Here is a 288,358-nt window from a genome sequence, read left to right as displayed (position 1 = left end):
CGATAATAGCCTCTAAATTAGAATGAAGGAGGTATTTGTAAAATTGAAATTGAGCTCACATTACAATCCCTGATGTGGAAGACCATTTGGCCAATCCTAATGAATAATCCAGAAGGAGCCTGCAGTCATTGTCAAATGATTTCAGTGGATTTCCTCCTCTCTAACCAGCGGCTCATTTCATGAACCCTTCAATCTTTGTGCAGTGATATAGAAACAGGAGGAGAGGATTTAACATCTCCAGTCTCTTCCATCATTTAATCAGATCATCACTGATCCGAGACCTAATTCCAAATATCAACGTTTGACCCGCATTAATCCAGATGTTTGGTCAGTGAAAACCTATCAGTCACTAATTTGGAAACAATTTTTTTTAGCTTCAGTTACTATTTGTGGGAGAGTTACAAACTCCCACCATCCTTTGTGTGTAGAATTGTTTCCTGGTTCCACTCCTAAAATATCTGGCTCTATATTTTAGACTGTTTCCCAGCATCCTAAAATCCCCAACAGGTGGAAATCGTGTTTATCTGTTTTTTGATCTTCAAAATTCAGATAAAATATCCCTGAATCCTCTAACTCTCGGGAAAGCAACATGACACTGTGTAATCTCGCCTTGTAATTTAACGCTTGGAATTCAGATATCATTGTGGTAAATCTCAGCTGCATTCTCTCCAAGGCCAATATATCCTTTCCAATGTGTGTTACTCACAGCTGCTCACAGTGCTCCCTCCAGATGTGCACTAATCAGGACTTTTTATTGCTGAAGGAACTTTCTAGAACTCATTCTAGCTCTCTAGACAGAAAGGACACTACTCCAGCAGCCTTTTGATTACTTTTCTCTCTCTATTCAAGACAATTAAACAATGCTGACACATGAAAACCCAAAACTCTTTGGGTTGTCACTGTGTCTAGCTTTCCATCATTTATAAGCAGCGTATTCTAAGTGCCTAACCCATTACAGATTCAAAATGATTACTCTCACATCTGCCTGAATCCATTTCCCAAAGTTCTGCCCATCCACAGAATCTCTCAACATTACTTTGTAATACTTGTCTGCACTGCCACCTATCTTTGTGTCAGCAGCAAACTTGATTATGTATCTACCCCAAAACTAAGTTGCTAATAAAATGGTGATGAGTCGACGCCTGCACGCAGATCCATGGCTATCACTGGTTCATCTTGCCAATTGGAGTAGTTTCCATTCTATTTACTGTCTGAATTTAATGCCCTCCTTTGAGGCAAGCCTGGATGCAGAGGGCATTTAACTTGGTATGAGGCTGTTGAGAGTGGCCCCTGCTGCCTTCCTCCTCCTGGCTTCCCACTTAATAAGAGTGAATGGTGCTGGATAATTAAACAACTCACTGGAAGAGGAGGCTCCACAAATATCCCCACCCTCAATGATTTGCAGCAATCTTCAGCCAGAAGTGCAAAGTGGATGAACCATCTCAGCCTCCTACAGTGGTCTTCAGCATCTCAGATGCCAGCCTCCAGCCAATTCAATTCACTCCATGTGGCATGAGGGTAGCACATTGCACAGTGGATAGTACTGCTGGCTCACAGTGCCAGGGATCTGGGTTCAGTTCTGTTTTCGAGTCACTGTCTATGTGGAGTCTGCACATTCTCCCCATGTTTATGCAGGTTTCCTCTGGGTGCTCTGGTTTCCTCCCACAGTCCAAGGAAGTGCAGGTTAGATGGATTGGCCATGCTAAATTAACCCTAGTGTCAGGGGGATTAGCAGGATAATTGAGGGAATAGGGCCTGAGTTGGATTGTGGTAGGTGCAGACTCAATGGGCCAAATGGCCTCCTTCTGCACTGTAGAGATTCTATGATTCTATGATATCAAGAAACGGCTGGAGGCACTGGATACTACAAAGGCAATGGGCCCTGATATCATTCCAGCAATAGGACTGAAGACTTGTGCTCCACAACTTATTGCTCCCCTTGCCAAGCTCTTCCAGTACAGTTATAACACTGGCATCTACCCAACAATGTGGAAAATTGCCCAGACATGTCCAGTACACAAAATGGAGGACAAATCCAACCCTGTCAATTACTGCCCAATCAGTCTACTCTCGATCATCAGCAAAGTGATCGAAGGGGTCATTGACAGTGCTATCAAGCAGCACCTGCTCAGCAATAACCTGCTCAGTGACGCCCAATTTGGGTTCACCAGGGTTACTCAGCTCCTGATTCATTACAGTCTTGGTTCAATCATGGTCAAAAGAGCTGAATTCCAGAGGTGAGGTGAGAATGACAGCCCTTGGCATCAAGGCCCCATTCAACCAAATGTGGCATCAAAGAGCCCTAGCGAAACTGGAATCAAGGGGTATCAGAGGGCAAACTGTCTATTGGTTGGAGTCATACCTAGTACATAGAAAGATGGTTGTGGTTGTGGAGGACAGCTCTAGGACATTCTTGCAGGTGTTTCTCAGGGTAGTGTCCTAGGCCCAACGATCTTCAGCTGCTTCATCAATGACCTTCTCTCCATCGTAAGGTCAGAAGTGTGGCAGTTTGCTGATGACACTCAAGAACACTCATGAAGCTTGCTACCATCCAGGACAAAGCAGCCTGCTTGATTGGCACATCTACAAACATCCACTCTCTCCATCAAAGATGCTCAGGAGCAGTGGTGTGCTCTATCTACAAGATGCACTGCAGCAATTCACCAAAGATCCTTAGACGGCATTTTCCAAACTCACAACCATTTCCATTTAGAAGGACAAGGGCAGCAGGTACATGGGAACACCACAACCTGCAAATTCTCCTCCAAGCCACTCATCATCCTGACTTGGAAACGTGTCGCCATTCCTTTGCTGTCGCTTGGTCAAAATCCTGGAATTCCCTCACCATCACCTTCTCAAGGACAACTAGAGATGGGCAATAAATGCTGGCCAGCCAGTGACATCCTTGCCCCACAAATGAATGAAACAAAATTCCCAAGTCCTTCTGTCCCTGTGTACTGTTTTGAATGAGGCTGTTAAGTTTATTTTGCCTCTCCCTATACCTTTCTCCAATATGCATCATCTCGCACTTCTGGGTCAGAATCCATCTCCCACTTGTCTGTCTATTTTGTAAGCCTATATAATATTCCATTCCTGTTGATCTGTCTTATCCTTAATGCAAATCTGTAACATTGGAAAGTACGGAATTTTGACTCTTTATTCCAATATGTAAGTTGTTTAGTTATATCTAAAAAAAACACTGGTCCCAGCAGATACGTTTGGAGAACATCACTGTCCCAGCACCCTCCTGTGTCAAAAACAACAGTGACTCACCATTTTCTGTACTTAGCCAAGCTTTTTATTGAAACTGACCCTTATGTCCCATGAGCCTCAATTTTGCTGATCAGTCATTTTGTATCTGGGTAGACACACCCTGAATATCCCAAAAGATAATATTCATTGCATCCCGTCATAAGCCTTCTCTGTTCATCCAAGAATTCAATAATGTTCATCACCTGCCTTTGGCCGATTCTTGCTGATTCTCCTTAATTAGCTCAAACTTCTCCAAATCCCTGTTGGTTCTTTTTCGTGGTTGTGGATTCCAGGACCTGACCCACTGCTGTGTTAAACTATCCGGCCTGTACTTAGTAGAAATGTTCTTATGCCCTTTCTTTTAATGAAAGTGTCATATTTGCCACTTCATCCTTTGGCATTTGCCCTGTATCTAGATCAGATTGGAAGATGATGGTAAGCTACTGTCTTTATTCCCACTTCCCTTCATAAGCTGGGATGTGAGCCACTTAGACCAAGTGATTCATTAACCTGCAGATCAGACACAGGGTCCTATTTTGCCATCGTGTGCGCCCATTTTCGGGTGTGAATATTTGGTAAAGTTGGGCGTGAGGTGAGTAGCGTGCTCTGTGCCCGCCTCTGCACCACTTCCCCCTTCACCAAAGCCCGAAAATGGACACGATCAGGACTGAAATGGGCGCAATGGCCATTTGAATGCATTTAAATTGAATTAATGGGCTGCTCACCCAACTTTACCAGCATGTCCCCCTTTACCACTGCATTCGCCAATCTGAAATCGGCACGAAATAGGCATGATCCATAAAAGCCCGATGTGGGTGCTCCATCAGTGAGGGTTAGTGAGGAGATAAGTGCATAGCGTCCAGTGGCTCTCACACGCGTGTCCTGTTGTTGCGGCCACTTTCTTTCTCAGGTTGGTGGTGGCTCTGCGTGTGTGTGTGTGGGGGTGGGGGGATGGAGGGCTGTTGCTCAGCAGGGCCTTTTGAAGTCTGACTTGCAGCACAGACCCGGGTCTCAGCACTGACCTCGGGTCTTCCGGTGCTGCAGGGTCCTTGTGCACTCAGCTCATTTCCAGCTGAAGAATGTGCGCAAAGTCCTTGCAAATTGCACTACTGCAGCCTCTCAACTTTGCAAGGAGCTGAGATTGTGGGGAGTATGTGGCTGGGGGAATTGGGAGGGCTGTGATTGTGGGGAGTATGTGGCTGGGGGAATTGGGGGTGGCTGTGATTGTGGGGAACATGTGGCTGGGGGAATTGGGGGATGGCTATGATTGTGGAGAACATGTGGCTGGGGAAATTGGGGGGTGGCTGTGATTGTGGGGAGCATGTGGCTGGAGAAATTTGGATTGTCTATGTAACAAGAAGCAGAGAGTTGGAATAAATGGGTGCTTTTCCAGTTGGCAGTTGGTGACTAGTGGCATGCTGCAGGGATCGGTGCTGGGGCCTCAATTGTTTACCATATATATAGACGATCTGGAGGAGGGAACCAAGTGTAGGGTAACAAAGTTTGCGGATGACAAAAAGATGAGTGGGAAAGCAAATTGTGTGGAGGACGTGGAAAGTCTGCAGAGAGATTTGGATAGGCTAAGTGAGTGGGCGAGGATCTGGCAAATGGACTATAACGTTGGCAAGTGTGAGGTTATCCACTTTGGAAGGAATAATAGTAAAATGGACTATTACTTAAATGGTGAAAAATTACAACATGCTACTGTGCAGAGGGACATGGGTCATTGTGCATGAATTGCAAAAACTCAGTTTGCAGTTGCAGCAGGTGATCAAGAAGGCAAATGGAATGTTGGCCTTTATCGTGAGGGGAATGGCATATAAAGGCAAGGAGGTCTTGCTGCAATTGTACAAGGTACTGGTGAGGCTGCAACTGGAGTACTGTGTGCAATTTTCGTCCCCTTATTTGCGAAAGGATATATTGGCTTTGGAGGGAGTACAGAGAAGGTTCACCAGGTTGATTCCGGAGATTAGCTTATGAGGAGAGATTGAATAGATTGGGCCTGTGCTCGTTGGAGTTTAGAAGGCTGAGGGGAGATCTTATAGAGACATATGAGATAATGAAGGAGCTAGACAGGGTGGAAGCAAAGAGATTATTTCCACTTAGAAAGGAAACAAGAACTAGAGGGTACAGCCTCAAAATAAGGGGGGGTCAATTTAGAACAGAGTTAAGGAGAATTCCAAAGATTCACTACCATCTGGGAGAAGAAGTTCCTCCTTAACTCTGTTCTAAATTGACCCCCCCTTATTTTGAGGCTAACTCGTTAAATGTGTTTAAGTCACAGGTTGATAAATTTCTGACCAATAAGGGAATTAGGGTTATGGGGAGTAAGCAGGTAAGTGGAACTGAACCACTATCAGATCAGCCATGATCTTATTGAATGGCGGGCAGGCTCAAGGAGCTAGATGGCCTACTCCTGCTCCTATTTCTTATGTTCAAATTATGTTCTTATGAAATTTCAGGGGGATCTGATTGTTGATGTGCTGGGGGCAAGTAGCGTTCCATAATTTGTACGCGTTTCTTCCATCTCCCCCACCCCCTCCCTTCAGAGTGACAAGATGGCTTTTGCGATGCAACTAATCGATCTTGCTATTCTTTTGGTTACTGCCGGAGCTGAGGAGGAGGAACTAGAGGAAGAATTGCGGGCACAGGAGGCCTGGGCCCTTCCACTTGCAGGAGTAAAGGGAAACGATCACCAAAGGCAGGAGGTGGCTGCCATTCACCCAGAGGGAGGATGATCACACAGGAGAAGGAGGGAGCAGAGACCCTGACACCTGTTTGAACAGATGTTGGACAACGTGTGTCGCTGACATCTCCGCCTCTGAAAGGAGGCAATGCAACACCTGTGCAACTTGCTGCAGGACCTGGTACCTAGAGGTAGGGGAGGGGGGTGGGGGCACCCACTCTCAATGGCTGTCAAATAGCTGCTCTGAACTTTAATCTGACTGGCTCCTTCCTGACCCCCAGCGGTAATGTATGTGGCATTTCCCAGTCGGCTGTGCACACCTGTGTCAAACAGGTCACAGAAGCCCTGTAAATCCAGGGTGGGCAGTATATCAAATTTAATCTAGACCAGGCCCATCAGGAAACCAGGGCTGCAGGGCTCACAGCCATTGCGGGGATGCCTAACTTACAGGGGGCCATCGATTGTACACACGTTGCCTCAAGGTCCCCCTACAGAATCTGCGGAGATTCATCAACAGAAAGAGGTTCCAATCCCTGAATGCTCAGGTCGTGTGCCACCATAACATGAAAATTATGCATTTCTGCTGAAGGCATCCAGGCAGTGAGCACTAAGGCTTCAATGTCAGGAGCTCGGACATCCCAGAGGCGTTTGAGGAGGAGTCCAAGCTGCAGGAGTGGCTCTTGGGTGATATGGGTTACCTTCTTCAGACATGGCTTATGATGCCTGTGCAGAGGCCTGCGACTGAGACAAAGACCACAATAATGAGGCTCATGGAGCCACCCGCGTAATAGTGGAGAGGTGCATTGGGCTCCTCAAGATGCGATTCCGGTGCCTGGATCCATCTGTCAGGGCCCTCCACTACGGCCCAGTGATCTGTTCCCGCATGGTGATCGTGTGCTGTGCCTTCCACAATCTGATTCTACAGAAAGGTGACCTATTGTAGGAGGAGGAGGATGTGGAGGATGACCAGCCGGGTGTCGCTGGGGAGGATGACCAGCAGGGGGAGGAGGAGGGATAAGAGGAAGAGCATGCCGAGGAACACCACCCAGGTGCTGGAGGGCTGGCAGCTGAAATGAGGCATGCGTGGGTGGCAAGGGAGACCCTGATTACCAGGCGGTTCACTCGCTAGGGGTCTGTGTCTGTGGGTTCCACAGCACCCCCACCCCTCGCCCCAACACCCCCACACAATTCCTTCTATAATATGCACACTGTCACTGGGTTCTCTGTGTTAGTGAGTCTTTTGCCAGGCATGAGGGTGATGATGACTCGCTAAGCACCAGTATGATGATGCCCTAGTGCAAACTAATCTGACTAACTGAGCTCTGCGTGCTTGCTGGCAGCTGGGCTCACGTCTGTGTAGTGGGTAAAAGATCTGAAACCCCCAGACAGGGGTGGGGGATGAGAGGGAATCGCTTGTGAGATCTGGGGAACCAATGGCTTCCTTTTCTCAGTGATACAGCATTGAGGGGCCTCCCCAATTGAATCAACATGAAGCAACCCTCCGGCAAGCATCAATGGAAGAGGATTCCTATTCAAGACAATCTGAGACAAATTAGTCACAGGTGAGTGGTGAAAAAACATTTAATTGCAATAAAGGTGTTTAAATAAGACGTTCTAACATAAAAACTTGTGAACAGAAAATGTTAAGGTGCTTAAATATCCTTCCAACTAGTGCAGCCCTTCACCTGTGCCATCTCAGTGCAACTACAACTTCATAACTTTACATGGCCTATCAGTATGTATCAGAGACTCCCCAGAATGTACATCGGAGGTGGAGGGAGCCAGCTGTCAGCCTCGCCCCATGGCCTGTCATGTGCATAGTGGACATCCTCTGAAGGCCCTGGACCTTGAGGGCCCTGGCCTGTTTCCAGGTGTCTGGGATGTTTCCATGATACCCTCTTCATTCCACTGCTCCTGAGAGAGCCCGGTGTCAGGAAGAAGGAGTCAGAAGACATGCCACAGCCAGAGTCTCCTGACTCAAAGACCCTGGCATGGGCTTGAGGCCTTCCTCCTCTCTTGGGGTTCCTGTGTGCCCCTGGATCACTCCATGGGATGGCAGTGCTTCTGCAGTGAGCTCCATAAGCTCCAGCATCACCTGACACTGCCAGTCCTGGAGGACCACCTGCGTCCTACCCATGGTGGTTGACCCCAATGCGACGGCCACTTGAGTCAGGGGCCGCCTCTCAATGGCCGCAGTAAGTACTCTCTGAGATTGGGCCACAGTCTCTAAGCTCTCAGCCATGGCCCTCTGCGACTGGGCCATGCTCTCAAGGTTGCTGCCACTGCCCGCTGTGTCTCAGTGCTGTCCTGCTGCGTCTCCTGCAAGCTCTCGAGCCTCTCAGCCATGGGCTGCAGACTCTTGAGAAGCCTGTTCAGTCCCTCAACTGTGGCCTGTTGTGACTCGGCCATTGCTTGGAGGCTGCCAGTCTTGGTGAGGATCCCCTGTACCAGGTTTTCCACAATAAGAAGTCTCACAACACCAGGTTAAAGTCCAACAGGTTTATTTGGTAGCACAAGCCACTAGCTTTCGGAGCACTGCCTCTTCATCAGGTGAGTCTCTACCAAATAAACCTGTTGGACTTTAACCTGGTGTTGTGAAACTTCTTACTGTGTTTACCCCAGTCCAACGCCGGCATCTCCGCATCATGACTTTCCATTGCAGACACCACCCTTGCAATGTTGGCCTGGGAACAGACAAGACAGGCAGTAACTAGTTCGCCTGAAAGCTTTGGGATTCCTCCCAACAGCCTCGCAGTTGGTCCAGTGTGGCCATCAGCCCCTCCTGCATTCCCTGGCTCTGTTGTTGCATCTCCACCAGCTGAGGGAGAAGTGATCTCAGGGGCCCAGCATGTAGCCTGGGGCCAGCTGAGTCCCGGCAGGCCCCTGTGTGCCAGAGGCCTTGGATGTTCCCTCCTCCACCTGATGTACATTATCAGATGTGACGTGCTGAGAGAGAGTGACCCAGAAGCCTCCACACTAACTGGACCTACCAACATGTCAGTATCTGGGATGGTGTGTTGTGAGGTAGAAGCTGATGCCAAAACGGTGCCACCCTCGAAGGTCCCTCCACCCGCATCCTCCGAGGACTCATCAAAGCTGTCTGGACCAGAATGGGTGGAAGTTGCAATATGGGCTGGAGTCCAGAAGGCCGGGTCAGTCCCTGAAACACAAGATACAAGTACAAGGGAGGGAGAGGAATCCAGGATGCCAAGCACGTGACTCACATTTCTCCACTGAACATAGAACAAAGCACCAAAAAAATTACATTACAGGAACAGGCCCTTCGGCCCTCCAAGCAACCAGGCTGCCCATCTGATTTGTTACCTCCTACCCTTCCAGTACCATATGCCTCTATTCCCATCCCATTCACATAGCTGTAGAAAACCCCTCGTCAGTGATTTCCAGGCACCCGTTACCCTCTCTGTTCCAATAAACATGCCTCATACATCTCCTTTAAATCTTGCCCCTCGCACCCAAAACTCGTGCCCCAAAAAGTTGCCTGAAAGTGATTGAAGGAGTGACACGTGCTCACGTCTGGATGGCAACCCGACTATGCTGTCACTGACAGCCTGCATCTCCCCTTTGCTTGACAGCTCCAGCACCCTTTCCTCAAAGGGGGTGAGGACCCGGAGGTCTGGCTCACCAATCCCTGTCTTCACTCTCTCACGGATGTTATGGTCAGTCTTCTGTGGAGCAGAAGGAGCATGAAAGAAATAGTGACACAACTCCTGCAGAGTATCAGGTGGTGGCCCTCAGAGGGCAATCGCAGTGGGGCTCTTGGGGGGAATAGGAAGGAGGTGCTTGGGGGTCAGGAGCTGAAAGCATGCAGGGTGCTGGGGCTGGGGAGATTAGGAGGAAGATGCAAAATTGGGTTCAACACTCACCCTTGCTGCATGGATGAGGTCATTGACTTTTTTCCGACACCACTTCATGGCTCAGGGAGCCAATGCCCTGGCACTGACCAAGGCAGCAACTTTCTCCCAGGCCGCATTTCCATCAGCCTCCCCCATCAGCCCCCCTCCCCCCGGGTCTACATCCTCCTCACCTCAGCTATGATGCATCCAGCAGCCTCCCCAAGTTGTCCGCAGTAAACTGGGGGGGCTGGGTGTGCGCACATTTTGTGCAGGAATGCCTGCCTGCCTGTCCGTTCTTGAGTTTTTAATGGAACTGCTCTTTATTAGGGCAGATCAGCTGTAGGCAGTTCGGCAGATCATTCCAGCAAGTTACAATCAGTTTGCTTGTTAGCATTGAGGGGAAGGCAAGTGAGCAAGTAGGTGTCCTGATGGGAAGGGGAGGTGGGTGGTGGATGGGAACAAACAGGGAGGTCTCACACAGCCATCAGAGTCCGAAGGGTTTGGGACCCTTGTGTGGGAGGGTCCGGGGGTCCAGGGTGGGGGTAAGGGGAAATCATCCTGCCTGATATCTGTCGGGTGGAAGTCTGTCTGAGATCGGTGTGGGGGAAGGGTGGGTCTGCTGCCACTCTGCCTGAGATCGGTGTGGGGGAAGGGTGGGTCCACTGCCACTCTGCCTGAGATCGTGGTGGAAAGGGGGGTCCGCTGCCGCTCTGCCCGAGGTCAGTGAGGGGATGGGGGATGGGTAGAGGGATATGTGCATCAGTAATGTTGTAGGGGTGGGGTAATATCTGTGGGGGCCGGGGGAGGCATTCTCGGCCTGGGAGCGAAGTGGCAGGGGAGCGTTGTTTTATCCTTTTCTTTCTGCATGTGCGCAGTTGGAGGCGCTGATCAGAACTGCAGGATTTTGCGCACATTAAGCGCCTCCCATAGACTTGTGCAGCGCGATTCAGGCACGGGTATTTTTTCAGGCACAGTGCATATGGGGGCACCGGAGAATGGGTCTAAAAGTCGGAACTGAAACACTCCTAGATTCAAGTCCGCCCAGCACTTAGAATCAAAATGGTAAAATAGGGCCCATGATCAAACTTACTCCAAATGTTTGACACCATTTTTTGATTTCAATCTACTCAAAAACCATCAATGATTATTTGACAGCAAATGTTCTAATTTGGAATGAGCTTGATCGCAGATCAGCAGTGCTTTGTTATATTTGACATCAAATGTAATCAAACAGCAAAAATGCTCAAAGTTATCAAATACGCGTAAAGCTATCCAATATAAACAAAGCTATCCAATATACATAAAGCTATCCAATGTGCTCAGAAACCTCCACTGAGAAATAGAAGAAAAATAATTACTTAAATAACATGTGAATCGATCCACTTTTGTCATTTAGTCCACAACATCTTTCCATTATACAATACATGCTGGAAAGCATGTATTGAAATACATGCTCCAAAATCCCATCAATTCTGAATTCAGTTTAGATCCAGCCTCTATAGATTTCACCCACCCACCCTCAGTCTGAGAACCTAGGCTTTGAGGTTCTCTACTCCCCACCTAATCTAAGCTATCTACTGCTATCCAGTCTCAGGGTCCAAAACCACTCCTCTCGCTCAATCTCAGTGTCTAAGTTCACATCCCCCATCCAGCATCAGGATCTAAACTCTTCTCACCTTATTTCCCTCCAGTCTCCAAACTCTAACTCCATTTCCTTCCCTTCAACTCCAAACTCTCGTACCCCCACCATCCTGTCTCCACAGTCCCTCCTGTCTCTCTCCCTCCACTCTCCAAACTCTTCCCCCTCCCTCCAATCTCAGGCCTCACGGCACTGCCAATCCCTCCGCTCTCCCCTCTATGATCACCTCCTTGCCGGCACAATTGCTGCTTCCGCGCTCGCTGCAAACACAGCAGGATCAAACTCACTGTTACAGCCAGCTCCAGCCGTACCTGCAAAATGAGCTCCTGTAGGGAGTGGGGGAGGGAGGAATGAGAGTGAAGAGGGGTGGTGGGATGGAGACAAGTAAATAGTAAAGGAGAGAAGATGACGGCAAAGTGGAGGGGGAGAGAGAGGGAAAGAGGGGGAAGGGGTGGGCAAAAGGGAGATGGAGAGAGTGGGGGAGGGGAGAGAGAAGGGAACGGGAGGGGAAGGGGAAAGGGAGTGAATGGGGAAAGATAGGGAGAGGGGTAGGGATGGAGAGCAAGAGATGGAGAGGAAGGGGGAGGGGAGAGAGAAGGGAATGGGAGAGGGAGGGAAGAGGAGGTGAATAGGGAAAGAGAGAGGGAGGGGGACGAAAGGAGGAGAGAGAGGGAAGGAAGAGATGGAAGATGAGACCTGGTGCAGGCAGGAACGGAGTGTGTGTTGGGGGTTTGAGGGTCACAGAAGAAAATTGCTTGGGAGTTTGGGGTGAAAACTCCATTGGTGGAGATGGAGTGAGTCTATTGCAATCTGAGGGAGCTTGGTTCAGAGAACTTGGGGATGCACAAGTTCTCGGTTATGAAGAAAAACATAGAAGTTGCTTATTTAAACATATGTTTAAACAGAGACTGCTTTTTCTAAAGTTAGCTCAGTTTTTGAATATTTGATGGAAATTCAGAAATATGGTACTTCATGATTTTGATGTCTAAATGCTTCAGTGATATTGTCAATGGTAAATGTTTGAACACTAGTTAGTTACATGACTGTTTCTGAATGTGACTGATGACAAATGATTGCTAAATAGTTGTTTTAACACAACTGATGCCAACTGAGTGCAAATGAACACCATTGAAGGCAGATGATGTCAAACGAAATCTGTCAGTTTGGATAGGGAATCTTGAGCAGCTGAATAGACTCATCCTGTTCATATCTTCTTAGTGGTGGTGTTTCTCTGAGGTTGAGAAAGGAAGACATCTCGTTACTTGGCTCGTGTTAACCTGTTCAATGCTGATACTTGGGTGAAAACTGTCCCCAAAACCTTCCCTTCCCAGTGCTGATAGTGTTTCTACTGATAATTTAAAGTTCATCAAAAAACACCAACAAAGGGTGGAATTTAACCAGCATATCCGCTCGAGGTTTGTACATTCCTGCCTTGAGGTCAATAGAGAATGGTGTTTCTGAGCCTCGCCTGCCCCCAGAATTGGCGCGGCCATGCCGGTAAAATTCAGACTGAAGAGAAGAGGATCCAATGTCATAATTTTAGGCCAACTGTAAAACTGGACCCTGCATACCTGTGGTGTAGTGAGCTGGTCAGAGCTGGAACACAGGATCAGTTCACTTACTTATATATTATCATGCTGATCACACTGTTTAATGTGTTTGGAACACAGAAAGCTTAATGGACACGTTATTTGGTATCCAAGGTTCTTAAAAAGTCTGGGCTACCCTTAATGGAGTTGAACTGCAGATTTAAAGATACTTTGAGATAAATAGAAAATTAATCAAAAATAAAGGAAATTGAAAAGAGGTCATGCAAATATTAAATTTCAAAGTACTGTTACCATACTCCATTTTAAAAGAGGAATTTGATTCTTACGCAAGATTTTGAAAGATATGACATCTCATTTAATCCGTTTGTCTTCCATTTCCCAATCAATGATGTCACCATAGATCTGAAGGGATGGCTCCTGGAAGACTGTGTGTCTATATAATGTGGGAGTCTATCCATCATTCAGTGGAGCTGTTCAGACGATCACAAGGTGAGTTTGTCTCGTTCCTTCCAGTGTTTATTGATTAATTAGGTGGAATGGGATGGGTTCAGTTCACATTCTGTGTGTGTGGACAGCCAAATGAAACTGGGTAGAGATCTCCCAGCTTATTTGCTATTTCTTGATTGGAGTAACTTCTCAATTTCGGCGTTATTCCAAAAAATCTTTTTGCATCTTCTCCAGTAACACTCTATCCTTTTTCTGATATGGAGGCCAGAACCATTCAGAATTCTCCAAGTATGCTCCAATCAAAATTTAAAAGAAGTTTATATTTTTCAATCCTATCCTTCTAGAATTGAGCCCAGTGCTTTGTTTGCTTTTTCAAGATGTTGTTAACCTGTCTCCCTACTTTTAGTAGTTTATATATTTATTCCCCCAGATGTTTGTTGCTGTGCTCCTTTTAAATGGCTATTTCCTGAAGAATCTCTGATTTCCAAGTCAGAATTGTTGAATAAACTTGAGCAAATTCCAAACTCCCCCAAAGACATCAAGTATTACACAGCAGTACAGGAAGGGATTGGGTAGAAAAAATGCGTAATGCAGAGATGGTGGTTTTAGTGGTGCTCTCATTGGGTTAGTCATCCTCAGGCCCAGGCTAATGTTCTGGAGGCATGGGTTCAAAAGCTACCATAATGCCTGGTGCAATTGAAGTTCAAATACTAAGGCTGGAATTTTACTGCCACACCTGTCCTGAAACTGATGGCGTGACTCGCAGAACAGAATTCTCTGTTGGCCTCGGGCAAGATTTTATGAGCCTCACCTGAGTGAGGCCTAAATCTGGAATAGAAAGCTACTCTCATTAATAATGATTCTGACAATTATCTAGTTCACTGATGCCCAGTAGGGTAGTAAATTTGTCCTATCAGCTCCGGCCTACACAACAATCTGGCTGCCTCTTAACTGCCCTCTGTAATATCCAAGCAAAACCTTCCTCTATTTTAGGAGACCCTTCCCCCTACCCCTTTATAAGAGGCTGTTCCTTTATCGGTTTGATTTAGTTTATTTGATTTGCCAAAAAGATTGCAAGCCGCACAGTTCAAGGGCAATTAAGGATGGGCAACAAATGCTGGCTTTGCCAAAATGTCCACACCCCTTGAAAAATAATAAAAACCATCTGTACAATAATGTTGCAAAAAGTGCTTTCTATCCATTGACTTCAGACAATGAGGGCAAAGGGACTGGGGAGGGAGCCGTGTATTATGTAGTGAATTTAGAGTTTAGCAAAAACAAGATGGGAAGATCCAGGAGAAACTGATTGGAACACTACAAATATTTGTATGTAATTATTTACATGCTATATAACGTATGCATATCAACATATGTGTGTATAGATATATTTGTATCACTGTAATCTAACTGTCATATATTTGCAATAAAATATCATTGATCAAAGGCTGGTATTCCAATGACTGGGGCAGTTCAGAGGGTAATTAAGAATAAACCACTGGATGTGTGACTGGAGTCACATATAGGTGAGACTCGGTAAGGATGGTCATTTCGGGAAGAAAGGGCATTTGGGGAAAAGCGAACCAGTGTGATTTTTTTGTGACAATCCAGCAGCTTTTTGGCATTTTAATAGCTGCATACAATGACACCAGTGTTATTGACCAGAATGGAGATAAACGGCTAATTCTCCTGTCAATCACATTTGCAGCCCATTATTTTACTAAAAGCAGCTTCTTTTATCTGCAGATCTTGGAATTTGAACACATATTTTCTGGATGGCTAGTTTAAATATTTAAAGTATGCATCCTAATCCAATGAACTATTTGAGCCATTAGGTTAGTGACTCAGAAACTGGAAGTTTTTGATTTGATTTATATTGTCACAGGTATTAGTATAAAAACAAAAGTTGAAAGGGAGTATATCTGGGGTGTGTGAGGTCCTTAATTATGCTGGCTGCTTTTCTAGGGCAGCAGGAAGTGTAGACAGTACCAATGGGTGGGAGGCTGGTTTGAGTGACGGAATGGGCTTTGTTCACGATCTTTTGTAGTCTTGGACAGGATAGGAACCATACCAAGCTGCATTAAACCAGAAAGAATGCTTTCTATGGCGCATCTGTTAAAGTTGGTTAGAGTTTGAATGGACATGCCAAATTTCTTTAGTCTTTCGAGAAAGTAGAAGCATTGATGAATTTTCTTAACTACAGTGTCAGCATGGAGGGACCAGGACAGGTTATTGGTGTTCTGGACACTTAAAAACATGAAGCTCTCGACCATTTCTAGTTTGTCCCAATTGATGTAGACAGGATGTGTCTCTACTACTCTTCATGAAGTCACTGGATGCTGTCACAGAATGAGAATCATTTATCTGATCAGTATAATTTAAACTAGCTTCACATGTTTTCTTTACTCTTTTTAATAATTTGTCTTAAATATGGAACAACATTAATTAAATAACAGGAAGATTCCAATCCAGTCACCATGACCATGAAGTATTTTATCTGTTCAATGGGAGAGTGCATGATCAGGTTGGCCCATTGCACTGGAGATGCTGCTGACACCTGCAATCATGGTTTACCAGGCTAGGGCAGAGTAAAGGATCAGGAGCCAATGAGTTTAAACTGAGGCTTTTACCTGATACAATTTTTCAAAGCTATCTCGGCGTTTGGCTAAGGTGAAGTGTGAGATCAAGCCCAAGAGAGGGTGCAATCCCTCATTTCGTCAGCTTGGGTCTCGTTTGATCAAACCCAAGATGGAATGCAATGCCTTGTCTTGACAACCTGGATCTAGTTTGTCCCAAATGTGGGGACTATGATTGGACTTAATTTGAATGGGCTTTTTTGATTAGAAATGAAGTACCGTAATGTACCAATAAACAAAACAAAAATGTAAACAGGTGACAGCAGTTTATTCATTTGTGGGACGTAGGTGTCGCTGGCTGGCCAGCATTTACTCCCCATCCTCAGTTGCTCTTGATCCGAGTGCCTTGCTGGGCCATTTCAGAGGACAGTTGAAAGTCAACCACATTGCTCGGGATCTGGAGTCATATGTAGACCAGATCAGGTAAGGATGGTGGATTTCTTTCCCATTAGTGAAACAGATGGATTATCTGGAAATTGACAGTGGTTTCATGGTCATCAGCAGATTCTTAATTCCAGATTTTTTTAACTGAATTCAAATTTCACCATCTACCATGGTGGGATTCAAACCTGGGTCCCCAGAACATGAGCTGAGTTTCTGGATTGATAGCCTAGTGAAAATACCACGAGGCCATCGCCTCCCCTTTGATTGTGGAGGATAATATTTGTACATTTGCAGAATAATTTTACCAAACAGCTATTTTCCCATCAGTGTGTGAATATTGTCCACACCATGTCTAATGCCATTGGTTTTGCTCCATTAGATTGTCCAGCATGAAGCTCTCGCTGTTTCTGGGCTGTGTGCTGCTGTCTATTCTGGTTGCAGCCTCACGCCACACATTTGATTCAAGACTGGATGAAGACTGGAAGATCTGGAAATCACAACATGAGAAGCAGTACACTGAGGTAAAAGGGGAATTTATTCCAGTCTGGAACCTATTCCAAACATTCAGCTCACTCTCAAGGGGAAAGGGATTCCACACACTTGGTAAATTATTGAAAATTTTTACTTGGAATTAAGGTGGGACAGGTGAGTTTCCTGCTTAGGGGAATGGATATGTGAAGTGACACTGGAAACATTCTGATCCTAAGGTTCTTGGGGATTTCTCCCAGTCTCTAACTCCAGTAAAGAACTGACTGAACTTACAGTGAAACAACAGAGAGCTGGAGCAGAATTAAATGTAGGTGACAGGGTTCTCGCCCACTGGCTGGAAAGTTGGTGAGAGCCCCACATCACCTGCTTTTGGGAAGACCCGCTGAATTAACTGCCAAACAAAACTTCAATGGGCAGCAACAGGACTTCCACAGGATCAAGAATCCTGAGGGCTGAAATCCCATCACCCAAGAGTTGCCAGTCAATCAAAGGCTGACAGGTATGTATTGCTTGGCAGTGCCACCAGGGGGTGGTGTTGCATCCTGTACACACCCACTTGAGGCCTTGTCCATTTGTCAGTGATGATGGGCTGAGGAGGGGCCCTAAGAGTTGATGGTGACTTGGCAGCAAGAACAGCCAGTGGCTCTTACTGGACCCCTGCACTTCACACCATTGATTCTCTCAATTGGGGGGCCTCCAACCTGGAAGTCTGTAAGAAACTCCAACAGAGTTTGCTTTTCAGGATTGGCACATGATGAATGTCCTGCCAGGGAGATGAAGCCCATGTTTGGGCATCAGTTGGCCACATTAGGACCTTAATTGCCGGTGGTGAGAGGGCCATCCATGAGCTTTCACGTCCTGAACTTAATTGGACAAGAGGCATGAAAGGTGAGGGGTTCCAACCTGTCACCCAGTGGAGGACAGATAGTGTGTTTCATCTCTATCAAATTTCAGACATAATGGATATGGTGGGATGGGGTGTGGGGAGAGGGGACTGGGGGTGAGGGGTGACAGTAAATAGTCACATAGTGATTGATGGGGTGGCATGTTTGAGAGAGGCTGAGGGCCAAGAACTGTTGAATAGACATATTAACAGGATTACTGAGATAACGGAATTGGGCAGAATATTGTGGCCATGAAACAGGATCTGTTTGTCCAGCAGGCTCTTTTACTGCCAGCCCAAACTTGTTGCATTATCAGCTGGGTTTCACCAATGCAAAGCTTCCCTGACCGCGCGATAGCAGAGCCCACTCTCGACACGTCAGCGCAAATGACGCCCACTTCCGGCTCTGGCGTCAGGACGTCGGGTGGGATTTTTCAGTATGGGGACGAACACGGCTGGAAAATCCTGCCCTCTCTGTCTCTGAGAAAGGGAATGAGTGGAACTTCTCCCAAATGGATAAGAGGATAGAAACTGAACTGTGAAATGGCCACAATTCTCTGGCCATTCCCACCATGCTGCCACTGCCAGCGAGAACAGAGAATTTGGCAGTCAGCCAAATCTCTGTTGACTGCAGCGGGGCTGGAGAATCTCACCTGCAAGTGAGCTTGGAGAATAGAGATAGAGTCCTACAGTGCAGAAGGAGGCCATTTGGCCCATTGAGTATGTACTAACCACAATCCCACCCAGGCCCTATCCACATAACTCAATGCAATTACCCGAACTAGTCCCCCTAACGCTAAGGGGAAATTTAGCATGGCCAATCCACTGAACCCACACATCTTTGGAATGTGGGAGGAAACTGGAACACCCACAGGAAACCCATGCAGACACAGGCAGAATGTGCAAACTCCACACAGACAGTGATCCAAGATAAGAATTGAACCCAGGTCCCTGGCGCTGTGAGGCAGCAGAGCTAAACACTGTGCTACTTCCCAGTGTGATCATAGAATCCGGCCCGTTATTTCATTTTTGCAAGTGGATTTTTAATAATTTCATGATTGGAAGATGCTAGAATCTGACTGACTGATTAAATATATTTATTCAGGAAGAAGAGACCCACAGGAGATCAATATGGGAGGACAATGTGAGATACATCGAACAGCACAACCAGGAGTACTCAATGGGGAAACACACATTTACTGTGGGAATGAATGAGTTTGGAGACCTGGTGTGTATAAGATGTTTAGTTTGGTCTATTAGATACCAGTTATTGTGGTGCTATTACTGAATGAGTATGTTTTGTTAAAATAGGTTCTCCTTTCCACTTTAATATCTAAATTCATTATTTTTCCTCTTGTCAGACAGCCAGCACCACAGGTTGGGACACCACCCATGTGTTTGCTGTACTTTCTGAATAAAAAGCAAGGGATGGGTTCACCTGCACCAAACCAAGTGACAATTTAAACATGATGGGATAGTGTTGAGTGTTCGACACACCAGCTGCATTAATCTCCCCTTGGCCCTAACCTTCCCGCAGGGATGGACTAAAACCCAACACTGGGACCAATGGCAATTTCAACTCTAATGTCAGAACTTGTCATTGAAATCATTGGGAAATTGACGAGAGACAAATTGGATTGTGAATGTGAAATAATAAAGTCTGAATGTGAAATGTTGGATCCGGTTCAAAACGGCACCCTTCCCCGATCCCAAAAAAGACAATAACTGATTGGAGATCAGTTCATGGAATTCTCTGTTTTCTCAGGTTTGATGTGAAACTTAACAATACATGTAGACAGGATATTCAACCAAGGGAGCATCAAAACCAAACCTGATCTTTGGGTAACAGCTACTTTCCAGTGTGATCACAGAATCCCTACAGTACAGAAGGAAGCCATTTGATCCATTGAGTCTGCACCGACAACAATCCTACCCAGGCCCTATCCCTGTAACTCTACATATTTACCCTAGCTAATCCATCCACACTGAGGGGCAATTTAGTATGGCCAATCCACCTAATCTGCACATTTTAGGACTATGGGAGGAGGCCGGGGCACCCGGAGGAAACCCACGCAAACATGGGGAGAACTCCACACAATCACCTGAGGCTGGAATTGAACTCAGGTTCCCGGCCCTGTGAGGCAGTAGCCCCACCAACTGTGCCACCGTGCCACTCCAATGGTGGATAATGATAGTGGGGAAATCAGCAATGGTAATGCCATTGAATATCATAGAGAGACGGCTGGATTCTCTCTCATTGGGAATGGCCATTGCCTGGCACTTGTGTGGTGCGAATGTTCCTTGAGTATGTATCCTGAAAAACCCAAATATGACGTTTGAACCTTCCAACAGAATGATATAATATCTCAATAAAGGGGGGACATCCAAGTTGAATCAATATCACGTGTTAATACCTCTGATTTTAAACACAGGCAAATTGCATATGATGACATTCAAGCAAGACCAAAACCTGCCTGCAAGCTCAATGCCCATGCAAGACCTCAGGACCTGTATATTGGGGTGCCATGGAATAATCATACCTGACTCGGTCCAGTTCCCAGACTTTGAAAATTCATCACATTTGATATCTTAAATCAATAATTTTTTTGAATTAAGCTTTCCAATTATAGTCACTGAAAAGCACACAGCTGTAAAGAGGCAGATCTGTACCCTGAAACTTAGATAAGCCTCCTTCAGACTGTGATCAGGAATACTGCCCAACTTTCTCCTCTAAGTCCATGGGTCCTGAGGCTAATTCTTTACCAACTGCAGCCTGAGCTTTCAGCAGGAATTAAGGCCAGGTTGGTGATGGGATATGAGAGCCTTCTGATGTAGATGGTTCAGTTAAACATCAATAAACTCAATCATCATGGGGGAACTTTACCCACTCTCTTCACTGAGAAAGTGCACTGGAAGATTTGAATCACCAAATGATTCTCAACTCATCTCACACAAGATGACGTGCATGTATAATCACTGCTGCCATTTTGTTTGTGGTATCCTGGACCAGAGAGATACTTTACCATCTTCAGACTCTCCACTCACCTTTATCGTGGGATGTGCAGAATGGATAAACCATTTTCCTGCAGCTCTTTATTTTAGTCAAACATTAGATGTGTCAGCAATGCTTGTTACTTTGATTTCTCTTTTTGCTAAACTCAGTGAATGGATAAGAATGTGGCCATGTAATGTTATCTACTCTCTTCTTGCACATTCTCCATCAGAAACCAATCACTTCATTCATGAATATCCCTGTATTTGATTTCCTAGACCGATAAAGAGTTCAATGAACGCATGAATGGATTTCTCCCAATCAAACCTGACAACTCAACTGAAGAAGTTGATGGAGATGAACTTGATGAAGATGTAGAAAGTGATGGAGGTGATGATGAACTTGAAGATGTAGAAAATGATAGAGTTGATGATAAATTTAATGAAGATGAAGGAAGTGATGATGACGTGACACGTCTGGCTATCGACTGGCGCAGGAAAGGCTGTGTTACTCCAGTGAAGAGTCAGGTAAAAATCAGACAGAATCATTTTAAACATCTTTGCTCTTTGTTGCTATAAAAAGACAGAAGACCCTCCAGAACTCTGTTGGGCACAGGACCCTTTGAACTACTATCAATCATAAGTTGCCACTTCGCAATAAATGATAATAACTAATTATCGACAATATTGCACAAACACCAATTATTCTCAGCATTCACCTTTTTATCATGTCACATCATAGATCAAGATTTTCACCGAATTTACAACCGCAAAAATTTCACTGTGGTCACTAACAAAGTCTGGTTGCCACAAACTTGGTTAACCTTAATAACCCCAATTCCATTCCGTAACATTTTGAACAGGTAAATTTATCAAAATCATACATACTTACAAAAACCCAACGAATGACGTAACCTTTATTTTTGATCTTTCTTCAGGCAGCTTTCCAAATGACTGTAAAGAACTAAATATGAACGAAAAAAATTAGTTTCACAGCAAAACACATATTCTTAAAAAAAGGAAAAAAGATAGAGGACAGGATTCTCTGGTCTTGTATACCCCACCACTGGAACGTAGGAAGCTGAGGGGCGATCTTATAGATGTCTATAAAATAATGAGGGGCACAGGGATCAGCTAGATAGTCAATCTTTTTCCAAGGGTAGGGGAGTCTAAAACTAGAGGGCGTAGGCTTAAGGTGAGAGGGAAGAGATACAGAAGTCTCCAGAGGGGCATTTTTTTCATACAGAGGGTGGTGAGTGTCTGGAACAAGCTGCCAGAGGTAGTAGTAGAGGTGGGTACAATTTATTCTTTTAAAAAGCGTTTAGATAGTTACATAAGTATGATGGATTTCAAGGGATAGGAGCCAAATGCGGGCAATTGGGATTAGCTTAGGGGGTTTAAAGAAAAGGGCGGCACGCACAAGTTGGGCCGAAGGGCCTGTTTTCCTGCTGTAGCCCTTTATGACTCTATGACCACCACTGCCAAGAAGAAGAGAATTTGGCACTCAGCCAAGACTCCATTCATTGGAGCAAGACTGCAGAGTCCCAACTATGGGCAGAGTCGAAGAATGCTGGCCAATAATTAAAAAGGACATTCCATCCTGCTGGTGCTCAGTTCCAAATTCAGAATCCATGTCCTCGTTCAAACCTTCTCTCTCCTGAATAGTTCTTGATATTCTCCTCTATTGAGATGTCAAAGTGGTGTACAGGCACTGTTCAGACTTACAACACAACTGATTCCTGAAAACCACATTATAAGTTGATGTGTTGAATGTTGGAACCGATTTTCCGATCGGAATGATGGTACAAATGGGGATTTGTTCCTGAACCAAGGCCAGAAATCACTCATGGTCACCCAGTGGTGTAAAATGCTCTCAACTCTTGTCCTGTCAGGTTGCTGAGCTACGGTTGATGTCTGCACACTTTAGCACAAGTTCCTGGTATGGTGTGGGGGGTTATAATGAAGCTAGCGATCAGTGTGAGTTGCGTGTTTGACCTTGAAATTCTGTGAGTCTGAGCACATATTAAATACAATATAAGTGTATAAATGCATTAAAATCAAAATAGTTGCACTGAAAACATTTGTTTCCAATCGTATCACGATGGTTCAACCTGTCCAGTTTTCCAGATGACTGGCACAGAATGTAAATTTACGACTGTGCGTGGCATTGTAAAGTCGAAAACAACAATGTAAAGTCGAAATGGGGTGTCATCTAGAAAAGTAGAGCACAATTCACCCCGGGTACAAATCATCTAAATTTCATGAGATGGCCAAACTGGGATTTGCAGCAGTGCAACTTCAGTTCAAGATCTTCACCACCTCCAGTTGGTGATGTCAAACCGATTTCCATAAAACCAAATAAACGTCAATATAACTTGAGTGCTTGATGACATATCATCCACTCATGACATATGCTTTTCCCCTCCCCCTGTTCCCAGCCTCCACTCCCCACCTGGTGGGGTATATCACTCCTGGTTTTCAGTGCAGCACAAAGGTTAGCACTACAGTCTCACAGCGCCACAGACTCTGGTTTGATTTTGGCCTGTTTGGAGTTTGCATGTTCTCCCCATGTCAGTGTGAGTTATCTCCAAGTGCTCCGTTTCCTCGCACACTCCCAAGATATGCAGGTCAGGTAGATTGCTATGGTAAATGCGCAGGGTTACGGGGATAGGGCAAAAAAGGTAGGCAGGGTGAGAAGCTGTCTCAGAGTCAGTGCAGACCCAACGGCCTTTTTCTGCACTGTCGGGAATCAATGTAGGAATTCTATGACTCAAAAGTGAACACCAGTCATGGTGACCATGCAAGGGATGTGGAGGTACCTGAAGGTCCTGGGGGTCAGGGACAAGGCTGGGCAATGCCCCCTGAGTAGCACCAGATGGGCAGTGCCGAATGGGCACATAACGGGGGCAGTTGCAAGAGGGCTCGAGCAACAGGGTAACCCTCTTTCATTTGGAGGTGTTCCCCTTATGGGTGTTTGTGGGGGAGGAGAGAGGGCAGAGCCTTGATGACAGCAGAAGGGGGGGCAAAGAGTGGGGTAGAGGCCTGATGAACATATTTCAGAAATTCCTCCTTCTCTTTTCCCTGTAGTCTAACACTATCCCAATTGATATTTGGCTAAGTAACACTCCCCAATGTCATCACTCTATATGTCTTGCACTTCTCTGTAATTTCTCTGCAGATTTCACCCTCCAGCTCACTTTTAAAACCATAGAATCATAGAACACTACAGCACAGAAACAGGCCCTTGTTGGCTGTGCCAAATCATTTTTCTGCCTAGTCCCACTGACCTGCACCTGGACCATATCCCTCCACACCCCTCTCATCCATGTACCTGTCCAAGTTTTTCTTAAATGTTAAAAGTGAGCCTGCATATACCACTTCATCTGGCAGCTCATTCCACACTCCCACCACTCTCTGTGTGAAGCCCCCCCCCAATATTCCCTTTAAACTTTTCTCCCTTCACCCTTGACCCACGTCCTCTAGTTTTTTTCTTCCCTAGCCTCAGTGGAAAAAGCCTGCTTGCATTCACTGTATCTATACCCATCATAATTTTATATACCTCTATCAAATCTCCCTCATTTTTCTATGCTCCAGGGAAGAAAGTACTAACCTATTCAACCTTTCTCTGTAACTCAGTTACTCAAGTCCCGGCAACATCTTTGAAAACCTTCTCTGCACTCTTTCAACCTATTAATATCCTTCCTGTAATTAGGTGACCAAAACTGCACACAATACTCTAAATTCGACCTCACCTTTACTATTTGGAAATTTATATAATACCCCATCACATTATCAAACCCTTTTTGCTTCTCATCTCTAACCAGTAGATCCTGTCCTGTGCTCTCTGCAGGACATCCTCACTTTGCAACACGACAGCATCTTCCCTAATTGCTGTCATCCTGCTTCCCTCTTTTTGTCCCTATCTTTTCTGAACACTATCATTGAATATTAGCAGCCTAGTCCTCACCATTAGCCATGTTTCCATTATTGCTGCTACATCATATTTCCACTTGGATTTTGTGTTTGTAACTCACCAATCTTATTGACCACACTTTGTGAGTTTACACAACTGCATTCTAAACCTGTCTTTGTTGCCCTTCTTACTCCACTCCTATCTAATGTGGTACTACTTCCTTCTCTTGCATTATTCAACACTCTCATTTTTCTATTTTTCTGGTGCCCAACTTGCTGTCAATTAAGTTGACACTCTCCCCAACCAGCGCAGTGAAAACCCTGCGTGAGATTATTGGGCCCAGACATAAAGGGTTGTGACCCATCCTTTTTGAGTAGATACCTCCTGTAGCAGAGTCCCAATGCCCAAAAGCCCTCATTAACCTCAGCTCAAGCAACACATTGGTCATCCCTATCTTCCTGTTTCTATGCCTGCGAGTGGCAAGAGTAATCCAGGGATTACTATTCTCGAGCTTCTACATTTTCTCTTCTTTCAAAATTCCTGAAAATCTGACCACAGGAACCACAATGCCTGCCCTCTCGATGTCATTGATACTGACATCTATCATAATTTCTTGTTCACTCCCTTCATTCAGCAGAATATTCTTCATGATGTCCTTTACCCTGACATCAGCGAGGCAGCATACCAAGCAGGACTCCTAATAACAAACACCTAACTGTGGAATCTCCTTTAATAATTACATTTCTATTCCATACTGTCCTCCCTCTTTGGGTCATTTGCCATTCTCTGGACTGCACCCTTTCAAGGTTTTGTCACTCCTAGCCATCTCCAATGCTGCGTATCTGTTTGAAAGTGACGACCCAAAACATTTTAAATTCCTGTTTCTTCCTACTCCTCCTGATAGTCATCCATCTCCCGTGCTGAACTCTGCTGGGGAGTGACGACTTCCTGAAATGTAGAATCCGGTGAACTTTCATCTTCCTGGATGTTGAGCTGCCCCTCCAGCTCCACAACTCAAGAGCTGAAAAAGCTGGAAACACTTCCACCAAATGTGGATTTAAACCTGGATCACGAGCAGTGGGGCTTACTTACATTTCCTATGATTCCAGCCCTAATTTTTCTTATTAAATTATTCTGCTGTTAACCAAGGCTCAGCAAGATTGAAAAAAAATCCTGCCACTCAGACACTTGCTGATCCCATGTGTTTCCTGAAAATCTGAGCTCACATTCTCAGTGTAAATCTGGACGCCACCTGACAAGAAATGGAAAGAAGATTTGATTTTTATATTAGGATATTTTTAATGTGATTTCATTTATGTTATTACCAGGGAAGCTGTGGTTCTTGTTGGGCTTTCAGTGCAGTTGGTGCTATCGAAGCACAGTGGTATCGGAAAACTGGAAATCTGATTCCTTTGAGTGAGCAGAACCTGGTTGATTGTACCAGACCATATGGTAACCATGGATGTCAAGGTGGATGGATGTCATATGCCTTTGAGTATGTTCTCAGAAATAAAGGAATCAACGCTGATCAAGATTATCCATATACTGGTCAGGTAAATCTCGTTTTAATGCAACTTCTAATTCACCAGGTACAATGTTTACAGCATTTATGATAGTAAGAGTGTGGAGCCCAGTCCAAATCGAATGGAAGGTGACACCCTATTTTGGGTCAACTCTTCTCTGAGAATCTGCTCCCAGATTTCCACTAATGTCACTGTCTTAACCAGCACTAGGGAGGGTGAGAGAATATCACCTTTCAGGAAGGGGCTCGCTCTCCCTCTCATCTCTCCCCTTGTAATGATCTCTCAAATCTCCACTCAACACCTTCTGCTATCATGCAGACTGAAGGAGGAGATAAGAGTGTTTCAGTTCATATGTATTCCTGCTACCAAATAAACCTGTTGGACTTTAACCTGGTGTTGTGAGACTTCTTACCCCATTCTGTGAGGCAGAAGGTTGATGTGACAGGCAGCTGAATCAACAAATCATTGAACAGACTTTGCTTCATCTGTGAAACATACAACAGCACCCAGTATAACAGTTACCATGGCAACACAATGCTGTACAGAACTGAGGAAAATTTAGCTGCATTTCAAAATAAGGAAGTTTCAGTTTGGGGTGTGATCTATTCACAGCTATTAATGTTGGGTGGGAAAGTTCAAAGTTGGTTTGCAAACTATTTGAAAGACCATCCTTTGGTCATTTGGTCAGAGAGGTGTTTACTCTTTAGGGATATAGTTAAAGCAGCAATTTGATAGTTTGAAGTTTTGAATATTGTGCTATTATTAAGAAGTGAGTTGGTTTGAAAACGTTCTCTGGTGAATATTTGCGCAAATTGCCTTTCGTGCTGTTGTTGGCTGGAATTCACTGGCCTTGCCCTTGGCTGGGATTCTCCGATTCCTGTGTTTCTGCAGCTACTCTAACTGCAGCATTGATGAGAAGGTAACTGAGGGACACACTAACCAAAATCTTCCCACCAATAGACAAGAAGAAGATTCTTCAACAGTTACTACATTTATAATTGTCCCATTTTCATTTAAACATGGGAACGATGGTCGTGTTTACAAATGTTTGAAACACGGAATCATTTTTAATATCCAAGGAGCTGTTAAAGATCTTGTAAAGGTATCACTGGAACTTTGTAAAACATCACATTGTATTAATCAACCTTAACTTTTCACATTTTCTTTCACGTCCAGGATTATCAGACATGCAACTTTCAGAGAACAAGGGTTGCTGCCAGAATCAGAGGATACAGACGTGTCCAAAGATGCACACAGTGTTTAGCAAAGGCAGTGAGAAGGAACGGACCAATATCTGTTGCTATTGATGCAGGTGGACCTTTCCGCTGGTATAAACGAGGTAAGAGACAGAAGCTGTGGATGATCTGTATCAATCAGCTTATTATCCAATTCTCAATAAAACATTAAAAAATTAACCCCCCCACACACACTTCCTGTCAACTACTTTTTATTATTAATTCTTTTTCAATATTTCTAATGGAAACAACTGTTGTCCAGGATATTTCGACCAGCACTGCGTATAATGGTTTTTATCAAACACCTCTGCACATATCAGACAAAAGAACATAATAAGAACATAAGAACATAATAAATAGGAGCAGGAGTAGGCCATCTAGCCCCTCGAGCCTGCCCCGCCATTCAATAAGATCATGGCTGATCTGTCGTGGCTCAGTTCCACATTCCCGCCCTCTCCCCATAACTTTAATCCCCTTGCCTATCAAAAACCTATCAACCCGCGTCTTAAAAATGTTGAGCAAGGCAGCCTCCACCACTTCAACAGGCAGAGAATTCCAGAGATTCATCACCCTTTGAGTGAAGAAGTTCCTCCTCAACTCCGTTCTAAACCGCTCCCCCTTTATCCTGAGGCTGTGCCCTCTAGTCCTAAAAAGTCCTAAAAGGACTGCGCACACGAATCAAGAGTAAATAACCCAGTCACAATTTTATTCCAAACAGTAAAAGACTTAAGCTTTACAACTTTAACAATTGGGGATTCCCTCTCTCTCTCCAGCTAATTGATCATTAATTCATAAGTTTCAGCTTCTAATATTCATTGAATCTTTTGTTTCACTGCTGTGTGTCTCTGTCCTATGTATATAGTGATGATTTGTTTCTCAGGAAATATATAATTGCCTTTTACATATGCTAATGTGCCCTGGTGCATCTTTGGTTTTCAATTGTCCGAGCTTGAATCTTGCAAAGGGCCTGTCTCCAAGCAGACTGTATTGGACTGAGGTAATTCCAGCATACCTTGCTTTTAGGCCAATTTCCATATCAGTTTTTATGTCATTTTGCTGTGCTTGCATTTCTGGCTTGATCTTTGTCAGCAGTTGGTTTCCTTTCAATGATTTTATTTTACTCAAAAAGTCACAGGCTGCAACACAACCATCCCCCTTCACATCGTTCATGTTTTACCCCCTCCCCAATGCTAAATACCATCCAGTGTTGTCTGCAGATGGAGTTAAAATTGGATCAGGCTGCTAATCGCATGTGGGAAACGTAATGGACAATTTAGCCACACCCATTTGTAGTGAAACATGCAGCTCACAAACTCTGTGCTGTCTGCTAATTTAACTGCAAATGACGTGCAACTCACTGCTGACGTGTTGTTGAGTGACTGCACGCCTCAGCAGGGATACAGGTTGGTGTGAAGTTAGCAACATTTAAAGTGAGTCTATAAGACTGTGGTGATTGTTGATAGAGTAAGGGTCACAAGATCTGGGGAACAGATCAGGGAACAGGGTGGGGAGCTCCGTGGTAAGCAGGGGTTTCTGTTTCAGAGCCTTCCAGGAAGCCAACTGCAGTCAGAACTCTGTATTGCCTCTATCTGTAAATAAATGTGTTGTTGTTCTTACCTAAACTGGCGAACAACAATTATTACAGGAACTTAAATCTAAACTGTGCCTCTTAAAGGAGCAGGAGCTGGAACTTGGGCAGAGACTCTGAGCAGGAAGAGAAGCGGAAATGGTGTAATAGGCTCCTAGGTTCTCTGCCAGGATAGCGGGCATTCACCAGTGTGATGTGCTTAGCATGTCGAACACCACCCATAACACTGGAAGTTTGATTTGATTGATTATTGTCACATGTATTAACATATAGTGAAAAATATTGTTTCTTGCGCTATACAAAACATACCGTTCATAGAGAAGGAAACGAGAAAATGCAGAATGTAGTGTTACAATCAAAGCTAGGGTGCAGAGAAAGATCAACTTAATGCAAGATACGTCCATTCAAAAGTCTGACAGCAGCAGGGAAGAAGCTGTTCTTAAGTCGTTGGTACGTAACCTCAGACTTTTGTATCTTTCTCCCAACGGAAGAAGGTGGAAGACAGAATGTCTGGGGTGCGTGGGGTTCTTAATTATGATGGCTGCTTTGCCGAGGCAGCAGGAAGTGTAGACAGAGTCAATGAATGGGAGGCTGGTTTGCATGATGGATTGGGCTATGTTCACAACCTTTTGTAGTTCGTTGTGGTCTTGGCAAAGCAGGAGTCATACTGATCTGATACAATCAGAAAGAATGCTTTCTATGGTGTTTCTGTGAAAGTTGGTAAGAGTCATAGCTGACGTGCCAAATTTCCTTAGTCTTCTGGAAAAGTAGAGGCATTTGTGGGCTTTTTTAACTACAATGTTGGCAAGGGGGGACCAAGACAGGTTGTTGGTGATCTGGACGCCTAAAAATTTGAAGCTCTTGACCCTTTCTACTTTGTCTCCACTGATGGATACAGGGGCATGTTCTCCTTTACACTTCCTGGAGTCGATGACAATCTCCTTTGTTTTGTTGACATTGAGGGAGAGATTATTGTTGGTGCACCAGTTCATCAGATTCTCTATCTTATTCCTGTATTCTTTCTTGTCATTGTTTGAGATCTGACCCACAACGGTGGTGTCGTCAGCAATCTTGAAAATCAAATTGGAATGGAATTTGTAAACTGTATCGCTTTACAGACTCCCAAGAAACCTGTCCTTTATGCGGTCTTGAGGAGCCCATGGTGCATGTCTGTGATAATTGTCTGAGTCTGCACTCCCTTTTTTGTCACCTAAAAAATGTTTTGTTGTTGTTTTGTTTGCACTTTAGTTCCATGCTCCTGATTTCCAGGCACCCACTGTTCAGGGGGACGAGAAAGGTGGAGGAGCTCCTCGTGAACCTGCATCTGGGCCTGGCAAGACTCACTATAAACAGGTCCAGGCTGTGGGCGATCAAGGGGGTCATCTGACCCGAATGTCTGCCCCTCTACCGCGGATACGTTCACAGCCGAGTATCCCTGGAGAGGGAGCATGGGACGTCCACAGCCACCATCGAAGCTTCTGTTCCCATTGGGCCCCGCAGGGGCTGCGGTGTATAACTGACCCTCTTATTCGCATTTTAATTTGATGCTTTAAGTTTCCTTTACACCTTGTTTTTGTTTTGGGTGGTTCCCCCACTTGTTAAGGGGAAGTTTCCCCTTTTACTTTCTCCTTCAATTTATTTAATTTAGTTTATTTGGTGTGCCAAAAAGATGCCTGCGACCCTGGCAGCAATCATGGTGCTTTCATTCTGCACCCACCCACCAGCCCCTCAGTATTTGAGTCACATGTCAAACCAGAGAATGGCTGCTCGGTGACAAGGGAAGCCTGCTGCTACATTGTGCTGTATGACAGCAAAACTGAATGGGAAATGTGGGCAATGGTAAACATTGACACAAAAACATGAACAAACATCATGACAGTTGGGAATGTGTAACCCAGACATGATTTTTAATTACATGTCAGTCCATGCAAATGCTGAATTTGGTTGAAATTGGGGTTAAAATTGGACAGAATAGAAACACAAAATGCTGCAAATACTCATCAGGTCAGTCAGCATCTGTGGAGTGAGAGGCAGTGTTGATGTTTCTGGTTGATGAGTTTCTATCAGAACTGGGAGAAGTTTACAATATGATGGGTTTTAAGAAGAGGAAGTCAGGAGGGTGGATAAAAAAGTGAAAAGTCTGCGATAGGCTAGAAGACAGAAGATTAAAGGATCTACTGGTGGAAGGCCAAAGGGAGTGGTAATGAAACAAGGAAGGAAACTAAAGCTGTGTCCAGAGTAGGCGAGAAGGGCAGATGTGAGAGAAATAAGTCAGCAGAGGCCGGTGTCCCTTCACCAGACTCCCTTTTATTGACAAGCTCTATTATAGTTCAGAGAGTGTGATAGGTTCTGTGTCAGCATTCAGAATGCCAAGAGGCCTGACACTCCCAGTTATATCGACAGAAAAGACTCGCTGATTGGGCAGGCAATAATGAGCTCAATCAGAGAGTTCATATTCCAAGAGGCCAACCTCAATAGCCTCACTGAAGTCTTTATGCCCCTCTCCCCCAAGTCCGAAGGACCTCAGCAAAAGAGCTTCATGGGTCTATTTCAACTCACTATAAACAGGTCCAGGCAGTGGGCAACCAAGGGGTCATCTGACCTGACTGTCTGCCCCTCTATGGATACATTCATGACCGGGTGTCCCTGGAGAGGGAGCATGCAGAGTCCACAGCCACCATCGAAGCTTCCATTCCATTGGGGCCGGGGTCCAGATCTTCCATTTCGACATCCAACATTGGAGGGGTCTATCTGATAGGAGTGTTCTAGTTTCCCCCTTCCTCAGGTGGCAGAAGAGTAGCCGCAGCTTCATCTGCAGTGTCCATTTCAGACTCCAAAGTTTTAACTATGGGCGATGGAGAGGCAGAGATGGCCAATCTTAATGGATTCTCCTCGGTTCCTGGCCGACTTGGCTGAGGCAGCTCTGGGACAGACTATGATTTCGAGGCTCACGTCTGATTGAGGTGCTTTTTCAGGGGAATGTCTCCCATGTCTATTCTGTAGGGTACAGGCCCCATCCTGGACTCAACCATCCAGGTAACCATGCAGGACCATTTGGTCTCAGACTTTATCACCAGCATCCAATTGCCTCTCCCAATGACTATTGCTGTGGCTTCTGCGTTGGGCTTTGTGTTGCCTTCCTACCTTTACCCACAGGCTTGGGATTAGCAGACTTAATCTGGTGTGGAGTCATCTGCCTAAGAATAATTCTGTGGGTGCTATTCTCAGAGGAAAGGTCATGTTGACAGAGATCAGAAGCTCCTGCTGCTGGCAGATGGCAGAAAAGCCCACTGAGTAAAATGTGACAACGGGAACAAGGTTTTGTAAAGATTAGGAGGAAGCTGGACAGGAAGAGATGATATAAACAAAATATTTATGGGAAGGAAGAAATAATTGTGTGGTTTACTATTACATCATATCAGAAATAAATATCTTCCTACAGGAATCTACCGGAATCCAAATTGCAACAATCATGGAGTCAACCATGCAGTGCTGGTGGTTGGATATGAACGTCAGGGTAGAGGTTCCTTTTGGCTGGTTAAGAACAGGTATGTACTTTCTAATCACTACAAATAAATGATCACAGCCATGACAGGAGCACTGGATTTACTCTCAATTTTCTGGGATAGGGAGGGAAGCATCCAACAAAATTCCCACTGCTGATTACTATCCAAAAGCAGAAGGTACAGAAAAGATTCACAAGGATGACACTGGAATTGAGAGGATAGACTTATCAGAAAAAGCTGGAGTTCTTTTCCTCAGAAAGGAGAAGGTTGGGAGGTGGCCTGATCGAGGTCTTTAAGATTCTGAAAAGATTTGCTGCGGTAGGAATGAAGAAAACGTTTCCATTTGTTGGGGCGTTTGAAACTAGGGATGATTAATGTAAGACAGTCACTAATATATCCAATCAGAAATTCAGGAGAAAGCTCTTTACCCAGAGAGTGCTGAAATTGGGGAGAGTGTTACCACGAGGAGTGGTTGAGCTGATTAACACAGAGACATTGAAGGGGAGGCTAGATAAACACATGAGGGTGAAAGGAATAGAAAGATGTGTTGACAGGGTTAGACGAAGAGGGATGGGAGGAGGCTCATGTGGAGCACAAACACTGGCACAGACCAGTAGGATCCAACTTCCTGTTTCTGTGCTGCAGTCAGTTTATCTACATTACCAACATTGAATAATGAGTGGGATTTTCTGGTCATTTGCCCCGGCAGCATCATCCGGTCCTGCCATTGGTGACTCCCCTCGCTGCGTGTTAAAGGGCAGCAGAGGGTGCGAATCACAGGAAACCACACTGACAGTGGTAGAACCAGAAGATCCCACCGCCGGCCAACGGCAGGCCATACCTATTGCTGTAAAACATGCCACACAGCGATTGGAAAATCTCAGCCAATGTCGGTTGATGGCAGGACTTGACAACTAACATTAAAATCGATGAGTTTCCAGTGTGACACACCACAGTTCTCCTATCCTGTCACTTGAACAGAACTGTGATGTCAATATCACTTTTTTCTTATTTTCCAGTTGGGGAACAGACTGGGGTGATCAAGGTTACATCAAAATGGCAATGGGAGTGCGGAGGAACTGTGGCATTACAAGACATGCAGTTTATCCAATCGTGTAAGGAGCCATGTGTTAAACCAGAGATTCATCAAATTCCCCCTGAAAGAATGATGGAACATTGCTGCTGCTGCTTACTCATTCTACACCATTGCTTTAAATTCTTGCTGCAATTTTAAAACACGGAATAATAACAGCTTCTATACATTTTTATAGCTTCACATAAAGAGCAATCCCGTTGTTTATCTAATGTATGAACCACATCATCCAACTTGTGTAGGGACAATGGGCTGCATGTACTGGTGATGTTGAGAAATATAATAAACGCTGTCGGCAATCACTTTGAGAGTCTTTCTGTTCCAAATCAACAATTCTGGCATCAGTACGATTAACGAACAAGTGTTTAGGGTCTTAAACAAGGTGGTCAATGAGGCAGTAAATGCATTGGTGTTAATTTTCAATGCATGAAAAACATGAGAAATTCAGCATTGGGATGGGGTGGGGGCAGGGGGACTGCTTGTCATTGGTCAAACCTGCCATCAGCTGACAATGCAGGAGACACAGGCAAGCTCTAAAATAGCCCCCTGGTCAAAAAAGGGAAAGTGTGCATCAGGGCCACATCTTTCCTGCCCAGCTACAGTGCCAGTAATGGAAGACTGGCAAGCACAACATTAAATTTCACTTGTGAATATTTCACATTACATTGGTTTCAATTTCTTCATCACGATTATTGTTAAACTAATGTTATGGTTCAGCTCAGAAACTCCAAAGTGTTCTATGGAGCCCACCTGGTTCATAAGTTTTGCAGCTTGAATTTGGTTAGGATAAGCATGAGGTGTTTCACTTCAGGTATGATTCAAGTGACCCACAAGGGAGCTTTTATCAAACAATGTTTACTTAAAAATAAGTTAACCTGTATAGTAAGAAAACTAGCAACAACTTTTATCAATTACAAATAAGAAACAAAACTACCACTGTAATCTATCACCCTTAACAAAGATATCTGATGTGTTTTAATTAAACGAAAACCCTTCCCATAGAAAAATCTCTTTAAACGGGTTCAATACAGCACAGTCTACTGCTCACATGATAATGGAAATTGAGTCTATTGGTTGAAGTTTACAGTTCTCTGGATTCACTCTGAACAATCTGAAGACAAGACAGGTTCCCAAAACATCATACTCTGGCCCAATCCCTAACAACAGCAGATTTTCATCTTTCAGGAAAACAAGAGCTTGTTTTCATCTATCCCACAGAATTTCCATAACAACAGGGAGAGAGGGAAAACACTTCTTCTTAACTTGTTGTCCCTTCTAAAATTAAAATTAAACATGCAACTCTGAACTGTAAATGAAAAACATAATAGTCCAAAAACACAGGCCCATCCTCCTAACAATGCAGGGTCATAAAACTAATCCCACAGTAAACACAAACAATCCCATTTAAACCACTTAAGTAGCAATAAAGGATTCATCGTAGTCAGCCCAGCAACAATGACATTACTGAAGCGGTGAGCTAAGAAAGCACCAACCTGTAAGAGCTGCAGAAATCATGTTTTAAAAAGACCTTTCTTAAAAGTACACTAATGTCATACCTCCACCATTGAAAAAAAAGAACCACTGACATTCAAAGATAGCTTCGTTTTTCAAACCCTTTCAGATACCCACTAACAATCTACAATAAGCATACATACATTCTTACAAAATCAAAACATGCAAACATAACAGTAATATAGTCCATTTCGGTCCCTGTCGTCCACTCATTCTTGCTGTTTATCACATTCCTAACAAAGCATCAGCAATCACAATTTCTCTTCCTGCCATATGTATAATTTTTAAATTAAATGGCTGCAACAATAGACTCTATTGAAACAGTCTCGAATTTTTAGTCTTAAATTTCTCCAAAGAAGTCAATGGATTATGATCAGTTTGCACAACTGACACAGACGACTTACTGGCAACATAGACGTTAAAATGTTGCAATGCTTACACCAAACTCGAGGTCTCTTTGTCAATCATTGAATATTTCTTCTGGTGAACGTTCCGTTTTTTTGGAAAAATACCTAGTAGGCTGCTCTCTTCGTTGTCTTCTTGTAAAAGCACAACACCTGTGCCACATCTGGTAGAGGTAGACCTGATAGAGGTTTATAAAATGTTGATAGGAATAGATAGGGCTGAAATGGTCGCTACGAGAGGACACAGGTTTAAGGTGCTGGGAAGCAAGAATAGAGGAGATGTTAGGGGTAAGTTTTTCACTCAGAGGGTGGTGAGTGAGTGGAATCAGCTGCCGGTGGTGGTAGAGGTGAACTCGCTGGGGTCTTTTAAAAGACTTCTGGATGAGTAAATGGGATTTAATGGGATTGGCAGTTACAGATAGTTCTACGGCTTGGTAGGTAGGTTGACATGGGTCAAGGGTGGAGGAGGAAAAACACATTGTTAAGATGGCAGTGTGGGCCCGTTGGGCCGAAGGGCCTGTTTCCTGTGCTGTGTTGCTCTTTGGATGTGATCGGCGCAACTTGTAGGCCGAAGGGCCCGTTTGTGCTGTAGTGTTCTATGTTCTATCATTTGCATCTATAGCTATTTTGAATGGTTTTGTGAAATTTGGTGTGGCCACCACAGGAGCAATAGTTAACACAGCCTTTAGACCATCAAATGCCTGTTGACACTCCGCCATCCACCGAAATTTGTTACGCTTCTTCAGCAAATCAGTCAGGGGAATAACCACGCAGCTAAAATTTGGCACAAATTTATGGTAAAGGCCACTCAGGCCAAAAATCTCATTATTTCTCTTCTTGTCAATGGTATTGGGAACTTCCCAATAACTTCTGTTTTCACATCCCATGGGGTGTCTGATTGTATGCCCAAGGAAAGTAACTTGGCCTTTTCCAAACGCACTCTTAGTCAGCTTTACCACCAAACCCGCCTCCTGAAGTTGATCAAATAATTCCGCCAAATGCTTCAATCTTCTTTCCACGTCTGATTAAAAATTATCAGATCGTCTATGTACACTGCACAATTGGGTAATCCTGAAATAACTCTGTTGGCTCATCATTGATATGTGGCGTTTTTCATGACTAATGGCATAACTTTAAACTGCTATAAACCATTTGGTGTCAAGAAAGCTGAAATCTCCTTTGCTCTTTTGGATAAAGATACCTGCCAATAACCTTGGAGTAAATACATTTTGGAGATATATGTGGATTATCACACCTTCTCAGTGCAGTCTTCCAGCTATGGAATAGGATAAGAGTCTGATTTTGTAACTGTATTGATTTTCCTAAAGTCTACACACAATTGTTGGGTATCGTCCAGTTTTGGAACCATCACAATGGGTGAGCTCCATTCACTGCAATTCACTTCAATGTGTCATTTTTAAGCATACTTTCCATTTCCTTTTGAACCCGTGCCAATTTTAGAGGTTTATGTCTATGAGGATGTTGTTTAATTGGAACAACGTTTCTCACATCTATATATCACCATTCTAGTACTTCTCAACTTGTTCCCACATACTTGTCCATGTGACATTAATAACTCTTTCAAGTCACTAATTCTCCTTTGGAAGGTAACTTATCCCAATTTTTAGTAATGTCCTCGTTATCCAATTTAATTTGAGGAATGTCAAATTCAGAGTCATCTGGATTTGGTTCTTCACTCTGAGTTATAACCACACATGTCTCCTGCTTCTGCACTCCTTCCCTATCAAAGTATCTTTGAAGCATATTCGCATGACACATTCTGTAAGTTTTCCTTCTATCTGGCATTCTTAAAAAATAATTCACCTCATTACTTCTATTTCCTTTCAATTTGATAAGGCCCACTAAATCTTGCTTACCACTGTTGGCAATAAGAAGACTTTACCCCCACTAGGAAAACTATGAATTTTTGATTCCTTATCTGCTTCCTATTTCATCACATGCTGTGTTACTTTTAAATGTTGTCTAACCAATTCACCTGCTGAATTCAACTTTTCCCTAAATTTGACAACCAGTCCAATAATGTCATCTCAGAACACTCACTCACCAATTGCTCCTTCATCAATTTAAGTGGTCCCATTACCTCAAGACCAAAAATCAATTCAAATGGACAGAATGTGGTTGACTCATTAGGTGCATCCCGAATTGCAAAGGGTACAAGGGAATTCCTTTATCCCAATCCTCTGGATAATCTTGACAATAAGCTCTCAACATTGTCTTTAAAGCTCAATGCTACAGTTCTAATGCTCCCTGCAATTCTGGATGGCCGCAGTTGATTTAAATTGTTTTATTCAGAAGCTTTCCATAACCTCCTTGAATAATTTTGATGTAAAATTTGATCCTTGATCTGATTGTCTTTCTATAGGTAGTCCATATCTAGTAAAAAATTGAAGTAATTTCTCTTCAATCCTTTTAGTTGGAATATTGCGTAATGGAGTGGCCTGTGGAAACCTAGTAGGCACATCCATTACAGTCAAATGATATTGATTGCCACTTTTTACTTTAGGGAGGGGTCTACACAATCAATTAAGATTCTTTTAAATGTTTCCTCAAATGTTGGAATGAATATCAAGGGTGCTGATTTTATCACCACTTGAGCGTTCCTGATTACTTGACAAGTGTGACATAACCAGCAAAATTTAACTACATCTTTATGCAGTCCAGGCCAAGAAAAATGTTTTTGTATTTTAGTTTGAGTTTTCCTTACTCCCAAATGACCTTCTACTGGTACCTCATGTGCTGCCCGCAACACCTCCTTTCTATACCTGACCGGCCATATCACTTGATGAGCTTCTGCCCACTGTTCCTTCACCTGAATATGTAAAGATCTCCATTTCCTCATTAAGACATCATTTTTAACGTAAAACATTCTAGTGCACACTCAGATTCCTCTTCCATGTATGCTTTCTGATACATCTGTTTTATTTCTATATCTTTCTGTTGTAACTCTGCCAACTTTCCCAAACTAAAAATATCCACCTCATCTCCCACCTGTTCTTGTTCTTTTCTAACCTCTGGTCAAAAATCGTTTCTGATAATTGAATTTCAACTTTCTTATCTTACCATCTCTTACCATTAAACATTGACCTGCTCGCATATCTCAGAGTTTCAGCTTCTTTGCCTACTCCTCCGGTATACATGAGTAAATTTTATCCACACTAGTAAGTTCTTTAAAGAGATCTATCACCTTCTTATCAATCAATTCCTGACCAGGCTCTACATTCTTTTTCACTTCTTTTGCTTCAACTGGGCTTTCCTTTACCACTTAAAAAACCACAAAGGCTTATCCTGTTTTACCATGCCAGTCTTCCAGTGTTTTTCTTAAACCACCATCACTGCAACTTTTCAATGGCCTAATTTATTACAGTGAAAACATCTGAGCCTTTTCATTTCTTTTCCACCCTCATGTGTTTCTTTTTTAAGCTGAGGTTCCATGTCTTTATTACCTCCCACAACATCTTCTTTACCTTCACCACCTCAGTATTCCTCTTTTCCCCAGTTTCTATCCTTCATAGGTTGAAGCTGATGTTGGAAACTAAACCTTGATTTATGAATTCATTCATAATAATCTTTTCTGCTGCTAACGTTGCAGTCTTAACCCTCTACCCTTCCACATGAGTTCCACTGCATCAAGAAGTGAATTTTTAAACTCTTCTAAAATAATCATTTGTCTCAGAGCTTCATACGTCTGGTCTATTTTCAAAACCCTTATCCACCTTTTAAAATTACTCTATTTGATCCTTTCAAATTCTATGTACATATGACCAGGTTCTTTCCTTAGATTTCTAAAGCATTGTCTGTAAGCTTTTGGCACTAGTTCATATGCACCCTAAGATGGATTTTTCATTTCATACTTCCCAGACACCTCCTCTGAAAGTGATGCAAACACCACACGTGCTCTATTACCAAATCTGCTTGAATCAGTAATACAGTAAAAAGTCTGACAACACCAGGTTTTAGTCAAGCTTTCGGGTTAGTCCCTTCGTCAGGTGAATGGAGTCCATTCACCTGACGAAGGGACTAACCCGAAAGCTTGTGAGTTTACTATCAAGTAAATCGGTTGGACTAAAACCTGGTGTTGTCAGTCTTTTTACTGTGTTTACCCCAATGCCAGTCCAACGCCAGCATATCCACATCATGAATCAGTAATACCCATATGATCTGTAACCACTTTCTCAAATGAAATGAAAAAGGCTTCTACATCCTTCTCATCAAACCTTGGCAATGCTTGGACATATTTAAGCATGTCCAAGGCTTTGACTATGAAGCTCTTGCTGCTTTTCATTTTCCTCATCACTATATTCAAAGTGTATTTTTCCCTTTCCCTCCGCCAATTTAAACTGACGTTCACTTTCTATTGCCAGTTTCCGAAGTTCAAATTCTCTCTCTTTTTCTTTTTCTTCTGCTCAGGCTATCCTTTCCCTTTCTTTTTCCCTTGCCTGCAATTCAGGCAGTTTCATTTCTTGTGTTTTTTGTTCCTCCCCTTCTTTGGCTTTCTCTGCTGCAATGGCTTCCCTTTCTTTTGCTTTTACAGCTGCAATTGCATCCCTTTCTTTAGCTTTCACTCCTCTCTTTCCTTTATTTTGAATTCAAGCTGTTTTAATTGTTCTTCATGTTCAAACTGTTTCATTTAGAATTGAATTCAAGTCATTTCCAATGATTCTGATTGTGTTTCTGGCAAATTTAAATGCTGAGCTATTGCCACAATTATCTCCCCCTTCCTTACAGCGTCAGCTAATGTCAACTGCAATGTTTTTGAAAATTCCAAAAGCTTTCTTCTAGTCACCTTTTGTAAATCACCTTGCATGACTTCCTCCAATCCCCCAGGAATCTCTTAGCCTCTGAAAGAGACATTATGCCCCAAGGCACTCCCTATTTAAGCCTGAATACAACACCCGCAAAGAAAACACAAATAACTCACCACTCATTGTCTTTGAGTTCAATAATCCCAAATCAATCACAAAATATAGATTTTAATTTCACAAGCAAGCCCCAAATTGTTATAATTCAGGTCAGAGACTCCAAAATGTTTTACGAAACCTGCCTGGATCATACATTTCATACTTTGAATTTGGCTAGGATAAACATATGTTTCACTTCAGGTATGATTCAAATCATCCACACGGGAGCTTTCATCAAATAAAGTTCACTTAAGAATATAGTTAACATGTGTAAGAAAATTAGCAGTAACTTTTGTAAATTACAAACAAAAACAGAACAACCACAACAATGTGTAACCTTTAACAAATATATCTAAGATGTTCTGATCGAATAAAAACATCCCATCAACAAAAAACCCTTTCACAAGTTTAATACAGCAAAGACTAATACTCACGTGATACTGGAACTGAGTCCTTTGGTTGGAGAATTGAAAATCTTGACCTCTCAGCCTTATAACTTCTCTGCCCTCTGAACACATTTAGAACACATTTCGTTAAGGGGAAGTCATGTTTGACGAATTTATTGGATTTCTATAAGGACGTGACTAGTGCGGTAGACAGAGGGGAACCGGTGGATGTGGTGTTTCTAAATTTTCAAAAGGCATTTGATAAGGTGTCTCACAAAAGGTTGCTTCAGAAGGTTAGGGTGCATGGAGTTGGGGGTAAGGTGTTAGCGTGGATAGAGGATTGGTTGTCTAATAGGAGGCAGAGAGGTGGTATCAATGGGTGCTATTCTGATTGGTGGTTGGTGACTAGTGCAGCGCCGCAGGGATCGGTGCTGGGGCCTCAGCTATTTACCATTTATATAGGTGATCTGGAGGAGGGGGCTGAGTGTAGGGTGATGAAATTTGTTGATGACATGAAGATGAGTGGAAAAGCAAATTGCGCGGAGGGTGTGGAAAGTCGCAGAGGGATCTGGATAGGCTGAGTGAGTGGGTGAGGAGCTGGCAGATGGAGTACAATGTTAGCAAGTGTGAGATTATCCACTTGGGCAGAAATAATAGTAGGATGGATTACTATTTAAAGGGCGAAAAGCTGCAGCATTCTACGGTGCAGAGGGACCTGGGGGTCCTTGTGCATGAGTCGCAAAAACCCAGTCCGCAGATGCAGCAGATGATCAAGAAAGTGTATGGTATGCTGGCCTTTATAGCGAGGGGGCTAGAATATAAAAGCAGGGAGGTCTTGCTGCAACTGTACAGGGTACTGGTGAGGCCGCAGCTGGAGTACTGTGTGCAGTTTTGGTCGCCGCACTTGCGCAAGGATATTTTGGCCTTGGAGGGAGTGCAGAGGAGGTTCACTAGGCTGATACTGGAGATGAGGGGGTTGGACTATGAAGAGAGACTAAATAGACTGGGTCTGTACTCGTTGGAGTTTAGAAGGATGAGGGAGGATCTTATAGAGACGTATAGGATAATGAAAGGGATGGATAGGGTAGAGGTAGAGATGCTTCCTGCTTATAAAGGATAGCAGGACTAGAGGGCACAGCCTCAAGATAAGGGGGGGGGTGCAGTTTAGATCGGAGTTGAGGAGGAACTTCTTCACTCAAAGGGTGGTGAATCTCTGGAATTCTCTGCCCGTTGAAGTGGTGGAGGCTACCTCGCTAAATATATTTAAGTCATGGGTAGATAGGTTTTTGACAGACAAGGGAATTAAGGGTTATGGGGAGAGAGTGGGAAAGTGGACCTGATCCACTTCAGATCAGCCATGATCTTATTGAATGGCAGGGCAGGCTCGAAGGGCTAGATGGCCTACTCCTGCTCCTATTTCTTATGTTCTTAGAACAGTTTGAAGTTAGAACAGCTTCCCAGAACACCAGGGACAGACTCTGATCAAGTTACCAACAGCAGATGTTCGAATCCCAGGAAGGCAAGAAGCCTTGCTTTCAGCCAACAGGCAGAATTTCCCAAATTAGGGAGACAGATAAATATTTCTTTTCAGCTTGATGTCCTTTCTAAAACTCACAACTGCAGCCAACCCAAACAGAAAAATAAAACCTGAAATTCACCAGGGAGAAAGAAAACATTCAAAACACATGACCTTCCTCCTATCAATGCAGGGTCATAAAGATCCCAGAGTAAAAATAAACAACCCTTTTAAACCACTGAAGGAGCAATAAAAAGATTTCTAATAGATGGGCCAGCAACAATGAAACCAAAACAGCTTATAGCTGCAGAGAACATGATTTTTAAAAAAAATCAATTTCTTAAAGGTACACTTACATCACACAGGCAGTGAAGGCTGCTCATTTTTTTGTTTTCAGTCAGACTGCTTTAGGACTGTGACATCAGCAAACAAGAATATTCTTTCATCTCAACTATTGATAAATTTAGTGAAAAGCTGAGGGCCTGGTTCAAATTCCTGGGACCACCATTAGTCACATCCAGTGTCAGTACCCATCCACTATCCCTACCTCTTAAACTACATCATTGCAAGATATCATAGAAACTAGAAGCAGGAGTAGGCCAATCAGCCTCTTGAACCTGCTCCGCCATTCATTTTGATCACGGCTGATCACTGAATTCAACATATCGAAACATGGAAACTAGAAGCAGGAATAGTCCACATTTCCGTGCACACTATACTGGTGTTTAGAAAACACAAACAAGCTAAAGTCCTTCCTCAGGAACTGCTGCTACAGACATGAGACCTGGAAATATGAGAAAATGTAACAGAGTAAAGCACTTAATATAAAGTAACACAGCTCTGCTTACTCTATAACAGGATCCATCACTAAGCCGCACTGTGAAATATTGCAATACGAGCTGATATAATAAATGATGCCAAGGCAAAGTGTGACGAGATTCGAGTGAGCACCAAATCCAATCTAATGGGTCACTGGAAACAGCGCTGCTGCATTGTGACACAGCAAGCTACAAAGTCAAACACTGTAAAAAAGTCATGGCTTAAACTGCATCATATAATTAAAGGCATTAAGGAAGCTGGAACTGAATGCAATGCAACATCAATGCACAAAACAGCAAGAACGCTAACATGAGGAACCAGCAGCAACAAGATATGAAATGAGATCCCTGTGTTTGATGCAAGTTCAAACAGCCACACAATGAAAAGTGACAATTTCACTTCTGTCCATTGTTCCGTTCTGAATATACTGGCTTCCCCAGTTTTTGTGAGTGCTGATCTCAGCTGTTACTGTGTTGGGCTTAATATCATCCTTTGTCAATGAACTAATTAGTTCACATTCAATAATATTGATCAACAGGACGTCAGCTCCAAATGAGACAGCAAGCTCTTCCTGATGAAGAGCTTTTGGGTTTATTATGGAGTTACAATTCAGCACTGTGCTTTCTTTCATTCTGCGGTTAACACTTTAGTTTCACATTTGTGCTGTCCTATTGTCCTTCTGTTTAAAAGGGTGAGCAAGTTTGGTAGAATGGCAAAGCCCAGGAACTTGTTGTCAATGTGTAATTTAAAGTCACACAGAGTGGTTTTACCCTCCTATCCATAGTGTTCTGCAATGCCTCAAAGTCTGTATTTGGGAAAGTCCTTTTCCCTCATTAACACTCTCCATCTCTCTTTCCTCATTAAAGGTTCTCAAAAATCAACTTCTACGACCCAAATCTGTTGCATATCTACTTATTTGGCAGGAGGTCAAATATTGTCTGATAATGCCCCATAAGGTTACTTTGGGCTTTTTTTAAAATCAATAATTGCATAACATAAACACATGTCTTTAGAACATGCCTTTGTGACCTCATGTTTTGTCTATGGATTTATATTGACAATCATTTACAGCGACAAATTGTGCGCCTGAGGTTCTGGATTGACACAGTAAGAAGTCTCACAACACCAGGTTAAAGTCCAACAGATTTATTTGGTAGCAAAAGCCACTAGCTTTCAGAGCACTGCTCCTTTGTCCGGTAAGTGGGAGTTGTGTTCACAAACAGGGCATATAAAGACACAAACTCAATTCACAAAATAATGGTTGGAATGCGAGTCTTTACAGGTAATCAAGTCTTAAAGGTACAGACAATGTGATTGGAGAGAACATTAAGCACAGGTTAAAGGGATCTGTATTGGCTCCAGAAAGGACAGTTAGTGAGATTTTGCAAGCCCAGGCAAGTCATGGGGGTTACAGGTAGTGTGACATGAACCCAGGATCCCGGTTTAGGTCATGTGTGTGGAACTTGGCTATCAGTCTCTGTTCAGCGACTATGCGTTGTTTATGTGAAGGCCGCCTGGAGAACGCTTACCCGAAGATCAGAGGCCGAATATCCATGACTGCTGAAGTGTTCCCCAACAGGAAGTGAACACTCTTGCCTGGGGATTGTCCAGCAGTATTCATTCATCCGTTGCTGTAGCTTCTGCATGGTGTCCCCAATGTACCATGCCTCGGGACATCCTTTCCTGCAGTGTATTGATGTTGAGTATGTACCGTGTACCTGGTGGATGGTGTTCTCACGTGAAATGATGGCATCCGTGTTGATGATCTGGCACATCTTGCAGAGGTTGATGTGGCAGAGTTGTGTGGTGTCGTGGTCATTGTTCTCCTGAAGGCTGGTCTGTTTGAAGTTGTGCAGTTGTTTGAAGGCAAGAAGTGGGGGTGTGGGATGGCCTTGGTGAGATGTTCATCTTCATCAATGACATGTTGAAGACTCTGCAGAAGATGTCTGGATTGAGCCATGAGTCACGGGAGGGAGGGGACAGAGGGGTGATGGTACCCGCTCCACCTGCCTGTCAGTGCAGATTCAACACCGCTCAAGAAACTCAACACAATTCAGGACAAAACAATCCACTCTATGGAGCCACTGACCAATTAAAATTGACAGACACAATAGCATCTTTAGATCATAGTCACCAAATTATTTTGGGCTTTAATTCTCTCTGTGTACCACTTTCAGCTTTGCTGGGCAATGCGTTCACATGAGTGGAGGTTCTCTACTTCAGGATGAAGGAGATCACAGTGGTTGCTAATGTGAGGCATGTGGCAAAAAAATCAGCCTGGGTAGAACAAGCAGGAGTCCCATTGTCAGGACATGGCTGCAGTGCTGTAAGAAACATCATGATTTGACACAAGGTAAAGTCACATTTCACAAACATATTTCTCAACAAGTGCACAGGCAGCAACATCACAACCTCTACACATTGAATTCACCATCTAACTTTACACTGACGGTCACACAAATTATAATAGCAGCTGTCAAACACAACTCAGCTCCTCAACCAAGTCAGACAAAGAGGCGCGTACACACACGCACACACATACACACACATGTACACATGCATGCATACACACATGTATGTCAACACACTCATGCATACACAGACACACATACATGTATACACACATATGTGTACATGCACAAATGCATGCATACACACATCTGAACACACACAAACACACTCATGCATACACACACACACACACACACACACACATACACACACAAACACACATGCGCACACACTCCACACTCCCCGCACCACCTGGCCAGGTCACAAACACACATAACAGTTGGCAGCAGGAGCTGACTGGAGGAGAGTGACTCTGTAAGATCGTCCCTGACATGAGGCAACAGTACTGCCTCTGATTAAGAGGGAACCCTAACTATGGTCTCAGATGGAACCAAGAACACATCTCCTGGAGGTGGATGCGCACTTCAGCTTCCTTGCATACACACAACTATTCCTGACTCCTAATCCCACAACCCTGTCCTCACTCATCAATTCCATAAAGACTCATTACCCACATCCCTCTATTGTGACCACATACGCTGCACCCTTAATCCTGCTCCTTTATCAGTGCAAAGTTCCAGAAACAAGATCCATCTTCATACTGCTCTACAGTCCTCATCACTGGAAGAGAAGGAAAGATGGAATGAAATGGGCTAGGGATGGTATACGATAGAGATGGTGAACGATAGAAATGGAGTAGGGATAGTATAGGAGAGAGCTGCTATAGGCAAGGGAAGGTATGGGATAAGGATGGTATAAGGTAGGGATAGCACGGGATAGAGATAGTGTGAGATGGTGGAATTGCTTCAAAATACTAAATTGATCGCAAATGTTTTACAGGACTTTGCTAGCTGCAACATAAAAATGCAACATTTAGATGGGCTTATTTTGGTGAAAGATGTATGATAATGAATTAGTAGTTATGGCAATTAGTTAGTGATTTGTATCATGATGTGGCAGTGGCAAGGCTCCATAGAGCAGATGGATCAGTCTGTACCCCAGAGAGATGTACCTACCTTTAGCTTTACTTGTATGAAATGTTAATAGTTTTGAAGTCATCAGCCTGAATCAGACTAGAACTACTCGTGTAAAGGGAAACATTCCCTGAATACATCAGAACACAAGACAATCTACGAAACAGTAGCAGTAATCTAAGAATGCCCATGATGAACAACAGGAAGAGGACCTGTTGGTAGTGAGTTTGTGCAAATATATCTTTGTGAGAGACACACTGAGAATGGGTAGTGATGTCAGAATCAGTGAGCAATTACTTCCTCTTCTGAGATTGCTTGAAAGGCTTGAGAGCCCACAGAGAGGCCAATATTCAGAATTGCGGAAGAGCCACTACTTAAGGTATTAAGCAGCATGGGGTTTGCATGCTACACGGCAGAAACACCAGGTTAGTTCATCCCTCTGTGCCGTAGGACCTGTTGCAGATGACGTCTGCTTGAGACAGGGCTTAGAAGAGACCGCGGCAGACTTCAGAACTGTTCTAAAAGCTTTCGACACATATTTTAGATTGACACAAAGCCTCATGATCAAGAGACAGCGACTTAACCTGAGATCCCAGAGACCAGGGGAATCCAATGAACTGTTTCTTACAGACTTATATCACACAGCCAGTTCTTGTGCGTTTGATGCATTGAAAGATGACCCTATTCGTGACTGCATTGTCATTGCAATCCATGATGAAAAGTTATTGGATCTCTTATAAACAAAATGGTCTAACACCTGATTGAGCAATTCAGGATGCTAAAGCAGAATCGGGTTATAATCTGTCAAGACATTAAGGCTTTGGACAACTCCATTAGCTGGAGAGATCCAACGGCTGCAGTTTCACCCACTCAATAGCCTACCAAAATTAGTGGGAAACACTGGAGCAGCCACTTGAGGAGCTTATGTTGCGGCTCAAAGAAGCAGCACCGATGCCAAGATTTCAAGAGTGTTTTCTATCTTTGGAAAGATAGAACCTTCTCAACTTGAGGAGGTTCTATTAGTCTAATGATTCCAATAGAGGAAGAAGACCAGAGAACATTTACAAATTGCAAATAATTTTAAGGAACTGGAAATAATGACACTCATGAAATTACTGAGTTCCTTGGAGAGTAACAAAGTATGGTCAAGGCTTTAGGCCTGTCACACTGGCAGCTGAAGGTTTTAACAATGACTTCAAACTTGACACCAGAGCTGGCGTTACATCTGGCCTGGCCCCAAACAATATCCCTTGATCCAATCAGGATGCAGGGTCCACGTAGGCAATCCTTTAAGTAAAAAGTTGGATAACCACTCCCCTTCGCTATAAGCGGTGACAGATTGTTAAGACCCTCCACATTGTCCACAACCAAAGCAAAGTCTTAATGGGTGGAAATGTCTGTGTGCAATTGGGCATTCTGAAATGTTGTTGAGATCACGTGCCGGTTAAAATTTATTTATCAGCAGCACAAACAGGCTTACATTAACACTGCAAAAAAGTTACTGTGAAAATCCTCTAGCCACCACACTCCAGCGCCTGTTCAAGAACACTGAGGGAGAATTTAGCATGGCCAATGCACCTAACCAGCACATCTTTTGGATGGTGGAAGGAAACCCATGCAGACATGGTGAAAATGTGCAGATTCCACATAGTCACCCAAGCTGGGAATTGAACCCGGGTCCCTAAAACTGTGAGGCAGCAATGCTAACCACTGTGCCTCCATGCCACCAGCAGTATAAGTGTCCCAGTATAAGATGAGGTCTCCAAGTGTCTGAGGATCCATGTTTCCATGTCTTCCAAGAGAGCTGAGAACACTGCTGGAAGTGGAACCTTTTATAACAGTGACTTGGGAGGGTGAAGGAGTCGGAGAATGAGTTGGACAGAATCTGTAACAGTTCTGACCAATGAAACCATACATGCTGAATGCTTTCTTCACCAATCTGCCCACCTGTGACTCTACTTTCAAGGAGCTATGAACCTGTACCACCTAGATCGCTTGGTTCTATAACTCTTCCCAACATGCTACCATTAACTGAGTAAGTCCTGGTTCAATCTACCAAAATGCATCACCTCGTATTTATCTTAATTATCTATTCTGCTGCTAACCTCACAGTTTTAACCCTCCTCTCTTCCACATGAGTTCTCACAACATCAGGAAGTGCATTTTTAAACTCCTCGAGAATAATCATTTCTCTAAGAGCTTCATGCACTTGGCCTATTTGCAAAACCCTTATCCACCTATCAAAATTACTTTGTTTGACTCTTTCAAATTCTTCGTATGTTTGAACATAAGAACACAAGAAATAGGAGCAGGAGTCCATCTAGTCCCTCAAGCCTGCCCCACCACTCAATAAGATCATGGCTGATCTGAAGTGAATCAGTTCCACTTTCCCGCTTTCTCCCCATAACCCTTAATTCCCCCGTCTATCAGAAACCTATCTAACTGTGACTTAAATATATTCAGCGAGGTAGCCTCCACCACTTCAATGGGCAGAGAATTCCAGAGACTCGGCATCCTTTGAGTGAAGAAGTTCCTCCTCAAATCTGATCTAAACTGCTCCCCCCCACCCCTTATTTTGAGGTTGTGCCCTCTAGTTCTGCTATCCTTTCTAAGCGGGAAGAATCTCTCTACCTCTACCCTATCTAGCCCCTTCATTATCTTATTTGTCTCTAGAAGAGCCCCCCTCAGCCTTCTAAGCTCCAACGAGTAGACCCAGTCTATTCAATCTCTCCTCATAGGCTAACCCCCTCTTCTCCGGTATCAGCCTAGTGAACCTTCTCTGCACTCCCTCCAAGGCCAATATATCCTTTCGCAAATGCAGCGACCAAAACTGCACACAGTACTCCAGTTGTGGCCTCACCAGTGCCCTGTACAGTTGCAGCAAGACCTCCTCGCTTTTATATTCTATCCCCCTTGCTATAAAGGCCAGCATCCCATTCGCCTTCTTGATCACCTGCTGCGCCTACAGAGTGGGTTTTTGCGATTCATGCACAAGAACCCCCAGGTCCCTCTGCACCGTAGCATGCTGAAGCTTTTCGCCCTTTAAATAATAAACCCTCCTACTATTAAATCTACCAAAGTGGATAACCTCACATTTGCTAACATTATATTCCATCTGCCAGCTCCTCGCCCACTCACTCAGCCTATCCAGATCTCTCTGCAGACTTTCCACGCCTTCCACGCAATTTGCTTTTCCACTCATCTTCATGTCATCAGCAAATTTCGTTAACCCACACTCAGCCCCCTCCTCCAGATCATCTATGTAAATGGTAAACAGTTGAGGCCCCAGCACCAATCCCTGCGGCACTCCACTAGTCACCAACTGCCAACCAGAATAGCACCCATTGATTCCAACTCTCTGCTTCCTATCTGACAACCAATCCTCTATCCACGCTAACACCTTACCCCCAACTCTGTGCACCCTAACCTTCTGCAGCAACCTTTTGTGAGGCACCTTATCAAACGCCTTTTGGAAATCTAAAAACACCCCATCCATCGGTTCCCCTCTGTCTACCGCACTAGTCACATCCTCATAGAAATCCAATAAATTCGTTAAACACGACTTCCCCTTCACAAATCCGTGCTGCGTCTGCTTGATCAAACCATTCTTTTCTAGGTGTCTCGCTATTTCTTCTTTGATGACAGATTCTAGCATTTTTCCAACTACGGACATTAAGCTAACCGGCCTATAATTCCCTGCCTTTAGTCTGCTACCTTTTTTAAACAGCGGCGTAACATTAGCCATTTTCCAATCTTCCGGTACTTCCCCAGAGACCAGCGAATTTTGATAAATAAGTACTAAGGCATCCGCTATCACCTCTGCCATTTCTTTCAGAACCCTGGGATGCATTCCATCCGGTCCCAGGGACTTGTCTACCTTCAGTCTTTCAAGCACTACCTCTCTAGTGACAGTAATTGCATTAAGGACCTCATCTCCTACCATCCTTCTATCTTTAATATTCGGCAAGCTATTTGTGTCCTCCTCCGTGAAGACCGACACAAAAAACTTATGAGTTTGATGAGGTTCTTTCCTTAGATTTCTAAACCTTTGCCTGTAGGCTTCTAGCACTATTTCATATGCACCTAAGATGGATTTTTTCACCATGTCATAATTCCCAGATATCTTCTCTGATAGTGATGCAAATACTTCACTAGCCCTACCTACCAACTTTGTTTGAATCAATAATACCCACATGGTCTGTGGCCATTTCATTTCTTTAGTCACTTTATCAAATGAAATGAAAAAGGCTTCTATATCCTTCTCAACAAACGTTGGCAATGCCTGGACATATTTAAATTGATCCCCACCAAGCCTTTGAATATGAACCTCTTGCTCCTTCTCATTGTCCTCAGCACTACCCTCAACTTGTACTTTTTCCTTTATCTCCGCCCATTTTAATTGAAGTTCACTTTTGATCACCAGTTTCCGAAGTTCAAATTCTCTCTTTTTCTTTCTGTTCCGCTCATGCTATCCTTCCCCTTTTTTTGACCTGATTTATAATTTAAGTTGTTTCATTTCTTTTTCTTTATGTTCCTCTCTTTCTCTGGCTTTTTCCATCCCTTTCTTTGGTTTTCACTGCTCTCTTTCTTTCCTTTATTTCAATTCAACCTGCTTTTCCTTTTCATGTTCAAGCTGTTTTATCTGTAATTGAATTCTAGTAATTTCCAATTATTCTGCCTGTGTTTTTGGCAATTTTAAATGTTGAACTATCACCACAATTAGTTCCCCTTTCTGTACACTGTCAGGCAATGTCAACTGCAAATGTTTTAGCCGATTCCAAAAGCTTTGTTTTAGTCACCTTTTGTAAATTACCCTGCGTGATCTCTTCCACCCACAGGAACTTCTTAGCCTCTGAAAGAGCCAATATGTCACAAGGCACTCTCTATTTAAACCTCAATACAACACCTGAAAAGGAAATACCAATATGTTCACCACTCACGGGCCAGAATTTTACCAGCACAGCCACCTGACGCTTGTAAAATCGTGCCCGAGGCCAATGGAGAATGCTGTTCTGAGCTTTGCCCTCCCCAGTTTTGGATAGGATGTGCCAGTAAAATCAGGGCCACTGTATTTGAGTTCAATAATCCCAAATCAATCAAGAAATATAGATTTTAATCCTGCAAGAGCCCCTAGTTGTTATGGTTCAGGTCAGAAACTCCAAAGTGTTTTATGGAGCTCGCCTGGGCAATAAGTTTCCGCTCGGATAAGTATGGGATGTTTCACTTCCGGTATGATTCAAGTGACCCACTGGGGAGCTCTTATTAAAGTTTATTTAAGAATATAGTTATCATGTGTAGTAAGAAAACTAGCAACAACCTTTATCAAATACAAACAAGAAACAAAACAACTACTGTAATGTATAACCCTTAACAAAGATATCTAATGTCTTCCAATCAAACCAAAACCCTTGCCATCAACAAAACCCTTTAAACAAGTTCAATACAGAAAAGTCTACTGCTCACATGATGATGAAAATTGAGTCTGTTGGTTGAAGTCTGCAGTTCTCTGGATTCAATCCGAACAGTTTGAAGACAAAACAGCTTCCCAAAACATCAGAGACGCTGGTCCAGCAGATTTGCACTCCTCAGGAAAACAAGAGCTTGTTTTCAGCTATCCAACAGAATTTTCAAAACAGAGAGAGAGGGAAAACATTTCCTTTTAGCTTGCTGCCTCTTCTAAAACTAAAACTCAAACCTGCAGCTCTGAACAGAAAATGAAAAGAAAATCTGTCCAAAACCACATGACTGGCCTCCTAACAATGCAGGATCATAAAACTGATCCCAGAGTAAACACAAACAACCCCATTTAAGTCACTTAAGCAGCAATAAAGGACTCTTCGTCATCAGCCCGGCAGTAATGACATCACTGACGTAAGCTAAGAAAGCACTGAAGCTATGAGAGCAATAGAAATCATGTTTAAGAACACCTTTCTTAAAAGTACACTAACGTCAAACTAACTTAGTCAGCAGATCTTGTAGTTGGAGTTATATTTAGTTATAGCTGATACACTTGAACAATCACACCTCAGAATAGACTGCACTTTTGCACTTATCCATGTCCTTCCTTGTCCCGACTTTCTCCCTAACTGAAATAAGTAAGAGGTTTCCAATGTAGTCCTGATGAGTCACATCAAAGGAAAATTGGAACAGGAATGGGCCATTTAGCTCCCCGAGCCTCTGCCTTTTTGTTAGATGGGGGCACGGTGGTTAGCACCGCTACCTTACAGCTCCAGGGATGTAGATTGCATGTTCTCCCTGTTTCAGCCAAGGTTTCCATCAGGTGTTCTGGTTTCCTCCCACAGTCCAAACATCTGCATATTAAGTTGTGTAGGTGGAACCCCTAATGGGGTGGTAAGATTTTTAAACAATAGACATTAAGGCACTGACAGAACTAGCAGCAATCAGTTAAATGACTTTCAAAATACATTTATGAGCTAATAAAAAGCAATTTACACGTATTAGATGCAGTAATTGATTCAAACGAGTGATTATGATTTTAAAACACATGAAAATATTTTGAATGCATTATTATTGATTTTCAGGAATATTGCTCACTTCAGTCAAAAGGCATTTTACCGCAAAACATCATGGCAACAGTCATTGGGACAAAGCCATATTTTGAGAGAATATTTAGGCCTTGGAAATATGCATGTTTTATCAGTAAAGTTTCAGATGGGAGAGCATTTAGAACACTATTATATATCATGAATAGGGTTTATTCACTGTCCAGACGAGACGGACTGGTGCCAGAGTGGTGTCACAAGTTAATCTGGCTAAACGATGGCCTTTAGGGAACCTGTGAGAATGTTCATTTGAACTCTGGGCTGAGCGTCTTAGGCTACTAGGCAACCAGGGTGTAGGGTCAGCCAAGAGAGGAGTCAGCTTCTGGATTTCACAGATTAACAAAATACCATTATGCTGAATGGTGGAATTCAATTGGCTAAAGTATTTAACATGCATTATTGTTAATTTGTATATTCTGAAGATGACTGAATTAAAGTTATTGAAAGGCAAGAATGATTGATAAGGAAAGTCTACAATTGATTTGTTTTTGACTGTATATGTTAGATTCATCAGAGAGGTTTGCTGCTCTATGTCAGAGCGACCGAATCCTTTGATAAACTCCTGGTGGCCGCTGAACTAAATAAAGTTATGTCTTTATACAGAAATACCTGACTTGGAGTCTTGTATTGTCAAAACTTTAGGCAGTTCCTGTCACCTTGGGTACCCCACCAACAGGTTGATTTACCTTGCTGAATTGCCCCTTAGTGTCATGGAGATTAGTAGGGTAAACACGTGAGGTTACAGGGATAAGGCCTGGGTGGGATTGTTGTTGATGCAAGCTCAATGGGTCCAATGGCCTCTTTCTGCACTGTTGGGATTCTATGATTCTAGATCACAGCTGGCTTGTACCACAACCCCATTTAGATGTCTTAAATCCCTTGATATCCTTGCTCAAGAATAATTCAATCTCAGTCTTGAAAGTTTCAATTGTCCCAGTAACTACAACATTTTGAGGAAAAGAGTTCCATGTTTTCACCTCCCTTTGTGGTAACAGTGTTTTCTGAATTTGCTCCTGAATGGTCTAGTTTTCATTTTAAGATTGTCTCTATGTTATCTGGATTTCCCTTATAAAAGGAAATAGTTTTTCTGAACTTACCCAATTGAATCACATTATCATTTAAAGCACTATGATTAGATCATCCCCACAATTCTCTGAACTCAGAAGAACAGAAACCAAATTGATGGAACTCGTCCTCATAAATTAACTCGCTAAGTCGTCAGTCTGTCAACCTTCCTTAAATGATTCTGATAACTCAAGACTCATCATGTTCTGCAAGGTAGTGAAACCTTTAATCAGGGCTTCTTTATCGAACCCTCACCCCTGGTCAAACCAGTTTGTTGGTCAGCTCCAAGTTTAAAAGATCAGCCAACAGCTAGCTGAGGTAAGAATCCTTGCCCATCAATGTATGTTTAGCTCCTTTGAATATTCATGCTTTAGATGAATTATTCAGGATTCATCAGCAAAAGATCCATTGACTCTGTCTACACTTCTAGCTGCCTCATCAAAGCAGCCAACATAATTAAGGACTCCACGCACCCCAGACATTCTCCCTTCCACCTTCTTCAGTTGGGAAAAAGATACAAATGTCTGAGGTCACATACCAACCAACTCAAGAACAGCTTCTTCCCTGCTGTCATCAGACTTTTGAATGGATCTACCTTGCATAAGTTGATCTTTCTCTTTCCAAGCTATGACTGCCACACTATATCCTGCACTTTCTTGTTTCCTTCTCTATGAATGGTATGCTTTGTCTGTATAGTGCGCAAGAAACAATACTTTTCACTGTATACCAATACATGTGACAATAATAAATCAAATCAAAGCCAGCAGTCTGCCAAAGGGTGCTAGTTTCCTTCAGAGAACAAAAATAGAGCCTTCCATCGTGGTAGGCTGGTGCCCAGCACAAGGAAGGAGAGGTGGCATGAGGGGAAAATGACAAGGGATATCAGGCAAGGGTGGAGGGAAGAGCAGGCAGGGGATTTTACCATTGAGCTACAGCACAACTGAAGGACTCCATGGGAACATTAGGACAGGAACAGAATATTCAACTTTTGAAGCACTGTTATTTCTTCAAGGACATGGGACTCACTGTGATGACAGCCTTTGTTGCTCATCCCGAATTCCCCCCGCCAGCTATGACTGTAACATTACATTCTGCACTCTCTCTTTTCTTTCTCCATGAATGCTACGCTTTGTCTGTATAGTGCACAAAATATTTTCACTGTATACTAACACGTGACAATAATAAATCAAATCAAATAACTTGTGTTTACAACATGAAGCCTGCTACAAAAAAAACCAGTTTAAACTGATTTGGCTGAAATACACAGCTACATGCTGTGGTGATACTGTGCCTTTCAGAAACTTGCTCCTGTCATATTTCTTATGAGAGGAATGTTTAAGGCTCAACCCTCTTTTAGATGATGTGGATTTGTTTGCAGCTCACATGCTGAGAATGCAGGCTAATGACTGCTTTTGGTTAAGCATGTATTTGTTTCAATCTGAGTTAATGCATTTTATTTATTTGTTTTTTTTCCCCGGAGCTTCAGGGCAGGGTTTTGATTAGGCTGACTGACAGAGCCATGTGCTCAAGTAGATAAGCTAAGCTTATGGGGAAAAGCTGACAGTTACTGATGGGCGGGAGTAACTTTGACTCTCTTAGAAGGGTCTCACTCGAGAGTCAACTCTGGGTAGTTACCGCTGTGGTCGTTTTGGCATGTTTTTATTGACCACAGTGGCTGTCGTGCCGCCTCGCTGGCCCCGCTGGTAACCTTGGTAGCTTGCTACGAAGGGCCAAACAACTTAGAAAAACCACGTGAAGGTTGGTGATCTGTGTAGATTGGATACTGTTTTGAGATGGTATCGCCCTCAAAAGAAACAATGAATAATCTGCCTATAAGGGAGGGGTTTAGATAGGCTGCATCCTGGTAAAAAAAACCCTCAGATGAGTCTGTAACTGCTCACTGTGAACAATTTGAAACTCTAGTCTGCACAGGATCTAGTTCTAAAGAGCTAGCTATGAGATCAATCTCTACTCAAACGGAAGAGGCGATCTTGGGACCCGGACACTATTACCAGCATTATTGGGTGGTGCACTCAGGTCCCAGACCACAAGAGACAACCTCCACAATAGCAGAAGATGACCAACCTATTGGAGAAGAGCCATTCTGGACAAGCCATCCAGCAGAGGATGTAGTGATAACTACATGCACCTTCTACAATAAGGAATATCAAACCCTGGAAACGGGAATGGGAACTGTGGCTATCATCGCCGAAATTGAAAAAAATGTTAGTACTGAAAATAAGGTAACCTTCACCGAAGGAATAAGAATTGAACCATCTCAAGACCGGAAGTGACCATCCATTACCCAACTGTTGCGTTGTTCTGTCAGACCTTCCAATGATTGGCACGTTTAACAAACATCTAAATATAGTGCACAAGATCAAACCAATTCAGTCCAAATGTTCACAATGCAGTAAATCTGGGGAATATCACTCCATTGCTTGCCACTACCCAAAGTGTAAAGGTGAGGTGGGAGTTACAGTCGGGGAACATCAGTGCAGCGCATGTGAACTTCACATCGCAAAGCAGACTCTCACAGCATGAAAGGCACCGACATCCTGTTCTTCGTAGCACCAAATGCCAGTTCCGACCAAACATGGAAGGCAAACATCCACATGGTCAAAGGAAGAGGAAACATTACTTGAAGAATTGGAGGTGAGATGTGCTGGGTCCAGGTGCATCAATAAGGACGGTGTTAATACGGTATTAACATCCAAAAAACTAAAACAAATCTCAGATAAACTCAGGATACTTGCAGAAAAATACAGGGAGGAAAAACGCCGCATTGGCAGTCATTGTGGAAGAACCCCTGGAGTCCGAACAAGAACTGGAACTGGAAGAGGCAGCTGTTATGAACTGGGACCTGCATACAGGATTCGTCAGACGACCACCGGCCTCTGTCCATAAACACAGGGATTGGGATGACCAGCTCTCATAAGCCGAGGAGCTCCTGAGTGCGATGAACAACCCTGATTGTCGTGCCCTGGGAATACGGTTAATGAAGAGTATCACCGACCTGCTGATGAAAAGTGAGAAAGGCAAGGAAAAGGAAGATCCAAAGGTAAATATGCACAAGAAAGACACGAGAAGACCAAGACCAATGTCAATACTGGAGCGAAGAAACGATGGGCAAAGCAAAAAGCAATCTTCAGAGCAACCCAGCTGCTTTACAAGAAAAACAGGCGTCAACTTGCGCACCAGATCATGGGGGCCCCCACATCAACATTATGTCCACTATCACGACAGAGCTGGAGGAAAGTTTGAGAGGAACTCTCCAACAAAAACAACAAAGCAAACATTAGTAAATACGCCACCTACAAGGGCAAAACAGACAATAGGGAATTGGTAAAGCCGATTGAGGCTGAAGAGGTTACCAACGCGAACAAGGGAATCAAGGAGGCCAGCATGCCTGGACATTCATGAGGTGGCCGATAAGCGGATACCCCACCTCTTCACACTCTGGTTGAAATCAAAGACGATCCCAGAGTCCATGAAACAGAATTGAACTCTCTTGATCTCTAAATGTGAGGATCAAGAGCGCTTTAAAAACATTGATAACTGGCGCCCAATTACTATAGGCCCAAATCTGCTACGCCTCTTCACAAAGATCATGGCAAAGAGGCTAAGTGACACCGTAGATATCAACCCAGAACAGAAGGGATTTTTAGCAGCAACTCCCGGTTGCAAGGAGAACATCGGAGTGCTACAAAACATCACGAAGGGAGCAAAGAAAAACTGCAAGGACCGAGCTGTTTCTTCATTGATTTGGCAAAGGCGTTCGAATCTGTAGGACACAAACTACTTCTGACAACATTAGAGTGTGTACGGCTCCCTTAAGCCTTTGTAGATCTTATTCAAGACCTCTACACTGGCAACACAATGGTGATCGAAGGCCATTAAGTCCATGACCGCCCCAATAAAGATTGAGAGGAGTGTAAAGCAAGGAGACCCACTCTTACCCATCCTTTTTAACATCGCAATGGATCCACTATTTGCAGTCTGGAAGAGGCCAACTCGGGAGTCCTCATGACCCTGGATGGAGCACAAGTCAACTGCTCAACTCTGGCCTTTGCGATTAACATTGCTCTCCTGAGTGATTCACATGTTGGGATGGGGCAAAACCTGAGGATTTTCAATCTTTCTGTGAGCATACAGGCCTGTCTATTAACATCAACAAAACAAAGGCTTTCATTTTACATACAAGAGGAAGACCTCCCTGTTTAATTACTGCAAGAATTGGCAATTTCAGAAGCAGGTAGTCGCATATATCCCCCCAGGTGACACTGAAAAATACCTGGGTGCCCGAATAGATCCATGGGCAGATGTGGAAGAAGGTGCTTGGGAAGAAAAATTGAAAGCCTGGGTATTCAACTTACAGGCTGCAGCTCTACAGCCAAGACAACATGTGGACATCTTGACAGTTCATGTCATCCTGAGACTGTATTTTCACCTGATACTTTCTGAGGCATCACAAAACACGCTCATCAGGTTGGATCAAATCATCCGTAATGCCGTTTAGCAATTCCTACACCTTCCCCTCCACATAATGAATGGCATCCTCTATTCCTACATCAGGAATGGAGGTCTGCGAATTCCCAAACTCGAAGTGCAAATACAATCTGCAGTCATTCAGAAATGGGAATCACTATCTGCTTTCACGGATCGGATCATTCACGCCTCTTTTCAATATTGCGAGCAGAACACTGGGGGTAACATCCAGGAACTGTGAGCTTTCAATGTCTGGAGAGAGATCGAGGACTTTCTGCCCGATGCTGTTGAGGGTAACAATGACGAAATGGATTCAATGGATATGATCAGGGCGGCAGTACCACTACTTCGTGAGGAGGAAGCAGGTCCCAAGAAGCCACCGAATAAAAATGTGGGAGAGAGGGAATGGGAATTCGCCAGGTGACAGTGGCTGCAATGTCAAGGTGTTGGGACCCATTACTACAATAATGATAAAATATCAAACAGCTGGATCAAAGCTGTATTTCAACTGAAATCCAATCAGTTCATAAACAACTTACTCTTATATTGTAATCTATAAAAACCTGCCGATGATGCAAGGCAGTCACAGAAACAATTGGACACATCTCTGGCTTCTGCCCATTTGTTAAGAACATCAGAATAAAGTGCCACAACAAAATCTTAGACCAACTACGCAATTACGTTGGGAAATACAATTGGACATCTTACCTGGAGCCATGACTTATTGCCAAGGATGGCTCGCTTTGGAAACCCGACATCATTTTCAAGAGGGGAAAAGATCGGTGGGTGTGACCATCTGATTGAAGACAATTGCGGAAGTTTGGAGAAGGCATGGGAAGTGCATGAAATACAATCATTTGGGACCAGAAATAAGGAAATTGATAGGAGGCCTTGAACCTCAGTACTTTGGATTTATGATGGGCGCAAGGGGCAAATGGCTGGAAAAGAACAACAGCCTAATTAAGTTCCTTAACATCCACAGGTTTCAAACATTCGCCCACCAAATCTCAAGACTCACATTGTCACTAATGTTGGAACTGTTAGGAACATTCAATGACAGGTGAGAGACTCTATTGATAAACATGCAAGTCAAAGCATCAGCTTGTTTGAATGTCTGGCCCTAAACGTCTATTCATAGAAACCATATGAACTCTTATGGTTGTCCCCAGTATTCATTATTTTATATTTTCTATCCTTTTGGTGTTCCCTAACCAATGTCATGCACATATTACTTTGTTAACTGGCTTATCTGATGTTTAGAAATGTTGTTTTATATTGCACTGTTACTGGCATAATTGATATTTAGAACTGTTGGTTTACATTGCACTCTGTGATTGGCATAACTGATGTTTAGAAATGTCTGCTGATTTTCATTGCACTCCGTCAACTGGCATAACTAATGTTTAGAAATGTGTTTTGTTTAAAGTGGTTTAGTTAAGGTTTTGATATACTGGTTTTCACTGTACTCCACAAATTGGCTTAGTAGAGGTTTAGATAGGTTGGTCTACATGGCACCCCATAAACCAGCATTACTGATGTTTGTGAATAATTAGCTTATTGTTTTAAAATTTAATACAGGCTTGGCCAGCCCTATTGTTCCCCCCACCTCAACATACCCTTTCCCCCAGAGGCAAGGACCGGTGCACTGAGACAGTCGACCACCTGGCTGATTAGGCCCAATTAGATACTGGAAAGTGAGCGTAGAAGCTACGTAACACCCTACTGATTAGACACTTAAAACCCATTCCTCAGTGCAGATCAGCATTCCCTTGATTGTGGTTTCGCTAGAGGCAGGCAATCATGTCAGTGAGCAACGTAAAGACTCAAACAAGGCACTCATTTCGAGTGTTTCAAAATAGCAAGCGGTGTCTCTCTCTGTCTGTCTGGAGTCTGCCTGTTTGGGACCTGGTCGGGAGAAATAGGTCTCCCTCTTTCTCCAGAGGTGTTCTGAAGGCTCAAGGATTGGCAACCCAAGTACGAACATGTAAGCTTGTGTGTTACAAACTGATTTTGAAGAGTTTAAGTCTAGAAGAGGATAAGTGCTTGAACAGGAATTAATACAGATAACTTAGTAGCATAAAATTGCATCTTGTCATGTTTAAGTATTTCAAATGGTAACGGTTAAGCTAATCAATTTTTAATAGTTAAACTGTTTGCTATATACAGTTTGTTTTGATAAAGGTTTCTTGGTATATTGATAGAATCACATCTGTGGTGAAATATCTTATTCTCATACTAATGCCAAAATAAAAAAAATCGTTAAGGTCCTGTCCGGCTTCAAAACATAATTTGAAGTTTCTGCTCCAGTACCTTAACAAATACTGGGGGCTCTTGCAGGATTAAAAACTCTAATTCCTTGTTTGCTTTCGGATTATTGAACTCAAAGACAGTGGGTCTGGAATTTTACCACACACCTGCCCCGGTTCCAGGGATGGGTGAGGCTCAGACAATGGCATTCTCCGTTGGCCTTGAAAAGGATCGTATGAACCTTGGGTGGACGTGTCGGTAAAATTCCGCCCTGGGTATAGAGTATTTGTATTTTCTGCTCAGGTGTTGCATTCGGTTCAATTACGTAGGGAATGCCTTGTGGAATAACAGCTCGATGTTTTCCTGGATGTGGAAAAAGTCATTCGCAGTGGTTTAAAAAAGGTAGTTAAAGCAAAGCTTTTGGAATTGGCAAACAAGCTGCAGTTGATTATACCACAGAGGGCGAGGAAGGTGGAGATAATTGCAGTGATAGCTCAGCACTTAAAATTGCCAGAAATGTACTGGAACCGGCTACAATTCAATTAAAAATGAAACAGCTTGAATTAGAGGAAATGGCAAAGGAAAAAGAGAGTATAGCCCTTGCCGAAGAAAAAAAGTGAAAGAGTGAGAAGCTAAAGAAAGAGTGAAAAAGAGACAATCGCAGCAGAACAAAAAGAATTAAAACAGTTTGAGCAGGAAAAATTATAAAACAGTTTGAATTGCAATCAAGAGGAAAGAGAAATGGAAAGAATTTTTTAAACTTTGGAAACTGGAACTGAAAAGTGAACATCAACCTAAACTAACGGAGGCAAAGGTAAATGTTGGGAGTCTTAATGAGGACAATGAGGAAGAACCAACCCATCATAGTCAATGGCCTGATGGGAAACTATTTAAATATGTTCAAGTGCTGCCAAGGTTTCACAAGAAGGAGGTAGAAGCCTTTTTTCATTTCATCTGAGAAAGGAGCTAAGCATGTAAAATGACCACAGACCATGTGGGTATTACTGGTTAAAACAAGGTGGTAGGTAGAGCAAGTGAGGTGTTTGCATCACTATTCGAGGAGGCATCTAGGGATTGTGAAATGAAAAAAGTCATCCTAAATATACATGAACTAGTGCCAGAAGCCAAAGGCAGAAGTTTAGAAATCTAAGGAAGGAACCCAACCAAACGTATATAGAGTTTGAAAGAATCAAAGTAACTCTGAAACGTGCCTAAGAGAATTGAAGATAGAACAAATGTACAAGAAACAGTTTTCTTGGAGGAGTTTAAAATTCACTTCCCTAAGTAGTGAGAATTCATACGGAAGAGCAGAGGGTTAAAACTGTGAGACTGACAACAGAAATGGCATATGATCATAAGTTAGTTCATAAATCAAGGTTTGGGTTTCGACATCGATTTCAATCTGTAAGGGATAAAATTGGGGAAAAGAGAAATCCTCAGCTGGTAAAGGCAAAGGGGATCTCGTCAGAAGTAGTAAGGATAGTGTACCATAGGTGAAAAAGGAAACATATAAAGTTTTTTACTTCTCTTTCACTTTCATAAGTTTTCATTGTAATAAAGTTGGACACATGAAGCTGCAGTGTTTGCGGCTTAAGAAAAACACTGGGAAGACAGGTATGGTAAAACAGGATAAGACAGTGAGGTTTGTTAAATTGATAAAGGAAATAATTGTTGAAATTAAAAAGGTGCAAAAACTCAACAGCCTGTTCAGGGGTTCGTTGATAAGTGACTGCCAGATCTCTTTAAAGAATATACTTGGGTGGGTAAACACAGAACATAGAACACTACAGCACAAACAGGCCCTTCGGCCCACAAGTTGCGCCAATCACCTACCTACCAAGCCATAGAACTATCTATAACCCCCAATCCCATTAGATCCCATATACTCATCCAGAAGTCTTTTAAAAGACCCCAGCGAGTTCGCCTCCACCACCACCAACGGCAGCCGATTCCATTCACTCACCACCCTCTGAGTGAAAAACTTACCCCTAACATCTCCTCTGTACTTGCTTCCCTGCACCTTAAATCTGCGTCCTCTCGTAGCGACCATTTCAGCAAGGGGAAATAGCCTCTGAGAATCCACCCTATCTTTTCCTCTCAACATCTTATAAACCTCTATCAGGTCGCCTCTCAAACTTCGTCTCTCCAGGGAGAAGAGTCCCAGCTCCCTCAACCTATCTTCATAAGGCATGCCTCCCAATCCAGGCAACATCCTTGTAAATCTCCTCTGTATCCTTTCAATAGCTTCCACGTCCTCCCTATAGTGAGGCGACCAGAACTGCACACAGTACTCCAAGTGGGGTCTGACAAGGGTCTTATAAAGTTGCAGCATTACCTCCCGACTCCTAAACTCAATCCCTCGATTAATGAAGGCCAGTACACCATACGCCTTCTTGACCACATCCTCCACCTAGGCCGATTTAAGAGACTTATGGACCCAGACCCCAAGATCCTTCTGCTCTTCAACACAGCTAAGACTCCTACCCTTGATATTGTATTCCTTCACCCCATTGGTCCTGCCAAAATGAACCACTACACATTTATCTGCGTTGAAGTCCATCTGCCACTTCTCTGCCCAGTCTTGCATCCTATCTATGTCCCACTGCAACTTCTGACATCCCTCCAGACCATCCACACCACCACCAACCTTCGTATCGTCGGCGAACTTACTAACCCATCCCTCCACTTCCTCATCCAGGTCATTTATGAAAATGACAAACAGCAAGGGTCCTAGAACAGATCCCTGGGGCACTCCACTGGTGACTGACCTCCATGCAGAAAAAGACCCACCCACAACCACTCTCTGCCTTCTGCAGGCAAGCCAGTTCTGGATCCACAAGGCCAAAGCCCCCTGGATCCCATGCCCTCTCACATTTTCAAGAAGTCTTGCATGGGGGACCTTATCAAACGCCTTGCTGAAGTCCATGTAAACCACGTCTACCGCTCTTCCTTCGTCAATGTGTTCAGTCACATTCTCAAAGAACTCAGCTAGGCTCATAAGGCACGATCTGCCCTTGACAAAACCATGTTGACTATTTCTGATCATTCTAAACTTCTCCAAATGCTCATAAATCTTGTCCCTCAGAAGTCTCTCCATCAGCTTACCAACCACTGAGGTCAGACTCACCGGTCGGTAATTTCCCGGGCTATCCCTGTTCCTTTTCTTGAAAATAGGAACCGCACCCGCAATCCTCCAGAACCTCTCCCGTCTCCATCGACGACGCAAAGATCACCGCCAGGGGCTCTGCAATCACTTCCCTCACCTCCCACAGTAACCTGGGGTACATCCCATCCAGTCCCGGCGATTTATCTATCTTGGTAGAGTTTAAAAGTTCTAACACATCCTCTGCCTTAAAATCCACATACTCAATCTTTTCAGACTGCCGCAAACCTGTAGTACAACCTCCCAGATCACTTTCCACCATGAATACCGAGGCAAAGTACTCATTAAGCACCTCTGCCATTTCTTCCGGTTCCACACAGACTTTTCCCCCTTCACCTTTTACAGGTCCTATCCCTTCTCTTCTCATCCTTTTACTTTTCACATATTTGTAGAAGGCCTTGGGATTCTCCTTAATCTTACCTGCCAAGGCCTTCTCATGACCCCTTCTAGCTCTCCTAATTTCCTTTTTAAGCTCCTTTCTACAAACCTTAGACTCCTCTAGATCCTTAACATCTCATAGCTCTCTGAACCTTTTATACACCTTTCTTTTCTTCCTGACTAGGTTCACCGCAACCCTCGTGCACTACGGTTCCCGCGCCCTACCAAAACCTCCTTGTCTCATCAGAACGTTATCGTGCAGAGCTCCAGTCAAACATTCCTTGAATATCCGCCACCTTCCTTCCGTACTTTTCCCCAAGAACGCCTCCTTCCAGTTTATTCGTCCAATTATCTGCCTGATGTCTTCATATTTCCCCTTACTCCAGACAAACACCTTCCTAGCCTGCCTGATCCTATCTCTTTCAAATGCTATCGTGAAGGAGATAGAATTATGATCTCCATCCCCAAGATGCTCTCCTACCGAGAGATTTGACACCTGTCCTGGTTCATTAGCCAGCACCAGGTCAAGTACAGCCTCTCCTCTCGTAGGCTTATCCACGTACTGCGTCAGGAAACCCTCCTGAACACACCTAACAAACTCCTCCCCATCCAAACCCCTTACCCTTGGGATATTCCAGTCGATGTTTGGGAAATTAAAGTCTCCCATCACAACAACTCTGTTATTACTACATCTCTCTAGGATCTGTTTCCCTATCTGCACCTCAACTTCCTTGTCACTATTGGGCGACCTATAGGAAACACCCAGCAAAGTTATCGACCCTTTGCTGTCCCTAACTTCCACCCACAGAGACTCTGTAGACAGTCGCTCCACGGCATCCTCCTTCTCTGCAGCCATGACACTGTCCCTCATCAACAGTGCCACTCCACCACCTCTTTTGCCCCCAACCCTGTCCTTCCTGAAGCATCTGAATTCCTGGCACCTGAAGTACCCAGTCCTGTCCCTGAGATATCCAAGTGTCTGTAATGGCCACCACATCACATTCCCAAGCAGCAATCCACGCCCTAAGCTCATCTACCTTATTTACTTCACTCCTGGTGTTAAAATAGACACACCTCAGCCCCTCAGTCTGGACATTTCTCTTCTCCACCACCCATCTAACCTCCCTCTCATACTGTCCACAGTCCTTCCCTACCCGGGAGCTAACCTCCTCGGTCTCAGTCTCCTCATCTCTGTTCCCTCCCCCCAACCTTTCTAGTTTAAAGTCCCCCCAGTAGCCCTAGCTAGTCTTCCTGCCAAGATATTGGTCCCCCTGGGATTCAAGTGCCACCCGTCTTTACTGTACAGGTCACACCTGCCCCTAAAGAGGTCCCAATGATCCAGGAACCGGAATCCCTGCCCCCTGCTCCAGTCCCTCAGCTACGCATTCACCCTTGAATATCCGCCACCTCATTCTTACCAGGACGAGCAGGTAAGGAAGATAAGATTTTAAAGACAAGGTAGCAAGTCAATCTTTAATGGTCAGAGGAGATACGTAGTTTGAAAGGAGTTTCGCCATAAAAGGTGGTAGTCTGTGGTATTCATGGTGAAAACAGCAGTGTTCCATTATGTTAGATTACGTTGGAGAAGCTGGTGAAAAGTGATGAAGTGGCGATAGGAGTGATGGAGAAATTACATTTTCAGGATATAGTTTATCCTGGGTGTGGATATAGCTGAAATTGGAACTAATATAGATAGATTAGCAGTTGAGAATTGTATCTTGTCAAGTTTAAGTATTTCATTTGTTAAAGGTTAAGCTAATCCATTTGTTATGATCACAGTCATAGCTGCTCCAATGTTAGCCAGCATGTTCTGCTCCATGGGGATGAAAATATATGGTCACGTTTGACCCTTCTGGTTATGTGTTGCTGTCTATAATTATTCACCACCTTCATCTGAAAGTGAGACTGTCTTGTGTCTGTGAGTTTGTTGCCAAGTGTTTGGGTGATGCCCCTGTCATAGTTGAATGGCTAGCAGTGTCTGAGAAGCGGTTATGAGACTCATAAAAATGCTAAGTGTGTGAATGTGAGGCAATGACTGTTAGTTATGGTGACAGGTGAATGGAGCTATGTTGGTGAATGGAGCAGAATGTGGGGCAAGTTGCTCATTTGTAAAGTGATAGCATTTGAAGGTATATTTGTCGACCTTGAGTAATCCTGCAAGATCATTAAAATTCTTCCTTCACTTGGTCAAAACTACCAGCATTGAGTGTGAATATCAGCTCCCACTGCCTTCTCAATATCTGACTGAGGACATCTATTCCATCATGGACATCGAAGGAAGATAAAACTGAACTTTATTTTTCTCGCCACCTGTGTATAAGCAGAGGTACTTTAACTTTTGGAATAGGTTGTGCTGTGTTTCACTGCAAACTCCCTTTAGGTTAAATCAGAAGTATAATTTATTCACCTATTCAAACCCTGACAATGTTCACAATTTCAAGACACACACAAGCACATAAGAAGACAGAAAAGAATTGATGGTGACATAGCAAGATGATTGCTGGGTCTGTTTGGAAGAAGGTGGTGCTCATCACCACGTTCTCAAAGGCAAACTCGAAAGAGTTAGTAACAAGATCAGCCTCGACCCAGACGGAAGGGATGATCTTGAGACAAAACCAAACCGCTGGGCACTATTGGGTGGTAGACTCGGGTCCCAGGCCAGAGGAACTTATCACCCCAATATGTGCAGACAAAGAGGCCGCTGTAGATGAGCCGGCTTGGATGGCCCATCCAGCCGAGGAGGTAGAGATAACTACTTGTACCTTCTACAACAAGGCCTACCAAGCCCAAAATATGGGAACGGGAACTATGGCTAACATTGCCAATACTGCAAACAATGGAGGTACCCAGGTTGAAGGTACCTTCATTGAGACTGTAATAATTGACTGGATGCCTGCATCCTCATTTCTTTGGATTTGTTGTTGGCGCCTGAGGGAAGTGGCTGGAGAAGAACAACAGCCTCATGACCTTCCTGGGAATAAAGAGATTCCAATCATTCGCCCAACAAATTTCAAAGCTGTCCTTGTCACTTATGTTGGAGCTACTGGGGATCTTCAACGACAGGTGAGAGCCGACTGAGACTGTAAGACAAGCTAGCCACTTGTCAGACCATTGGGCTTATAGCCAGCCAGGAGGCCATATGAACTTATATGGTGGACTCTTAATTAATTGTTTGTACTGTCTGTGTATGTCAATTTGTATTCATTGATGACACCTATTCCATCTGCAGGTGCTACGGTCCACCTTGTTGACCAACAAGGGGCGTGCACTCAGTGGGTCGTGCTTGAGTGGCTGTTGGGTGTTGATTCAAGAGGTGCCCAGTGTGTCACGTACGTTAGTGTATGCTAACTCTGGACTGGTCAATGGGCAAAACGTCAGCTCAGTGGTTAGCACTGCATGCTGGGCAGTCACAGAGATCCAGGACGGACTTCTGACTTGGGTTAATGTCTGTGGGAGTTTGCACGTTCTCCCCGTGTTTGCATGGGTTTTCCCCAGGCACTCCGGTTTCCTCCCACATCCCAAAAACGTGCTTGTTACGCTGACTGGCGACAATAAATTGTCCTGTAATTGGATTTCCCTTAATTCGGCATAAATGTAACTCTCTAAATTTTCACCCTCGTCATTCTGAGGGGTTTTGTGCACTCGGTACCGACAACCTGGCTCATCAGTAGACTCCTTTTAGATCTGGGATGACTCCAGACGGCTAGTAATACCATCTCTAGCTTAGACAACAGTTCACGTTCCTCAATCAAGATCAGTGGGCCCTTGACTGTGGTTCCACTAGAGGTAGTCAAAACCGTCGATGAGCGATGTAAAGACTCGAACAAGGCACTCAGTGAGTGTATTAAAATAGGCTGGTGAGTTTGACGTCAGTGGGAGGAAAGTTGTTGGAAAAAATTCTTAGGGATAGGATGTATACGCATTTGGAGCGTTGTGATCTGATTAGGGATACGCAGAATGGCTTTGTTAAGGGGAGGTCTTGCCTTACGAATCTGGTAGAATTTTTTGAGGTGACGACAAAAATGGTTGACGAAGGACAAGCCGTTGATGTCGTCTACATGGATTTCAGTAAGGTGTTTGACAAAGTCCCTCATGGTAGGTTGGTTGAAAAGGTTAAGGCTCATGGGATACAGGGACAAGTATCTAGATGGATTGAAAACTGGCTAGGTAACAGGAGTCATGATGTGGATGTGCCAGCGTTGGACTGGGTAAACACAGTAAAAAGTCTGACAACACCAGGTTTTAGTCCAACCGATTTATTTGATAGTAAACTCACAAGCTTTCGATGGGACTCCCTCTTCGTCAGGTGAATGGAGAGTTCTCCGAGGCCAGAACTCTCCATTCACCTGACGAAGAGGGAGTCCCCTCGAAAGCTTGTGAGTTTACTATCAAATAAATTGGCTGGACTAAAACCTGGTGTTGTCAGACTTTTTACTAGGTAACAGGAGACAGAGTAGTAGTGGAAGGGTCCTTTTCTAGCTGGAGGTCTGTCACCAGTAGTGTGCCACAGGGCTCAGTACTGGGACCTCTTCTATTCATTATATAAATGACTTGGAAGGCATACGTGGTGTGATCAGCAAGTTTGCAGATGACACAAAGATGGCAGGATTGGCGGACAGTGAGGAGGACTGTCAGGCGACACAGCAGGATATAGATAGGCTGGTATATTGGGCAGATAAATGGCAGATGGAACTTAATCCTGATAACTGCAAGGTGATGCATTTTGGAAGGAATAATGTAGAGGGGAGTTCCATGATAAAAGGTAGTCCTATTAACAATATAGAAATGCAGAGGGACCTGGGAGTGCAAGTGCACAAGTCTTTGAAGGTGGCAACACAGGTGGAGAAGGTTGTGAAGAAAGCTTATGGTATGCTAGCCTTTATAGGAAGGGGTATAGAGTACAAGAGCTGGCGTCTAATGCTACAGTTGTACAGAACATTGGTCACACTGCATTTGGAGTACTGCGTCCAGTTCTGGTCACCTTACTACCAGAAGGACGTGGAGACCCTGGAGAGAGTGCAGAGGAGGTTTACCAGGATGCTGCCTGGTATGGAAGGACTAGCTTATGAGGAAAGATTGGGTAAATTGGTGCTGTTTTCCTTAGAAAGACTGAGATTGAGGGGGGATCTAATAGAGGTGTATAAAATAATGAAGGGTGTAGATAAACAGTGGCAGGCTTTTTCCTAGATTGGAGACAAATATCACGAGGGGCCACGGTCTTTAGGTGATGGGGGAGAGGTATAATTTGGATGCTAGATGGAGGTTTTTCACACAGAGGGTCGCAGAGGTATTGAATGCACTGCCAAGTAAGGTGGTGGAGGCAGGCACGCTGAATTTGTTTAAGGTTTACTTAGATAGACACATGAGCGAAATAGGGATGGAGGATTATAGGAGACTGTTTTAAATAAGGATCAGAGCCTCGGGACATTCCTGGAAATCAACTGTTACACGTGTTGATGTTTTTCTCTTTTACTCCGCAGGTGCGTCAGTCCACCTTGTTGTTTAACGAAGGGCATGCACACGGTGGGTCGTGCGTGGGCTGCTCTTGGAAGTTCGAGTAGCCTAGTATTTCACGTCGTTTGTGTATGCTTAAAACTGGACCAGCAGATGGGCACCACAACAGCTCAGTGACTATCACTGTTTGCTGTGCAGAAACATGGATTTGGGCCAGTGTCCGTGGGAGTTTGCGCACTCTCCCTGCGGTTGCGTGGGTTTCCTCCGGGTGCTCCAGCTTCCTCCCATACCCCAAAGTGTGTTGGAGCCGACGAGGGAGCGAGCTATCTTGGATCTGGTGTTATGTAATGAGGCGGGTAGAATTAGGGACCTTGCAGTGAAGGATCCTTTTGGGGAGAGTGATCATTGTATGGTGGAGTTTCTGGTGCAGATGGAGGAGGAGAAACTGGGTTCCCGGACACGCATCCTTTGTTTGAACAGAGGGGAGTACGGTAGGATGAGAGAAGAATTGGCGAATGTTGACTGGGGGAGCGCGTTGGAAGGTAGGTCTGCTGAGGAGCAGTGGAGGATCTTTAAGGAGATCTTTCTTGGTGCTCAGCAGAAATTTATTCCGATGGTTAAAAAGGACTGTAGGAGGAGAGGTAATAAGCCGTGGATAACGAAGGAGGTGAAGGAAAGTGTTAAATTAAAAGTGGAGGTGTTTAGAGTAGCTAAGAGTAGTGGGCGAGAAAAGGATTGGGAGAGGTTTAAATGTCAACAAAGATTGACAAAGAAGTTGATAAAGAAGGGTAGGAGAAACTATAAAGCTGGGCTAGCACTTAATATAAAAAAGGATAGCAAGAGTTTTTATAAATATATAAAAAGAGGCTGGCTAGCGTGAACGTTGGACCCTTAGAGGATGAGAGGGGGGACTTAGTGGTAGGGGATGGGGAAATGGCTGAGGTCTTGAATAACTTTTTTGTTTCGGTCTTCATGGAGGAAGACGTGAATAATTTGCCAGGTGTTAGCGATGGAAAGGTGGTAGGACTGGAGGGTCTCAATGACATTATTGTTACTAGAGAGGCGGTGCTTGACAGACTGGAGGGACTGATTGTGGACAAGTCCCCAGGACCGGATGGAATGCATCTGAGGGTTCTGAAAGAAATGGCGGAGGTGATAGTGGATGCCTTGGTGGTTATTTTCCAAATGTCACTGGATTCCGGGGAAGTGCTGGAAAATTGGAAAGCAGCTAATGTTACGCCGTTGTTTAAGAAGGGTGCCAGGCAAAAGGCAGGGAATTATAGGCCGGTTAGTTTAACGTCTGTTGTGGGTAAAATGTTAGAATCCGTCATCAAGGAGGAAATAGCGAGGCATCTTGAGGGGAATTGCTTGATAGAGCAGATGCAGCACAGTTTCGTTAAGGGGAAGTCGTGTCTGACAAATTTATTGGAGTTCTATGAGGATGTGTCTAGGGCGGTGGATAGAGGAGAGCCGGTGGATGTGGTCTTTGATTTTCAGAAGGCGTTTGACAAGGCGCCTCACCAGAGGTTATTGCAGAAGGTAAGGGGGCATGGAGTTGGGGGTAGGGTGTTAGCGTGGATAGAGGATTGGTTGTCAAATAGGAGGCAGAGAGTGGGGGTTAATGGGTGCTATTTGGATTGGCGGTTGGTGACTAGTGGAGTGCCCCAGGGGTCGGTGCTGGGGCCTCAGCTATTTACCATTTATATAGATGATCTGGAGGAGGGAACCGAGTGTATGCTGTCGAAATTTGCTGATGACACCAAGATTGGTGGAACGGCAAATTGCGCGGAGGGTGTGGAGAGTCTGCAGAAGGATCTAGATAGGCTGGGCGATTGGTGAGGCCGCAGCTGGAGTAGTGTGTGCAGTTTTGGTCGCCGTACTTACGCAAGGATATTTTGGCCTTGGAGGGAGTGCAGAGGAGGTTTACTAGGCTGATTCTGGAGTTGAGGGGGTTGAGCTATGAGGAGAGGCTGAATAAACTAGGCTTGTACTCGTTAGAGTTTAGAGGAATGAAGGGAGATCTCATTGAGACACATAAGATGATGAATGGGATGGATAGGATAGAGGTGGAGAGACTCTTCCCGCTCAGAAAGGACAGTAGGACTAGGGGGCACAGCCTCAAGATAAAGGGGAGGCGGTTTAGAACGGAGTTGAGGAGGAACTTCTTCACTCAAAGGGTGGTGAATCTCTGGAATTCTCTGCCCGTTGAAGTGGTGGAGGCTGCCTCGCTAAATATTTTTAAGACGCGGGTTGATGGGTTTTTGATGAGAGAGGGGATTAAGGGTTATGGGGAGAGGGCGGGAATGTGGAACTGAGCCACGACAGATCAGCCAGGATCTTATTGAATGGCGGGGCAGGCTCGAAGGGCTAGATGGCCTACTCCTGCTCCTATTTCTTATGTTCTTATGTGCTCTTAGACTGATTGGTGTAACAAATTGTCCCTAAATTATTCTCCCCTTAATCTGGTTTCCAATGGGGGTACCATAAGCATAGACATGGGTCAAGGGTGGAGGAGGAAAAACACATTGTTAAGATAGCGGCATGGGCTCGTTGGGCCGAAGGGCCTGTTTCCTGCGCTGTGTTGTTCTTTGTTCTGTTCTTTGTAACTGTTGTAAATTTCCAGAAACTATGGCCGACTTGTGAATAATGGATCTGTAGTAGGCATCTTGGTTCAGCAAGCTCTACTTTTTAAAAAAGCAGTAATGTAAGGTTTCATTTAAACAGTTTCTGTCTTCTTTCATGTCATGATGCAACATCCCCCTGTGGCCCTCTCCCAGTACTAAGTCAGTGGCTTTGGAGGTTGTTTTGTTGCACAATTTTCAGCCCCTTTCCCCCAAGATGTTTTCGGTAACCAATTCCAGCCTGAACAAAAGGATGAGCTGGAGATGGGAGATCTGAGATGAGTGGCCTCTTTGTAGTAGATGTCATGCTGTTCACGAGTGCTTTTGTTCCGTGGAAGATATCGCATCCATCTCCTTCTCAATGGCAGTTAGGGACCCTGTCATTTGTAAAGTAACTCACAGCAACCACTTTAGGGTTAAATCATCCACATATTGGATGTTACATATTGGCCCAAATCCTCTCATATTTGGATCATTGGTGATGGGATGCAAGTTGGAAGATGTACGTCAGTCCGCAATGGAAATCTTACCTGCAACGTTGACTGCCCCCCACCTGATTAAGATACTCAAGACCACCTGACTACTCTCCCGATTATTCAACTACCCACCTCACCCTCACAAACTTCACTCCCCACTCACCGAACCAACCGTTCACTAACCCACTCAATTACTCGACAACTTTCACGTTTAAAAACTTACCTGAGTAACTGTCATGAAAAGTGAACATGTTTTCCCTCCGTCCACCTCTATGTGTACCCAACAACTTGAACAAAGAACAAAAACAGCCCGGGAAACAGGCCCTTCGGCCCAATGAGCCCACGCCGCCATTTTAACATTACCAGTCCCCCCCTCCACCCACGACCCTTATCTATTGTTTATAGCGTTCCACGTTGAGGGAAACTAATTTAGGGACAATTTATTACCTCCAATCAGCCTAATAGCACATCTTTGGGGTGTGGGAGGAAACCGGAGCACCCGGGGAAAACCCACGCAGTCACGGGGAGAATGCGCAAACTCCCACAGACACTGGCCCAAATCCATGTGTCTGCACAGCAAACAGTGATAGTCACTGAGCTGTCGAGTTGCCCAGCATCTGGTCCAGTTTAAGCACACACTAACAACACGAAGCACTAGGCTACTCTCGAACATTCAACAGCAGCCCAAGTACGACGCATTGCGTGTATGCCCCTCGTTGGACAACAAGGCGGACCAACTTAAAACCTGTGAATTAAAAGAGAAAAACATTAGTAATTAAAAGAGAAAAACATTAGAATTGCTGAGCTCAGCACTCGGTGCTTCATCTGGCTGGGAGGGCTCTGGCCTGCTGAGGGTCTCTTGCACAGATGTAGGTGCACCCTTATTCACTTGACCTGCTGGATGCAATGGGGTCACTGGAAGAGGGGAGGTGGAGCCCCTGGAGTACCATGTTGATGCTCCATCTCTCTGGGGAGACGGAGCGCCAAGGGGAAGGGTGAGATGCCTTGTGTCCTTTTTGCCTTGCCATTTGTGAACAGCACTTATGTTAGAGTGGTGGAGTGCAGGTCTGAGCACATATCCAGCAGACAATGTGCATTCAATGAGACCTTCGCTTCTAAGGCAGCTTCTGCCCTTCCCATATGTTTGCATGCCAGAGCCACAACAGGAGACAGAACCCCAATGGACCCCTCCATCTTTTGCTCAAGTCTGCACGTGACTGATGGACTCTCAGCCTCATGATGCCCTATCTGTCTCTGCAGCTTCGAGTCCTGAGGCTTGCTGTCTGCATGCGGCCTCAGCAGGGGCCTGGTCTCCAGAGTCCTCCAAGTGTCAGAGACCTCAGCTGTCACTTTCTCCACAGCTGTGGACCTGTGTCAGTGCTGTACTCACCAGCTTGTGACCCAGAGCCTACTCTGGCACATGCGTTCAGTGAGGTGAATGACTGCACTGTGAAGAAAGTGGAGAAACGCCTGACAGTGCATCCTGTCAGGGTGCCAATTCTTTCTCTTGAGAGATGGAGGTGGGACTGGTCTTCTCCATTTCTGCCTGGAGAGAGAGTGGGCTCTGGAGGCTGCATTGATGAACATAAAGAATTATTCAAGTCATGAGCTCTGTCAATCCAGGGGGAGCAGACTCAAGGCATTTTCAACGGTTGACTGGACATGTCCAAAAGCAGCTTTAACTCCAGCCCAGTCACCTTCTTCACCTGCCAGTTCCACACCACCTTCTTTAAAAGGGATTAGGATCCTGACGTCCGAATTCCTGCCAACGTTTGTGCTCTTTCACACATCCTGCAGATAGAGAGGAGTATTAAGAGACATGGGCATGAGTACAGAAGCACTTTGACAGCATTCTTGCCTACACAACCTCATGTGGCCCCCACAGCTGCTGCTATCTGCCTCTGCATTACTGGTGAGGAGAATGCCAAAGGGATTTTTAATTCAATTTCGTGATATGGATGCCATTAGCTGGTCTCGCATCTATAGCCCGTCCTTAATCGCCCTAGTTGCCATCCCTTTAACTGAGTGTCCATTTCAGAAGACATTTTAAGAGTCAACCAGGGCAGGTCAGGAGGGTGAGGCTGGAGAATTCGGCCCAAAGAATGAAGAAGTGAAAACAGAAAATTCCATCCATTCTAAGAAATTCAATAAAAGTGTCTGATAAGTTTATGCTATCACTGTGAATCTATACCAACATTCCTTGTGGGGTGTTAATCTGTTAAGTAGCCATAACTATATTGACAATAAAGATCACAATTTGGAACGAATAATGATAAATGATACAACTGACAGAAAAAGTTAAACTCAATAAATGTTTGATACGTTTTCTCTTCATGTTTTGTCGGTACTGTGAGTGGCTAAATGGGTTGGAGAAAGTATAGAATTGGATAGGTCAATGGTTAATTGCACATAACAAGAAGTGTACTGGACTAAATAATTGTTTTTGAAATAGCTATGGTCAAAATAGTAATTGATCTAGTTTGGTTCATAGTATGTCCAACTAATGCTAAGGAATGATCAAAATAAGCCAATAGATCATTAAAGCCCATGGCCAAAACAGCAGAATGCAATTCAGAAAGTTTTGATTGGTACAATGATGTGGTCACTCTGCACATTGAGTATTGCATCCTGTTCTGGTCTATAAGACACATGAGAGAAATTCAAGTCCAGGAGGCTGAGCAAGAAAAAGTAACAAAACCGATTCCCAAAGTCAAACACCCGAGTTATAAAAGGCTGGAAATTCTTACAGTGCTGGGAATAACTAAAGAGATGTCGAAGTAAATCTGGAATATTTGTCTAAATTATACAATGAGAATAAGGCGAGAATACAAGGGTTCAAATATCAGGAAATTCTCCTTCAGAGTGGTGGCAAATGGAATGCATCATAAACCGAATGTAAAAGGTGAGAATTTGGAGAGAGTGGGAATTTGGTGCAGGGGAGAGGATGACTTTTGTCTTCAATAGTTGTGATATTTGATGTAAATGTTGAAAAATAAGAAGCCCTCTGCCTCTGCACCCCTCCCCTCACCAGAGAGCCATCTGACACGCCTCCCTCCATCCCTCCACCAGACAGCCATCTGACCCGCTGCAATCTGACCACCAAACACATCTTCCCTCCACTCCCTCTGTCAGCATTCCGCAGAGACTGTTCGCTCTGGGATATCCTAGTCAACTCCTCCATTATACCCAACACTTCTCCCATACTTCCAGATCAATGCGTTTGTTTTACAGTATCCCTCCCCTCCCCCAACATCTTTCACCTGTCACAGCTTATTCTCTGATTTCAACTTCGCTGCCATTTGGCCATTCACACCTTTTATTGTCTCTATCCAATGCCATTAGAATCTCTTAACCTTTCACCATGCAATCGCAGAAGATGCAACACCTGCCCCTTTACTTCTTCCATCCTTACCACCCAAGGTCCAAAACACTCATTACAGGTTAAGCAGCATTTCACTTGCACCTCTTCCAATTCAGTTTGTTGCATTCACTGCTCCCAGTGTAGTCTCCTCTATAACGGACAGACCAAACGTAAACTGGATGATTGCACACATAGTGAAAATGCACAGCACAACAATCAGAACCCTAACCTTCCAGTTGCTTGTTGTGGAGATGCTGGCTTTGAACTGGGGTAAACACAGTAAGAAGTCTCACAATAAAAAGTCTCATCATCTGATGAAGGAGCAGCACTCTGAAAAACTAATGGCGTTTCCTACCAAATAAACCTGTTGGGACTTTAACCTGGTGTTATGAGACTTCTTACTATGTCTTCCACTTGCTTGCCATTTTAACACATGATCCTGCTCCCATGTCTGTCCTTGGCCTGCTGCAATGTTCCATTGGAGCTCAGCGCAAACTGGAGGAACAGCATCTTATCTTCCAGCTAGGCTTGTTACAGCTTTCTGGTCTCAACATCGAATTCAACAAATTCAGGTGATTAGCCCTACCCCACCTCGACCCCTTTGGTTTCATTTTATTTATTTTTTAACCGTTCTCTAACTTTTATTTCTTGTCTTTTTTTCTCACACCCCCTTTTTTAAAATCACCCTTTCTTCCCCTTTGCTTCCTTTTCCCCCCTTTTCTCAATTTTACCTCTCTCCCACCCATCCCTCCCCTCCCCCAACATCTTTCACCTGTCACAGCTTATTCTCTGATTTCAGCTTCTCTGCCATTTGGCCATTCACACCTTTTATTGTCTCTATCCACTGCCATTAGAATCTCTTAACCTTTCCCCTTGCTTTTGTGGCTACGACTCATCTTTCATTCCCTTATCCTATAGTATCAAAATCTCCCACTTTCTTTAGCTTTGACAAAGGGTCATCAGAACTCAAAACTTCAGCTCTTTTCTCTCCTTTCAGATGCTGCCAGACTGCTGAGATTTTCCAGCATTTTCTCTTTTAGCTACCTAACCCGCACATCTATGGACTGTGGGAGGAAACAACAGCACCTGGAGGAAATACACAGACACGGGGAGAACGTGCAAACTCCACACAGTCACCCTCATTTGGGTAGGAACCACCACTTGTGGGCGCTGGCAGCACCACACAATCCATGCCACCATGCATGGCCTGAATAGAACTGTGTGAGATTCCAATCATGACAAATGCTGGCACAGATTATGCAAATCAATGAGCAGACGTGGGCAATGCACACCCTCGAACCATTGCTTTGTGTGCAACTGCAGCATCTATTACAAGCATGTACGGCTGGTCCATGTCACAGGGCAGGGACAGACTGCAAATCAGCACCAGATTGCGCCCAGTGATAGCAGATTCAATGCAGTCTATGTCTGAACCTCTGGTCCTGGCTGGAGCGGCAGCTGCTTCATCTGGTTAGGCCTCAGTCAGCACATGGTACACTCCTCACCCACTCCAGAACACCAACATATAGTCGAGTCCCTGGCTACACCCCGCCACAAGACAATATCGCTGCAAAGTGCCGTGGAGGGAGAAGGTGAGCAAGAGCCTCGAGTCTGCCTCTCACACTGCGCAACAGCGCTGCCCGACAGGAGGTGTTCTCACCCAGGGAGCCCCACTCCAGATATCACTGGTCCATGGGCCAACACCTGAAGGCAGCATGAGGAAGGCCGCCAAGCATCTCCAGGGCCTGCCTGCAACATCCCTCATGCTCCATTAGCAGCACTTCTCTCCACACACCAGTTCAAAGCTACCATGCCAGGTTGAAATTTTAAATATCTACACTGATTTGCACTAAAGTTACATCACCCCAAAGAGATGGGAGATGCAGACATGGGTGGACATTGCCATGTGGATCCTGATAATGGCCTTAAAGGTATATAAACTCATGCTAATTAGTGGCCCACCAGTTTTCTGCAGGTTCACAGCACCACCATTTTTCTCTAGCTGGGAAACGTGTGGGGATCATAAAAGCTGGCGGGGAACCCGTGAACTGGCCAATACGTGGATCTACTGGCACAACACGCCAAAAAAGTTGCGGGTCGTGATGGGAGAATCAGGCCCAGATTGTCCAGGATCAGGCACCTTTATGCTTTTCAGACAACTCTTGACATTGAACTTACTGGTTACAGAGAGCTTCCCAATTTGGAAATATTAGTTACCACTGCTGAAAGGATTGTAACAGCTGTTTAAAAGACAAGTCAGTTCTTTCAGTATTTAGAAGTTAAATTTTTTTTAACCCTCAACAGGGTTAGAACATGTCATCATGGCAGTGACTTACGGACTTCTGATTCTGCAATAAAACTGCTGCAAGAAGTGGGGAAATTAAGTTTTAAAATTCACACAACTTCCCAGTATTCTGAACATTTGTTAATATTGTTCGTTATAACTGCCAACTGCAATTTCCAAACTTTCTCCATTTCCACTGCCAGTTCTCAATTTGTACTTTTCTGTAACTGTTACAATTTCTGCTAATTCCCTATTGGGAGTAAATTTCCCTGGAGTTTCTCCCAATGGAATCATTAACGTTATGGTGGTGGAGCAGGACAGGGCCCGAGGAAATAAATCCCACTTGTGTTAAGGAATGAGAGGATTTAGTTATGAGGAAAGGCTTGGAGCCTTCATCAGAACAAAGGAGGCTGAGGGAATTAGAGACAATCGAATGATATGTGTTGAATTACTGAGGGAGTCGGAGGCAGACAATGGGAATAATCAGTCTGTGCTCCAATTGACAGAATGTGGCTCGTGGTTTCTCCCAAAGATCTGTATTGGGGCCTCAGTTTTTCATTCCATTGATAAATGATTGAGATGAAGGAATAGAGAGTCAGAAATCCAAGTTTCCTGTTGGGACTAAACTAGGTGGCTGAGTAAGTTGTGTAGAAAGTTGTCCTGCCACTTTGACAGATGAAGCAAATTGAGAAAAACAAGTTCCACTGATTGGTAACTGGAAGGTGTAAATTCATAATCATTATCAAAAGAATGATGGGAGAGATTTTTTAAATACAGAATAACTGGAATATCTTACTAAATGTGATGGTGTCAGCAGAACCGATAATAGCCTCTAAATAAGAATGAAGGACGTATTTGTAAAATTGAAATTAAGCTCACATTACAATTCCAGATGTGGAAGACCATATGGCCAATCCTAATGAATAATCCAGAAGGGATCTGCAGTCATTGTTTGTTAAATGGTTTCAGTGGATTTCCTCCTCTCTAACCAGCGGCTCATTTCATGAACGCTTCGTTCTTTGTGCAGTGATATAGGAACAGTAGGAGGGGACTTAACATCTCCAGTCTCTTCCACCATTTAATCAGATCATCATTGATCCTGGACCTAACTCTCAATGCCAGCATTTGATCCATATTAATTCATATGTTTAGTTATCAATAAAGTATCAATCACAAAACTGGAAATTACAAGGTCCTAATTATGTTAAGAGTTGGGGATTTTAACAAAAAGAAAAGAATGTGGTTAGCACATGTAGATTCAAACTAACAACAAGGTTTATTGAAAGAGATGCTCTCTGCACTGTGCAGAGTATGAATTGAAAATCAAACAGTAGCTTATGGTAGCACCCTAATGATTTCACCATTAAATCACGTGGTCAGCTCTTAAAACAACCTACAACCATTTAAATAAAAGACATCCCTCCCTCTGTACTTCTGTGGTAATGACAATAAATTACTATGATTTATACATAGTATGAATAATTCTCTAGACACAATTCTATGCACCATGGCTCATTATTGACAGTTAATAAGACAGTCTGTTAGAAGGACATCTATTCCTCTTTGGTTGTATACAATGTTCTGGAATTTGTCTGTCTTTGACCCTCGAAGCATGATTTGGAACTGCAATAGACACTCTTCTCTTGGAACTAATTCTGTATCATTCTCACTCGGTATATTAGCTAACAGTCAAGTCAGATTCAACTAAGTCATTCATAGTAGCATTCACAACATGAGGGCCTAAAGACGTTGTTACTTCTGGAGATGATTCTGAGGAATCATTTCAAAATAATAACAATTGCTTAGCTTTTCTTCACCAAACTAGTTCATCTTTGGTTTGAAACATCAAAGAAATTGGAGCTTTTTTTGCTAAAACTATGGCTGGTAGCCATTTCTCACTCATGTATAATTGTGCGCTAAGGCTCAATCTCCTTGCTGAAATGAGAGCTGTTTTCCCCGCACGTTTCATCTAGCAACTGGAGATTGTTATTGATGCTCTACTATCTCTGAACTTCCTGGAGGTGATACCAAATCAAATGTAGTTCTCAATTTACTCTTTAAGAATAATAATGCAGGTGAACTTTGGGTAATCACAGACAAATGCCACAACACTATTCATATGACCTGATAATATCCTCAAAAGAGCAAGATTCATTAAGGAATATTTCAAAAATTGTATGAATGTTTCAGCTAATTCATTGGATAATGGATGATAGCGTGCAGATCTTATATGCCAAACACCATTTACTTTGAGATAATCTTCAAACTCTTGTGAAGCAAACTGTGAACCATTATTACTAACAGTCTGTTCCGATCTACCAATTCTTCAAAACTTTTTGTCAAGTTTTTCTATAGTTTGTTCAGAAGTAGTAGGCAACAACTTCTGGCCACTTTGACTGCACACCAATTATGACTAAGAACAAATGGACAAGGAAAATCTACATGCAATCATTACCATGGCATTTTAGGCCACTCTCGAAGGTTTAAACAGCGGTGGTGTATTTCTTATTCCTGCCCAGGATTGACACTGTCCCACTTCAATCTGAGCAACCAGGCCTGCCCACCAAAAATAACTATTGTTAATTCCTTCATCTGGACTATACCAGGATGCCACTCACATAGTTGTCAAGGACTCTTCCATGCAGACAAGGAGGAACGATCACTCGCATTCCCCACAATAGATGCCCACTTTGGACGGTCATTCATATTTGTTTAACACATGTTTCAAATCAGGATGCAGATGATGTATTCATAAGAACATAAGAAATAGGAGCAGGAGTAGGCCAACTAGCCCTTCGAGCCTGCCCCGCCATTCAATAAGATCATGGCTGATCTGTTGTGGCTCAGTTCCACATTCCTGCCCTCTCCCCATAACCCTTAATCCCCTCTCTTACCAAAAACCCATCAACCCGCGTCTTAAAAATATTTAGCGAGGTAGCCTCCACCACTTCAACGGGCAGAGAATTCCAGAGATTCACCACCCTTTGAGTGAAGAAGTTCCTCCTCAACTCCGTTCTAAACCGCCCCCCCCCTTATCTTGAGGCTGTGCCCCCTAGTCCTACTGTCCTTTCTGAGCGGGAAGAGTCTCTCCACCTCTATCCTATCCATCCCATTCATCATCTTATACGTCTCAATGAGATCTCCCCTCATTCTTCTAAACTCTAACGAGTACAAGCCTAATTTATTCAGCCTCTCCTCATAGCTCAACCCCCTCAACTCCGGTATCAGCCTAGTAAACCTCCTCTGCACTCCCTCCAAGGCCAAAATATCCTTGCGTAAGTACGGCGCCCAAAACTGCACACAGTACTCCAGCTGCGGCCTCACCAATGCCCTATACAGCCACAGCAAGACCTCCCTACTTTTATATTCAATGTCTTGTTCCTTTCAATACCAGATCTATCACCTTCCCCATCACAGGATCATTCCCTGTATGTCTCTCAACTTGAGAAGCTGCCAAAGACAAATGAGCTACTAGCGGAAAATAAAGAATATTAGCAAAACTAGTTGGTGGTACCTGCTCATAGATAAAGTGTGAAATTTTTGGGAACACAGTGTTTAGAGAGAGAGAAACTAAAGATCAATATTAGTAGAGAAATGGTGTTGGGGAAACAGATGAAATTGAAGACCAATAAATAGGTCCTGAATATCAACATCCCACAGTACTTCAGGAAGTGGCCCAAGAAATTATGGATGCACTAGCAGTCATCTTCCATGATTCAATGAACTCTGGAACAGCTGCTACACCTTGAAGTATAGTTAACATAACCCCACTATTTAAAAAGGGAGGTAGAAAGAAAACAGGGAATTATAGACCATAAGCCTGACGTTGGTAGTGGGAAAAATTCTAGAATCCACGAGTAAAGAGTTTATAACAAACACTTAGAAAACAGTGGCACGATTGGACATATTCAACATGGATTTATAAATGGGAAATCATGCTTTACAAATCTACTGGAATTCTTTGAGGATGTAACTAGTAATGTTGATGAGGGAGAGCCAATGGGTGTAGTTTATTTGGACTTTCAGAAGGCTTTCGACAAAGTCCCAAGTAAGAGATTAGCGTATAAAATTAAAGCACGTGGGATTTGGGGTAGATGGGCAGAAAACTGGTAGGCCGATAGAAAGCAAAGAATAGGAATAAATGGATACTTTTCCGAATGGCAGTGAGTGACAAGTAGGATACTGCAAGGATCAGTATGGGGGTCCCAACTACTCAGTATATATATTCATGATTTAGATGAGGGAACTAAATGTAATATCTCCAAATTTGTAGGTGGCACAAATCTAGGTGGGAAGGTGAGCTGTGAGGAGGATGCAGAGATCCTTCAGTAAGATTTGGACAAGTTGAGTGGATAAATGATTGACAAATGCAGTATAATTTGGATAAATGTGAGGTTATCCACTTTGGTAGCAAAAACTGGAAGATAGATTACTATCTGAATGGCCATAAATTAGGAGGGGAATGTGCAACAAGATCTGGGTGTCTTTATACACCAGTCACTGAAGATAAGCAGTAGGTGCTGCAGGCAGTAAAAACAGGCACACTGGCTTCATAGTTAGAGGATTCAAGTAGAGGAGTAGAGATGTCTTGATGCAATTACACATAGCCTCGGCGAGGCCACACCCGAAATATTGTGCACAGTTTTGGTCTCCTTATCTGATGAAGGATGTTCTTGCCGTAGAGGAAGTGCAGAGAAGGTTAATCAGACTGATTCCTGCGATGACAGGCCTGACGCATGAGGAGAGATTGAATAGTTAGGATCGAATTCATTGGAGTTCAGAAGGATAAGGGAAGATCTAATAGAAACCTATAAAATTCTAACAGGGAGATGCAAGAAGGATGATCCCAATGGTGGGGGTATCCAGAGCCAGAGATCATAGATTACAGGGTAGACAGTTTAGGATGGAGATGACAAGAAATTTCTTCATCCAGAGAATGGACAGCCTGTGGAATTCGCTTCAACAGAAATTAGTTGAGGCTAAAACATCATGAGGGCAATTCTCCCAGCCACCTGCACCGCTTCTGCAATGCGACGGCCTGGAGACTCGAGCACAGACCCTTTTGCGCACCTTCTGCTGGATGCCACAGCCTCTGCAAGTCTCCAGCTGCCAGATTTTCGGCGCTGTCAGCTCCACACCAGAAATAGGTGCGGAGCTAAATACATGATGCTATTTCTCATTTAAATCGATTTTACATTCAATTAACGGCCTGGGACTTAAATCTCCAGGCCTGCTAGCGTTTCCCCCCCACCACACCAAGAGTGGTTCACTCCAGCAGGGTTTAGCGTAGCTCCCCACTTGCAGGGAGCTGGCGGCCTGATCCTGCTAGAGTGAAGGGGGCCATCGAGATCCCCCAGCGGGTCGGGTGCCAGAGCTGTGCCCCTTTGGCACTGCCAGCCAGGGCCCCCTGGCAGTCAAAGGGGCAAAGTGGCAATGCCCACTGGGCATTGGGGTGTATTGGAGGTGGGTGTAATGAGGGGAGAGATTGATGGGGATGGGGTGCCCAGCTGCCACTTTGCACTCGAGCTGAGTGACAGAGGAAGGGAGGCCAGTGATTGGGACTGGGGTCAGCCTGCTGGAAGGGTCAGGGCTGCAGGGGGGAGGCTGGTCCGGACACAAATGGAGGACCAGCGATCGAGTCATGGAGGTATCACAGCAACAGAGATTTGAGATCGCAGGGCTGGCCAGTGATTGGGAGGCCAGCAGTGTGGGGCCACTACACACGTGCCAAATTTCATTTGACTGATCGACATATGCACAGTGGCCCACTCAGCGCTCTGCTGCCAGTCTCTCCAGCGCAAATAGGCCTCACCCAAAATTTTTTGAAGTGATTCATGTTGGTGCACTATGCGGGAGATTCATTTTTAAAGTCCCTCTGAAAAAACCAGCGGGATTTACTCCAGTTTTTACATGAATTCGACACTTAGAATTTTTTTTGGGAGAATCACCCCCTGTATGTTTTCAAGAAGCAGTTAGACGTAGCGCTTGAGGTGAAGGGGATTAGAGGATATGGAGAGAAGGCAGGATCAGGCTACTGAATTTATTTGTTTTTTGATCTTCAAAACTCATAAAACATCCCTTAACCCTCTAACTCTCGAAAATGCAAGTCTAAGCTGTGTATTCTCTCCTTGTAATTTAACTCTTGGAATTCAGATATCATTGTGGGAAATCTCAGATGCATTCTCTCCAAGGCCGATATATCCTTCCTAATGTGCGTTCCTCAGAGCTGCTCACACTAATCCTCTGGCTCAAAGGCTCTCTTTGCCTGATGGAGGAGCCTTGCTTTGGGAAGGAAGGGGTGATCTTGTTGAGAAATCACCCTTCCCTTCAGCCTCCCAATCCGCCTCAATGTGGCCTGGGTCCCTCAGTATCCTTGGCCTCTCCATGGGCGCAGGACAACAGCTGCCAACGCTACCGGCTCTCGCTGTTTGCAACGGACAGCTGCAGTCCTTTGAGTAACGAGTGGCGCGAGGGCGGGCCGGTGATGTCCAAACTATAACCCTCCCGCCAATCTTCAAAATCTCTAACCCCTCACTCCAGTTTCCAACGTCGGTCTTGTCTCTCCCTCAATCTGCAAACTCTTCCCCCTCAGGCCGCACCGCCCTCACCTCCAGGCCGCACCGTTGCTGCTCCCGCGCCGGGCTCACCTTCAGCCGGTTCCAGCCGCTCCAAACCGGTTCTAACCGTCCTCACCTGAACACCCGGGGGCGGGGCGAGCGGAGAGGACGAGATGGGGAGAGTGAGTCGCAGGTGCAGGGAGGGAAGGAGAGAAGGTGGAACGAAGTGGGGAATATGTGAGGGCGGGGAAGAGATGCTGCAATTTGAGGGTCAGTATTGGGGTCACAGCAAGAAATTACTCCAAGGATTGGGTTGGAGGTGAGTCTATTGCAATCTGAGGAAGCAGGAGTCAGAAACTTGATGCACGAGTCGTAGATTATGAAGAAAAATATAAAAGTAGCTGATTTAAACATTTGTTTGAACAGAGACTGGTTTTGCAAAAGTTAGCTCAGTTATAGAATGTTTGAAGGTATGGAAATTCAGGAATATGAAAAATAAATGTGATATTGACTTCCACATACTTAAGTGATATTGTCAATGGTAAATGTTTGAACGCTGGTTTGAGACAACTGATGACATTGATGTCAGTTATGTTACAATAATGATAGTTATATGACTGCTTCTGAGGATGATAAACGACAGCTAAATGGTTGTCTTGAACACAATTGAGGACAGATGAGTGCAAATGAACATCATTGAAGGCAGATGATGTCAAATGCAGTCACTCAGTTTGGATAGCGAAGCTTGGGGGAGTGGGGAGAGGCTGAATAACGAAGCCTGTTTTGATCTTTTCAGTGGTGGTGTTTCTCTGGGGTTCAGAAAGGAAGATATCTTGTCATTTGGCCCGTAATTATGTGTTCAATTCTGCTCCTTCGATGAAGACTGCCCACAAACTCTTCCCTTCCCAGTGCTGACACTGTTTTTACTGATAATTTAAAATTCATCAAAAAAACACCAACAAAGAGTGAGAATCCAATGTAACAATTACATTTTTGGCCAATGTTCCTGTAAAGCTGGACACTGCATACCTGTGGTGTAGTGAGCTGGTGAAAAGTCTGACAACACCAGGTTTTAGTCCAACCTATTTATTTGATAATATACTCACAAGCTTTCGGGGTTAGCCCGTCAGACGAAGGGGCTAACCCCGAACGCTTGTGAGTATATTATCAAATAAATAGGTTGGACTAAAACCTGGTGTTGTCAGACTTTTCACTGTGTTTACGCCAGTCCAACGCTGGCATACCCACATCATGTGTAGTGAGCTGGGCAGAGCTGGAACACAGGATCAGTTCACTTATATTTTATCAGGTGGATCATACTGTTTAATGTATTTGGGCACAGTAAGAAGTCTCACAACACCAGGTTAAAGTAAAACGGTTTGTTTGGAAACAAGCTTTCAGAGCACTGCTCCTTCCTCAGGTCTCTCTTGAGGATTTAGTTTATTATTGTCACATGTATTAGCATACAGTGAAAAATATTGTTATGTGTTATACACTTAAAGCATATCGTTCATAGAGAAGAAAATGAGAGCACAGAATGTAATGTTAACGTCATAGTGAGGGTGTGGAGAAAAATCAACTTCATGCAAGGAGGTCCATTTTGACTGCAGCAAAGAAGGAGTTCTTGAGTTGGTTGGTCTGGGGGTGCGTGGGATCCTTAATTATGCTGGCTGCTTTGCCAAGGCAGCAGGAAGTGTAGACAGAGTCAATGGATGAGAGGCTGGATTGCGTGATGGATTGGGTTACATTCACAATCTGTTGTAGTTTCTTGTGGTTTAGGGCAGAGAAGGAGCCATACCAAGCTGTGATACAACCAGAGAGATGGTGCAAATGTAAAAGCTGGTAAGAGTCGTAGCTGACGTGCCAAATTTCCTTTGTCTTCTGACAAAGTAGAAGTATTGGTGGGCTTTCTTAATTATAGTGTTGGCATGGGGGGACCAGGACAGGTTGTTGGTGATCTGGACACCTAAAAACTTGAAGCTCTCGACCCTTTCTATTTCATACCCATTGATGTAGACATGCTTTCCTCTGTGCTTCCTGAAGTCGATGACAATCTCCTTCATTTTGTTGACATTGAGCTAGAGATTATTTTTGTCGCATCAGTTCACTAGATTCTCTGTCTCATTCCTGTACTCTGACTCAGTGGTGTTGTCAGCAAACTTGAAAATCTATTTGGAGGGGAATTTGGCCACACAGTCATAGGTACATAAGGGAGCTGAGAACACAGCCTTGTGAAGCACTGGTATTGAGGATGATCGTGGAGGAAGTGCTATTGCCTATTCTTACTGATTATGGTCTGTGAGTTAGGAAGTTCAAGATCCAGTTGCAGAGGGAGGAGCCAAGGCGCAGACCACTGAGTTTGGAGGTGAGTTCCATAGGAATAATGGTTTGAAGGCTGAGCTGTCGTCAATAAACAGGAGTCTGACATTGGTGTCTTTGTTATCTAAGTGTTCCAGGATTGAGTGCAGGGCCGGGGAGATGGAGTCAACTGTGGACCTGTTGTGGCGGTAGACAAACTGTTGGCAGTCCAGGAGGCTGGAATTGATTCGAGGAAGGAGCAGTGCTCAGAATACTTGATTCCAAAAAAACCTGTTGGACTTTATCCTGACGATGTGGGACTTCTTACTGTGCCCACCCCTGTCCAATGCCAGCATCGCCACATAATGTATTTGGTACACACCAAGCTCAATAGACATGTTATTTGGGATCAAAGGTTCTTAAAATGTCTGGACCAATCTTAATGAAGTCTAAACGCAGATTTGCTGATACATAGTGGTCAAAATAAATAAGAAAACAAATCAAAAATGAAAGTAAATTGAAAAGAGGTCGTGCAAGTATCACATTTCAAAATATTATGATTGTATTCCCTTTTAACAGAAGATTGATTCTTAACCAATATTGTCTTCTATTTCCAATTAATGATGTTGCCATAGCTCTGAAGGGATGGCTCCTGGAAGACTGTGTGTTTATATAATGTGTGAGTCACCCTGCTGTTCAGTGGAGCTGCTCTGATGATTACAAGATGACTTTGTCTCATTCCTTTCAGATCTCATTGATTAATTGGGTGGAATGGGATGGGTTCAGTTCATATTCTGTGTGTCTGTCCAGATTAAGCGGGGTATAAATTTCTAAGTTTGAGTATTCTGGGAAAGTGATTTAACCTGTTTCTAATCACCAGGCCAATGAGTTTCACCTGCTTTGTGCTATTTTTTAATTTTTTCAGGATTTGGCCAATGCTGGAGAGGGAGCATGTGGTGTTCAAGGGCATTGTTAATGCTTTCCATGCCCACTGGGCACCACAGGGACTGGGGTGCGTTGTTGACCCCTTTAATCACATTTTGATTTGATGTTTTAAGTTTTCTTTACACTTTGTCTTTTGTTTCGGGTGGTTTTCTTCCTTTTAGGAGCTGCTCCTTTTAATTTGACCCCTTGTTAATTTGATTTAGTTTATTTGGTTGCCCAAAAAGATTGTCGAATTCTGGTAAGACCAGCATTTATTGCCCATCCCTAATTTCCTTGAGAAGATGGTGGGGAACCTTCTATTTAAACTGCTGCAGTCCTTGTGGTGAAGGTGCTCCCATAATGCTCTTGGGTAGGAATTCCCAAGGCAATGATGAGTGAGCAGCAATATATGCCCAAGTCAGGATGGGGTGTGACTGGGAGGGGAATGTGGAGGTGAGCTTGTGTCCAAGCCACTGCTGCTCTTGTCCTTCTTGGTGGTGAGATTGTAAGGGAGGGAATAACCTTGTTAATTTGCTCCATTACATCCTGTAGATTGCACATACTGCAGCTGCAGCGTGGTAGGCAGTATAGGAGAAACTGAGTCTAACAGTAGGAGCACCAATCCGGTGAAATGCTGTATCCTGGATGGTGTTGTGTTGTTGTGGGTGCAGTTTCCGGATGAGTGGTGATTATTCCGTTACACTCCTGACTTGAAGCTTGTAGACTTTGGTGAGTTTCTGAATGGTCAGGAGGTGAGACACTTGTCTCAGAATACCCAGCCTCTGGCCTGCATGTATAACCAATGTTGATAGGGCTGTTCCAGTGCAGCTTCTGCTCAATGGTGTACACTATAAATTGACAGAAGGGGGGTTTTATTTTTCAATGGAGAAACCAAGGCGAAAGGTCAATGGCCATGAAGCAGAACAACAAGCTTGTAAAAAAAAATCAGAGAAAATGGAAACTAAATCAAAGAGGACTTGATAATGTCAAACTTGCAAAATATCACAATGTATTACAGCACTGAAACAGGCTTTTGAGCCCAACAGAACAGTGCTAGCGCACGCCCTACACGACCCTTGTCCAATTCCTCGTTATCTCAACACCATTTCTTTCTCATTCTGTTCCTCTTTCCCTTATCTGCTTGTCTACCTTACCCTTAAGCTTCCTGCTCCCTGTGGTAATGATGAGTCAGTCCCTCATTCTAGCCACTCTCTGGATAAAGAAGTTTCTCCTGAAATCTTCATTCAATTTGTTAGTGAATATTTTATATTTATATTTATCTCTACGCTGTCAACCCCTTTCATAATCTGGAGGACATCTATCAGGTTCCCCAGCAATCTTCTCTTTCCTAGAGAGAGGAGCCCCAGTTTACTTGATACTTTTTGATGGGAGGGAGTAATCTCTCAATTTTGGCATCATTTCAATAAATCTTTTTTGCACCTTCTCCAGTAAAACTCTATCCTCTTTATGGTATAGAGACCAGAACCATTCAAAATTCTCCAAGTGTGCTGTAACAGAAGTTTTATGTAGAAGTGTAACAAAACTACTATACTTTTCGATTCTATCCTTCTAGAAATGAGCTCAGTGCTTCGTTGCTTTTTCAAGATAGTATTTACCAGCATCCCTACTTTTAGTGGTTTATCTGCTTGTTCGCCCACATCTGTTTGTTTCTGTACTTCTGATAAATATCTGTCATGTTATTCTTCCTGCCAAAATGTATTTATCTATAGTGATGTTCATTTGTCAATTATATATGCATTTGCAGATTTATTAATGCTTTCCTGTACACTGATACCGTCTCAGATACACCCTCCAATTTGGTGTCATCTGTTCATTCTGAAATTGTATTGCAGATTCCCGAGTTAGAATTGTTTATATGAATAGTGAATATCTTGAAACAAATTCCAGACTCCCTCAACCACATCAAATCATTTTATTACACAGTGAAGATGAAGGGATTGTGTAGAGAAAATGCATTATGCAGAGATGGTGGTGGAGTGATGCTCTCATTGGTTTAGTCATCCTCAGACTTAGGCTAATGTTCTGGGACATGGGTTCAAATGCCACTATAATTCCTGGTGGAACTGAAGTTCAAACACATCTGGTTCACTGATGTCCTGTAGAGAAATAAATCTGTCTTGCCTGCTGTGGCCTACACAGCAGCCTGATTGCCTCTTAACTGCTCTCTGAAATATCCCAGCAAAGCCTTCCTCTATTTTCGGCAGTTGTCCCCCAACCATCCCTTTAAAAGGGGCTGCTCCTTTTCACTTAGTTTATTTGATTAGCCAAAAGGATTGCAAACCGCACAGTTCAAGGGTAATTGGGGATGGGCACCAAATGCTGGCTTTGCCAAAATGCCCACATCCCATGAAAAACAGTAAAAACCATCTATATAATAATGTTGCAAACAGTGCTTTCTACCCATTGACTTCAGACAATGAGGGCAAAGGGAGTGGGAAGGGAGCTGTGTATTGCATTCAGAGTTTATCAAAAACAAGATGGCAAGAGAGAAACTTCTTAGAGGAGAAACTGATTAGAACACTAGAATGTACCAAATAAAGAACAAAGAACAACCCAGCACGGGAAACAGGCCTTTCGGCCCAACGAGCCCACGCCGCCATCTTAAAGCATATTCCTACACCTACCTTGCCCCTTGTGTATGCGAATAGTACCCCTATTGTAACCAGATTCAGTGGAGAATAGGGTCAATTTGGTACACCAATCAGCCTAAGAGCACATCTTTGGGGTGTGGGAGGAAACCAGAGCACCCAGAGGAAACCCACGCAACCACAGGGAGAATGCGCAAACTCCCACAGACACTGGCCCAAATCCATGTATCTGCACAGCTAGCAGTGATAGTCACTGAGCTGTTGTGGTGCCCGTCTGCTGGTCCAGGTTTAAGCACACACAATGACGCGAAGTACTAGGCCACTCTTGAAACATCCAAGAGCAGCCCACGCACGACCCACCGTGTGCATGCCCCTCGTTTGACAACAAGGTGGACCGACACACCTGCGGATTAAAAGAGACAAAACATTAACATGTAGTATTACATTTCCAGTATCGTCCCAAGGCTCTGACCCTTTTTAAAACCGTCTCCTATAACCCTCCATCCTTGATTCACTCATGTGCCTATCTAAGTAAACCTTAAACGTGTCCAGCGTGCCTGCCTCCACCACCTTACTTGGTAGTGCATTCCATACCCCCACGACCCTCTGTGAAAAACCTCCCTCTAGTATCCAAATTGTACTTCTCCCCCCTCACCCTTAGCTCATGACCTCTCGTGATAGTTGTCTCCAATCTAGGAAAAAGCCTGCCACTGTTAACTCTATCTATTCCATTCATTATTTTATACACCTCTATCAGATCCCCCCTTAATCTCCGTCTTTCTAAGGAGAAGAGCCCCAGTTACCCAATCTTTCCTCATAACCCGGAACAGTGTACCTGGTGGCTGTGGTGAGTGTTTGATTTTACTTTGGAAGCTTTTGACTGCAAATATTTGTATGTAATAATTTACATTCTCTAAAATGTGCACATGTTAAATTCATTTTAGTCTATTTGTGATACATTTGCTATAAAATGTCATTGATCAGAAGCTTATGTTCCATTCTGTGCTCAGTGAAGCTATGATGGGGAGGGAGAGGAGGTCTCTGTTCCCTGAGTTACAAGTATCTTTTTGGATGTTAATGCCATATTCAAAGAACACAATTCTTTGTTCTGGTCTGGTGTAAGGCTTTTAAAATTAATTCTTGGAATGTGAATATTTCTGACAAGACTGCCATTTATTGTCCATCCCCAGTTTCTCTGATCCAGCAGAGTAGCTGACTGGGGCAGTTCAGAATGGGAGATTAACTCCAAGTAATAGTTCGCAATAATTTACCAAGTGTATGGACTCCCTTTCCCCTTGAGAGTGAGCTGAATGTTTGGAATAGGTTCCAGACTGGAACAAATTCCCCTTTTACCTTGGTGTACTGCTTCTCATGTTGTGATTTCTAGATCTTCCAGTCTTCATTCAGTCTTGAATCAAATGTGTGGCCTGAGGCTGCAACCAGAATAGACAGCAGCACACAGCCCAGAAACAGAGAGAGCTCCATTAGATTGTTCTAATGGAGAAAACCAATGGCATTAGACATGGTGTGGACAACTCACTCAACTTGTTCAAATTACACTGAAGTATCTCTGCATCCTCTTCACAGCTCACCCGCCTACCAGCTTTGTGTCACCTACAAATTTAGAGATATTACATTTAGTTCTCTCATCTAAATCATCAACAATATATTGTGAATAGTTGGAGTATCTACATTGATCCCTGCAGAACCTCACTAGTCACTGTATGCCATTCAGAAAAATATCCGTTTATTCCTACTCTTTGTTTCCTGTCTACCAACCAATTTTCTATTCATTTCAATACACTTGCATTTTATTTTTACACCTTGTCAAAAGCCTTCTGAAAGTCCAAATAAATCACAGCCACTTCATTGGCTCCCCTTCATCAACTCTAATTACATCCTTGAAGACGTCCAGTAGATTTGTCAAGCATGATTTCCTTTTTCTAAATTCATGCTTAGTCTGTCCAATCCTGCCACTATTTTCCAAGCATTTTGCTTTAAACTCTTTAGTAATGGACTCTAGAATTTTCCCCACTATGTCAGGCTGACTGGTCTATAATTCCCTGTTTTCTCTCTACCTCCCTTTTTAAATTGTGGGGTTTTGTTAACAACCTTCAGTCGATAGGAGCTGTTCCAGAGAACGTAGAATCTTTGAAGATGACCACCAAAGCATCTACTGTTTTTAGTGTGTCTTTCTTAAATATTCTGGGATGTAGATTTCTGAGCCTTGGGGATTTATTGGCTTTCAAACCTGTCAATTTCCCCAACACCATTTCTCTAGTAATACTGATTTCCTTCAGTTTCTCCCTCCCATTAAACCCTCTGTTCCCAACGTTTCTGGTACGTTCATAGAATCCCTACAGGAGCCATTCAGCCCATCAAGGTTGCACTGACTCTATGATAGAGTATCTTACCCAGGCCCTACATCCGTAGCCCTACATCCGTAACCCCACGTTTTCACCCTGCTAATTTCCCTAACCCACAGGTTTTAGTACTGTAAGGGACAATTGGCATGGCCAATCCATCTAACCCGCATGTATTTGGACTGTGGGGGGGAAACTGGAGCACCAGGAGGAACCCTTGCAGAGAAAGGAAGAGTGCACGACCACCACGCAGTCACTCAAGCCCATAATTGAACCTGGGTTTTTATGTCTCCTGCAAACTTACTTTTGAACTCCTATTTTCCCTTTTTTAATCAATCCCTTTGTCTTCCTTTCTTGAACTGCTCCTAATCCTCAGGTCTGTTATTTCTTTTGACCAATTTGTGTTCCTCGTTCTTGGATCTAAAATTATCTTTAATTTCCCTTGCAAGCTATGGTGTGACAACCATTTGTGCTGTATTTTTCTGCCAAATAGTAATGAACAATTGTTGCAGTTCACCCATGCACTCTTTGAATGTTTGCTATTGCCTTTCCACCGTCATCCCTTTAAGTAACGTTTCCCAATCCATCATAGATACCTTGTGCCTCAAACCATCAGTTTCCTTTATTTAGATTCAGGACCCCAGTCTCAGAATCAACTACATCACTCTGCATTTTGATGAAGAATCTCATATTTCTGGGTTCACAAAGATCAGCTTTGTCCAGTTGTGTCTGAGGGCAGTGGTTTTCTTTGTTGAATTTCACAGCATAAGTGAGGGGAGCACTGATAAACTCTGTCATCATGGAGGACTTTACGCACTCTCCTCACTGAGAAAGTGTTCTGGAAGATGTGGGGACCAAATGTAATATTTGCAAGTTTGCAGATGATACAAAGCTAGATCAAAGTGTGTGTTGTGAGGACGATACAAAGTGCCTACAGGAGAATTTGGACAAACATAGTGGGTGAGCAGGATTGTGACAGACAAAATATAATGTGGAAAAATGTGAAGTAATCCATTTTTGGTAAAAGAAACATATGCAGAGCATTTTCTAAATGGGAAGAAATTAGAAAGTGTAGATGTACAAAGGGACCTGGGTGTCCTTGTTCATAAGTCACTGAGAGGGCTAATGTGCAGGTCTGGCAAGCTATTAGGAAGGTTAATGGAATGTTAGATTTTATTGCACAGGAGTCGTAAGGTATTGTTTCATTTATATAGAAGAAGATTTACCATATGTGCTGTTTCAGTCCCCTTACCTCAGAAAGGATATCATTGCCATAAAGGGAGTGCGACGAAGCTTCACCAGAATTGTTATGGGGATTGTGGGACTGTTTTATGAAGAGAGATTGGGCAAAGTGGGCCTGTATTCTTTAGTGTTTTGAAGGATGAGAAGTGATCTCATTGAAATGTACAAAATACTTAAAGCAATAGACAAGCTAGATGCAGGTTAAGATGTTTCCCTTGGTTGGGAACTCTAGCATAAGGAGGCACAATTTCACAATAAAGGGATGCCACTTTGGACTGAGATGTGGAAAAATTTCTTTACTTAGAGCTGTGAATTTTTGGAACTCTCTACCCTCGGAGAGCTACGGAAGCTCAGACAGTGCGTGTGTTTGAAGCAGAGATTGATAGATTTCTGATTAACAACATAAAGGGTTATGTTGAAAGTGTGTGTAAAATGCCTTGAAGTGTCCAATCAGCATAGTTCTGAATGGCCTACTCTTCCTATGTTCCCAGAGGATTCTCAAATCATTATGCACAAAATAAGGCTCATATATAATCATTGCCATCTTATTTGTGGAATCCTAGAACAGAGAGATACTTTATCACTTTCAGGTTCTCCACTCACCTTTTATCCTGGAGTGTGAAGAAATGGATGGACCATTTTCCTGCGGTTCTTTATTTTAGTCAAACATTAAATGTGAGTATGGAGTATCAGCACTGCTTGATGCTTTGATCTCTCCTCTTGCTAAACTCAGTGAATTGATGCAAACATAAACCTTTTCTCCAAATGTCCATATATTTAACTTTCTAAACTAACAAAGAGTTAATAAAATGCATGAATAGACTTTTCCCAGTCAAAGCTGATAACTTGACGGAAGAAGTTAACGAAGATGATGAATTTGGTGTAGATGAAGAAAGTGATGATGATCTGAAAGGTGCATATGTCGATTGGCGTGCAAAAGGCTGTTACTCCAGTGAGGAACCAGGTAAAATTCAGAAAGGATCCTGCTTGTCATTACTGGGGTGGGATTTTCCCAACCCTGACACCAGTAGCAAACAGCTTGCCAAATTTTCGTGTCCAGCTCACGATGATGCTCACCGGTGCCAGGGTCAGGAAGTCATTATTCTCTTTCAGTTTTTGTTCAGTTTGGTTGCTCCATCAATACTTAGTCCAGTTGGCCCAACTTATTTCCCAGAACCAGATCTAGCAATGCCTCTTCCCTAGTTGAACTAAGAACATTCTGATCAAGGAAATTTTTTTGAACGCACATCAGAAATTCCTCCTTTTCCCTTTACTCTAACACTATCCCAAATAACATTTGGCTACGTAACATTCCCTAATATCATCATTCTGTGAATTGTCTGCAGATTTGACCCTCTATCTTACTTTTACTATTTGGAAATTTATATAATACCCTCGTCCCATGATTAAATCCTTTTTGCCTCTCATCTCTAACCAGTAGATCCTGTCCTTCGTACCTGCAGGATATCCTCGCTTTGCAACATGACAACATCGTCCCTAATTGCTGTCATCCTGCTTCCCCCTTTCTGTCCCTATGTTTCCTGAACACTTTATCATTGAATATTAGCAGCCTAGTCCACACCATTAACCATGTTTCCATTATTGCTGCAACATCATATTTCCATTGGATCATTGTGTTTGTAACTCACCAATGTTATTGACCACATTTGTGCATTTACACAAACACATTCTAAACCTGTCTGTCGCCCTTCTTACTCCACTCCTATCTAATGTGGTACTTCGTCCTCCTTTTGCATTATCCAGCACTTTCACTTTTCTGTTTTGCTGGTGCCCAACTCGCTGTCAATTTAGTTGAAACTTTCCCCAACTAGAGTGTGTGAAGTTATTGGACCCAGACCTAAAGGAACGTGACTGGTCCTTTTTAAATAGTTACCTCCTGTACCAGAGCTTGTCCCAATGCCTAAAAGTCCTCATTTACCTCGCCTCAAACAACACATTGATCCTCCCTATCTTCCTGTTTCTATGCCCGTGAGTGGGAAGAGTAATCCAGAGATTACTATTCTTGAGCTTCTACTTTTTATCTTACTCCATAATTCCTGAAAATCTGACCACAGGAACCACAATGCCTGCCCTCTCGATGTCATTGATACTGACATCTACGATAATTTCTGGTTCACTCCCTTCATTCAGCAGAATATTCTTCATGATGTTCTTTACCCTGGCGTGAGCAAGGCAACATACCACGCAAGACTCCTGATAATATCTACACAAACATCTAACTGTGGAATCTCCTTTAATAATTACATTTCTATTCTATACTGTCCTCCCTCTTTGGGATCAGTTGTCCATTGATGCCATTCTCTAGATTGCATCCTTTCAAGGTGTTATCACTCCATTTCCAGCCATCTCCAATGCTGTGTATCTATTTGAGAGTGGGACGCCAAAGATGATATAAATTCCTGCTTCTTCCTACTCCTCCTGATCGTCTCCCATCCTGAACTTTCCTGGGGTGTGACCATCTCCTGGAATGTAGGATCCACTGAACTCTCGTCTTTCCTGATGTTGAGCTGCCTCTCCAGCTCCACAATCCTGAGCTGAAACAACTGGAAACACTTCCTCCACATGTGGATTTACCCCTGGATCACAAGCAGTGGGGCTTACTTACTTACTTTTCCCATGATTCCATCCCTGTCTTATTAAATTATTCTGTGGTTAATCAAGCTTCAGAAGAGTTAAAAAATTACCCTGCCACTCCGTCACTGATCCCATATGTTTTCTGGAAATCTGAGCTAATGTTCTAAGCGTAAATCTGTATGCCACCTGACAAGAAATGGAAACAATATTTAATATTTATATGTCAATGTTTTTAATGTGATTTTATTTCCGTCATTATCAGGGACAATTTGGCTGATGCTATTGAAGGGCAGTGGTTTTATGCAACTGGAAAACTGATTCCTCTGAGTGAATAGAACCTGGTTGATTGTACCAGACCATATAAAATGCTGCATGTCGAAGTGGATGGATGTCATCTGCCTTTGAGTATGTTGTCAGAAATCGAGGAATCAACACTGCTCAAGATTATCCACATACTGGTCAGGTAAATCTCTTTCTTAAATATGGTTTCCAACTCATTGTCCCTCTGCATGGGATGTCATCCTGACCAGCCTCCTGTAGCATCCCTCAGCTATTTGTATCAATGTCACACAGCTACATCTTGTTCTTCAGAGCACCCTTCAAATCTCCCCCATCTACTCCACACACCCATGTTTCAGTTCCTTGTGGACAACGCAGACATGTCTCTTTACATCCAGCAGAGTTGGCATTTTATTGGCTTTGTCTCAACTCTGTTTGATTTTCTCAGTTTCATTTCGTCAGACTGACTAACAAGGCCCTGCCTTTTCATATCTTGAATGGTTCTAAGGAGTTGTAAAATCTGTGAAATTTTTTGATTTGAGGACAACAACAACTTATTTTTATATAGTACGTTTGAAATAATGAGACTTCCCAAAAAGTTTCACAGGGACGATGTAAATCAAAGGATAACAGGGAGCCAAATATAGATCAAATATAGACCAATAACTGGATCAAGTTGCTAGGTTTAAAAATCGTCTCAGAACCATAGAAAATTATAGCTCAGAAACAGGCCTTTTGGCCCTTCTTGTCTGTACCGAACCATTTTTTGCCTAGTCCCACTGACCTGCACTTGAACCATATCCCTCCACACCCCTCTCATCCATGAACCCGTCCAAGTTTTTCTTAAATGTTAAAAGTGACCCCTCATTTACCACTTTATCCAGCAGCTCATTCCACACTCCCAGCGTGAAGAAGCCCCCCCCCAATATTCCCTTGAAACTTTTCTCCTTTCACTCTTAACCCATGCCCTCTGGTTTTTTTCCCTTAGCCTCAGTGAAAAAAAGTCCTGCTTGCATTCATTCTATCTATACCCATCAAAATCTTAAGACACCTCCATCAAATCTCCCCTCATTCTTCTACTCTCCAGAGAATAAAGTCCTAACCTATTCAATCTCTCTCTGTAACTTGGCTTCTCAAGTCCCGGTAACATCCTTGTGAACCTTCTTTGCACTCTTTCAACCTTATTTACATCCTTCCTGTAACTAGGTGACCAAAACTGTACACAATACTCTAAATTCGGCCTCACCAATGCCTTATATAACCTTACCATAACACTCCAACTTTTATACTCAATACTCTAATTTATAAAGGCCATTGTACCAAAAGCACTCTTTGCGACCCTATCCACCTGTGACGTCACTTTTTGGGAATTCTGTACCTGTATTCCCAGATCCCTCTGTTCAACTGCACTCTTCAGAGTCCTACCATTTAGCCTGTATGTTTTACTTTGGTTTGTCCTTCCAAAGTGCAATACCTCACACTTGTCTGCGTTAAATTCCATTTGCCATTTTTCAGCCCATTTCTCTAGTTGGAGTCTTAAAAAAGGAAAGTAAGTGGAGAGTTGTAGGACGGGAATTCTGGAACTCAGGGCCTAGGCAGTTGAATGCACAACTACCAATTATCGAGCAATGAAAATTGGGAATGGAAGATGGGGCAGAATTAGAAGAACTAGTGAATTGTGTGGCTGGAGGAGATTACAGGGAAAAGGATGGCTGAGGGCCCAAAGGGATTTGGAAACAAGGATGAAAGTTTCACAATCCAGATGTGGCTTGACCAAGAGACAGTGTAGATCACTACCAGGGTTTGGATGATGGGGTTGTGTGATACGGGAATTAGCCTGAGAGTTTTGGATGATCTCAAATTTATTCAGGCATAAAAGCTGGGGCTGTCAGCAAAGCAGACCCTTGTTACCTCTTAGATCCACCCTTTCATCTGTCACAAAGCAACTGAATGAAAGCTGTGCCTCTCTACATATCTCGTGTATCACGAACTTGTTGATTGGACGTCACTTTGCTCTGAAACCACTCTGTTTCCACAATTACTCTAACTACAGCATTGGTGAGAAGGTAACTGAGGAACACACTGACCAAAATCTTCCCATTAATAGACAAGAAGGAGATTCTTCAAAAGTTACCACATTTATAATTGTCACATTTTCATTTAACACGGGAATGATTTTTAGATCATGTTGCATTATCAACCTTAACTTTTTATAATTTCTTTAACACCGAGGATGGCCGATGCAGATTTTGGAGGAAGAAATCTGTTGACAAACTTGGATAATATGTATTTGTCAGAAAATGCCAGGGATGTTTAGCAGGAGCAGTGAGAAGAACCAGACCAATTTCTGTTGCTATTGATGCAAATGGACGTGGTTTCCAACTTTATAAAACTGGTAAGAAAAGAAGCTGTGGATGATCTGCATCAATTGACTTGCAAACCAATGAGGGGATTCACCAGCTTCATTCGCCACTGGTGGGAATGCCGATGTCCCGCTGAATGGGCCATCGGCTCCAAATTGGGATCTACACCAGGCGTAGGAGTGTTTTGGATTCGCCTGGCCCGTCCGAGATTGGGTTCCCACTCAGAACGGGTGCCAACCCGATAATTATCTTAGACCCCTAATTTAAATATCCTTAGCGGGCTAGATGGGCCATTCAACGGCCACCCACTGTTCACCTGTCTCCACGGCATGTTTTGGGGTTGCCCTGGCACCATGACTTCTGAGGGGGAGAAAGGAGGTAAGTGGCCTCTCTGAAGCTGTATGGGGGTGGGTTAAGTGTCTTAATTGAGGTGGGTGGGGGGGGGGTGGGAATTGAGCCTGAGTGAAGGGGCTGACCTCTGGGTGGGGTCATGATGAGGGGGTGCCTTGGATGACTGGCTTAATGGTGCATTTAAGCAATTCTAACTGTATCCCACAAAGTCACTGTTAGACTGTCAAAAGTATTCATTTCTCTATGTCTTGTAACAGCTGTGAGGTTTCTGTTCAAATGCTAATTCATGCATCGTGCTCATCTGGAGCTCTGCGCACCTCTAACGTAACCCACTCTCAATCTGGCCTTACCCTGGGTTTATTTAACCGCTGCCAGCTGTTACCAGCCCTCTCTGAACTCCTGTCACTCTCAGGATATGCTTGTGCTCCAAGGACTGTCTGTCTTCTCAGCCTGAATGAATGCAAGCTTTTAGCACAGCTCATGGAACTCCCTTCATTGTCAGTGCCACAGCAGATGAGGGAGGGGAATCACCGACGTTTGAGCACACAATGATCAGATGCCCCAGTAACAAGTAAAAGATGTGCTGATAATCAGCCCATGTTACATCCAACGTTGTATTGTTGAAACATTTATCGAGTTGGGCTGCTACTCTCTGCCCCTGCCCTGCAGCTGTTCCCACTGCTCTCATCCTTTTCCTTCTGCCTAACATTAACACTTTCCGAACCTTGCTGAAGGTCTCGATGCTTTTTGACGACAAAACAGTGGCTATATCACTGTGTAGCTGAGGTTCCAGCAAAGGCACACATCCCTCTCTGTCCAAAATACTTAGTCTGCTTCTTTAGGAGATGCTTATCTGCACAGAATTAACATCTGGAGCACACAAACAGCTGCCAGAGCTCAGACAAGCAGCCACATGGGAACCTCATTGCAGAGGTCCCCTAACCATTTTGCTAACATTCAGTGTAGCGCCCCACAAGCTCCTTATGTGTGAGGGAGGGATTGTGAGGAATGAAGCCTTTCTTACAAATGGATAGCCATCAACTCCCTGTAGTGTTAACTGCAGTCACTGTAAGGAGCTGGGAATTTGGGTAGGGTGTACCACCAATCAAACATGTGTCAGGTCATACTGTGGTTGGCCAATTACGTGGAGTTTGCCAACCTGCCTGGAAGAAGGTGGCGAGAAACTTAGGAGCTTTCACTGGGCCTCCCTTCTTGCTTGTCATAGCTACCCCTGATCCTCTTATCAACTGTTCCTCATCATTCACTTGGCAGCTATCCCCCAGGGATGCACATCATCAGGTGTTAGGCGAAGAAATAGTCACACTCAAGACCATGAAGTCGCGAGCATGGGACCGCTGAGTGGCTTCTACTTTCACATGATGCGTTGCATAAATATTGAGGTGAAGGGAGGGATAATGTGGACATGAAGCTATGTTGCAAGCTGAGGGGACACGGGACACTTGTCCCCACTAGTTCCAGTAAAGCAGCTAGTGGAGGATGAGGGTTATCAGGTGAGGTCGTGGCTAATGATGTCTGTGTAGAGGGCCAATACTAAGGTGGAAACCTGCTACAACAAGGCCCACTCTGCCACTAGAATGTCATTGAGCAGTGAATAGGCTTCCTAAAGATACGGTTCTTCTGTTTGGACTGCTCAGTGCAGCCCCCAGAGAGCCATGTGGATCATGGTCGTTTGCTGAGTCTAACACAATCCTCCCAGCAGCAGGGTGATATGCTGGCGCGGAATCAGACAAGGATCCAGAGGAGGGTGATTTTGAGGAGGAGCCCAAGGAGGAACTGGAGGATCCTGGATAGGCAGCAGCTAAGCAGCTACAGGGCCGGAGGACCAAGGAGGCCTACTTAGCTTCCAGATTATCCTCCTAGGAGGATAAGTGTACGACAGCTCAATCCCCACTACTCCCCCTTATCCTCAGACCTTTCTTTGTCTCCTCCATTCCCCCTCTCCAAGGGTCACCATTACACCACATCAGGGTGATGGGCCTGAGTTGGCAGTGTTAGCAGGTCTGATCACAAATGACAATGACTCGCCATGAGGAACGCTATGGTTCTTCTCATTGTGACAAAATATCTTACTCCTTTTTGATGACATCCCACTGACTTCCTGCCTCATTTCTGAGTGTGTGATGGGAGCACTTTCATTTGGGACACAGGTGGGAGAACGGGAGGAGGGGTTCGTGTTGGGAACGGAGTGAATCTCTGTATTATTGAATAGTAATGCTCTCAACCTGGAATGGCAAACTCTGGTTCTCGGGGCCTCCCACTTAAGGGTAAGGCTGCAGGACCTGTGGGAAAAATCTGAACTGGAGAAAGAAGCCCCCTTGCCCCCAAGCCCATATCCCAACGCCCCATTGCTGAGGGTTACTGCACAGTGGATTGTAACAATGATTTAGTGTAAATGTACATTTTTGTATCCCCTAACTTACACTGTGTCTTACTGCTTCTAGGTGTTTCCCCAGATGCATATCTGATGTGGAGGTGGCCTGCTGCTTTCCCTTTGATCTATGACGCCCTTAGCTGGTACCCTCTGAAGGGCCTGGACCTGGTGGGCACCAGCTGACATTCGAGTGTAACAAGTGATGCCATGTCACCCTGTTCTGACAATTTCTAAGGTTTGGCACTCTGCGTTCGACTTGGTTTGATAATAATCAAGTCAACTCCGGATAGAAGACTTATACCTTTATTCTCTTACGACATCGGAGCTAGTTTTCCTTAGGGTGGGCAGGCATCAGTGGTCCTGTACACCCAGGCAAAACTAAACTCCTTTGTTCTACTTTTCCAAACATTGATCCCAGTCTGTAGGCAGACTTCCAGAGCATTAGCCCGTTACAACTTGTCCCTGACTCTTTTCAACCAATAGAGTGGTAGTATAGCTGCATGCACAGTTCATAATGTTCTGAAAACCAATTAAATCTGTACACACTTTCATCGCAATAAATCCTTACACGACAGTTAAAACACTTGGTACTAGGGACAGCTAGGCTACAGTGTGTGATTAATGGCACTTCTGCATATATGCAGGACAGCATGTTCGCAGCATGAGATTACAAACTTTACATAAACCTTATGGCTTTTATTTTCTCAGTCCTGCCCGCTGCTGTTTGAGATACACTGCTGTCAGGAGGAGGGGGGGATTCAGAAGGGCTGAAGCCTGCCAGAGCATCCTGGATGGGAGGCTCTAGGGTGGACTTCAGATCTTCTGCCTCCCTTAAAATGTTTGTTGGTCCCCGGGTTATTCTATGGGACAGAGGGGCTGTTGGAGTGAGTTTCCAAATGCCAATATCTTTTGGGGAATGTCAATTCTGGAGGCCCATCATTGTCTAAGCTATGTTGTCGATGCCCTCAGTCATGATCCTGAGATTGGGCCAAACTGTGGATCACCACAGCAATGTCCCTCTGCATCTGGAATATGTCTTAAGACTGGACCCTGCTGTCCTAGGTCTCAACCATGGCCATCATGTCATGAGCCTAACTTTGGACATCAGACATGGCTCAGATATCCTGTCCTAATCTTTCTATTGTGGACGCCACCCTTGCAGTGTCGGTCTAGATACCACACAATACCAGCACCATTTCTTGCAAGAGAAGGCTTCCAGACTGCTCCAGCTTGCCTTACATTTCCTGGAATGTTGCTGACACCTGCTCCTGTGAAAGCTGACTTTGCTTTCCATCTGTCCAAGTGCTAGGATGACTTTTTCTAGAGGATCGACAATTGCCTTGGAGGCTGCTGGTTCATGGGATCCAGCAGACCTCTGAAATGGCAGCTGACTTAGAAGTTCTTACCTTGAGCTGGTGTGCCTGGTGTTTTCAGCCGTCATGCCCCACGTCCCAATCTTGATGCTAGTCTCACTATCAGGCACTGAGTGGCATTGAATGAAGGATTCCACAAGAAGCCCACACAGGTTTGTTCATCATGCCCTCCACTTGGCGACAGGCTCACTCACCACTGGATTAATGCCAATGATGGCAGATGAGGCTTATCAGTTGGCATTACTAGCCCACTTAAGAGTCTGGGCAAAGCACTGGGAAAGTTGCCCCCTAGCCTTCTGCCTTAAGTTGGTCAGAGTGACAGTGTGAAGTGGGTCAGGTCCCCAACCCTCTGCTCTGATTAAATGTCATCTCAGAGAGGGTACAAAGCAATGCCCAATATCTGAGCACTGCAGTGGGAGCTCAGAATGAGGTCATGAAATCTCAGCTTGTCGCTGTGCAAGGTCACTCAATTCTTCCCCAGTGAAAAACTGCAGCTTCCTAGCAGACACACACCGCAGCCACCGGAATCATACTGAGGACAGTTCTGGCACATCAAAGAAATAGTAAAACCGGCAGTAAGGGAATTCATAGGGTGATTAGTTACCCTTTAGATGTAAGATGTGATGGATTTTCTGGTCGTTTTTTATTGAAGCATAGTAACCAGGAGGATGCTCATTAACAGAGGGATGGTGAGGTGTGCGATTGTTGTACAATGGGGATTTGGGGTTATATTCACAGAAACTGGAGTCAAACAAGGTGATTATGGAAATCCTAGCTGGATCAGGAACGTGTCAGTTGTCTCCTCTTCTTCACCCAAGCTATTCCCCCTATCCCTGACACAAAGTCTGTGCCCTCATGATGGTCAGGTTGTCAGGGATAGAGCGGATCACCAGAAACTGGGACACAGGCTCCAGCAGGAAATGGACCATCCTCCAGAACAGTCCAGGCAGCAGTGCTCTGCCCTGATGTTTGCCATGGTTCTCACTGGACACACACTACTCACATGTGGCTGCATTGGGAACAGAGTGCAGAATAGAAATGTCATGATTGCTGCTAGGTAGTGGGCATTCCATAACGCTGAAAGTATGGGCACTTTGGAGGTCAGCTTTGAGGCATAACTGTATCCCAGAGTTCACATATCCCACAGTTCACATATCCCACTTTTCCATAGGGATCAGCCCAAATCAAACAATATTCAGACTGGTTCTTTTACATTCCAGAATGTAATATAGCTTATAGAAACCAAATTGATCAAAAACACCAAAAATAACTCAAATGTACTTTAATTGTGGCATGAATTGACAGGAACTATATGCTATGTGCAAATATTTTAACAGGTTTTGAGTAAATTTTTCCAGTGCTGTCTCTGGTCAGTTGATGAATATAATATATACAAGGGAGCTGGGAGACTCAGAAAGCGACTCCACAGAAACAGTGATCAGAGCCCACTGCTACATTGTGCTACATGACAGCAAAACTGAATGGGGAAATGTGTCAATATTTTCCATTTCCCACAAAATCATGAACAAACAAACTGGAAATGTGTAACCAAGACATTTTTAATTACATACCAGTCGATGCAAATGCTGAATTTGGTTGAAATTGGGGTTAAAAATTGGACAGAATAGAAACAGAAAATGCTGCAAATACTTATCAGGTCAGTCAGCATCTATGGAGTGAGAGGCAGTGTTGACGTTTCCGGTTGATGAGCTTCTATCAGCACTTGGAGAAGTTTACAATGGAGGAAGTCAGGAGGGTGGAAAAAAAAGTGAAAAGTCTGTGATAGGCTAGAAGACAGCAGATTAAATGATGAACGGATCTGTTTGTGTAGGGCTAAAGGGAGTGGTAATGAAACAAGGAAGGAACTAAAGCTGTGTCCAGAGTAGGTGGGAAGGGCAGATGTGAGGATACTGGGATTCCTGATATGAAGGCCAGAATTTTACATTTTCCCGTAGGTGGGTTCTGAGGTGGAGCAGGATGGGATGTGTAAAATAGCACGGATGAGATTCCCTCTGGGATCCCGTCAGCTTGATTCAGATGTGATTTTACAGGTGAAATGGGCAGGACCTTGGATAGGAAGCTCGCCCTCACTCCTATTAAGGCCTTTAAGTGGCAACTAAATAGTGGTTTAAGGGCCTTTTCCTGCCAGCCTTAATTTTTAAGCTGGTGTGAGTTGATGACTGAGTGTGGGAAACTGAAAAACGTCTCACTTTCAATCCGTAGGGGGAAGCAGGGGAGAGGGCGCCTCAATCAGAAGGCTCCTTTAGATGGGGGGGTGCCCTCCCCTCAGGGGCCAGTGCTGTACTTGCAGGGACTGGGAAGCTGTTGACCGTTGGATTGACTGACAGAACTTTCCGAGACGGCACTGCTGTCCAAATGACAGCACCTGCCTGCTGACATTCAAAAGATGACAAAGAGCAAATATCGATAAGAAGGTAAAAAATTAAATATTTTATAATTATATCATATTAAAGCTAAATATCTGTTAACAGGAATCTACCAGAGTGTTGATTGCAGCAATACTGATGTAAACCACTGAGTGCTGGTTGTTGGACATGGAACGTGGTTTTGGCTGGTTAAGAACAGGTACATACTTTCCAAAAACAACAAATAACTGATCACAGCCGGGGCAGTGACAGCAGCACTGGATTTACTCTGTCTCTTCCTAGGATAGCGAGGGATGCATCCAGCAAAATTCCCATTGCTGACCATTATCCAAAAACACTGAAGAAGCTGCAGAAAAGATTCTCAAGGATGATACTGGAACTGCGAGGATCGATTTATCAGAAAAAGCTGAATAGGCTGGAGCTCCTGTCCTCCGAAAGGAGAAGGTTGGGAGGTGGCCTGTTCGTCGAGGTCTTTAAGATTCTGAAAGGATTTGCTGCAGTAGGTATGGAGGAAATGTTTCCACTTGTGGGCACGTTTGAAACTAGGGGTGATCAATATAAAACAGTCACTAATTCTGGAGAAAGCTCTTTACCCAGACAGTGGTGGACCCGGGGACAGTGTTACCCGGAGAAGTGGTTGAGCTGAATAACACAGACATGGAAGAGGAAGCTAGATAAACACGAGGGTGAAAGATGTGTTGATAGGGTTAGATGAAGAGCGATGGGAGGAGGCTTACATGGAGCAGAAACACTGGCGCAGACCAATAGGATCGAACTTCCTGTTTCTGTGCTACAGTTGGTTTATCTATGTCACTAATGCTAAAAAAAACCCTACATTTTGGGATGGGTCGTGGGGCTGTCAGTTGCCAGTGTTCAAATTCAATGCATTTTCAGTGCCTCAGTTCTCCCAGCTTGGCACATGAACAGAACTGTGATGCTAATGTCATTTTTTTTAATTATCTTCCAGTTGGGTAACAGGCCGGGGTGATGCTGCTTACATCAAAATGCAGTAAAAAGTCTGACAACACCAGGTTTTAGTCCAACCTATTTATTTGATAATATACTCACTAGCTTTCGGGGTTACCCCCTTCGTCACGTGAATGGAGAGTTCTCCATTCACTCTCCATTCACCTGACGAAGGGGGTAACCCCGAAAGCTAGTGAGTATATTATCAAATAAATAGGTTGGACTAAAACCTGGTGTTGTCAAACTTTTTACTGTGTTTACGCCAGTCCAACGCCGGCATACGTACATCAAAATGGCCATGGCTTTGAGGAAAGACTGCGGAGTTACAAATTATGCAGTCTACCCAATAGTCTAAGAAGACGTGTTAAACCAGTGATTCATCAAACTCCCCCTGAAAGAATGATGAAAAATTGCTGCTGCTACTTACTTATTCTACGCCATTGCTTTAACCTCCTGCTGCAGTTTTAAAATGTGGAATAATAACAGCTTCTGCACATTTTTATAGCTTCACATAAAGTCCAATCCCATCATGTATTTAATGTATGAACCACATCATCCAACTTGTGTAGGGACAATGGGCTGCATGTACTGGTGATGTCAAGCAATATAATAAATGCTGTCAGCAATCACTTTGAGAGTCTTTCTGTTCCAAATCAACAATTTCTGGCATCAGTACAATTAAAGAACAAGTGTTTAGGGTCTTAAACAAGGTGGCCAATGAGGCAGTAAATGCATTGGTGTTAATTTTCCAAACGTTCCTAAATTCTGGAAAGGTTCCATCAGAATGGAAAGCAGCAAATATAACCCCTCCCTTCTTAAATGGAGGGGGCAGAAAACAGGAAACTGTTTTCTCAGACAAGGCTAGGGGAGGTGGCGTCTGTTTCCTAATTAATACCATGTGGTGCCTAGATGTAGCAACAGTGGCAAGTTTCTGCTCCTCGAACCTAGGATAGCTGGCGCAAAAATGCCACCCCTACTACCTTCCGCAGGAGTTTGCCTTCGTTATCCTGATGGTAGTTTACATCCAGAAGACCATACTAGACAAAATATACACCACTACAAATAGCCTTGAGAATATACATACCAAAGCCTTGTTCATTGTGGCCAGGGATTTCAATCAGGCCAAGCTCGAGGGTACTCTCAAGTTACCACCAACACATCTCCTGTTCCATCAGAGACCCAAACATCCAAGACCACTACCACACAAATATTACACATGCCTACTGGATAGGCTATCGATCTATCACCCACCCACATTTTGGCAAATCAGACCACAAGGATGTGCTCCTGCTTCCCACTTCCCAACTACTGTGGGAAAATCCATTGGAGAGTTGTGCAATGTTGGTCTGAGGAATTGGATGATCTCCCACAGGGCTGCTTGGAGTCAGTGGACTGGACAGTATTTAAAAACTCTGTGACCAGCCTGAGTGAGTACATCACTACAGTAACTGACTTCATTAGTGTGTAGAAGACTGTGGGCCCTACTTTACCATTTTAATTCTAAGTACTGAGACCAGGAGTGTTTCAGATCCAATTTTCAGACATGTTTTCAGGTGTCCCCATAAGCCTCTGCCTGAAAAAATATTAGCTATTCTGAATCGCACTGCAGAAGCCTGTGGGTGGGGCTTATCACACCTGAAACACTGCAGCTCCGATCAGCACCTCCAACTGCATACGTGCAGAAAAAAAAGTTAGAGGAATGCTCCCCTGCCACATCGCTTCCGGGCTGGATAATGCCCCCACTGTCACGCATAGACATTGCCCCACTCCCACAGCATAACCAACTCCCTCACCCCGTCACCCAGACCAATTGTGGGCCCATCCCCTTCTCCCCCCACCGATCATATGCAGAGTGGCATGGATCCTTTCTACTCCATCAATCACACAGAGTGGCAGCGGACCTGCCTCCCTCCACCTCCCCACCAGAGAGCCATCTGACCCACCTCCTTCCCCCCCCCCAAAAGAGCCATCTAACCAACTTCCCCCACCAGACAGACATCTGATCCGCCTCCCCCTCCACAGAGAGCCATCTGACCCCCCCTTCCCCCATCAACCAGAGAGCCATCTGACCCGCCTCCCCTTTCCCCCACCAGAGAGCCATCAGACCCACCTCCTCCCCTTTGCAGACCAAGTCTTGTTTTGTGCCAAATCTGGAGGCGCGAACGTGGTGGTAAAGGGGGAAGTGCTGCTAAGTTTGGGCATGCAGCCCATTAAGTTAATTTAAATGCATGCAAATTTAGGGCACATTCCCGACAGCGGCCATTTTCAGCCCTTGGTAAAGGGGGAACTGGCGGAGGCAAGCACGGATTGCTACTCACCTCACACCCGACTTTACCAGGTTTTCGCACCCGAAAATGGGCACAACATGAAAATAAAAGCGGGCCCTGTGTATCAAAGAAGCAAATCCGCATGTTTCCCATACAGAAACCATGGACGAACAGGGATATCTACTGCTTGCTGAAGTCCAGATCTGAGGTGCTCAAGTCAGGTGACCTTGACTTATATTAGAAAGCCAGATACGATCTACTGAAATCTATCAAAAGATGCCAGAAGACAGTACTGGACCAAGCTAGAGTTCCAGGCTAGCCACACAAAACAAGGTCTGCAAGACATAACAGGCTACAAGATGAAGGCATGTAAGATTGCTGGTGTCAACCCATCTCACCCTGATGACCTCAATGCATTCTACACTCGTTTTGAGTGAGAGGTCAGCAAGAACGTGTCGTCCACCCTGGAAGCCTCAGATGAACCTGTACCTGAGGTCACCATTACAGATGTCAGAGTGGCTTTCTCAAAGGTCAACTCAGTGTAAGTGGTTGGCCTGGATGGGGTACCCAGAAGAGTACTCAGATCCTGGGTGGATTAACTGGCAGGGGTATTCACACACATCTTCAACCTCTCTTTACAACAATCTGAGGTCCATCTCTGCTTCAAGAAGATGATCATTATCCCGGTACCAAAGAAAAGCAAAGCAGTGTGCTTTAATGACTATTGTCCAGTGGCTCTGACAGCCATCACTATAAAGTGCTTTGAAAGGCTAGTCATGTCATGAATCAATTCCAGCCTCCCAGACTGCCTGGATCCACTATAGTTCGCCCACTGCTGCAACAGGTCCACAGCAGATGCCATTTACCTGGCCCTGTATTCAACCCTTGAACACCTAGATAACAAGGACACCTATGTCAGACTCCTCTTTGTTTCTAAACATCAGCCTTCAACACTATTATTCTTATGAATCTCTTCACCAAACTCTGTGACCTCGTCCTCAGCTCCTCGCTCTATGACTGGATCCTGAACTTCCTAACCCACAGACCACAATCAGTAAGGATAGGCAATACCAGCTCCTCCACAATCATCCTCAACACCTCATCAACCCCACAAAGCTGTGCTCTCAGCTCCCTACTATACTCCTTATACACCTATGACTGTGTGGCCAAATTCCCCACCAACTTCGTTTTCAAGTTTGCTGACAGCACCACCATGGTGGGTCAGATCTCAAACAATGATGAGACGAAATACAGGAATGAGATAGAGAATCTGGTGAATTGGTGTGGTGACAATAATCTCTCCTTCAATGTCAACAAAACTAAGGAGATTGTCAGAGACTTCAGGAAGCATAAAGAACATGCCCCTATTTACATCAACGGGGATGAAGTAGAAAGGGTCGAGAGCTTCAAGTTTTTAGGTGTCCAGATCACCAGCTATCTGTCCTGATACCCCCCATGCTGACATTATAGTTAAGAAAGCCCACCAACACCTCTACTTTCTCAGAAGACTAAAGAAATTTGGCATGTCAGTTACAACTCACCAACCTTTATAGATGCACCATAGAAAGCATTCTTTCTGGTTATACCACAGCTTGGTAGTGTTCCTGCTCGGCCCAAGACCGCGACAAACTATAAAAGGTCATGAATGTAGCCCACCCCATCACACAACTCAGCTTCATGTCTGTTGACTCCGTCCACACTTCCTGCTGCCTCAGCAAAGCAGCCAGCATAATTAAGGACCCCACACACCCCAGACATTCTCTCTTCCACTGCCTTCCATTGGGAAAAAGATACAAAAGTCTGAGGTCACGTACCAACCAACTCAAGAACAGCTTTTTTCCTGCTGCCATCAGACTTTTGAAAGGACATAGATTACATTAAGTTGATCTTTCTCTACATCCTAGCTATGACTTTACACTATATTCTGTACTCCTTTCCTTCTCTATGAATGGTATGCTTTGTATAGCGCCTAGAAACAATACTTTTCACTGTATACCAACACGTGACAATAATAAATCAAATCAAAATCAAGACAGTTAGCTTGATGTCTGTCATGCGGCAGGTATTAAGAGTCAATCATTAAAGATCATAAAGCTGGACACTCACAAACAAACAAGGTATTTGGAAAAAATCAGCATGGTTTTGTGAAAGGAGTAACAGTGTTGTGGATAAAGGGTCAATCTTACGACCTCATCCTGCCTGTTTTTCGGCAAGATGAGGTGGGAAGATCGCACGAGAGGGCAAAAAATGGGAATCAGGCCCATTTTCTCACTGGTTCCCATTTTACCACACTGTTTTCAAGGAGTGACGAGGAGCATGCCCAAGATAAGCAAGAAGTTGATTTGCATGCATCAATGTGCATCTCAATATCATTAACGCCGTACTCTCACAATCATCCCTCCTCACTTACCTTAACAACCTCGTCAGTGAGATGTCATACCAGCGAGGAAAACACCTGCTTCATATAGGTCTGCTGCAGACGCAGCAGTAGGGAAGTGGGGGGAAAGGAGGACCTCAGTTGTGGAGGGGGGGGTTGTGGGATGTTTGGCAGGCGGAGGGGGAGGTGTTGGGATGGTGACAGAATTGGCCATATTGTGTGTTTTGGGGTGGTGGAGTGATGGTGCCTGTCATGGCTTGCTGAACTCGGCACTTGGTGCTGGCTGGCACCAGCAGTTGTGCTCTTCTGCATTCACATGTGTAGAAACAATTCTTTTGTTGGCTTATAAGCTTGTTTGACTTAATGCTGGCATTAATGTGCCTTAATGTGCAATGGTTTAAAAATCTTAACAGCCTAAATTCCCACTTACAGAGGGGTGCAGAGCTGGGGGACGTGGCCGCCAGCTCGAGGGGAGGGGGAGCAGCGGCAGGGACTGCTAGCTTGGTTGGGGGGGCAGCTCGGTGGGGAGTGGGGCTGCCAGATTGGGGTGGGGGGGGTGGCAGGGATGTTTGGGGCCACCAGCTCAGGGGGGGAGTGGGGTCAGGGACTGCCAGCTCGGGGTAGGGGGCGGGGACTGCCAGCTCAAAGCGGCGGGGGGGGCGGGGGGTGAGAGCTTGGGGGACGGGGAGCGGGGGTCGAGAGATTGGGGATGGGGGTGGGAGCTCGGGGGTTGAGGTGTTACTCCATCCCAGTTACACTACCAGCAGAAGCAACAAGCAGATCTCAGATCTGCTGCTCCAAGCAAGCAGGCACAGGTGTTAACACAGTTCCTTACACAGCATGGACCTGTCAGTGCTGATCTCGATGGGAACCCATCCTGTTATGGCAACGAGGGTCCCTCTCCCCCATCTGTATGAACCGCTCGCTATTCCTAGAAGGCACTGCACCCATGTCTATGCCTCAAGGCTTTCGAATGGGGACCATCGCACAGCCATCTATACGCTCTCTGCGCCAACCCCCTCCACCCCACCCATCCCATGGTGAGGGTGCAGTGGTGCTCTCCATCCTGTCCAGGTTCAGCATTGTAGCGGACTTGATGTCGGCGTGCCACCATCCACACTCAGTTGAGATACAGGTTGCTGGGAGGAAATGGAGAGCCTGATGGACTACCCCCAACCCCTCTCCCTTCCAATAACGGACTTGGTCACGAAGCCTAAAGAACTGGCACTATCCTTGTGGCTGCTCTTGCAGAGGAGGAGGAGGAGGGAGTCATGCACACACTTCAAGGCCAACCCAAACTAGAGGCTGCAGCAGAAGGACGGGGAGGCAGTGGTCAGCGGTGGGAGGCAGGTGCCCATCGGTCCGAGGGAGATCTTGGCACACAGCAGATGAGACATTGATGGTTCAGGACACGCATGCCCTTGTGCCAGGTCCTTGCAGACTTAGCACCTTGGGGCACAGGAGGACATCCACTCCTGATGGTAGTGAAAGTCACTGTGACCCTCAACCTTTACACGACCATGTCCTTCCAGGCTGCCAGCAGGGATCTTGCCATCCTTGTTCTATAAGGGTGTCCGTGAGGTGACGGATGCCATGTACACCCAGGCTGTCCATTAACTTTGACCTGGGCCGGGCCCAGGATGGAGCCCAGGCTGCTGGATTTTCCACCATAGCGGGAATGCCAAAGGTGCAGGGGATATCGCCCTGAGGTCCCCAGAATGCCACTCACCACGCTTTGTGAACAGGAAGGGGCTCAGTTGGTGTGCAACCACAGAATGAACATCATGCACATGTCACACCGCACCCAGGCTGCTTGCACCGGGACAGCACCACATTGTGCCGCATAATGTGTCGTCATCCCTGGGGTGTGTGGTATGAACACAGTAAAAAGTCTGACAACACCAGGTTTTAGTCCAACCGATTTATTTGATAATAGACTCACAAGCTTTCGGGGTTAGTCCCTTCGTCACCTGACTTTGTCACAACTCACCTGACGAAGGGACTAACCCCGAAAGCTTGTGAGTCTATTATCAAATAAATCGGTTGGACTAAAACCTGGTGTTGTCAGACTTTTTACTGTGTTTACGCCAGTCCAACGCTGGCATACCCACATCATGTGTGGTATGGCCATCCCTGTTGGAGGTGGATCACAGACATGTTACTCACAGCTTCATCCTCAGGAGCTTGGATATCCCCGAGCTCTTGGAAGAGCAGCCAAGGCTGCCAGGGTAGCTCTGGGGGATATGGGTTACCCACTTAGGACTTGGCCGATGATGCCAGTGCAGAGGCCGCAGACCGAGGTGGAGATCTGATACAATGAGTTCCACGCAGTCACCCAATCTATGGAGCGATGCATTGGGCTCCAAAAGATGTGATTCTGCTACCTGGACCACTCTGGTAGGGCCTCTAGTAAAGCCCCCTGACAGTCTCCCACATCGTAAAAGTGATCTCTGGGGAGCTGGAGACTGGCATCTGAGATGCTTGAGACCACTGGAGGAGGCCGAGATGGATCATCCATCTCAGCCTTAGCTTTTGCATTGATGGATCCTCCAGCACTGAGGATGGGAGTATTTGTGGAGACTTCTCTTCCAGTGAGTTTAATTGTCCACTACCATTCTCAACTGGATGTGGAAGGACTGCAGAGCTTAGATCTGATCCACTGGTTGTGGGATTGCTTAGCTCTGTCTATCACTTGCTGTTTTTGCCATTTGGCATGTAAGTAGTCCTGTTGGTAGCTTCACCAGTTTGACACCTCATTTTTAGGTAGGTCTGGTGCTGCTCCTGGCATGCCCTCCTGCACTCTCCATTGAACCAGGATTCATCTCCTGGCTTGATAGTACTGCTTGAGTGAGGGATATGTCAGACCATGAGGTTGCAGATTGTGCTGGAGTACAATTCTGCTGCTGTTGATGGCCCACAGTGTCTCATGGATGCCCAATCTTGTGTTGCTAGATTAGTTCAAAGTCTGTCCCATTTAGCATACCGATGGTACCACACAACACGATGGAAATTATTCTTAACGTGAAGGCGGGACTTTGTCTCCACAAGGACTGTGCAGTGGTCACTCTTACCGATACTGTCATGGACCGATGCATCTGCAGCCAGCAGATTGGTAAGGATGAGGTCAAGTATGCTATTTCCTCTTGTTGGTTCCTTCACCATCTGTTGCAGACCCAGTCTAGCAATTATATCCTTTAGGAGTGACCAGCTCGATCAGTAGTGCTGCTGCTGAGCCACTCTTGGTGGTGGACATTGAAATCCCCCATCCAGAGTATATTTTGCACCCTTGCCACCCTCAGTGCTTCCTCCAAGTGTTGTTCAACATGGAGAAATACTGATTCATCAGCCGAAGGAGGAAGGTATGTGGTAACCAGTAAGAGGTTTCCTTACTCATGTTTAACCTGAAGCCATGAAACTCCCTGGGGTCCGGAATCGATGTTAAGGACTCCCAGGGCAATTCCCTTCCAATTCTTTACCACTGTGCTGCCCCCTCTGCTGGGTCTCTTCTGCCGATGGGACAGGACATATCCAGGGATGGTAATGATGGTGTCTGGGGTGTTATACGTAAGGTATGATTCCGTGAGAATGGCTACATCAGGCTGCTGCTTGACTAGTCTGTGAGATAGCCCTCAGATGATAGGAAGGAGCACGTGGCACGGTCAACAGGGCTGTTTGTTTTGCCATTGTTTTTTCCGGTACTAAGTCGATGCCAGTTGGTCTGTCTGGTTTCATTTCTTCGTTGAGACTTTGTAGTGATTGTTAAAACTAATGGCTTGCTAGGCCATTTCAAAGGGCAGTTGAAGAGTCAACTTCATTGCTGTGTCTCTGGAGTCACATGTAGGCCACAGGTAAAGACGGCAGATTTCCTTCCCTAAAGGACATTAGTGAACCAAATGGGTTTTTGCTGACAATCGACAATGGTTTCATGGTCATCAGTAGACTCTTAATTCCAGATATTTTCTATTGAATTCAAATTCCATCTGCCATGGTGGGATTCAAACTAAGGCCCCCAGAACATTATCTGGGTTTATGGATTAATACCCGAGCCATAATACCACCAGGCCATTGTCTATCCTGACACTTGGTTTAATTGAGCATGGCCTATCAACTTAACCTGCACATTAAGGAAATGTGCAGGTTAAGTTGGAATGTGAGAGAAAACCAGAGCATCCAGAGGAAACCCACGCAGACATGGGGAGAATGTGCAAACTCCACACAGGCAGTGACCTGAGGCACCGCACCCAGGCTGCTTGCACCGGGACAGCACCACATTGTGCCGCATAATGTGTCGTCGTCCCTGGGGTGTGGGGTATGGCCATCCCTGTTGGGGCTGGAATTGAACTCGGGTCCCTGGCGCTGTAAGACAGCAGTGCTAACCACTGTGCGACCCCAGAGACCCAGGGTAATGCTCAGGCGCCCCCGGTTCAAATCCCATTATGGCAAATTGTGGGATTTAATTTTTAACAAGTCCAGAGTAAAAAGATTCACGAATGAACCGAATGAAGAATTCAAGTGAAACCTCTTTATCCAGAGAATATCAGAGTACATGTGAAAACACACACTGTGGCTTTGGAAGGTGCTGTCAAGGAGCAGCAAGTGGATGAGAAATAGGCGGGGGGGTGGGGAGGGGGGTGGGGTGTGCAAGGATATATCCTTGGGGGACACCAGAGGTAAAAGTGCGAAATGAGGGAGAGAAAACAATGCAAATGATCTTTCTGGCTGCGATTGAATAGATTAGCTGGATGACAGCGGGGAGACATTGAGCAAGTTTGGGGTAGTCAACCATGTCAAAGGTTGCAGACAAGAGGAGGAAGTGATCATTTACACAGATCACTGTCACTCAGGATTTCATTTGTGACTTTGGTAAAAGTTATTTCTGTACTATATCAGTGGTGAAAACCTGATTGGAGGGATTTAATCATGGAGTTCTGAGATGGGTGGAATGGATTTGAGAGGCGACAACACATTTGAAACTTGAGGGGAAAGGTAAGTTGGAGAAGGGATGATAGCTTTGCAGGTTGCCAGGGAGAAGGGGCGGGTTTTTTTGATGAAAGGATAATGGTGGCAAATTTCAAGTAAAGATGAACAATAACTGAAAAGAGAGCTTTTTACACAGGACTAGGAGGGAACAGTTGGGTGAGCATCAGTTTAGAGGGAGCAGGTGGCTGGACAAGATGAGATCAAAGACGGCATTAATCACACAACTCCCTCATGCAGGAGGAGGCCATGCTGCCTATCGAGTCTGCACCGACAACAATTCCACCCAGGCCCTATCCACTCCACCCCATGTATTTACCCATCTAACTCCCTGACACTAAGGGGCAATTTAGCACGACCAATCCACCTAATTGCACATCTTTGGACTGTAGGACAAAACCGGAGCACCTGGAGGAAACCCACACAGGCACAGGGAGAATGTGCTAACACCACACAGACAGTGACCCAAGTGGGGAATCGAATCCAGGTCCCTGGTGCTGTGAGGCAGCAGTGCTATCCATGAGGGAGATACAGGAGAAATTAGTGTCAAAGATGTAAATCCAGGGCTAAAGTGGGGGAAAGCATTAAAGGGAGGTTGGTGAGCTACTAGAAGGGAGGAAAGTAACAGAGGCAGCTGATTGTATGTTTGTCTTTTCAATGTCATGAGAACATAAGAAATAGGAGCAGGAGTAGGCCATCTAGCCCTTCGAGCCTGCCCCGCCATTCAATAAGATCATAGCTGATCTGAAGTGGATCAGTTCCACTTTCCCGCTCTCTCCCCATAACCTGTAATTCCCCTATCAAAAACCTATCTACCCGTGACTTAAATATATTTAGCGAGGTAGCCTCCACCACTTCAACGGGCAGAGAATTCCAGAGACTCACCACCCTTTGAGGGAAGAAGTTCCTCCTCAACTCCGTTCTAAACTGCCCACCCCACCTTATCTTGAGGCTGTGCCCTCTAGTTCTGCTATCCTTTCTAAGCGGGAAGAATCTCTCTACCTGTACCCTATCCATCCCCTTCATTATCTTATACGTCTCTATAAGATCCCCCCTCATCCTTCTAAACTCCAATGAGTACAGACCCAGTCTATTTAGTCTCTCTTCATAGGCCAACCCCCTCATCTCCGGTATCAGCCTAGTGAACCTCCTCTGCACTCCCTCCAAGGCCAATATATCCTCCCGCAAGTGTGGCGACCAAAACTGCACACAGTACTCCAGCTGCAGCCTCACCAGTAGCCTGTACAGTTGCAGCAAGACTTCCCTACTTTTATATTCTATCCCCCTTGCTATAAAGGCCAACATTCCTATTGCCTTCTTGATCACCTGCTGCACCTGTAGACTGGGTTTTTGCGACTCATGCACAAGGACCCCCAGGTCCCTCTGCACCGTAGTTTGCTGCAACTTTTCGCCTTCTAAATAATAATCCCTCCTACTATTATTTCTGCCAAAGTGGATAACCTCACTCTTGCCAACATTGTACTCCATCTGCCAGGTCCTCGCCCACTTGCTCAGCCTATCCAGATCTATCTGCAGACTTTCCACACTCTCCATGCAATTTGCTTTTCCACTCATCTTCGTGTCATCAGCAAATTTCGTCACCCATACACTCAGCCCCCTCCTCCAGGTCGTCTATATAAATGGTTGAGGTCCCAGCACCGCTCCCTGCGGCACTCCACTAGTCACCAACCGCCAATCAGAATAGCACACACTGATACCAAAGATTCACCAACCTTTGCGTGAAGAAGTTCCTCCCCAACACCGAGCTAAACTACAGCACCCCACCCCCCGCCCTTATCTTGAGGCTGTGTCCTCTAGTCCTGAAATTCTGCATTCTATGTCTGAAACACTGCATTCTTTGTAAGATCTGTAGGGGAGATAAAGATATCATTACTACTTTGAAGAACATTGCGTGGGATTAATTAACTTTAACATTTTCTTTATCACCTCAGATGGATCCTGCAGCTTTCAAAAGAATCACTTTGCTGCCACCTGCAGGTATTACACACAAATTATAAATTGGTCCTTAGGACAAAATGTTTTAACAAAAAACTGCACAATGCTGTTCCTATTGATTCAAATTATAACAGTTTCATAAAACAAGAAGAAGAAGAAGAAGAAGAAGTTTATATGATAGAATAAATATTTAGAATAAATAAATATTTTCACATTTATACACAGTTCTTCTGTTAACTGTGTACATTATTAAATCCTTCAAGTTCACAATGAAAACTGCAGATATAAACTTGTCACATTATAATCATGGGCTCTCCCACCAAAGGTTTCTGATTTATTGCATCAATCCGCTAATCAGTTTGTCTATCAGAGAAACCCCTAGGTCCTTCCAATCCCAGGTGTTTTCCATACTGCAATACCTCCTTTAAATTCTACCAGCAACATGCTTTCAACTGCTGATAAATGCCATAAACTCTTTCTGGTGTTTCTGTGTCCAAGAAATCCAATTCTCCCAAATCACATGAACCAGGTGGCTCACCATCACCTTTTAATGGGCAATTAGGATTGGGCAATAAATGATGGCCGAGCCCACATCCCAGGAACAAATACAACAAAAACAAATAACTCTCGATGCTCGCATACATTGACTGCTCATATGCCAACATCACAACCCTGCATCACATTACCTGCACTAGCACAACACAAACACTACTCTGCTCCTAAAACAAATCTCTGCTATCCTATTCTTACTATAGTTTAATACCTTCCTGTTATTATGGTTTATTTGCATTCCTCCCATATCTCATCCTGCTCAATGGCATTGTATCCAGTGGCCAAAATTCACCCCTACCTAGGGGCATCATCTCATCATCTTCTATATTCTAGGTTTTGAAAAAGCTAAGAGTTAAAATAAATCATATAATTCAATATATTGTAACAACTGTTACTAAATAATTATGGTCCAAAAATTCAGCTCCAAGGTGCCTAGGCTTTGGGGGCTACGGATGCAATTCCATGTCTGAAATGGCATCCATGCTGTACATTTACACTTCTGTTGCTGACTGCAGTAGATCAGTAGTGTGGGCACCAGGAACATACATTAGAAGTGAACAAAGTAAACAGATTGTGACTTTAGTCACAATGTTCAACATGTTCAGCAACAGGAACATTATTTCAATGGGTCATCAACCACTCTCAGGTTAGTTGCTGATTGATTTCTACTTACTCAGAATCATTCAGTAGAAGTGTTTGATTGCTTGCATTGTTACTTAAAGTTGGTGAAGTTGACAAGGTGAGGTTCTGTTTGGACCACTTACTCTCATTATGGGGGGCAATAGCTTCTGTCCCCGCTGGCCTACAGCCTGACAGGGAGAACAACAGTGACAACGGACAGGAGGCCAAGCTGCTCAAAGGAGAGTAATAAGTGCTTTCAGTCAGAGGCCACATCCACCATTTCACTGAGGAAGTTCTCACTGAACTCTGCTGTCTGTTTCAAACAAATCTGCAGCCTCAGAAAGGCCAGTGACTAATAATCCCCCTCAGCTATGCACAATAATCTGGAATTTACTACACAGGGAACAGGCCATGCAACCAATGTTCCCTTTAAGGTAAATGCATTGGAACCGCACAACAATCATAAAGGGCCTGTATGATAACCATCAAGCTACATACAGCAAAGTAAAATGAGAGGAAACATTGCCAGTGGGAAGACAACCATGACAGCTGTATCACTTTCTCAACTAATATAAATGAAGTTTAAGGCAGGTGCAGAGGTTGAACACATATTTAATGGAGGTTTCTTAATGAACATATAGCAACATATACTGCTTATTGTGTAGACTAACTAACTGATATAATTAGGAGGGAAACATGTCATGTGATCCAGTCTAAGTTTCACTTTTGCTTTGAGCAGAGCACACACACACAGCTCTGATGCTTTTTACCTATGTATAAACTATTTTCTTGTGTCTAATCTTAATAAATGAATCTACAACATGCTTACTCAATGTCTTATGAGTGACTGGTAATTATGTTGCTATAGTAAGAGGACAGCTGCATCACATGAAATTGCATCACAATTTATATAATTATATATTTAAATGAGTATATGTATTATAAAACATATAATCATACTACTCCATTCTCCTTGAAAAAAATATATAGTCCAACAAGTACATGTGAAAGTCACCACAGTCCCAGATGACCATTGGCTGCTCACCTTGTTTGAGCGTTGACTGGTGGGGATTTTACCTGAGGATCACCACACCTCAAGCAAGGGGCAAGGTTGAGAAGGTGAGACCTTCTTTGATAACCTTGGCCAGTATGGGAATTGAACCTGCACTGTTGGTGCCACTCTGTTTCATGAACCAGTCGTCCAACCAACGAACCGACCCCCTTGTAGGCAAACAAGTAACGCATATGGATCATAGCGACTGGCAACTATAACACTATTTAACATAGAATATTCAAATTGTAACAAGAATATTTGGAATACTAATTTTGAGGAGTTGCGTATTAGAAGCACACTGGTTGCTGGCTGACTTGACCTGGCCTTGTAACCACAATATATGGGTGTGATTTTAAATTGTCTCCTCTTTGACTCTGAGGATTGCATTCAGGTTTACTGTGCACGGTTGTCACGTTTGGTGTGCTGTTCGCTCTCTTCGTCTGCAAAACGTACATGTTTGCACATTGGCAACGCTAATTGGTTGCCTGGTGCATCATTAGCAGAGAGTTTCTGGGGGTGGGGGAACTGATTTCTTCACAGTTCTGCACAATTTGGTGTTGTTACCCTCTATGAACCTAGTTTTTTGCATACCTGAGACACCTCCATTGGGGTCCAAGTCTGTTCTTGTGGTGTGGGACTCTCATCTTCTGGCTGTTGTGACATCATGTGCATTTTTCATCTTATCCTGTGATGGTCTGTGATCCTGGGTGATTTGGTGAGATGGTAACTTGGTAACATGTTCTCACCATTGACCAAATAGAATCTCAGCTGATGACAGTAATCTGCAATTCAATGGTACAGCATAAAGTTGCAATAGTGCATTCCAATATCTTCTTTTGATCAAGGATTTGACTATCCTGACCAAATCCTTGACCATCACGTGTGAACAAGAATACCAGAACACTGATGAAATGTGGTTGATGAGCCATCATTCATGTGTGTTCTGGAACAGTTTCCATTCCATTTTGGGTGGTTATTGGATACCATTTCTAGTGGAGCACCAAAATGAGTAGTTCCACTTCTCTCTTTCCCGAGAACCATGCAAATACTTCAATTATTTACAGTTAACTTGTGAAAGTTACTTTTGAATCTGCTTTCACCATCCTTCAGTGCCTTTCATAATACAGCAATTGGTTGCTATTTTTTTCCCTCATGTTACCTCTTGTTCTTTTACCAACTTCAGGTTACCAACCTTTCTGCCACTGGAAATAGTTTCTCTTACTTATTTGATCAAAATCATTCTGGATTTTGAAACCTCTATCTAAATTCCCCTTAACCATCTCCACTCTAAGAAAAACAGCCTTAATTTCTCGGGACAGGCCACATAACTGACATATTTTACCCATGGCAGTATTTCAATAAACATTCTCTATGTTATGAGGGGACTATGACCTCACACTATTTTTATAAGATACATAGATATCCAAAATATTAAAACCAGATAAAACCCTTATTTGAAACTATATCTGACTGTGACCCTTGAATAAGTGGAACTATAGGGCAGTTTCAAAGAAACATGTTTCTCATTATCTCTGAATAGATAACAAAACCTCTGTGGGCTGCAGGGACCAAATTCAGAGAACTATACACGGCCATCTGCATTTCCTAACCCAAGCTGACAAACTGACATCTGCCCCACTGCTGGGTCAAAGGGCCCCACAACCCTCCCTACAATTTTTAACGGTTTAACATTTAACTATTGTAGGGACTAGACGATTTATTATTGTCAAGTATTAGTGATACAATGAAAAATATTGTTTCTTGCGCACTACATAGAAAGGAAAGGAGAGCATGCAGGATGTAGTGTTAATTATAGCTAGATTGTAGAGAAAAATTGACAATGCGAGGTAGGTCCATTCAGAGGTCTGATGGCAGCAGGAAAGAAGTTGTCCTTGAGTCAGTTGGTACATAGCCTCGGACTTTTATATCTTTTTCCCAGTGGAAGGTGGCAGCAGAGAGAATGTCTGGGATGCCTTGCGTCCTTGATTATGTTGGCTGCTTTTTTGAGGCAGCAGCGAGTGTCGCTGGTGAGAGGCTGGTTTCAGTGTTGGACTGGGCTTCGTTCATTACCCTTTGTAATTTCTTATAGGATGCACATCCTGTTTCAAAGATAATGTGGAGAAGTGAGGCTCATATGATATGAAGTTCTAGCTGGTGGAATTGGTTATATTTCTGCAGATTCAGTCTGCCATTTCACCATCTAAGTTGTAGCATCACAGGAAAGGGTTCTGCCCAGATTGAATACCTAGCCCTACCTCCACTGTTTCTACTGGAACTTCTGTATCCTCGTTAACAAGACTGATACATCTCCGCATGCTTATCTCATTGTATGAAGACAATTTCACTGGAAAAGTGTATTACACAGCATCTGTTTTCAATCTCCTGACATCTGTGATGGAATACCACATTGGACTTTGATTCTGGCGTCAATGAAACACCATTTCTTCTCTCTGTGGTCTCTGCACTGTAAACTTTTCTTTTCTATATCCCTTTTTTGCTGAATCAATGCCAAAATGACAACATTGCCCAATCCCCAAACCCCCTCCCGTGCCTGAGTGTGCAAATAAACTAATCTATTGAGTCCATCTGCTCTCAAGTTTGTTGTGGGGTTATTAATAGAAAATTGGATCACACCAAAAATGGAGAGATTGGGAAATACGCCACTGCTTATAAAGGGGGAAGCAAATAAAAAAATACCTTTGTTTATGGATAGGTGGTGAAAGGAGAAATTAGCGTAACATAAATTATCCTCTCCATAACAAAATCCTGTCTAAGATCTTGATATCCTTCCTAACTGGTATCCAGAATTGCTCACAATACTCCAACTGGAACCTAACTAGTGTTCCATAAATACTTGGTACACCTTATATGCTTTTGTATTCTATACCTCGCATTTATAAAACAAATGATCTCAAATGCCTTTTTTAAAAACCTCAACTTGTCCTCCCACCTTCAAGAAATTGTGTACATATACCTCCAGGTATCCCTATCCCTGCACCAGCTTTCAAAATGTCCCTTTCAGTTGATGTCATCTCTCATCATTCTTCAAGAATCACTTCACTCTTCTCTGCATTAAACACCTTCTGTTACGTGTCTTCCAATTTCACCTGGCTCTGCTCCCCCCGAAATTTATTACAATGCTCTTCACTGTTTACTACTTTTCTGGGTTCTGTGCTATCTGTGAACTTTGAAATAGTGTCCCATAAACCCAAGTTGAGTTGATGAACATGCATCAAAAGTGTAGTCATCCCAACATTGGGAAACTTTACTTCTACTCTCAGCGCCTGAACACATTTTGTATCCATGCAGTCAGTGCTCCTATAATCCCATGTTGCAGGCCCAAAGGAGCAGAAGCCTCAGCATCTAGTACAAGTCTATTCTGCAGGGCCTTTCAAACTCCACATACACAAAAAAATCAATTTTGCAAAATATTTCTATCAAGTTACTTTAAAAAATTAACAAACTTGACAACAGGGAGTAAATTCTGTAAACAACAAATGTAGACAAGATAATGGAGGAGGAAAATTGTGGGACAGAAAAAAATTAAAACTTATGGAAGGTCAAAGCGCTTGAATCAAAGGGGCGCTGCATTTAAACAGTTCCAGAGCATTTGACCACATTCAAGCCAGGAGGATGGCAGTAAAGAAGCCTGCTCCCCACTTTGCTGAGGGCACCCTCATCAGAAGGGCCATCATCTACTTTCACGCTGGCAAGAGACTCTCCAACAAGGAGACAAATCTTGCTTGGAAGGCAGTGGCCACACTAGTAAGTCCTAGCACCCTCCACAAGAGGGCAGGGTTACAATGCCATAAAAATATGAATGACCTACTCCATTCTGCTAGGACAAGTGCTTCCTGCATCCTCTCCACCTTTCTATCACCCTTCCTCATGCCACTTGGGTTCCATATGCTACCATCACGCAGGATCCCACCGACAAACCCCCCACAAGCTTCTTCACACCCCCAAAACTCCTCTCCTCACAGCTTTCCTCCCTGCTCACACACCATGTCCACACATGCCAGGTATCATCCCCATCTTACCCAACAGTCGGCCAGCTAGCATTGGCTCCATTTGTCTCCCTGCAGGATAAACTTGCTCACAAGCACCGTGAGTCAGCTAAGATCATTGATGGAATGCCAAGGCTGAAGATCCTGACTCCTTTTGGCAAATGAGCCTGGACCTTGAAAGGGTGGCGGGTCTGTGCAGAGAATAATATGGGTTTGTTCAGAGAGTGAGGCAGGGCTGTGTGGACAGCAAGCAAGTCTGTGTGGAGAACGAGATGGGTAGGTGCAGAGGGCAAGGCAGGCCTGTAAGAGAAAAGTGAGGAGTCTCTGCAGTTCCATCCAGCTGTCCAAACTCTGAGTCTGTGCGTTCCAGACCTTTGCCCTGGCCATGTACTAATCCCATGTCCTTTCCTTGGGGGAACATCACCCGATCAGCTTGGCCCATCCACCAGCAGGGTTCTAGTGCCCACTCTCGACACGAACTCTGAGTTGTCAGAGGACGACATAGAAGATGCCTCACAGCTGTCACCTGCACCATCCACCAGCGCAGACACACATCAGCGGGTGATCATGGTAGGCAGGCTTTTGGATTATCTGGTAAGCACCACACTGCCTCTTATGTACATCAGGTGGATGCAGGAATGTCCCAGGGATCAGACAGTTAGGGGTCTGCTGGATCCCAGGACTCAGCTGTCTCCCAGCTCTACCTTTGGAGATGTTCATCTCTCAGTTGCTTGAGATGCAAAGGCAGAGTCGAGAATACCAGGAAGGGGTGTCAGCAACATTCCTGCAACTGCAAAGCCTTTTGCTGCAGGAGATGATGCTGGCAATGTGAGGCACTCAGGCAAACAGTGCAAGGGTGGTGGCTGCAGTGGGAATCCTGGAGTTTGAAGTCAGATCCATGCTGGGAGATGTCTGAAGCATGACTCAATTCCTAAACACCATGGCTGAGGGCTTCAGCTTTATGGTGCCAACACTGGTGGGCATCCACCACTGACAACACCGGAGGATGGCAGATCTTCTGGATCTCAGTCCAGCTACCCGTTGATCTGAGAGAGTAACCCAGTGGCTCACAAACACCCAGAGAAAGGAGGGTCAGCTGGTACAGAGCCCAGAGCCTTTCACCCAGGAAACCCTGGGAGTACTCAGCCAATCTGACTCTCCTTTCTGGGATACTGGCGCACATCAGGCACAATGGACAAAATAGGATGGCACAAAAACACCAATGCCAACCAAAAGTACAGATTATGGCTCTCAAGCCAGCCAAGGACATTTCAGGCTTCGGGGATGGAAGACAGCAGGCTGCCTGCCCCCCAGATGTGCATCATGGGGATACACCTAGATGTTGTGGAAGGATACAAAAGATAAGGCATTGTAGGATCACAGCATGGGCACAGGTGAAGTTAGGCACTAGTGGCTGGGGTACACTATCACTTGTGCAATTTTGATATGTCAACTCATTAAATATTATTGCTACTCATCACTTTAACACCTCAGAAGCTAATGTTTCTTCCTAATGGCATGGTGTATTTCATTGTCAGAGCACAGTTGTCCTCACAGGGCATCCATACTCTCCAAATGATTAGGTCCTCTCAGTGCGACAGTTTCATTCGCAATGAGATTACTCAAGCATAATGTAGGGCACGCTAAGCCCTCACTCTTAGTCCCCCTCAATAGCATAAAGACAGAGGAATGTAGCGTACAACCTCGCTCAGACATAAGCCAGGGTGTCAGCGTGCTGGCATCAGACAGATTAGCGGCGGACATTAGCAGTATCTGAAGGGCATTTCGGACTATTTCTCACTGTGAGTCATCTTCATCCTCCTGCACTGACTGGGCAACAGATAATCTGGGACTCCCCACCCCTAGCTCATTGACTAGAGAGTGCACAACTACCTTCTCCAGGTCACAGAGGGATAGCAACATCCTGGGGGGTGGGATCGATGGGGGCAACACTGTTGTCCACCGAACTAGTCTTGCTAACGGAACCAACAGCCCATCTCTATTTTACTGGCCATGTACATCCTCATCCCCCGCCTTCTCAGCAGGTTGTTCCTCAGCACCCTCCTGCAAGTTCTCCTTATCGAGGACGTGCAGTTCTTCCAGGTCATTATTTGAAAGCTCTGCACCCTGTTACAGAGATAGGTAGTGGAGGGCACAGCAGAGAGCAACAATGCGGGAGACCCTCTGAGGACTGTATTGCAGGACTCCACCTGACCTGTCAAGGCAGTGGAAACACATCTTTAACAGGCTGATGACAGAGTGAATCACACTGAAGAGATGCTCACCTCCTCCCCCACCGCCCCTCCCCCCCCCAACCGAAGGTTATAGCACCTGGTTATCTTTTTTAAACAGCAGCAGTGATTCACACCAGCACGATGTCGGGGCTGCTGGGTGGGAAGATTCATTGAGGGAGGAGATGCAATGTTAAGCCCCAGGGGAGATTCTGGGAAGACTGCGCAAACTGAACTCTCGCTGATGCAAACCTCACGTGATTTAGCAGCCATTACAGGGTTTGCGTCTGCAACTAACACAGCTGTCAAATTGTACCCATGTAAAACTAAGGTCACCCTGTGCCCTTGGAGGATGACATCAACCACAGAAAATAGACAACTCAGGAGAATGAGTGTTTGGACTTTCTCTGCGGTGGACAAGAGAGAAACATCTCGATAGCTTATATAGCATAATTCCTCACCCTTCTTGAAGATACACAATTAGAATCATAGAAACCATAGAAACCCTACAGTACAGAAAGAGGCCATTTTGCCCATCGAGTCTGTACCAACCACAATCCCGCCCAGGCCCCACCTCCACATCCCCACGTATTTACCCACTAATCCCTCTAACTACACATCTCAGAATACTAAGTGCAATTTTAGAGCCCCTGAAGTTAGAGATTTATTTTACCTTCCAAATCCATAGGATGAATGCATAGAGTCTTAATGTAAGCAAAAGACCACGCTTTGAAGAGCTGAATTGGAAAACTATCTGGACTGCAGGCTTTGTTGTGTTTTCACCCATCTGACTGCTTGCTGCAGCTCTCCCATTGATGCTGGTTCACAGGAGATTGGGGTACAGCATGGAGAGCGTAAACTGCCACTACAGATTCACAGTCAAGTTGTTAAAACATTTCTTTCCAGCATTTTCATCCTTAAGAACAGAAACAATGACTTTGTTAATTTGACCTTTGTCTCTAGATGGTTCAGGTGGCTTGTAAAAGCTTCACGTGTCATGACTGTCATCATGCTGATGGAACTCTCAGGCTCTCTCTTCCCACTACTTGTCCTTTATCCAGATTTGTCTTTGACTGTCAGCCTAGACTTGTCAGAAAGCAGCAGTCTTGACCTGTGACCTGGGGTTCTTCTGCCAGGTAATGAAAGTTGCTTGTTCTTGATCCATAAATTTTTGCATTGTTTTCACTGAACCAGTCCTGGTGACAACTATGTTTGAATCTAACAGTCTGGACACAGGAGTATAGCACAGCTAACTTTATTCAATTCTAGTGTTCTGAAATTGAGTTGGATGTGTAAAGACTTTCCAGTTTGATTGGGAGCTGGGGTTTGGAATGCTCCTCTTCGATGAGGTTGCTTTGGGCTGAGGCATTAATCTTCTTCCTCTGCGTGCACCGTAGATGCTCATCATAAGTTCAACAATCAATCATCTGTCCAACAGGCATCAGCTTCCTCAGTGGATTGAGCAATACTGACATCACTTTGATCTTTGACTTGAACATTGACACTGCTTTGACCTAGGATGCCTCCATGTGGTTTTGTATTTGTCCTACTGTCAGAAGAAGACGTTCATTAGAATGAGACAATTTTTTTTTTAAATGAATGTTTTTATTGACAGTCTTCCATTTTTCTACAAGACACAACAAATCCCCATAATCTAGTTCAGGCCAGTGATCATTATTCCACATCTATATACAGAAAAGACCCGCAAATACTCATACAAATGATTCAGATTATCAATCATTGTAATCATTGCAATTAGCAGCTTTTCTGGATACCAGAATGGGGGAATGTCAGGACAAAGTCACGAGCGTATGGCTCCATGATGCACACTCTCCTCCACAGCATAACAAAGACAGAGCTGCACAATACATGGGATCCTTTATGGGATAAAATGCAACTAATTGGAACCTAACTCAGCATCTCAAGACCACCAGGCAATGAAACGATGCCCCAAAAAAGAGGAATCAGGAGACTGCCATCAGTACAAGGTGTGGCGTGGCAGTGCACACCCTCATGTACAGGAGGATACTGATTCTCATCATAATCTATCCTGTATTCCCACAGTGAGATTGAACAATGATTGAAGGATTTAAGGATTCTTAACATCATGCCAAGATTTGCAACACACCTCACTCCTCTCCAGCCTTAGCAGAGCCACTGTTCAGGCCCCACCATTGCTGGAAAACGTAAATTATTTTCCACTAAGGAAACCCCATCAATGAGAAGAAAATTTGTCATGGCACCCATTAATGGGAAATCTGAGGGAGAGACACAATTCTCCTCCTACATGAGGGAAACTGTCTAGAATTAAATGTGACAAATTAGAGCCTGTATCAGCACCTCACCTACCCAGATGAAAAAGGAAACCCCAGAGAGAGGGGGAGAAACACCAGGATTGTCAGTGTAAATTTTCACAAAAAAGATACCAGGAACAGAACAGCATAACCTCATAAGACACAGGATATTCCCCTCTCCCCCATGGGAGACCAAGCCTCAAGGAGGAGATCCCACATAAGATAATTTCAAGGGCAACCTACCCCTCCAACCAGCCGAATCTCTAACTGAAGACTCGAACAACACTGAACTGAAGCACTTGACCTCACTCTGGCCTTGCAGCCAACATAACGTAATATCTCCAGGGGAAGCAAGTTTCAAGGATGAGTAGTCCAGAAGACCCCCAAGGAGGACATCCCCCAAGTGGATATAGAGAGGATGATCTACTCTCTCGCCTGAAGTATCCTTCCCCTGACTCAGATAAGCACAGTTATTACTGCCCTAAGCTACTCAATCAAGCTAAACTAGGATTCACAACATACTAAAACAAAGATCAAAAGCACAAGGACAGTATACATTGAGCAAACTACTATTTCTCAGCACCCCAGAAGTGCCAATTAGGCTCTGCCATCAAGGGGTTCCACTCATTTCCCCTTTTCGAAGAAACCCTAACTGGGTGATATGGCCACTTTCATCGCATGAACCAAGTCGTAAGTAACCACAATCACTATCTGCACAGCCAAATAAATATAGATCAACACAAGAAAGACTGAATATTTAAAGATTAATCAACCACGCCCTGGCATGCACCAGTATATATTTCACCCCCACTCCAACAATATCAGAAGTGCCAAAGACAGAGGAAAAAACCTAGTCTTTTCCAGGATACGTACATAAGAACATAAGAAATAGGAGCAGGAGTAGGCCAACTAGCCCTTCGAGCCTGCCCCGCCATTCAATAAGATCATGGCTGATCAGTCGTGGCTCAGCTCCACATTCCTGCCCTCTCCCCATAACCCTTAATCCCCTCGCTTATCAAAAACCCATCAACCCGCGTCTTAAAAATATTTAGCGAGGTAGCCTCCACCACTTCAACGGGCAGAGAATTCCAGAGATTCACCACCCTTTGAGTGAAGAAGTTCCTCCTCAACTCCGTTCTAAACCGCTCCCCCTTTATCTTGAGGCTGTGCCCCCTAGTCCTACTGTCCTTTCTGAGCGGGAAGAGTCTCTCCACCTCTATCCTATCCATCCCATTCATCATCTTATACGTCTCAATGAGATCTCCCCTCATTCTTCTAAACTCTAACGAGTACAAGCCTAGTTTATTCAGCCTCTCCTCATAGCTCATCCCCCTCAACTCCGGTATCAGCCTAGTAAACCTCCTCTGCACTCCCTCCAAGGCCAAAATATCCTTGCGTAAGTACGGCGCCCAAAACTGCACACAGTACTCCAGCTGCAGCCTCACCAATGCCCTATACAGCCGCAGCAAGACCTCCCTACTTTTATATTCAATCCCCCTCGCGATGAAGGCCAGCATCCCATTCGCCTTCCTGACCACCTGCTGCACCTGCAAGCTGGGTTTTTGCGACTCATGCACAAGGACCCCGAGGTCCCTCTGCACCGTCGCCTGCTGCAGTTTTTCTCCCCTTAAGTAATAATCCTTCCTACTATTACTCCTACCAAAGTGGACCACCTCGCACTTGCCAACATTAAATTCCATTTGCCAGTTCCTGGCCCATTCGCCCAGCCTATCTAGATCCTTCTGTAGACTCTCACCACCCTCCGCACAATTTGCTTTTCCACCAATTTTGGTGTCATCAGCAAATTTCGACACCATACACTCGGTTCCCTCCTCCAGATCATCTATATAAATGGTAAATAGCTGAGGCCCCAGCACCGACCCCTGGGGCACTCCACTAGTCACCATCCGCCAATCCGAATAGCACCCATTGACCCCCACTCTCTGCCTCCTATTTGACAACCAGTCCTCTATCCACGCTAACACCCTACCCCCAACTCCATGCCCCCTGACCTTCTGCAATAACCTCTTGTGAGGTACCTTGTCAAACGCCTTCTGAAAATCAAGAAAGACCACATCCACCGGCTCTCCTCTATCCACCGCCCTAGACACATCCTCATAGAACTCCAGTAAATTTGTCAGACACGACTTCCCTTTAATGAAACCGTGCTGCGTCTGCTCTATCAAGCAGTTCCCCTCAAGATGCCTCACTATTTCCTCCTTGATGACGGATTCTAACATTTTACCTACAACAGACGTTAAACTAACAGGCCTATAATTCCCCGCCTTTTGCCTGGCACCCTTCTTAAACAACGGCGTAACATTAGCCGTCTTCCAATCTTCCGGCACTTCCCCGGAATCCAGCGACGTCTGGAAAATAACCACCAAGGCATCCACTATCACCTCCGCCATTTCTTTCAGGACCCTCGGATGCATTCCATCCAGTCCTGGGGACTTGTCCACAATCAGCCCCTCCAGTCTGTCGAGCACGTGATCCAACTGTACTTTTATAGAAAACAAATCAAGGATTCCTCAGTCCCAAAATAACACAATACAAAAGAAAAACACAACACCAACAGCTCTAATGGAGGTTTTTCTCACCCACAATGAGGACTTAAAAGACCATGTCGACACTACTATACCAAATCACCTACCTGTCACCCTGCTGTGGCTCTATTCACCTTTTCTAAAAATAAAATATTAAGGATACCAAAAAATGTATTCTGTCATTGTAAATGCAAGAATCACAGCACAAAAACAACCAACTTAGCATGCTCCCAAATAGAAAGGGGGAGATCTACAAACAATCTATCATCTTGATGCCTATGGCATTGCCGAAGTGTAAGACAGTTCACCATCAAAATCACCACTGAAAACTGGGCCCCTCTGCAGCCTCAATCAAATGAGGATTTTGACTTAACATAGCTCCCTGTTGCCAAAGTTTAGCCAGCGTCTTTCAGGAACATAGCACAGATAATAAATATCAGGATCAAATAATTATTGGTTGTGCATCAGGATAAAAAAGGTTAAAAACTGAGTAGCACCAGAGCTCAGTGTCCAACAGCCTACATGCATCTGCCAGCAGTGTTCTGGTTCATAGCCAATTCTCCAATCTTTCATTGCCACGTGACTTGGCAGAAAGGCCTTGGTAGAAGCTTGCATGTGACTTTGTTTAACATGAAGATGTTGGAGTACCATTATCCGCACAATCTTCAGTTGTTCAGGTTACCTGATGTGATAAGCTACAATTGTCAGGACCACCTTGCTACTGCAATCTTTGTCTGCTTTTGCAGTTGGTGAGACACATATCTTCCTTTGCCTCTTCTGTCAATGAGGATATTTTGGACAGCACTTTGTCAGGCACCTAACCTGGATCTTGCCAATATAGCTGGTCCTTCAAGGAGCTCCTGGCAGTATTGCACAAGAGATCATCAGGGTGCACAAGACTTTCCACCACATCAAAGTGATGATACACAGAAGGTAACTCCTATGCATCAGCCAACAGTGAGTACAAGTAAGTTGTTGGCAGCAATCTGGCACAGTATTAATACACGTCATCACACTTCTTTTTGCGCTGTATGACTATGCTTTCATCTCACCTTCTCAGTGTGCCCCAAAGCTTTGATTGTCATTTTTGTGAAAAATAACAAGTTGTTCTTGCACTCAGCATTTTGAGCTGTAGAACCCGAATAACATTTGGAAGCAAGACATGAGGCTGTAATATCATTGGAGGGTAGGTTGCATTCATACATAGAGAACAGGGTAAAATCATCCGGCCAATCAAATCTACCTTATCCTGAAATAACGAAACCTACATGCAGCATTAACATTCATCCCGTGCACCCCCCCCCCACAACGCCCCTTTCCAGCCACCCACACTACCACGACAGGCAACCATTGAGTTTTTATAATATTCATTCATGGGACTTGAGTGTTGCTGGCTGGGCCAGCATAGATTGCTTATCCCTGAGGGTGATCTAGGTAAACACTCTGGCAGAGTCTTTGCCCCTGCATAAGACAAGGCGGCAAACTTTAGGACATTACAGTAACTGATCTCACCATATTTTGCTAACTTTCTATAGCTTGAAATGCCTTTACTTATATTCTCACGTAACTCCCAAATTGAAGTTGGTATTGAATCCACAATCACCATAAAGACTGACCAGCTTAAGTCAGAGGTCAGAGCTTCCTAATCTAATTTTATGTTTGGCAACTCATATTGCTGTAGTCTAACTCTACTCAATTATGTGGCTCAAATAGCCCATGTGCTTGGACAAAATAGAACTCTTCAATTATTTTAAAGATCTCAATCAGATCCCCTCAGAATCTATGATTTTTGAAGTGTAAAAAAAGCCTCTTCAAAGTGTGTCACTTGAATCCATTTTTTGTTTCTGGAATGAATATGTTGATAGCAAGGTCAGCTTTTATTGCCTATCCCTAATTGCTGTTGAGGTGGAGGAGATGAGCCATCTTCCTGAACCACTGCAGTCCAGGAATATGGGTTCAGGTTGATGGAGATCAGTTGACGCACAGGTTCCTGCCATAAGCCGCATTCCTAGGCAAGTATCCTCACTTCAAGGAAAGAAAACTGAATCAATATTAACAGGCCTGTGCAGAGACCAACTTGCCCAGTTCCAAGTGAATCTGGATTTTTAGATCACAATGAACACTTTGGACCACTGTCCAGAGCTCTGCTGCAGATAGCGATGGGATTATCATATGATCTATACTGCACTGTAGGTTTTTGCAGCTCTTGCGTATTCCTGCAAGGGTGTTGGAACTAGGCCTTCACATAAGTGTTGTCAACATTCTCAAAGACCTGGATTTTGCAGTCAGCTGAAAAGTGATGACACTCAGAACTGACCTTGAAGAAAGTTATCCACAAATAACTAGTGATGCCTTTGTCATGTTCATTTGATTCTGACAATTAGTCAAAGGGATCTCCAGGCAACCAGCAACAATGCTATAATCAAGTCACTAAGCATACAACCGTATTGAAGTATTCTCTCAGCCAGCAAACCAGAAAGCAAAATGCACTGATTGTCCTTCACATTTTCCAAACTTTACAAAGTGAAATGAAGATTGGGGCATACACATGGGAATAAAGTAGGAGCTAAAATAAAAAACATTCAAGATCAAAAAATCTATACATTTATCATAATGTAAAAATCTGACATTCCAGATAAGTTACTCAGTTGTGAAAATTTAGTATGATATTAAAAAGACAGTTCGACCTCAATTTCATAAAGTGATAGTACAGTATAAAAAGGGAAGTTTACATCAGTTGTGATTTCTAAATATTTTCTGCAAGGATTTTAACATTACGTGGAGATGCCAGCATTGGACTGAGGTAAACACAGTAAGAAGTCTCACAACACCAGGTTAAAGTTCAACCAATTTATCTGATAGTAAACTCACAAGCTTTCTGGGTTTGCCCCTTCACCTGATGACTTTAACAGGATTTTAATACCCTGTGGAGGAGCAAAGAATCAAGTGACAGCAATTCTTCCTTTTATTGTACATTTCTGGATACTAAAATTGCTGTTATTTTCACAGTTGTAATGGCAGAAAACATTGACAATCCTGCACAAAGAGTGGCTAAAGTAATCACTGGTCCTTTAAAGGGTAAGAAGGGGGATGTAATAACTGAAAATGAGAAGCTGGCTGAGGCATTGAACAGGTATTTTGTGTCGCTCTTCATAGTGGAAGATACAAATAATATGCCAAAAATTGATGACAGGAAGGCTATGGCAGGTGAGGACCTAAAACCTATTATCTTGAAGGTGGGTAACTATAGACCAGTTAGCTTAACTTCTGTAGTAGGGAAAATGATTGAATCTATCATCAAGGAAGAAACAGCGAGACAACTGGATATAAATTGTCCCATTGATAAGACACTGCATGGGTTCATGAAAGGCAGGTCATGTTTGACTAATTTGGTGGAATTCTTTGAGAACATTATATGCGCAATGGACAATGGGGAACCTGTGGATGTGGCATATCTGGATTTTCAGAAAGCATTTGACAAGGTACTGCGTAAAATAAAGGTGCATGGTGTTACGGGTAATATATTAGCATGGATAGAGGATTGGTTAACTACCAGAAAGCAAAGAGTTGGGGTAAATGGGAATTTTTCTGGTTGGCCATCAATGACTAGTGGTGTGCCTCAGGGATCAGTGCTGGGACTGCAATTGTTTACGATTTACATAGATGATTTGGAGGTGGGGACCAAGTGTAGTATGTCAAAATTCGCAGATGACACTAAGTTGGGTGGCAGAGCGAAGTGTGCAGAGGATGCTGAAACTCTGCAAACGGATATAGATAGTTAAACTGAGTGCGCAAGGATCTGGCAATTGGAGTACAATGTTGGTAAATGCAAGGTCATCCATTTTGGTAGGAATAACAGCAAAGTGGACTATTATTTAAATGATAAAAAAATTGCAGCATGCTGTTGAGCAGAGGGATCTGTGTGTCCTTGTGCAAGGATCACAAGGAGTTGACTTACAGGTGCAGCAAGTAATTAAGAAGGCAAATAGAATTTTGTCCTTCATTGCTAGAGAGATGGAGTTTAAAAACAGTCAGGTTATGTTGCAGCTGTATAAGGTGCTGGTGAGGCACACTGGAGTACTGTGTAGAGTTTAGGTCTTCTTACTTGAGATAGGATATATTGGCACTGGAGGGAGCGCAGAGGGGATTCACTACATTGATTCCAGAGTTGAGAGGGTTGACTTATGAGGAGAGACTAAGTAGACTGGGGCTATACTCATTGGAATTCAGAAGAAAGAGGGGAGATCTTATAGAAAAATATAAGATTATGAAGAGAACAGATAAGATGGGAGCAGGCAAATTGTTTCCACTGGCAGATGAAACTAGAACCAGGGGGTATGTCCTTAAAATAAGGGGGACCAGATTTAGGACCGAATTCAGGAGGAACTTCTTCACAGAAAGGGTGGTGAATCTGTGGAATTCCCTAACCAGTGAAGCAGTTAAGGTTACCTCTTTAATGATTTTAAAGCAAGGGTAGATAAATTTTTGAACGGTAAAGGAATTAAGGGTTGTGGCAAGCTGGCGGATAAGTGGAGCTGAGTCCACAAAAAGATCAGCCATGATCTTATTGAACAGAGGAGTGGGCTTGAGGGACCAGATGGCCTACCCCTGCTCCTAGTTCTTACATATTGTTTAAGCTGCAAACTCTGGGCACATATTATCACATAAAGCCTTCTTGCTTATAAGATTCCTTGCCTCCTTAAGATAATAGTCTGTGAATTATAAAGTAGATAAACATCTCTGCTCTTTTTTTATCTGTCAAAACCGAAATCCAGCAAGTTCTTATTTCATATCCACAGTGTGCCATCTTCGAGCATTGGCTACTGGTTAATGAACAGCTATGGGATCTAGTAACTGATCTTCTACTCACTTACCTGTGACAGAAATGCCATAGGCATTTGTCTCCATTTTAACTAGCTCAACATAGGCTGGAGATAGTCCCTGGAGCTATCCTTAGCTGACAACTCACTTCCAGAACAGCAATAAACATTTATGGAAGCCTGGAATGCTCCAAATGTTACGGCTTGTAAAAAATAATGCCTGTGCATCTTTACCAGTTACCAATATATTTAGATTGCTCCATAGTAGGGATGCTGTGCTGGTGAAGTAGTTTGGGTGCTATTAGTGCAGATTTGGACTGCACATATCAATGCAGTTTGTCAGTGGAAAGTAGAAAAACCTTCAGTACAGTTGGCACTGGTCTTGGTGATTACAGAAGATGCACATGAATAGACAAAATGAAATTAACTTATTTGGCAGTTTGGATTTAAGAGTGAATGTATGAATAGGAAATGATGCTTTGAGAAGTTCACTTGCTTCATTGGCTGTTTGTGGATGAAGCAGAGTACAATGAAGGCAGTGCTGCTAAGTTAACGCCTAAATCAATTAGTCATCTTGCAAGTGAGTTGAAACTAAGATATCTGTAAGTTTCCAGGAAGTCCGAGAGCACAGTGAGCTGCAGTACAGGACTGTGAAGATCTAAGCAAGGTTAGTTTATTATATTTTTAATAATCTGCACTGCTGGAATGTATTTTTTTCTTTCAGTGTCCTATCCTGCTCCAAACTAAAAGGCCTTTTAAATCAAATTTGGAGCTTTGGCTTGATGTAACTTGTCTTTGCTATAGATCTTTCTTAGGTCTTACCTAGATCTGTTAGGTATTGCAGTGATAAATATTGCTCAGCACTCCAGGAAGAATTTCCTTGCTCTTCTTTGAAAGTGTCATTAGATCTTTTACATCTAACTGGGAAGGCAGATGGGATCTTGCTTTGTCACATTTGAAAGGTAGGTCTTCCAAAAGTACAACATTCTACGAGTGCTTCATTGAAGTATCAGCTTAGATTTATAATTCATGGGCTTGCGAATCTGACCTTCTGTTCCAGAGGCATGGTTACCGAGTGAGCCACAGAGGCACTGTAAAGATGTAGAAGGATGCACAAAGGATTTAAATAGGTTATTGTGGTTTAGTGTCTACAAGGCATAGAAACTAAGTTATGGCAGACCAAGGTCAATTGAGATACACAGGAATGGCCCAAAACTGCTCTTATTTGTTAATTAAAGCTAAGTGGAAGGATATTTAGTTTCACGCTTCCCAGGTAGATTAAACGAGGGACAAACGTCTTTGTCATCGCTATATATTTAATAATGATAAGGAAATACAACCATTGATTTCAGTGTAAACAATTTAAATCATATTCTGCAGAAATTATCTAAAGCAGCCTTGACCGATCAAATAACGAAGCCCAAACTGGGTTAATTGGGTTTGATTTACAACTGTCTGTAGATCATTGGTTATCTTTCCTCTTTGCAACCTCAACACCTCCACCAACTCTAAATGGTCAGGCTGATTGAGCAACTTCCACCAACAAAATATCAAGAAAGCTGAAGCCACCGTCTTCAATCCCTGTTACAAATCCTGTTCCTTGGTCCCCAGCCCCAACCCTCTTTCCTGGCGACAATCTGAAGCTGAACCAGACTGTTTACGACTTTGATGTTATACTTAGCTCTGAGATGAGTATCTGACCACATGTCCACCCTATTCCTAAGAACATTGCCCAATTCTGCCCTGTCTCAGCTCATCTGAAGCTGAAATCCATGCACTATTACCTCCAGATTTGACTATTCTGACATGTTCCTGGCAGTCCTCCCACTTCTATCCTCTGTAAACCTAAAGTCATCCAAACTCTGCTGCCCATGCCCTCACTCACAAGTCTAATTCACTCAGTATCCCCATTCTTATTCATCAACTTTGGATCCCATTTAACCAAGACTGGAATTAAAATTCAGCTCTGATGAAGGGTTATCCCTGACTCAAAACACCTTTATCTCTCTCCACAGATGTTGTCAGATCTGCTAAGATTTTCCAAGTCAGTTTTCTATCCAACTGGCTAGATGTCTTGTGATCTAACCTTACTGACCAGTCAACTATATGGTACCTTGTCAAAGGACTTGCTAAAGTCCATGTAGGCAACATCTACCGCACTGCACACCTATTTTCTTGGTCATCCCTTCAAAAAAAAACTCAACCAAATTTACAAGACACAACTTCCCACACACAAAGCCGTGCTGACTATCCCTAACCAGTCCTGGCCTATCCAAATACCTACATATCCTGTCTCTCAGAATATCCTCTAACAACTTACCCACCACCGAGGTTAGTCTCACTGGTCTGTAGTTCCTAAACCTTTTCATTTCTTAAATAATGGCACAAAATTTGCCTCCCTCCAGTCTTCCAGCACCTCACCCGTGGCTATTGATAATATAAATATTGCTGCAAGAAGCCCTGCTATTTCTTTCCTAGCTTCCCACAATGTCCTGGGATATGCTTAATCGGGTCTCAGGGACTTGACTACCTTTATGTGCTTTAAGACATCCAACACCGCCTCTTCTGTAATTGGGACACCTTTCAAGACATCACTCTTTACTTTCCCGAGTTCCCTAGCTTCCTCAGTAACTATTGAGGAGATCGCACCCATCTCCTATGGCTCCATATGTGGAAGACCTTGCCAATCTTTAAGGGGCTCTATTCTCTCATTAGTTACTCCTTTGCCCTTACACTATACTTGTAGAATCTCTTTGGATTCTCTTTCACCTTATCTGCCAAAGTTACCTTATGCTCCCTTTTGCCCACCCTTCTAAGTGTACTCATACATCCCCTATACTGGGACTATAGTGAGCTGGTAGACTCTACAGGGTTGGGTTTCAGGTGGAGTGCTTTTCCAATTGCCACTACAAATTTGACAGAAGATACTTGTAAACCTCAGGGAAAGTGGCAAACACTGTCAAGTTTCCAAGGCTGCTGCTGTGGTTCTTTCACTGAAGTTACTTCGGCCCTGTGGAAATTCCTATCCTTAAAAAGTGAATGGTATTATTATCACTTTATTTGTTGGTTTTATACAATATTGTTTGTCCACCCGCCTTAAGAAAAGCCCTTGTTCATTTTGGAACTCAAATCTGAGTTTGATTATACTGTATAAGTTCAGAATCACATGAAGCTTCACAATGGTAATATAGGGAGTAGGGGTTGTAATGGCTAAGTCTCACAATCATTTACAAACAGCATGGCTAGAAAAGGGTAAATTCCAGATCAAAAAGATGAGTATTGCTTACAGGTGACTGGGAATTCTGAATCTGAGAAAATACCTCACATGAAAAATTCACAAACATCCAGATGATGATTTCTTTATATCGGCCAAATTGTCCTGGAACAAAATTTAGGGAAAACGGTTATGTAGTGGTGATATTACTCATATAGTAATCCAGAAGCGCAGGCTAATTTTGTGGGGACACAAGTTCAAATCTCACCATCGCAAACTGGTGGAATTTAAACTCAATTAAATAAAGCTGGGATATAGACAAGCCTCAGTCCTTGTGATCATGAAACTATCACTGATGGTTATAAAGACCCATCTGGTCTTCAGTAATGTCCTTCAGGGAAGGAAATCTGCCATCCTTACCTGGTTCAAACACAGAGCAATTTGGTTGACTATTAACTGCCCTCTGAAATGTCCTAGCAAGCCACAGAGTTCATGTGCAATTAAGGATAGGCAACAAATGCAGGCCTTTCCAGGATGCTCACATCCAGTGAAAGAATAAAGAAACAAAAAGAAGCCTGCATCTTTTTTCAGAGTTTGAGTTTGTGCAGTCCAAAGGTAAGGATTCTACCTTTTGATTTTACAATTACACAAGAGTCCTTTGCATGTTTTTAAATTCTTTTAACTATGCTACAACATTTAGTCAAGCCTAACAATTGCAATGTAAATAAGGCATTTCTATTTGGTCATCTCCGTTGTCACTAAACGCAACGGCCATTTGGCATTATCCCAAAGCCGATAAACTACTTCATAAAAAGCTGTCAAATTATGTACACGTGTTTCTTCCAATGATTCAGTGCACTGTAAGTGAATCTTTGAACCTTTCGAGTTGTTGTCCACTTAGGTTGCATATTGGGTTTAGTATTAGAGAGTGGTTTATCCGTCTGGTTTCACTTCAAAAGTAAACCAGTTAATGCTTGCTACAGATGAAGATGGCACAGAAGCACTCTCGCTTTCACCCAGGTCTTAGCCCATTTCAAAATTCTCATCCTTGTTTTCAAATCCCTTTATGGTCTCACCACCTCCCCCCAGTCTCTCAAATTTTCTCACCCCCACAACCCTCCAATATATTTGTCTTCTAATTCTGGCGTCTTGAGTATTCCTGATTTCAATAGCTCCAGCTTTAATTTCAGGTCTTCAGCTGTCTTGGCTCTAAGCTCTGAATTCCCCCTCCATCCCTTTTATATCCTTTAAGACATTTGTCAAAACATATCCTTTTGACCTAGCTTTTACTTACCTAATGGTTCTTTGTGTAACTCTGTGCCGAACCCTGTTTTATAATTCTCCTGCAAAGTGACTTGGTATGTTTAATTACATTATCATATAAACACAAAGTTGTTAAAATTGGATAAAAAGAAAATAATCCATCATTTGTGAAAGGAGTTATATCAAGCTAGGGTGGAAATTTGAATGGGGTTTACAGCAATCAATATTCAGAATCCGAATGCTTTCGGTTTACGTAAGTGTCAGCTATCTTCAGCTCGATGGAAGCATTTTTACATGACATCTTACAACCTGGCAGCTTTGGAGAATATATCCAATGCTGTTGACCAGGCTTATTCATTCCCAACAAGAGTCATGCTCATAGTGCACTTATTCCCCTTCAGGCTACACTGTAGTAGCCAATGTACGTCCAAAATTAATCTGAATCTTGGAAACCTCTGACTATATTGTAACCTTCCTTGGTCTAAGTTATCAAGGTTTTAACGTACAAAGCTCAGATCAGTACAAATAATGTCAAAGGCGAGTCATTGGAATTGGGGTATCAGTGGCTATTAGTTGCAATAAAGGGTAATATACTGTACTTCAATAATGATTAATCTTGTGTCTAACAACTGATATAATCTCTTCAGCAATAGATGATGAAGTTCTTTCTTTTCCTGGTGTCTTGTATTCTGAGTGGAATCTCTTCACTCACCTTTGACACTGCACTGGATGAAGATTGGATGAAATGGAAATCACTTCATGGAAAACAGTATGGAAAGGTAAGAAACGGAAGACACTTGTGGTATTCAATTTGGAAAGGGGTTCACTCATCTGTTTGCTTCCATCATTAAAACAAAAAAAGACTGAAAATCTCAACTAATCCATAAAAGCTCATGATTAGGGTCCAGATGCTTTCTGTCATTGTTGGAGTGCAGGGGGTGAAATATAATTTATTTTAATAAGTACACGTTAAATGGTGTAAACAATGGTTACATATAAAATGAAAGGAAGTATTTAATGACTTGGGACGATCTACATCACTTTATATTTCAACCATATATTAAGCTAATATATAAACCACAGTCTGAATTCTTTAAGCAGATGGCTAGCTTGTAATCACTGCTAGTCATCTCTATGCTCTTGTTGGACCTGTCAAATTTTCAAGAGTCTTGTCTGTGAAATTATTATTTTTTCTCATGTTTTTACATTTAGGAAGAAGAAAATTGGAGGAGATTAACATGGAAGAAGAACCTGGACAAAATTAAACAGCATAACCTGGAGTATTCAATGGGAAAACACACATTTCGCATGGAGATGAATCACTTCGGTGATATGGTAAGTCTCAGACATAAAAGGACTATTTATGGACATATACAATAGGAGCAGAAGTAAGCCACTGGCCCCTTTAGTTCGCTCCATTTTCAATACGATAATAGCTGATCTATTTCTTGCTTTGAATTCCATATTCCCATTTACTCCGATAACCAACAATTCCCTCGCCTAACAAGAATCTGTCTTAAAAATGTTGCTTCCATCACTATCTGAGACAGAGTTCCAAAGTCTCACAACCCTCAGAAAAAAAAATTCTCACTTCTATCCTAAATGAGCAACCTCTAAAACAGTGCCCCCTAGTTCTGGATATATCATAAGGAGAAGCATCCTTTCTATGTCAACCTTGTCAGGATATTATATATTTAGTTCCACTCACCCGTCACTCTTTTAAACTCCAGTGGAAACAAGCCCACATTGTCCAAACTCATAAGACAACCTGACCGGTCAGTCTGGTAAACCTTCTCTGAATCACATGCAGTGTATTTACACCCTTCCTTAAATAAAGAAACCAAATCTGTATTAGAGATGTGGTCTCACCAGTGCCCTGTATAAATGAAGGATAACATCCTTACTTTGATGTTCAATTCTCTTGTGATAAAGGATAGCATCCCATTCGCCTTCTCGATTGCGTGCAGTAACTTCATATTAACTTTCCATGAATCATGCACAAGAACATCTAGATCTTTCTGCACATCGAAATTCAGTAGTCATTCTTAATTTAAGTAATACTCGTATTATTCTTCCTGCCAAAGTGAACTTCTTCACATTTTCCTATATTATACTCCATTTGCCAATATTTTGCCCACTCACTCAAACTATCCATATCCATTTGCAGCCACTTTATATCCTCTTCACAACATACTTTCCTACCTATCTTTGTCATCTACAAATTGACATGCCTTTCACACCCCTCATTTAAATTATTGATATAAATTGTAAAAAGCTGAGGCCCCAGCACCGACCCAGGTGAGCCCACTTGTCACATTCTGTCAATCAGAAAAAGGTCCGTTTATGCATACTGTTTTCTGCCAGCCAGCCAATCTTTTATCCATGTTAGTATGTTACCTCCATGAGCCCCTACTTTGTGCAACTGCTGTCAATCTCACTGCAAGTATTCAGTGCCAGTTTGACTTAGCTTGTAATACTGTTTTAATAGAGGTTTGTGAGATCCCACTGCACTATTAAAGGCACGCTACGCTGTTCAAGGTTGTAATTCTTTGGATCAGATGTTAAGCATATTCCCCATCTGAGTGAATCTAAACAAGTTCATGGCACTTTTCAAAGAAGAGCACAAAATTCTCCCAGTGAGCTGGTCAAAATTCTTTGAACAACTAACACCATTAAAACCAAAGTCATTCAATCATTGTTTGGAGGAACTTGTTGGTCACAACATATTCTCCCAAACTAGCCGCTGCTATTAAATACAAAACAAAAATCATTATACTCCAAAGTAGGTCTTTGGCTGTAAAGTGCTAAAGGGAGTTCTTTTTTTTAAATTCATTCATGAGACTTGAGCATCACTGGCCACATTGCTGTGGCTGTAGAGTCACATGTAGACCAGGCCAGTTTGGCAGATTTCCTCCCTGAAAGGACATCAGTGAACCAGATGGGTTTTTTCCGACAATTGACAATGGTTTCGTGGTCATCAATAGACGCTTAATTCCAGATATGTTTTACTGAATTCAGATTCCACTACTTGCATGGAGTCAAACCCGGATCCGTAGAGCAGTAACTGAGTTTCTGGATTAATAATCTAACGATAATACCACTAGGTCATCGCTTCTGCATAAAGACATGAAGAAACATTACCCAAGTATAATCTAAGCCTTTTCTTGATTGGTCTACTAAAAGGGTTCTTACCAATCATTCAGGCTATGTGGCAAATTGCCAACTGGGGAATCCAATATGATATAATTAATATAATTCTATAAGTTTTCAATTAACGTTCAGACCACGAGAGGTTCAACCCCTCTTTCCAGAATACAATTACACCATATTCCCAAAAATCATTTACCAAGAATACAGCAATTTCTTTGGCAGCCTTCCATAAGAATATGAGAAACAAGGGTAGATCATTTGGCCCATTTAGCTTCATTCAATATTATAATTGATCTAATCATGTCCTTAACATCACTTTCCTGGCTGCCTCCGTATCCCTCAGTTCCCTTGTAGGTCAACATTCCATTTATTTCAGCCCTGAACATACTGACTGACCCAGCCCTCTCTTGCTCTAGAGAATTCCAAAGATTAGCAACACTCAGAAGAAATTTAGGAGACCTTTTATTTTGAAACTGTACTCCCTAGTTCATGATCCTACCACTATCGTGAGATGATAAGTTGCGTCTTGATGGTTAACTCTTGTTGTTAAACATTACTTGGTGTGGCTCAGGAGCCCTACTCTGGCATGACAGTCCCTGCCACATTTTCTGCAGAGGAAGACAGTGGGCTCAGAAAGTAGATGATTCAATGGCTTCTGTTTTCTTTGGGCTTTCTTGCTGGCCAACTGAGCACACCATTTCTTCACAACTCTTCATTCGGCCAGTCTCCAGAGGCTATGGCTATCTGCTACTGCTTCCCTCCCAAGTGACAGTTTCAATGTCCGCCATCATCACACGTTGCTCACAGGTGTCCATAATATAGGTATAGAAGGCCAGCAGGTTGCGACCCGGCAACCAGTTCATTGTACAAATGATCTTTGTGTTTATGACCCTGTCACCCATCTGATGGAGAATGAGGCAGAGCAGATACCACTGACTTAATGAGTGTATGTTGATGGAATTAGGATATTCCAGGATCTCATGTCCCACCTATAAATACCAATGATATCTTGGAGATAGTGACAGCAAACTGTTCTGTCTTATCTTCTCCCTGGCATATATTTGCGAGGTTTCACAACTTTAGACTAGTGTCCTAAGAATGCAGGTTTACTGGACTCAGTTTGTTGCTCTGTCAGTCTGCTGTTGTTTCACACTATTATTCAACTTGGAGATAACAGTTACAGCTTCTGCAGCATACGTGTTCAATTCAGCATCATGTGATAGATTGTTGGTAATTGTGGAACCTGATAAGTGAAGTTATCAACAATCGCCACAGTTATATTGGCAATGTTGATTGGTGGAAAGGCAACATCTTGGACATCTGATGCAGATTCGTCCAACCAAATTCTTTACAGGTGTGAGTTTGTCTGTGCATTTATTGCTGGAATTGGCCCTTGGTATGGATTGCTAGTGCAGAATCATCAGCAAATAGCAATTCTCTGATGAGGCAATATCCAACAAGTATCAGGACCCTATAAGCCAGATATCGAGTTCATTCCCAAATTACCAATTAAACAAGTTACCATAGGTCAAGGCAAAATATGATGGATCGAACCCTAACCCAGTAAGATATAGGGTCAAATTCGGTTGTAGCACACTCAGGTGGGTTTGCATTCAAGTCCTTAGGGCAATACTCTGACAGTAGTGCTTTGTTATGGATGATATGGTAACCAAGGACCCATCTGGAACGTAGGAACGTAAAACAAAAGGAACGTAGTAGTGATTGGGGATAGTGAGGTGAAGGGTATTGACACTGTCCTTTGTCACAAGGACAAAGTGCACAGAAGGGTGTGTTGTCTGCCTGGTGCTCGGGTCCAGGATGTCACATCTGGGCTGCAGAGGAACCTGGAGTGGGAGGGTGAGAATCCGGTCGTTGTGGTACATGTGGGTGCCAACGACGTAGGCAAAATGCGAACTGAGGATCTGGGGAGGGAGTATGAGAAGCTGGGAATGGTATTAAAAAGTAGAACCGACAAGGTGGTTATCTCTGGGCTACTGCCTGAACTGAGTGCAGACGGGCGTAAGGTTGATAGGATTAAGGAAGTGAATGGGTGGCTCAGGGATTGGTGTGGGAGGAATGGGTTTGAATTTATGGGGCATTGGCACCAGTATTGGGGTAGGTGGGACCTGTTCGGGCAGGATAGGATTGGTCTGAACCGTGCTGGGACCAGAGTGCTGGCAAATCGAGTAAAGAGGACTGTAGACAGGGCTTTAAACTAATTGGGGGGGGGGGGGGGAGGGTGCGAGGGTAGGTGACATTATTACGGGGTCTAAAGTTAAGGAAAGGGTACAGGTAAGGGAAGAGGCCGAGGATGTCCCAATAATAGAGGGAGTAGGGGGCGTGAGTATGGTTGGTGGCGTTATGGCAAATAGGGTCCAGGTGAAGGCTGGGATGAAGGCGCTTTATCTGAATGCACGAAGCATTCGGAATAAAGTGGATGAGCTGGTGGCGCAGATCGGCACAAATGGATATGATCTGGTGGCCATTACAGAGACGTGGCTGCAAGGTGACAGGGACTGGGAGCTGAATGTCCAGGGGTATCAAGTGTTCAGGAAGGATAGGCGGGAGGAAAAAGGGGGTGGCGTAGCTCTGCTGATTAAGGATAGCATCAGGGTGGTAGCAAGGGATGATATTGGAGCCAAGGAGCAGAAAGTGGAATCGTTGTGGGTAGAGATTAGGAACAGCAAAGGGAGGAAGACGCTGGTGGGTGTCGTCTATAGGCCCCCGAATAATGATCTGGAGGTGGGGTGGGCTGTTAACACGCAAATAAGAGCGGCGTGCAGGAATGGGACGGCCGTAGTTATGGGGGATTTCAATCTACATATAGATTGGTCGACCCATGTTAGACGCAGTGGGCTCGAGGAGTTGTTCTTGGAATGCTGCCGGGATAGTTTCCTGGAACAGTGTGTGTTGGAGCCGACGAGGGAGCGAGCTATCTTGGATCTGGTGTTATGTAATGAGGCGGGTAGAATTAGGGACCTTGCGGTGAAGGATCCTCTTGGGGAGAGTGATCATTGTGTGGTGGAGTTTCTGGTGCAGATGGAGGAAGAGAAAGTGGGTTCCCGGACGCACGTCCTTTGTTTGAACAGAGGGGAGTACGGTAGGATGAGAGAAGAATTGGCAAATGTGGACTGGGGGAGCGCGTTGTAAGGTAGGTCTGCTGAGGAGCAGTGGAGGATCTTTAAGGAAATCTTTCTTGGTGCTCAGCAGAAATTTATTCCGATGGTCAAAAAGGACAGTAGGAGGAGAGGTAATAAACCGTGGATAACAAAGGAGGTGAAGGAAAGTGTTAAATTAAAAGCGGAGGCGTTTAGAGTAGCTAAGAGTAGTGGGCGAGAAGAGGATTGGGAGAGGTTTAAATGTCAACAAAGATTGACAAAGAAGTTGATAAAAAAGGGTAGGAGAAGCTATGAAGCTGGGCTAGCGCTTAATATAAAAAAGGATAGCAAGAGTTTTTATAAGTACATAAAAAGGAAGAGGCTGGCTAGGGTGAACGTTGGTCCCTTAGAGGATGAGAAAGGGGACTTAGTGGTAGGGGATGGGGATATGTACTTACGCAAGGATATTTTGGCCTTGGAGGGAGTGCAGAGGAGGTTTACTAGGCTGATGCCGGAGTTGAGGGGGTTGAGCTATGAGGAGAGGCTGAATAAATTAGGCTTGTACTCGTTAAGAGTTTAGAAGAATGAGGGGAGATCTCATTGAGACGTATAAGATGATGAATGGGATGGATAGGATAGAGGTGGAGAGACTCTTCCCACTCAGAAAAAATAGTAGGACTAGGGGGCACAGCCTCAAGATAAAGGGGGGTCGGTTTAGACGGAGTTGAGGAGGAACTTCTTCACTCAAAGGGTGGTGAATCTCTAGAATTCTCTGCCCGTTGAAGTGGTGGAGGCTACCTCACTAAATATTTTTAAGACGCAGGTTGATGGGTTTTTGATAAGCGAGGGGATTAAGGGTTATGGGGAGAGGGCGGGAATGTGGAACTGAGCCACGACAGATCAGCCATGATCTTATTGAATGGCGGGGCAGGCTCGAAGGGCTAGATGGCCTACTCCTGCTCCTATTTCTTATGTTCTTATCTGCCCTCTCAGGTGCAGCTAAAAGACCCCATGCTCTACTTAAAGCAACAGGAGGTGGGCTCCACATTGTCCAGGCCAAATTTCAATTAGCAAAAACCACTGAAGACAAATTATTGGCTCATTATCACATTGCTACTGTAGAGCGTTGCTGTGAGCAAGTTGGCAGATGTTTCCTACATTACAACACTGATTAACTTCCATTGGATTTCGTTGGCTGTAAAAAAAACTTTAGGACATTCCAAGAATATAATTGCACTATACAAGTCTTCATTTTTTTCAGATATTCATGAAAAATACAGCACACTCTCATTCTTTAACTTTTATTTCCTTTAGACTAATGAGGAGTTCAACCAACAGATGAATGGATTTGTTCAAGGAAAACTGGAGAGCTCTACTCTGTATGAACCAGCACCCCATGAGTATGATGTTCCTCGGGCTATTGATTGGCGTAAACATGGCTTTGTCACAGAAGTGAAGAGTCAGGTGAAAATATACATTAAAGCGTTTTCAGGTTCAACTAAATTATGTAAATCACAGCCCAGTTTCCCTGTTAGATTCTGATGAACGTTCATTGTTTTTGTCAGAAAATTTTGTCAACGAATCAGTGGGGTCAGTATATAGAATATCAAAATACATGATCAACTTTGAGCATAATGTGGATTATTCATTAACATATTCCACTGAAAGACTGACACCTTAATTGAAATAAAACATTACTTCCAATTACATACGCTATGATCCCATTAGAAATGTTAATTTACTGATTTATAGCAGTGGATTAAAGTCACTATGTCAGGCAGATCCCTGGTCAATGTAGCTCAACTATCTGTAGCACATGCTTGATGCATTTTTGATAACTCAACGAAAATATTGACAAGAATCCTTCTAGATCCTTGTTGTAATCCAATATAATCTTGGTTCATCACTGCTTGTACTGATAATCATGTTCACATACCTATCATCATGATAACAGTTCTTCAAATAACAATTTATTGTGGTGAATGATAACTAAATTACATTGACACTGAATCACAGGTTAAATTGATCTATAACTAAGAGAAACAAAAGAGTGACTTTATTCACCTTTGGACATGGGACAGAGTGTAAGATTTAAGGGCAGGAACAGGCCATTTGGCTCTTCAAGCAGGCTCTGCCATTCGATTAGATCATGAGTGTCTCCTATAATCCTGAACTCCTTATTTAACTCAAGCTTGAATAAATCCATTGAACCAGCCTCCACTGCTTTCATGGGAAGACAATTCAACATATTCATGACCTGCCTTAAAAGGGAGACCCGTTTATTCATAAATTGTCCCCCTTAGTTCTAGTCTCCTTCACAAGAGGAAATATTCTTCTATCCACTCTTATCTAGTCCCCTTAGAATTGTGTGTGTTTCAATACAATCATCTATCATTCTTCTGAACTTAACTGGGTACAGGCCTAACCTGTTCAATGTGTCTTCATAAGATAAACCCTTCATTCCAGGCAGAAGTTGATTAAACTTCTCTGAACTGCTTCTAACATAATGACCTTCTTTTTCAACTTGATCAAAATTGTACACAGATGCGGCCTCACCAAGACCATGTAAAGCAGCAGTAAAACTTCCTTAATTTTATGTTTCATTCCCCTTGCAATGCCAGCATTTTATTTGCTTTTCTAAACATGCTACACGTGTACTAACGTTTTGTGATTCATGTACCAGGACAGCCAAATCACTTTGTACAACCATTAAATAATGCCTTGACTGCTGCATTACCAGGGTCGTTGTGGCTCATGCTGGGCATTTAGTGCAACTGGATCACTCGAAGGGCAGACCTTCAAGAAAACAGGAAAACTCATCTCACTGAGCGAACAGAATCTCATCGACTGTTCCAGCAGCTATGGCAACAAGGGATGTTGCGGTGGACATGTATCAGCAGCCTTTAAATATATACAGCAAAATCACGGAATAGACAACGAGACTTCCTATCCCTACACTGGGAAGGTAAGAAGTTACTTTGGAGAGTGACAAAATACGCTGTTTTCTACAGGTCTACTATATAAATGACCAACAGTCAAACAATAGTGCAAACAATATCTGCCAAACTGTGTATTTATATTCTTCTCAAATTTCTTTTCTGCTTTAAAAGTTCTCATTATAATTGTCCTCAACATCCTATTTTTAAGTCAGCACTATACTCTGCTCTTAAATCAGTATCACTTTATGACTACCATTATTCATTCAAGTGTGCTATGCCCGTGCACTGGTCAAGTTGCTATTCCACTGGGTATAATAGGGTCTGAAGAGTGTGTCCTATTACCATCTATCTTAGCAAATGATCTGGTCACAAAGAGAGTCTGACTGACAGTTACACAAAACCATATCACATTTATCCATACATGCAATCTTTGCTAGAAAATCCAAAACTAATCCCGTTGCATGGCTTGCCCTTAACTGTCCTGTCTCTTCCACTCTCTTCAAATATTTATCCACTATTTTCTTACAAAATACATTGATGTTTCTCCCAACTAATTCCAGTGGCAAGTATTTAATCTCCAACATTTCTCCAAACCTCTCTCCACCTTCTGATAATCTAAAACTAATGATTCTTCAACCAGGGGGACGATTCTTTCCTTATTCACCCCAGTTTACACAGTCTCTTGTATATCTTTCCTGCATCTTCTGTTCAAGTTATTCCTGGAACCTCTTGTGACATCTGACCCTGTACAGATATACTCCCAAGTTCCAGGCAGGTTGCTGTGGATATTACAATTCAGATTAAGAAAGGCATGAAGAAAATAAGCAACAACAGTTCTTTTCCCCAGTTTGCACCTCCCTGACCTCAAAGTTGCTGCTTCATCATAAGGCACCATTAAGTCAGGCAGTGAGGTATGTTATTATAGTGGTTCAGTTACTCAGTAACCATGAGGTGACTCCAACATGATCGACGACTCTGAGCTGCTTCCTGAAGTGGCCTCACAGCTTTAGCAGAGAGCTACACAGATCAAGATGGTCCTCCACTACCATTTACTTATGGAAACAAGGAATAGGCATTAGTTGTCAGCCTCGCTTACAGCCAGATTTTGTTTTAAATGCGGGTGGCTGTCAGCTTCTGTCCCTAGCCTAGGTGATCAAATGTAAACCAACAGAGTGAAGTATCAGTGTTGCAAGGGCACAGACTGCTCCTCTGTCTTTGCTCCACCATCAGTAACTGTCTTCAGCTTACGGTGTCTGATTTTCTGCAATCCCCGTTCAAAGATCTTGTGCCTTCCTATTACTCTCTATCCTTGATGCTCTTAAAAATCTACCACTTTGAACAAGTGTTTGACCTGGCATTTGATTTTCTACACAAACTTGTCGACATATAAAGTTGCAGTCACTGTTGTCTGAGATAATGGGAATCATTACCTCCACAGATTTGCTCAAATGAAACTTAATTTTTAAAAATTCTTTTACGTTACAGAATGGATGGGTTTGTAAGTACAAACGCCAGTACAGTGCTGCCAAGTGCACTGGATACAAAAGCATTCAACGTGGCAATGAGCGTGAATTAGCAGTGGCAGTAGCCTCAATTGGGCCTATATCGGTTTCGGTTAATGCAGCTCATTTCCAATTTTATCACTCAGGTAAAAGCAACTTGGGATTGCATGTAAAGAGGGAGGTTGTGCGCTGTGGCACCTGAACGTGCTTTCTGCTACTGATGGAAGCTGCATATTGGAGGTCAAGGACTATGAATAAACAGAATCCTGCAGTAATCTCCTCTAATATTCTAATGGCCAGGTAGCAGTTTATAAGGCTACGAGGAAAGAGCAAGGAAATGGGATAAATTGGATAGTTCTACCAAAGATCTCGCACTGGCATGTTGTGAATGGTCTCATCCTGTTCTTTTTTCATTCTTTCAAGGGACGTGGGCATTGCTAGCAAAGACATGGAGATGCTAGCATTGGACTGGGGTGAATACAGTAAGAAACCTCACAACACCAGGTTAAAGTCCAACAGGTTTATTTGGTAGCAAAAGCCACTAGCTTTCAGGGCGCTGCTCCTTTGTCAGGTAAGTAGGAGTTCTGTTCACAAACAGGGCATATAAAGACACACACTCAATTTACAAAATAATGGTTGGAATGCGAATCTTTACAGGTAATCAAGTTTTAAAGGTACAGACGATGTGCGTGGAGAGCAAGCTCAGAAAAGTCATGGGGTTACAGATAGTGTGACATGAACCCAAGATCTCGGTTGAGGCCATCCTCATGTGTGCAGAACATCGCTACAGCCAAGTTCTGCACATATTGAGTTTGTGTCTTTATATGCCCTGTTTGTGAACAGAACTCCCACTTGCCTGACAAAGGAGCAGCGCTCCGAAAGCTAGCGGCTTTTGCTACCAAATAAACCTGTTGAACTTTAAGCTGGTGTTGTGAGACATCTTACATTGATAGCAAAGCCACATTTGTTGCCAATGCCTAATTGCCCTTGAGGAGGTGGTGCTAAACTGCTTTCGTGCACCTTTACAGTCCATTTTTCCCACTGCCAGGACAGAGGTGATGGCACACTGGTATGCATTTAAGATTTTTTTTGGCCCTGGGAGTCCTCAGCATTAATTATGAACCCCATGAAGTTTCATGGCAGCAGATTAAACATAAACAAGGAAATTTCCTACTGGTAACCCGTTCTCCATGCTGAACACCACTCAAACGAAACACTGAAGGCACAAAATATACTCTGGATGGGAGACAACCTCATTCACCAAACAGCAGCTCAAAGCACCATTATTGAGCGACTGCTGTGTTCTGGCCTGGTGGCAGAAGGTGAAAGAACTATATAAGGGGGAAACTATTTCGACATCGTCCTCACCAAACTATAATAGGTATATCACATGCTACCTGTACAATTCCAAACAGAATTTTGCATGACAGTTTTGGTTGAAGAAATCAAGTCTTTGTGGAGATGAAGTCCCATTTTCACATTGAGTATACCCTCTGTGACACTCCCAATGCTAAAAGGGATAGATTCAGATCAGACCTAATTGCTTCAAAATATGAACCACTGATGAGGTGCTGTAGGTTATCAGCAGCAGCAGGATTGCATTTCACCACAACCTGTAACCTCATGGCTTGCACATTCCTCACTCTACTATTACTACCAAGCGGGAGATCGACCCTGGTTCAATGAGGGCTGCAGAGATTGCCAGGACTAGCACAAGATATACCTAAAAATGAGATGCCAATCTTGTGAAGCTACAACACAGGACTACATTTATGCTAAACATGGAAAACAGGAGGCTGCAGACTGAGCTAGGCAATCCCACAGCCATCGAATCATATTAAAGGTCTGCAGTTCCACAACACCCAGACAAGAATGGCAGTAGACAATGAAGTAATGAAGGTCAGTGCAAAGGGCAAGATTGGAGAGTTTGCAATTCAATTCACTCCATTTGGCATCAAGAAGCAGATGAACTCACTAGACACTGAAAATGCTTTGGACACTATGGTTATGTGTAGCCATGCTGTTCCAGTAAAGCTACAAAACCAGTATCTACCCAACAACTTGAAAAATTGCCCTGGTGCGCGCTGTCCCGGAAAAGTAGGACAAATCAAATCCAGCCACCTATTAGCCCATTAGTATACACATAATGATCAGCAATGTTTTGGGAAGTGTCCTTGATAGTGCAATCTTACAAATTATTCAGCAATAACCTGCTCACTGATGCTCACACAAAAGCAAAATGCTACAGATATCTGAAATTAGAAGAAATAATGCCAAAAACAAATTCAGCAGGTCAGGAAGCATCTGTGGAGAGAAACAGAGTTAATGTTTCAGGTTGATTTTTATCAAATTTTTGATGAAAGGTCAATGATGGATACAGGCTGGCCTGCTGCGTTTTTCCAGCACATTTTGTTCTCGTATAACCGCTGCTCAGTTTTGGTTCACTCAATTCCACACACATTACAGTTCTGGTCCAAATATGGACAAAAGAACTGAATTCTACATGTGAGATGAATGTAACTATCCTTGACATCAAAGCAGCATTTGTGTAGCATCAGGAAATTCTAGTTAAACTGAAGTCATTGGAAATCAGAGCAAATCCCTAAAGTGACTCGAGTCTACTTAATACAAAGGAAATGGATTATGATTGTTAGCAACCAATCATCTTGGTCCTAGGACATTACTGCAAGATTTGTCAGGCACTGTTCTAGGCCCAACCACCTTCAGCTACTTCATCAATGACCTCCCTCATGAGGTGCAAAGTGGAGAATGTTCACTGATTAATGGGTAGTATTCAGTTCCATTTCTAGCTCTGCAGATAATGAAGTCTATGTTCATACGCAGCAAGACCCAGACAACATTCAAACTTGAGCTAATAAGTGGCAAGCAACATCAAGGGTCTGATAATTACCATTTCCAATAAGAGAGAATTTAGCCTTCAACCCTCAACATTTAGCAGTTCTGTCATTACTAATTCACCATCGTGGGAGTTACCACTGACCAGAAACTGAACTATATTAATTATATACATATCACAATGGCTGGCAGATCAGATGTACAGAATTCTGTGGCAAGTATCTCATCCCTCACCCCTGACTCCCTAAAGCTTGTCCATCATCTAAAAGGCACAAGTCAGGACTATGCTGTAATACTTGTCATGTGCCTTGATGAATGCAGTTTCAATAAAACTTGAGAAGCTCGATCCCATCAGAACAAAGCAGCCTATTTAAATGGAACCCCCATCCACTATCACTTCAAACATTCACTCCTGTCTACCAGTACATGCTTATGCTAGTAAGCAGTGTGCATCCTATCAAAGATGCATTGCAGAAACTCACCAAGGCTCTTTCGAAAGCATTTCCAAACCTGTGACTTCTGCTACCTAGGTGGACATAGGCAATTACCAATTGCAAGTGCCCTTCCAAGTTACACAACACTCTAACTTGGAGATACATCATTTATCACTTCACTGTCACCAGGCCAAAGTCAATAACACTTTCTAACAGCATTGCGGATGTGCTTATGTTAAGGAATGTAAAAGTTCAAAAAAACCACCACCTTCTCAAAGGCAATAGGGATGGTTTATGAATATTGACCTTGACAGCAATGGTCTCATACCAGGGATAACTGCTAATAAAAAAAGTGGAGGGACTGGAGATATAGATTGTTCTCCTGAAGTAAGGAAGGTGAGAATGGAGCTGATAAGGGTGTTCAATTCATGAATGATTTTGAGAAGTATATGCAAAGAAAAATTGTTTTCAGTGGACAAAGAATTGATTTAAGGTAACTGGCAAAATAGACTACATGATAAAATATGTACATTTTTTAAGAAGCAGAATGTTGAGATCTGCAACATACTGCCTGAAAAATGGTGGAAGCAGATGCAGAATTCTCTTCACTAAATACTTGAAGGGAAAAACTTACAGGGCTTTGGGGAAAGAGCAGTGAACATAAGAACATAAGCAGGAGTAGGCCATCTAGTCCTTCGAGCCTGCCCCACCATTCTATAAGATCATGGCTGATCTGTCGTGGCTCAGTTCCACATTCCCGCCCTCTCCCCATAACCCTTAATCCCCTCGCTTATCAAAAACCCATCAACCCGCATCTTAAAAATATTTAGCGAGGCAGCCTCCACCACTTCAACGGGCAGAGAATTCCAGAGATTCACCACCCTTTGAGTGAAGAAGTTCCTCCTCAACTCCGTTCTAAACCGCCCCCACTTTATCTTGAGGCTGTGCCCTCTAGTCCTACTGTCCTTTCTGAGCGGGAAGAGTCTCTCCACCTCTATCCTATCCATCCCATTCATCATCTTATATGTCTCAATGAGATCTCCCCTCATTCTTCTAAACTCTAACGAGTACAAGCCTAGTTTATTCAGCCTCTCCTCATAGCTCAACCCCCTCAACTCTGGTATCAGCCTAGTAAACTTCCTCTGCACTCCCTCCAAGGCCAAAATATCCTTGCGTAAGTACGGCGACCAAAACTGCACACAGTGCTCCAGCTGCGTCCTCACCAATGCCCTATACAGCTGCAGCAAGACCTCCCTACTTTTATATTCAATCCCCCTCGCTATGAAGGCCAGCATCCCATTAGCCTTCTTGACCACCTGCTGCACCTGCAGGCTGGGTTTTTGTGACTCATGCACAAGGACCCCGAGGTCCCTCTGCACCATCGCCTGCTGCAGTTTTTCGTCACGTAAGTAATAGTCCTTCCTACCATTATTCCTACCAAAGTGGACCACCTTGCACTTGCCAACATTAAATTCCATTTGCCAGTTCCTGGCCCATTCGCCCAGCCTATCTAGATCCTTCTGCAGACTCTCCACACCCTCCGCGCAATTTGCCGTTCCTAGAGGAGTGGGGTTAATTAGATAGTTCTACCAAAGACCAGGCAAGTTGGGCCAAATAGCTGTCTTCTGTGCTGTATTGTTCTATGATACAGGCTGATAGTACATGGCCCACCACTGATTTCCAGGGGAAAATTATTCAGACAAGTAAAACCAATTGTTCACACTTAGAGTCATACTGGTAGATTAATTGTAAGCTCTTCATCTGGTCAAATTTATTCCCATACAGGAGTTTATCGCAATAAACATTGCAGCAAGACCAAGTTGAATCACGCAGTACTTGTGGTGGGATATGGAACTGATGGTAAAGGAGAATCTGCGCAGAATTACTGGATTATTAAAAACAGGTACTTTGCGCAAGAGAAATCTCAAGTCTCCTTGCTCTGAAGGCTTCTATTCTAGAAATAGGCTAATAAATCAGAATGGTCTGTCGTACACCAACCAAGGAAACAGGGAGTGTGAAGGGAAAAAAACTCAATTTTTCCTCCAGATCTCCCTATATGGTCTCTAAGATGTACATATTTTGAGATTGTATTTATAGTTGAGCAGAGTCCCAGTCAATAAAGCTTTCACCCCAGTGGAGCTACACTTGCATGTGGGAATCTAACAGCAACTGTGTCGCAGTTTCTGCCTAATTCTCCAAAATTTAAAATCCTAAATAATTGTTTAAAAACTTCTCTGGTAATAAACTTCTAAAAAAACCTGATTGATTGGATCTGAAGATTAGAATGGTCACATTACACTTTCCCAGACTCAGCACCAGAAAGATACAAACACTTCAGTGAGAAGCAACACAGTCTTACTGCACTTGTGAGTAGCTGTTAACTCTAAAAACACGGACAATAGAGTGAATGAATGTTCAATTATTTTTTCCAGCTGGGGAAAGAGTTGGGGCGACAAAGGCTACATGCTTCTTGCCAAGGACACGAACAATCAATGTGGCATTGCTTCTAACGCACTTTACCCTCTGGTGTAATGGTGATTTCACTATCAAAACTAGGAAACTGCTGCAAGATATAAATGAGATTGCTGGCAAGAAAATTGTTGCATTGGATTGCAAATTTGAATCCAAATGAATGCTTTGAGTTGATTATCGAATCCAAATGAATGCTTTGAATTGATTATCGAATCCAAATGAATGCTTTGAATTGATTATTGAATCCAAATGAATGCTTTGAATTGATTATTGCTTTGAGGCGTGTATCAGAGTGCATTCCCAAAATCTGGACATGCTTTTTCTTACTGCGAATGGCTATGCATCTTTCAATAAAATAAAATGATTGCTATTGACACACTTCTGTAACTTATTTATTATCAACACATTCGTGCACCCAGAAAGTTTGGAGACTCATCTGATTCCTTGGCTCCTGTTCCCAGGTATCATGGCCTCACAAAGGTAGATCAGGAACAGTACCCGGATTACTATTAATAGGCTCAGTCATAGAACAGCCCCATGTACATGTGAGCAAATGAAAATTAAAAATATGCTAGAGAAATAAATTGGTGCAGTATCTAGCTGTCGTGACCAAAAATTATTCCAGAAATTATGCTGGGATGATGATCTAATGATCTACTGGAAATAGGATGTAGGAATTGTGGTATCAGCCCTAGACTATACATGCCACGCTTTGTTATATACAATAACTTTCTTTTATATATCATTTTAACATAAAATATCTCAATGCACTTGACAAGAGTGTTATCAAACATTTAATTTCAAGCCACATAAGGGATGTTAAGACAAAAGCGGTATTTTTAATAGCATCTTAAAGGAGAAGAGGTTGAAGAGTAGAAAATAGCTGGAGAACTTTAGGGAGCAAATTCCTTAGCTTAGGTCCAAGACAGCAAAAGGAATGGTGTGCAGCAATGAAAAAGGGGGATCTGCAAAAGGCCAGAATTGGAGGGTTGCAGGGCTACAGATTACAGATATAGGGAAGGGAGGTTATGGAAGGTTTTGAAAATAAGGATGAGATTTTTAAAGTTGAGGTGCTGCCAGACCAGGAACGATGGTCAGTCACCAACCAGAGGGAGAATGGTTGATTGGGATTAAGGAGATCATAGCCGCCCCAGGGAATTTTACAAATTTAAATGGCAGAGATTGGGGATTCAACCATTTAAAAAGAAGTGCCTTGGCTCTGTGCAAGTGCCATGGAGACTGGGCAGTTGGTTAAGAGGTTGTCATCTCCCTGGCATTGTGAAGATAACAGAACAAGAGGGAAGGCTGCTAAGCACATTTGGATAAGCAGCTGAGCAACACACTCCTTAGTAAAGGCAGAGCCCATCAGCAAAAAGGTAGGGGACAGGGGCGAGGGCCAAACATGTAATGGATGCCATATCCCCAGCATTGGATCTACTGTTAAAGACAGAGCTATCTGGACATGGAAAGACCCAGTGCAGCAGGAGACCACCACTTTCAAGGTAGGTGGTCAGCGACATCTGTGCTCTCGTCGTTAAAGACCTCAAAGCACTGATTGTCATGCCCTGCCAGAAGCTGTCAAAGTCAAAGTCAACGTGCCCTAGAATGTCTGGCATGTCTAAGGATCAGCATTTCAAAAACAGCTGCACGCTGCACGACATTGATACTGTCTTTACTAAAGTTGGACTGTACATTCAATTTCAGATAGACGAGGCTTCACAGGAGTAAAGAGCAGTGAATTTCACTGCAGTTGTTGGGCTCCCTCAGTTGCAGGATATCATTGATTGCATGCATGTGGGCTGCAACATTGAGTGACAGGCAAACTAGATTCAGTAACAAGATAGGTTTTTACACCCTCAGCTGCTCTACAACCACAACAGGAGCTTCCTCCATGCCTATGCTTGCTTTCCTTCCTGGTAATTGCCATGGCTAACCTCCACCATTAATTCAGCCTACAACAGCTCTGCATTCTATATCCAAAACATATCCAAACTCCATGGGCAGCATGGTGGTTGTCTCACAGCACTGGGGACATGGGTTCAATTCTGGCTTGGGTCACTGCTCAACTGCAAGTTCTCCCCATGTCTACGTGGGTTTCCTCCCACATTCAGAAGACATGCTAGTTTGGTGCATGGGCCATGCTGAAGTTCTCCCTCAGTGTACCTGAACAGGTGTTGGAGAGTGGCAACTAGGGGATTTTCATAATAACTTCATTGCGGTGTTAACGTAAATCTACTTGTGACACTAATAAATAAAATTTAATCTCCGTGGATAGACCCTATGGGACAAGGGACATCCCTTAAAGGGATAGCTTTGCATTCACCTATAAAAGGTCCTGATACTGAGGTGATATAACTCCTTGCTGTGGGTGTTAAACACTGCAGTAGATCTGAAAGAGTCTTTGTAGTCACATGCAGGTTAACCATCAAGTCTTTAGAGACTCTTAACGGTTTACAAGCGTACAATAAAGAGTACAGGCTAGAAGCCGTCTCCATGCTTGCTGATATACGGCTCTACCCAATATTAGCTTAACCAAGTGCAGGTCATGTACTTTCTTATTTCACTGTGTAAGACACCGGGTCTGACAATCCCCGACACGATTAGCCACTCCAGCAATCCTCATATCATCCATAAACTCATTAATCAGACCATCCACATTTTCCTCCAGGTCATTTCTATGTTCTAAAAAAACACAGGTCCCAGCACCGATCCCTGTGAAATATGACTTGCTACAGATCTCCCTTCAGCAAAACACCCTTCCACTGCTATTCTGTCTTCGGCCTTTATAGCGAGGGGGACAGAATATAGAAGTAGGGAGGTCTTGCTGCAACTGTACAGGGTACTGGTGAGGCCGCAGCTGGAGTAGTGTGCAGTTTTGGTCGCCACACTTGCGGAAGGATGTATTGGCCTTGGAGGGAGTGCAGAGGAGGTTCACTAGGCTGATACCGGAGATGAGGGGGTTAGCCTATGAAGAGAAGACTAAATAGACTGGGTCTGTACTCATTGGAGTTTAGAAGGATGAGGGGGGATCATATAGAGACGTATAAGATAATGAAGGGGATGGATAGGGTACAGGTAGAGAGATTCTTCCCGCTTAGAAAGGAGGGCAGGACTAGAAAACACAGCCTCAAGATAAGAGGGGGCGCAATTTAGATCAGAGTTGAGGAGGAACTTCTTCACTCAAAGGGTGGTGAATCTCAGGAATTCTCTGCCCATTGAAGTGGTGGAGGCTACCTCGCTAAATATATTTAAGTCATGGGTAGATAGGTTTCTGATAGACGGGGGAATTAAGGGTTATGGGGAGAAAGCGGGAAAGTGGAACTGATCCACTTCAGATCAGCCATGATCTTATTGAATGGCAGGGCAGTCTTGAAGGGCTAGATGTCCTACTCCTGCTCCTATTTCTTATGTTCTTATGTTCTATAACCAAACCAGTTCTGTATCCATCTAGCCAGCCCATCCCGAATCCCATGTGATGTTAGTTTTTTTTTACTGGTCTGCCATGTGAGACCTTATCAAATGCATCACTAAAATCCATATAAACTACATTCACAGCCCTTCCCTCATCAATTGCCTCAAAAAAAAACTCAATCAAGTTGGTGAGGCATGACCTTTCCCAAACAAAACTATGTTGCCTGTTACTTACTAGTCCATTTTCTTCCAAATGTACATCTATGCAGAGGGGCCTCGGGGTCCTTGTGCATGAGTCACAAAAACCCAGCTTGCAGGTGCAGCAGGTGGTCAGGAAGGCGAATGGGATGCTGGCCTTCATAGCGAGGGGGATTGAATATAAAAGTAGGGAGGTCTTGCTGCAGCTGTGTAGGGCATTGGTGAGGACGCAGCTGGAGTACTGTGTGCAGTTTTGGGCACCGCACCTGCGCAAAGATATTTTGGCCTTGGAGGGAGTGCAGAGGTGGTTTACTAGGCTGATACCGGAGTTGAGGGGGTTGAGCTATGAGGAGAGGCTGAATAAACTGGGCTTGTACTCGTTAGAGTTTAGAAGAATGAGGGGAGATCTCATTGAGACGTATAAGATGATGAATGGGATGGATAGGATTGAGGTGGAGAGACTCTTCCCGCTCAAAAAAGACAGTAGGACTAGGGGGCACAGCCTCAAGATAAAAGGGGGGCGGTTTAGAACGGAGTTGAGGAGGAACTTCTTCACTCAAAGGGTGGTGAATCTCTGGAATTCTCTGCCCGTTGAAGTGGTGGAGGCTGCCTCGCTGAATATTTTTAAGACGCGGGTTGATGGGTTTTTGATAAGAGAGGGGATTAAGGGTTATGGGGAGAGGGCGGGAATGTGGAACTGAGCAGCGACAGATCAGCCATGATCTTACTGAATGGCGGGGCAGGCTCGAAGGGCTAGATGGCCTACTCCTGCTCCTATTTCTTATGTTCTTCTTCTCCATAAGCCTCCTCTACATTGAAATCAGGCTCACCAGACGATAATTTCCTGGATTATCCCTGCTTCCTTTTTTTACAAGGGAACACCACTGGCTGTTCTCCAGTCCTCCGGAACCTCACCTGTGGTCAAAGAGGATGTGCAGATATGTCTTAAGATCACAGCCGTTTCTTCCCTTGCCTCTCACAGTAAGCTGGGATGGATCTCATCCAGACCCGGGGACTTGTCTATCTTAAATGTAATTTCCTCAACACTTCCTCCTTCGATACATTGACATTCTCTGGAGCATTCACACACCTATCCCTGTCCTCAACATCCATCATGGCCTTCTCCTTGGTGAACACTAATAAAGAGTACTCATTAAGGATGTTATCCACTGGATTTCACCTCATTGGATTTCTTAGCAGCTATTTTAAACTAATATCTATCTCCATTTATTCTCTGCCCACAAGAGGAAAGAAATATCCCTTCTCTATCCACCCTTACCGAAACTTTACATAATTTTAAGAACATTTATTCTGTCACCCTAACCATCTTTCTTCAAGATAAAAGAGATGCAGCCCGTTCATCCTTTTGTGGTATATATACCGATGAATTTTCAGTTCATATTTGTAAATTTTCTCTGCACTCACTCAAGCACCTCTCCATCCTTTTTATATCATAACCAGAATAGTACTCTTAATTATGGTCCAGCCAAGGTTGTTACACATTTCACATTCTTTGCCCTACTTTTCCATTCTATTCCCCAGAAATAAAATCCAGCGCTTGGTTTCCTTTGTTTGTAGCCTTGCTCACCTTGGGCTGACCTTTAGTGACAAACATACTTGTACTTCGAGATTCCTTTCTTCCACTTCTCTACCTAGACTTGCACCTAATACGTATCCTCCCTATAATTCCTACAAAATGCATATTACCTCAAATCTGCCAGTGTTGAATTTAATTTGCAAATTATTTTCCCATTCTGCAAATTTATTAATGTCCTTCTGTAATTTGCAGTTTATCATCTGCAAGTTTAGAAACTGTGTTTTGGATTCCAAAATCCAAATTATTAAGGAAATAGAGAACAGCAGTGGTCCAAGCACTGATCTCTGTGGAACACCACCCTGAACAACTACACATATTCTTTGTTTTGTCTTGTCCCAATTCCACATCTTTTGACTTTATTCTTTGGTCTATGATTGGGTTAACTGAAGGTCTTTTGAAAATCCAGATAAATTACATCTAGTGCATTATCATTGCTTATGCTCCATGTTGCCTCGTCAAAAAAACCCTAAGATTCATCAAGCAAGATTTTTCCTTTTGAAATCCGTGCTGAAAAAAATTGATGGCAATGTGGATATCAACTATCCCTAAAGGTAAAAGTGTTATTGAATCCATTAGTCCAGCCTGCCACTCCAACTTGTATTTGTTTTAAAGATCTTTAAAAATCAAAGGCTCAGGAAGCTGGCCTTCTGACTGAATCATGTATATCATTGCCAAACCTAAATGCAATGGAGAATTATAACACAAGACTAACTAGAAGCAAACCAACTGAAGCAGAAAACCAAAGCCGACGTGAACAAATAATTTTAGATAGGTTTGGACAATTGCCAGTAGCACGGCTTAAAAAAGGTTTAAAATAAGCAACTTGCTCAGCTATCTTCGAAACCATTTGCTTTCTTCACAAAGGTAAGATTCCAGTTAAGAATTGAGTTAATATAAATAAATAATATTTAATGAAATGTAGTATGTGGCTCCTGAAAATAATATCAGTTTTTTTTGAAGTTTGGTTTGCTCTAACCTTTGACATCTTAACTATCTGCAAGTCATTTGGATCTTCTGTATTTTCATTCTCATTCAGGACATTTAATTATTGTAATCTGTAGGCTATTCAACCTATTAACACTCACACTGTACTGTTGTTTCTGTTGACTTTCTTCCTTATTTGTAGCATTTGGTCTCATTAAATTCCAGTATTTCAAAGAAAAAAGCAGCAAAATACCTATTGAAAAAAAATTACATGCATCACCTTTCAGATTCTTGGAAGACCTCAGACCTTTCACAACTACTGGATTATTTTTCAGAGTGTAGTCACTGTTGTTTTTGTCAGAAAACAGTCGAAGAATGTAATGGAACAGCCACCAATAATTGAGGAGGGAATTGAATCTTAATTATAGGGAGATTATCAAAAGGAATGGAGATGCACTTGCTGATTGGTGTCAGGAGATAGTGAGCTACTAATGAAGGGACAAGAATGGGATAGGATTTACTCCCAGCAATGCAGGAGTGAAGGAGGTTGCAGAAGGTTAGGATTAAAGGAGCAACACATGGGAAGGGCTGTAAGGCTGCAGAAAATTGCAACAATGAAGAGTGGTGTGGACATGGTAGAATTTAAGTGTGAATTCAATACATTGCAGTGTACAGGGAGATAGTGTAGATGGAACTGATGGATGAGGAAGTTGTGCAAGAATCTGATCAGAACAAGAATTTTTGTATGAGGGAACAGGAAGACTATCAAAAAAAACCTGAAGGTGACAGAAATGAAGACTGTGGGTTTTGGCCATTGTGGATTGAGGTACGGCTGAATGTAAAAGATTCTGTAGGAATGAAATTTAACAGTTTTGGTGATGACCATGTAGAATTGAAACACAACTCAATCGAAGAGGACACACTTTTATGGCTTCATTCACTTTAAGCAAATGCTTGGAACAGAAACAGTGGCAACATAGCAAACTTTTGGCAGTGGCCAAAATGGTTTTGAACTTTTCGAATATCAAGTCAAGGAAACTTACTCATCAATTGCAACCTTAACAGCAGAGACTGCCGAAGGCATTCAGGAAGTGATGAAGTGCATTAGCATGAAAATGGATGATGGTCATTTGCCTGAAGAGGTTATCAATGAAGTCACAGCATGTGGATTAAGAGAAATATCATTTGAGCTTGAGGGAATTCTAGAGCTGAATGTCTTGGCAGGAAAATAAGCTATTGGTGGTGTTATACTGGCAGCACTGGAATAGGTAGGAATAAGGCCTAGTCAGTGAATCTACTCTGTAACTTCGTTGGCATACTACACATAATGGTTTTCGTCTTTCACCTGCATTTCATTCCAAAAGCCAATCCAACTACAAATTTGATCCACCTTGCACAAAAATGTACAAAGCCCTTTGCAATGTGAGGCCTTGCATTAGTTCACATACTTGCCTGTCAAATTGTTTCTTTATCTGCAGCCCGTCCTCCATGCCAGCGTCTGAAATTCTATCACACTGAAAACACGAATAATTGCATGAAATTACTAACATTAGTTAACATTCAATTAGCTGCAAAACTTTCAATGGAGTTGCTATTTAATAGGTAGTATCTTTGCAAAATGCACTGATCTACAATACACCTTTTAAACAATGGGACACAAAGTAGATTTGCAGCTCTCTCTCCTGCTATCAGATTTGGTCTTTGTGAAGTTAGCTGTTTTCAGTTGGTTGTTATGACACTGACTTTGGGACTGGAAGAGAAAATGCTTACTCGTAGTCACTATCCATGATTTGTTTGCAAAGTGTGTGTGTGAATGGTAGATTATGGTGCATGTAGTCACTTCTCAGATTCAAGACTCTCTCTTCCACAACTTCTTACATAAAATCTCTTGAACATATTTACATTCCTCCTACAGCAGCAAAGACACCCAATGTTCCTATGACACTGACTATGGTGCATTACCTTATTCGTCCTTTTTGAATTCTAGACAGCTCTCGACACAATTGTTCCCATTATTCTTGGTTATCCATTTCATTAGATCTGCTCTCACTTTGTGCCATTTTAATTTATCCCATTAATTACAGCACCTCTACTAATAGTTTTCCTCAGCTTCCTCAAGGATCTATCCTTGGCCCTCAACTTTAATTTTGGAACCTCTAGTGAAAACCTCATGTCCTTTACTTGTCTGGCCCCGACACCTTGTGCGTCACTGTTTCCTTTTGTCCAGCATTGTTGGTCATGTTTTCAGTCATCTTGGTGCCAGATTGTGGACTTTTTTGCTTAAACGCTTCTTATCCACCTCCCTCTCCTTCTCCAAGATTTTCTTCAAAATCCTTTCCTCCACATCCTTGTGATCAAGCTTTACTTCATCTCACTATTTGTTTTTCTATGCTTTTGCCCATTGCACTTTCATGAAATGTCACTGAACACTGTAATTGGATAAGGGAGGGCATAGAGTTGTATGTGATATTCTCCAAAGTTGAATACTCCACTACACACACAATGCCCAAGCTGAAACTCGGGTGAGGTACAAGAGGGTGTCTAGCATCAGTGGCCCAGCAGGGTCAGAAGAGAAAGGTTGTAAACTGGCAAAGACAGTTGTGGAGAAAGAACACGCTATGAATTAAGCGTTACAATTATTTTAATGAGTTACAATGCCATACACTCATTATAAAAGAATAAGAATCCATAAAAATATTTTCTTTTAATAATACGCACTTTGAATACTCAGCAAAGTTGTAGTTGGCTCTTGCCCTGAAACACACTTCTTGAGTGGTGCAGCTTGCAGAGGTTAAAACTCAAGTCTTTTACTGAACGATTGTGAGAAACCAAGTTCCTATGGAGATGCATTTTAGAAACATGGCGGCTAATTGGAAGTGAAGCTTGTTTTTTTTGCAAAGTGGTATGTCAAATTCAAAGCAGCACATCTGGCCGTGTGTTTTGAAGCCGAGAGTAATCATTTGGCTTTAATCTTCTCTCTTTCTCCTGACCATCGTGCAGTTTTCAAGGTATGTACAAAAGCTGAAATCAATGCCAGTGTACAGTTTAGGTGAATTAACTGATTCCACACTGTACCGTTAACACTTATATAAATTAAACTGAAGTAACAATGTTAGGTTTCAGTCTTATCAAATCACAGTTTAAAATCAATTTCAGTGAGATCAGTGTACTATCCCCGCTTTGCTCAGAAAGGAAGTTGCAAAGAAAATGCTAAACTGGTGTAGTTAGAACTGAGGATTTGTGGGTTGGGGATGGGGAATATGTTGTTTGACAAAAAGCAAGTCACCAGGAGCCGAATATCAGCAACAGTCCAGAAAAATTTCTTCTGTTGTGGTTCATTTGTTTTCTCAGAGGTATTCCTGTAGAAAGTGTAGCAGCATTATCTCATAGTGCTCTCCGGACTCAGGGCAGCGAATACTGTGTCTTTCATTGGGATAAATCTGCAGCAGACAGACAAATAACATCAAGTTATTTGCAAATGATGGTAACATAGAAATATTGACAGCTGGTTAGCTGATATGCATATAAGATCACTCAAGCAACTGAGATTCCCAATTCATGGAGGAAAGGCAAAATTCCAAGTTCAACTAAGATTGAAATAATTTCTCTAGCTTCCCTGACAACCTAATGGATTAGGACAGAGCCTGATGTTGCAACAGGTCAGAAGATCCAAGTTATAATCTATATCGAGTTAGTAGTTCCAGTTCAGAGGTCAGGTGCCTAAAGCTTTCCTTTGTCCCTCACTTGGGTGAGGGAGGGAAAAATCTGGTTGAATATTTCACTTTCAAGCACTAGTCAAGGACTCTTGACAGAAGGTGCAAGTGAATCTCAGACAAAGTTTGGCTAATGCCTTCCATGATCAAAAGCTCTGATTCTAGTTCACATCATTAATAACAACATATCCAATCCCAAACTAACAACATCTGCCATTGTTGGTGTCATTCACTGAAAAATAATGAAGTTTAAATAGAGCTAAAATAATGAGATATACAAATTCAATTCAAGCAGTCTCACTGGTTTCCAAGCATGCTTTTAAGTATTCATATAAAGGGAAAGAATATAAAGGGAAAGAATACAAAGGGAGTCCAATTGTGATCTTCCATACAGACTCGGATTATGACCTCCGTAGCCATTTACTCAAGTCAAAACAGAGAAAAAAGTCACAATTGGATTTCGGCCAAAACATCAGTTGGTTCAAGTAAAGATCACGCGCAATGCAGATACTCCAGATGCCCAATATGTTAAGTAGCTAATCACAACCAAAGGACATTTTAATTGGCTTCTATAATCCAGAATAAGGACAAAAATCAACTCTGCTTCCAATCCAGCAACAATGGCTGGAGGCACATATTAAATATCATAGGCTGGGCCCAGCCAGGGTAACCATCCAAGATTGAATGGTTCACAATTGAAGAATGCCTGCTTGGCGAGTTACTGAAAAGTGACCAGCAACCGTGGACCCATACATTAAAGAAAGATCAGTGCCTTCAGGACAGGATAACACCACATTTTGAAGCAGCATATTTTCGTTCCTATCAGGATGCAAAAATTCTTCCTGTGTTTCCAGAGTTAATATCCTCACTGAACTGAGCTACTAACAAAAGTTTGGCATCGTTGGCAAAGCTACAATGTCACTAAGTGAAGCCCTAGCTTTTTCCAAAGCTCAACTGTTCCCAGCTCAAGCATTGATAAAGACATTCCAAAAATGTGGTACAAATCAGAGTTAGTAATGTAATCAATCTAGTCGCGATTACACAGAAAAGGCTTTTATCTCAAGACGGTTATCAGATTGATTCAACGTGCTTGTGGTTTGTATATTTCTAGCATGTTGGGCTTTGGAAAATATCGCTCGACACCAAGATCTTGGCTTGATTTCAATTAACTGGAAATTGGAACTAAACAAAACACTGCTATTATCTAATTACTGGTGTTCCTACTGAAGTAACAAATATAATCTCACCTGAAGCTGATATGGCTTTCCAGCTCTGATTAGTTGTGATACTAAGAAATTTGTGTGGAAAAAGTGCACATTTTCATCTAAAAATCCATGCAGAATCAGCAAACGATTAGGCCTGGGTGGATAAAGTATCAAAACATCATAGCAATGAATAAAGAGGCAAAATGAACCATGATGACTGTTATTTCATCTAAATTTTACACATATCTCTTTCCATGGACAATACTATCTCACATCAATCTAAAAGGCAGGGTTTGGGGAATAGGGCAATTGTCAGTGAATCTTCAGTAACAGGGTAAAAGTTAATACCAATGATTCCATAACTTTTTTTTCCCACAATTAACGTTCAGAACTCAGATGGACTTCCATTAAATATCGCTCCTACATAATAAAGTTCACATATCAGGTTCAGATAATATCCAACATTTTATAAAGTTACATCAAATTCCAAATAATTCTTGATTTCAAATAAAATTTTTATTTAGTTAGATAAATGGCTAAAAATTGGTACCGAGATCTCCTCATCTTTGTGTTTCAAAAAGGTACTCACTCATTGCAAGTAATTGAGGAACTGCAGGTAACCCTGAGCCCTTTTCACTGTTAATCATCAAGTCACTGTGAAAATGCTGTTTCCACCTACATTGGAGTTTTCCATCCCATCCCCTATACTCCAGGCATAATACCACATTTCTCAGGACAGGCAATTGACATCTAACTACTATTACTGAGCCAAGCAAAATATATGAATTTTATTGTATCCATAACTCAATGTACCATTGGACTCTGTGCTCCCATGAAAGAGGCAGAAGCTTAAAATTTCCTTAAGTTTGTGTTACTGTCCAGTCAACTAGAACACATGATTTATTTTTCAATTACATTCATTTCCACTTTTGGGGTTTTTTTTCTATTCACCTTTAAATTCACTCTATGTGAACGCATGCCATCTTGTGCGCACCACCTGGCAGTTTTTCCTCCCTTTAGCCAAAAAAAAGTTCAGCGTTGAACCTTTCAGTAACAGTAGTTACATAGCTGCTTCATTACTTTGTCTCCCCACCCCTTTGTTTTATGTAGTCTGCCTGTTTTTATTTCTTCCCCACTTCAAATGAAGAGGTCTCCGCATAAACCTTAGCGTGTTTTTCAGCTATCAAGAGGCCGCCAGTATTTAGTTTATATCAGATTTCTTGCACTTGAAAATTTTTATTTCAACTTACCCAAATTCTACATAAATGGAACAAAAGGTAGAATGCCAAAAGATCAGAATCCAAGTCACCACTTCCAACCTCCAATTCAAAAATCACAAGTGCACAATCAACATGATAGAATAAATCATCTCCCACATTAGAAATGGTACCAATCCGAATGCATTCTACAAATATTTATGTGCCCCACATAATAGGAAACAACTTGTGGTTCATTTAAAGGGAAGCTGGATAAAAAGCAGACAGGAATGGAAGTTCATGCCGACTATGGTTAGCTGAATGAGAGAAGGCTCGGTTGAGCTGATTAATCTGTTTGTATTATAAAATGTAGTATTTCTCTACAAGAGGCAACTATATCACTCACTCATTTGGTAATTTATCAACATGTAGCGCCACTGAACCAGCTTCATAACCTTGTTGATTACTTTCTGGGATGTCCATGTAACGCTCAGTGTAACCAGTGTCATAAGCCATCCAGACTGTGACTGGTGCACCAGCTACAGCAACCTGAAAAATATCAGGATAACCTGTTAGCTACAAAAGAGCATTTGAGCGATGTCACGTCATTTACCACATGGTTTAGTATCTGAGCAATCGCTTCAATTAAATAATTCTTTTGTCCCATTTTTGTTTAAAATTTCAGCTTGCTCCAATAGACTGCTCTGCCAAAAAACTCCACTGATCTGCTCACAGTTCTTTATAGTAATAAGTTACTTTTGAAGGTGCGTAACTGTTTATTGCAGGAAATGTGGCTGCCAGTTTATATGCAGCATTCTTCCAAAAACAAGGTAACAGTAACCAAATCATCTTTTCTTGCATTGTTGATCGAGAGGTGAATATTGACCAGATTTCTAGAAACAATGCTACTGTTCATCTTCAAAATAGTGCAAGGGGATTTCTTACATCCACTTCAGAGAGCAGTTAAGCCCTTGGGTTAGCATCTCATCCAAAAGATGGAGAGAAAAGCAAGCAGACAACATACCACCAGTCCAACAGCCGCTGGCATTAAAGCAGCATCTTTAATGTACAAAACATCCAAAGACATTTTTATTATGCACTGACCCCTAAAATAATAGATGCAAAACTGCAGTGGTGGAGTTAAACATTCTTTGTCAAGGAATGGATTTTAAAACTAATTTAAAATAAAAATATGGAGAAAAGTAAAGGCTGAGGTATTTAGGAAAGGATGTCTTATTTGTAATGAAAGGTAGCTGTTGGGATAACAGAGTCTAGATTTAGACGACAATGATGCAGGAGGGGAAGTAAGGCAGGAAGAAGTTGCAGTTGTACAGTGAGGCCATGAGGGAGAGAAAGAAGAAAATGTAATAAATTGGGAAATCAAGAGCCAATAGAAATCAGTATAACAGAAATGACTGAATATTACTCAGTGCTAAACATGAATGAACGTTGGACAATTGGAAGTTTGTCAGATGATGACAAGAATAATCACGGAGAATTCCAGTCTGGAGACAGCAAAGAACATGGGTGAGATAAGGATGGGGAAGATCACTGCAAAAATAAATGGAGGTGATTTTGGTGATGGACTGAAATTGGGATTTGATGTTCACATGGTAGAACAGGACTGGTGGCTTGGTTCAGTATAGCTAGGTAGTGAGAAACGTCAAATGGCAGATCCCAAAGCCTTGGTCAACAGGAAGATTCTGACTCACGCGAGACCAGATTGAACAGTAAGTTTGTTATCAATGTGGCCATCTTGGTGCTGATATCGTGCGAGTTTTCAGCAGCATATAGATAAAAATTAACTTGCTATTTCTGGATGTAATTATCACATGGGGGTATGTAAAAAAAAAAATGAGGAAAATAAAAATAGTTCCACAGGGAACTCTGGTCAGGAAAATAAGCTATTGTTGAAGCTCTTGTGGTTTTATTGGAAAGCATTGGAGAGTTGTTCCATGGGGCTAGGCAACTAGAGAGTTGATAGGAGAGAGATGAAAGAGCAAGATAGTGTTAATGCTACAGAGGTTAATGAAGATAAGAAGAGATCATTGCGGCAGTTATAGAAGACATTAGCCAGGATAATCTTGATGTTTTGCGCGTAGCAGAAGGTGGATTGAAGGTATCTGAATTCAAAAAGCAAAGTTCATTCCTCCACTCCATTGTATAGTAATATGTATAGAATATTACTGCACCAACAATGTTATCACTCTACAGAATCAAAACTGTCTCACTAGTCTCCCTGAAGCCTGACTTGAGTCTTGACATCTCGTCTTAGGAATACAAGTGTTTATCAGACAAATGTAATATTTGAAATGACTTCCTTCTTTGTTCTCACTTTCCTTTAAAGGATAAAATAAACAGTTTTTAAACAGTAAAATGAATCTAAAATAAGAGATTTGAATCAATTGCTAACAAATGAATCCATAATTTATGTGCACATTTTGAAGAGATAAAATGCAATTTCACTTAGGATTCCATGATTTATTTCAGTTGCATAATACCACAAATATGAGCAGTGTATTCCACAACTCTGAACCCAGATATCATTTTATTGCTTTTAAATAAAAACGTTGAACGTTTTTAAACATGACTCATCCAAATTGATTCAGCTGATGCTTTTATTACCTTGAAGACTTTGGGCTTGTGGATCAAACCCATGAGGGAGAGAAAACCTCCATATGACCAGCCATGGATGGCAACTCTGTTTAGATCAATGAAGCCATACTTTTCCGCAACCCACTGCAGCCCTTCCACCTGATCTTCAATCTCTACCTGGCCCTGTGAGGGGAGAAAATAAAGGTATACGGTTTCAGTAGTTGTGCTTCAGAATTAAGAGTAAAAATAAAGATGTCACTTAGACTGCCTTGTTAGATAGATAGCATTGGCATAAAGTTTGGTGCAGATCACCTGCTATTCTTCTTAGGTGGAAAATACTGAAGGGCATATGAGATACAGAGGAAACAGGAAACTATCTGTAGTTCGAAGAACAATGTAAACACTTTGGTCGAACTGAACAAAACTTAGCTCACCATAATGTTTATTTAGCAAAAACAGCAGCATTCATGGAAAATCTTAAATACAACATTCCAGAATTAAAATCAAATCTGCTGGATTAAAGCTATAAATCTGAATAACTGAAACATTAATTCAATGCAAACCTCAAAAATGTTACTCAGAGTGATGAATGCTTAGAATTACTTGCCTAGTGAGGTTAGAACCTTGGAATTCTATGCAAGATTAAAGCCGATGGATCGAATCATTTGCCTTGTATCTATTTCTCTTTTATGATTAGGGGAGTTCAAAATGTTCATTGAATGCCAAGCTAGGAGAGGTTAAGTGTACGAGTTGGATGGGCTGAAGACTACTTGCTCGTCCTTGAATTTTTCAAGTGTTATGATCTCCGCAGAGACCACTAACCTTTAAAGAGATTTGAACTGCCAGTTACTAGTTGAAAGAATAATATGGCAAGATTTCCCATTTTAAAACTTTTACTGTAACAAATGGCTAAGAAGACACTATTGACAAAGTTTTACTTTAAATTACAGAAAGTGATATCCCCCTTACATACTTATTACCCATCACACACTTCACAGAATTACAATCTGTTTAACAAACAGTCCACTATTGTTCCCAGCTTCTAACGAGTTTCTGTATTTTCATTTCATCGAGTAGTAATGTTGAGTGACCGCCTCCAAATGGTCCCCCCAGTTTTAAGCGAGCTTCCTAAATCTACCACCAACATTAAGGCACGTTTCAGTGAAATTTTCTTCTCCCTGGTCATGCCATGAAAAATCTCCCAGATTGCTTAGATGGCTGCAAGATGCATCCCTTTAACTAGAATCTGCCTCCCCCCTTCATCCAACAGTGCTGGCTTGCAAAGCTAAGCAGCCTTTTCTCTCTGCTGACCACAAAGGAACTGCTGTGTGAGATTCAATGATTTGTAGGACAGCCTGCTGCCAGACTTCGAAAAATGATTTCCTCTGTCCTCTTCCCAATGACAATATGAAATAAATTCACCTTGCATTCTTCATGTAAAAATGCTGATCCTAGGTCCTGACTATCATTCATCTCCAAAGTAAATGGACAATTTACAGCAAAACTGGTTACAACCCTGTACATGTACAGTACTTCAAATCTGGCACCCTTGGGGCCAAGACTAGATTTTGGTTATTTCTTGATTTCAAGTCAGGTGTTTTGAGCCATAGGTAGTTCATGTCAAGCTGGTTGGATGGGATCTAGGATCACCTGGAGCGCAGCGATACAGCAGTGTCTAACAAGGAAAGCCAATACTGCCATAAAAGCCAGTGAGCCACACTGTGCCTCTGCAGTGCTGAACCAAATTGTCCAGGCAAATTTACTAATTTAAAGTTAGCTCCTGGCAGATTATAAAAACGTCTCATATTCAGGCTGTCAAATAGGAGGCATTCTGTAACTTCAACATCTTTCTAGGATTTAGGGCTCAGAGTCACTCATTGTAAGCTCAGACTGCTATCATGGTCCCTAAATGAATTTTCTTCTCAGTAAAAGCAAATTGTCTTCCTTTGATCGCTAATAATAAAACCATCCAGGTGAATGATTTAGCAATTGTAATTTGGATGCTAGCCGTAAACTCCAATGCGTGTGAAGCACAGCGTGTTCCAGAAACAGTGTGTGTGGTAAATTGAGTGCCAAGTCAGAAATTTGGTGCAAGAAAGAATTTAATACTGGGAGGGGGAAAGCAATGCTGCTTTTTATTGTGTTTTACCTCCAAGAGATGCTGAGTGTCCTTTGCTTGTGTTCAAGTCAGGAGTCTGTAATCTACCATGACTTCAGTTAACTAATTTAGTAAACAAATAAATAGAGTTAGACAGATGTGTGTGCCCTGACTGCAACATGTGGGAATCTGTTGAATATTTTGCAGTCTTGGACAACCATATCTGTGGGAAGCATCTGTAGCTTAACCAACTTCAGCGTACAGTTGCTAAATGGAGTCTAATGTTACAGGTCATGGGGGGGGGAGGGGTGCAGAGAAAGAGAGAGCAAGATAGAGTGAGTGTTACTTGGACATTCAGCAGGACTTTCAGAAGGACCAACTCTGTTCCAAAAATATAATTCATCAACTTTTTCACAGTTTGGAAGAAGTTTTGATGATGATGTTGAGCAATTGGAGCCAATTATATGCAGCGAATAGCAGTTCAACACTGAAGGTACCACAGGAAAAACTCTGGCCCAGAAAGCGACAGAATGCATCTCAACAAGCTCAGAGGTACTAGGAACACTTGCACTGAGAAATTAAAGGAATAATATTTATCATTACAATGAGACAAGCAGAGTACAAACCCATCTAAATATGATGTTCCAGAGCCTGTAATTTTTAAAGTAAAACAAAAGCAGACTTCTAGGATTAATCAACCTAATATTAATATAATTTAAGGATCAAACGAGTAACCAAGGTCAATGACATCCATACCCTAGTGCCACTATTCATGTCATACTAAAGGAGGGAAAGAAGCTAAATGTATTTTTGAATATCTAGAGTTCTTCAGGCTGCAGGAACATGGTGGGTACAGACATGTCTAATTAAATACTAATTTAAAATCACTGTGGTAAATGGGAAAATACCATTTTGTTTTTGAGGGCGCCTTCGAACAAAAGACCTCGCTGACAGGACCCCCTGCCATCGATCACCACCACTGCATAACCAAGAGATGCCAGTGTATTCAGCCTCAAGTACTTTATTCCCTTGAATGAGTTGTTCACCAGCTGGACCTACATGAACAAGGAAACAAATCTTACAGTCAATGTTCTTAGTAACCAGGTGAGTGACGATGTTAATAGAAACAGCAAGAGCTCCACCAAATTCTCCACTGTTAAATTCACAGACTCAAACAGCTTTACAAATAGACCAGAGATTTTTAACTTGGACAGCTTTACAGCAATCCGCTTAAAAGTGTAGATGGGAACGTCTGACAGGGATTAATTATAAATTGAGAATCCTTGAACACAACATTAGTACACAAAGTACCTTTACCTGACTGAGGTACTTTAGAAATGGAGAACATAATTTGGATGAGATGTTTTAATCCTGCAGAACTTTAAATGCCCATCATATTAAATGATGCTACTTCGCACATTCAGAATGTTTCATTGGTTGTGATCACACATTTATAGTCAATTTAACAAACTAAGTTGTAGCATAAGATGACTTCAACTTTCCAGACCTAAAAATTATCCTTTTTGCAGGTACTAAGCTTACAGGCAAACCACCCTCCCCCAACCCACTTTCAGCTAGGACACTATACTTGCATTAGTTATCAGAATCATTAAATCATAGAATCCCTACAGTGAAGAAGGCAGCCATTTGGTTCATTGGGTCTGCACCAACTCTCCGACAGAGCATCTTTCCCAGCCCCCATCCCTGTAACCCCAAACATTTACCCCACTAATTCCCCCTAACCTATACATCTTGGGTCAGTTTCAATTTTTAACCCACAAATGGATATTACACTTACAGGTACCTTATAAGTGGGTGCAAGGGATCAAGCAGGCAATACAGGTTGTGTCACAAAGGGATAAGAGCGTTTAATGTGCCCACACAGAGCAAACCACATCTCCCAAATCACAAAGATGGCAACTACCCACATACACCAACAGTTATTTTTATACTGAGCGTACAAGTCAACCCCCATTTTGGAGGCTTCCAAAGGTCACCCTATATGCCAACAGCTACGATATTTTCCTGCTGAAGCTGTGCAATGCCTGATGCAAACTCATTTAAGCTTCCACTGAAATGAATCTAGAAATGTGCAAAGTGAACCTCAAATATTTCTAAAATCTCATTACAATAAAAGTGTGTTTTTAAAGGTGTTGGTGGGGGGCAAGAAAAGGAGAGGGAATGGCCACAACAAATTCAGAAAATGCTGGAAAACCTCTGCAGGTCAGACAGCATCTGTGGAGAGAGAATATAGCTAACTTTTCAAGTCTGAATGACCCTTCTCCAGAGCTCCATAGATGTTGTCAGGCCTGTTAAGATTTTCCAGCATTTTCTGTTTTGCTTTCAGATTCCAGCATCCACGGTATTTTGCCTTTATCAGAGAGAATAACCACATTTGCCAAGCTGTCACAATGGTGTTTCATACAGTCTCAGGATACACTAAGTGAAGTTCGATTCTCTGCACACTAGTATATTTGTTAAGTTCTTAGCAAAGTCAGTTCAACGATCATCAACCCATTATAAATAAACAGCACAGATAGGAAACTAAAATCTTTTGTGCTTTCACCAGTGGCATCCGGAAAGACAATGGTAACTGAGTTCACGGCAGTACTGATTTAACATAATCCTCATAGACAGCCTTTGACCAAGAGAATTAAAATTTAAACTTCAACATGGAAGGTCAATAAACAGACATCCTCTTTAAGGCAATTTTAAGTTAAGTGGCAATGTGCATTTCTGGGTAAAAATTCCACAGCTCCTGATGCTGACACAAATCAAGGTCACACTGTGCAGAAGTGCATATTTGCAACCTACAATTTACTACTTATTATTTTGTACAGGCAAGTTTGCAGGCAAAAATATACTTTTTTGAACTTGTACAAATTATGCATGTGCATTTGATGGTACACTGCTGTATTCATGTTATAACCTATCTATCTCACTATCTTTAAAACAGGTTAAGTCACAAAGCAGCAAATTCTATTTGTGTCATCTTTTCACCATTTTCTCAACTTGTGGTTTGTATGTGGAAGGGGTCAGAAAATACAGAGAAGTCCCAATAAATACTTCACTCTTGGTAAATTTCACAAGCGCCCCATCAGTATGGTCAAAAGTATTGCAAAATGACTGCAAAAAAGAAAATGTAAACTGATTAAAAGGGAAACAGGCTATGTTGAAGACTCAGTCTGTAAATGCACAAGTGATGTTGGTTGATTCAGACAGAAAATGTCCCAGATTTGATCTCTGGCCTGTGACATTAAACAACCTCATCCAAGACAGCAACAGTGATGCTGTAATTCACTTTTATCCCTTAGTATTAATAGGTAGACATTGACTGAGAATGGATGGGTTGAAAAATCCCACAAGACTGATAATATTTTGAAATATTAGAATGCAAAGAGCTAAATGCACAGAGACACTGTCAAGTAGGATGCAGTGGGACAACTCCACGCCAGTCTCCCAAAATCCTGCTCTTTCACGTTTCAACACAACCAAACTTAATATACAAAGCAGAACTCAAAAGGGGGTTTTAAAACTACTAGAGTTTTGTGATGTGCTGCAAAAATAATTTTTCTTCCAGAGTGACACAGTTCATCCCTTCCACTGCTCTTTACTCATAGCTGTGGACACTTTTCCAATTGTAGTATTTATCCAGACCCTTCAGAAGTTAATAAATCTCCTTGCTCTGTTCTTTCCAACAATGCATTCCTCTTCATAACATGCTGCAAAAATATTTTTTTTCTCATTCTACCTCTGGTTCTTTGGCCAATTACCTTAAATCTGTGCCATCTATTCATGACGCTTATGTCACTGAGGGCTGCGGAGAGGTGAGTGAAAACTTAAGGAGATGGCTCCTAATAGGAAAAAAGCTACAGTTATTTGTAGCTTTCCAGGATGCTGGTAGTGCAGTACAACATAAGAACATAAGAAATAGGAGCAGGAGTAGGCTATCTAGCCCTTCGAGCCTGCCCTGCCATTCAATAAGATCACGGCTGATCTGAAGTGGATCAGTTCCACTTTCCCGCTGTCTCCCCATAACCCTTAATTCCCCTATCTATCAAAAACCTATCTACCCGTGACTTAAATATATTCAATATTTAGGGAGGTAGCCTCTACCATTTCAACGGGCAGAGAATTCCAGATTCACCACCCTTCCAGTGAAGAAGTTCCTCCTCAACTCTGATCTAAACTGCCCCCCACTTATCTTGAGGTTGTGCCCTCTAGTACTGCTCTCCTTTCTAAGGGGAAGAATCTCTCTACCTCTACCCTTTCCATCCCTTTCATTATCTTATACATCTCTATAAGATCCCCCCTCATCCTTCTAAACTCCAATGAGTACAGACCCAGTCTATTTAGTCTCTCTTCATAGTCCAACCCCCTCATCTCTAGTATCAGCCTAGTGAACCTCCTCTGCACTCAAGGCCAAAATATCCTCCTGCAAGTGCGGCGACGAAAACTGCACACTACTCCGGCTATGGCCTCACCAGTACCCTGTACAGTTGCAGCAAGACCTCCCTGCTTTTATATTCTATCCCCCTCGCTATAAAGGCCAGCATTCCATTCACCTTCTTGATCACCTGCTGCACCTGCAGACTGGGTTTTTGCGACTCGTGCACAGGGACCCCTTGGTCCCTCTGCACCGTAGCATGCTGCAGCTTTTCGCCTTTTAAATAATAATCCCTCCTACTATTATTTCTGCCAAAGTGGATAACCTCACATTCGCTAACATTATACTCCATCTGCCAGCTCCTCACCCACTCGCTCAGCCTATCCAGATCTCTCTGCAGACTTTCCGCACCCTCCACGCAATTTGCTTTTCCACTCATCTTCGTGTCATCAGCAAATTCCGTCATCCTATACTCAGCCCCCTCCTCCAGATCATCTATATAAATGGTAAATAGTTGAGGTCCCAGCACCGATCCCTGCGGCACTCCACTAGTCACCAACCGCCAACCAGAATAGCACCCATTGATACCACTCTCTGCTTCCTATCAGACAGCCAATCCTCTATCCACGCTAACACCTTACCCCCAACTCTGTGCATCCTAACCTACCGTAGCAACCTTTTGAGGGGCACCTTATCAAACACCTTTTGGAAATCTAAAAACACCACATCCACCGGTTCCCGCCAATCTACTGGACTAGTCACATCCTCATCGAAATCTAATAAATTCGTCAAACACGACTTCCCCTTAACGAATCCGTGCTGCGTATGCTCGATCAAACCATTCTTTTCTAGATGCCTCGCTTTTTCTTCTTTGATGATGGATTCTAGCATTCTTCCAACTACTGACGTTAAACTAACCGGCCTATAATTCCTTGCCTTTTGTCTGCTACCTTTTTTAAACAGCAGCGTAACATTAGCCGTTTTCCAGTCTTCCGGCACTTCCCCAGAGTCCAGCGAATTTTGATAAATAATTACTAAGGCATCCACTATCACCTCTGCCATTTCTTTCAGAACCCTGGGATGCATTCCATCCAGTCCTGGGGACTTGTCCACTTTCAGTCCCATTAGTCTATCAACCACTACCTCTCTAGTGACAGTAATCGCATTCAGGCCCTCAACTCCTACCATCCTTCTATCTTTAATATCTGGCAACTATTCGTGTCCTCCTCCATGAAGACCGAGGCAAAAAACTTATTTAAAGCCTCAGCCATTTCCTCATCGCCCACCGCTAAATCCCCCTTCTCATCCTCCAAGGGTCCAACATTCACTCTAGCCAGCCTAGTAGTGGGCTGTTTTGGTAAAAGAGAAGGAAGTCCAATAATATGTGGTTCAACAAGATCTAGTTACAATGGCTGAACCAGTTATGAAAGGTACAAGTCTTAGTTCCTGAGGCTAGAGGGATCTAGGATAGAGACCATACATCAGGGGAAACAAATTGTGTCGTTTGATGGGGAAAAAGTGCTCATAACATGAAGATAAAAGAGTGGTTGAATAAACTTAACAAATGCAGAAGAATGGCAGGCCATAGGTTAGTGATTCAGAATTTGAAAATACAACTGTAAACTTTGCATCCATGACAGCTACCCTGATGCACAATGGAACGTTGAGGTGAGCTTGGTTTCCTTCCACAAACACGCTAATGCTATTTACGGTACCGTGTGAGTGCTATCTACAACAACGTGCTACTGTTTTTTCAGCAATGTGCTAAAGATCCTCTTTCAAAGTATTTGCAATATTTTTATAACACAAATGCAGAATAATTCCAGAGTGTGAAACTTGCTAATAATTTGGTGTAAACAGACAACTTTACAGGGAAATGATGGGTTAGACAGCAAAGCACTTGGAAAGAAATGCTTTAATTCAAAATCTCATCTTGTGAGAAAGCTCTCCAATGCTGACTGCCAAGATGTACAGTTTCAGTACATGTTTAAAAAGCTGCTGCTTTGAGGAAGTACTCAAGCCTATATGGCTACCTGTCTCCATGAATCATATGCAGAATGTAAGAAAAGGAAAAACTGGAAGATAAAGTGTAGAACTAAAAAGATGACAGGATCCCCTTTTAATTCACTTGGTTTTCTCAGACAGAGAAATCTACCTTCATGATTAGAAGTCATCAAACCAGATATAAAACACAAAATTTATAAATACTCAGGTGGTCTGGCAGCATCAGTGGAGAGAAATAATGTTTCAGAACGATAACATTTTTTTTCTCCACTTATGCTGCCAGAACTGCTCAATATTTCCAGCATTTGCTGCTTCTTTTCCGCATATCCAGCATCCATGGTATTTTGCTTTTGTTGCTATCAAATATGCAGCATGCAAACTCCCCCATTCCACTCTTCCTCTTGCAACCCTTTGACAAGTTCAAATCACAGGTGTAGGTCGGCAGAGCTGGTACTTAGAAGCCCAGCTACGTGCAGAGGTACTCTTACATTTTAATAATTTAACATCGCATACTTAACATAAAGAAATCTTACTAGCTGCTTATTCAGCTGATACTACCCTGAGCTATCACATCACTGGCTTGTAGGTTTGTCTGATGCAAGACAGAAGGATACACTCCTACTGATAGGCCTACCGTAGTCTGGCTCCCTAAAGTTACAGTTTGGACATTCAAAAGTGCAGAGTACTGTGCGCCTGCCTTACTTGGATTAGCCGTTGACTTGGTAACAAATCTCCACTGCAAGTAGTCTTGGAATTTCAGAACTATAGAGACCCCCAACATGGTTTCATCTCAAACAGAACAACCATCAGCCACTAAAGATAACAGTCATGAGGCACCATCCTTTAAGGATATATAGATAATGTTTAAAAAATGAATTCATGCACTAACCCAACTTGGAAATGTATCACTGTTCCTTCAACATAGCTGATAAAATCCTGAAATTCTCTGCATAATACTATCATGGGATTACATCACAGACAATGACTGAAAAAGACTGAAATTAGCTACAGAAACGTCAAAGTAATATTCTACCCTCTCCAGCTTTCTTCAAAAGTTCCTTGTGCACTTAAAACTTTCTGGCTGTTTAAATTTGAAAAACAAAATAACCCAGACACTAATTAAAACAAGAAATGGGTGGCACAGTAGCACGGTGGTCAAGGGCGGCACAGTAGCACGGTGGTCAAGGGCGGCACAGTAGCACGGTGGTCAAGGGCGGCACAGTAGCACGGTGGTCAAGGGCGGCACAGTAGCACGGTGGTCAAGGGCGGCACTGTTGGCCACAGGCTGTAACGAGTCAGCTAAAGCCTGCAAACTCTACTTGAACTGCAGTAATCTGAAGCTTGAAACTCGTTAAGCTTACTTAGTTACAAAGGAAATGCTGTAAGGCATAAGCCCTTATTTAGGTAGACAGCAACAACTGAACTAGCGCTAATGACTGAAACAAACAAAATAATGAGGAAATTTGAACCAACAACAAAGAGGCAGCATAAGAGATAAGGAATAGGATAAGAAAGGAAGTTTGGGACCAGCTGCAGCGGAACTCCGGAGACTAACCACACAGAAGAGGAACATGTAGAGAAGGCATCCAGAGCGAAGATGCCTGGCCAGCATAGCTCTTTTTCTTCGATAGTATCTCTCACATTCTGTGATTATTCAGGAATGGCCATGGAAACCAATGGGAGTGCATTTCAGACTGCATCTTTTGATACAAACTACATGATTTTTGTACGCTGCCTAACAATGATAAGCAATAAAGGGAATTACCGATTGAGACTGCACTGCCTCCTCTTCTCTTTGTACCATGCTGATAACCATTGCCAGTAAGATGCGGACAACAGCTCTGTAGCACAGTAATCAGCACTGCTGCCTCACAGCACCAGGGACCCAGGTGCAATTCCCAGCTAGGGTCATTGTCTGTGTGGAGTCTGCACGTTCTCCTCGTGTCTGTGTGGGTTTCTTCCAGATGCTCTGGTTTTCTCCCACAGTCCGAAAGACATGCTGATTAGGTGCACTGGCCATGCTAAATTGCCCCTCAGTGTAATTGAACAGGCACCAGAGTATGGCAACCAGTGGATTTTCACAGTAACTTCATTGCAGTGTTAATGTTTAAAATACATTTTAAACTTTAAAGAAAAGATGTCTCCTGGTAGCCTTACCTGTGGCCCTCCATAAACAAAGAGGATAGTGGGGTGCTTGCGAGCAGGCTGCAGGTTGTGCGGTTTATATAACATGCCATACAGCTTGAAACCAGATTTACTACTGAAGTTGAAAATTTCAGGTGGCACGTAATCAGGGGGACAACCTGTTCAAGATAAAAGTTAAAACTTACTCTACAAAGTGACAAGGATTCAGGTCAGTTTATTAAACATTTCCACAATTTGTACTGCAACTTGTGGCATTATCACTGTTCAAAGCTCAAGTGAAGTTCTAACAGTGATCTAAAGGATCATACATAGAGTCTAGTACTAAAAGAGACCAACAGGGCAATATTCTCATCCGAGTCTTTGCTGAACTAGCCGACCTCGGTCACTGTGGCAGGGAGGGGTCTAAAACTGATCTCAATACCCTTACACTGGGCAACAAAATTATTAGCCAGAATGTTGCCCTTAGTCATAGGCCAGTTCCCTGAACTGGCAATGCAAGCATTAATTGACCAAATAGAGTTTGTGTGGTCCATCAACACTCACTTAGGTTTATGCATGATGAATTTTCAGCTGAGTTTGATATGTAGAACAACTGGCATACAGGATTGCATCAAGCAACAGCCATTGATTGTCACCAGAATGGAGGGGGAAACAGCCTAGCCAGATGCACTCTATGATCATTTATTTTAATATTGTTCCCTATCCTATTTACACCAGGTGAAGCTGTCCACTGGAATACAAGTGCCTTGGTCTTCACAGGCCACTTGCGAGCTTTAAGGCCACACCAAATGGTTAAATTAATATAATCATTCATCTGCAAGAATGTTAATTTGTGGATTTGAACATAATTTTGATGCATTGATTTCGGCTTCATTTAATTAACAGGAATGCTAAAACAAAAACACTTTTACAAAGCCCAAGCTCTCAAACTTCAATCAGGACACAGCAGTAAACAGTAATGCAGAAATAAGACTAAGTGGCTTCAGTTTTGAGGATTAGCCTCAGTCTGAATATCGGTGTTCTGGATGCCAGGATTCTCATCTCAGCTACCCTATGGTGAGCAACAGAATGCAAGATTCCTTACTCAGAGGAGGACCTCCACCTAGTGGCTGATCAAGGAGCATCAATGTTTTAGTCATTTCTTTTGAATTTCATTACACTTAATTTTGCTTAACAGCCGCAATCATTTCTCATTACTTATCAAACCAACACTTCATTTTTCTAAAGGTTTTGACTTTTATGGCACACATGCCTACGAGTACTAATTGCACACCACTACATCTCTACAGCAACTATTTTTGTGTGCGCCTCAACAGTAAATACCACGATGATATTCAAATATTGGGATCATAGCAAGGCCAAATCCATCCTTAATCGACAAATCTGTAATTCAAGAGCAGTTAGCTAAACCATAATCAAGAGAATGACAAGATGTCTTTCCTTTTTCTAGCAAGGATCACCAAGATTAATACTTGCCTTCCTATTAGTTCCCAGGTAAGCCAGTATTAACCTAGGTTTCAGTTAATTTCAGTATTGGAAGTTTCCTTAATTTAATCAGCTGAGCCATTGCAGAATCCCAGTCAGAGTTGCAAAGATAGCACCAACAGTGGAAGTTCATTAACACACTAATGATCCATTGATTTTAGGGTGCTAACAGTAGCACCTCATCCATAGAACATTACAGCGCAGTACAGGCCCTTCGACTCTCGATGTTGCGTCGACCTGTGAGAACCAATCTAAAGCCCATCTAACCTACACTATTCCGATATCATCCATAGTTATATCCTAATTATAAGGATAAGATATTTCGCTTGCTGGGAATATATATGGACAATGACCTGTTGTCGTGTGACCTCTTGTCCACCTCAGCCCAACACCAACCAGCATCTCCGCATTATGGTTTACATAGAAGAGGCATCAATGTTCACAAAATAAATCATATATTTCATATGCTAATTATTATAAAGTTATTTGTGTTCACCCAAAATAATTTTTCGCACACCATCTTGACTTACAAAATTAACGAACAATGCTGGTTTCTATACAAAACGGCACAAAGATCAAGTGAATTTCCTGTAGTAATTTCAAGTCAGCAAGTGTTCCACATCATGAGCTTTCCTTTGCAGGATCAGGAACAGAACCACAGAAAATATGTTCAGAATATTCACAGTATTTTTTTCCCTACCAGTGGATAGCATTGCCATAAATTTTTACTTTGCTTCTGCCTTTACTTGATATAGAGGAACTGGAACCTGGCAAAAACTATCCATTTTGTTAACCAACAAATTTTGAAAGGTGAAAACATGCCAACGAATTGCTGCCCATTGTACTAGATACTAAAATCAAATATCATACAACCATAATACTTTCTTCAAATTTCTCCTGCATTAATTGCTGGTGTAAAGATCATCAGGCATATGACAATCATCAATACTTACACAAAGTGGAAAGCAGGAACTTGGACAGCAAGTGACAACTGGGCATTCAACTGTGAACAATCAGCCCAGTGCTGTCTTTACCAAATATCCACCCACATGCCATGGGGAAATGGGGTGGCTAACACACTGGAGTAGTAATCCTATGTCCCAGGCTAACACTCTGCGGACATGGGCAGCTCAGTGGCACTGTAGTTAGCACTGCTGCCTCTCTGTGCCAGAGACCCAGGTTTGATTCCTGCTCGGGTCACTGTCTGTGTGGAGGTTGTACATTCTCCCCATGACTCCGTGGATTTCCTCCAGGTGCTCCAGTTTTCTCCCACAGTCTAAAGGTGTGGGGCTTAGGTGGATTGGCCATACTAAATTTCCCCTTAGCATTAGGGGGACTAGCTATGCGAAATTGGTAGGTTGACTGGCCATGCTAAATTAACCCTAGGATTAGGGCAACTAGCTGGGAAATATGAGGGGTCATGGGGATAGGGCCGGGGGGGGGGGGGGGGGGGATTGCGGTCGGTGCAGACTCGATGGGCCACATGGCCTCCTTCTGCACTGTAGAGATTCTATAGATTTTATGGGCTCAAATCCGACCACCGCAGCTGGCAGACTTTAAAATTCAATTATTAAAAAAAAAACTGGAATTTAAAGCTAGTCTTTAATGATAACTTATAACTTGTAAAAACCATTTGATTCACCATTGTCCTTTAGGGAAGAAAATCTGCCATCCTTTCCTGATCAATACGTGACACGATACCCACAGCAATGTGGGTGACTCTGAATTGCCTTCTGAAATAAGCAAGCAAGCCACTCAGTTCAAGATGATTACGGAAGGACAAGTGCTGGTTTTGCCAGTGGCATCCGGATTGCATGGAAAAATGCGAAGGCTCTGGATAGCAGGAATACTGAATACTTTCCATCCCCTCCGTTCCCCTGCCCTATTTTACATTGCCCAGAGGCAATGAAACAAATAGTAGTGCTTCAGCTGCTACCTCGATGGAGATTATGGCTGCACAGTCTAGGCAATGAGACTGGAACTATCTAATCTCTGCATTTATCAAACGAGACACTGAAAAGTTGGTTACATATTAACCCATGGGAAATGCTTACTTATTCAATGCAATGACAACCCTATCAGGATACTCACCTGCAGCTTCCATCATGCTGGCACAGAATTCTGGCTTTTTGTGCAAGTGGTCTTCTTCAGGACCTGTCAGTTTATATATATGGACACAGGGCGGCGTGCTGACATTACTGTAATGGCTGATGAACATATCAAAATTCTGAGGAAAGTTGAAGAGACAGTGCGTTACAGTTTAAATTTCTATGCTGTGAAAAGCTACAAGCTCATGCACAAAACCATATTACACAAGTGATTTCTTCACAGATCCATGAATCAGTTAACAGTACTGGGATGCCCAGAATCAGGTGAACAGTGGCTCTATTCTCTCCCCACTGATGCTGTCAAACCTGCTGAGATTCTCCAGCATTTTCTGTTTTTGGAACTTACTTACAAGTTATGTAAGAATGAGTATGGAGCAAGTGGGATTAAAAATAGACAAATCTGGATTCATGCTTTCCACCCCATCTTAACAAGAGGAAAATGTTGATGCACTAATCACCATCATGATGTTCTGAAACTTTTGATTCAAGAAATATCTCCTGGGATTGGAAAAACTACCAACGTCACTCCATTATATAAGCTGAGGAGGTGAAATAAATGAGGAAATCATAAACTTATTAGTTTAACAAGGGATGGAGTGACTGAGCACAGAAACACAGGACTTAGAGACAGAAGTAGTCTCTTCAAGCCTGTTCTGCCATTTAATAAGATCATAGGCTGATCTGATTGTGGTCTCAACTCCACTTCCCTGCTTGCCTATTAAACAGTCTACTTAACTCAGTCTTGAATAAGTTTAATGACCCAATCTCCATGCCTTTCTGACGAAGAAAATGTCACATACTAACAAACCCTCAGACAGAAGTTTATCTCATCTCAATCTTAGAATGGAGACCTCTTATTCTTAAGCTTTATCCTCTAGTTCAATCCCTCCTCCCCACAAGAGGCAACGTCCCAATATACAGCCTATCAAGTGCCCTCAAGCGTTTTAATAAGATCACCTCTCATTCTCTAAACTCCAGCGGGTCAAAGCCCGTTAAACTCGCTTGATAAGGTAAGCTCTTCATTCCAGAAATGAATCAAGTGAACTTTCTCTAAACTGCTTTTGAAGAAAAAAGGATGTAATTGCTAATGAGGAGACCAAAATTGCCACAGTACACTGGAGGTGGTCACACCAGCACTCTGTACAGCTCCTACTAAACTTCCTCCTTTCATATTCCATTCCCCTTGCAAAAAACCTCAACATTTCATTTTTCTTCCTAGTCATTTGCTGAAAGTGCATATCAACTTTTTTGTGATTCAGATAGCAGGACACCCAGATACCAGGAGATTTAGAAGGGATTTGAGGAAAACCCTTTCCCCCAGAGGGTGGTGGAAATCTGGAATTCAACACCTGAAAGGTTAATCGAAGCAGGAACCCTCAGAACATTTAAGCAATATTTAGATAAGCACTTGGAATGCCATAGCATACAAGGCTCCAGACCAAGTGCTGTAAAATGGGATTAGAATAGATAGATAGATAGATGGTTGATGGCCAGTACAGACACGATGGGCCAAAGGGTCTCTTTCCGTGCTGTAAAACTCTATGACTTTAACACCTGTGGAATCAAATGCTGATTGTAACCAAATATTACAATCACTTCTCACAGTCTGAGTTCACTGGAGATTGGGAATCTCACTGACTGAAGTGTCCTGATTATATATCTTTTTCATTTGCTGAACTATTAGAAGCAAGTTTTACAGAGGGAACATTTGATAAATGGCAAGTAGACTTTATATAACAAATTGCAATTGCTTCAGAACTGCACGATCAAAAATGGATAACTTGAACTTTTGTTAGTTTGTGTCAAGCCAACTTGTTAGTTTTAATACAAGAAGCGGACATTCTTGATACTGCAGTGCAGGACATGCTCCCCCTAGTGTTACAAATAAACACTGACTTTCGTTATAGGTAAAATAAAGATCCAATTAGACCATGTCTAGATTAATTTCTTTAGTTCCAGGCACCATACCATAGCACTGGAAAGCTTTGAGCATATATGCAAAAAAGTTAATTTGAATGATACTGGGGCTGAAAGAGTTAATTATGAGGACAGGTTGTATAAACCTGGCTTGTAATCTTTTGAATATAAAAGTAATAAGAGTTATGATTAAGGATTTAACAAGGCAGATGGAGGTAGGCCATTAAGCAGTGGTGTCAGAAAACTCTTCTTCATACAAAGGATACTGCAAATCAAAACTCACTCCCTCAGAAAGCTGCCGAGATTGGAGTCAGTCGAAAACATGATTTTTGCTAAATAAGAGTTACTTGGCCAAGGTGAGAAGATAGAATTGGTCAAAATCTAACTGAATGATGAAACAGGTTCAGAGGGCTTTTCCTGGCCATACACAGCTCCAGATCTTATTTCCTTAAGTAAACACGCTCAGACAATGGGGATGGAGGATAAGAGGGAGCCATTTTTCTTTTCAACCATCTTAATATCTGGAATTTTTTTTTTTTGAAGAGGCAGAATCTGGAAAACCTGATCCTGCGCCACTGCTAACCTGAACTTGCGTGAGGAAATGGTCATGCCATTTTAAGGCAGTGCAGCTAATCTACAGAATGCACACTGAATCTGGGACCCCTCACTCTCTGGAACTGTATGACAATCTAATCATTCACCTGATAGGGTTTACGAATAAAAATAAATTGAGATATGGATATTAAAACAGAAATAGATGCAGGAAAACAAAATTATTTTTCTTGGAAAAGCTGAAAAGAAGAGATTGTTCAGGAAGTGGTTAAGCAGCTTGGGTTAAAAATGTGTGACAAACTGGAGAAGGCGGCAGCGGTGTTGCATTAAGGTGGTTAAGATCAACCTTCTCATTCAGCTTGCTGACTAACCTCTTAATTATTTTAATTTCCTTTACTACTTTCCTGAATTCCACTAAATTTACTCACCTGGCTCACTGAGCAGCTATGCGAGAAGCCAGCTTTTGTTAATTGAACTATTTCCCCTGGACATTCATAATTTACCACATAGAGGTGATGTTCCAACGGAGTGTCTTTAGTAGCTTGAAAATAGACTAACTTTGTTGCTTCATTCACCCAGATCTGAAAAATATAACAAGCACAAATGGTTCTAAGTCTTAAAACATCTCTTGACTGCTTGAGATCAAATGTTTTTTTTTAAAGCTTAAAATAACTGAAAAAATAAAATCATGCTTAGTGCACTTAAGATTATCCTTAAGTGACATTCTTAATCCATTAGCACATTGTTTCCATCACTGCTATCAGCAATAGATAGATAGAGAATCAGATATATGTAACGACCAGTACGCTATCCCAGTAGATGAGTGCAAGGTGCTCTCTTCAGGCAGAAGATGCGTTTGGATGGTTGAAGTCCATATTACTACAGCAACCTGCACAATTCAACAAAAATCGTACAAGCACTTCACCTGTCCACCGCTCTGCTCCACTGAAACCAATGCTCGGGTATTGTTAACTAGGGAGAAAGTCAGATGTCCCGTCTTCCAAATCAACTGCTTGCCATCACCCACTGCCCAAATTCATGTGAATAAAGTTGATGGCTTCAATTCTGAATCACTACTCACTACCACTGTTGGAAGTAATAATGTACAGAGTTCTGGGTCGCTCAGTTTGAGGAGGGGGTGGCAGTAGTTTCCTGTGGCAAAATGGCCATCAAACATGACTCACATCAATCATGGCTTGAGGGGGTGACCATTGCCTGAGAAATTGTTTGAGCAAGCAGTGAAATTCCATCAACAAATAGAATTGGGCTTGAGTGAAACTTTGGTTTGAAACCAGAATAATTGCACATTTACAATTATAATGTATGCTGTTTATACACCCTTCAAGCGGCCACAGTAATTACTCAAATCAACTGGAATTATTTTTAATAAACCCGAGGGGGAGAACACTGACCATCTGGTGTTAAAAGTAGTTTGTAACAGTCATACAGCCACAGGGTCCCAGTGACTTGTGAACGTATGATGATGTTGCAGCTAAAAATGTAATTTGTATGACATTTTGCTGGCCTGACTAGGCTCTAGAGAAGAGTTAGTTGTCCTCAATTATAAGCTCAGTGCAAGTGGATGCATCACATTCCTCCTTTCTGGCAACATGGTGGTGAAGCTACATTGTGCCCAATATTCTTCCTGCACTAGGGTGCCCAAAATTGCAGTCTATCCAACATTTTGGACAAATTTCCAATTCTTTACACTTTAAAACCCAAAAATGTTAATTTTGCCACTTATTGCATTATGTAACTGTAATTTGCAGTTTTAGGGAATTATCCATTTGAATTCCTAGTTCTCTGTTCACCCACAAACCTTTTCAGTACAATGATACTTGCATATTTTGTTTTCTGTTCAAAAATGTATTAACTTCATGGCACCCTCATGGCAGATTAGTGCAGAAGATGAAGTCGCATGTGATCAGAGGTGAACTGGCAAGGTGGATACAAAACTGGCTCGGTCAAAGAAGACAGAGGGTAGCAGTGGAAGGGTGTGTTTCTGAATGGAGGGCTGTGACAAGTGGTGTTCCTCAGGGATCACCGCTGGAACCGTTGTAATATATATATTTGTAATATATATAAACGATTTGGAGGAAAATGTAACAGGTTTGATTAGTAAGTTTGCAGATGACACAAAGGTTGGTGGATTTGTGAATAGCGGTGAGGACCATCAGAGGATACAGCAGGATGTAAATCAGTTAGAGACTTGGGCGGAGAGATGGCAGATGGCGTTTAATCTGGACAAATGTGAAGTAATGCATTTTGGAAGATCAAATACAGACAGGAAATATACAGTCAATGGCAGAAGCCCTTAAGAGTATTGATTGGCAAAGGGATCTGGGTGTACAGGAAAACAAGTCACAAAGTGGCAAAGCAGGTGGAGAAGGTAGTCGAGAAGGCATATGGCATGCTTGCGTTCATTGGCCGGGGCATTGAGTTTGAAAATTGGCAAGTAATGTTGCAGCTTTATAGAATCTTAGTTAGGTCGCACTTGAAATATAGCGTTCAATTCTGGTCACCACACTACCAGAAGGATGGGGAGGCTTGGGAGAAGGTACAGAAAAGATTTACCAGGATGTTGCCTGGCATGGAAGATATAAGCTTGGAGGAGTGGTTGAAGAAACCTGGTTTGTTCTCACTGGAACGACGGAGGTCGAGAGGTGACCTGATAGAAGTCGACAAGATTATGAGAAGCATGGACAGACTGGATAGTCAGAAGCTTTTTCCCAGGGTGCAAGAGTCAATTACCCAGGGGGCACAGGTTTAAGTTGCGAGGGGCTAGGTTTCAAGGAAATGTACAAGGCAGATTTTTCACAGACTGAGTAATGGGGGCCTGGAACTTGTTGCCAGAGGAGGTTGTGGAAGCGGATACGGTAGTGACTTTTAAGGGCTTCTTGACAAATACACGAATAGGATGGGAATAAAGGCTTATGGTGCCCAGAAGGCGGTTTTAGTTCAGTCGGACAGCATGATAGGTGCAGGCTTGGAGGGCTGAAGGTCTTGTTCCTGTCCCGTAATTTTCTTTGTTCAGATGCATTCACAATCTCAAACATCAAAGTCCACTTGTGGGTGTGCGCACACAGGTTGTGTTGGGTGGGGTGGATGGGGTTTGGGCAGCTGCTGGATGCATGATTAAAGTTTTAAAGTTTATTAGTGGCACAAGTACATTACATTAACAGTGCAACGAAGTTACCATGAAAATCCCCTAGTCACCACACTCCAGTGCCTGTTTGGATACACTGAGAATTTAGCAAGGTAAATGCATCTAACCAGCACATCTTTCAGACTGTAGAAGGAAACCTACGGAGACACAGGGAGAATGTGCAGACTTTGCACAGACAGTAATTAGTCACTGATAATTAAGATCCTGTGGTTCAATACCTGTAATTAACACTCACTGGTACCCAAGGGCAAACTGCCAAAAGAATATTTCACGCTACAGTCTAATCACCAGTATCATTCACTTGGTTTATGAAATTGATTAATTCACAATCTTGCTATCGCTCTCATTTAGTTGATAAGAAAAAACACCCATTTCCAAAATTCATCTACTGTAAGCTTACCCTTGAGCCATGTCTTGCCAGTACCTCCCACTCACCACTGGTTAGTGCAACCTCCTCTTTGATTGGGCATTTAAAATCATCTGTTAAACAAAGAGCCAGTAATTAGTCCAATACATTGTCACAATAAATGTAAGATTACACAAGGCGAGCTATGAATGGAAAACATTCAGCTGTTGGATGCGGCAGTTTGGCCACTTCCCTGCAAATTTTTATCTCCCCAAAAAACTGAAACACTAGTAACAAAACACAATAAAACTTTGAAAAAAATCACAAAATAAAATTAGATTTGATTTATTCTCTTGCCATTACATATCAGCCCATTAATAAAATTGAGAATTGCAAGGACAATCCTGAAATACATCTAAAATCCCACAATTCCATGCAATAAGTTAACTATAGCAATCCTATTCTTCACAGTATTTTCCCTTAATCAACTGCAGTCAGATTGCAGTTTATGGTATCTGCAACAAGATTTACTGACGTGACATACACAGGAAAACGGTCACCAGAGCAAGAAAGGTTTGTCCCCCAACATCAAGATTCTAAATGCAGCCAAAGGAGCAATTTTATTTCACTACTGAATGCAGACAACTTTGGCAATACAATTACAGCATTAAAATTACAGCCAATTTACAGACATTATTTATTTATTACAGTAATGGTTAGAGAAAACCATGCAGCAGATTAAATATTTTCTCCCTACCTCTGAAACTTGAACAGCTTTGAATGAAAACTAGATCAGATTAAAGTCTTCACGTTTTGTCAGCTGTCAAGATCTTATGTGCAACAGTCTCGACCATTCTTAATCAACTTCCTGGTGGCTACCTATCAATGTTAAACTACCCTTAATTTGATCGGTAGCATCAGTGTTTGTTGAGCAGAATAGAAAAACATTGCAAATTGGAATATGGTGAGAATTTTACCCTGCACTTGTCTATGCCATTTTAACTACAAGCACCAAAATACATAATACCCAACATTAAATTATGCATCTTTGTACCATATTTTATATGTCAATATAGAATGATCTGTAATATGCAAAGTGGTAACCCTGTGATTCTGCACACTCAGCATCCGCCCATGCAGTGCAGATATAGAGACAGGTAATAGGAAAGAAAAATAGCTCACCTGTACTTGGACTAAATTGCTTTGTCCACTGGTAACAGCCTGGTTTTAAAATTGAAGTAATTCTATATAAATGGCAAAACCCTGTCTGTGATTCATTGGCCCAGATAAAAGATACTTCATCATCTCTAGTTTGTACAAAGGGGTAAAATATGTCGTGAACCTGAGAGAAAAGGGGAAGAAAAGACATGAATTAGCATGATTCAAAACAGTAAACAATATTGGTGCAGCCTGGTAAAAACACAAAACACGGAATCATCCACGATCACCCAATTCTCAAATTATGGACAAATGTCACATTGTCATCACCTTCTGAAAAATCTGTATTAACACTGATTCTCAAATGTAATAAAATTTTCAAATTATTCATCCTCACATCCTTTGTACCCTCCTCTAGTCTGCTGCTTTCATAAGGGCAACATCCTAATCATCCAGTTTAGACAACTGTGTCTAAAATCCTTTTAAATACCCACAATGGAGAGATGCCTCTTGCTGATGCACAAATTAGCCTTGGAACCAAGTGATTTTATCATCTGAAAACTCCAGTTCTGTGTTTGGATTAAATAGTCTCCTGACATTTACATGTCTCTTACTTAAGAGACATAATCCGAACAGCCCACAATCTTCATTCAGCCAATGGAGATTAAGTTTAGCTCTCTCAATCTTTTCTCAAATTGCTTGCTGCTTCTCACTGAACATTAACTAAAGCAAAAACAAAAAATGCTGGAAAATCTCAGCAGCTATTGGACAGGGGACAAATTTAATGCTTCACTCTGTTCTCTCTACAAATGCTACCAGACCTGAGATTTTTCAGCATTCTGTTTTTGTTTCAGATTCCAGCACCCAAGTAATTTGCTTTTATATTAGCTAAAGCACTAACCACTTGAGGTGCAATCGCCAATATAGGTACCATATTCCAAATGTAACATTGTAGCTGGAAGCCAGGGAGAGCATAGCTAGAGCACTTAATATACTCACCAAGAAATCTAATTGGTAAGAAACTTGTTACCACAGTGAGTGGTGAGAATGTGAAACTGGCTATCACAGCAAGTGCTTGAAGCAAACAGTACTGATGCATTTAAGGGGAGGAGGGAATAGAGAGTTACACTGATAGATTTAGAAAATAGATGGGGAAAGATGAGAGGAGGGTTGGACAGAATGCCGTGTGTTGCATATCTGATGTAATTCATTGTAACATGTACACTGCTGGAAAAACTCATTTCCAGAGAATCACATTAGCCTGAGTTGGCTTCATAGCTTCTGTTAACTACAGCTCTATAATGACAATAATGAAACCAAAACCCTTTTCCAACTATGTTAATTACAATCCAATTATTATGGGCATGATTCAGTTCCAAAATATTCTAGGAGTGATTCTAAAATTCTGTTCCTTTGATTCATTCACTTGGTTCAGTTCACTTTCCGTGCTATTATTGGCTTCACATTTGCCACCTGAACACACACCAACAAATGCTGGAACAATCGAAAATTATTCTTAAATTATCAACAGTGAACAGATCATCAAGGGACCTGACTGGTCACTAACCCGAAATTGTTTTATTTCCCATCCCCATATCATTATCCTCCATTTTCTGTTACCATGTCATCGTTTTGTACAGTTAATTTTACAAAATAACTTTATAGAATTGCAGAACCAGTGAACTCGAGAAGTAATTTGGGAATTGAAACCTGTAACCATCTGGCAGTCTATCCTGGGTAAGCAGAATTAATTTCAAATACAGACTAACCCAGAGTCATAGAATCATAAAACCATTACAATTCAGAAGGCTGCCATTTAGCCCACCTGGTCTCTGCAAGAGCAACTCACCCATTCCCCTGCCTTGTACTGAAGGATTACTATTGCATTAATACACTATTCACTTAAGAATTCCCTTCCCAAGCCACACACCAAGCCTTGGAGCTTAAAAACACTGCTGTGGGATCAAAATCTTGGAACTCCCTTCCCAGCAACACCCACATTCCATTAAAGTACAAAAAAGTCCCACTCCTCACCTTTTTCCTATAGTTTTACAAATCTATTCCCTTCGGATAATTGTCCAGCAATGGAACCAAGTCCACTAGTCCATTAGTGTTCACTAACTGTTGGGCACCATCTAACGAGTTTGACAGCATAAATCTGGTTCCTAGCTGTCAAGTAACAGAAAAAATTGCTGATACAAATTCAAAACTGTAAGTGTCATAACTGAAAGTATCCCATTCCCTAGCTTGAATACTCTCCTAATTGAGAAGAACAAAATTTCTCAAAGAAAACATTTTTGTTCCTCATTCATGTTCCGTACTTACATTTATCCATATATCTGTTACTTCTTCATAAATAATGTGTGGATGAACAGTTTCTGGCACAGCCTCTACAAACTTAACCCGTTCAGTTTCATCCTTAGTTACAGGAATAAATAGTGATGTTGGGATCAAAACCAGACGTAGTCTCTGCTGAGGCCGATCGAGTAACACTGCCCAGGCACTATAACAAAGAGCGAGAAAAGGAAATTATTCACTGCTGTAATTTAGGCTCTCCTCTGAGGGTCTCTGTTGTTAGAGATAACAGTCTCATTAGATCTATTCCTGTCAATTTACATGCTGGATTCTTTCTGGACTTCTGTCTTCAAGGACACCAATGCATGCCCTATTGCTTAAGAATCCAAACATAGCATTGTATGGGATTAGGGCTGTGCAAATTTCCTTATTCTGAGGCCCTTAAGTCTGACTGCAGATTCACAAAGCCATATTTCTGAGTCAACATCGCCACCTATCCCTGCGTGTTGGGTCTTTACTAATGACTGTTACTGTCATTTTTTTTGTCCAGTTAATTAATTGAGATTAATAGGCACACGGTACACTGAAATCAACCCAACATATTTACTTATCCTTCAGTCCTCTCGAGAAAGTGGGCCATTATAGAATCAGTGAACTTGAGAAGCAATTCGGGAATTGAAACCTATAACCATCTGGCAGTCTATCCTACGTAAGTAGAATTCATTTCAAATACAGACTAATCCAGAGTCACAGAATCATAAAACTATTACAATTCAGAAGGCCGCTATTTAGGCCTGGTCTCTGCAAGGGCAACTCACCCATTCCCCTGCCTTGTACTAAGAAGGATTACTATTGCAAGAGTGTACAGCCGCACTGGCTGTATTGCTCAGGCATCAGGTTTTCTTGGAACTCCTTTCTTGAAAAGGATGCAAATGTAGTACTGAGCTCAAAAGGACACTTTCATGGGAATTAGATTTAAATCAACTAGTTATCTGAGGGTTAGCTTCAAGATTTGTACAATTTCTTACACTGACAAGGTCATTTTAAGATTTCTTTCACACTTCAGTCATCCAGTGTTGAACAGCAATGCAAAATTTACACATTATTTATCAACTTCCAACATACTCATCTAAACAATTGCATTTACATGGCGAGATAGAAGTAAATTGTATTGTCCACATATTTATAGAATAGAAAATCTCATGGCTGGAAGATACCATTGGTCTGTGTCTACTACCCTAATATCCTTGTCATTATATCTGATATGCATCCAATTTTACCAAGGGGACTGAAGTTCCTTCTTCTTATACCCTCCCAATAGGCCAATCCAAAAATGAGGCATCCAATCCAAAATGCAACATTTCTTAAAAATACCTGATTCTACTTATTGTCATGTTATGCTCTCATTCTGTTGCCTCACATTGTTACATACGATTGACCTACTGTAATCAAATGAAGGATTTGATAAAACATTAGGTACAAAGCCGTGAGATTTAGCCAGGGCAATGGTAGCAATGTATTGTTTTTGCAAATTCAAGAGGAATGTGAATAATATTGGTGGGAAAAAGCAATTGAAGGGCAAGGGTTAGAATGCAGCGATAACTGCGAATATTGGGGATGCATAGATGCAATGAACTATGGGTGATGAGGCAAACTTATCAAACATATTTTGTTTCTTAATAAAGGGAAGTAGATTTTGTCAATTACATAGTAACCCACAAGGAGGGAAACGTACAAATTTCCATCTTTTGTCCATCCAGCTCGTGCTATGTACTCAATGCCAGGGAAAAGAATCTCAAATGGCTGAACCAGCTCTTTGTCTTGTGCACTCAGGATCTACCAAAGGAAAAAAACATTTGAGTTAGGATTACCATTGTACTGTACCATATCAAGTTAGATGGTGAATAAAACACAGCATCAGTGGATTTCTTCGTCTATAATGTAAACAGGTGGTGAGAAATCAATTTGTTCTGCAAATCTTCAACGCTACTGGCATGATTAAAGAATTAGAATTTTGAGGCTTAAAAGGCGGCCACTTAATCCTGTCCTCCTGTCCTATCCAATGCATTTAAGGGGGGAGGGGAGGCAGAGGCAGAGAGGCAGGAAAAGAAATACAGAGTTTTGCTTCTTCTACTGTTTGAGTATTCGATGTCTGAGTATAGCTGGGAAAAAGCTAGAAAGAAAATGGGGGGGGAGAACAGCTCCATGGTTTGTCATAGTCTGAAACTGTCAACTTTAATAAGTGTCTTTCATCAATCCTAGGTATCCAATGCTTGATATTAAAGACTCACCATCCCATGGCTGTCTGCTCTGAATTCAGACAATTTAAGTGTTATCTTGGGATTCTTACTCCCTGTAAAAGTGAGATATTAAAAGGTCACAATGTTAGCTCTGCAGCAGAAAAGTGTTCATGGAACTGAAAACTTTTGTACCATTGTAATTTCAACCACTCAAATATGCTACCAACAGTGAGATTTGTTCAATTCTATTCCCCAGCAGTGCTTACAAAGTTCACAAAGGCATTAAAATGTCACTTTTGAAAATAACATGTCTCAAAACCAGCAGCTCATTTCCAGATAGTTGACTGGACCTGTGAGAAATTGTAGATAAAAATCATTCCACGCAGAGCCCCCCACCCTGGCCACATCCCCTGCCCCCCACCCTGGTCACCCTCCCCCCTTCCCATGACCCCCATCGTCCAAGGATAACTGCACCCGGTTCCCCACCAGCCCCCCAGCTGATCACCCACTGATTCCCTCCTCCACAAACCCCCTCTCACCCAGTCCAGCCAATCGTGCCACTGATCTCCATAGCCTTCATGCCAACTGCACATCCAGCTCCTCACCACCTGATTCCGCCAACCACCCTCCCAACCCGGCCAATTGGGCCCCTGATTCTCCCCCCAACTCCCTCTAGCCAAGCGCGCCCCTGATTCCCTACCCAGTCACACCCCCAAATTTCCAGGCCATGTCCCCTACTTCCCCAGCCATGCCACGCCCCCTGCATCCCACACCCATGCCATGCTCCCCATTACTTTCCCCCCACATGTCCCTCTACCCTCCGACACCCCCCCCCCCACTACCACTCCCCCACACCCTCCCCCAGGTCATGATCCCCTGCTACTCTCCCCCTTACTCACCCCTCTACCCTCCCCCACGCCCCCTGCCCACCAAACCCTCCCCCACGCTATGCTCCCCCTGCTACTCTATCCCCCACACCTCCCCACTACCCTTTCCCCATGCCACACGTCACCCCCTCACCCCATGGCCACCCCCCACGGCTCTCCTCCCCCACGCCACACCCTCCCTCCCCACTTTCCTGCCACCATGCCCCCGCTTCCTTCTCCTTCCACACAATGCCTGCCCACTTACCTCCCCCCCACACCCCACTTCCCTCCCTCCTCTACACCCCCTATTTCCCAACCCCTAGACCCCCCCCACTACCCTCTCCCCATTACCCGCCCCCCATGCCATGCCCCCTTCCTGCTCTGCACCTGCCCCCACTCCCCTCCCCTCTCTGAGCCTGCCCTCCTGGTCCCCTCCCCCACCCTCCCCGCTCCCATGCCCCCTCTGCACCTGCCCCCACCCCCTCTGCGCCCAGCCCCCACTCCACTTCCCGCTGTGTCCAGCCCCTGCTCCCCTCTCCCCCTCTGCGCTCACCCCTCTCCACACCCACCCTCCGCTTCCCCCCTCTACGCCCATCACCCCTGCCCCCTCCCCCCGATTCCATCTCCCCACCACCCTGTTAAGATCATACTGAGCCTCTAAGATAACCCCCTTCGTTCTCTGAACTAAGAAATAACCAAGCTGAAAATAAATATTTGTGCCTCGTATAAATAATAAAGCTTTCACGTAGATGGTTACTGTCTTATTAATCCAGGATATCTCAGATCATGGACTCTGCTTCCAACCTGTTCTTGGGTATCGGTAGGTATCAGCTTTCCTCTCTTCCAGGGCGGGGGAGGGCACATGAATGATCTCTACCTCAGACTCATCCACTTCCTCGTACAAAAGATAGTATGTCTTCACACCATCTGGACCTGCAAGCAATGCAAAAATGTTTTCATACAAGATGATGATAACATTGTATACCAGCAGCAATACTGTGTTCAGTTCTAAAGGAAGGAAAATCTTGCATTTATATAATGCTTTTCACAAACTCAAGATGTCATAAAGGACTTTACAGCCAATAAAGTACTTTGAAGCGCAGTTGCTATAGCAATGTAGGAAATACTGACTTCTAATTTACAGACAGCAGGCTCCTATAAAAAGCAATGGGATAATGACCAGGTAATTTGTCTTAATGATATCAGTTGATGGGTAAATATTTATAAATAGGAGAACCCCTACTCCTTTGATTGTGCCAAGGGATCATTTACATCCACCTGAGAAAACAGATAATATATTGGTTTAACACCTCGCTGCTCGATGGAGAAAGAAAATACAATTATTGAAAACATAGAATAGGCTGAAAGGCTGAACCATGAGACCTGTGTTGTGAGGAAAGAGTGCCTACCCTAGGAGTTAACTGTCAAGAAAGGGGATTAAGAGAGGCATTAAGACTACTGTGGAGAAGTTGAATCCATCACAGTCTTCGTCAGGCGCAGGGTTCAAAGACTAAAAGGCACAGCTTAAAAGGAAAAGAAATTTAGGCAACATTTCTTAGCAGGATGATTTAACTGTGGAACACATTCCCACTGAAGCAAGGGTGAGGAGGACAGCAGAGCAATAGAAAGAAAAGACTTGCATTTATATGGTGCTTTTCACAATCACCTGATATCTCAAAGCGCTTTCCAGAAAATGGAACATTTTTAAAGTTTCTAGCAACAGCAATGCGATAACGGCCACATACTATGATGTTGCCTGAGGGATAATATTGGCCAGGAAACCAGGGATAATTCTGTTCTTCCCCAAAATAGTGGGATCTTTTAACAAAAGTCATTGGGAATTAGTGACTAGAAGAAATCGGGGAAGCCTTCAGTGCAGTAATTGCAGACCATCGTGGGATCCCACAGGGGCTCGGGAAAGAGTAATCAGGGTGGGGGAGGCAGGTCAGGAGGTAGGGAGGGTAACTAGGGTAGGTGCTCGAATCTCCTGGGTAATTGCTTACATGAGGACTTCTGGGAGATCACCCAGAACATCTAGGGTATGATCTCCCAGAAATTTGAAATCATGGGCCTAACTCTTCCTTTCTCCATAGATATTGCCCAACCTGAGTACTTACAGCATTTTCAGATTACCAATATCTGCAATATTCTGCTTTTCAATCAGTTGGAGACAATGTTGGAATCTATTCGGGACAGAACAGGGCACTGAGAGTAATGTCAAACAGATTTATGAAATGGAAATCATGTTTGATAAATCGATTTCATTTGAGGTTGCAACTAGCGGGACTGATAAAAGGAAATAGTGGATGTAGTATCCTTGACACAGTGCTGCACAGGAAGTCACCACACATAAAATTAGGCTCATGGGACTGAGGCAACATATTTGCATTAATTGAGGATTAGTTAATGGGCAGAAAAAAATGCAAATAGTTGTCATTTGACTTGGCAGACTATAACCAGCGAGGTACTCCCACGATCAATGTTTGGGCCTCAGCTCCATATACAATCAATACCAGGGAGTTGCATTATTGGTTTGAGTATATCCAGGTTCGCTGATGACACAAAGAAAGTAGGCTGTAAGAGAGCACAGAAGCTACAAAAAATTTAAGCAGATTAAGTAAGCAAAAGTGCGATAGAAGGAATATAATGCAGAAATGTGACAGTAGCCACTTTGGCACAGTAGGTTAATTCAAAAACCAAACTTTTTTTTTATTGTGGAGGCTGGGAAATGCTAGCATTCAGTGGGATTTGGATATTGTACATGAATCACAACGTTAGCATGCAGGTACAGCGAGAAATTAGGAAAATTATAGGTTGGCCTTAATTGAAAGAAAGTGGAATACATAAGCAGAAGAGTCTTACTACAATTGCACAGATCCTTGATGAGACCACATTTGATATATTCTTGTTTTGATTTCCTTAATCAAGTAAGGATATCTTCAAAGGGAGTGCAGCAAAGATTCACTAAACAGATTCCTGGGATACAAGGATTACGTTACAAAGAGAGATTAAGTAGGCTAGGCCTATATTCTAGGAATTTAAAAGAGAGGGGTGAACTCGAAAACATGGAGAATTCTGAAAAAGGTTTGAGGGGACACTTGCTGGAAGGGTGTTTTTTCTAGCTGGGGAGTTTAAAACTAGGGATCATAGGTTTTTAAGTTTAAAACAAGGTATCATTTTCTCTCAGAGTTGTGGATGATTGGAACTGATTATCAAGACAGCAGTGCATGCTCAATGAATGAGGTTAGTCCAAGACATGGACAGGTTTTTAGCACTCCCATTATCTAAAAGCCCACACCAATCACTCAAATGACAAATCAAGACATAGTTACTGTAACTTTAATTACTTCTGGTATTCTGGTAGAATATCTCAAAGATTGTTTAATACAGTTTAAACTTATTTGTGTCACAAGTAGGTTTATGTTAACACTGCAATGAAGTTACTGATAAAATCCCCTTGTCGCCACACTTCAATGCCTGTTCAGGTACACTGAGGGAGTATTTAGCATAACCAATGCCTAACCAGTCTTTCAGACTGTGGGAGGAAATCGGAGCAAATCCAAGCAGACACGGGGAGAATATGCAGACTCCTCACAGACAGTGACCCAGGCCTGGAATCGAACCCAGGTCCCTTGCACCATGAGGCAGCAGCGCTAACCACGGTGTCACAATACTGTGAAACAATGTGGGCTTTTAGATAATGGGAGTGCTAAAAACCTGTCCATGTCTTGGACTAACCTCATTCATTGAGCATGCTATGGCCATCCACATATTTAGTTCTCCGACAGAGACAACTGCATTAACAATAAGTATTAAAAACATGGAAGGCTGTCCACCTAAAAAACCAATAAGAGTCTATTCCCTGCTGAACTTAATCGTTCATCGATTGCAAGAATACAGAGTACTGCCGCCAAAGTCATACCTTCAGTTCCTGTGGGACACCACCAGTAACCGGTAAACCTATCAAACTCTTCCTGTATTACAAAAGTTGCTACTCCTGCAGATTTAGGATCTTCTATTACATTAGGCAAACCTGAAAAAGAGAACATCCTGGTTACACTACATTCTCTGCAACTTAATATTGTCAAACTCACAATTTGGAGGCAGATTTATGGAGTATAAATTCGAAATGGGCACTTCACCTTGAAACAAAATGAAGAATGGACATTTTTGGAGTTGAGAGGTCAGGTGACCGTTTCTTTCCTTTTAATATACATGGAGTTACACAAGGATCTTAAACTAATCTTCAAATCTGGACAGATCATTAAAATGCAAACAAACTTCTGGGACATATGAGAAGACAGTAGACAAATACTTTGGTCATATGACAGAAACTAAGTTTTCAGATAAGGGCATTTAATAAAATACATTTTTGAAGCAGCGCGGGAGATAAAGATCCAGATCAGTAAAAGAACAGGTCCCTGCCCACAAATCATCAGCAGGCACAGAATTCAGCTCGGCCTTTATCTTTTCAGTTGAGGACTCAAACCAGGTTTTTATTACAGAGGTTCAATAGCATCTCAACTGTAGTGGAGCAAGAGAAACTTGCTTTTGGAAGCAATAAAATAGCAAATTTGTCTCCTTAAATTCCAGACAATATCGTTCTGGGACTACAGGGAGTTTAAAGGACTGCATCACTTCAAGACTCACCTCAGAAAAAGCAAGAGAACTGTGAACTTCTCAGGCCTTTTTGTAATCACAATATTTTGCGTGTGGGGGGGTTTAGTTTCAAAATGAAACTTGAATAATAAACATTTAGCATTCTTTTTAAAACTCACAAAAAAACTGTCATTTTTTCTTAACAACATTTATATCACGCAGGGGTCAAAGGAGTTTTTCCTTTCACACTATTTGGTCAATCGAGAGGTGGAAAAGCTGGAATTATCCCTGCTAATTCTCCCATTTGTGTAAAAATATAACAGGTTTAGGGAAATGTATATGTTTCTTGGTAGCTGTTCCACATTATAATTATGGACAGCTAAACTGGATCAAACACAAAATACATTACCTGAAGCACTTGAGAAGACTAATTTTAAGGCACTATGTGAGTCTAAATATTATATGAAACAGTATGTAAGACTTACTTACATGCAATAGATTTAATTTAACCTGAGGTTCTACAGGCAGCTCAGACACTCACTGCACTTATTGTTGTCAATCTAATAGACTAGACCTGATTCCTGCTGATTTGGCTTCAAATCAGAATAAGTACATCACTAATGGAGCTGAGTTATCAGATATTGGGTCTGAGTTCCTTTTTTAAAATTCATTCATGGGGTGTGGGTGTTAATGACTACACCAGCATCTATTGCTCACTCCTAATTGCCCTCAGAAGGTGGTGGTGAGCTGTCTTCCTGAACTGCAGCAGTCCATGTGTTGTTGATACACCTACAGTACTGTTAGGGAGTGAGTTCCAGGATTTTGACCCAGTAACAGTGAAGGAACGACAATATATTTCCAAGTCAGGATTGAGAGTAGCTTGGAGGGGAACTTCCAGGTGATGGCGTTCCCATATATCTGCTGCCCTTGTAGATGGTAGCATTCGTGGGTTTGGAAGGTGCTAAGGAGCCACTGTGACTTCCTACAGTGCATGTAACAGATGGTAAACACTGCTGTCACTATTCGCCCGCGATGGAGTGAATGCTCATAAAAAGGATCAAGAATGAGAGGGCACAGATTTACAAAAAAGGCAAATGTGGTAAGAAAAATCTTTTCACGAGTGGCTCAGGTCTGGAATGTACTGCCTGGAAGTGTGGTGGAGTCAGGTTCGATTGAGGCATTCAAAAGGCTGTTAGATGACTTTGAATACAAACAACGTGCAGAGTTATAGGGAAAAGGCAGGGGAACAGTACTTGGTCAAAATGTTTATTTGGAGAGTTGATGCAAATATGAGCCGAATGGCCTCCTTCTGCACTGTAACAACTCTGATTTCATGACTAGTGTGCCAATCAAGCAGGCTGCTTTGTCCTAGATGGCATTATGCTTCTAGAGCATTGCTAGAGCTGCACTTATTTTATCAAGGAAGAGGATAGTATTCATCATACCCTTGACTTGTGACTTGTACATGGTGGACAGCCTCTGACCTGCTCTTGTAGCTGAGGCACCTCACTTGGCTAATGCCATTAGCAGATTAACAGCCATTCATTCTCATGGAATGCTGCTAATACAGAATAGCTACAAAGCAGTAACTGCTGCCGTTAAACTAATTCATTTCCAAAGAGCTTTTATATCATAAGGGACAGCAACGTACATAAATAGGGAATTCAAGAAAAAGTTTTTTAACCAGAGTTGTTAAGAGTACAGAACTCATTACGAGCAATTAAAACAAACTAACAGATCAATTTTTAGAGCAAGCTAGGTAAAGGAAATGTGGATGAGGGTTAAATGAAGTCAAGTTGAAGGAGGCGCCTGTGAAACAGAAATATCAGCAAGTGGCCTCATTCTCTGCTGTAAGTAATAAATTCTTAGCTACAACAGCCATAGTGATTATATAGTTGGCCATCAAACGTAATTGTTAGTTTTAGTTTATTTAAAAGTGTCACAAGTAGGCTTACATTAACACTGCAATGAAATTACTGTGAAAATCCCCTAGTTGCCACACTCCAGCACCTATTTGGGTACACTAATGAAGAATTTAGCATGGCCAATGCACCTAAGCAGCACGTCTTTTGGGCCGTGGGAGGAAACCAGAGTACCCGGAGGAAACCCACACAGCCACAGGGAGAACGTGCAGACTCTGTACAGACAGTGACCCAAGTTGGGAATTGAAACCGGATCCCTGGCACTGTGAGACAGCAGTGCTAACTACTGTGCCACCGTGCCGCCCCAATAGGTAGAGCACCTAGCCTTGACCACCTCGAGTTAAGTTTGTTTTAATTCCAATATCCTCCTAATCTATCTCTTCTTTCCCCAACTCCATCTTAAAGACTATAAAGATGCAGATTAGAGTCAGATATGAAGAATGTCCTCTGTAACGTATTAAAAGATTATACCTACAGAATTACAATCGTGAACAGAGAGAAGAGAAAACTTGGGCAAAGAATCATGCTTTATCTCTACAATTCCAACTAATCACTGTCCTCAAAACTAGTCAGAAACTGGCTTCAATATAAATATGATGATGTGTGTAAAATAACTCCATTAGAATTTTAACTTAATTATCTGCTAGCACATGGTTTAAAGTAATGGTAATTTCTGTAGAAACAATACTAAACTATCTTACCTTTATGGCAAAATGTTAATCGCTTCTCCTCGCCAGATCCAATGTTTGATATCCATAAATCATTGTTATTTACAAATGAGATGAAGGACGGGTCTCCAGGACATATCTTAGGATCCATCCGAGGACCTGAACAATTTGTCTTAATCTCTACTGGCTTCATTGGCGATATCTATAAAACAGCAGAGGTCAGCTAGTAAAGAAAAATGAACGAACTGCCTTCATTATTGTGGAAGAAACGATGCTGCCACAGATTGGGTTTAGCAAATACAAATCTAAGTGTAACTACAGTGAGAGACACAAGACGAGTACATATTTAAGATCCCATATGGGTACATTCCATTTTGTTAGCGAGGTTTCCTCATTTTTGTTCCATCTCAACATTTTCCTCTCCTCTCTCAAAAGGTGTCCTCACTCATGTTCCCCACTGTCTTTAGAACTCGTTAAACACACAGGTTCACCTGAGCCTGGTAATGAGCAAAGAATGATACTTTGCACTCACTCATGGCAAACAGTTAACACCCCATTTAGATGTGTCATGAGGCTATCAAATAATATTCTTTTCGTAGTCATAGAGTCAAAGTTTTACAGCATGGAAAGATGTCTTTCGGCCCATCATGTCCACAACAGTCATTAAGCACCTATCTATTCCAAACCATTTTTGAGCACCTGGCCCAGAGTCCTGTATGCTATGGCATTTCAAGTGCTTATCTAAATATTTCTTAAACGTTCTGGGGGTTCCCTCACCTCTATCACCTTTTCAGGCAGTGAGTTCCGGATTCCCCACCCTCTGATGAAAATGTCTGTCCACTCATCTCCAATAAGCTTCCTGGCCCATAACTTAAATCAATGCCCTCTGGTTATTGACCCCTCTGCTAATGGGAAAGCTTCCTTTCTAACCACTGTATGTCCCTCAATTTTATTCACCTCAATCAGGTCCCCCCTCCGCCTTTTCTGCATCAAGGAAAACAAGCCCAGCCTATCCAGTTTCTCTTGATATCTGAAACGCTCCAGTCTAGACAACATCCTGGTGAATCTCCTCTGCACCTTCTCTAATATAATCATTTCCTGGTGTGTTGGTCAGAACTGCACACATTAACCAACATTTTGTACAGTTTCACCATAACCATCCTGCTCTTATATTCAATGCCTAGGTTAATAAAGGCAAGTATCTCTAATACTTTCTTAACCATTGATTTTACCTGACCTGCTGTCTTCATAGATCTATGGACATGCACACCAAGGTCCTGCTGTTCCTCTGTACTTCCTGGGGTCTGATTATTCACTGTATATTCCTGGCTATAATCTAAGGCTGTGTTCCTTTCTATTTACCACACCATCAGTTTTGGTGTCATCTGCAAATTTACTCATCATACTTCCTACATTCACGTTCAGATCATTAGTGTACTCTAAAAACAATGGACCCAGCATTGATCTCTGTAGAACACCAGTGGACACAAGGCTTCCAGCACAAACACAATCTTCACCTATCAACCTCTTTCTCCTGTCAATAAGACAATTTTGGATCCAGTTTCCAAATTGTCCTGGATCCCATTGACTCTTACGTTCTTCATCAGCCTCCAATGTAGGACCTTATCAAAGCCTTACTAAAATCCATGTGGACTACATCAACTACACTATCCTCATCCACACACCTAGTCACCTCCTCAAAAAAAATTCAATCAAATGTGTAAGACTTAATTTCCCTTTGAGAAAATCATGCTGACTATCCTATATTAATCCTTGCCTCCACAAGTGGCGATTCATTCTGTCCCTCAGATTTTTTCCCTACCACTGAAATTAGATGAACTTGTCTATAAACTCCTGTTTTTTCCCAACTTTTCTTCTTGAATAATGGTACCACATTAGCTATCATCCACTCCTCTGACACCTCTCCTCTGGCCAGAGAAGATCTGAGAATTGTCGGTCACTGCAATCTGCTCTCTTGCCTCTCACAGCAGCCTGGAACAAACCAAGGGCATACCCAAGGGTGATAATGTGATAGAAATGAGAATGAAATTCATTAAAAGGATTGAAGAAAATCTTCCAACTGGAGGAGAATAGCATTTCATAGTGCAGTATTTTCCTGGACAGTAAGAAGACATTTTCTCGGTACTGTAGATTGTTGCATTATGAAGTTTGGGCCTGGGGATTTATCCACTTTTAGGCCCATTAAAACCATTAATATCTTACGAAATCACAATGCCCCTCACTGATTTCTATACTACATCATCCTTCTCCATAATGAACACAGACGCAAAGTACATATTTAAAACCTTATCTACGTCTTCTGGCTCCCCACAATGGGCCCTGCTCTTTCCTCGGTAATCTCCTGCCCTTAATAAACTTACAAAATACCTTTGCATTTTCCTTTATTTTGCCCGCCAATGTTTCTTCATGGCCCGTTTTCACTCTCAATCTATTTTTTGAATAATCCCATGCATTTTCTATACTCCTCTTGGGCTTCGCTGTTTTGAGCTTTTGTGATAAACCCCCTTTTCCAACACTGGATATCCCTTCACATCCAGGGTTCTCTGGATTTGTCGCTCCAACCCTTCACGTTCATGGGAACATGCTGGCCTTGTGCTCTCTCCATTTTGTTTTTGAAATGAATCTCACTGCTGTGATGTAGATTTTCCTACAAGTAGCTCAGTGATTCTCTCAGTAAGCCACGACAGATCAGCCATGATCTTACTGAATGGCGGGGCAGGCTCGAAGGGCTAGATGGCCTACTCCTGCTCCTATTTCTTATGTTCTTATGTTTTTTAATTCATTTATTATTATAACAAATAGGCTTACGTTAACATTGCAATAACATTACTGTGAAAATTTCCTCATCGCCACACTCTGTTACCTGTTCAAGTACACTGAGGGAGAATTTAGCATGGCCAATGCACCTAACCAGCACGTCTTGCGGACTGTGGGAGAAAATCCATGCAGACAGGTAGAATTTGCAGACTCCGCACAGTGACCCTAGCCAGGAATCGAACCTGGGTCCCTGGCACTGTGAAGCAATAGTGCTAACCACTGTGCCACCATGCCAGTCTAACATTGGGGAAGTTGAAATCCCTATTATTACCCTATTATTCTCAGATTTGCCTGCATGTCTGCTCTTCTATCTCTCCCTGACTATTTCGGGGCCTATAGTACACTCCCAGCAAAGTGGTTGCCCCCATTTTGTTTCTAAGTTCTACCCATTTGGGCTCATTTCAGGAACCTTCCAAGATACTCCTTGCTGCAGTAATTGACTCCTTGATCAATATTGCTACTTTTAAGTCTAATCCTTTGCTACTGAAGGCCCACATTACTGTTAAAATCTCTACATTAATGTACAAGTACTCCCAGCTTTGAGGAAATTCCAATTGCATATGTTCCTAAGTTTATCTTAGTTATTAAGCCAAAAGATCTTTTGATTTTTTTCTAACTTGCTCCTAAATCAATATGTTCAAGTCCCCAGTAACGAATTGAGTCAAATATCTTTTAATTGCAGTTAGTCCCTGCAGACTCCAAATAATGCAAACAATGTGCACAGTTCTAATCAGAACTAACTGTAAACAGTAGGAATACAAAAACCTGACATCAACTTTGTACTCACATTAAAACCATTTGTCCCTCCATCCTTGCAATAGAAAAGACTATTGCTAGCTTGGAAGAGAAAAAGTCCACTATCCCTGTGATAGTCATATGAGGTAATTCCAAATGTCCCGAGGCGCTTCCTCTCACGCAGGAGCTCCTCTTCCCGCGAGTACATCCCATGATGTGGAGTTGCCTATAAAACAGCCACAAAGAACAAATAAGGGTGACCAGTTATTAGCGTAACTACCAGGCACTAACTGGAGGTTACATAAAACAATCCTAAAACCTGTCTGGCTCTCACCTGAGGCAACATGATCATTTACATCAGTATATGCATGTTTAAAACTACTTACACAAATTAAAACCATTAATAGGGTACAGAGAATGGACTGGGTAATTTGAGAGGATCCAACTTTTTACTTTCAGAACTAGAATAAAGTATTATAGTGGCCATGGTTCTGGACTAGCCAGCTAGTGGTCAGGTTCAAATTCTACCACAGTAAGTTGTGAAACTGAATTTAATGAATCCAGCATCAAAGTTATTTGACTGCCATTAAAGTTCAATTTTTTCACTAATACCGTCGAGAACCGTACATTTCTCAATTGACTCTTAATTCATTCTGAAGTGGCCTAGCACCTAGCACAATTGGTCGGAAATCAGCACCCTGAGGGAACGAGAAGGAGCAATAAATGTTATCTTGACAGAGAATAAAAAACCCTAGGCAGTAAAAACATTGAGAGATCGTGTTTTTGCACCACATTTTATGCAGACAGTAAAAAGTCTACTGATAACCAGAAATCCAGCTTAAGCAAATATTTGATCAGTCCTCTCGTCTGGCTGCTGGTATAAAACAGAATATTAGTCAGCTCAGGCACTGTTGCCCTTAGTGACTCATTCAAGTGCTGCCTTGGCAGAGCCTGCAGCAGGTTTCCTAACCCTCAGGTGTAAAATGGTGTGCAAAACATGGGCTCCAAGAGAAAAAAAGAACTGAAAAACAGGAAGCAAAGTCTGATTTTGTGATCAGAGCACCTCAGAAGGGCAAAATACACTAAAGGCTTAGGAGATGTCATGAACTAACACTGAAGGTGCCAATAAACCTGTTTCTTTGTACACAGCAACCTGAACCCCTCAGTGGATTTTTTTTTAAAGTTAGCAATTGATTAATCATAGAATCCCTCTAGTGCAGGGAGAGGCCATTCAGCCTGCACTGACAACAATCCCACCCAGCCCCTACCCCTGTAACCCGAAGTATTTTACCCACTAATCCTCCTGGTATTAAGAGGCAATTTAGCATGGCCAATGAATCTACCCCGCACATCTTTGAACTGTGGGAGGAAACCCATGGGGTGAACCTGCAAACTCCACACAAACAATCAACCGAGGCTGGAATTGAACCAGGGTTCCTGGCACTGTGAGGCATTAACACTAACCACTGTGCCACCCCATCTGTAATGGTCAAAAGCCAATGTTTTCTGCTATTTAATTAGTGGTTTCTACCACCCTACTCAAATGGATTCCTGGCAATACAAGAATTTAAGCTACACCTCACTTGCAGAAAATACCAAGTCACAAAGCAACAACTCACACAATACAAAAGTTTCTTTTTACTTGGCTTACTATTGCAATTCTTTTTGATTAATAATAACTACCAAAGCGCATTTGTTTACAATAAAAAAAGTAAAAATCTATAGCCAAAAATATCATTCAGGTGGTGCAGAATTGTAAGGTATTGCACATCAACCATTATTCAAAACACATGCCTCTAACCAATACGGTTTTAAATTATGTAATTAACTACTGGATTAACTTAAGGAAATGAAGCAATATAGCTTCAGCATTGACACATCAATAATTGACATAGTAACATTGCAGCTTTCAGAATTGAGAGTTTTGCTGACTGGTTAAGGAATCAAATTGAGGTTTTTCATTATAAAATAGTAACATTTGCCAGGTTTTAAGGTACAATTTTTGTGGGAAGTAGTGGAATACATAATATTGACAATACCCATATATCGGATTCTAAAACATTCCTTGACTATTTTGACCTTGATCATTTTTAATCGGAATATTTTTGACAAGCGTTTTGAATGTGGCTGCAAATGCATTTTTTCATTTGCAAATTTGACAGTCAATCCTCTTAGATGTATACACAAAGTGAAAAGTTGAGTTTACAGAGCGAAGTTTTACAGAGTCAAACAGAAAAAAGACAAATGTTGCAAAGACAACAGAATTTTATTTACAACAGGTGGTGGTCAGCGATTTGAATGCAACCCCTTTGCCAGCATTCTTTAGGTGCTGGGGCCTGCTCTGTATTTCAAACATTCCATGTTCATGGATAGTTTGAAGTTTCTGCCACCTCTACAATATATCAAAAACATGGCTTCCCTTTGTAGTACTTCTGTACTTTAAAAGCTGAAGTGATGTTAGATCGTGTTACAGGTTACATGGCATAGGTAATGTCCTAACTGCCTAAAAAAATGAGATGCTACTCACACTTCATATGCCTTCAATGAATAAAATGAACACGGTTACAGGATCGCTTGTGCCTTAAGCTGCAAGTCCATTATTAAGAATACATTGCATCATATTGCACAGATCAGAGCGGCACTGGGGGTCCCTCCCAAAGGTAGGTAGAAAATTGCATAGGTGGTTGTAGAATAATTTTAAATTACAGACCACATTTCAAATTAAAAATTAAGAACTCAAAAAACTGGATAATCTCAGCCAATAGATATCTCGGGGCCCAGAGACATAATTTAACTACCTGGCCTACTCCAACTACTGTTTAAATAAGTTGCTAGATGTTGGGTGTACAACTGCACGGTGATGCAGTAGCCTGGCAAGTGATGGGTCTTAGAACTGGGATAAATTTAAAAGTCAGGTTCCTCGAATAGGCATTCATAAAAACAATTTTACATGCGCTCCACCAGTATGGCAAACCACAACCTTACTCTCAGTAGTAGCTTACTCAGCTTGCTGAATGTAAAATATTTCCAGAAACTACAAGCTGATTTTTTGTCTCCTTCTTCAAAGAAGCTGACTGTCCATTTTTGTAAGCTTGGTTGTGCTCCCCAAAATGTCATTACTGCTCACTTCTTGCTGATCAATGCTCTTTACCCATTCAGTTGTGATTTGTTTCTATTTCAAATACAAAATTTGAGGTAATCGATTTCTTTGATGAAGTAAAAGCAAACACAAATGTCTGAGGCTAGAGCCTTGAATGCATAAATTCTAGCCATACACATTTTGCTCAAACATGCAAAATGGTCGAGCAAGATCAAAATAATACTATAGTTGTACAGGTTTAACTGTTTAGCCCATTGCTATACCTTTATCCATTTGTGAGGGGTAAGAGATGAGCATAGGCCTTTAGCAGTATGGTGCAAACTGTGAAAGACAGGCCGGTAAAATGGGCAGACACACGACAGATTAAATTAATGCAGTGAAATATAAAAACAACAACCAATGGCAACAAGAAATAAAGGATATAATTCGAAGGAGTGCAAGGGCAGAGGGACCTGGGAATGCACGTGCATAAATCATTGGAATTGGCAGGCCAGGTTGAGAAAGCAGTTAATAAGTCAAACAAGGTCCTGGGCTTTATAAATAAAGGCAACAGTATATAAAGGTGAGGAAACTGTAATAAGTTTATATACGACACAGGTTCAACCTCAATTGAAGTACTGTGTGTAATTCAAGGCACACTTTAGGAAGGATGTGATGGCATAAGAATGGGTACAGAAAAGATTTATGGGTTTCAGAGATGAGGGGCTTCAGTTACATGGGTGAATTGGGAAGTGGAGGCTGTTCTTCGGAGCAGTATACTTGGCGGCTGGTGAGTCTTTGAATTTGCGATTCAGTTTTTTTCTTCTCCCTATTGCCGGTTCGCGGGGTTTTTGGTTGTTTTCGCTTTCCGTAGTGGGACCAGTCAGGAAGGGAGCTCGGGAGTACAAAAAAAAGGCTGCAGTAGACAGCAGGCAGCAGAGTGAGGTGGGTGCAGAGTGAGTGCTGTAAGGGCTTTGGCTCACAGGGCTTAGGCACGGTGAGTTACTGGTTCATTTTTTCCTGTTTTCCATTTCTGTGTCCATAACTCTAAGGGTGTTCAAATAAATGGCAGGGTCCTTGGGGAGACGCGTCAGCTGCGTTAGGTGCAATATGTGGGAGTTCCTGGAGACAACGCATCTCCCAAAAGTCCACATCTGCACCAAATGTCTGGAGTTGCAGAATTTGAGGGCTCGGGTTAGGCAATTAGAGCTGCGTCTGGAAGATTTATTTTTAGTCAGGGAGAACGAGGCAATAATGGATAGGAACCACGGTCATGTGGAGATCCCAGAGCCAAGGAGGGGGGGGTGATGGGTGGGTTACTGTTAGGATGGGGAAAGAGAGGAGTCGTCGTGGTCCAAAGACTACCCCAGAGGTAGTCTCCCAAAATATCAGGGGTAAGGTAACAACTGGAATAGAAAGGGCAAGAGAGGAAGACCAGAATGCCTCAGAGGGAAGGAAGGGGGCTGGATGTGAGATAGTGGTGGGGGATGGGAGGGTTAAAGGAATTGATAGGCAGTTCTGTGAGCAAAAGCAGGACACCAGGATGGTAGTCTGCCTCCCTGGAGCAGGGGTACAGGATGTGTTGGAGAGGGTAGAGGGAATTTTGAAGGGCCAAGGGACCCAGGCGGATGTAATTATACACATAGGAGAGAAGGACGTAGGAAGGAAGAGCAGGGGGGATATACGTAGGCAGTTCAGGGAGTTGGGGACCAGGCTGAAGAGCAGGACCTCCAGGGTGGCATTCTCTGGGCTGCTGTCAGTGCCCAGTAATAGCGGGGCTAAGAATAATGAGATCCTACAGCTGAATGCGTGGCTGAAGGATTGGTGCAGGTCAGAGGGTTTTGCTTTTGTAGACCATTGGGAAGTCTTTATGAGGGAAGGGCACCTGTACAAGTGGGATGGGGAACATTTAAATGGGAAGGGCACAAATATTTTAGCTGGGAGGTTAGCTGAAGTGTGTCGGCAGGGTTTAAACTAATATGGAGGGGGGGTAGGGAGGACACAGATAGCTCAGTAGGCACTGGGATTGGGAGTGAGTTGGGTGACAGGGTAAGTCCAGATGAGAGGAAAATCTCCCAGGAGGAGGAGGATCCGAGTGGGCCTGTAGTCTTCAGTGCATCTGTTTTAATGCGAGGAGCGTGGCGGGTAAAGCAGGTGAACTTAGGGTCTTAATGTTTGCGAGGAATTTAGATGTGGTGGCAGTGACAGAGACGTGGTTAAAGGAAGGGCAGGACTGGCAGCTAAATATTCCTGGGCATAAGTGTTTTAGGCACGACAGGGGAGGGTCGAAAAGAGGAGGAGGAATGGCACCGTTAGTTAGGGAGCACATCACAGCGGTGCAGAGGGAGGATAATATAGAGGGGTTAGGAACTGAGTCTCTGTGGGAGGAATTGAGTCTCTGTGGGTGGAGTTGACGAATAGGAAGGGAACGATTACTATGCTAGGGGTGTACTACAGGCCGCCCGACAGTCCGATGGCAGTGGAAGAGGGTATAGGTAGAGACATTTTGGATAAGTGTAGGAAGAACAGGGTTGTTGTAGTGGGAGATTTTAATCTCGCTGGGGTGGATTGGAAGGTGCCTAGAGCTGGGGGTTCGGACGGGGAAGAATTCGTAAGATGTGTATTGGAAGGGTCCTTGGAGCAGTATGTAGATAGCCCGACGAGAGAGGGGGCTATGCTGGATTTAGTTCTGGGCAATGAGCCGGGTGAGGTGGTTAAGGTTGCAGTAGGTGAACATGTGGCTAATAGTGACCACAACTCTGTCTGCTTTAGGATACTAATGGAAAAGGATGAGTGCTGTCCTAAGGGGAGGGTGCTAAATTGGGGGAAGGCTAGATACAGCGGGATTAGGCAGGAGCTTAGGGATACAGACTGGGATAGGCTGTTGGAGGGCAAGTCCATGTTAGGCATGTGGGAGTCTTTCAAGGGAAAACTGAAATGGAAAGACATGTGCCAGTTAAAAGGAAGGATGGGAAAGGTGGGATTAGAGAGCAGTGGATTACTAGAGACATTGAGGACTTGGTCAGGAAGAAATGACAGGCGAATGTTAGGTCTAAGCAACTGGGAACAGAGAGAGCAGTGGAGGAGTACAGAGAGAGTAGGAGGGATCTCAAAAGGGGAGTTAGGAGGGCAAAAAGGGGGCATGAAATGGCTTTGGCAGGTTGGATTAAGGAAAATCCAAAGGCGTTTTACTCCTATGTTAGGAACAAAAGGGCGGCTAGGGGAAAAAAAAAAATCAGTCCTCTCAGGGACAGAGGAGGGGAATTGTGCTCAGAGTCCGAGGGAATGGGGGCAATCCTGAATGAATACTTTGCGTCGGTATTCACAAAGGAGAGGGGCTTGATGTCCAGTACAGTCTTCGAGGGAGCTGTAGACCAGTTGAAGGAACTATCCATTACGAGGGAGGACTTTTAGGTAGCATTAAAACTGATAAATCTCCAGGGCCCGATGGCATTTATCCTAGGCTGCTTAGGGAGGCGAGAGATGAAATTGCTGGGCCTCTGACGCAGATCTTTGTCTCTTCTTTGGACACAGGTGAGGTCCCAGAGGACTGGAGGATAGCGAACATGATACCGTTGTTTAAAAAGGGTAGGAGGGATAACCTTGGTAACTGTAAGCTGATGAGTTTGACGTCAGTGGTAGGCAAGTTGATGGAGAGGATTCTTAGGGATAGGATGTATGAGCACTTAGAGTGTTGCGATCTGATTAGGGATACGCAGCATGGCTTTGTAAAGGGGAAGTCTTGCCTTACGACTCTGGTAGAATTTTTTGAGGAGGTGACAAGAACGGTCGACGAAGGACCGTTGATGTTGTCAATATGGATTTCAGTAAGGCGTTTGACAAAGTCCCTCACAGTAGGTTGGTTGAAAAGATAAAGGCTCATGGGATACAAGGCCAGGTATCTAGATGGGTTGAGAGCTGGCTTGCTAAGAGGAGACAGACAGTAGTAGTGGAGGGGTCCTTTTCTAGCTGGAGGTCTGCCACTAGTGGTGCGCCGCAGGGCTCAGTACTGGGACCTCTTCTTTTTGTAGAATATATAAATGACTTGGAAGAGGGAGTAAGTGGTGTGATCAGCAAATTTGCTGATGACACTAAGATGGCTGGACTGGCGGGCAGTGAGGAACAGTGTCTGACAATACAACGGGATATAAATAGGCTGGTATATTGGGCAGATATATGTCAAATGGAGTTTAATCCTGATAAATGTGAGGTGATGCATTTTGGCCGGAATAATGTAGGGGGGAGTTACATGATAAAGGGTAAGCCTATAAAGAGTATAGAAACACAGCAGGGCCTGGGGGTGCAAGTGCATAAGTCTCTGAAGGTGGCAGTACAAGTGGAGAAGGTTGTGAAGAAAGCTTATGGTATGTTAGCCTTTATAGGAAGAGGTATAGACTATAAGAGCTAGAGTCTAATGTTGCAGTTGTATAGAACGTTGGTTAGGCCGCATTTGGAGTACTGCATCCAGTTCTGGTCACCTTACTACCGGAAGGACGTGGAGACCCTGGAGAGTGCAGAGGAGGTTTACCAGGATGTTGCCTGGTATGGAAGAACTGGGTTATGAGGAAAGATTGAGCAAATTGGGGCTGTTTTCCCTTGAAAGACGGCGACTGAGGGAGGATCTAATAGAGGTATATAAGATTACGAAGGCCATAGATAGAGTAAACAGTAGTAAGCTATTTCCTACGTTAGTAATGCACAGTACAAGGGGCCACGGGTGTAGGGTGAGGGGGGAGAGGAATAACACTGATATTAGAGGGAGGTTTTTCACACAGAGGGTAGTGGGGGTATGGAATGCTCTGCCAAGCAAGGTGGTGGAGGCAGGCACACTGGAGTTGTTTAACAGTTACTTAGACAGACACGAGTGGGTTGGAGATGGGAGGATATAGGAGATTGTTTTAAATAAGGTTCATTAGCATTGGGACGTCCCTGGTAATGTACAAGGATGAGGAATGATACTAATGTTTTTCTCTTTTAATTCACAGGTTTTAAGTTGGTCCGCCTTGTTGTCCAAGGAGGGGCATACACGCAATGGGTCGTACAAGGGCTGCTCTTGGATGTTCGAGAGTAGCCTAGTGCTTCATGTCGTTAGTGTACGCTTAAACTGGACCAGATGCTGGGCAACACGACAGCTCAGTGACTATCACTGTTTGCTGTGCAGAAACATGGATTTGGGCCAGTGTCTGTGGGAGTTTGCGCATTCTCCCTGTGCTTGCATGGGTTTTTTCTGGGTGCTCCGGTTTCCTCCCACACCCCAAAGATGTGCTCTTAGGCTGATTGGAGGTAATAAATTGTCCCTAAATTAGTCTTCCCTCAATGTGGAATGCCATGATCATAGATAAGGGTCATGAGTGGAGGGGGGACTGGTAATGTTAAAATGGCGGCACAGGCTCGTTGGGCCGAAGGGCCTGTTTCCCAGGCTGTTTTTGTTCTTCTTTCTCTCTAGGGATGAGAAGGTTGGTAAGAGATTCGATACAGGCGTTCAAAATCATGAGGAATCAGGACAGATTAGATTAGTTTAAACCCTGCCGACACACTTCAGCTAACCTCCCAGCTAAAATATTTGTGCCCTTCCCATTTAAATGTTCCCCATCCCACTTGTACAGGTGCCCTTCCCTCACAAAGACTTCCCAATGGTCAACAAAGAGTTAGGATTTGGAATAAAACCAAATGACTGTGGATGCCGAAATCTGAAACCAGAAGAAAAAATGCTGGAAAATCTTAGCAGGTCTGGCAGCAACTGTGGAGAGAAACCGTTTTGCATGTTTCTCTCCTTCCAGGATCTGGAATGCACTGCCCAAGAGTGAAAACAGATTCAGTTATGGCTTACATAAGATAACTGAATAATCGTGGAGAGAAAAATTTGCAGAGCAATGGGAAAAAGGCAGGGACCAGTTGAGTTGATTTGCAGAGAGTCAGCATGGGCATGATGGACCAAATGGCCCCCTTCTGTGCTATAAATCACTCTATGATTTTACAATGGGAGAAAAATGTTCCAGCTCCCACCTTGGGTTGCTTGCACACATTTCTTAGAAACAGCACAACATGGAGATCACTGATACAATTGACATTATTTTCCCACTTAGCCTAGACACAAGATATGGTCTGAGCTAAACTACAAAAAAATTAGCACAAGTTTGCAAATGCATCGTTTTGGTTTCTATTCCCATTTGGTAATAAGTGAGAGCAACCAAGGTCACTGGGTTGTTGACATTTCCCCCCACCCCACACTCCCATTCAGGAGATCCCTACAACATTGCTAGGATTGGTAGCATAGCACTCAACTGTGCTGATAAATCCTTATCCACCTACACCACAGCACTTAACACTGGGCATTAGATCACTGCACTATCATGCCATCCAAAACTAAAAGAAGCTACAGAATACAATTCTCACCTGGAAGTGATCAAGCATTTGTTTCCAAGACAGCAGCAGAAGGGAATCCTTCCGGACCTTTTTTGGAATCTCAGAGTATAACAGAGAATTCTCTCTACTCCCATAAGGCATCCCTATAGAAAAGACAATACCCAGTGTTAATCAGTGATTCAGTCAATCACCACAACTTTAGTTAGGCTACAACAATTAGTGATTTAAAACCAGTTGATTGTACTAAAAATACCCAGGAGAGTTCGTCCCTACGCTGTAATTTAAAATGGCCAGCGCAAGCTTATTTTGTGAAAACACTGGAAACAGTATCAGAAATACAATGCAGAAAATTTTAAAAATTAGAAAGATGTATATTAGACTATCTTCAAATTAAGAGTAGACTGTAAAATAATGGTAAAGGCTTATTCTAGTTTCAATGAGAAAAGTTAGTCATACATCTTGCGTAAACTGAAATCATGATTTCCACCAAATTTATTAAATAATTAAGTTCATCATCTTCAAATGCAAGAGATGTTCTCTTGATCCATGCTGAATGTAGTCACACTGTTCAGTACAGTTACTCCAGATTAGAGTCATCCACCATCAGTGACTGGTTCAGTCAGCTTTCAGGTGAACTGGCACTGAAATGAGCTTTGCATCGAGTGACTCACTCCATTTATCTAATACGTGAGACACTCTATTACATAATTAGGACAGGACTGGGAGACGATTCATTGATGGGCAATGAGCTACAGAAAATTCATTTCTGCCTCTTCCAATGTCACTGCTTGCTCCTGACTCAGCTGGCCAACAGTCACAAAATTGACTTTCTTAATTCATAGAATCATACAGCACCATGGGGGCCATTAAGCCCATTCAACCCATTTGGGCTCTTGCAAAGAGCTGACCAATTTGTCCCATTCCCCAGATCTTCCCCTAGAATCCCACAAAGTTTTCCTTTTCAAGAAAAGTTTAAATTTCCTTTCTACACATTATCATTAAATGTGCAATCACCATCCTTTTAGACAGTGCATTCCAGATTATGACTCAATGCATTAAATGATTTCTCATGTTCCCTCCATCTCTTTTGAAAATTAACTTATATCCAAGTCCTCTGATTATTGACCTCCTTGACAATGGAAGTAGTTTCACCCGATTCTATCCTAATCCCCCACATTCTTGAACAGTGATATCACAGCCCTGTTTACCTTTGCAGCTCTAAGGAGATTTAGTCTTTCCACATACAAATCCCTCATCCCTGGATTCTAAACAAAAATACACTTTCCACTTATGTTGCCTTCCAACTCCAAGTCAATATAAACCTCACCTGCAGTGTACCATGCATTTTCGTTACCAACACACACGAGAAACTTATCAACTCAACTGATTCTTGGGAAAGGAGTTTTCACACTTGATAAATGCTAATATTATTGCAACAATATGATGCTCCCCTGAAAATTTAAATTCGCTATGCACTTGGCTTGATGCAAATCAGTTCAGTCAGCAAGGCACCAACTATCTGTCTGTCTCAACTTATAGACACTTTCCCCCTGCTATTTAGCACAGGAGAATCATAGGCCATCAGAAACTCAAACAAAACCACTTCCAGTTATTGCCCCTTGAGATTCGTAAAATCAGAATGGTTCCATTACTCTATTCCTATTAGGTCAATATCACAGTTACCTCTTTCAAAAGGATGAAAAGCCTATTCTTTTCAAAATCATTCCTCAAGCTATCTGATTCTGGGATCAGCCTCATGGCTTCTCTCTGAACTGCCTCCAGCTTTGGATGTTTCATGGCTTGATAATTAGAACTGGAGACAGTGCTCAACATACTCGAGGTGCATAGTTTGAGCATGACTTTCTGTGGTTTGAATTCTTGTTTGTGTGCAGTTCAGCATTCTACTACAACCTCTACTTACCCAAGTAATAGACACGGTGAGAGTGGTGCCCAGACTCATCATTTTTTGGAATGAACTGGAAATCATGAGGTGCTTTGTTAATGATAATGCCAGGATACTTCCTGCTGCTGTGGATAATCTCTCTCAATCCATCCCACGTGTGCTTCTCAACGTAGAATGGGGAGGGTGCATCCTCCATATCCACCACCTCAGTGCTTTCAGATAGCGCTTCCACGGTAGCCATCTCCTCAGTCCTTGCTACACAGCTGCAGCAGAAAGAAAATCATGTTCCTTCAGTGTCACATATAGAAAAATACAGGAACAATAAATACATAAGCTGTGATATAGGTTCCTCCAGGCTCCTTGTAACATCAGCGGCAAAAATTAATTATACTTTGACTTTACACATGAAAACAGCTGAAGTAAAAATCAGGTATTTATAGTGAATATTGAAGCTGAACTGAATTTCTTGGGTTATATTAATACTCCATCTCAACTGAAAAGCTACATGGGGTTAGGAAAGTAAATCATTCCAGTCAACAATGTGAAGGAATAAACCTCTGAACAACAAGACAACCCTAACTCACTTGTGATTGCGTGACACATGAGCCTTCCAGTAAGTCTCAGTGTCAAAGGCATAATCTTAATGGAACAAAGATCAGTAAGTTCTGGACAGGAGGGTATTCAGATTTTTCTTCAAAAGCTGGGAACACTGATGACTCAAAATATAAAAAGCCATCACAAGTTTATAAAGATTGTAATAAAAATGTCAGTCTGACATTATCCAACACTAGTCAAACCAGGGCTGTGCTAGACACTTCAAAGAAAAACTGAAAAGCTTTTGACAACCTCAACATATATTTATATAGCACCTTTAACATGAAATGTTGCAAAGTGCTTCACCGAGGCATTATAAAACAAAATATGAACTCAGGATATCCCAAGGTGTTCTACAGCCAATCAAGCACTTTTGAACTGTAGCCACTGCTATAACAGGAGAATTCAGCAGCCAGTTTGTGCACAGAAAGATTCCAAAACAGTATTGATACAATGATGAAAATCATTTTTTAAAAATTATATTAATGAAGGGATAAATCATAAAGGACACCAGAAGAATGCTCCCATTCTTTGAACAGTGCCATAAAATCTTCTACATTCACCTGAAAGAGCAGATGCCCCTTGTGATATGCCATCCAATAATATAGCAAACCCTCAGTACTGCAATGAAGTATCTGCCTAGCTCAAGTCTGAATTGGGACTTGAACACACAAACTTATGATTCGGAAGCTGACACCTTCAAAAGGTGGAACTGAACAAAGCAGTCCATCACTAAAGGGAGAAAGGCATTCACTCACGCCCTCAAAATCTATGTCAAGGCAATACTTGAAATTTAGTTACATGATTCCGTTCTACCTTTCTACATTTCTATTGCAAATTTCCTACATTAAGACAGCTAAAAGGATCTTTAAGGAAACTCGAGATATTGAAATGGGAAATTGATCTGTTTACATGCATGAAAAAGTTAGGTACTGGGGGTCTAGAAAACAAGCAATTTCTCATATATTCTCTCATTAGTCTTGTGGCCTTCAATGAAAAATATTTAATGCATAAAATTGCAGTTATTTTTACTGCCAGGACCAGATTTCATACCAATTTGCTATAAAATGTAGCAAGTGTGCAACTTTCTATGGATGTATTAAAATCATGCAGTCAGCTGATCAATGTTTCTTCCAATGCTTCAGCAGAAGATTGTCGAAGAGATTTTATTGTGGAAACTTTTTTTTGTGCACTTTCCTACAAGGTTAGCACTTAAATAAATAGTTCGTCATGGGAACATCCAAAGCAAAAAACGGAACTAACAATTGAAGGCAGTATTATGTTTAGTTCGTATCTTAAGTATGTGACTGCAATACAAGACTAAAACATTACTTGGAAATAACCACATTATAACTGCTGTCCTCATCCAAAATCTGTAATATTTCTCCCTTCTCAATTTGCCCAATTCTGAAAAAGTCAACTTCTGCTGCAGGAATATTTTCACGATGTCAGCAGCTGACTGATACCTCACTCAAACAGCTGTTCATTCAGAGCCAGGGCAGTGAATAACTTATTTTCCGTATGCTGCACAGAAATACTCTTCAGATGTGGAATCGGGGATATGATGGATTATTTGCTAACCTAGTTTGTCCATTAAGAACAATGCTTAATCTACCCTACCCATATAAGGGCACTACTTACGTACTTTCTGTGGAAATCCAAGTCATGTCATTTGCTTGTAAATTTATGAGAGCAATCACAGTTGTAAATTTCAGGTTAATGCTTCTATAATGAAGTGTGACACATCTACCAGGAGTATGCTGGATGCCTCCTAGATGCAAAATAGTTCATAGTATAAATAGGTATCAGCAAATTTCCTGCAACACTACTTACTACTGTAACAAGATGGACTATTTTTAAAGAAAACATTATATCATACATAAGACAATATACTTTTGATGTAGTTAAGTAAACACTGGTTGAGTTCATAACAGACCAACAGAGCACTTGCAAACATATCAGCTTAGATTCCTGATTCTCTGTATATTTTTAAACACAACACAAACTTGGCAGACAGGAAATGCATGGTCAATAAGTATACCATTATCATATTTTACTTATTCTTGCACTTTTCAGCAGGAACTAGACAGCAAACAGCAACCTGGTTTGTTATCCATGTTTCTAATCCTGAGGTGTTGAGGTCAAAAAGTGTACATCAATTGCTAACCTGAAGAGTTTAACCAAAGAAGCACAGACCAAAATGTTCCCTAAATTTGTCATAACCATCTTCGATAACGCATTTACCCAATGACATTGAACACTGGCCTTGTTCTGCTTAAAGCAGGAATCTTTCTGGAGAGAAAGTTTCATGCCTGCAAGCAGAGCTGCTATATTATAGAGATGTTAGGAGAGGTGTGATCAGAATGATTGATTGAAATGCATGAAGCAGTGATTGCTTCTAATTCTCTGCATTAAAGCCAAAGGAAATTGACCCAGTGTTGTATCGTGTCAGGCCTGATATTGAATTTGAGCTGCATTTGCACTTACTGCAGCTTTAGGGCAAGGTAAAACCAGATTCGAGTCAATTGCTGGAGATATGAATGCACCCTCACAAAATATCGGTGCCCACATCAGACAATGGTGTGAACAACATCAACAATAACTAAATGGCTATCACAGGGACAAACCGAATAGGGTTTGGTCTTCAAGTAGATAATAGGTCTACATATCATTCGTATTATAAATAATAGTGCGATCAAAGAGCGCAAACCTCAAGTAGACAAATTCTGCTTACTGTAACATCAGTGACTACACTTAAAAAATATATCATTGGCTGTAAAATGCTTTGGGACATCCTGAGGTCACAAAAGATATTATATAAAAGTTTGCCTTTTTTATCCCTTCATCTATTTTTTGTCAATAGTCTGATAACAATTTTTCAATTGTCATAATTTGAAAACGAAACTTATTTTAGCATTAAATTCTCAATTAAATATCTTGGGATTAAGAGGGGTGAACTTTATACCATTCAAGGCCATGTGTTAATGTAACCAAGCTACTCCTAGCAGCATTGAAAGAAGGCATACGCTGCTCACCACTCAGGAATATGATTTTAAAGAAAGCAATAAAGGTGCCTTGACCAATTAAATCACAAATGAGGCTGAGGTTTTACTCTGAACAGAAGCAGAGATTCACTGCAACATTTAAAATATTAAGAAAGCAAGGTCCCTTTATTTCTGTTTCAATCACAACCTTTTGGGAGATTCCTGCTGGCAGATCAGAATGTACAGATGGAGTAATGAAAATTACTTGAACAATCTACTTAGGCATCCACCCACACCTTCTCCTTAAGTGCTATCCCACACTGATTCCATGGCAGCATTGAGCCCAAGTGTCCATTCCATTAAGGCAAATAGAAACATTAGGCCAGACAGGACCTCAATGATGTACCAATAAAATTTCTTAGAGCTGGTGCACACAGTGATTAAAACTCTACATCATCTTTGCAATGTAATATGGCATACATAAAATAAATAATATATTTATAATGTGTAAATTGGAGCAAGTTTGCTTGCATCATCATATTAATTTATCTAGTGAATCTAGGACTGCACCAGGTAGGTGCCCAATTAATTCAAGTTAGAATCACAGAATCCGGCAGCACAGGTCATCATTTGGTCCACTAAGCCTTCCAGCACATGGATTCAATTCCCCAGTTTTCCCCCGAACCATGAGAATTCATCCTCTTCAACTACATCCTCAGTGCCTTTTAAATTACAGAATCCCTACAGTGCACAAGGAGGCGTTTGGCCCATCAAGTTTGCACCAACCTCAATCCCATCCAGCCCCTATCCCTGTAACCCCACATATTTACTCTGCTGGTCCCCCGACACTAAGTGGCAACTTATCATGGCCAATCAACCTAACCCTGGACAGAGAGGAAACCGGAGCACCTGGAGGAATCCCACGCAGACATGAGGAGAATGTGCAAACTCCACACAGACAGTGATCCAAGCTGGGAATCGAACCCAGGTTCCTGGTGCTGTGAGGCAGAAGTGATAACCACTGTGCCACCGTGCCGCAACACAACAGAATCCTATTTCAGAACCCGTTCACAATATGTTCCAGATCTTAATCCTCTCTGTGAAGAAATTTCTTAACCCCCTCTTGTTCTTTGGCGAAATGTGTTAAATCTATGACTGTGATCATCAACATACTTGCCAGACCAAACAGATTCTCCCTACTTGCTCTATCAAACTCCTCTATAATTGGAAATCACTCCCTCAGGTCTCCCCTCAACATTCTCTGCTCCACGGAGAAGATTCCCAGCTTCTTCAATCAGTTCACATAATTGAAGTCCCTCTACTTGGTATCCTCAGGGGTAATCCTCCTTTGCAACCTCTCCAGGAGCCTAAATTCCTAAACTGCAATGTCAGAAATTGTGCACCACTTCAACTGAGGCTTTATTCATGATTCGTAAAGTTTTGTCATCACCTCCTTGATTTTGAATTCAATGCCCCTAATCACAAAACCACATCTTATTAACTGCTTTATCAACTTTCTGGCGTCAAGGATTTATGAACGTGCACTTGTTTTCAGGTCTCTAGTCTTTCACCCAATTCAAATGGTACCGTTTAGATTATATTACCTCCGTGTTGTTTCTTCCGATGAGCATCATTCTTATCCATGATAAATTATATCTGGGGTCTACCCATCTTTTACTCACATTTTAAAGGCCAAAGGAACCTTTCTCTCCCTTTCCATGTTTCCCTTCTATGCTATTGTGCAGCAACTATTTAGACCTCCTCTTTCTAACTATAGCCCTCTCACTGTCACTTTATTTTTTATTTACATGTATCATTTAATCATGTAAATCAATGACCTCTCTCTTTTTTTCCCCTTCCTGCCCCGTTTTCCATGTATTTGTTTAAAACAGTGAATCTTCCAGTTCTGGTGACAGTCATTGCTCTGACATTAACTCTGTTGCTCCCTCCACTGAGGCAGCATGAACTGCTGAGTGTTTTGAACACCTTTTGTTTCTATTTCAGTTTTACAGCACCCGCAGTATTTTACTTTTGTTGCAAAAGGACTGTCTATAAAAGAGTGGTTCCCTATGTTCTGGTGACCTGAGAACTGAAAAACTTGTTACAGAGTTTAAAAAAATGAAATAGGAGCCACAGCCTTCACCGGATGTTACATTGCTTTATCCAAATGTTGAGATCAGACCTCAAAAGGAAAAGAAAGCCTCTTAACCATGGAACTACAACAAATTATACTGAGAAAATTGAATTAAACAAATAATTGGGAGAAGAAATGTATTTGAAACTCAAATTCTGAAGGAAGGAATCGGCTTTTCAAATATTTCAGCTTGAATATCCAGTGTTTTCACCTCTCCTATAGCCTTCCAATATTACTTAAACATCCCTCATTTAATCCCAATACATTTAACAATTGCACCAAAACACACTGATAGTTAGTTCAACACTTATTTGTTCCACCCAGTGACAGATCTGTGATCACCAGCAGTTCACATTATTATATAATACAAAAATGGACCCTGCAGACTCAATCCAGGTTGAAAACATGTGAAAGCACTGCTTTTCACAGTTCAAGTAGAGATATCAAACATTCCCACACACTAGCATTTCATTTTACTGATTTCCCAGTGACAACACTGGCCTTGTGCCCGCGTCTGTCATAAAGATCATAGCCTAGGGACAGAATTTAGCCCCTAGACTCTCAGTTGTTGAGTTTTCATTTTTCCTGCCTCAAAGCCCTGCAATATTTATATCCCCCACAATCTAAAAAAACTGACAGTTAGGGGAGGAATAATCCATATCCAATTACTTCCAAAACTGAAGCACATTGGTGCCAAGTTCCTCAAAAATAATACAAAATACTGCTGGGATTTACCTCAGTTTTATCACTACGCACATATCACACTGCTTCACTAACACAGAAAGTTTTATATGCATGCAAGTCTTGCTCTATATTTCAGTAACAGGATTTAACAATGTAAGCTGCAAAGAAACCATAGTTTACACAACGGTATTGACTATTTTCAGATATTTAAAGTCTTGGCACTTAACTATATAATCATTGCGCACCTGGTGCACCTTTGCCTGCGATTCCTGAATACATGTGATAGCCTAATTTCTGACGTTGTTGCTGAAGGATCTGCCTATCTTTTCCGGATACATGGCTAGCCAGCCTTCAACCCTCCGACCTTTTCCCCTCGCTTATCAGGCCATGCCAATCGGATCCACGTGTGCAATCATCACATGCACGTTACATGCAACATCGTGCTTTTCTGCTCCGCTCTGGAAGAGAATGCAAGAACTGTGTTCTCAAATTACTACATTCTCCATGTGCTTTTGCTAAAAAGAACTAAAATGTTGCCTTCTTCACTTGCTCTGGCAGTAACTATTCTTGTCTAGAAAAAAAATCAAATGCAATACACTGTTTTGTAATATACACTCGAAAAGCAGTCAGCAATCGATGCGGATCAAAGTTCTGTAACCACTGAGCATGGACATAATGCATCAAGTATGCAAAGTGTCTATTTTTGCAAAGGTCATGATTCCCACAACAAAAAATATCACTTTTTTAAAAAAGGATGTATGTATGGGTTTAATTTCAATTCTTAGAGTTTAGATAATGATTACAAACCAGTTGAGTGTTTCTTACATCACTAGATCCCAAAAATTGATTACCTTGAAATTGCAAACAGGCAACCGTTACATACAACCATATCTCAGTTGGCAGGTGAAAGCACTGGTTAGAATGTCACTGTAATGTTTCCAGCTTGAAGCAGCTCTAAACAAAGAAAGGTTTTAAAAAGCCAAATTGCTAACTATAAAGCAAACCCCTTCCATTTACTCAACATGTCATGAAATTTGCTTCAAGAAATAAAAAAAGCCGCTGGATATCAATAATCTAGTACAGACAAAATCAGACTATATTACAATGCCCTAACAAAAATACTACAAGCCTGCTAACATTTCATCAACTTCAAAAGTCAAGAGATCAGTATTAAACAGGGATAGCCTTTCAAATCCTTACCTTTTCCAACTTTCTGTGGTATCGTCTTCAAGTTTAACTTTCTTTACTCTATGCATTAACAGGCTAACAAGCCTCCACCAAGTCAGCAATCTAAAAAAGAGAGCACTTCATTACCTCAACATTGACAAGATCAAAACTATCCGATTCAGTTCTCATCATTCACTATCCTAGTTCATGATTCCAGCCTTCTGCCCAGCTGCACATTTAAGTCTGAGGTGTTCTGCATGATCTTGAAAAAGCAAAGCCCCACAACTATTCACCAAATTTCAATTACCTACTTTGGCAGGCTTGGCAACGAATAGGATGTCACCTTGGTTCAGCTGCCAATACTTACCACTGGGTCAGAAGTTTCATTTCAAGACCTGACCAAAGCCTGAACATAGAAGCTGAGTTACCATCTCAGCGCATAGGGAATACTACAATATCAGAAATGTCATCTTTTACCAGATAGTAAAGCAAGTTCTCCATTGCTTATTCAGATAAATGCACAAGACCCAATGACATTAATGCTATAAAAAATCTGTAATCGCCACAAAAAGTAACTTGGTCGTTCATCTCATTTTGGGACCTTGCTATATACAGTAACCTAGAATTAAGTGATTATGTTGAAGAATCTTTTGAAATATGACTTAGAGTAAGATAACACTTAAATGCTTTTTTCTTTCTGATAAACATGACTACCTCACTCAGCCTGATGGCTGCAACATTCTCCTCACCAGTCTCCAGAGCTCCAAGCCGGCAAAGTTCTGCTGCTCACCAACCTCGATTGGCACAGATTCTCTCCATGGTCTCACTCCATCACACTCTTCCAACAGCCTCCAACCCTACACCCAGACATACTCTGACTGCCTCTGCATCTTTAATTCTATTCCGTCTTTTGCGACAATTCCGACAGCACTAAAACCTCTACCCTAAACTTTTTTTTACTTTGCCTTTAAAAGCCTCTGAAAGCATATTTTGCTCATAAGACTTTGAGAACATTGCTAATTTTTGTGCTGCATGTTCTGTGTGCTTCCTTCCTTGTCCTGGTGAACATTGTTAGGTCTCAAGGTTTGAGAGAATGGTGAATTTTATCTCTGGGTGCTTATGAACATTCCTCTCAACCACCAGAAACATATAGATGGTCAGGCATTTCACTGTCATTTGTGAGAACCTGCCCTGCATAATTACCCATTATACTTGCATACGGTAAAACAATTCTGGATGTTTGAATTGTAATAAACCATAAGATATAGGAGCAGGAGTAGACCATTCAGCCCACTGAATCTGCTCCATCCATCAGTAAATCCTCAACTCCACTTTCCCGCCTTATTCCATAACCTTTGATCCCCTTACTGATTAAAAACCTATCTCAGCCTTCAACATACTCCTTGATCCAGCCTCTGCAGCTCTGAGCAGTGAAGAATTCCACAGATTCACTACCCTTTGGGAGAACAAATTCCTCCTCATCTATCTTAAATGGATGACCCCTTACTCAGGTTATGCTCCCTGGTCCCATAAGGGGAAATAACCTCTCAGCATCCACCCTGTCACGCTCCTGAGAATTCTATACGTCTCAACAAAGTCGCCTCATCCTTCTAAACTCCACTGAGTACAGACCCAATCTATTCAACCTCTCCACATGGAAAAATCCCTCCACACCCAGTGTCAACCTTTCTCTGGACTGCCTCTTATGTCAGTATATATTTATTTAGATACAGGAACCAAAACTGTTCACAGTATTCCAGGTGTGGTCTAACCAGTACCTTATACAGCTTTAGCAAGAGATTCTTATTTTATGCTCCATTTCCTTTGAAATAACCCTTAAATAAGTAAAGTTCTTCTCCTCTATGGCTCAGTACTACAAGGCTGCCCATATTTTTGTGGATCACATGGGCGTGCCATGATGGTATAGTGTCAAATCTGAATTTAAATTCATATTACCGTAGTGTATAGCTCAGGTTCTCAACGAGAATTTTCGGAGGTATTTCCACCTTTCAGGCAATAATGTCAAGCGAAGTAAGATTTCAAAGACCTGCAAGCTCAACTAACAAGGTGGCTGAGTTAGTCAGCCACAAGTTGGGCATCCTGTGGAAATCAAGGACTTCAGGGAGCCCTGAAAGGAATTAGGTAGGATTTATTACAGATACAGCTACGGTTGCCACCAGATAATGGCTTGAAATTTATTTTTCAATTTCCGGTGGTCCCTGAGAAAATAACTCTGATGACACGAGTGAGAGTTGAGATGCATGAGAATTAACAGCTTTATCCCACACTCACACTGACTGGTCATCCAATGATGCCACTGGCCACATATTTGCATAATTGCTACAGTGCAGGAGGCAGCCATTTGGCCCATTTTGTCCGCACTGGCTCCCTAAACAAGCATCATGATCTAGTGCTATACTGTGTTCTTAGAAACCATGAGAGAATCCTACTTCAACTAAGATTATTAAAAAGTAAATTTGTTAACAGTACAAAAAAACATGCAGTGCTTACCAGTGACTACTTTCAAGCATCAAACCACTGAGTTGAAATGATGTCTTCTACGTCATAGTCAAAAAACAACGGGATAGCACAGCCCATGGTACAGTTGGGTTTCTCGGACAGAATCTGCAACAATAGAAACAACCCCGAGAAAACCATAAATACCCTGCTTACAAAAATAAAGGCTGTTGACCATGGGATTGTGGCCACTCAGCTGACTACGACTTTAGCTGAATGAAGGTGGTGATGCAGTAATTCTAACAGGTATTCACTCAGGAAGAATGAATGTGCTGTCTTCATGAACTTCTGAAAGCTGCATAACCCTGCAGTGATTTTAAACATTAGTGGGTATTGCTAAACACACCAAGAGCAGGAAATATGTTTCCTCTTGGATGGTCAGCAATTCTTTCTTTTCTCTCTGTGACTATTAGCGACTATTTTATTGTTCTGCACAAATCTCACCAACGAATAAGGAATTGAACAGAAGCTTGATGTTGCGTGATAAGTATTTTGCCAGTAACATGGAAAATAGGGTCAGCAGGAGGCCATTTGGTTCTTTGGGACTGCTTCACCATTCATTATGATCATGGCTGATCATCCAATGCAATAGTCTGATCCCTCCTTCCCCCCATATCCTTTGATCCCCTTCACCTCAGCTGCTATATCTAACTTGAAAACATTTAATGTTTAAGCCTCAACTACTTCCTGTGATAGCGATTCCCATAAGCTGACCATTCTCTGGGTGAAGACATTGTTTAGGATGGCAATGAGGAACAGTCTGTATGTTCTGGACACCCTCACCACCTGAAACATCCTTCTTGCATTTACCCTGTTTAGTTCTGTTAGACTTTTATAGGTTTCAATGAGATTCCCCCCACTCTTTCTTCTGAATTCCAGCAAACACAATCTTGTCTCAATCTCTTCATATGCATCAGTCCCACTATCCTAAGAATTAGCTTGGTAAACCTTCTCTGCACTCCCTCTTCAGCCCCTCCACAGCAAGATAAGGAGATCAAAATTGGACACAATATTCAAAGTGCGCCCTCACCAAGGCCCTATATAATTGCATCAAACCATCTCTGCTCCTGCACTCAAATCCTTACTACAAAGGTCAACACATCATTTGCCTTTTTTACTGCATGATTACTTTCAATGACTGGTATACCAGGTCTCATTACACATTTCCCCCCTCTTAATTTATGGCTGTTCAGATAGTAATCTGTCTTCCCGTTTTTGCTACCAAAGTGGATAATCTCACATTTATCCAAACTATACTGCATCTACCATTCATTTGTCCACTCACAAATTGGCCAAATCACACTGAAGGATTTCTGCATCCTCCTCACAGTTCACCCTTCCACCCAGCTTTGAATCATCTGCAAATCTGGAGATATTACATTTAGATGACTCATTTAATGTAGTGAATAACCAGTGCTCCAGCACCAAGCCCTACAGTACCCCATGAGTTATTGCCCGCCATTCGGAAAATGGCCCATTTATTTCTATTCTTTGTTTCCTGTCTGCCAACCAGTTTTCTATCCACCCCCAATCCCGGACACACTGCCCCCAGTCCCATGTGCTTTAATTTTACACGCTGATCTTTGATGTGGTACTGTGTTGAAAGTCCAAACAATCCACATCTACTGGCTCCCCCTCAACTATACTAGCTACATCCTCAAAGAATTTCAGTACATTCGTAAAGCAGGGTTTCCCTTTCATAAATCAATGTTGGATATGTCTGATCCTGCCAATGTTTTGCTAAAAATTCTTTGATTATGGATTCTAGAATTTGCGGCACTACCACCATCAGGCTTACTGAATTCCCTGTTTTCTCTCTACCAACTTTTTAAATAACAGGGTTATATTAGCTATCCTCCAATTTGTAGGAACTGTTCCAAAGTCTACAGAATCTTGGAAGATGGTCAATGTAATTTCTTGGGCCACTTGCTGAAGTATTTTGGGATGTAGATCATCAGGCCTTGGGGATTTATTGGCCTTCAATCCCATTAGTTTCCCCAGCATCATTTCTCTACTAATACTGACCTCCTTCAATTCCTCCAACTTACTAAATCCTGTGCTCCCCAGCATTTCTCATATCTTATTTGTGTCCTCCTTTATGAAGACAGAACCAAGTATGTATTTAGCTGGTCAGCCATTTCTTTGTTTCCCATTATAAATTTCCCTGTTTTAGACTGTAAGGGACCTATTTTTGTCTACACGAATCTTGTTTCTCCTCACATATGAATAGAAACCTTTACAGTCAGATTTTATGTGCCCTACAAACTTACTTTAATATTCTATCCCCCCCTCTTTTTAATCAGTCCCTTGGCCCCCTCCCCTTTGCTGAATTCCAAACTGCTCCCAATCCTCCGGTCGCTTGTTTTTTTTGGCCAATTTGTATGACTCTACCATAGATCTAATACCATCTCTAATTCTCTTTCCCCTCCAGAATTTTCAGGTAGAACTCATGAAACTGGTGAGGTACGGTAGTGGGGTGTTTATATTAGTTAATGGTTAGATGTTCAGATGCCAGATCACAAAAGTACATATGCCACCTTGACTGTTGGTGAAATTAAATCCAGGTTTTTCAAAAAATGGTAACCAAGTGACCAGAAAACACAGGATACTGAAAAGATTCAATACAGGGCTAGTCCCAAACTAACTTGGTTGACTCCAAACTGTTCTATGAAATCACTTAGTTGTATCAAATTGCCTTCGCAAAGCAAATAGAATGGACAAAAAAAACCCAGCTTTGCTAGCATATATTCAGAGGATGAATAATAAAAACAATTCTCAAAACGATATCAGTAAAGTCCCAAGTTCCACATACAAATTTGATCTGTGCTGGTGATCATCCCAGAGAAGTGAGCAGCAGAGGGGCACAAAGTCACACAAGGTTACTGTCCCAATGCAGCTGGGATCTGTGGGAGAGTTCCTTTAAAAGAATAAAATTGGGAGTGTTTGAGCAGAGATCAGTGAAACCGAGAATGTGCTACCAGCATCTCCTGTTTGTGAGATTTCTAGCATTTGCAATTTTAAAAAAGTAATTCCTTGCATGAACAGCTACAACAGCTACAGCTTAGGAGAAATTAAATAGTACTGTTGCCAAGGACAACGTGCTACAGGAAGTTTCCATCCTAGATTTTAATTAGCATATACTGGCCGGGGTGGGGGGGGGGGGGGGGGGGGGGAGGGGAAATGATTCCTCTTTCAGTCAAGAGGAATCTGCAGAATTTATCAGATAAACCAAGGGCTTCCTGGGGAAATGGCAGTCAAGAACTCTTCGTACATCATGGCTGGATAGAAGCAAAGGAATGTTATTCCAGGCCAATGAATGAATGGGAATGAAGTCCTCTGCATACAAATCAAGTAGCAACACTGCAGACCTTCTGCCTGGCATTCATAGAATACCTACAGTGTAGAAAGAGGCCATTCTGCCCATTAAGTCTGCACCAACTCTTTAAAAGAGTATCCCACCTCATCTGTCCCCTCCACCCTATCCTCATAACCCCTTGCATTTACCATGTCAATCCACCTAACCTACACATCTTTGCACTAGGAGGGGGAGACTGGAGCACCCAAAGAAAAGCCAAGCAGACATGGGGAGAATGTGCAAACTTTGGGTCCCTGATGACATGAGGCACCAGTGCTAACCACTGTGCCACTTGATGCTAAACAAGGATAAAACTGCACAATTGCTCTCCTGTGCAAAGGACTTCTGAAATGAGGGCACTGTGGCTGCAGCACTTTTACAGAGACACCAAGGCCATCTTGCCACAGTCTGCAAGTTGCACGAAGTCAAGGTTAACACAAAAAGTTAGCATTCAATTGCCAGAAGGAAAACAAAAAAAGATGCTAAACTATATACTGTACAATTCCATTTGAAAATCGAAGAGTGGCACAGTTGTACAGTGATTAACACTCCTGCCTCACAGTGCCAGGGACTCAGGCTCAATTCCCAGCTTGGTCACTGTCTGTATAGAGTTTGCATGTTCTCCTTGTGTCTGTGTGGGATTCCTCCAGGTGCTCCGGCTTCCTTTCATGACTGAAAGGCGTGCTGGTTAGGTATATTGACATGAACAGCTGCTGGAGTGTGATGACTAGGGGAATTTCACAGTAACTTCATTGCAATTTTAATATAAGCCTAATGACTAATAAATAAGTTTTAACTTTACAAGAGGGAACAGGGAACAACATATCGTATTTTGCTGACGACATAAGGCTATGTGGAAACTGCGAGGAGAGTGCCAGGAGACTGCACTGGAGTGTAGAGGAATTAAAGGTTTGGTCAATATGGTAGCAGATGACGTACACCATGGGGGGAAATATGAAAACATCCTCTTTCTTGGGAAGATTGGAATATTTCTTGGATAGATGATCAGTTAGTAAATGCTGGTACAGAGGGATATGCACATCCTTGTATGCAACTCACAGAAAGTTAACTTGCAAGTGAGAAAACTAAATAGCATATCAATTTTTATTACATTTGGAGTACAAGTGTAAGGCAGACTTGCCACAATTATAAAGGGTAGTAGTTCCCAAATTAGCATCTACAAAAGGTTTGCAGGAGGTCCGTGGCACTGGCAACTGCCATGTGATAGGTAAACGCTGGTTCCAATGATTAGAATTTAAAAATGGTCAGGGAAAATAAATAGGCCAATCAGAGCAAGACAAAGCACTAAAGAGCATGGCCAGAGCAGTTGTGAGGGGGCCACGGGAGGGGGCTATGGTTAGGGTGGTTGATTGAGGGGCCTATGCAGCTGGTGAATGTATTTGTGACTGTATGCCTCTTCCTAATTCCACAGATCACAGTCTCTGACAGCTTAACTGTGTGAAATAGCATCGTATCACTCGCTAGTGCTAATATAGGAATTCTACTCAGCAATGGAAAGGTGGCTAAAGGAGGGAAGCTCAAAGAAGTGGAAAGCAAGTGATGAGGATAGTCCACTTCAGGCTATCGCTGGTGAACAATGAGGGGTGTACCACTCACTGCCCACATCAACTGAAGCAGCAGCAGGAAGTAAGAAGGGCAGGTTCAATGAGGGATATCAGTCCCTGTGATTCATGTCTGAAGAATAGTGTAATGTGCTGCAAACTATTACCCAAAATTTCGGTGGTACCAGCTGAAGTCTGAAGACATTGGAAACAAATCATCCTGAATATAAGAATAAAAACACAAGTTTCTTCAGCAGGAAACTTGATTCACCGATGAACAGTAATCTATGATAGGAGGATCTGCCAAAACATGAGAACGCAACAAGGCGTCCTACATAGCGTTTGCAGAAGCCCACACAATTAGCAAAAACTCGGTGCAAAGGAGGCAGCATCACTCCTTATGCTGAAGATGACAGAAAGGTTGGCCTTCAGTCCTTAATAATACTGAATATTGGTGATATATGCATAGATACAACTAGCAAAGACTTGTTTACATTTCATTTGTGTTTGCACCTATTTAGTGGCAAAAAAAAGGGGCTTCAACAATATGAGAAAGTTTGGGATTCCCCGAGGCTGTTGGGAGTTCGCCAAGTGTGACTTAAAAAGTTTGGGGTCCCCTGATGCAGGGCTTAATGAGATCACACCTAAAGCACCATGTACAGTTTTGGTCTCCCTATCTAAGGAAGGATACAGCTACCTTAGTAAAGTTTGTATGAAAGATTTTCTAGATTGAGTCCTGGAAAGAGAGAGTTGTCCTATGAAGGGAGTGTGTAGAATGTGTCTACATTCTGGAGTTTAGAAGAAGAAATGATCTCGTTAAACAAATAAAATTCTGAGAGGGCTCAACATAGCAGATGCTGAGGGGCTATTTTTCCTGGCAGGAGAATCTAGAACTAGCCATTAGTCTCAGGATAAGGTGTCAGTAATTTATGACTGAGAAGCAGAAGCAAGTCTTAATTCAGATGGCTCTGAATCTTCAGAATTCTCTATCTAGAGGACTGTGGTTGTACTAAGACTACATTCAAGACTGACGTGAATGCATCTATAGGCACTGAGGAATTAAAGGAAATGGGAATGGACTGAGAAAGTGGATTTGATGGAGTTCAGGATGGGCTGCAAAACCCATCCTATTTCTCAGGATCTTACGACACACTGGGTGCAGTCAGTTCACATTTTAGTGCAAATCAACCTTAAAATGGGTGATGAGATTACTAAATTGAGGCTTGTGTAATACTGTATATTTACCAAACATAGCTATTGAGGTTTTTGCATGTTCCTCAATTTTCAGTTGTGACTGCAATCCTACAGTACACAATGAACATATTCATTTGAAACTGGATTTGATGTTATGATTGGCTGAGTGGCAGGCACTGACATTAGCAGGGACAACAAAAGGACACTGACTCAGCTTTCCACCACACCTCCGCATACTAGCGAATATCACGAATGTTTTCACTTCAATTTCATATTCAAATAGTGTCATCAATCACACCACTGGAGTTTACAACATTGCAGTTTTCACCCTTATTGCATTCTGATCTTGCAAACAGTCCCGGCAATATTAATCCCTTTACATCCCTTGCAACCATAGGCAATAAAAAGAAACCAGGACACGCAGCAGTCAGTCAGTATCAAACGTTCAATAGATCTGACAGCTTCTGTGGAGAGGAAAGCAATGTTTTGATAGGATTCCCTGTTTTATTTCAGGATTTTGCTTCTCCAAGTCAAATTAGTTCATTGTGCTTTGGTTCACGAATAAAAAGTTGAGATTAAATCTGTACAAAAATGCCTCTCCTACAATTATCAAGTTCAAAATGCTGGATAATACATGCTTTAGAGTTAAGTAAAACTTATACTGACGAAAGGACTGTAACTCACAGTGAACTAGTGTGTAAAGGTTTTTCTGTACAAGGACTGGTCAAAATTATACTGAACACCCCTTGCAACCCCAAATTATCTGAATAGATTCAGAAGCATCACTCCTGTACATGCAGAGACTGCAGTTCCTGATTATAAGTCCATCCAATGATAGTTAGGACCTTCACCCTAGGATATCAGCATTGCACAATGATGGGTTACAGCAACTTTTAAATATGAACACCAAATTCCAGTAGAATCCACTACTTGAGATTAAATCATTGACAGCATTAACTTAGTAACTTTCTTTTAAATAAAGAGGTTGATAGGGTAGATATTGGAAGGATGCTTCCACCGGTGAGGGGAGACTAACTGGAGAACACAATAAGAGGTCTCCCTCCTAAGACCAACAGGAGAACACTTATCTCTGAGGGTCATTACATGTGGGATTCTCTTCCTCAGAGAGCAATGGAGACAGGGCTACTGAATTTATTCAGGGCAGAGTCGGACAGATTTTTGATAGACATGGGAGTCAAAGTTTATGGAGGACAGACAGGAATATGGAATTAAAATCACAACCAGATCAGCCATGATTTTACTGAATGGCACAGCAGGCTCAAAGGGCCAAATGACTAACTCCTAGGCAACTTATTAACCTTGACTGAGATGCTATAGAGTGGCACATTTCTTTTCTTGGTTATTCTCAATCTTCCACAGTAGTCAGTTTACAAGTGCAGTTTATTTCAAGTGATCAGTGAAATCACAACCTCATCTTAACTACAAATTATTTTAAAATGATCAATGGAAATGCAGAAAACAATTAAGTCCAGACCGGCTTTAACTTCTGCCTCCTTTTAATTTCCAGATTTCACTGGACTTGGGACAGATTTAAGTTGAAAGGAGTGACAAAGTTTAGACAGCAGGTCGTGCTTGGATAACGTATGCAACATGCAGCCATCTGAAGACAGCAAAAAAGCTGCTTTGAAAAAAGGGAGCTTCTCACTGCAAAGCACAAGGGGATCTGGCCTCTCTTCGCCTTATGGATGCAAAATAGAAACTGTTAACTCCGCAACTGCATTTATTCTTTGGGAGTGTTCGGGAATTCCAAGTGACTGCGAGGACTAAGAATGTGCAAAAAACACTTATTTCCGGGTCTCATCGCACATTTCATTCCTTCCCACCCATGTATGCGCCTATATTCATATATTTGGAAATGATTCAGGATGGGTTTGGCAAAAAATATCAGGTACAGCTCGGTTTTACTGCACAGCATGGATCCGAATACAAATCATAAAATGAGATGTCAAAGCTGTACTGCACAATGGTTAGTCCTGATATGAAATGCTTGGTGCAGTTTATTTTGTATTATTTTTAACAACACCCCAGCCCAAAACTTTCACTATGCAGGACAAGAAACAGAGAAATCACAGAAACACAATCACCTCCAAGTCACACTTCATCCAAACTTGGTATTTGGCCAAAATGCTGGACTCTGCTATCTGTCACCAGCATGGAGGCATAAAACTGGAGCAACTACAGCAGTTCAAGGCTCATCACCTTCTGGAGGAAAATGATAGAGTCTTATTTAGTGTTAGTCACATCCCAATTACAGACCATATGTATAAGTAACCAGCTGCTGGCAGGGCAAAATTTATAAACAGCATTTCCCAGAGTTTTGCTGCATTATTTTAATTTAATATTATTTGTAGACACTTCTACCATCAGATTATCTGGCTTCAGTCTAGAATCCCATGTGAATTGTGTATAAAACTACATCAAAATCGCCAAACTAAAAACTGACTGTAAACATGGATGGTGCAGCCACACACTGAAATATTTTACAGATCATGTGTGCAAGAGCAGAAAATTTTCCATACCGGTTGTTGGACAATTGTACAAATGGAAATGTCACTCTGGAGCAGCCAAAACCACTATGCCATGGCTGGCTTTTGGTTACACGCCAGAAAACACTTCCAGCCAAATTACTTATGGCACAGTGGTTAGCACTGCAGCCTTACAGTGCCAGGGGCCCATTTAATTCCATCTTGGGTGACTGACTGTGTGGAGTTTACACAGTAAGAAGTCTCACAACATCAGTTTGAAGTCCAACAGGTTTACTTGGTAGCAAATGCCACTAGTGGTTTACCCCAGTCCAACTTCAGCATCTCCACATCATGTTTAGAGTTTGCACATTCTCCCCATGTCTGCATGGGATTCCTCCGGGTGCTCCCGTTTCCTTCCACAATCCAAAGATGTGTGGGGTAGGGGGATTAGCAGAGTAGAATGGCCTGCGTCTGGACTGTTGATATTGTATAATATTTAATACGAAACAAAACTCCCACCAGCTCCTTTATTCGCATTCAATCACATCAACATCTCAAGGTATCATTTTAAGAAAACTATCGAGTCCATGGAGCATCACCATGCCAACACAAGAACTTATGGCCATGCCCATCTGAAAGCTAGATTTACAAGAGTATGTTTATAGATTGTCCAGTGATTCCCAATTAGATAGTCAACTCATATTTAATGCTAATTTCTGCCCTCTCTCACCAGAGCTGGAATGGAATTCTCCAACACTACCCCCTGCCAGGATTTTCCAGTTCTGCCAAAGCCAAACCCCACTGTACACCCTCAAATAGCAGCACGGACGAGGAACAAAAATTATTGTTGACTTTGGCAGGACTGTAAGATCCCGGTGTGCAAAAGAGTTGGAGAATCCCATCCATAGTATTCTTTGTCCAGAGTTTATTATTTCTCATCTCAAGAAGGTCAATCTCCAAATTATTATCCTTCATTTGCACCTCAAACAAGGCTGTCCTGCTGCATATTTACTCATGGTCACTTTCCCTCCCCATTTTCATCAGGGAACCTTTTCTTGAAAGAGGAAATACAGGTCTCCATTCACCAATATCTCCTTCCCTAGTACAGGATTCCAAACTCCACATCCTGAGGTGTCAAAAATTATGATAAATGAATCAACACATTTTGAAAATCAGTCACTGGTTCAAATACTGTAATCAGAATAACTGCTGTAAGTATTTCCTTATACTTTTGTATCTTGTACTTTTAAAATCCTCTTGAGTTTTGGTTAGATTTATTACAACTAATCTTCAACCACGGTGACAGCACCAAGATTATAGTCACCACCCAGCCAGCGTACAAGTCTGCTCAAAGTTCAGGACTTCGAAAGGAACATAGCCTGCTGACTTACACCTCAAAATAGCTGTTTCTGGCTCACAAATTCTCAGCACTGCATCGTTTCCAGGAATACATAACTTTGCATGCACAGAAGTGTTCTGTGCTCCTAACCAGCAGGTGTGTGTGGCTGTTTTCTCAGTTGAAGCCCTTCACAGAGGTACAACTTTCTTTAAACTAAATGTAATCAACACTGTACACAAGTTGTTTCATAGGAGAGGGGGAGGTGGGGAAGAGAAATGGGGGTGGGGGGAGAGGAGAGGAGACATTGAGGAGGGTGGGGAAGAAGAGCAGGGAAGAATAGAGTGGGGGTGTTATTTATAATGTCCATGTGTTGAAAAGGCCTCTATCTAAACTCACTGGTTAGGCTCATATATGGATAGTCAATCAACACAATGATGTGCTATTGAATAGCAGCACTTCCAACAGTAACTAACAAGAGTTCTCACCTCAGAAGAGATAAGGAAAATTATGGATTGAGCTGGAACAAAAGAGTTAATTCTTGACTTTCTGACCAAAGCCATAAATAACATCACGATCCAGCCCAGAAGATATGCTCCATTTCCTCTCCTTCCTGTTCATTCTTTCCTGTGAATCAAGAGGATAGGAAGTCTGACCTAATGAACTTTGCCATAGTTAGCACCTAATGAAGAAAGGTTAAGCAGGTTGAGCCTATACTAACAGCATTTAGGGACATGAGAGGTGTCTTTGCTGATGCACAAGATTCTGGGGGAGACCTGACAATGTGATCTGAGCAGACGCTTCCCCTTGTGGGAGGATCTAGAACTTGGGCATAATCTCAGAATAAGGGATCTTGCCATTGAAGACGGAGACAAGAAGGAATTTTTGGAATTCTCTTCTCCAGAGAGCTGTGGAGGTTGGGTCATTGCATGTATTGAGACACTGATTCTTAAACTATTCTGGGAATAGACAGGAAAATGGAATGGAGGCCAAAATCTGATCAAACATGATCTTATTGGATTGTGCAGTAAGTTCAAGGGGGCCATATGGTCTACACTTGCTCCTAATGTTGTGAAACCTCCCCCCCTCAACACAGAAAGGAACCAGAAAGCGGCTTATTGGGCATTTCAAAGATCAGGTTCTTCCAATTTCTACCCACTAGAAGAAAATATTGCCATTCATGGGGACGCAGTTGCGTAGTGGTGTTGTTGCTTGGACAAGTATTCCAAAGACTTGAGTTCAAATCCCACCACGGCAGATGGCGAAATTTGAATTCAATAAAAAAAAGTGAAATTGAAAGTCTACTAACAAGCCTGAAACCACTGTTGATTGTTGCCTATGTGTTTCATGGCAATGCAATTGACTCTTAACTGCCCCTTGAAATGGGCAACAAATGCTGGCCTAGGCAGTGTCTCCCACATCCCTTGAAAGATTTTTACAAATCGAAATCATAAAACTTTCTCCATTTTCACAAATGAGAGTAGGCATTCCTGAAACATTCCCATCACTTGTTTCAAACTCTTCAAGTGACTTATGAGCACTGACATTACAAATAACAGTGCGTTCGACTGTAACGCTACTGTTTCTATTTGCTGTCTTTCACACCATTGACTGCTCTATCCATTGCGAACACTGCTTCTCTATGGCACTGCTCTATTTTATTCCCACTAATCCAAGCTGTATTTCGACCACTGCTACTGATAGCACCTACTAACCCACCTTTCACCAACATTTTTTTAGGCTGTCCACTGCCTTAATCTACTCCATTTACAATTCATTCAAAATGCTGTATCGTTTCTCCTCACATGATATCTCAAGTATGCATCTCCTCCAATCCGCACTGTCTCTCCATGCCTAACAGGCTGGGTTTAAAATTACCCATAATTTTTAAACTTTCCAAGTCTTTTCATACCCTACTTCAATGATATCCAGCCTCATATCCCTATACCTGCCCTCACTTCTCCATCACAGGCTTCTTCTTGCTCCCTTCTAGTTTGCTTGCAGAAGCCTTTGTCAAACATAGTGCTCCAATTTTGGACCCTCCAATTTCCTTTCCTGTGACACCTGCACCAATTTTCCCTTGACCTTGAGCACTTTGAACTGTGAGGAATTGTAAACACGGTTAGGTGCAGGCTGTTGAAAATACTTGTGCAGTCTGGTACCAAGAAAGGTTCCTAACAGCTGATACAGCTACAAATAAAGTAGTAGCCTCCAATTTTATCCATTCAATTAATGTGCACCATATTCTAATTTAAATTATTAGATGGGTGCTTCCAGAGTACCTGACGCCCCTCTGAAAATTGCTTATGAAGGTCAAAGAACTTCTTGGTTAAGTAAACAAATACAATACGTTCATGTCAATAAATTGCTATTTTGAGATCAATATACTCCACATATATGCAAGTGACAAGTCATGTTAAATAATGCCAAACCAAATTTTCTCCCTTGCTCCTTAAATCGCACATACTACACAATCCAAAGAGAGGGGACAGACATGTAATCTGTTCAGAGGATTCTGCCAATGTTACTCTCAATCTGGAAACCAGATCTGATAACAGCACACTTACCAAATCAGTTCCATTCCTGTGTCTTTTGCAATAGCTTGTCCATAACTAGGTATCTACGGACACAGACAGTTACTGAATAGAAATTAGCAGAGCGAAAACTTGCTCACAGGCACTAGTACTAGAACACAAAGTTTATATAGACTAACCTATAATCAAATAGCATGGTGTGGGGGTCTACTTTTAAAATAAAAATGACAACACTGCAAAAAGAACAGTGCAACACAGAGATTTCTAGAATGGAATTCCAGCCTTTACCTCCCGTAAAATCCAACTTCTAGCTGGAGGAAATGAAAATTGACTCGCTGTTGATTCCTTCCTATTTTTAGGTCTCCTCCTGACAAGTCATTAAGCAGCAATACTAACGCAGTCTAATCCTTCTATCCTCCTACAAAAGCAGAAATGATCAACAGGAGGGAACATTTAAAAGGCTGCCCCACATTTGGAATTTAATAAATTCAAACTGCAAACCAGACAGTAAGCAGTCTGTTTTTATAGCTCTCAGATTGTGACCAACATGGACAAAGTTTCAATTACTGGTGATGGTCCATACAGAGAGATTGTTTTTACAACTCAACGAGTTTGGTGATGTAATGAACAGACTGAGCAGTGCCTTCTGCCTTAAAGGACTATTGGATTATTCTCATCAGTTCCATAGCATCATCCCACAAATTCCAAGATTTATTCAATTTAATCTGACATTGTGAAATAAACTCAGTTTCTGGGTCATCACTCCAGTGCAATAACTGCCACATCAGACCCTATCACTTTAGGGTCCAGTAACTTTCAACAGAGTAGCTTAAAACTATTTAGCTGTGGTTCAGCTGGTCGCACTCTCAAATCAGCTAGTTTTGTTGATTTAACGATTAAGCACAAAACCTAGGCTGACATTACAGTGCAGTAGAGGGAGTGCAATACCCTCAGAGGTGATGTCTTTCAGATTAAACATTAAACTGAGGATCTAGCAGTCTGCCTATTCAAGCAGTTACAAATCTCCCATGGAACAACTCTGTTTACACAACAGCTGCAGAGTCCTCTTCAGTAGCTTGGACAAGACACCCATCTTCCCTGAAACTAGGTTATCTGGACATTAATGTACTGTTTGTGCAACCTTGCCTGTGTACGCACTGCCTGTCACATTCTCCACTTGCTTTTAGGCGGTTCCCTCCGAATCGAGGATGATTTGCTTCCAAACTAAAAGTGAGTTCTCAGATGACTGAAGAGTCCAGTATGCGATCTACAGTCTCTGTTAAAGGTGGGGCAGACAGTAGTTGGCAGAGCAGGTGAGTGGGGTGCCTGGGTTGCCACGCACTCCTTCCACTGTCGACACTTGGCTTCAGCTTATGCTCTGCAGTGAAATGTGAGATCAGAATGTGAATTGGGTCTCTGGTGGATCCATTGATCCGAATAGTGGTTCGCACGTCATCATGGAGCAGGCAGAGGAAGATGAGGAACTTTTGGGGGCAGTCAAAACAGAGGAGGGTGCTCCATAATTCCTTGTAGCTGACTGTGTGAAAGGTCTCCATGAGGTTAAAGGAGGCCATGTGCAAGGGTTGGTGCAGTTCCCTGCATCTCTCTAGTAATTGTCACATGTTGAAGATCATGTCTTGTGTCTCAGTGGCGAATCTATATTGTGACTCGGAGTTCTTCAGCCACAGCAGGGATGTGATTAAGGAAGACTCTTGTGATTACCTTCCCTGTGATCAACAGCAGGGAAATTCCTCTGCAGTCTGACTCAGACTTTCTTGCAGATGATGGAACTTTCCAGTCTTGGCGCACGCATGATGGAAAATCCCACCCAGAATCTCTGTTAAGATTGTTTCCAAAGTGCTCCTTCCAGCAGATGCTGACCGCCTCTCTGCACTTGGGCAGCAATGGGGCGAGGCCTTGGCCCATTGGTGCCCTTGACTGGGTACAGAAACCTTATATGTCAGGTCAGCTAATCATTAGATCTCCTGCATTTTCTCCACCCACCACCTGTTCTTTAGGTTGTGGGTTTTTGCTGGACCTCAGCCATCAGCTGTCTGTAGAGCTGCTTTCTTGCTCTCGAATTGAGTTGCTGGTTCAGGTTCAGAAAAGTCTTGCATTTGCAACCAATCAGCTCCTGGATCTCCCGGACGTCTCACTGAACCAGTCTTGGTGTTTCCGGGTCAACCCATCACATGTGCTGCTTATGGGGGCCTTGAGGGCAGACCAGGCACAGGGGATGCTCTGGGTCACTGGGAGCCGCTGGTTTGGCAGTGAGGTGTTGGCTGAATAGGGCTCTCTTATTAGAGTCTTTGAGTGTCTCAGCGTTGATTTTTCCTGCAGCATTGTTTCTGTGGCCATTGCTGCTTTGGTGCAACATTGATGTTGATCACAGAGCGAATTAGCTGGTGATCCATTCAGCAGTGGTTGGCTCCTGTCATAATGCTGGTGATATGCACATCTTTGTGGTCTCACATCAGACAATGAGGCAGTCCATCAGGTGCCAGTGCTTGGAGCAAGGGTGTTCCCATGTGGCCATATGCTTGGATCTCTGACAGAATTAGGCTGGTGTTCTCAACACTGTCAGGAGTATAGTACTTTGGTGTTGGATTTCCCAACCTGCTCTCTGTCAATTACACATCCCTAGAGGTCTGTCTCCTTTCCAACGCTGGGAAGAAGTCAAAGAGGATCAACTTGTCACCTGTTGGGATTCGGAGCAAGGATTGTTCAAGGAAATGAAATTCCTCTTTCGACTTGTCTGTGGCTTCCGGTGTCGGATCGTACATGCCAAAGACTGTAGAGCACAGGTTCTGGACGAGGGTGAGCCGAAGAATCACAAGATATTTGTTTATCCCACAAGGAGTCCCTGAAAGGCCAACAAGTTTGTTTTTAATGGCGACTACAATGGAGGTGGAGATCCTCTACTGGTTTACCTGCCGAGAAGGTGTAACCATCACCTCGGTCCTTGAGCTGGTCTTCCCCTGCCTACCAGGTCTTGCTTAGGGTAGTGTTGTCAATGTCGAAATGCCCAAGCTCCTGGGCAATGACAGCAGGACATTGTTCCAGTCAGCTGCTATTGGGGTTGTCCATGAGGGTCCTGGTGTTCATGCTAAGGAGTGGAAAATATCTGACTATGGGTTCTTTTAACTTCAGATAGCCATGGCTCACCAACTACCATTCAGGCAAAGGGGACCAAGACAACTTTAGACCAGGTTCTGTTGCATGTGCGTAAGACATACAAGCGCGCGCACACACACATACATACATTCTTATTCTCCTCCTTTCTGCTTCCCTTTGATCTCTCTCTCTGGTATTTATAAATTGCAGTGCCACCCTCATGAGCTCCTCTCTCTCACTGTGAGTGGCCCCGCTGCTCCTCTCTCTCTCTTGCTGAGTGGCCCCATTACTCCTCTCCCACTGTAATTCGCCTCACTGTGATTGGTTCCTGCACTGCAAGTAACTTATACTTTAGAAGTACCTAAACGCTTTAAAACCTTTTAAGGGATTAAAAGGTTGTGAAAGGTGTTTTAGAAATGTAAGTTGTTTCTTGCTTTTAATGCTGGGTGTCATTCTAGAAGTTGAATACATTCCCATTAACAACTACAGGCCAAATACCAGTCTTGCTAAGGCTCCCTTTGGGGATGGTGGGGAGATTTTCTCTTGCGCTCTCGCCAATCTGACTATTTGGCTAAAGGAATTTGCAGAGGAGGCAGGTTTGGCCCTTGAACAGTATTTGTTTCCTGTGATTGGCTACAAAACCTGACAAAAAACTTCCTGATTCTAAAACAGTGGTGTGTTCCAGTTTAGTCCAACGGCAGCTTTCTCACTGGGAAATCAGAAGGCTGAGTACAAGTTCTACTTCAGACGGAACCTAGATTGACACTTAAAGACAGTACGGCGTACTTGCTGCAATACTGGAGAAGCTGTCTTTTGGTTGAGGCATTAAGCTAGGGGCCTGTCTCCTTGGTGGAGAAAGGATTCAGAACTCTGCCTGCTGCTGCTTTTCAAGCAATTTGGTGCTCTCTTTTTATGAGCTATTCAAAAGAAATTATCTAGCATTTATCTAGCACCTTTAATATAGTAAAACATCCAAGACAGAGAATTAACAAATAAATTGTGATTCCAAGCCACCTAAATAGAATCCTACCATGCAGAAGGAGGCCATACAGCCCATCAAGTCTGCACCAACCAGAATCCCACCCAGACCCTATCCCCATAATCCCATGCTTTTGCCCACGTTAGTCCCCAGATATTAGCCCAGGCCTAGTTCAGTAGCACCTTCTTGATGGGCATGGGTTAACATCCATAAAGTGTGAACTGCAGAATATTCGTTTCCTCCCCAGACCTATGCACTCAGGCTAATCATAGAGCTCCCACTCATTCCTACTCAGCAGAAACTGAGCAAAAAACCCAGATAAGTTCTCATTTTAAGCATCATTACCAAACCTTTGTAGTAGGTGCACACAAAGCATTGCTACAAAAGTACAGATCTGAAAAGCAGTCACATTACAATGACTGCTGTTTATACATAATTCAGATTGATGTATGGTGTCAAGATGTTCTGACCATGCAGTTAAGATCTTGTGCAAAGTTTGTGCTTTCTTGTAAATGTAGGGTGCATGACAATTATTATCTGTGAAGAGCACGACTTCTCTGCAAACTGTGTCATTTTAAAAAATGAATCATATGGGCATAGGCACAAAGCAGACAGGGAAAATGGCAAACCGAACAGAAATCTGGAAAAGTAGAAGTAGCTTCATTTTGGAGTGAAACTAAATGGAAGTTTATCCAAATAGTAAGATCCTTAACAAAGTGAAGGGAGAGGGAAACTCAAGCACTCAGATACTTACACAACTAAATGCTAAAGCACCTGAAGAAAAGGCTACCAAAGACAATTGGGTATCATGATTTATTATACAGGACAAAACAAAGTAATGTGTTACTGAGACAAGATGTGGAGATACCAGCATTAGACTGGGGTAAACACAGTAAGAAGTCTCACAACACCAGGTTAAAGTCCAACAGGTTTATTTGGTAGCAAAAGCCACTAGCTTTCAGAGCACTCACTGCTCCATCAGGTGAGTGGGACTTCAGTTCACAAACAGGGCATATAAAGACACAAACTCAATTTACAAAATAAAGTTGGAGTTCGAGTCTTCACAGCTAATCAAGTCTTAAAGGTACAGACAATGCGAGCGGAGAGAGCGTTAAGCACAGGTTAAAGAGATGTGTATTTTCTCCAGCCGGGACAGTAAGTGAGATTTTGCAAACCCAGGCAAGTCATGGGGGTTACAGATAGTGTGACATGAACCCAAGATCCTGGTTGAGGCCATCCTCATGTGTGGAACTTGGCTATCAGTCTCTGCTCAGCGACTCTGCGTTGTCATGTGTCATGAAGGCCACCTTGGAGAACGCTTACCTGAAGATCAGAGGCCGAATGCCTGTGACTGCTGAAGTGCTCCCCAACAGGAAAAGAACACTCCTGCTCGGTGACTGTCGAGCAGTGTTCACTCACCCATTGTCCTAGTGTCTGCATGGTCTCCCCAACGTACCATGCCTCGGGACATCCATCCCTGCAGCATATCAGGTAGACAATGTTGGCCAAGTTGCAAATGAACATACTGTGTACCTGGCGGATGGTGTTCTCACGTGAGATGATGACATCCGTGTCAATGATCCAGCATGTCTTACAGACGTTGCTGTGGCAGGGTTGTGTGGTGTCATGGCCACTGTTCACCTGAAGGCTGGGTAGTTTGCTGTGGACAATGGTCTGTTTGAGGTTGTGCGGCTGTTTGAACGCAAGAAATGGGAGTGTGGGGATGGCCTTGGCAAGATGCTTGTCTTCATCAATGACATGTTGAAGGCTCCAGAGAAAATGTCGTAGCCTCTCCACTCCGGGGAAGTACTGGACGATGAAGGTTACTCCATCCGCCGTCTACCGTGTTTATCTTCTGAGAAGCTTGGTGTGGTTTTTTCGCTGTGGCGCGTCGGAACTGTCAACTGATGAGTCGAGCGCCATATCCTGTTCTTATGGGGCATCTATCAGCTTCTGGAGATATCTATTGCGATCCCCCTCATCTGAGAAGATCCTGTATATACGGAGGGCTTGTCCGTAGGGGATGGCTTCTTTAACATGTTTAAGGTGGAAACTGGAGAAGTGGAGCATTGTGAGGTTCTGCGGTACAGTGAAGTGCTGAGGTGACCATCCTTGATGGAGATACGTGTGTCCAAGAATGCAGCCGATTCTAGAGATCATCGAGTCATTGCCTCGACAATCACCAGGCAAGAGACTGATAGCCAAGTTCCGCACACGAGGATGGAGAGTAGTCCATGGTGAGTCTGATTGTGGATGGAACTTGATGTCATCATATAGTTGCTTCAGTGATTGCCCACCATGAGACCAAAGGAAGAAAATGTCATCGATGTATCTAGTGTATAACATCGGTTGAAGGTCCTGTGCGGCAAAAATGTCTCATTCGAACCTGTGCATGAATACTGAGGTGCGAATTTGGTCCCCATGGCTGTTCCGTCTGTCTGGATGGAGAACTGGTTGTTGAAGGTGAAGATTCTCTACGGATAAGCCCTCCGTATACATAGGATCTGCTCAAATGAGAAGGATTGCAACAGACACCTACAGACGCTGAAAGATGGCCTCATGAGAACAGGATATGGCGCTCGACTCATCAATTGACAGTTCCGACATGCCACAGCAAAAAACCGACTTTCTCAGAAGACAAACACAGGACACAGCAGACAGAGTGCCCTTTGTCGTCCAGTGCTTCCCCAGAGTGGAGAAGCTATGACATCTTCTCCGGAGCCTTCAACATGTCATTGATGAAGACGACCATCTCGCCAAGGCTATCCCCACGCCCCCACTTCTTGCCTTCAAACAGCCACACAACCTCAAAGAGACCACTGTCTGCAGCAAACTACCCGGCCTTCAGGAGAACAGTGACCACAACACCACACAACCCTGCCACAGCAACCTCTGCAAGACATGCCGGATCATCAACACGGACGTCATTATCTCATGTGAGATCATCATCCACCAGATACACGTACACATTCTTGCAACTCGGCCAATGTTGTCTACCTGATGCGCTGCAGGAAAGGATGTCTCAAGGCATGGTACATTGGGGAGACCATGCAGACACCACGACAACAGGTGAACGAACACCACTCGACAATCACCAGGCAAGACTGTTCTCTTCCTGCTGAGGAACACTTCAGCGGTCATGGGCATGTGGCCTCTGATCTTCAGGTAAGCGTTCTCCAAAGCAGTCTTCATGACACACAACAGCACAGAGAACATAGAACACAGAAGCGCAGTACAGGCCCTTCGGCCTTCGATGTTGCACCAACCAGTGGAACCAATCTAATGACCTTCTAACCTAAACTATTCCAATATTATCCATATGCCTACCCACTGACCATTTGAACGCCCTTAAAGTTGGCGAGTGCACAACTGCTGCAGGCAGGGCATTCCACGCCCTTACTACCCTCTGAGTAAAGAGCCTACCTCTGACATCCGTCCTATAATTACCACCCCTTAATTTAAAGCTATGTCCCCTCGTGTTAGCCATCACCATCCGAGGAAAAAGGCTCTCACTGTCCACCCTATCTAATCCTCTGGTCATCTTGTATGCCTCAATTAGGTCACCTCTTAACCTTCTTCTCTGTAACAAAAATAACCTCAAGTCCCTCAGCCTTTCCTCATTAAACCTTCCCACCATACCAGGCAACATCCTGGTAAACCTCCTCTGCACCCTTTCTAATTCTTCCACATCTTTCTTATAACGCGGCAACCAGAACTGTACGCAGTAATCCAAGTGCGGCTGCACCAGAGTTTTGTACAGTTGCAACATGAAAAGAATCACTGAGCAGAGACTGATAGCCAAGTTTCACACACAAGGACAGCATGTCTTTTTTTTTATTTTTTTTTAAACTTTATTCCAATCCAATCAAGTCAAATTAAACCCAATTCAGAGTCCCAACAAGTTGGGACATTCCCGATCCAAGCTGACAAGACAGGGCTCTCACCTCCTGTCTTGGGCTTGATCTACATGATCCAAGCTGACTGGAGTAGGTGTAGCTCCTACTCCAGGGCTTGATCTTATTTGCATCTTAGCCAAATGGCCGAGATGCCGCTTTAAAAAATTGCTTCAAATGAAGCTGAAATGTAACCGAATGACTTCAACCAACTGCAGCATGTCGATACTACACTTGATCTTAGCCAAAAGGCCGAGAAGTATGTCACTCTATCTGTAACTCCCATGACTTGCCTGGGCTTGCAAAATCTCACAACTGTCCTGTCTGGAGGCAATACATATCTCTTTAACATGTGTTTAACCCTCTCTTCACACATACTGTCTGTGCCTTTAAGACTTGATTACCTGTAAAGATCAAATTCCAATCGTTATCTTGCAAATTGAGTTTGTGTCTTTATATGCCCCGTTTGTGAACTGAAATCCCACTCCTCTGATGGAGCAGCGAGCGTTCCAAAAGCTAGTGGCTTTTGCTACCAAATAAACCTGTTGGGACTTTAACCTGGTGTTGTGATACTTCTTACTGTGTTAACTGAGACAAGACAATGATTAGGCACTAACTGAAGTAGTACTGAAGTTCTACACATTCCACAGCAGGAAGAATATTACAGCTATAATTGGCCAGCTCAGGGGGCCGAGTGGCCTACTCCTGTTCCTAATTTGTATGTTCGTATGGAAGACAAAAAAAAATCAGAATATTTAAAAAAATTCAAATAAAGATTAACTACCAAATAGAAATTCTTAAAATTATGGAAGGCTGAAAGTACTACTAATAAGACTTCCCCACTGGCAGCTTTCACTTTTTACTCACTTTCCTTCGACATTTAAATGGAATGTATTGGGCTCAGATAAAAGTCCAGAGCTCATGACACAAGCCTGGGCTGAGCAATATTTTATAAAGATTCTATATGATGGGAAGGTTTTATGGGGGCTCCCGCACCTACATAAAAGGGAGCCTATGCTCACTGGTGTCGCATTGAATTCAGAGCTGGAGCTCTAGTTTCCACACACTGTGGTTGACTGCAGTGAGATTCAAACCCTGCACCTTGACTCATTATCTTGTCTAAGCGACGCATTGTTTTGTTCTGTATAATAAATCATGATACCCAATTGCCTTTTGATAGACTTTTCTTCATGCACTCTAACATTTAGGTGTTTAAGTATCTGAGTGGTCAAGTTTCCCTCTCTCTTCACTCTTAAGGATCTTACTATTTGGATAAACTTTCATTTAAAATGCTACCACTCCAATGTTTGTTTCTCACTGGCTGTTGAGAAAATAAAAAAATGATAGAGAGCTAGTGAAATGTGGAAAGATTTACAGCCACTTGTGCTTCTGTAACAGCTTTAATGTGAAAAGGCATTTCAAGTTGCTTCAACAAAGTATAATCAGATAAGAAACAGATGCCAAGCCAAAAATTGAGATGTTATGATGCCAGGGGCCCAGGTTCAATTCTGGCCTTAGGTGACGTGTGGAATTTGTATGCTCTCCCTGTTGCTACACAAGTTTCTTCCAGTTGCTCTGGATTCCTCCTACAGTCCAAAGATATGCAGATTAGGCCATGCTAAATTACCCTTTGGTGTCCCAAGTGTGGGTTAGATGGATCAGCCATGGAGAATGTGTAGGGAGAAGTGAAGGGCCTGGGCAAGATGCTCTGTTGGAGAGTCGGTGCAGATTCGATGAAACGAATGGCCTTGTCTGCACTGTAGGGATCCCATGGATTCTAGGTGGTGACTGTGGAGATTCAAAGCAGCTGTCTGCAAGTGACAGTTGGTCAGATGAAGCTTCCCAATTGACTAGTGATCGGACTCTGACTTGAAGTCTTAAACTAATGCTGGAAATGTAAAGTAGAATGTCTTATTTAAATTAAAAGAATTTTGGGTTGGAGCCTGCTTTGTTAAAGTGACAATATACTCTGTCAGAGATTCGGTGCAGATTCAATAGGCTGAATGGTCTCCTTCTGCACCATCGAGATTCTATGACAGGTAATTAAAGATTGGTCAAACGGGTAGATTTTAAATCTTTATATGTTTAAAATAAATTACAATTAAAAAAAAATGCATTTCCACAGCACCTTTCATAGTCTCAGGACATCTCCAGGTGATCTTGGAAGTATAGTCAATGTTATAATGTAGGATATGCCACAGCCAGTTTACAAACAGTAAGGCATCACAGAGTGTATAGGATAATAATTCAGATAATCTGAATCTATTTTGTTTTTTAGTTTTGTAAGGGAGGCAGTGGCATTGTGGTATTGTCACTGGGCTAGTAATCAAGGCACAGGATAATGCTCTGGGGAGCCGGGTTCAAATCCTCCCAAAGCGGATGGCAAAATTGGGGTTCAATGAAAATCTGGAATTGACAGTCTAACGACGACCGTGAAACCATTGTCAATTGTCGTAAAAACTTATCTGTTTCACTCATGTCTTTTAAGGAAGGAAATGTGCTGTTCTTACCTGCTCTAGCCTACATGTGACTCCAGATCGATAGCATGCGATTGACTCTGAAATGGTCTAGCATGTCACTCAATTCAAGAGCAAGCAGGAATTGGCAATAAATGTTGGCCTAGCCAACGAGGTCATATCCTATGAATGATTTTTTAAAAATGTTTTATTTTTGAAGTAATATTGATTAAGGGATAAATATTGGCCAGGGTATTAGAGAAAACTCTTCTGCATTATTTCAATTTGGTGCCTTGGAATCTTTTGTTGAGGGACAGGAGGTTTAGTGGGGATGTGAGGAAAAATTTTTTTCAAAGGGTGATAGGACCCTGGAACTCAGTGCCTGAAAGGACAGTGGAGACAGAGACCTCACAATATTTAAGTAGTGGTTAGGTGTGTATGTGCAATGCTAAGGCACATAAAGCAATGGGCCAAGCACTGGGAAAAGGGGTGGTTGTTTTTGACTGGCACAGATGTGATGGGCTGAAGGTCCTTTTCTGTGCTGCAGACCCAAATGACTCTATGATTTAGCACTCACAGGTATCCATCAGCTATTGCAGCAAACAGTTGTCAATTATACAAACATTCCCAGGTCCACTTAAGCACTTGTTGCATTAATACAGCAGCCTTTCATGGAGGAAAATAGGCTAAGGGCTTCACAAATGTGTAACTAGACAAGAATGGATGCCAGACTGAAAGAGGGGATATTAGCAGAGGTTGAAAAAAATTGGTTTCAAAGGTCTCGCATGAAGAAATTTCATAGAGAGAGGTAGATGGAGGTAGCACAGTTTAGAAAGGGAATTCCACATCACTGTATCAGCTGAAACATCTGATTTTACGAGGAAATTACATACATATTTGGAAAATATAAAAGATGATGGGAAGTGGCAGAGTTGATACTTCATTGAGTATCGCACAATGGACCAAGTGGCTCTCTTCAGTTGACATGGTCTAATTTTAAATTCTAGAATTTACTAAATCAAAGGAACTGAGGATTGCTGAAACTGAAGTCAATCTCTTGTCTTGATATCCATAACTGGAATTAAAACACTAATGCGCTAATCATCCCCATAAACAAATGGTACCAATTTACACACACTGCCTTGTGTGACCATGACAATATTTACATGCACCAAGTGATAGGAAATCAGACTGCTGCAAAACAAATTCTTCCCATCTTCCTCTGTACAAATTCTCTGCAGCATAAACCCAGTAGCTATAAATGTTAAGAAATATACATTGACAGAAACTAAGAGAGTCAGTGCTTCCAGACTCAACATTCATCCAGCTGACTAAAAATGCCGTAAACATGACTCATCACTCATAGCTAAATTATCAGGTGTGCTAACAGTCAGTCTGTTCACTAGATCAGTAGAAGCAACCGGATGCTGTCCCATATTCTCTGCATAGGTCCCAGTCAAAGATCTGAGAGGTATCGACCCTGCCTTAAAGCTGCACGTGTAATTTACTATGACAATCAAACTCTGTGATTACACAAGAATGATTATAGAATGTAATAAATAGCAGAACTGGAAGTACATGGTATAAAATTCCAAAAGCTACACAGACAATCTGTACCACTGATGTCAAAAAGGCAAATACAATTGAATGTCTCCAACTCATCACTAGAATATTTACCATCTGTCAAACTAACTTCAGCTGTTTTCATTTACACATTGACTGTACAGTATTGCATAGTTTCTACACAATTTAGTTACAGATGTCCCAAACCTATATGAATCATGCACAGAACAGAACTTGTATTCACCCAAACACTGCAAATGGAAAGATTATCTTTTTCTGCTGCTATGTCTAGCCTGCAGCAAGTTTCGTTCTAACATCTGTGCTCTGAACAAAATCAGTTTCTGATTCAAACAGTGTCTTAATTTTAAAATTTGCACCTTTTTTTCAAATCCTTCCATGGCCTCACCCCTCCCCTTCTCTACAATGTCCTCCAGTCCACAGCCCTCCAAGATATCTGCGCTCCTCTAATTCTGGCCTCTCGTGACCAATTCCTCCACCATAGATAGGTGGCTGAGCCTTCAGTTGCCTTGACCCACGCTCTGGAAATCCCTAACTACACCTCTCCTCCTTTCTATGTCACTCTCCTCCTTTAAGACAGTTCTTAAAATTTACCTCTTTTCCCAAGATTTTGGTCAGGGGAGATGGTGATGTGATGGTGTTGTTAGTAATCCAGAGGCCCAGGCTAATGCACTGGAGACATGGATTCAAATCCCACCATGCGTTAATTAACAAATCTGAAATATAAAGCTAGTCTCAGGAATATTGCCATAAAATCATCAATCGTTGCAAAAAAAAAACAAATTTTCTTTCAGGAAGAAAATTTGCTGCCCTTATCTAGTCCTCTATGTGACTCGGCTGCCCTCTGAAACTACTAAGTTCAAATAGGGATGGGCAAAACATTCTGGTCTTGCCAACAATGCCCATATCCCATGAAAAAATATAAAAGCAGGGAGGTCTTGCTGCAACTGTACAGGGCACTGGTGAGGCCACAGCTAGAGTACTGTCTGCAGTTCTGGTTGCCGCACTTGCGCAAGGATATTTTGGCCTTGGAGGGAGTGCAGAGGAGGTTCACTAGGCTGATACCGGAGATGAGGGGATTGGACTATGAAGAGAGACTAAATAGACTGGGTCTGTACTCATTGGAGTTCAGAAGGACGAGGGGGGATCTTATAGAGACATATAAGATAATGAAAGAGATGGATAGGGTAGAGGTAGAGAGATTCTTCCCGCTGAGAAAGGATAGCAGGACTAGAGGGCACAGCCTCAAGATGGGGGGGGGGGGGGGGGGGGGGGCAGCAGCAGCAGCAGTTTAGATCGGAGTTGAGGAGGAACTTCTTCACTCAAAGGGTGGTGAATCTCTGGAATTCTCTGCCCGTTGAAGTGGTGGAGGCTGCCTCGCTAAATATATTTAAGTCACGGGTAGATAGGTTTTTGACAGACAAGGGAATTAAGGGTTATGGGGAGAGAGCGGGAAAGTGGAACTGATCCACTTCAGATCAGCCATGATCTTACTGAATGGCAGGGCAGACTCGAAGGGCTAGATGGCCTACTCCTGCTCCTATTTCTTATGTTCTTAAAAAATACATCATTAAAAATCTGACCCAATATCTTATGTGGTTCAGTGTCATACTTTGGTCATACTCCTGTGAAACACTTTGAGACATTTCACTGCTTTAAAGGTGCTGGGAAAGTGTCAGTTGCTGTTACTCCTGGTCATAGGGAGAAGTACCAAGTTTTAAGATATAGGCTAAGCACCAGTCCTGTGATTCTTCCTGAAAGAAAATGTGCTTTTTTTTTGCAACGATTGATGATTTTATGGCAAAATCTAGCTTTATATTTCAGATTTGTTAATTAACACATGGTGGGAATTGTCAGCACTGTCCGCTTTAAATCCTTGATCATGAGTATGGTCCGACAGTGAGTGCAGTAAGAAGTCTGACAACACCAGGTTTAAGTCCAACCAATTTATTTGATAGTAGTTCTGGCCTCAGAACTCACCATTCACCTGACGACGAGTTTAGCCTTGAAAGCTTGTGAGTTTACTATCAAATAAGTCGGTTGGACTTAAACCTGGTGTTGTCAGATTTCTTACTGTGTTTACCCCAGTCCAACGCCGGCATCTCCACATCAGACAGTGAGTGGGCAGAACTATTGGTGTACTGGATTTAGCCATGTTATCCCAATCCTTCCTCACAACTGCAATTCTCAACAATGCTCCAAAAAGCCAACAAGAGTTATTAATTTTCACTCCCCAACCCTTGGACACTGAAGCAAACTAGAATTCTATGGTGATCCACGTTCAGGTCATCACATACTCATGGCCTTCCTACTTCACGCTGCTCAGTGCCACACCATTTACTCATTAAACTATCATCACTCTGGATGGTCGCAAGCATCTCTCAAACTAAAGCTACTTTGCAAGATTGATAAAATATCCAAGATTTGATTTTAAACATAAAACTAATGGTCTTGGGAATTTAAAACCAAGTTCCTAAACAAGGAAAATGTTTCAATGAAAGCTGTGGCGGTACAATGACTAGCAAGACCTTCTCACAACGAGGGACCCAGGTTCAATTCCAGGTTTGGGTCAATGTCTGTATGGAGTTTTCACGTTCTCCCCATGTCTGCGTGGGCTTCCTCTGGGTGATCTGGTTTCCTCCCACAATCCAAAGATGTACAGGCCAAGTGGATTAGTCATAAATTGTCCCTAATGTCAGGGGGACTAGCTTGGGTAAATTTATGGGGTTACGGGGATAGGGCCTGGGTGGGATTGCAGTCAGTGCAGACTCGATGGGCCGAATGGCCTCTTTCTGCACTGTAGGGATTCTATGAAAGCTGTCAAGATTTGAGAAACAGCTGGAGAGTTCGTATTGGGTTCCCTCCCCCCCCCCCAACAAAAACTCACCGAGACCTCATTCTGTGGAGCTTAAAAAAGGGAGGAAAGGACGAGCAAAAGTTAAAAATCTCCACAAAAGGAAAATATCCAGCAGTTGGATAAATTGGAGAGAGTGAGGTGAACTTTCCAAGGGGGAGAACCGGGTCTCAGTCTCTGGGGAAGCCGCCTCCGTCCCTCCTGGCAGTAGCCAAGCCCCCCACACAGCAAGGGAGGGGGAAGATACTGGGAGGACAGCGACCCCCGCGGCCCAGCCCAGAGCATGGCCCTCCCTCCCTTCCCCTTCTGCCGCAGGGGCCCAGCCAGCTCTCGGTTCCATCGAAGCGGAGTTAACGGGGCTGCAACTCAGGCAAGGCCCGGTAGACACCTTCACTCACTCGGACCAGGCTCCCAGAGCAGCTGCGGGCTAATTCCCCACAACCCCCGGGCCCCAGGCTCGGACTGACTCATTGTCTCAGATATACCGGCCCCAGGCCACAGCCAGGGCCTCGTCCTTCGCCCCGCTTCCCTCAAACCCCGCTCCTCACCTTCCACAGACTCATGAAATACCGCGGCCTCCTCCTCCGGCTTCATTCAAACCCACCGCGGGGCTTAGTGCCAGGAAGCCACAGTGCCGCAACCTCGGCCTTTCATCCCGCGACTCGGCAGCCGCGGCCTCAGGAACATCCTCAACCCGCAGAGAGGAGGCGCCTCCCGCCGCCCGGAGGACCCCACAGCGCCTCCCGCCGCCCCGGAGGATTCCATAGCGCCTCCTGTTGCCCGGAAGACCCCACAGAAGCTCCCGCCGCCCGGAGGTCTCCACAGCGTCTCCTGCTGCCCGGAGGACCCCACAGAAGCTCCCACCGCCCGGAGGTCTCCACAGCGTCTCCTGCTGCCCGGAGGACCCCCACAGCGCCTCCCGCCGCCCGGAGGACCCCCACAGCGCCTCCCGCCGCCCGGAGGACCCCCACAGCGCTTCCCGCCGCCCAGAGGTCTCCACAGTGCCTTCGGCCGCCCGAAGGTCTTCACAGCGCCTCCCGCTGCTCGACGGTCTCCACAGCGCCTCCCGCCGCCCGGAGGACCCCGCAGCGCCGCCCGGAGGACCTTACAGCGCCTCCCGCCGCCCGGAGGTCTCCACAGCGCCTCCCGCTGCTCGGTGAATGAAATTTCTACATTCATCTGGGAGCTTGGGGATTATTTCCAGTCCCGTTGACGGGATAAGAATGTTACTGGAGGAGGCGAGTGTAAAAAATGAATAAAGAATGATTTAGAAAGGTTGTCTCAGTCACCAGGATCAGATGGGAGGGATAAGGGAATTATTTATTTATTAGTCACAAGTAGGCTTACATTCACACTGCAGTGAAGTTACTGTGAAAATCCCCAAGTGGAAGACCCTGGTTATAATAATAACCAGAGGACTGGAGAATTGTAACTGTGTTTCTGAGGAAAGGTGTAGAACTAAACCCGGGAACTCCAAACCAGTCCGTTTAACCTCGATGGTGAAAATTAGGAAAAAAAGTAACAGATATTTGGACGTGTGCAAATTAATGATGGAAAGCCAGAATGTTTTACTGGCCAGCATTTATTGCCCATCCCTAGTTGCCCTCGGAGGGCTGTTAAGAGTTACCCACCTTGCCATGGGTCTGGAATCACTGGTAGGCCAGACCAGGTAAGGACAGCAGATTTCCCTCCCTAAAGGACATTAGTGAACCAAATGGATTTTTCCAACAGTTGACAATGGTTTCATGGTCATCAGTAGATTCTTAATTCCAGATTATTTTAAATCTTACCGCCAGGACAGATCCAGCAGAAATGGCTGCATAGTGGTATCCAGTCGGAAGGGAGTTGCCTAGAGAGTCTCCAACATTGATTCTGGAACCCATGAAGTCTCGTGGCACCAGGTCAAACAAGGGCAAAGAAATCCCCTGCTGATTACCATGTACCATCCACCGTGATGATGAGGTCAAGTATGTTTTTCGCTCTTGTTAGTTCCCTCATCACCTGCTGTATTCCTAGTCTAACAGCTATGTCCTTGAGGGCTCAACCAGCTCAGTCTGTTGTTGTGCTATTCATGGTGATGGACATGGATGTCTCCCAGAGTATATTTTGCACCCTTGCCACTTGTTCAACATGGAAGAGTACAGACTCATCAGCTGAGAAGGGCAAACCTTGAGGGGGAGTGTGGTGCAGTGTGTCACTCAATGTGAAAAAGGGGCCCTTGAGGGAGGTGCCTCCCCATTTCTGCTTCAGGCTTGAGCAAGGTGACCAATCAAGCTTCCTCCCTGTCTCTGAACTGTGAAAAATAATTGGCCATTTAAGAGCCAATTATTCAATTAGGGCAAGAGCACCCCAGTCCTCACCCACCCCACCAAAAATTGTGGACAGGACAGGGGTAGACCTGGAAGGATGCGGGAAGATCACCTGGAGAATTTACCCACTGATCCAGAAGGGGAAGGAGGTGCGGGGAGGTTGGGGGGGGGTGGGAAGGAAGAGGTGCACAGAGGGAAAGAGGTGCACAGGGGGAAGGAGGTGCACGGGGGAAGGAGGTGCACGGGGGGAAAGGAGATGCAGAGGGGAAGGAGGTGCAGAAATGAAAGTATTGTTGGCACTGGGGAATGTGCTTATTGGTGAGTAGTTGGTGACTGTCTTTATTCAAGTCTTACATTTTATTTCTGATGAGTTAAATGAATAGTCTAATAAATAGAAATATGTGACGGGGACCATCAAGTACACATCCTGTGCCATGTGGAAACTCCAGGAAACTGTTCAATTACTGGACAACCACAGCTGCAGGACGTGATGTCAGCCTGAGGAGTTTGAGTTCCAGATTTTGGACCTTGGCCAATAGCTGGCATAACTGCAGGGCATCCATGAGGCCGGAATTATTTAAACAGAACATTGGTCATCCTGCAGCGCAGCTTAATAAACTGCAGGCAAAGAGGGAATGGGTGAGCCCCTCCCCCTGCCAGACAGACCAGACAGGTAACACCAGTATCTCCTGAGTGCACCCCACTTTCTAAACGAAGGTTGCCCTGACAGTGCAGCCAGAACCAAGTCCATTGCACCAAGGTGGCTCAGCTGTACAGGGGCTGGGGGGGGGGGGCTGTTGGGGAGGGGGTTGGTGTAAGATCAGGATAGGGGAACAGACGTTTTACAGCAACAGACATGATTCCAAGCTGGTATGTAGCCACACTGGTTTCAGAAGCCAATTAACTGAGCAGTTGCAAAACACTCTGAGGGAGGAGACGAAATAGCCAGGGGTCCTGGTCCACTTTACTCCATCATAGAATCCCTACAATGCAGAAGGGGGCCATTTGGCCCATCAAATTGGCACCAACTTTCTGAGTATCTAACCCAGGACCACCCACCCCACCCCCGCCCGCCCTATTCCTGTAACCCCTCACATTTACCAAGGGTAATCCATCTAACTGACAGATCTTGGGACACTAAGGGGCATTTTTTTTATATCAATGGGTAGAAAGAAAAGATGAGTTTCTGTAGATGGATTTTAGGGAGCTAGAAAAAAATTAAGCAGATCCTAAAAAGTAGTAATCTCCAGACTGCTCCTGATGCTTGTTAGTACAGAAATAGGATTATAAAGAGATGAATGTTGGCTGGAGAGATGGTGCAGGAGGGAGGGTTTTGCATTCCTGGGACATTGGGACCGGATCTGGGGGAAGCAGGACCTGTACAAGTTTGATGGGTTGCACTGGCAGAGTAGAGCTGGAACCAATGTCCTTGTGGGGTAGTTTAAGAGTGACTTTTGATCAGTTTGAAACACATTTGAACTGCCATGTGGTAGATGAAATTTATTACGTTTTGTAGGAAGAATAAGGAAGGCCATATATATATTTTAAAAAGTTCTAAACAGGGGCAAAGGAGCAGAGAGACCTAGGTTACTGTGCACAAATTGGTGAATGTGACAAGTTGAGAAAGTGGTCAGGGACATCTTTTCACAGAAAGTGATCAGGGATAGGGTACAAAAGCCAGTAAGTTATGATGGACCTGATTAAAACATACATTGAGCTAAATTTTATTGTAAGAAGTCTCACAACACCAGGTTAAAGTCCAACAGGTTTATTTGGTAGCAAAAGCCACTAGCTTTCGGAGCGCTTGCTGTCCCTTTGTCAGGTGAGTGGGAGTTCTATTCACAAACAGGGCATATAAAGACACAAACTCAATTTACAAAATAATGATTGGAATGCAAATCTTTACAGCTGATCAAGTCTTAAAGGTACAGACAATGTGAGTGGAAGAGCATTAAGCACAGATTAAAAGATGTGTATTGTCTCCAGACAGGACAGTTAGTGAGATTTTGCAAGTCCAGGCACGTCATGGGGGTTACAGATAGTGTGACATGAACCCAAGATCCCGGTTGAGGCCGTCCTCATGTGTGTGGGCAAGATCAGCTATCAATAGATAAGCGAATGGGCAAAAAAGGTTAGATTAGGTCACTTTCTAAAAGTGAAAAGATAAAATAATGGATATATAGATATATCCAGAACTGTAGAAATTAAAATATGAAACAAATTTAGTAAATAATTAAAAAGGCTACTGGAATATTTTGTATTCATCTTCTTGTGATGTGAGCAGCAATTATTGCTTGTTTCTAATTTTCCTTCAGAAGGGAGTGGTGAACAAATTTCTTCAACCCTTGTGTAGCACTAATATCATTTCCCACTTATCATCCCAAGTCTGATTGTTTAGGCCTTGCTGCCTGGGGGCAGGGAATGCTCCTGTATCTCAGGGGTTGTGAATGACACAGAAAAGTGCAACCACCAATGAATAACCTCCCACTTCTCAACTTATACTGGAGGGAATATCATTGAAGAAAGAGTTGAAGATAGTTAGATTTGCTGAAATGAAACTGAGGGCTCAGTCTTGTGCCATCCCCCATGGCAAGTTTAGTAATGGACAAACTTCCCATCCCCAACATCAATTGATGATCTTATTTAGGCAGTTTATGTCCACTTAAAGACGAAAAACTGCAGCATGCGATGGTGCAGAGGGACCTCGGGGTCCTTGTGCATGAGTCGCAAAAACCCAGCCTGCAGGTGCAGCAGGTGGTCAGGAAGGCGAATGGGATGCTGGCCTTCATAGCGAGGGGGATTGAATATAGAAGTAGGGAGGTCTTGCTGCAGTTGTATAGAGCACTGGTGAGGCCGCAGCTGGAGTACTGTGTGCTGTTTTGGTCGCCGCACTTACGCAAGGATATTTTGGCCTTGGAGGGAGTGCAGAGGAGGTTTACTAGGCTGATACCAGAGTTGAGGGGGTTGAACTATGAGGAGAGGCTGAATAAACTAGGCTTGTACTCGTTAGAGTTTAGAAGAATGAGGGGAGATCTCATTGAGACATATAAGATGATGAATGGGATGGATAGGATAGAGGTGGAGAGGCTCTTCCCGCTCAGAAAGGACAGTAGGACTAGAGGGCACAGCCTCAAGATAAAGGGGGGACAGTTTAGAACGGAGTTGAGGAGGAACTTCTTCACTCAAAGGGTGGTGAATCTCTGGAATTCTCTGCCCGTTGAAGTGGTGGAGGCTGCCTCGCTAAATATTTTTAAGACGCGGGTTGATAGGTTTTTGATAGGCAAGGGGATTAAGGGTTATGGGGAGAGGGCGGGAATGTGGAACTGAGACACGACAGATCAGCCATGATCTTACTGAATGGCGGGGCAGGCTCGAGGGGCTAGATGGCCTACTCCTGCTCCTATTTCTTATGTTCTTATGTTCATCATTGGCTGGTGCTGGTATTCCCTCAGTGGCTGGTGGTGAGCTGAGGTGCGGGGGCGGTGGCATTCACAACAAGCAAATCCTGTCTTGCAGGCACTCAGGGCAATGCCTCAATTTTCTAGGTGTCCAGATCACAAACAATCTGCCCTGGCACCCCCCTCATGCCGACACTATAGTTAAGAAAGTCCACCAAAGCCTCAACTTTTTCAGAAGACTAAGGAAATTTGGCATGACAGCTACAACCTTTCCAACTTTTACAGATGTACCATAGAAAGCAGGTTGTTTCATAGCTTGGAATGCCTGCTGTTCTGCCCCAGACTGCAAGGAACTACAAATGATCATGAATGTAGTCCAATCATCATGAATCCAGCCTCCCATCCATTGACTCTATCTACACTTCCCGCTGCCTCAGCAAAGCAGCCAGCGTAATTAAGGAGCCAGGCACCCTGCACATTCGCTCTTCCATCTTCTTCTGTTGGGGAAAAGATACAAAAGTCTGAGGTCACGTACCAACCAACTTAAGAACAGCTTCTTCCCTGCTGCTGTCGGACGTTTGAACGGATTTACCTTGCATTAAGTTGATCCTTCTCTACACCCTATCTATGACTATAACACAACATCCTGCACTCTTTTGTTTCCTTCTCTATGAATAGTATGCTTTGTATAGCGTGCAAGAAACAATACTTTTCGCTGTATGTTAATACATGTGACAATGATAAAATTTTTAAAAATCAAATCAAAAAGACACTAAATGCCTGAAAGAATGACTTGACTGCGTTCCCACCCAACTCCCACTGACTACCCCCTCCCGCCATCATTCTCCTCAATTCGAGGCCTCGGTGTAGTACCAGCAGCAACCACCACCTCCCTGGTGGCGCAGCTGAGAACAGAAGAGCTGCCAGTCTCCAACTGGTGGCCAAGTCCCTCCACAAGATTCCATCCCTAGACCCCAAGAGTTAAATTACAGCTAAATTACAATCAATGGAGAAACTACACCAACTGGGACCATTTTCGTAGAATTTATAAGATTAAGGGTTGATGTCATTGAAGTTTTCAAGATATGAAGGGGAGTAAATGGGATAGATCGGACAAAACTCTTTTCACTTGTTGGGGAGTCTAAGACTAGGCGATATTGTCTAAAAATTATTCCATTCAGGAGTGAAATGTCATCAAAACATTAAAAATAGATCGTTTCATTTGTCATTTTCTTTGAACATTTCCTTTTGCCAGCTATAAAATATTGAACATGCAGGGGGAAGGGTGGGGTGCTGATTGGCTGATAGTCAAGCATCAACCAATTGAGCACTGAGTCGTTTTGCCCTTTTTGATGTCGGAAGGGCAGTGTGTCACAAGGATGGATGTGTTGGCCAAGTGTGGGAGCAAGTCATGTTATGGAACTTTCAGGAAAACATTTATTCACAGTTGGAAACCCTAACAGCACAACATATTAGAGTGTTTATTAATACAGATGATGAAGCAGATTCTTTGTATTTTTTGATCCTCGGTTCTGCATTGTGCTAACGATAGAGGTTATCCTAAAAATTCAGTATTGTGGATCAGTCGCTATTCAGTAGGAATAAAGACCGAGCCCTGTTGCACATCATCACCTGTGTAACAGAGTACATTGGTTGAGTCCACAGGCGATTCCTGGGCCAAGCTGGGACAGAGATAGCGGCTGAAAAAGTGCTCACCTCCTTCACAAAGAAAAATAACATGGAAAATGACTTGAAACTGCAAGGTTCTATGTGGAGATAGAACGGGTGAAGTTGGACATGACCAGTCCAAGGATGAGCTGTCACGGAGCATATATAAACTTTGCATCATAACTGGTCTTTGAATGTTATTCCACATGAGCAGTGTTTGTTAGAAACCATACGATGTAGACCAGTTTAAAATTAGACAGAGTTGTGAATTGTGAATTAAATAACGCTTTGGGTAGAAATTAAGATACTTAGATCACTTTGTGGACTGCCATTTTTAGTTTATTTATACTTTAACGGGGCAAATGGTGACACAGTAGTTAGCACTGCTGCCTCACAGCGCCAGGGACCCAGGTTTGATTCCGGCCTTGGGTCACCATCTCTGCAGAGATTGCACATTCTCCCCAGTTCTGTGTGGGTTTCCTCCAGGTGCTCCGTTTTCCTCCCACAGTCCAAAGATGTGCAGGTTAGGCTAAATTGACAATAGTGTCGGGGATTAGCAGGGTAAATATGTGGGGTTATGGGAATAGGGTCTGGGTGGAATAGTGGTCAATGCAGACTCGATGGGCCCAATGACCTTCTTCTGCACTGCAGGGATTCTATGTTGGATACACAGCATTTTCAGCAGTGAGCTGCTCCTATATGAACTGTAGCCATAGCTCTGGTGCTCCTGGTCAGCTTGCTGAAGTAACCAGATTAATTTGTCTATTCTGGGGGCTACAGCACCACCTGCTGCCAACACTAATGATAACAACTGGAGTTTATAGAAAAGGAACTGATCTCTGTAAATGTCTTCCTCCCCTTATACATTAATACATTCAGTGACCCAGTCATGACTTGTAAAAAAGAAACCACCTTAATATAGCAGTAACATTGACAATTGCATTTGTTAGACTTTGTTCGCGAGTGGTAATTTGTGGAAGAGCATAAACACGTTGACAAATGTTTTCCTGTTTCATTTATTTCCAATGTTAGCACATCCTGGCTCAGTGACACACCTCTCGTCTTGAGTTCACGAGTTCCACATTCCAATTGATATCAGGGATTCCTGGAATCATTACATACAGGACACTTTACAGCCTGTCATATCTCTGCAACAACAACTCACTTCATCATAGAATCCTACAGTGCAGAAGGAGGCCATTCAGCCCATCGAGTCTGCACTGACCACAATCCCACCCAGGCCCTATCCCCATAACCCCATGTATTTACCCTAACTAGTCCTCCTGACACTAAGGGGCAATTTAGCATGGCCAATCCACCTAACCCACACATCTTTGGACCTTGTTCCATTCCCCTGCCTCTTATGCCCAAAGCAACATTTTCTCTCAGGTAATTAAGCATTTGGAAAGCCATGATTGAATCTACCTCCAGGCAGTGCATTCCAAATCCAAAGCTCTCTGCATTAAAAAAAGTTTTTCCTCCAGGCGCTGTTGCTTCTTTTATCAACTATCTTAAATTGGTGACCTCTGGTTCTCAATCCATCCACCAATGGGAACAGTTTCTCCCCATCTGCTCTGTCCATGATTCTGAGAACCTCTAACATGACTCCTCTCAACTTCAGGCGGAATAGCCCCAGTTTCTCCAATCTATCTTCGTAACTGTAGTTCCTCATCCCTGCAATCCTTTCTGCTCTCTAATTACTTCACATCCTACCTAAAGCACTGTGCTCAGAACTGGACACAATGCAGCAGGTAATCCTGATGCACAGTTTTATGCAGGCCCAAGTCTAGATTGTTAAAATGTATCAGGAAAATAGTCCTAACACTCCTGAGGAATTCTATTATAAACCTTCCTCTGGTCAGTAAACCAACCATCAACCACCACCACTATTGTTTCCAGTTTAATATCCATTGTCACTGTTATTTGTTGAGCTCTAACTTTGCTGACAAGGTTGTTACATTGCACTTTATTAAGTGCCTTTTGGAAATTCATGTACATCACATCAATCATATTAGCCTTAATCAGTTACTTCATCCCAAGGGAGTTAATTAAGCAATGATTTATCCTTAACAAATCTTTGCTGGCTTTCCTTTATTATTCCAAATGCACAACAACTTCCATCTAAAAGGATAGGGCAGGAGATACATGGGAACACCACCACCTGCAAGTTCCCCTCCAAGCCGCTTACCATCCTGATTTGGAAATATATCCCTGTTTGTTTGCAGCCGTTGGCTCAGAATCCTGGAATTCCCTCGCTAATGGCATTGTAGGTCAACCCACAGCATGTGGACTGCAGCGATTCAAGAAGGCAGCTCACCACCACTTTCTCAAGGGCAACTAAGGATGGGCAATAAATGCTGGCCAGCCAGTGACACCCATGTGCCATGATTGAATTTATAAATCCACATTTGCTGATGAGACTGTTGTTGTCCCAAGTAATCACTTCTAAAAGGTTTCCAACTGCCATGGTTAAACTGACTGGCCTGTTGTGGACAGTCTCTTTTAAGTTCTTGTGATGTAGAGAAATTGCTGCTCAGCTTTCTCCTTGACTCAGTGCTGTCCCTGTTGTGATTAGCGTGGTGATGATGATCAAACTTCTATTTATTTAAACATCAACTTTCATCACCATGAGTTTCACTATCATTCATTCCAAGTAAAATATAAAGATACAACAAATTATTAAAAAAAGAGTAAAATAACATACTGATCATTAGGTAATGGCCATTATGTCATCAGGGTTCAAAATTTAACAATCATTAGAGTTTCTTCATTGTACAAATGAGATATAACTTTGGACTATTCTTAAATCTTTTTGTTTTACATATTAAACTGTGTCTTAGATGGTGCTGAATCTCTTGAGCATTTTTGCAGCTATACCTACATAGGCCTTCAGCACACTCCCAAATTCAGGCTTGTAGACAGTGTAGAGACTTTGAGCATGAGGATGAGAGTCAGGCAACTGTTTTGTGTTCATGGCCATGTTGTACTAGAAGTGGTTTACTCAAACTCCTGGTCAATGTTACCCCCAAAACATTGATGTTAGGACATTCAGTAATGTTACAAGTCAGGGCAAGTGGTTAGTTTTTTCCTTATTAGAGATGGTCACTGCAGCAACAGTTGAAAAAGGTTAGGCTAAGAAATCTGCCCTAAGGAGCTTTGCAATGAGATCCTGGGGCTACATTGTTTTGTCTTCAACAGTCATCTTTCATTATAAAATGCATAACTCCAGCTACTGAAGACATTCCCTTTAATATCCTCTGTAAGAATAATTTGTCTTAATTTTGCTAACCTTCCTTTATATCATCCATTGCCAAATTCTGCTTTAATGTCAAGAGCCTTTACTTCACTTTTCCAATGATTTTCAGTTTATATGCAAGCTATAGAATCATCAAGTCACAAAAGCATTGGAGGAGGCAATTCAGCCAATGAATTCCATACCAAAAAAGCCTAGAAAAGGCTGTAATGAGACTTGGAACCAAGTTGTTCCCAAACTGAGCGTCAGTGAGCAGGATAGTGTGAAGTAGGTGTTACTTTAAAGCACCCTTTTTATCTCCTTCTTTCAAATTGCTGATGGTTAGTAAGAAGTGAAGAAGGATTAGTTGGAGATCAGGTGTTTCTTGCATGCTGGTACAGACTCGATGGGCCAAACAGCCTCTTCTGCACTGTATGATTCTAATTTCATAAATTGTTGGATAGATGCTAATTTTACAGCTGGAATTTCTTCACTGGGGTTACTTGAAGTGGAGGACAGGACTTCACCATATTGTTGGGACCCTGGACCAGAACCCCAAATTACATAGGGAAGCCAGACTAGGTGGAGACTAGATGCTTCACTCCAGGAGTAATTCCACTGACAAATTAGGAATAATTCATAGTAAAAATGAACTTTATTTAATAACACAGTTTAGGTATAACTCATTAATTCTTAACAGTTGAACAATAGTTAAAAATTGAAAGGAAACTATTTTAAATTCTAACATCGCTGCTTCAGTTCCAAATGAGCAACATTCTCTAACAGACTGAAATACAATTAGCAACCATAAATATATTTGCTAGAAGGGGCCTGGTCAGTCTTAAAGCTTTCAGAGAGGTTTTGACTTCCAGAGCAGCTTGCAGACTTCTATCTTTAAACAAACCACAGCCAGAACTGAAAGTTGTTTTTTCTCTGCTACTTACCTAGCTCCATCCACTAACTACTTTACCACATGGCCTCGTCAATCAGCCTAATCAAAAGCCCCATGGGAATCTTCATCTATAAACAAAAGTCCATCAACTCTTTCTGAAGTAAACATTTAATGTCCAAAATGAGTAATTATCGTGCTCTCCCAGCATCTGAGCTGCATTCCCTCTAGACATTCCGACTACCTGTAAGAAAAAGCTGAAACTTTAAAACTGTCCGCTTAAACATCATATATATCTATTGCAACTACTATCATCACAATATGGCCAGAATGTAATTTGGGCCCAGAATTTGCAATGTATTCAGTTATTTCTTAATGGAATGAATTAAATTGGCTGAGTACTAGCATGTTAAATGGTAACAACTTCAGGAAGCTGTGACTGGGATTGCTCACTTGGCATTTTTGACAAATGATGCTGAAGTCACTTTAGCTTTGCCCCTTATATACACGTTCTGGACTCCACCATAGGACAAGATGGAGATATAAATGCAGCCTCCTCCTTTCATTAGTTGCCTGAATGCCACTACCATTCCTCACAGAATCATGATTGGTGGCAGGAGGATTTAGAGTGAATTTCTCCCATTTTCACGCTCATTTGGGAGTTTGAATCCTTTTTGTAAGATCACCCCCTATGGGACACTCTTATGGGGTGATCTTGCAAAAAAAATTCTAAGTGCCAAACAAGTGAGAAAACAGGAGAATTTCAGACCTGCTTTTTGGGCGAGTTGGAAAATGCAGTCTTATGACACTCTGACACTTTTTTAGGTCAAAGTACAATTCTCATCATTATAGTGGGGGGGTGAAACGGATGGAGCCTAAGTTTGTCGGTGAAGCTGGCTGCAGACTGCTTGAGGCACCTTTGTGCAAGTGCCCCAATCTCCCAGTGAACAGGGAGCCTTCCTGCCACCCCCATCATTGGCAATAGTGTGACATCCCCACTCTCCCTCCATGGCAACACAGATTGATGCATCAGGACATTAGGACCCTCCTGATGAGTCACCTATCACAATCCCTCAGCAGACTACCTTGCTAGTCTCCCTCACCCCCTGCTCTCAATCACCTCTTCCTTGCATATGCCTGATGATTCATGCTCCCCCCCCCACCCCCCACCACATCTGCAGAGCTTCTCCTTCAGACTTGGTATCGATGATTGCCATGACTCCCAGTTTTGACAACTCTGGGTTTTTCAACGGATCTGTAGAAGGCATGTGTGAAATCTCACTGTCTGTAACACATCAGTGCCTCAAGGAGGTGACTGGTGCCCTAAACAAGATATGCTACCACTCCGATCCAGACAGAGTCAAGTGGAGAGGCTGAATAAACTAGGCTTGTACTCATTAAAGTTTAGAAGAATGAGGGGAGATCTCATTGAGACATATAAGATGATGAATGGGGTGGATAGGATAGAGGTGGAGAGGCTCTTCCCGCTCAGAAAGGACAGTAGGACTAGAGGGCACAGCCTCAAGATAAAGGGGGGGTGGTTTAGAACGGAGTTGAGGAGGAACTTCTTCACTCAAAGGGTGGTGAATCTCTGGAATTCTCTGCCCGTTGAAGTGGTGGAGGCTGCCTCGCTAAATACTTTTAAGACGTGGGTTGATAGGTTTTTGATAGGCAAGGGGATTAAGGGTTATGGGGAGAGGGCGGGAATGTGGAACTGAGACACGATAGATCAGCCACGAACTTATTGAATGGCAGGGCAGGCTCGAGGGGCTAGATGGCCTACTCCTGCTCCTATTTCTTATGTTCTTATGAGAGGTCCACTGGGCGCAGGGCCATTGCTAGACTCCTGTAGGCGCAAGGTGTTGTTGGCTTCCGCAGGCCAGCCTTTGGCCTTCAGCAACCCTAGTTCACCATCAGCAATAGCGAGGCTGTTTGCACTTCCTGCCATTTCCAAGGCTGCCCCTCCACACAAGTCAGGGTGTGCGGTTACTTCATCTCTCCACTGCTCTTGGCCTTTCCTTACTGTTCTGTGATGTTTTCTCCTGCAAGCACAAAAAAACTATTAGTTTCCCCACAGAAACACCACAATGCCCATGCTGATGCAGCTTAGCTGTCCATCATTGGTACACACACTTCTCCTGTAAATGACTACTCTCAAAAGACCTTGTGGGTTTAGCAATCCCTGGTGGGTATCTCTCACTGAGATGCAACAATACCTTTGACAGGATCTACAGCTTCCTAACCCTATTGCCACTGACTGCTTAGCACCCCCTTGCGTTGCGACATGCACTGAATGATCAGTAGGTTTGGTGAACTCACCCTGACAGATCAAATGCGATGATTGCAGTACTGGATCCAGGTTTCGAGGATTATCCCATGTCTGCTGACCTCCTCTGTAATCTCCATCCATGCTTGCATGGTCAGGCAAGAGGGTCTCCTCCCATCACACCAGCGAGAATCATTATTAGTTTTCAAAAATGAGAACCAGTTGCCATGTTCACACTGGGGCACTGGAGGTGAGTATAGCCCCTGGGTGGTGAGGGACAAGGCCAGGCAGTGCCCTGACACTTTGATAGTTAACTTATGTACTGTCCATGCGACACCTGCACCAGAGTCCATTTGTCATCCAATCACTCTCTTCTCATGCAATTGTTGTTGCCTTTACAATTTAGTATTCTTGCAAATTATCCTGATACACAAGTTGAAAAACTTCCATACATGTGATGTTTTCTGGCAATATTGGTAAGTACAATAGGGTTGGATTTAAATCACGTCTTTCTTGACTTCAAGATGTCTCAAAGCATTTTACAGCCAATGAATGACTTTTAAAGTGTAGTCACTGTTGTTATGCAGCGAATGGGTGTGTCAATGTGTGCACAGCAAGCTCCCACAAACAGCAATGTGATATTGAATAGATCATCAATTTTAGTGATGTCAGTTGAGGAATAAATTACTCAGGGCAACACCCCCACTCTTAATCGAAATAGAGCCATCAAATCTTTTCAGAATTTAAAAGGGCAGATGGGATATCAGTTTAACGTCTAATCTGAAAGACACCTCTGACAATCCAGCACTCCCTCTGTACCGCACTGAAGTGTCAGCCTAGATTCAAGTGTCAAGAGTGTGGTTTGAATCAGTGACTTTTTGACTCAAAGGAAACAAAAAGTCAGGAAATTGGTCGAGTTAGCTGGCCTGAGGCCCCAGATTAATTACAGCTGGGTTATGAAGCTGGCCTTCATTTCAAGAGGACAGGGTCAGGATAGCAATGCAGCCTTGAGTCTCACCATTCAATTTAGCTTCAATTTCCTCTGTTACCCACCTGAGGAAAGACGCGCTGCTTTGGTGCATTGGCTAAATTCTCCCTTAGTGTACCCAAACAGGCGCCGGAGGGTGGTGACTAGGGGATTTTCAAAGTAACCTCATTGCAATGTTAATGTAAGCCTCAGTGTGACACTAATAAATAAGTATAAACAACATCAAGAGGTTTAGCCATGAAAACCTCAGCCAAGCGTCAATGGCCATCATAAATAAGCCCGATCATTACAAATGATTCAATACTTCGTACTAGATGCCAGTCATGAAGGGGAGACATGGCTTGCTGATACTATTGAAAGGTGGGGATGATCAGGATACTCTTGATCCGCACACTAAGCACAGACTGAGGGTTGAATGTGTCATATTTCTCACCTGTACCTGCTAAGTCATCTGGTGGCAAAATGCCAATCTTAAAGGTAGTTAGAATGAATAGAATTCGATAGACTTTGGCTCATTAATTCCCTCTATAACACTCTGATGCCGAGAATCAATAAGGCATTATTTATCATCGCTGTGTCCTGCCTGGTGCTGTACGGCAGACTGTGACTTGTTGTCAAATCAACAGACAAAAAACAACAAAATCACTAGTCTTCCAAACAGAAGCAGGCCACTGATCTCGTTCAAATGAAAAGCACTTAAGCAGAGAAGCTAATTTATAAAACTAACTACAAGACTAACCAGATAAAGAACTGAGTGACTAATGAATAAAAGAACACACCATCTTCTGCTGACTAAAATTTCCACTTCATATCAAGGTTTTGAAAGGGGTGTATTGATGAGACATGGCAGTATAACTGACGTCTGAAGCTAGCGGTGCACATCCTGACACCTGTAGTAGGTGTTCTTGTACTTTATCGGTGTTACAACACAAGCCTTATTTTCTCTTCCAGCTCACAGTCTTCGCCCTGTGCTATTCATTTGGTTCCTGTGTGATTTATTCACTGCTCCTCCTCCTGTTTCATTCCTCCCACTCTGATTAGTACATCAGAGCTCTTAATACAGCTGTCATCCAATTTTGTAGCAGCAAAGTGATTATGAAATGTCCCTTCTGCTTAGATTTGTCCTTTTATTCTTTTCTCCTGGTAATGCCAACTCAGACTGGGCACAGTGCCAACCCACTGACAGCACTTCAGCAGCTTGTTCAAAGGTACCTGGATATAGTACTGACAGGTTTTCAATTCAGCGATGTCCACACGTGCAGATTTTCTGGCAGAAGTGACAGATAAAGATCAGGAGGGGAAAATCTGGCTGCTTTCATTTTTCATTCTATACCCCACCCTAACAACAGCAAGACCCATCTTGTTATCCTGTCAGTAATCCACTGAATCGGTATAGAGCCGGTGTGGAATTTTCCTGACCTGTATTTTGCACAGTTATCCATTAAAGAATCAGTCATTAGAGGGTAAGTTTTCAAATGGGCTTGTACAGACTACGGTGTCCCACTGGACAGAAAATAACCAAAGCTGCTGTGATGTCTTAAAATAAGCTGCTGTGAGCTATGTTTTCTCATTAGGAATTCAACAACAAAAATCTACCTTTAGATACACAGTGTCACTTAATAAAGAGTAGATTTATGATAGGGTTAGCAATTTTATTTTCTTCCTTACCTGGTCTTTTCTAATATATGTAGACCAGCGAAGAAGCTTATTTGTGCACCCGTGGGCATTGGTCTATGCTTGTGCCCAATTCAGTGTTGCTTATCCAGTAATGTCCTACATATCCACATCTGTGAGTATATTCCAGGTGGATCCATGCAGAAATGTGTTTGCCAGTGTTTGTGGATACATTTTTGTATGTGTGCTGTGCCCAAGTGGATCTCTGCTTATGTGCACGTACCCTTACATACACGTATGTGTATCCATGTTAACATGCATAGATGTTCAATGTATGTGCATATGCTCTTACATATGAATACATGTATGTGTTTTGTGATCTGTGTGTGCCCACATGTATCTGTGTCACTTGTGTATGAGGTACATACCTGGGACCCAGTTTTACCATTGCGTCGCACCAGTTTTCAGGCACGAAAACTTGGTAAAGTCGGGCATGAGGTGATTAGCACGATCTGCGTCTGCACAGATGCCTACTCCACCAAGGTTGAAAATGGCCATAATCCAAACCGTGCCCGAAACGGGTGCAACAACAATTTAAATGTATTTGCATGCATTTAAATTGAATTAATGGGCTTCCTGTCCAACTTTACCGGCATTTCTCCCTTTACCATCGCATTCGCGCATCCAGATTCGGTGCGAAACAGACATGCTCGGCAAAGGTCTGTTTTGGGCGCTCCAGCTTCTGAGGAGGTAAGTTCAGAACTTCAAATGGCTCTCTGACTCAGATTGTTTTTTTTGGGGCGGGGGGGGGAGATGGAAGGAGGCGGGCCAGATCATTCTCTGGCGGGGGAGGGAGGAGGGAAGCCTGATCATTCTCAAGTGGCGGGGAGAGAGGAGGGAGCCAGATCACTCTCCGGTGGCAGGGGGGGGAGGTCAGATCACTCTCTAGTGGGGGGGAGGGAGGGCCAGTCATTCTCTGGCAGGGGGGGAAGGGAGGCCAGGTTGTTCTCTGGTGGGAGAGTGGCCTGATCATTCTCTGGAAGGGGAGGCAGATCACTCTTTGATGGGCCGGGAGCAAGGAGGAGGAGACCAGATCACTCTCTGGTGGGGGTGGGTGGAAGCCCAATTGCTCTATGGTGGAGGGGGGAGGGAGGAGGAGGAGGAGAGAGGAGGAGGAAGGCCAGATGGATCTCTGGTGGGGTGTGGGGCGTGCATGTAGAGCAGGTTCACCACCACAGTGCAGGCGATTGGTGGGGCGGAAGCGGAGCAGAGGGTCGTGATTGGTCTGGGTAGCAGGGGTGGGGGTGGGTGGATATGGGGATCAGCTATGTTGTGGGGGTGGGGCAATGCCTGTGGGGGCCATCGCTCCCGCTTTTTGTTCCCGGGTTGCTTTATCCACTTTTTGCAGCCCAGGAATGATGTGACAGCAGCGCATTTTTCAAATTTTTTTCTCACTGCGCACGCGCAGATCAACGCTCTGATTGGAGCTGCAGCGTCTTGGGTGCGGTAAGCCCCACCCACAGCACAATTCACACCCGTGATTTTTTTTTCAGGAGGCGCCTAAGAGGAGATTTCCAAGTCAGATCTCAGTTGCATCCAGATTCAGCGCTTAGAATGAAAAGGGTAAAATCAGGCCCTTGGTATTGCATTTACGCTAAACTCATAGAATCTTTGCAGTGCAGAAGAGGTCATTTAGCCCATTGAGTCTGCACCAACTCGCTGAAAGAGTAAATTACCAAGGCCCTGTCCCCATAACCCCACACATTTCCCATGGCTAATTCTCATAACCTACACTTCTTGGGACACCAATTTAGCATGGCCAAGCCACCTAACTCACCCGTACTGCTCGTTATTCTAACTTACATTACACATAAGGTGTAGAAATTGTCCAAGCTCCTTAAAGTCTCCTACATAGAATCATGGAAACAGTGAGGGCAGAGTGGCGGTGGTGTTGGGGGGTTAAATAAACACTGTTAGGATTCTTGTCACAAAATGCATTTAGCTTTATTACTGTAAAGTAGCAACGGCAGTTAGATATGCAAAGAGTTGACTAGATTCCCCAGACTAAACAGAAGGATGAATTAGGTAGACTTAATGAGTTCCCTCATCCTTATTTGTAAATGTAGTGAGAGTGTGCAATTCTAACAGCTTGAAAATGAAATTAGATTGTTTCATTGGAACCTCAAAAAGATGTTAGTCTTTCTTGCCCTGCAGTTGACTATTACTTTGTAGCTTGGTGCAGTATAACTTGACTAAAGTGAAACACCATTGACAAAAGTTTAGAGTTTACTGGAGTGGCACTGACAACCTTGAGGGGCTGCTAGCAAGTCATCACTGGAGAATAACTAACTCAGAAGAGATTAATCTATACCTGAGAATCAGGCAATTGAGACCAGAGTAATAGACCCTTTGTGAGGGTCAGATTTCAAATTTTCATAGCTGTCTACTCGCTGTGAATATGAAATCCAAGAGTAAGCTCCCATTATTAATAATCCTAAACACAAGTCTAAAAACTCTCAAATTAAGCTTCCTTCTACAAAAATATTGCATATGCCTGGTAGAGATGCATTCATAAGTGCATGGCACTCTATTTACATGTGTGTTTGTGTGCATGATAGAACAAAGTGTGGCTGTGATGTTTCCACAGTCAAATAGCCAGTCTGGACTCGGTATAGAAGGTTATTTTTGAAGAACAGCCATATAATTCAGGTATTGGAACACAGCCAGTAACTGTATATCTGTATACCAGATGATGAAATGAGAAAATAGAAGAAAATTGGGTCTTTCGCTTTTCATGGTTTGAGTCTTTTAGGAGCATCTCTGATTACATGTAAAATAAGGCAGCTTGGCTCAGCTGATAGCACTCCTGGGAATAAGATTAGTAAAGCCAATGGGATATTGCTGTTTACTGCAACGAAATTAAAGATAAGAATAGGGAAGTTATGCTTCAGTTATACAGAGCATTGATGAGACCACATCTGAAATACAGTGTACAGTATTGTTTTCTTATTTAAGGATTTGGAAGAGTTCAGAGAATGTTTATTGCATTAGTTACCAGGAATGGGCAAATTGTCTTATGCGGAAAGATTAGACAGATTAGGCTTGTATCCACTGGGGTTTAGAAGAGTAAGATTGAAACATATAAGATCTTGAGGGGTCTTGAGAGGGTGTACATGGAGAGGATGTTTCCTCTTGTGGGAGATTCTAGAACTAAGGGCCCCTTTTTAAAACTAAGTGGTCATCCATTTAAGATGGAAATGAGGAGAAATATGTCCTCTCAGAGGGATTTGAGTCTTTGGAATTCTCTTTTCTCTTGAGGGGTAGTCCTTAAATTTCCTTAAGGAAGAAGTAGATAGATGCTTGATAAGCAAAGGGTGAAAGGTTCTCAAGGGGTAGGTAGAAATGTGAGGTTAAAATGAGATCAGCCAATGACCTTACTGAATGGTGGAGCAAGCTCAAGGGGCTGAGTGGCCCACTCCTAATTCATATGTATGTTTGTACATATCAGAAAACAACTGGTGCTCACAAAACTGTATGCAAGGAAAGAATCTGAATTTATGTAACACCTTTCATATTCTCAAGGCATTCCAAAACACTTATATGGTTAATGCATTATTGTTGGGGTGCAGTCATTAGACAAGGGTCATGGGTGGAGAGGGGGACTGGTGGTGTTGAGATGGCGGCGTGGGCTCGTTGGGCCGAAGGGCCTGTTTCCCGGGCTGTTTTTGTTCTTTGTTCAGTCACTTTTGAATTAGTCCCACAACAGCAAATGAAAATAATACTAGTTATTCTGGATTTTGGTTGAAGGCTGAATGTTGTCCCAGACACCAGAACTTTGAATAGTCCTGGTATCATAGATGTTAAAACTAAGTAACACCAAGAAGAACACAGGACTTTGGTTTAATTACTCTGTCACATGGTCAGCCTGGATGACATGGCTGGTAGTGGGGCGGGAACCTACAGTCCTCTCTCCCAAAAGCAATTGTGCTCACAACTGGGCCAAATTAACATTATGCTTCGAGAAGTGGGGAAAATAAAATAATAAATGGAGAAATGACGATTAGAAATAGCCAACTGGACAAGTATGTCAGATACTATCACAGTGACTCAGTCTCTTTAGGAGCATTAACATAAAAAAAGTCAACCCTGGTTCACTGTTATTCAGATATAAAAGCTGTTGGATGAGTAATGGAGAAGTGGCCAAGAGCACCATTCTGGCTCATACTTCATTTCATTTCTCTGGTCCAAAAGGTACCAACGTCCATTCTCAAAGTCATACTACATGGTATATTAATTCATTGTGCTAGCAGGGTACTGCAAAATACCGATAATAAGCTTAGAATGCACAATCGTATAATATTTCTGAGTGAAACATGGGGGTGGAATTTATACCCCTACCCCCTCCTCACCCAAATTTGGAGGCCAGATGAGCCAAGGATCAATTAATCCCACTATCACAGGTATTGAACGAGCACCAGGCAGTGTTTCACCTTCAGGGAGGCTGCCCAGCAAGCCCTGTCAGATTTGCCAGAGGCCTATCGGGGGGTGGGGGGCTGGGGTGGCAGGGGGACGTGTTTCATAGTGGGAGGCTGAGTCTTTTTGCATCTGTGATCAATATAGGGTCCTAACATTGATAGGGAGGACCCCATAGGATGCTGACCACCACTCCCTGACATTGCTGTCAGCCCCTCTCTCTGCTAGAGAAACATATATGACACACGCCACCACAAAACACACCCACAGCAGGAAGACTGTCCAATTTTTCCCTCCTTAGTCCAGGGCCACAAGTACAACTGAGATTGGTAGTTTGGAGTTTGGCATTCGCTGGCTCAGCATTCTGCAGGGGATTAACTCATGGGAGCAATGATAACTAAAGCAAGGCCATGCTTTGTGCTTTAAACATATGCTGTAAATAGCTCTACTAAAACAATGACATGTCGAGTTAGTGAGCATACCTATTGATGAAAACTGTCGTGTGCTTGTTCTTATAATCATCCTGCTCTTGCCATCCTGCCATGGCTCACTATTAGCCTCTGAAGGGTAATCAGAAATGGACAATAAATGTTGGCTTTGCCAGTGATGCTCAAATCTCAGGACAAATTAAAAAAAACACAAATTATTATGATTGCCTGAAGCTTAATTACAAGTTCCCCAGTTCTGACTTGCCTTGCTTGCTTCCAGCAGTATTGACTGAAGACTGAAAGGTGTCCAGGCCATTATGGAACAAAAGCCTTTAGTAATTACAAAGTCAGTATGTGTCCAGTTGAATCACATTTCTCAGTGTGAGTAGGAAGTGGGGAGAGGAGGAACATGAGCTGGTGGTCCATGTCACCATGCCAACATTCTCACACCTGTGTCCTTATAGCTGAATGCTGTCACAGCCTTTAGGGTCCCTGCGGCAGATTGATAAGCCAGCACTCAGACCACTGTACAGACAACGTGTGAGGAGACAATTTAATGATGGAATTAGACTGCCTGTAGTGGCATATAATAACTGCATTACAACAGAATTTTTTTGAAGAAAAATCATTCAAATGCTGTTTCTGTTCTGGTTTAGGATTTCACTTCATTAACGAAGATATAAAAAGTTTCTCTCCCCCAATAATTGATTTGTATTCATAATCTTACTGGGAGACTTCAATTTGAATTCACTGTGTGGCCATGTGGCAATAGCCACTGCAATTCACTACACGTGAAGCATTTCCTGACATGTGTCAGCAGACAATCTCTCTACTTTACACCAGGAGTATTAGTTGTTGACACAAATACCAGAAGGGTCACGTGTTCAGTCCTGGGCCTGTGCAGAATTAGCCAATATCAGCTTAAGCAGCAACTATGAATCTCCATGCAAGACAAGTGTTCTGTAAGGAATTCCACTGCTAGTGATCATACTGTGGTCTCTTGGAGATTATAGAGGGAGGGCATGATTGGGCTTGGAAATACTGTCCATTGTGGAGTATCTTGGTGACACCAGGAGAAGAACCCATATGGAGAGATTGGCCATTTAAGGCAAGGATCTGTACTGTGCAAATGAATTCTGATAAGGGCCAGCGTAGTGATGAAAGGTGAGGGAACTTTCTTTAACAAAAGGCAGTATTTGCATCTATAGGTCTTGCCTTCTCGCAGGCATCCCTTTAGCTGTCACTGTTACAGATGAAAACAAATATCAGGAACAGTTTCCGATCTCTAATTGGCCTCAGCTACAATTTATAGCACCCATTTTGTCTCAGACATGAGATGCTGATAATGGAGGATAGATAGCTGGGCAGCAGAGTGGTACAGTGTTTAGCACTGCTGCTTCATAGCACTGGGTTTGATTCCCGGCTTGGGTCTCTGTCTGTGCAGAGTCTGCACGTTCTCCCTGAGTCTGCATAGTTTCCTCCGGGTGCTCTATTTTCCTCCCACAGTCCAAAAGATGTGCTGGTTCGGTGCATTGGCAATGCTAAATTCTCCTTCAGTGTATCCGAACAGGCACTGGAATGTGGCGACTTCAGAATTTTCACAGTAACTTCATTGCAGTGTGAATGTAAGTCTACTTGTGACACTAAAACAAACTTTAAACCAGCTGCATTAGAAGCAATGGGAATTGTAGGAGGTCTGAGTTGATGTTGGAGTGGGATCCCGTATAAGAACGCCCCTATAACCTGCACTCCTCCAACCTACCTGAGCTTCTTCAGTAACATTCCCAAGCCAAGGGAGCATTCTCCTCTGTGATATTTTCATATTTACCTCCTCTTGTGCTGTAAGCAAATACATCTGTTCTATCATCTTTCCTCCACCTGTGTCACATTCTTTTGCCTGGCACTATTATCCCAATGCTGCCCACCCATCCACTTACAGGCCTCTCCCCTTTTTTTTTCTCCACCTTCCCAACAGTTTCTCTGCCTCTGTGTTTAGAAACAGCACATCTTGGACATCTGCCAGTTCTGATGGAGGGTTGTTGACCAGAAACATTAATTGTTTTCCTCTCTCTCTCTCTCTACAGATGCCATCTGACCTGTTGACTACTTCCTCTTAATTGTTGACTATTTTAATGAGTACTTTCAGTCTTGTTGAGTATTTTCTGTTTTCATTTATAATTTCCACTTACTTGGATTCCCACATGGAATAGTTGAACAGTGGTCTTAAAAAGGTCAAGGTTTTCAGCCAGACTGAGAGTAATGCCTATGGCAGATCTGGTAGTACTTGTCTACGTGAACAGGAAATAAAGCAAAAGGTGAATAATAGAAATAAAAATCAGGAAGATACAAGTAAAGCCATTTCTGAGAGAGAAAAGAAAGGTTCATACATTGAATGCACTTATGTGATACACCAGAAAGACAGTTGAAGGATATCACTGGCTCCAACCTTTCATAAGCATTTATTTAGGGTTACATATTACAAGCAAACATCTCCTAACCCAGCAACTCGTTTTAACCTGAGTCTATATATACTCTTTTGGAGAAAAACAGTGAACCAATTAGATTAAACAACACAGAGGGACAAATTAAAATAACACTTCCTTAAAGGGATATTACATCAAACAAAAACAAATTGCAAATTAAGTTAAAACATTAAATCAAAATGTGGTTGAGGGGTGAATAAAACACCAATCCCTGCAGCATCACTCTGCAGAATGGTGGTTTTTATATTGATTAAATCACAAGAATTGAGCAAATTCTCTGTGGCACTTTTGGCATGCTTCCTTCTATGGCAGACTGAGAAACTGACATATCTGCTTTAAATAGGGAGCATGATGTTCCCTGATTGGACCATCAGTTAGGACTCATCAGGTATCTCCCTCTTTCAGGCAAACCAAATAAACTAGTTCAAATTAACTCAGGGATAAAGTAAAAGGGAAAGTTACTGGAATTCTATGAGGATGTGACTAGTGTGGTAGACAGGGGAACCAGTGGCTGTGGTGTTTCTCGATTTTCAGAAGGCGTTTGATAAGGTGCCACACAAAAGGTTGCTTCAGAAGGTTGGGGGGCATGGAGTTGGGGGTAAGGTGTTAGCATGGATAGAGAACTGGCTGTCTAATAGGAGGCAGAGAGTTGCTATCAATGGGTGCTATTCTGATTGGCGGTTGATAACTAGTGGAGTGCTGCAGGGATCGGTGCTGGGGCCTCAGCTATTTACCATTTATATAGATGATCTGGAGGAGGGGGCTGAGTGTAGGGTGTCAAAATTTGCTGATGACACAAAGATGAGTGGAAAAGCAAGTTGTGCGGAGGGTGTGGAAAGTCTGTAGAGGGATCTAGATAGGCTTAGCGAGTGGGTGAGGACCTGGCAGATGGAGTACAATGTTAGCAAGTGTGAGGTTATCCACTTTGGCAGGAATAATAGTAGGAGGGATGACTATTTAAAGGGCGAAAAGCTGCAGCATGCTATGGTGCAGAGGGACCTGGGGGTCCTTGTGCATGAGCCGCAAAAACCCAGTCTGCAGGTGCAGCAGGTGATCAAGAAGGTGAATGGGATGCTGACCTTTATAGCGAGCGGGATAGAATATAAAAGTAGTAAGATCTTGCTGCAACTGTAAAGGGCACTGGTGAGGCTGCAGCTGGAGTACTGTGTACAGTTTTGGTCACTGCACTTGTGCAAGGATATTTTGGCCTTGGAGGGAGTGCAGAGGAGGTTCACTAGGCTGATACCGGAGATGAGGGGGTTGGCCTATGAAGAGAGACTGAATAGACTGGGTCTGTACTCGTTGGAGTTTAGAAGGCTGAGGGGGGATCTTATAGAGACGTGTAAGATAATGAAGGGGACGGATGGGGTAGAGGTAGAGAGAGTCTTCCCGCTTAGAAAGGATAGCAGGACTAGAGGACACAGCCTCAAGGTAAGTGGGGGGCAGTTTAGATCGGAGTTGAGGAGGAACCCCTTCACTCAAAGGGTGTTCTCTGGAATTCTCTGCCCATTGAAGTGGTGGAGGCTACCTCGCTAAATATATTTTAAGTCACGGTTAGATAGGTTTCCGATAGACAGGGGAATTAAGGGTTATGGGGAGAAAGCGGGAAAGTGGAACTGATCCACTTCAGATCATCCATGATCTTATTGAATGGCGGGCCAGGCTCGAAGGGCTAGATGGCCTACTCCTGCTCCTATTTCTTATGTTCTTACGTTCCTCAGACTTTTGTATCTTTTTCCCAACAGAAGGCGGCGGAAGGGAGTATGTCTGGAGTCCTTAATTGTGCTGGCTGTTTTTCCAAAGCGGCAGGAAATATAGGCAGTGTCAATGGACAGAAGGCTGGTTTGAGTGTTGGACTGGGCTTTGTTCATGACCCTTTGTAGTTCCGTGCAGTCTTGGAAGAGCAGGAGCATACCAAGCTGTGATCCAACCAGAAAGAATGCTTTCTATGATGCATCTGTAGGAATTGGAGCCAAATTTGTATAGTCTTCTGAGAAAGTAGAGGCAGTAGTGGGCTTTATTAACTAGAGCATCGACATAAAGATACCAGAACATATTATTGGTGATCTGGACACCTAAAAACTTGAAGCTCTAGACCATTACTACTTTGTCCCCATTGATGTAGACAGGGGCATGTCCTCCCACTACGCTACCTGAAGCCAATGACTATCTCCATCGTTTTCATGACACTTGAGGGAGAGATTATTGTTGTCACACCAGTTCACCAGATTCTCTCTCTCTCAGCAAACTTGAAAATCGAATTGGGGAGGGGAATTTGGCCACAGTCATGGGTGTATAAAGAGTATAGTAAGGGGCTAAGGATGATTGTGGAGGAGGAGACCTATTCTTACTGAGAGGCCTTATTGTCATACACAGGCAGCAGAATTATTTTGTCTGATTAAAGTTAAATATATTTTCATCATGGGGGTGGGATTCCTTTCCCAAAATGATATTGCTGAACAAGTTGGGTTATTGCAACAGTTCTATGGTCACTTTCACTGATACTAGCTTTCTAGGATTTGTTTTTAAGCTGAATAAATAATTCTCCACCTGCCAATATGGCGGCATCACTGTCTTATCGCATCAGGGACCTGGGTTTGAGTCCTGGCTTGGGTCACTGTCTGTGTGAAGTTTATACATTCTCCCCATGTCTGTGTGGGTTTCTGCCAAAGGTGCATTACCCATGCTAAATTCTTCCTCAGTGTTTCTGAACAGGCGCCGGAGTGTGGCGGCTCGGGGATTTTCACCGTAACTTCTTGCAATGTTAATGTAAGCCTACTTGTAACGCCAATAAATAAACTTAAACCTAAACCCTGGTTGGATTTGAATTATTCACCTTGGCCTCCGGGCTAGCAGTCAGTTTTTGGAAGTCACACCCAAGAGAAAAGGGAAAAAATGATATTGATCCAAATGGCCCATATCTAAAAATTACTATAGGATGATGGTGTCAACCTTGGCTCAGTTGTACCACCTTTTCCTCAGAGCAGAAAGCCATGGGTTTAAGATATCCCTCCTGAAACTTGATCATGAGGCTAGCACCTCAGTGCTGAACTGCTGGAGGTGCTGTCTTTTGGATAAGGCTTTATCAGCCCTTCAGGTGGAAGTGAAAGGCCCCAAAGCATTTCTTAGAGTGCTTAGATGTTCTCTCTTTTCTGACCAATTGTTATTTCTCAACCAAAATAGATAATTTGGCCATTTATTTCATTGCTTGAAGGAGCTGGTTGTGTTTAAATTAGGTACTGTAATTCTGACATTAAATGTCTAAAAAGGCATTTTGCTGACTAAAACATTTTGAGGCGTTGTGGAAGTCTACATAATGCTAATCTTTTAATACAAACATTGGTATTTGAAGTTTTTAACAATGGAATACAGAAAATGACACTACGTGTATATGCCACCAATTCGTACCTCACTTCAATAGGAAAGTGAAGGCATCTGTTTTGCACATGTAATTCTAGTTAGTTACACTGGCCAGAATCTCAAATCTCTTACATACCAGTTTACCTAATTGTAGCACTTTAGTTTTGGCTTCAGAACTGCTGGATGAGGGAGTGGGAAGTGAGTCAGCATTCTGATTCTGGGTAGCTGTGTCATGACTCCTGACAGCAAGCACATGTAAGAAGGGAAATGAAAAAAATGATTAAGCTGAAATGCTCTGCAAGATCCAATAACCTGACTTAGATTCTCCTTATGACCACATACACAACGTCCGTAGACTTTAAAGCATTGATCATAATAGTCACCTCCTGCTTCACAGAACGGGTTCTTGTCTAGGGCCATCAGCTTTCCTGAGTGGGCTTTCTGTACTTGTAATGGTTGTACTCAAGATCAAATTCAGAACTGTGATGAACCTCAAGGATTAAACAGATGATTGTAAGGAAGAGATCAACCCAAAACGACAGTGAGCTTCACTCCACCACTGTAACAATGTTCATGACTGAAGACAGAGGGGTGGTAGGTATTCCAGAGGTTAGGCCCTAGGCAACTGAATGGAGCATAGAAAATTGGGAATACTAGAGGTCAGAGCTGGAGGAGCTCAAAGATCTTGGAGAGTTGGAGGAGGTTACAGGAGAAGAGGAATTACTTGGATGTGATGTTGCTGGAATGAGCCAATGTGGGTCAGCAAGTATGAGCCATGAAAGATCAATGGAACTTGGTGCAGAGTTTTGAGTGAGTTAAAGTTTAAAGAGTGGAAGGCAGATCAGGAATGTATTGTAATGGTAAAGTCTGCAGGTAACAAAGGCATTGATGAATGAATGGTGATAAATGTTACAATACTCCCATAGCTTCAAACTTTGTTCATGCAACATCCAAAGAAGCAGCATAGCCAGACTGTTCATACGCAATTTGATTGTACATTTTTGTCTTATGCCTATATTGGTGTTTATATACATAGCTGCTGGTTTGTAGATGAATTTAATATTTAAACCAAGATTATATTTGGTCATCTACGATTAATGTAGCTGAAAATTCAAGTTTAAATGTGTCTGATATCAAACCAATCAGAATGAAATGATTAAACATTTTATTACAAGGTACATACCCACTAAAATCTACTCTTGATTTATATTGACTGCTATTAAAGTAGGTTACTATGACATCAGTCGCTTAGCAACAGGGAATGACAATGACATTAACAGCTTAGTCTAATAGCATATAAACCTCAGCCTGGCTCAGACCTGTGGCTGGAGAGGCTATGATTCACAGTGCAGGTTGGTGAGAGGGACAGTTTTCTTGTTGAATGGCATAGCCAGACATAAAATCATAATTTTAAAAAGTCACAAATTTGTCACTGCTCAGGGCTGACTGAGTCATTTCTTTACTTTATCAGGGTAAAATTCCCTGGCAAGTGTCTAGATTCAGGGTTACTGCTCATCATATTCTCCCAAACCAATCTTTGAGTTACAATGTACATTGCACTCAATTCCCAATCACCGTGTCTTTATCCTTAACCTATTCCTCTTCCTAACTCTCCAGCCCTCATAAAGTATTCTGGCATGCACTTCTATGTGAGAGGTGTTGATGTGGCCCAGAGATGGTTAACACATGTTTGTAGGTGGTGTGTGAACTGGTTGAGAATGAGCTCTGACAGACACCGTGCTGTGTGCTGACGATGCCCACTGATGCTGTGCCCCTCACCATCTACCAACCCCCCCCCAACCCCCCGCCCACCGCCCCGAAATCCTCCTCCACAGTGACAGATCTGCAAAGGGCAGCAACAGCAGGAGGCTGAACACATGCCTCATTGATCCTTGCTCTTGAACTACCTCCCACATTAGACAGTTAATCAAACAGTTACCTGCTGCTGTCACATTAATGCAGCATATTGCCATG

At 43.0% G+C, this 288,358-nt stretch overlaps 3 protein-coding genes and 1 non-coding gene across 13 annotated transcripts; 2 read left to right on the top strand and 2 right to left on the bottom strand.

Moving 5' to 3' along the window:
* Window positions 1-13,447: 13,447 nt before the first annotated feature.
* On the top strand, window positions 13,448-33,856 carry LOC145358759 (procathepsin L-like). The gene is made up of 8 exons (XM_080213020.1): window positions 13,448-13,470; window positions 16,825-16,966; window positions 18,923-19,045; window positions 21,088-21,336; window positions 26,050-26,274; window positions 27,421-27,583; window positions 32,510-32,615; window positions 33,593-33,856. The coding sequence occupies exons 2-8, from the start codon at window positions 16,835-16,837 to the stop codon at window positions 33,690-33,692; spliced, it is 1,098 nt and encodes a 365-aa protein (XP_080069146.1). The 5' UTR covers window positions 13,448-13,470; window positions 16,825-16,834; the 3' UTR covers window positions 33,693-33,856.
* A 103,945-nt stretch (window positions 33,857-137,801) lies between these two features.
* On the top strand, window positions 137,802-158,510 carry LOC145358758 (procathepsin L-like). Its single transcript, XM_080213019.1, has 8 exons — window positions 137,802-137,875; window positions 142,333-142,464; window positions 142,898-143,020; window positions 149,248-149,397; window positions 150,674-150,898; window positions 152,358-152,520; window positions 157,450-157,567; window positions 158,097-158,510. The coding sequence occupies exons 2-8, from the start codon at window positions 142,339-142,341 to the stop codon at window positions 158,194-158,196; spliced, it is 1,005 nt and encodes a 334-aa protein (XP_080069145.1). The 5' UTR covers window positions 137,802-137,875; window positions 142,333-142,338; the 3' UTR covers window positions 158,197-158,510.
* Window positions 158,511-166,895: 8,385 nt separating this feature from the next.
* Window positions 166,896-259,997, bottom strand: dpp9 (dipeptidyl-peptidase 9). 10 transcript variants are annotated; one of them, XM_080212561.1, is made up of 23 exons: window positions 259,825-259,973; window positions 242,354-242,492; window positions 231,927-232,040; window positions 229,449-229,538; window positions 221,871-222,115; window positions 219,980-220,092; window positions 210,557-210,730; window positions 206,965-207,133; window positions 203,665-203,775; window positions 200,547-200,675; window positions 198,928-198,989; window positions 198,372-198,472; window positions 196,667-196,844; window positions 194,366-194,525; window positions 193,238-193,317; window positions 190,100-190,252; window positions 187,186-187,321; window positions 183,622-183,767; window positions 175,982-176,128; window positions 173,006-173,158; window positions 170,787-170,929; window positions 169,227-169,338; window positions 166,896-167,706 (listed from the first exon to the last, which is right to left on the bottom strand). In XM_080212561.1, the coding sequence occupies exons 4-23, from the start codon at window positions 229,502-229,504 to the stop codon at window positions 167,614-167,616; spliced, it is 2,661 nt and encodes an 886-aa protein (XP_080068687.1). In that variant the 5' UTR covers window positions 229,505-229,538; window positions 231,927-232,040; window positions 242,354-242,492; window positions 259,825-259,973; the 3' UTR covers window positions 166,896-167,613. The 10 variants fall into 10 exon arrangements, with proteins under 10 accessions (XP_080068687.1, XP_080068686.1, XP_080068684.1 ...); XM_080212560.1 differs by lacking the exon at window positions 242,354-242,492; XM_080212558.1 differs by lacking the exons at window positions 229,449-229,538; window positions 231,927-232,040; window positions 242,354-242,492 and adding an exon at window positions 224,088-224,217 and having other exon boundaries at window positions 259,825-259,997.
* On the bottom strand, window positions 252,458-252,649 carry LOC145358939 (U2 spliceosomal RNA). Its single transcript, XR_013889531.1, has one exon. It is a non-coding gene; the product is annotated as a U2 spliceosomal RNA (small nuclear RNA).
* Window positions 259,998-288,358: the final 28,361 nt, after the last annotated feature.

The sequence above is a fragment of the Carcharhinus amblyrhynchos genome, chromosome 26 (genome assembly GCF_965287045.1).
Source record: "Carcharhinus amblyrhynchos chromosome 26, sCarAmb.v2.hapA, whole genome shotgun sequence".
Classification (NCBI taxonomy): domain Eukaryota; kingdom Metazoa; phylum Chordata; class Chondrichthyes; order Carcharhiniformes; family Carcharhinidae; genus Carcharhinus; species Carcharhinus amblyrhynchos.
This window is presented reverse-complemented; position numbering and strand designations above follow the sequence as displayed.

Coding starts and splice junctions, on each gene's coding strand:
- dpp9 (XM_080212558.1), bottom strand. CDS start 259,870: ATGAAGCCGGAGGAGGAGGCCGCGGTATTTCATGAGTCTGTGGAAG. Junction 220,093..221,870: donor TCACCGTGTCTATTACTTGG/GTAAGTAGAGGT, acceptor TCTTTTCTATAG/GGATGCCTTATGGGAGTAGA. Junction 194,526..196,666: donor TAACAGATATATGGATAAAT/GTAAGTACGGAA, acceptor CTTTTCTCTCAG/GTTCACGACATATTTTACCC.
- LOC145358759 (XM_080213020.1), top strand. CDS start 16,835: ATGAAGCTCTCGCTGTTTCTGGGCTGTGTGCTGCTGTCTATTCTGGTT. Junction 19,046..21,087: donor TGAATGAGTTTGGAGACCTG/GTGTGTATAAGA, acceptor TTGATTTCCTAG/ACCGATAAAGAGTTCAATGA. Junction 26,275..27,420: donor ATTATCCATATACTGGTCAG/GTAAATCTCGTT, acceptor TTTCACGTCCAG/GATTATCAGACATGCAACTT.
- LOC145358758 (XM_080213019.1), top strand. CDS start 142,339: ATGATGAAGTTCTTTCTTTTCCTGGTGTCTTGTATTCTGAGTGGAATC. Junction 143,021..149,247: donor TGAATCACTTCGGTGATATG/GTAAGTCTCAGA, acceptor TATTTCCTTTAG/ACTAATGAGGAGTTCAACCA. Junction 149,398..150,673: donor TCACAGAAGTGAAGAGTCAG/GTGAAAATATAC, acceptor CTGCATTACCAG/GGTCGTTGTGGCTCATGCTG.